This window comes from Chrysoperla carnea, chromosome 4 (genome assembly GCF_905475395.1).
Source record: "Chrysoperla carnea chromosome 4, inChrCarn1.1, whole genome shotgun sequence".
In the NCBI taxonomy this organism is placed as follows: Eukaryota; Metazoa; Arthropoda; class Insecta; order Neuroptera; family Chrysopidae; genus Chrysoperla; species Chrysoperla carnea.
In genome coordinates, this window is record NC_058340.1 from 68,889,509 (window position 1) to 69,177,866 (window position 288,358).

At 29.7% G+C, this 288,358-nt stretch overlaps 4 protein-coding genes and 1 non-coding gene across 9 annotated transcripts in view; 3 read left to right on the forward strand and 2 right to left on the reverse strand.

Annotated features, from left to right (window-relative positions):
• LOC123299010 (glucosamine-6-phosphate isomerase) overlaps positions 1 to 2,240 on the reverse strand; it is a 3,696-nt gene extending 1,456 nt beyond the window's left edge. For 2 of the 4 annotated variants that reach the window (XM_044881138.1, XM_044881135.1), the window contains exons 1-5: positions 2,087 to 2,240; positions 1,427 to 1,568; positions 1,108 to 1,364; positions 827 to 1,039; positions 33 to 206 (exon numbers count right to left, since the gene is read on the reverse strand). In XM_044881138.1, the coding sequence (XP_044737073.1) occupies positions 33 to 206; positions 827 to 1,039; positions 1,108 to 1,364; positions 1,427 to 1,550 (768 nt within the window). In that variant the 5' untranslated portion in view covers positions 1,551 to 1,568; positions 2,087 to 2,240. Of the gene's footprint in view, positions 1 to 32; positions 207 to 826; positions 1,040 to 1,107; positions 1,365 to 1,426; positions 1,658 to 1,703; positions 1,722 to 2,086 lie in introns of those variants that run through there. The other 2 variants (XM_044881137.1, XM_044881136.1) reach the window with 2 other exon arrangements.
• A 5,560-nt stretch (positions 2,241 to 7,800) lies between these two features.
• Positions 7,801 to 129,369, forward strand: LOC123298997 (protein PALS1). 2 transcript variants are annotated; one of them, XM_044881103.1, is made up of 10 exons: positions 7,801 to 7,911; positions 7,999 to 8,108; positions 15,272 to 15,329; positions 80,187 to 80,323; positions 83,896 to 84,629; positions 125,001 to 125,559; positions 125,704 to 126,196; positions 126,461 to 126,988; positions 127,219 to 127,497; positions 127,767 to 129,369. In XM_044881103.1, exons 1-10 carry the CDS (start codon positions 7,845 to 7,847, stop codon positions 128,426 to 128,428), a joined length of 3,627 nt encoding a protein of 1,208 aa, XP_044737038.1. In that variant the 5' UTR covers positions 7,801 to 7,844; the 3' UTR covers positions 128,429 to 129,369. The 2 variants fall into 2 exon arrangements, with proteins under 2 accessions (XP_044737038.1, XP_044737039.1); XM_044881104.1 differs by lacking the exons at positions 7,801 to 7,911; positions 7,999 to 8,108; positions 15,272 to 15,329 and adding an exon at positions 49,663 to 50,133.
• On the reverse strand, positions 76,883 to 79,037 carry LOC123299007. The gene is made up of 3 exons (XM_044881131.1): positions 78,901 to 79,037; positions 78,084 to 78,248; positions 76,883 to 77,797 (listed from the first exon to the last, which is right to left on the reverse strand). Exons 1-3 carry the CDS (start codon positions 78,946 to 78,948, stop codon positions 76,991 to 76,993), a joined length of 1,020 nt encoding a protein of 339 aa, XP_044737066.1. The 5' UTR covers positions 78,949 to 79,037; the 3' UTR covers positions 76,883 to 76,990.
• A 1,254-nt stretch (positions 129,370 to 130,623) lies between the features above and the next one.
• On the forward strand, positions 130,624 to 138,782 carry LOC123298889 (acyl-CoA Delta-9 desaturase-like). Its single transcript, XM_044880986.1, has 5 exons — positions 130,624 to 130,636; positions 136,075 to 136,205; positions 137,159 to 137,364; positions 138,208 to 138,393; positions 138,464 to 138,782. The coding sequence occupies exons 1-5, from the start codon at positions 130,624 to 130,626 to the stop codon at positions 138,780 to 138,782; spliced, it is 855 nt and encodes a 284-aa protein (XP_044736921.1).
• Positions 138,783 to 144,299: 5,517 nt separating this feature from the next.
• Positions 144,300 to 144,373, forward strand: Trnat-agu. The gene has a single exon. It is a non-coding gene; the product is annotated as a tRNA-Thr (tRNA).
• The last annotated feature ends 143,985 nt before the right edge of the window (positions 144,374 to 288,358 follow it).

Below are 288,358 nucleotides of genomic sequence, written 5' to 3' on the forward strand. Positions count from 1 at the left end.
TTGAAATTTTAAAAAAATAATTGAAAAGTAACCTTGAAATATTTAACAGTTTTAACACGAAGTTCTAATGTTGCGTCCTCATCGCATATCATTAACGTATGTGGATGCTGCTGGAATGCAGAAACAGTCCACATATGATTGACACCTTCTTCAATGGCCTTATACAAGGCAAAAGCCTTATGTGTACCAGTTATCAATATCATAACCTGCATGGAATAAATATTATATTATTATTATACTTTCATCGGGATCAAGCACTCAGTTCGTCATGTAATACCACGTCCCGTGATCGCTTAGTCTGGAAATCGATTTTCTATTACCATAATGGGAGACAGAACTGAGAAGTTGAAATCATGCCAACGAGAGTATACACAAGTGAAGATTTTACAAGCCCTATTGACGAAATCTTTTAAAAACAGGTAAAATTTGATGAGCAAAATTTAAACAACTCCCTACAAATGCGGTTTTCCATTCGAAATGAACCGATTTTCTTGAAACATACCTAAGAACACTCTCTATTAAATTACCTTTCAAACAAGAAAAAATCAAAATCGGCCGTTTAGGAGCTACAATGTCAAGGACAAACACACACATAGCAGTCAAAATTATAAGACCCCTATTTTTTGGCGTCGGGAGTTAAAAATAAGAGTGAGCTTTGTCGAAATGTTGTTTAGTTGTCGTTGAAAGCGAATATTTCGTAATTATGAAAGTATTTGGTTAAAAGAATTCATAAATAACTCTACTAGAGTACTCCTTTCAACCGAAATCGTCAGAAAACGATGAAGTTAAAATAATAAAATTAGGGCAAATATAGCAGTAAACTTACCTCTTTCGCGTCCATTACGGTACCAACACCAACTGTAAGTGCTTGGCTAGGAACTTTACTAATATCATTACCAAAGAAACGAGCGTTTGCCTCCAAAGTATCTTGAGCTAATGTTTTCACACGAGTTCGACTAGTTAATGACGATCCAGGTTCATTAAATGCAATATGACCATCAGGACCAATTCCGCCAACAAATAATTCTACGCCACCAGCCTAAACAACATCAAAATATCCGTAAATTATCATTCAAAATAAAGAAATCAAAGTGTTTGAAAAATTACTTCGACAATTTTCTTTTCGAAATCATTACATTCGGCAACTAAATCTGGAGCATTTCCATCTAAGATATGTGCATTTTTAGGATCAATATCAATATGTTTAAAAAAATTATTCCACATATAATAATGATAACTTTCTGGATGATCCCGTGGGAGACCCACATATTCATCCATATTAAATGTTTTTACATATTGAAAGGACACTTTTCCAGCTTTATAATATTCGATTAACTTTTTGTACATTCCTAATGGAGTACCTCCTACAAAAAAACTGATATTTTAACTATCTGGTTTTTTGAAAAAATATTGTAAATTTTCTTACCTGTGGGAAGACCCAATACAAAATATTTACCAGGACCGGGTTTAAAATCTATAATACGTTTTAAAACGTATTTCGCCGCCCATTCGGATACATTATCAGCAGTATCTAATATCACAAGCCGCATTTTATCTTATTGCACAGTCTATAATGAAATAAACTTGAATTTCAAAAATACATTAAGAAAGTTTATTGACTTTTTGTAATATTGAGGATTGATGGGGGAAATAACTTAAACAATAAACAAAAAAAAACATGTCCTCATCCAAAATTAACTTACCAAATAATTTTATCAATAAACAATATTTAGTACCCTATTTAAAAAAAATTTGTATGAAATTTCGAGGAGTGTAGTCTTGAAATGAGTTTACTCAACCTCTCAATGGTTTTATAAGAATAACAACTTTGATGACCTGAAATTTGTGATAATTTTTTTATCACAAATCCCATTGTAATTTATTTGTTTTATAAATCAGAGTTGGATTTTCAATTGTTTTTTTTAATTTTAACCGTCAAAAATAAAAACAAAATAATTAAAGGAGAGAATGTACACTCATTTCATGTATTAAAAAGAGATGTAAATAGGTTTCAATTATATTTAATGACAAGTGTAATTTTTTGTAAGTTAATTTATAGAAAAATATATAAAAATAATGTATTTACCTTAAATTAAAAACTAATTAACTAAATAATTAAACTAAAAAAACTAAATAAAATTATTTTTATTTTTTATTTAACCAATAAATAATGTCAGTTACTATGATGTTTATAATGTACGGTTAAACATTGCACTGACTTGAAGAGTTCAGTGTGTTTAAGTTATATTTATTTTAACCTTGGACAGGCCCGTGTTCTTCACTAATTATTTTTTGGTAGACACTTTTTTGGATAAATATTTAAAAAAAGGTCAATGCCCCTAAAATTGATTTATTTTAAAAATTTATTTTTCTTCAAAAAAATAAACAATTTCTATTTAGGTTACAAATATATTATTACATAATCAAATTAAAAAATATTGAATTTTTAAAAATAAAAATAAAGTTTTTGTTTTTATTTTGGAAGTTTTTGTAGAGGTTTTTTTATATTGTTACACCACTGAATTGGGTATTCTGGTGTAATATTATTAAATATGAATAATTCTTATCAGTATAATAAAAATTGGTTTCCATACAATTTAATATTGATTAGATTACAAGAGAAAAATAAATATTTATTTATATTGTTAATTTAATGGTGGTATGAAATGCGTATGGAACGTACTCAATTTATTTTTCATTATAAATTTCGTAATTTCATGTTTTTTTTATATACGATATTGATAATAAATGATAAAAATAATGAATTGGTGATTACACAATGCTTTATTATTCAAGTTTATCAGTCATTCTTCCAATAATACTTGAAAATTTATCTATACAAATCCTAGTGAAAGTGATTTAAGAAATGAAACTATAAAGTGCAATAGTGACAAGAAATTACTTTCTTAAAAAACAACTAAAAAAATACGGGAATTACTTCAGTCGATAAATCACCAAAAGTTAAAAAATTCGATTTTTTTGATAACACAGGCAAATTTGAACCGATTTTATTGGAATTTTCTTTGAAACTCACTAATTTTGGGTCATCCTTTTCAGCTGTGATGTCAGTTATTGGCTAGATATCGCGAATGTGCTTAATTCCGAGATCACGACCCCATAATCTCGAAACCTATGTAAGCTAGGTTAATTTTGAACACAAATTTGAAAAGTATGGCCCAAATTTAGTAGGATTACATACTTGATTTATCAAAATTGGATAAAATTTGGATTTGATAGAGCAAAATTAAATTTTTTGGATTCCGATGACGTCATAAAGTTCAAAAATTCGACTTTTTTGATAACACAGGCAAATTTGATTCGATCTTATTGTAATTTTTTTTGAAACCCACTAATTTTGGGTCATTCTTTCCAGCAGTGATGTCAATTTTTCGCTAGCTTTCACTTATGTGCATAATTCCGGGACCAGGACTCCACATTCTTGAAACCGATTAGAGCTAGGTTAATTTTGATCACAAATTTAAAAAGTATGACCCAAATTTAGTAGGATTACATACTTGGTTTATCAAAATTGGATAAAATTTATATGTGATAGAGTAAAATTAAATTTTTTGGATTCTGATGACGTCTTAAAGTTAAAAAATTAGATTTTTTGGATAACAGGCATTTTTGATCCGATCTCATTGGAATTTTTTTTGAAACCAACTAATTTTGGGTCATTCTTTTCAGTTGTGATGTCAACTATTCGCTAGCAATCACTTATATGCTTAATTTTGGGGCCAGGACTCGAAATTCTTGAAACCTATTAGAGCTAGATTAATTTTGATCACAAATTTGAAAAGTATGACCCAAATTTAGTAGGATTTAGATCGAAACCCCGCTAAGCCTAATCATTTTTCTATTGTTTTGTTTTATTATTCTTTATACAACGCGTATACAAAAAAAAAAAAAAATCTAGATTTTTGGAAAAAAAATTTTCCAAACATATCCATTATTAATCAAATTAAAATTATTATAAACGACAATTGCTCAACTTTTAAAACCGGTTTCTTAGCAAACATAACAATTACTTTAACAATGTAAGTAGGTATATTTACTAAAAACCTTGAACATGAAATTAAATATTAAAACATATAAAACAACAAAATTCGCCCACTAATTAATTAATTATATTGATTTAAGTATATTAATATCAAATATTGATGAAAAGAAAAAAAAAACTCAATTTCCTAATCAAATATACTTCAAATATAAATTACAAAATTAATAATTTATGCTATATATTTTATAGTCAGGTTATTAAAGTATATATAATGATAAAAAGTATATAAAGTATATAGTGGCACTAGAGTTCAGGAGAGTATTATAGACCGACATCTAACAACACATTAAACAAAGTATACTTGACTGTTTTCTGTAAATCCTCTCAGATTTATCACATGGTATATTTAGACGAAGGAAAAGCACTAAAAATGATCAAAGTTCGAAAAATTTGAGCAGTAATTCGGATTTGAATGCAGTTTTCGTCATTCGATTTGTTAGAGCGTCAGGAAATTTTGACAGAATTGGTCTCAGAGGTATCTGTCCAAACTTGTTACTCGAGGGTTTTTGAGGTCGCTCAACACAAATAACGCGACAGAATTCGCGTTCAGCGACCCAAAAAACGAGTTTGGACTGATTATATGACGAATTTCCTGAAAACTTCAGGAGACGACCTGGAACCGTTTATCCTGAGCACCAGGTACTTCTGAAACCAATTCTGTCGCGATATTCGTGTTCAGCAACCCCAAAAACATGCAATTGTAAAATGTACATTAATTATGCTAATTGCATATTTTTAATTTCTTATAAATCAAATTGGTCCCAAGATTTCCTGGCGTTCTAACGAATCGAATGCCGAAAACCGCATTCGAATCCGACTTACTGCTCAGTAATTTCCTTTATTTTTATTTATATGCAATTTTATTGAAGATATGATATACAAATTATATAATGAACCAAATTAAAATAATGTTAGTATTATTTCCTTTGCCTGTTTTATCCTAAGCGGTACATTTTTAGACTGTAGGTCTATTTTATCTCAGTAACCAGAATGATAAGCTGGAAAATGAGGAGTAAATCATGGAATTTGATAAAGAAAAAAAGGAAGATATCGCGTAAGATAAGAAAGACAAGGAAAAACAGAGGAAATAATATACAAGGCACTTAATAAACCGTAAATTTACTTATTCACTAAAATTTGTGATGCCATAAATAAGATATTTTATATTTACAAAAGTTGTTCAAGACTGTCGCTATTTTCGGGCAAATAGGTTTGGCATAAATGGTAGAGTACAGAGAGCTACCGCAGCAACTGATAAGACGACTGTGTAATAGAGATTGCTTCACTTCGGCTAACTTTCATGTGGAAGCAACCAAAAAAATTCAAATCTTTTTCGGTTTTCTGAACTAAATAATCCATTATTTTTTATAAGGTTAGGTTAAATATCGTTATTTCAATTGCAACGCAATCATCGTCAATAGCTAAAATTCTTAAATAAACGTACCAACTGTAGTTTTTGAGACAACTTAAAGTGTTGTTAGATACATGTCTATTATAGGAGAGTATTTTATTGATGATAATTTTATAGATGAGTACTAAATAACATAAACACTTCAAAAATATTATTAATATTTATAATCTTTAATTAATAATAACATTTTGTTATTTCATAAATTCTTATGTGTAAATATAGATAGCACCACTATTGAAATGAATGGTGTTGTTTTTTACTACACAAACATGGGATAGGATATGGCTTGGTTCATATCTAGACTACATAATATTGTGATATATTTTAAAATGTGTACGCAATAAAATTGTTGAATTATCTGGTATTTAAACGAAAGAAATTTTTTTAGAAGGGAGAGAAGATTTATTGTACCCTTCCTAAACTGTCTCAGAAATGATCCAAGTAGGTTTCATATAAAGCCTAGAGACGATTGATAAAACTAAGAAGTTGGGAAAAGGTTGCAAGATATATGTTTTCTAAATTTGCGAATTTCTTCTAAATTGGAAACAAAAAATATCTTGAATTACGTATACGTTATACATGTATAATAGTTTTTGATTATTTGGCAAACACTTAACATTTACGCCATACAAGTTGCCTAATTACTAATTTTTTAAGTGAATTTTAACACTGATCGTTCCATTGAATTAGCAATTTATTGTTTATTAAATAGAATAGAAACATTTGCGCGATTAACTCATGCGTTACTAATGATATTTGACACCCAAGAAACACATTCTATGATGTTTTAGCAAAATGCGAGCGATTTCTTTCTATTTCCTTTATTAGCCAATTTTTGTAACATCTATTATTGTACTATTGGCTTAAAATATAATTAAAATTAAAAAATACAAAGATCTAGTTACTTTGGTAATTTGAGAGATCATTTTCCCATTAAGGCACTGTCATTTTTGTTGATTTCAGACGATATTTCTTAGCCGTTGAACGCCTTTGAAAATTTCGAAATACAATTAATTATCTTGAATTTCATAATTTTCTGATCAGTATTAGTACACATCAAATGGCTCGATTATACATTGGCCAGAACCAATTTTTCGAGGTAGAATTATATGTTTTGAATCAATAACAATGTTTTGAATCAAAAAGGTTTGTTTAATCTACTAAAAGGCAATTTTATTTGGTACACATATTAAACAGTATCGTATGATATGGTATATGTGTATTTGAGTTGAAGTGCTATAAGGGTGGTTTTACGATGATTTCGGATGCTGGAAGCTCTGGAGCTCTTATTGATTTAGCGCATGGTGGGCTAGGCCATAACACAGTATACTAACTATACATACATACCATAAATATAGAACGAAAACTGAAATCATATTTCAATATAAAACAATTTTTATTTATAAAACCGACAATTTTCGAATGAACGAAATCAATCTATAAAAATTTTGCTCCATTAACATTCCAAAAAAAAAAAAAAAATTATGTAACATGTCGAAAAAAATTTATGTGTATTAAATAAGCGTGGAAAAAAATCTTGTATTCATATTCACGTGAAAATTTTTAGGATTTCTAAATTTTATTTTCCACTATAGGAACTCCGAAAAAAGTTTTAATTATAAATTCGAGTGTGGTGTAATCTAAAAAAAAAATTATTTTTTTTTTTGGAGGAAAAAAAATGGAAAATTTGCCGGAAAATTATACTGTGATAAAATTAAGAAAAAATTGTGACAATAAGAAAATTCTCACTAACAGATAATAGAAAAAAACTTTAATTTTCTTTTTTAAAAAAAATGTAAAAAATTTGTGTGTGTGTGAAAAAAAAATAGTTTTTCTCGATAGTGTAGTGAAAATTTGTATAATTTTATTTTTTTTTTCGGAAAAAAAAAGATGGATGTTGAATTTTTATTTACTACAATAATGAAAGGCACATTTTTTTTAGGCCTAAAACTATATTGTAGGCCTTTAAATACATCAACAAATCATCAAATTGAAAATATCATGAGAAAATTTCATTTTTGGTTTTGGAAATTTAATTACGGAATTGTACCAGAAGATTATTGGGACTATAAATTAATGTATTTTCTAATTAAAATGAAAAATCAATTAACGAAATGTTATTATTGATTAACATAGAGACAATTTTCCAAATGAAAAATTTATGAAAAAATTATATTAAAATTAAATTAATTCTAAATTAAATTGTAAAAAAAAAATTAAAAAATTAGTTCTAAAAAAATATATTAAAAAAAACAAAAAATAGTTTATCGCGCACAAACCCAAAAAAAAAAAATTAAGGAAAAATTTTGGTTTAAAAAAAACAAGTTTTTGTGTGGTTATATATCGGGAAAAATTTTTTTTCGCGGCATAATTATGGTTGACCTTAATGGATACGTTATTATCATGGTCGAAACTAAAGATAAAAAAACCAAATTATACGGTAAGTGGGGTGTAATGGTCGAAATTTTGGGAGTATTATAAAAAAAAATATGTTTATCTTATGTTTGTTTGTTTTTTTGGGGAATAGGGTCACCAGGTGATCGAGATAATTTAGAAGTGGGTGATGAAATTATTGAGGTTAATGGGAGGTCACTGGAGGATGCCACGCGGACAGAAGTATTATCACACTTTTATCAGGTCAGTATTTCATATATTTTATATATGTTTGTACATCATATATGGAAACGAATTTGTGTTTATGTATGTACAATTCCTGTTACACTGTACGAAAAATTCGTAATTTTACCAACTATTTGAAAAAAGTATAGTAATATTACAAAACAAGCGTACTATTTTCAAAATCCGACGAAATTTTTAAATTATTACAAGAATTAATTAATGTTATTTAATTTTTATTCTGAGATAACAATTTATTTGATCAAAATGTTTGTAATTTTACAAACTACGATTGTAAATTTACTCAACATAAACATTATACGTTACAGTTTCCAAAACTTTTTAGTAAAACTATCACGGAAATTTTGAAGAGTGTAGATTTTACAATTATATAAAAAAAAAAGTTTAGTAATATTTCAAAACAAGAGTAGGTACTATTTTTAACTTTCCAGTACAGGAAGTTATTGTAATGGGTCCGATTTTCGAAATCGAAATTTTCAACTTGGTGAAGAATTATGTGTGCGTGTACGTACGCACGTCCGTGGACATTTTTTTCATCGTTAATATCGCACGAACCAAAAATGATATCGACTTCGTTGAGGTGTCGATGAATGTGTATTAAAAACAATATAATCCGAAAAAAAATTCATAGCATTTGGTCGAGTCGTTTCGAGCCGGGCGAGCTTTTTCTTAAATTTTATCCTGATCGATATTGCGCGAACAAAAAATGATATCGACTTCGTTGAGTTGCCGATCGAAGCGTATTAACGGTAATATGATCTGAAAAGAAATGCAAATAATTCGATCGAGTCGTTTTGAGTCGATCTAGTTATTATTTTGTTTAAATTTTTTATAACTTTTTATTATACTTCAAAGTTCTTCGTGTGGACCTCAAGGGTCGCACCAGACTCTATTCACGGCTTGTTAAAATATAATTTCCTTATGGCAATGTTTAAATTATTGTAATAATTCTCTTATATGTATTATTTTTACTAAGCCGTTACAGGTTCGAAAACTTTTTAGTAAAATAACCATAGAAATTTTTAAGAGTGTAGTTTTAGTACGTGGAAATGTTTATGTAGCAAAAAAACATTTTTTTGCTTGGAAAAGATTTATTTTGTTCTACAATGTTATTAAATTAGAATGTATTTTTTATTTCCGTGTTTTTAAATTTGCAACTATAGACAGTAAAATAAAAAAGTTCTTACTAAAAGAATTTTAATTAAAAAATACTCTTTCTTAGAGAGCCTTAAGTTTTAAATTTTGTTACAAATAGATGTGTTTAGTACACAGTTCTGCACTTCTACTTATGTGAATATCCTGATTGATGTTATTAACCTTTTTTCTAGGTCTTGAGCCAAAGTGCATTTCGGCAACAATGTTTTCAAGGTCTCTGCTTCTCGAATTTCTGCATCAATCTTGCTTACCATCGAAACCCTACGAAGAGTCGAAACGATGTTTTTTCAAAATCTGATTATGAGCCGAAATATTGCAAAACAAATATGCAAAAAACTCCAGATTTCTGTTCCATATCTCTATATTTTGGTCGAGTAGCAGACACGGTCGATGCAGAAGTTCTTAACAGACAATTCTTTGTTTATTCGTCTCAATCCGATCAATAGAAGCAGAGATATTCATGAAAACGTCACCAAAGAAAACAATGTAGTGATAAAAACCGCGTGTAGAAGGTCGTGCGGATAGTTCCGAGATCGGAAAACTCTTTTTCTGTATTTTTTTTACAAAGAAAGAAACCTATTAAAAAAAATTAGCCATTTCCAAAAATTTTTCGAATATATTATCAAAATCTGCTAGATTTACCCAATTATATAGATTTTTCAACATTTAATATTTTTTATTTTTTAACACTCTTTACCATATTCCAACCAAAAAGCTGCACTTTTTATGAGGAATAAATTTATAATTTAAAGCGGTTTTCCTAACTTTTACGAGCAATGAAACGCCACTTTTAACTGATCTTGAATGCCCTCCAAGATGCCCTATTGTAATTTTTGACTGAAACATTTTTCTATATCCAACTTATACTTCGAATAAACTTCTGAGACGTATTGTACCTACATATATTCGGAATAGTTTTAAAAACTAATTTATTTTCGAGCCAAATAAAAATCAACAAGTAATTCAAATTCAAAATAAAACATAGAGCAAATAAAACAAGTGAAAACAAACAATTGACTGAGGTAATTGTTGAAATGCCATGTATAGACAGTGTTGATTATACTGTCACATTACACATACATACACGTCACACGTATATAACTGATATACCCATATAATACTACAATTTGCGTCTAATATGCGCTCTCACGGGTAAACACTGATGTTTACGAAAAAATGTATCAAACAAAAGTTGTTTTGTTTTTTATAAGGAACATTTTTTACATTTAAACTGTTGTTCTATCTCTAACGGTTTGAGAGATGGGTCCTACCTTCACCTCACTTTTTACGTCCACAGCACGCTATAAAAATTTCAGCTTGATACCTCTTTTCATTTTTCAGTAATCGTGATGACAGACGGAGAGACAGACGACAGACGACAGACAGATAGACAATCTGAAATGGACTAATTAGGTGATTCTATGAAAATCTATACCAAAATTTTTTTCCTATCCTCAATATTTTTAAGCGTTACAAACTTGGGACTAAACTTAATATACCTTGGTATATTTAATATACATGGTATAAAAACCTCATTTAAAATTGAAAATTATAAATCTATATTAGCTGTTGTTATAAAATACATAAAATACAAAAAAAATATGAATTTTAAATATGGCTATACATTTTAGCGGGGAGATAAGGCTGGTTGAGTGGATAGTAGATGCTTTAATGGCCTACTTGTGTTAGTTTGTATGGTAGAATGGGATATATGGGGGCGCGTTTTTAATAGATAAATTTTTAGTTTGTTTTTGTTCTATTTGGAAAAATATATATCTATACTATATGAAATATGGATGTATAGATGAGATGGGAAACTATACTCGTAGTACAATATCGTTCATCCATTTTGCATATATTATTAGCAAAAATTTGAATAATGGATATGATGGATGGAGAAGCTTGGATAGCATATGCTACCGAATGGTTCAAAATGCATTTATCCATACAATCTTAGTAATTGGAACAAATCCAGTAATCGGAACACCTTTAGTTTTTGTTGAGTCCTGATTACCGAGACTTTGCTGTACTCGCTATGTAGTATGTGTCCTTAGAATTATTTTCCTGGAGAAAAGTTATTGACAAGTTCCAAGGGTACTTCCTTTATTCCTTTAGCAAGGAGGATCTTTAGCAAGGCGGTCTCCAAGGGGGATTCTTCTTTGTAGCATCTTAGTCAATCTTAACCGAGCACATTTGAATTATTTACCTACATTTTGACTTGTAGCTTGTCTTTACCAAAATTGTATTACTCGAGAGATGACCTAGTTATTTTCGAGAAATTTGTCATGGAAGTTGCTGAGGATTTTGAGGTGATCCATCTTGGCCATGCAAATCTTTCAAATGTTTCTGAATTTTTTGGGAATGCTTCTAAAAAATAATTGTCTTGGGATAAGCTACGAACTGTTGGCACACTTTGATTATATAACATGAAAAGTCTTTAAAAATATGGAATGTCTATTAGTTTCTATGGAAAACTCATGCCTGAAAGAAACAAGGAATCATTTACGAGTTTCCCAAATCACCATATTGTTTTGGAACTATTAAGAATACTTATTAAGCCTTATCCCATTGAGAATCTTTGGCTTCAGATTGAATTCAGATTGGTCCATATCAACCATTCAAATCTTTCAGATTGTATCTGAATTTTTTGAAAATGGTTCTAAAAGACAATTCTCTTCAGATCCGATACAAACTATTGGTGCACTTTAAATATATTATATGGAGTTTAAAAGAAAACTTCAGGAGTTTTTCATCCATGAAAAACATCGGATTATTCTCTATGGAAAACTTGGTTGTCTTAAAGAAACTTTTACGAGTTTTTCAAAATTGTATTTGGTTTGAAACTACCAACAATACTTACTTTATATACGATTTCTCGAGATCCTTTTTCGTTTGTCAAATTCCATGATTTACCCCTCATTTTCAAGCTTATTATGCTGGGTGCTGACAAAAATTACACTCAAGATGGTTTAAAAATGTAGCGCTTAGGGAAAAACAGGCTCAAGAAATAATATTAGGATTTAATTTTGTTCATCATGTAATTTGTTTATCATATTTGTAATAAAATTACCTATGAAAACAAACTAAGTAGTCAAGCTTTATTTAATTGAGAATTTTCGGCTTTAGATTGCAATACTAGTATCAATCTTTCTCAGTTACCGCAATCTTCTTGAACTTCTACTATCTATTTAAAGTACTTTTGATACGAGTCCTATAAAATAAGGAAAGAATTACGGCTAGACCACTTAAAAACATATTTGTTATATTTTATTCAGAAAAAACACTTTTAAACGATGAATTTTCATATAAATTGTTCATATCATTTCATAAACTCGTCATGTCGTCGTCATGAATAAAAATGAAAATTGAATTACTTTATGCATTATAGGATATCAATTTGTATATAGCATATAACAAAAAGCTTCCAATTTATACCGCATATGGTGCTGTTATCGTAATATCCTAAAAGATCATCGCATATTTCCATTTCTTTATATATTCTTTTTATGTATATGAAAGTTATATGATTACTGTTGGTATTAGGTTATCAATTTGTTGAAAGTATCACAAATGATGCGTTAAAATTTTATAGTCAAGGGTAACGAAAACTTGCTAAAACCTTTTTACTGTGGTCCAAAATTGTTTATAGGCGTTTTTTTGATATTTTTTCGTGTGTACAACTCGTTTTTTCGGTGTTCCGGTCTTCTAATTAATGGGGATGATGACTAAATTTTTTATCACTTCACGTGAATAATTCTCACAACACGGATAGAAAAGTGAAGTTGATTTTTGAAGTTGAAGTATGCAACATTTAAAACTACTAATTAAACAAAGCAGAAGTTATAACATAGTGACGTCATTGTACGGCCTCTCTATAGAGATTACATATAAATCTCTGTTTTGTAAGAAAGAGACGGACAACAATCTTTGAATGTTTATAACGTTTTCGTTTTTTAATCAATTTTAATTCAACTTTCAAAGTGTGTAAGGGTTTAAGTCTACTTTTACATTTTTATGAGTAATGTGGTAAATTCTATGTCATTTCATCTATTCCGTTCTCTATCAGACGAAAATGAGCGCATAATTTTTCTCCGAAAAATTTGGCTTGAAACCAGGTTGTAAATAATTTGTAATATTCCAGATTAAGTCAGTACATCTGGTCTAAGAGAGAGACGGTATAAGGTCGGTTTGATAAGCAGATGAGACATATTTTTGATGAAATTTTATTGATTTTTAAACATCCCTGTCATAGTTTTTCAATCGAAAAGTGTTCATGTTCTTTGGATCATTCTTCTAAAATGTTCTTTGGGTCATTCGAATCAAAAGCTCTCCAGGACACCAGTTTTAGTATATGACTAGGAAAATGGTTTTCTGTGAAACCATTTCAAAGCGCCCTAAAATGTTATTCAGGTTGATCTGATCAAAAGCAGAAGCAGCTCGAAAACTAGTAGCTAAAAATTTTTGTGACCTTTGAGAACTTTGGATCAGAATGATCCAAAGGATTATTTATTATCAATTATAGGATGATCTTTGACCTACACACCCAATATTTTTCCTTTTATCGGTAAGAGCTTTTTTCGAGTATCAAGCATATGTCAACTTAAAAAAGCATCCTGTATATGCAGGTCACATGAATCTATTACAAAATGTAATAACATGTAAATGACTATGTAAATATTATATTTCAAACTACTGTCATTGTGCACATGCAATAACATTCATATTAAATCGTTAACGATATTAAAAAAAAAAAATCGATTTCATCTCCTTTAAAAAGATATTTTATATCTCTTGTTGTATGTGTAGATAGGCATTTGTTGTAGAAAAAAAACCAAGCAGTTTTTACTAGAAAAAAAAAAACTCGGTGTAACGTGACGTGACATAACATATTGAATATTTACATATTCTTCTCGTTATTTAATAGAATAAAATATTATCTCTTTAGAAATCTAGAATCTATTCTAGTTTGTCTATTTTCCATGTAAAAAAGAATTCTTAGAGTATTGTAAACTAACACTTTATTTATTTAATTTAAATTAATGTAGGTTTGTCTGTATCATAAATTATAGTCTGTGTTTTATTCTGATGCATGAGCTACATTATTGTACAGTTTCATTAAAATCCATTCAGTAGTTTTTTAAATCGTCCAGCGAAGCGAGTGGGTGACTGCTATCTTTATAAATTACAGATTACGTGTTACTCTGATGTATGAGCTATATTATTATGAATTTACATTTAAATCCATTCGATAGTTTTTACATCAAAGCATTACAAACAAGACAACTCACTTTCGCATTCATGATATACTAGCTTGATACCCGCCTTCTACACTGGGCTTAAAAATGAAAACCACCATTTTATAGCCTCCACCTCTCTTGATCTCACTTTATCCCCCTTCCATAAAACGCGAATGGATTGTTTTACACAGCTAAAAATATATACACGGTTTTCAATTTTTTACGGTAAAATAGTCATAAGTCATTGAGTATATCAAAAAAGATGGCCATGAATTGTTTGACATTTACTATTTTAAATTTTTACAGAAATCTTTAATTTTTGGTTCAAAATGATGACCATGGATGGAGCAGTAAAATGTCAGAATTTTTTAACATAAATTTATAAATTATAGCTCATGTGTTATTCTAATGTATAAGCTATATTGTTGTTCAGTTTCATTGAAATCCATTCGATAGTTTTTACGTGAAAGCTTAAGAAACAAGCTAACAAACATCCTTACTTTCACATTTATAATATATAGGGATGGGAATTTCAATGAACATTCGAACACAGTAACAGTTTTAGGAACCATTCGGTTTTATACACATAAATAAGCATATGAACACTTGAACAACAACAACAACAACAACAAATTCTACACACATCGGGAAAACTTTTATATGCATATTTCTCTATAAATAGCACACACACACAAAAAATTGATGTACAAATAAAATATCATTAAATATAAAGAGGAAAATTGTAAAATGAAAAATTTTCTTTTTTTGTAGTGTGTCGCATCACGGACCATTTCCCTGAAGATAAAACGACGCAGTAATAGTAGACTTGGTAAGTCTTTTTTTCACTTTATCTATTTTTTTTTTTCATTCGTTCTATTATCAGAAGAGAAAACAAGCCGATATGAATTTGACTATTAGAAGTCAGACTAATAACTTTATGATTTAATAATTTACCATAAAAATTATTTTCTAAGCGTTTGTTTATGATAAATATTTTTATTTTAAGAATAGTATTTGACAGTTTTTCCAAAACAAATGGAAATTTGAGAGGTTATTGCCGAAAATTGTACCTAAAAATATTCTATGAAAATTTTGCATAAGCGGAGATTTTTCTTACTGGAACTATATTTCTTACCCGAATTGTGTAGCAGATTGGGGCTTCACGACAAAAATCGATCTACACCAATAAATTTTTTTAAGTTCTACTTTGTTATCTACAGAGTCGACAATTTTTAACATGGTAAGACTGAAAAATTAGAAAAAAATGTTATCAAATACAATTTCATTTTCATTCCTTCAATGTTCGTGTTATTGGATAATAAATAATTTGTTGCGAAAGGAACATAGTTCCTACCGGGTGTCCTACGCCATCTCACTTTTCGTTCTGAATGAATATTCATCAATAAGAGGCTTGCTATGTTAAAAATTATCCGGATTACCTGAAAGAGAAGTTCTCAGCTTTGAAAATTTCGTAAGAAAGCCTTGTTAGGCACGACTTTAACAACAGCTTCTAAAATTTACAGTCGCTCTGAAATGACTAATAAATATACTACGCCGGGCTCTAGAACTTCAATATTAACTGAGAATTTTCAAATTTTGTGTTTACTCCTTCTTCGAAACCTCCTTTTTCCGTCTATTTAACATTGCAGATCCGTTCTTGTATTTTCGAGATACAATAACAATAACTTTCCGTCAGAAAATATGAAAAAAAAAACTTTTTCATATTTTCATCAATAATAATTAATAATTTTTTTCTTCCCAAATCAGACATAACAGGAAGCGTATATCCAAGCACTTTATTGACTTGTCAGAGTGAAGTCAAGAAAAGGGGTTGGAAAATAATGGGGTTAGAGAGAAACTATTATTATGTGTAGGTATATGTGCGAAAAGTTTTTTGTGATTTGATTGAAGAAAACTGATTACAAAAATTTTTCGTTTTTATCAAAATTCTTTTATTTTTCTTTTACTTCCATAATTGTATATCGAAATTGGATGTATCTTGATACATCCAAAATAACGAAGTTAAGATACTTAAGATTTGGGTTTCTTATATTTTGATGCAAATTTAAGGAAAATGCCCGACTAGATGCCCGACACAGACTACCGCACTATAGCCTTCACTTCTCCTGCCCTCAATATCTCTAAAAATGGTCAATCGCTTCGTGCTATGGACAATTTAAAACTCACGTTGTAGGCACATCGAAAGAATGTTGAAACCTCTATTTATAAAGGCAAGGATAATCATAACAACAATAAGCGGTTACAGGCAACTGAATTAACTGGAAAACTTTGTTTGTTTTATTAAATCAAGAATCTTTTGTTGTAATTTCATGGAAAATATGTATAAAGCTTTAGAATAATTATTGCAGAAATATTTCTTGCAAAAAGCTTTGCCATTATAAGTTGAAAGATTCCCAGAATATAAAGTTTCGAAGGAACGTGTACAATACTAAATTCTTACTTATATTATAAATGCGATAGTAAGTCTGTCTGTCTGTTACGCAATCATGCCTAAACTACTAAATCAATTTAAATGGAATTTGGTATAAAGATCGTCTAGAGCAGGGCTTCTTAAACTTTTGTAATTCACGACCCCATTTATGATTGCGAGTTTCTTGACGACCCCATACAAATATAAAAGAAAAATAAATTAATATTTTTTGATGATTTATTTATTATGTAACAATATACATATACATATGAAAATATATAAGTTTAGAATTCGTTTTGGAACATACAAAAATCTAAAATTAAAAATTGCACAAAAAATTCTAAAATTGTATTTATTATAGTTTCAAAAATAAAAGTGGATTCTGACCGTCTTAATTCTCTCGAATATATTCAAGTAGTTGCGTGGTAAGTATTAAATTAAAGTATAAAAATTTAATGAGATGGATGTGCCTGTTTTTTATTGCATAACAAATCAAATCTTGGTGGAATGTTTGAAACTGCTGGACGTAAACCTCTTCAACATTTTTTATCGCTGAACGATATTGGGATTTAATATGTGTTAAAGCTGTTTCTTCAGCAATAATATTTCTCGGGATTATTTCGGCTTTTAGAGATTGACAAAAATAAATTTATATTTTTTATTAATTCCAATAACATTTCATAATTCATAGTAAATGTTATTCAAGTTATTATAATACTCTTAATAGAAATGCAGGTACAAATAATCTTTCCGAACTAGAAGATTTTATGATATATTTATCTACGATAATTGTTATTTTATCTTTATAAAAATAATTTTACAAATTAAAAAACATTTTCTGTTAAATTATATTTTTACCTCTCGCGACCCCAGAATTTTGCTACGCGACCCCAAATGGGGTCGCGACCCATAGTTTAAGAAGCCCTGGTCTAGAGCAAAAAGGGGATTGAAATAAGAGTTGAAAGGGGTGTGCTTTAAAAATTTGAAGTTTTGCATCGATAAAGTGCTTTAAGTTTTGCATCGATAAAGCTTTTCGCATAATATACAACCATCTTCAAGGATTGTTTTTATCTATTTTTAGCCTTCGGGGGGTGGAAACGTGGGGCGTGAGGGAGGGATGACGCAGGGGATGAACAATCAAATATTTTCAAATATATCCAAGTCTGATATCAAATAAAAAGGCATGATGTGTTTATTAAACAACTGTAAGATACATGAAAGTCAGTTCAGCCGTTTAAAAGTTATGACTATTATTATTATTAACTCTTTTATCGAGGGTTTAAAGAATTTCATAAAATTTACTTCTCATCTATTTCTATGCAACTATAATGTCCCACAGCGAAGCGTGGCAGGATACAGCTATCCTTACAAGAAGTAAGAGAAATAAAATTGAAGTTTCTCCGTGAAGCGGGTAGTTCACAGCTAGTAAATAAATAATAGTAAAATAGTTACAACGAATAGATATATACGGTTTCATTTAATTGCAAACTACTGTTTAACTTGTTCAAGTTAAACATCTAGTTTTGAACGTAATGTTTTTAAAAATATATAAAAAGTAGGTTTATACACGATGAAGTTGTGAAGGTAAACCATATTAATACATTTGTTTAAGAATGAACTGTAGAAAATGAAATACGCCCATGTTGAAAATGTTTAGGGGAAAAGGCTCTATACATCGAAATTGTTTGCATGGAGAATGAAAACGTAAAAGCGTGTAGGTTGCCGCTTCCTTAGAATCTACAGAATATGTGCTGGTATGATTAAAAATGATGTGTAAATTAAAAGCTTATCTTTTTTGGATCAAAATCACTGGAAATTATCTTAAATCAACCGAGAGATCATTTTACCTATTATAATTTGACACATAGAATAGGGATCATTTTAACCTGTATAAAGGGGATCATTTTACCTGTAATACATATTTGAATATGGTTAAAAAGAAAACCTTCAAATTATTAACTAGAAGCCAAGAGTAACACAAAAAAAGAAATTTTACGTAGAATTGCCTTACCATAGATTATTAACGTGTGTAAAAATCAAGTGTTTTCGAGCGGTCATCCATCCTAGAACTAAGGGTGCTCAGTGTTACTTAGCTTCAGTGATCGAATGTTTTCAATGTGATCTTTAATGATCGTTGTTTTCAATGTAGCATGTACTGAGCGTGACGATGACGCGTGTTCCATTATTTTTGTTCACCCAAAAAGTACTCAACGCGCCTAAGGAAATTTTCACTACAAAAAGAGAATATCTAGATAACTTTCCACGTATAGAAAAATCTTATAAATGTCTTTAAAATAGTTAGTAGTTTGTAGTTTATACGTTCGCTGTTCGATAAACAGACAGACGTGTCTAATTATTTAAGTTATTTAATAATCGTATTACATAATTACCTATTAGTTAACTCTATTACTTTGTTTGCTGCGCTGTTTTTAAAATGGAATTTAATTAAAATTATTTTTATTTCGTGAAATATTTTTCTACTAGTTTTTAATCACGGCCACATTCATATAGTAATAGGACTGTAGTTAAACATTCGATGACGGAGCCAATTAGAATTTTAAACAGATTAACTGGAATGGAAGCCCTTCCATTCGCATGTACAATGAAAATGTTCTTAAAGTCTTATAAGATTTTCGGAAAGAATTATATATTTTTCCTGTTCCTCAAAAATCGCTGCGAAAAAACAATCTAGAATAGTTGCTCATGGTAAAATACCGTCTTTGCCGAATATTTGTTACCAGAATATGAGGATTATCGTTGAATTTGGCTAAGAAAATTTCAATAAAATCAAATTTCTGAAATGATTTCTTTTTTTAATTAAAACTAAAACTTTTCTGTTCGATGCTTGTACAATATCTCGAAAAATGATTAGGATATTGTCTCATTTAATAAGTAATATTCTGAATAAAAACTGAAACTACATCGTAAGCTTCAGGCTAAGATGGAAAACCACACGATTAAATTACAAACGAAACGTTACTTGTTTTTTTTAAATCATAAAACATATATTTTAATTGTAAAAAGCTATTGTACTTAAAATTTTATAGTTATAAAATTTACTTCGAAGGTTTATTACAAACGCCACACAACTTCCATATACTGTTTAACTAAAAATTAAATGAATGTCAGTTCTTACATTACTTTAATTCATTAAGAAGAGTTTAAAAAACACAGTTAAGGCTGTCTTTCGACCAAAATTAGTTTTAGTTATCGAAAATTGGTTAAATAATTTTTTGTCGTTTTCGACAATTTTTCACAAGATTGCTTCTTGAAGCTACCTGTCAATTTTTCAGCTGCTTATTAACTGTCCAGAGGAAGTTAATGTAATGGGGCCGATTTTGAAAATCTTCAGTGTTATATATTTCTACGGTTTCAAGGCCGCAATTTCCGAATCAAACCTTTTCAATGTGATGCCTGTGTGTGTGTGTGTGTGTGATTATCTCGCGAACCAGTTACAGCATTAACACTGGGCTTATTCGACGCGTTATCGCGTATTTAAGAACCGAAAGAGTTTTCAGCAGAATTAGTTGAGCCGTTTTTTAATGATAATAAAAAACTGGAAAAAAACTGAATAAACAGAATCTGAAAAGTGGATAAAACTCATAATTTATCTATGGAGATAATGATCGTTCCAGCATAAGCTGCAGTACATGTTCGAAGAATAATCTATGAAGGCTAACAAGACCTTTTTTTTAATGTTTTTTCCCCCTCTTCGAAGTAAGTCTTGTGGACTACAGGGATCGCACTCACACGACTTCAGTACCAGACTGACTATGTTCTACCAATTTATCTTTTATAGTTTTGGAGAATATGTACATCAAAGTTTTGTCCTAATTTGCGCCCTTACGCCACATGTAAATAGTGATCTTACGAAAAATACCCAAATCACTGTTTAATACCTGAAAATTACCGGTATCTCTGTGTAGAGGTATAAGAAATAAACCTGACAAGACCATAGCAGCATTTTTCCACTCAACAACATACAACTAAACGGAAAATGTACAACTTAGGAAAATTATTACTGTAATATAATTTTTTTTTAATTTCCCCGACGGAAATCTATTGTATTTATCTCGAAAACTCAAGATAAAAATTGTACATTATCTTCTAAGGTCTTTAATACAGTACAGTTTCGATCAGTCGCTCATCGAGAAAATCCAGTACCTAGCCGCAATCGTCCACTTTTTGATTGCCCGCATTTTCGGCACCGCTCTATCAAAAATAGTATTGTTTGTTTGTATATACATCTTAAAAGATTCATTATTATGATTCTAAAAACCCAACTATGTTGTGTTCAGTCTCGCTTAGATACATACATTCTAATGCTGTTTTTGCAATGTTTTATTGTATTTATAATGAATTTTTGCAAATAATTTCAATACTCGGAACACCTCTGGTTTTTATTGAGTCTCGATTATCGAAACTCGTCTGTACTCTCATCATGTGCTCATTTGCTCTCTTAATGAATCTACAAATTTTATCCAGAAATTTATTGGTCTGGATTTTAAGAATGATTCCCATCTCGACGTGTTACTCCTGGAAAAAAACCAGTTTTCACAAAAAGTAAATACAAAGCTGAAGCAGAAAAACAAAACAAAACAGCATCGAACTGACATTTTACAATTGTAAAAGCATGGTTATATGTCACGTAATATAAGAAATATATACAAGGTGTTCCATGACTTGATGGGCACAGTTTAAGAGCGAATTCTTATGTGACTTTTAATCAATTACATTTCTATTCTCTTCATAGAATGGTATCAGACTAATTTAAACCAGGCGAAAACGGTGCTGCTAGTTAAAATTAGATAAAAGTTATGGTTTACCAGATATTGGCTCCACAGCCCTCGAATTCGAAATCCAAATAATTAAAATACGAAATATCTCCAAATATGAAGCTCGTACGTTTAATTGAACGCAATTTTCGTTATTTTTGGGTCAAAATTACCTTAGAAAATGATTTTCATCCAAATCCGAACCAATAATTTTTTTTCGATTTTTCGGAAATTTTTTAAGGAGTAAAAAAAATTGAAAAAAATTCGAAAAAATCTATTTCGTTCCTATTCTCTTCATAGTATGGTCTTAGACTAATTTGAACCAGGCGAAAACGATGCTGCCAGTTAAATTTCGATAAAATTTATGGTTTACTAGATATTGGCTCCACAGACTTCGAATTCGAAACATTGTCACGTCTTGCCCATTCATCCTTAACTATTGGGCTTTGAACAAAAGTTGCATAAGGCACTATCGACTCAAATTATGGGACATCTTGTATATACAGTGAGCTTTTGATAAAAAATATGAGCTTGAACTTACTACAGAAAGCTCTGTTCAATGTTCACAATATACAAGTGAGAGAAAAGAGTAAGTTAGTAGTTCGTAAGTCGTATTACCAACCGACATACATTTTAGAGGGAACAAACTATAACATTGTGTTGTAATACTAAAAACTTTTTGAGTAACAAACTATGTTGTACCATGTCTACGTTACGGTCGATGGTGGTGCACTATGGGAGGAGGTGGTGGAAAATATAGGTACCGTTTTTAGTGTTTATGTTCCAAGTTTTAATACTTTATATATAGAGAGCTATTATAAAGCTCAATTCACATGTGGGTCTTTATATATTATATGTAATATGATATCGATACGGAAATTAAAATAGATTAAAAGTTTATTTATTGAATTTTATTGATAGGTTTTTCAGGATAGTTTTCCCTTGTGGATGAATGAATAAATTATAAGGGTGGTATCACCCTAGGGCTTGAAAAATGTACTATGTTAGGATTCAGCTGTAGCAGTGGTTCTCATTCTTTTTGGTCTCATAGACAGCTGTTATCATTGACAATTTTTCTGTTCTATGTAAACTTCCTGCCTCCTACCTAACGAAAACTGCCACAGTTGGCGTTCTATGTTTTCACAATTTTTCTATATTTAATTAACTTTATTTTGGTTCACTCAATTCGTACTTCCAATTGTTTGGCATGGTTGACTCTTTTGGACTCCCGTTTTCTTCTCATGAACCGATTTTTTATATTTTCACTGTCGTAGACCTTTTAAGGCTCGGAATCGACCTCTATAGATCGATATAGACCACTTTGAGAATGAATGGGCTAGAGTTTCTGAATCTGTATCTAGAACGGATTTAGGAACGCAAAACTCTCTGAAGCGAATGCAAGATGGTTATCCTTACTCTAGGTTAGTTTGGTTCTTCTAGAAGAACCTAAAATGGGCAACGATTTCAGCTGTTTATTTCCAAAGATTTTTTCTTGAGCTTGCAAAAATTCTGATACCAATCGATTGAAGCTTTTTTGATTAATTCATCTCTACAAACGTCAAAATTTCCGACTTACAGATTCGATTCCTTACTTGCAATATCAACGACTACTCCTTCTCATCTCTTGATATTCAGGAAAGAAAAGGTATTTCAGGATGTGAACCTGGCATTATATCTATACCTATATAATACGTTACATCTTGTAAGACTTAAAATGATCTTGTTTCTTGTACGTTTGTTTTAAAAGGTAAAATACGGTGACACACCCTACTTTAATGGTACATACGTGTGAATTTACCCTTACATTATCATGTACCTTACAATATATAGTTTTTTTTCCACAAGTTAAGGGCGTTATGAACTATAAAATTCCAACAAATTATACACCAGAACGAATTTGGAATTTAAATAGCTAAATTTTGCTTGAATTTACATTTTCAACCTGAATTTTGGAGTTTCGGGATTCAAACTTACTGTGTAAGAATATGATGCAATTTTTGATGTTTTTTTTTTTTTTAATAAAGGTTAAGCAATTAAGGTAGCAGTTATATTAGTGTAGTAAATATGCCAGTGTTACAATGTATACGTCGCCCTATTAGGTCAGTTGGTTGAGGCGTAATCAATTCCGTCCGCGGGATGCTTAGGGAAGCGGGTTCGATTCCCGCCGTCGCAACAAAATTAATTTAATTGGTAGTTGTGATGGGCTGGTGTAGTGCATGGTATATGCATGAAGGAGGTGCCTTTAGCCTCTGAAAATGAAAGCTGATAAATGAAAAAAACAGTGGAAAGGTGGTAAAACACATATATGGTATCACAATGGGCTTTATAGCCCAAGTGTGTCCTTCGTGGATAGCCAATATAACCTAACCTAACCTACAATGCATACTCTCATACATTGTTCATCTGTGCAGACGACATAATGACAGAACATGGTCAACGTACAGAAGTGAGTTGTACAACGTTGCCGCTTATACAATTAACTTCGGGATTAGACTATTTATTCTTCAAAAAGTAATTTTTGTGTTAATTTAGGCTCAAAGAATGTTCAAAAATATCTGCTAAATAGTATAAATTTTTATACTTTTCGTGTAAAATATCGACAACTTAGGAAATTTGTAGCAGCTTTTATCATCCCTTAACACTCCTTTAAAAGGAGTAACGCAATAACAAAGAGGAAAGGAATTCCTAAGGGCTTAAACCAAGATTATTTGCTCGAGCTATCATGTTCTTAAACAAGTAGACGGCAATAATGATAAAATTTAAATTAAAAAAAAAAAGTTAGAAATCGGAATATATTAGGAACTGTGATTTTTCTTATGAGTATAACTATAGGTTTCCTTACATACATCCTTAACAATTAGTGGAAATGAGCAATAAGATAAGAGAATGAACTTTATATCATACGTTGATACGTAGAACTGTTAAAGTTATAGTGCCTTCCTTACCTAATAACATACGTTCCGTATTTTATATAGCTATAAGCAATCATTACTTAATGTTTGTATCGTTCCTATAAACGTTATATTCCTATTTCCGTTCCTAAGTGATTTTTTTCTCATTTTAAATTTTGATGAACATATACATTATACATGTATTGTTTACTTAAAGTCATCATTGCAATTTTCTTGGTGATGAACGTTCACTTCGAACGAAATATGTTTTAAGAAATAGTTTTTCCTTTGAAAACAAAGACTATCACGCTATTACCCCCACTTATCCTCCCTTTTGTTCACAATTTTATGGATTTTTTGGTGGGAACTGTATCTTTTTTGAAAATGAAATTTTGCCCTTGATACTCGATGCCCATGATGTCCATGATAAATTTTTTTATCTCCAATTTCGATAAAACTCAGTATATAAGGTAATATTTAACCCAAAAAGTACAAAAATCAGGTGAATTTGACGACTGGTCGAATAGTTTTTGAGATATTTTTCAAAGGAGTTACCCTTAAAAAAAAATTGCAAAAAATCGAGATATTTTTTTTATCTCCAATTTCGATAAAACTCAGTATACAAGGTAATTTTGACCCAAAAAGTTCAAAAATCGGATGCATTTGATGACTGGTCGATAGGGCCCCGGTTGTTCTCTTGTAGTTTCGGCCCTGTTTTGTTTCTACGACTAATTATTTAGTGTTATTATAACTTAGAACAAGTAAATAAACAACAAGCAATTATCTTTAATGTGTACAACGTAAATAACTAAAGTTTGTTTTTGTTTGTGAGATTGGATAGCGCACCGCATCATATCGCACGTGTACAAGGTCAATCAGTTAGCACAGTAAAGCGTGGTGCAGCGCAGAGTAGTAATTTCTATTAATCATATGACGTATAATTAATAAACTGTAAACAAACTATATTTATATGTATCACAAAGTAAACAACTTGTTTTGCGAATGAATTTTAATTTCTACATTCTCATTAAGGTTATTGTTTCCCTACAGTATTAGAAAAAAGTTTTGGTTTATTGCACGGTACATACATATAAACCTAATACATGCTTTATAGTCAAATAATGTGATATTTTTAGCTTTACAATACCACGAAACCATAAAAATATATAATATATTGTGTGCAAGTGATGCTTATAAAATTGATAATATAGATATCGCTCTTAAATCATCAACACTATAGTCGTCTCTGTTTATCAAATGACGAATCTTCGATGAACTCATAACTAAATAAAAATTTTGTTTTTATATCATCGACAACCTTATATTTTTATGGTATTATTATAAACTACAAGATTGTCTAAATATTTTAGATAGTTTTTATCAAACTCTCTAGATATTTTGATATAGAAATATCCAATTGAAAAGGATAACCTTTATGATTCATCATTTTTTCAGTCAACTTTGAACGATAAAATAATAATAAAAAGTCCGATGACCTAGAAATTTTTGTGATTTTTGGAAACTTTGTTAATCAAAAACAAGTGAAAACAAACAATTGACTGAGTTAATTGTTGAAATACCATGTATAGACAGTGTTGATGAAGCAATCGTTTGTTTTTTGACGTCACGTTAATAAAAAAAGATATTATTCCCATATTAATGCATACTATAAAATTTGCACCTAATAAGCGCCCTCGTGGGTAAACAGTGATGTTTACAAAAAAATTTTTCAAACAAAAGTTGTTTATTTTTTTATAAAGAACATTTTTTACATTTAAACTTTTGTTCTATCTCTAACGGTTTACAAGATGGGTCCTACGGACCCAAGACCCAATTGACCGATATTGCTCATTTACGAACTCGACCTCAGTTTTTAGATCCTGAGTACGCTATAAAAATTTCATCTTGATATCTCTTTTCGTTTTTGAGTTATCGTGTCCACAGACGGACGGACGGACGAACAACTGGAAGTGGACTAATTAGGTGATTCTATGAACACCTATACCAAAATTTTTTTCGTAGCATGAATATTTTTAGGCGTTACAAACTTTGGACTAAACTTAATATACTATGTATATTTCATATATACATACATGGTATAAATATATTTATAAGGTTTTATTGAAATCCCTTAGTATTATTCAATCTTTGCATAAGCCAAAACTTTACTGTAGGTTTACAATCACCTTAACACCCATGTCTTCATATTTACCACAAAAAAAGAATATTGAGACTTAACCCTTTCTACCTGACAGCGAACACAATTATGCAATATGTTGTTTATTTATTATTTGTTATGATTTTAATTATGATTATTCATATTTCTTATTGTTTGTAATTAATTACTCTACAGTAACTTTACTTGGCACGTGACAATTAATATGCAAAAAAAAAAAAATATTATATTAATATTATGTGTATCCACACAACAGATTGTTTTTTAAAGAACATAAATAAAAGAATTATATTTTTATTGCAAAATATTAAGTTTTAAATGACAATACCACACGAAAAGGGTATATGTGACTTACTTACATCATATTATCACTTCCATTATAATATTTGTGATAATAGGGCTTGGAGCAATTATTTTTAAAAAATTGTTAAATCATGGCTTGTAATGGTGGCCTTACGTTCGAGTGTTGCTCCGAAGCAGACGCCGTCATACAGAGGGATTCCAAACGATAAAAATTTTCCGAAATTTACATTGTCTGAGTATTTAATACCTAGAGATTCGAAAAATGCATGTAATAATCATTATCTATGTACTCCTCAATTACTAAGACGTCGTTAATTTTGGAATGAACGGCTTAATTAAGTCTCGCCAACACTCTAAGCTTGTCCTTTCAAATTGTTAAGGTGATTCTTAACACTTGCTTCAATCACTTTTAAAACATCCATACTTACCAATTTCCATAAAATTGGTAAGGACGGAGTTTTAAAATTGCTGCTACAGCTATAGCTAACTAGTTAAAATGGGAACGATTATTATTATATTTTGAATCGTGAATATCTTTGTGAATATTCGACCTATAGGGAAATCGATAAGATGATAAATTATGGTAAAGTCTATTTTCTATCCTAAAATTTGGTTTGAATGAATAGTTCGGCTAAAAATGTTGACCTTCTACCATGGACCAAAGACTTATTGATCTATTTTGTATTGAAGACCCACCAATCTCTTTCACCTTCACCTTGAAAGATTTCTACAAAATTCCAGTATAACCAAAAAACAATTGTGTCCTCTGGAACGCATGTTAAAGTGTTAGATGTTTCATTAGATTTGACCACTACCCGTGTTTCATCAAAAATTTACCTCTGAATTGATTTAAGCAAGAGAGATAAACAAATCCTTCAAACAAGAAAGATTGAAATTCAATTCCAATATCGATATGCAACCAAAATACTGAATTTTCTTTGAATTTTCTTATGAAAGTTTGCTCAAAAGATACAATAGCTCATAGTGATCGTATAACTTCCATTAAGGAACTATAATTATGGAAGTAGTAAATGTGTAAAATAAAAGTATAAAATTATTTGTTATAAGATTTCCTTAAATAAGTATAAATTAAATATTTTATGTGATTAGATTATTTTATGTTATTCGTTCTTTTATATCTTTCTTTGTTTGCTTGTTGTGAAAACGTTTTTAGAATTTTAATTTTCTGTTTTCAATCAAATTGTGTTTTTTTAAATCAGAGACTTTTCTGTGGCGGCTGCAAAATAAAGAACGCCATCATCATAATTGTATAAAGTTCTATTTAAACTCACCATCATTTGTTTGTTAATAAATGCAGCAAAACTGGAAAATCATGAAATAAAATTCCACAACAAGAGCAAAGTTTATGCAAACACAGAGGCCCGCTTAATTGTGGCAAAAGCTTAAGATCCATTTCATTTTGTGACGTATGAATATGTTCAATGTAGTGACCTGAGCTTCGACCATTATCGAGCTAAAATTTTGCATAATACAACATTTTTGTACTGTTAATATAGTTGGGCGCCACTGTTTCACGACAAATTAAGTGGATATTTCAGTATTTCACCTAATGGATGAAATCTTATGAGTGACACAGAAAAAAGAAACGAGAGAAAAGGAAGGATACATTAATATAACATAGACTTTATAGAGAGGGCATTATTATTGAAAGTACAGTGTGAACAAAATAAATCTGTGAATTGTACTTAATTTGCAAATAAGGATGTATGAGCATGACAACAATGTTTGATTTGAAGGCTCAAAATTTGTTTGTATTTAGTCTTTTACTCAAAGAATATGTGGTTAAAATTTCAGCTTAGGTAATCGTGCAAATTTTTAAGAAAAAAGTCATTAAAAATCGATATAAAATACATTGGCTCTTATGGAGGAATCTCAAAAAACGACATATTTTGGAAGTTTTTGATAATTTTCATTTGGAATGAATGAAAACAAATTTTAAAAAAACTTTTTAATAGAAAGTAAACATATTAGCAATGAATTAGAAAAGAAAAAAACTAAGTGTCAATGTCCATATAAGGGATGTAAGAGCAGGGTAGATTAAGGGTTGAAATTATTTTTATCTTATTTTCAACTTTGATGATGAATTTTGTTATAATTTCATGAATGTAGACGAAAAATAAGAATAAAATTTTTCGATATGTGAAAAATTGAAAATATCTATTTTTAAATTTGTGCCCCCACTACCATGCTCATACATCCTTAACTAAAAACATTTAATGTTTAATAAAAATTAACAGTGACAACATTCATGAGATAGTTAATTATGAAACTCGAAATTTTTTTGCCAATGATTAGGTTTAGAATTTAAGAGTAGGTTTCGTAGTTTTCCAAGATTGATTTATAGTTAAGAGGAATTTATAGTTAATGACGAAGATGCAAAGAACGATAAAGCAGATGAACTTTCAGGAAGGAGACAAATGAACATCTCCGCGGAAACGCAAGCGGAAGGAAAGAAATGGTACCTCCGTTACGTCATAGTACAATTAACCATCAAGTCAAGCGGAAGAGATGCGATTCGTGATTCAAAACTTTAAGCCTAATCGGGGGTGAACTAAATTATCATGACGCGACTCGCGAGTATTGGAGGGTTAAAATAAAATCACTATTGAATAATCTAATCTTCTTGATCAAGTGAAAACAAACACCGTATGTATGTACCAAAGAGTATGTATATTGAATGACGGATGAGACCACACCTAGTTAAAGGTGCGTCTAGTTTTTTTGTTGTAATATTCAAAAGATTTCAAATAACAAGCTATTGTGTATCATAAATATTATTTATTAAGATAAAAAAAATATATTTTTTAATTAAATTTTAACAATACAGTAGAGTCTCTACCAATCACTCCAAAAATGTTATTGTTGGTTTGTATAAAGTCGCTTCCCGTTGTCTGTCCCTATGTACTTATGCTTAGATCTTTAAAACTACGCAACGGATTTTGATGCGGTTTTTTCTAATAGATAGTGTGATCCACGAGGAGATCTTTAGGAGAATCGATAGAGATTTTTATGTATAATACATGCATAATATAGCAGAGAAACACTGATCATTTAGAGGTTAAACGAAATTCTGAACAAAAGGAGGATAAGTGACAGCATATGAAGTGAAGATTATAGCACAATAATCTTTGTATATAAAATTGAAGTTATCCATCGAAGTGGATTGTTCACAGCTAGTCTTATATAAATAATTGTTATGATTCTAAAAACATAATAGCATTAGAATAACACGAGCTTAATGCGTCTCGCTTAAAATACATACATTTCAATGCTATTTTTGCAATATTTTATTTTATTTATAATGAATTTTTCCCCAAAATCCCAGTAATCGAGAATATCACCTTCTTAATTATTGAGTCCCGATTATCAAGACTCTACTGTAAATACAATTTGTAAGCCAATACATTCATCTTTGGGATGACTGACTGTATGGCTTAAACAGTAGCTGACAGTCAGAAGTTTTTTTTCTAAGTTATCTAAATGAGTTTAAGTGAAACTTTGAGTTAAGGTAGTACGAGTGCCAAGGCAAGTTTAGACATGTGGTTGAAATTATTTTTATCTTAGTTTCAACTTTGATTTATAAATTTTGCTAAGACTTCATGAACGTAGACGAAAAGTAAGAACAAATTTTTTTAAAGAATCAAATGAGAATGCATACACGATTTAAAGATATTCCTAAGAAAACGTGATTTTTTGGGAACGCTGTAAGTTAAACGGAAGAGTTCGAAATATGGTTCGGTATACAGATTTGGGTTCATATTTCTATATACAATAAAATTTTGTTTTAAAATTACCTTGAAATATTTTACAAGCACACACAAGTTATAACTTGTAAATATTTTTACATAATTCAGTGATTATTTACTTATGTAATTTTTTTGTAATTTTTTAAATCGCTTTATCGCCTGTCTGTCTGTCTCTTTCAAAGTAATTTCAATGAATCATTTGTTTGTAATGTGTGTTGTAGGTGTTTTTAAATAAACATAATAACTAATAAATTATGAATATGATAAATTATTATTAAACAAAAAGTTAAATTGTATGTTCCAAAGTCTATATGGAAACTTTATTTGAGGCTATACGTAAAACACCTACAGCCATGAATGACAGCAAAATAAAGTGATTGTCTAAAAGCTGCGATGATGAACGTCTATTGTTGTAAGGATCATAATAATTTATTTAAAAAATTATATTTTATGAGCGGATTAATGTAAATACTTAATTGCATCTAAATGTGCAATTTTGTGATTATCGCCATGAGATGACTAACCACAAATCTTATTAGTGCTCGTTGGAGATATCCGGATTGTTTGATTTATTCCATACTAGAATGATACTCCTGACCAGTTCGCAGTCACAGATTGTTACAGTCAAAAGTCACAGTCAAAAATTGTTAAGAAATATCCAAAATATAAGATCCAATTAATTTTTAACCCCCAAACTAAAAAAAACGGTTGTTATAAGTTTGACCGCTATGTGTGTGTGTCTGTCTGTGGCATCGTAGGGTCTAAGTGCATGAACCGATTTTAATTTTTGGTTTCGTGTGAAAGGTTATTTAACTGGTAGTGTTCTAATCTATGTGTCAAATGCGAGTTTAGGATTCTGTACCCGTAAAAACTGAAAAATTGGCGACGATCTTCAAAATGCTTTAAGGAAACACTTAACGATGTTCCAGCATGGTATTTGCAGTTTCTATGTTAAAGCAATGGTACAATTTTTTTTTCGACAGAATTTAACGAAAAATTAAATTTAAGAATTTAATAATGCTTACTATTAATTCCCAAAGTTTCAGAAATTTTGACCGTTTAAAATGGGAAATAATTATGCCAACGTCCCAATTTCGATCAATTTACGTCAAAATTAATATCTCGAAAGTGAAAATTAATTTCTAAATTTTTTTTTTAGAATTTTATTGTATAAACATTTTTTTCTACTTTTTCTTCAATATATAATAATATCATAAAAAATAGTTGGAGAGACCGGACATTTTACATGCTTTAAATGGGACATGACCCTCAAAATCGCGAACTTTGTCTTTAAATATCTCGCGATCTAAACGGTCAAAAATTATGAAATTTTAGGAATTCATAAATAAAGCTATTATAAACCCGAGAAAAAAAATTCGGTCAAATCTGTCGAAAAGTGATTTCATGCTGGTACTACCTTAATTTAATGAAGAGAATGTTCTTATATATGTTTCAAGTGCGAGTTTAGATTTGCATGATTTTTCAACAAAATTGGTTATTAGTTTATACGAACTTGTAATTAAATTTTAAAGACCACACTTTCTGACCAAATTGATTTTTTTCTACACCTTTATACAATGAGTTTGCACCCGGTATCGTAGAAATCGGATTTGTAGTTAGGACATTCCGACATCAAATGCCTTATTTCCTCAACTATTATTTGTATTTAATATAGCGTTACATCATGATTGGTGTTACATTTTTCTTACATTACTACACATAAATAAATACCTTCATTCGATTCCAATATACGTTTACAGAATTTATAATTTTCAATTATTGTTGGTAAATACGTAAAACTAGAGTGATACCCACCCGCTTCGCTGGGTTTAAAAGTAAAGATTGATAAAGATTGCTCTCGCTTATCCCCTTTCTATAACACTCGAAATTATGGTAAGGATTGTTTAACAATAGTCGTAATTATTCATTGAGTATATCAGAAAAGATGGTCGTGAAATATTTTATATTGACTATTTTTACAGAAATCTGTAATTTATGGTAATGTCAAATTTAATTAATTTTTAAATTTTTTTATTTCTTTATTCATATGTTTTTATAAATTATATCTCATGTGTTATTCTGATATATCAGCTATATTGCTGTACAGTTTCATTAAAAACCATTCGCTTGTTCTAGCGTGAAAGCGTGACAAACAAACAAACATGCTTACTTTCGCATTTATAATATATAGAGAAGATGACACAAAAAAGTTATGGAGGTATTTTTTTTTAAATGCATTTTATTTTCACTTTTAATAATACAAAACATGAATGAATAAGTCGAAATGAATAATCAAAATGGCATTATTCATTCAAATTCTTAAAAAACTTTCAATCGTTGCGAAGTATATTCATCAAGACCGTAACTAGAACGGCACAACAGAAATTGAGGCGCAAAACAAAAAGTATGTTTATACGTTAAACAAAAATTTAGTAAAGAATCATATAAAAGGCGATCTCACTTTTGTGCTTAATTCCCAGACCTGGACTCCACATTCTGGAAACCTATTAGAGTTAGGTTTGTTTTGATCACAAATTTGAAAAGTATTACCCAAATTTAGTAGGATTACATACTTGGTTTATCCAAATTGGATAAAATTTGGATGTGATAGAGCAAAATTAAATTTTTTGTTTTCAGATGACGTCATAAAGTTAAAAAATTTGATTTTTTTGATAACAAAGGTAAATTTCATCCGATCTTATTAGAATTTTTTTTGAAACCCACTAATTTTGGGACATTCTTTTCACCCAAGATGACAGTTTTTCAGAAGCTATCACTTTTGTGCATAAATTCGAGATCAAGGCTAAAAATTCTTGAAGCCTATTAGAGCTAGGTTAATTTTGATCACAAATTTGAAAAGTATGACCCACATTTAGAAGGATTACATACTTGGTTTATCCAAATTGGATAAAATTTCGATGTGATAGAGCAAAATCAAATTTTTTGGATTCTGATGACGTCATAAAGTTAAAAAATTTGATTTTTTTGACAACACAGACAAATTTTATCTGATCTTATTAGAATTTTTTTTGAAACCCACTAATTTTGGGTCTTTCTTTTCAGCTCTGATGTCAGTTTTTCGCTAGCTATCACTTTTGAACATAATTCCGAGACCAGGACTCCATATTCTTAAAACCTACCAGGTTAATTTTTTTATTTGAAAAGTATGACCCAAATTTAGTAGGATTACATACTTGGTTTAACAAAAGTGGATAAAATTTGGATGTAATAGAGCAAAATTAAATTTTTTGCTTCAAATTTTTTCTGGCCTGGCTCTCTCATTATAATCTTTTAGTTAATATTGGATAAACATAATTGATTTATAGGTTATATGCGTAATTACGTCTATCGATGTATCCTTAGTGTCCATCTAATGTCATTGAAGGTACATTGTAATTAAACTAAGTAACATCCTAATTCAATATTAGGTTATATATAATTTATGACTTATGGATTAAAAATTAATTAATTTATGGAAACAAACCTATAGTGTACATACATGCTTACATACATACGTTGACATAATAATAATACCTAGCTCGATCCGTGACGAATTCCGCTTCCATAGTTACCGTAACCTGTACGCATGGATAAAACAACAAATTTCGTAGAAAAGTGGTGAATAAAGTCAAAAGTCCTTAAATTAACATTAAGAGAACATGTAATAAAAATATAAATCATATGTCTAGACTTCTAGAGTATTAAGAAAGAGTCTGTAAAAACTAACATGTTTGCCTAATAATTTATTTAAATTTATTATATTTTTTCGTTCAAATTATATGTCTAGTGTTTTTTTTCCTCAGCGGTACATTTTTCGACCGTGAGTATATTTTTCGTCAAATCTAGACATAATAAACTTGAAAATGAGGGATAATTCATGGAATTTGATAAAGGAATAAAGGGGATAAGAGTCGGGCAGAAAAAAACTTACTGGAGTATATAAGATAATATAATAATAATAATAACATTATTATTAAATGAATTGTAAATTATTGTATTATTCTCGTTTTTTTTTTAATTAAAATTCCATAAATATATCAAATAGGGGAAATATGGTAATAATGGTCAAAGTTCACTCTCTCAAAGTTTAATATTCTAGTTAATTTTAATAAATTTCATTCCAGAGCAAGTGAATCCTTTATGCTTTCTAGGTAATGTTTAGAAGGGGTTTTCTCTTACCAGAAATTTGCGTGTAGCATCATAAAATAGATTTTTGGAACTTAATAACGTCATCGAAATCCAACAACTTTTCTCTACCACATCGAAATTGTATCCAATTTTGATAAACAAAGTATGAAATCCTGATAAATGTGGGTCAAACTTTTCAAATTTGGCGTAACTTGGGTCATGTCAAATTAAAAATATCTGTTCTGTATAGATTTCAAGAATGTGGAGTCCTAGTCCCGTCATTTAGCACAAAGGTAAATACAATCGAAAAATTAACTTCAAAAATGAAAAATTTGACCTAAAATTAGTAGGTTTCAAAAGAAATTCCATTCATATCGGATAAAATTTACCTGTATTATCATAAAATAGATTTTTTAACTTAATACGTCATCAAAATCAAAAAAATTTAATTTTGCTCTATCACATCCAAATTGTATTCAATTTTAATAAATCAAGTATGCAATTCCACTAAATTTGGGTCAAACTTTTCAAATTTGTGGTCAAATTTAACCTAGGTATAAAAGGTTTCAAGAATGTGCATACCCAGTCCCCATATTTAGTACGAAGGTACATATTATGGAAAAATTAACTTCAAAAATAGAAAGTCTGACCTAAAATGAGTGGGTTTCAAGAAAAATTCCATTCAGATAGAATCAAATGTGCATGTATTCTCATAAAATCGATATTTTAAACTTAATGACGTCATAAAAATAAAAAAATAATAATTTTGCCCTATCACATCCAAATTGTATCCAATTTTGACTAAAAAAAAGAATGTAATCCTGCTTAATTTGAATCAAACTTTTCAAGTTTTTTTCAGTTTGAGTTCAAATTTGACCTGAGTTCAATAGTTTTGAAGAATGTTATATCCTAGTCCCGATATTTAGCACAATGTTGAATATGAGCGACTAAGATTATAAAGAATGCCATTACCATGGAAACTCTTGAAATAAAACTCAACCACGATGCGAATACAATTAAATAAATCCAATTTTACTCTACACAAATAAATATAAAATCATTATGAAATAAAAATATAAAAAGTTTTTTTTTTTTATAAAAATAAAAGTGTCATATTACAAAATTGACATTTAATTTCTTTGTCATTTGAGTACTTTTTTGCTATCATTTACTTTAATTTATTATTAATAATATTTATAAAAAAAAATGTATATGATTTCATTACATAAATAAATACCTACAGTAAAAAAAAAAAATTATAAAAAGTCAATTATTATTCATTTTATACTTACTGTAAATTGTAAAGTAAGTAAATCGATCTAATTATTTTTTATAAATCTTTGTACCCACAACGTCAAACAATGACTTGGTGACTACTTTGTAATGACTAAATAAATGTGATCAGAAAAAAAAAACTATTAGCGTAATTTTAGTCCAAGATTAAACTGTAACAGTGATTCGAATATTTTTGGGAATAAAACAAAAGTACCTTAATCAAAATAAAAAAACTTTTAACAAAAAAAAACCGACTTCAAAAGAAAAACTTTTCCAAAATAAATTAAAATGCACTAAAAAGTAAAAAAATAACGATAATTTAATGTAGTTAAAATTATTGTTATTTTTGGAGTCGGTGTCAGCCAAGGAAACAACTCTGACAGAACAGTTTGCTACATTAGCTTGACTGACTCCAAAAATAACAATAATTTTAACTACATTAAATTATCGTAATTTTTTTACTTTTTAGTGCATTTTAATTTCTTTTGGAAAAGTTTTTGTTTTGAAGTCAGTTTTCTTTTTGTTAAAAGTTTTTTTTATTTTGCGATTTTTAGTGAATATGAAGTACAATAACTAATTTTTCACTAAAAAAAGAATAATCGAAATCGGTTGGCGTGATATTGAGTTATTCGTCCTCTTGTCGTGCATACTTAATGCAAATCTAAGTCTTTTATGGTTTTCTCATGGATGCCGTTATCAGAACTGAACCGAAATGAAATGGGACCACACGGGAAGCATCAGCTTTCAAACAGATAAAGAATCACCAAAATCGGTTTACCCAGTCGAAAGTTCTGAGGTAACAAACATAAAAAAATAAATAAAAAAATACAGTCGAATTGATAACCTCCTCCTTTTTTGTTTGAAGTCGGTTAAAAAAGAAAAATTTTTAATTTCATAGTAAAACCAATCATTTTTTTTATGTAATTTAGTCCCAGATACAATTTACAATTATAAATCCTGCACAAAGGAACATATTCGTAATTTAAAAACACCCTCGAATACGACTTCTTTTTGTATGGCGTGTCAGTCAAATTTGCATTTGTTGAGGAGATATGCAAGGATTGAATAATACTAGGGATTTTAATAAAACATTATAAATACATCTTTTGATTAAGAAAGTTTCCAAAAGTAAAAAATTTCTAGGTCATCAGATTTTTTATTATTATTTTATCGTTCAAAGTTGGCTGAAAAAATGATGAATCATATAGGTTATCCTTTTCAATTGGATATTTCTATATTAAAAAATCTAGAAAGTGTGATAAAAAACTATCTAAAATATTTAGACAATCTTGTAGTTTATAATAATACCATAAAAATATAAGGTTCTCGATGATATAAATTTTAATTTAATTATGAGTTCATCGAAGAGCCATCATTTTAAGAACAGAGACGACTATAGTTAGAGTATTGATGATTGAAGAGCGATATCTATATTATCATCATCATCGTTATACTGCACAATGCAATTTATTTTCATCTTATAAAATTTCAATTCTGTTCATCCATAATATGTCTGTCTATAAGAATAATTAAAACTAACTTTGCGAGTCTATTGCTCAAAAACAACTTTTAACAACAAAAAACCGACTTCAAAAAAAGAACTGTTTCAAAACAAATTAATATGCACTAAAAATTAAAAAAATAACGATGATATAATGTAGTTACAATTATTTCTATTTTTGGAGTCGGTGTCAGCCAACGAAACAACTATGACAGAACAGTTTGCTACATTAACTTGGCTGACACCAACTCCAATGAATTTGAAAAAACAACAATGAATTTGAAGTACACTAACTAATTTGTCATTGAAATAGAGTCATCGAAATCTGTTCTCGTGATATTGAGTTAATCGTCCATTTGTCGCGCACATACTTAATACAAATTTAAAACTTGGTTTTCTCATGGATGCCATTGTCAGAACTGGGCCAAATAGAAATAGAACCACACGGGAAGCACCAGCCGATATATTTTTGCAGTTGCGTGTAAAGCCAAAAATAATATATTATTTGACTACAAAAGATGTACCTATTTGGTTTATATGTAAGTACAGAGCCTGTTTAAACCACTCTATAAATATATTATAAAAGTAAAGTAAGCAATTTAGTATGACTTAAGTCATTTGTAATAAATTTTTTATTTCGTTTTGTTTATACAAATGCAATTAAAATCTAGTAAGTACTTATGTAGTGTATGTTTTTTTATAAATAATAATGTGTTAATTATAAGTTTAACTGTAATTTTGTAATTATAAACTAATTTAACTTTAAACTATTCATGTATACATAAAGCTGTATTAATACGTGTGACTCATTATTATAGTAACAAATTTTTTGAATTTTACAAACACTTAAGGATGTATGAGCATGTTAGTGGGGGCACAAATTTAAAAATAGATATTTTCAATTTTGATGATCAATTTATATTATTACTTGACGATATAAGACGAAAAGTAAGAATAAAATTTTTCGATATCTGGCTTAATTTTCAAAATATCGAAAATTGAAAATTTTGTTTAATTATTTAGCTTTCGATATTTCGAAAACCAAGACACATATCGAAAAATTTTATTCTTATTTTTTGTCTACATTCATGAAGTTATAACAAAATTCATCATCAAAGTTGAAAATAAGATAAAAATAATTTCAACCCTTAATCTACCCTGCTCTTACATCCCTTATATGGACGGTGATCCTTAGTTTTTTTCTTTTCTAATTCATTGCTAATATGTTTACTTTCTATTAAAAAGTTTTTTTTAAATTTGTTTTCATTCATTCCAAATGAAAATTATCAAATACTTCCAAAATATGTCGTTTTTTGAGATTCCTCCATAAGAGCCAATGTATTTTATATCGATTTTTAATGACTTTTTTCTTAAAAATTTGCACGGTTACCTTAGCTGAAATTTTAACCACATATTCTTTGAGTAAAAGACTACCTACAAACAAATTTTGAGCCTTTAAATCAAACATTGTTGTCATGCTCATACATCCTTAAAAAATGATAGGTAATTTTTGTTGGCTCAATGAAATTAGAAAAATTTATTGCTTATGTACGCTAAGATGTGCTACTTTTAAAGAAATAAATTAAATTTTTGGAGTATTTTTAATAAAGTTTTTTGTATTATATTTGTATAACTATTGTTTCTTGAACTGAGTGATCATGAATCACTTGATTTTGATTTTGCTGATTCGCACAATCAAAATTTGTTACTGGTGAATCACTTTTGTAAGGCAATTCAAAAGATTCGGAAGTCGTGTTCAGAAACGTCAAACTATAGAGTCCCTCGCGTGGCTTTTTGGATCAATCTCGATCAATTATATTCAAACAAGTACATTATCAGTGGTTTTTTTTGTCAGAAATGTCAGAAAATTGTTCAATGCATGATATTATAGCGAAATAAGCTTTAGATGTAGATTTGGGGATACAAAAATTAATTGGGCTAAAAAATTAGTAGATTAAATTATGGTAAAATTGAGACATATTTATTTGGTATTTCTTAAAGTTGATGAGACCTTAAACCTTAAGCCTTGGATACGTTTTTAATGGATAATTAATGCTAAAAATGTTGAATGAACGCATATACATTTTCAATAATGTTGCTACACCTTTTGGAATTTTCCGATGAAACTAATTCGATTTTGTAAAATAAAATGGAAAATTTTCTAATTAGGAAATATGGCAGCGTTAATGGGAATTCCAATTTTAATTTTAATTTTTCTATAGAACGTAATTTCTAATTATATACAGATCGCACATACTTGACCATAAATTAAATCGATAATACTAGAGCGGAAAAAAATATCGTTTAGACAAAAATTCTATAAATTAATCGCATGTCAAACAGACCATAAACTATGTAAGTACTATATTAATGTGGGTGGTCTATGTTTAATTATCTGTATAAATATATATACCCGGTGTTCCAAGTTAGCTGTACTAATGACAATTATTCAATACACTAATTTCTAAGAGAATGCCTTTTTGTAAATACAGTATGATGAAATTTTGGATGAAAAAGGCTATGTTTTTAATATTATCAAATGTTCTGATTAGAAAATTTTCATTTAACAATTTAAGATAGATATATTTAATAATGAAGAATAGATAAATAACGAAAACCAGCGGTAGAGATATGGGTGTGCCATCACGCCGTTTCGAGAACTCTAGCACCATTGCATTTATTGCAAATTTCTACTGTTTTTAAGCAGCCCTTTTGGTAATATACACAATAATACCCTTTTTGCTAAAATTTCGATAACTCTTGAGTTTCTTAGTACACCCCGCTGTATGCCCGTCTGTCTGTCTTTCTATCATCAAGCTGCAAGCTACCTAATAAACTGCAATAAATAAACAGCTGAAATTTTTACGAGAGTGTGTATTACTGATAACATCGAAATAACATCGAAAAATAATAAATTGGAAAACCAGAAAAATTAAAACATATGAGTAGTTTTTAGATTATTATTGTAGATGGAGCTATAAAAATAGTATTTGTCGATATTCATAGAGGGCAATAGTTGTTGTATTATGATATTTACTATGATAGTTTTTGATTACAATCATAGATGGCTTGTATTGTTAAATTTACAATGATAGTTTTTGTCTATAATCATAGATGGTACAATGATAGTTATTATTTAAAAACAGTCAATCTCCTGGATTCACATGATAAAAACCGGTCATGTACGAAAAAAGGACGCTTTCCCGATTATTTAAGTGTATAAAGAAATTAACATAATTTGTAACGTTATCTATCATTTGATGAAGTTCTGTTGTTATAACTTGAATCATCCTGTATTAATAGTTTATACTGACCACATCGAATTAAGTACTATACGCTTACTTTTGTGGATTTATTTCTGGATATTAAAAGATTAAACATTATTTTCATTAATAGATGTAATTTATGTTCAAATTACACTTTGTTTTTTTCTGGGTTAAAGTAAAAAATGAATAGCATCAGCAAAAAACCACATAGTACCCTTGAAAAAGTACCTTTTTCTTTCCACAATAAATTTATTTCTAATTTTATTTTTTTTAAATTAAAATACATAAAATTAAATATTTTGGTCACAAAATAAATTATTTATTGGTCAAAAAGTTTTAGAAAGACTATCCTAACTTTATTTAATATCTATTTAAGTACAGTTAAACCGTACCTTTACTATTAAGCATAGAATTTTTTTTTTCATAATTGACCTTGAAAACCGGGAAACAAATTTCTTACGTCCCCCATTTTGGAATCGGTATTGAAAAGTATAAAGTATTACCTATTAATTTGAAGTGTAATGTTCTATCAAATTGATTTAAAATGCAAAAATTATAAAAAAATCCCCATCCTATCCACTAAGAAAATTCTAAGTAAAAATTAATTGACAATACATAAATGAAATTTCATTTAATATAACAACAAGTCACGTGCGGATATACAACTTTTTTCAGAAGGGCAAGGAGAAACTTTAGTGTAATTTTACAAGTTTTACAGACAGTTTTAATCATTTTCCATCATACATTTGTTGCGCGAAGTAATGATCACTAATGACGTCAAGCAAGTCAATATGTTAGTTATAAGCAGATTTAAATCTTTTAAAAAAAAGGTAGTGGTCCAAAGAATGGTGAGATCATTAAATCTGTATCTTTTATAAGACATTTTCACTCATTCACAATAACTCATTTGCACAGTATTGTTGTAAATCACTATGGTTTCTTAAAATCCATCAACTTATTTTATGCCTGCTGAAATATCCAGTTTAATCCTGTTACCGTAGTTCTAGTAGAGGCCACCGTTTGTCGTATAGCAAAATAATTTTGCCAATAGAAAGTTTGGAACTCAATTTTTGGTTTTTGGTTTTGGAGCACAACAGCTTCAACTAATATTTCTAATTACTCGAAGTGAATGAGACTTCTTTTTCTCATTTTCACTTCGCTTACCTATGTTGGGAAGCCTATAAAAAATAATAATATAATTGTTAAATTTAGAGCATACATATTATCATGTATCAATGGTACATTATGTTGTTTGATTCAAGTTACATCACATTGGATATTTGAAACAGTACCTCTTCAAAACTTAACGATTTGTTTATGGCTGAAATAGTTACCCAAAAACGAGTTTGTTTTCTTCAAAATTGGTGAATAAAATCAGTTGTCTGCCAAGAGGGTGGTCTAGCTAATTGCACCTATTACCCCTTCTGTATCCGCACCTGTAACAAACTATCATGTAACCTTGTAAAGTAACGAGATATATGATGTAATTACTGTGTATTGTTATACCTATATATAGTTAATATTACTTTGTAACTGAAAATTATCAAGTGAAAAATAAAGTATGTTCGTTGGTTCGCTTCCTTGAAAATCAAATTAAGTAAATATTTAAAAAAAAACTACATTAAATACTTTGATGAAGCCTTATAAATGTTGTTTAAATAAAAATAATTATTATTAGTAAAATATTCGAGGTTACAACATTATCTCACTTTATATAACAAAAAATTACGGGCGAAAATAAACATGTAGGTAATTAAGTTTTAAAAAATATAAATAAATAAAAATACTTTGCAGTATTCCACTTCCTAGCATGTATACACCGTGTTCTATTATTGACTGCAGAAACCCGGCTTACCAAAATAAGCTCATCAAGATTTTGATCTGAGTCCTAATTTGGGAGATACGGGTATGGCAAAAATTGATAAATTTGTTCATTCATTGACTATCATTAGATAACCAGTAGCCAATGCTAATCAGTTAATATTAGTAAATTTCACTTAATAATGGAAGGGAATTTTTAAAAAAGTACAAAATTATTTAATTGGATCTGGTCAAAATATCCCACTTTTTATATTTTTATAATATTTTTGTGAGCATCAAGTTTAAAATTTTTAAATATCCAAAAATGATTCATCCAAATGTAATAGTTTTAGACAAAATACACGAATATATTATACAAATACTAAATTTATTATCTAATTATTTAGAAATTAATCAATTTTAATGTATTGAACTTTGATTAATGATTCATTTCATTTATTATTATTATAATTAATAATTTTTTTTGCATTTTCAAGGTCAAAGCATAATGAAAAAAAAAAAACAATATTTTTCAAAGAAAATTTAATTTATGCAGAGATGGCATAGATTTTTTTTTAATTTATTGTTAATAAATTGAATTCGATTCACTTTGTAAAGAATATATACAGATGTGTATGTAATAAATCTAAATAGCTGACTACATAATCATATACGCGTCAATTTTATACTTTTTTCAAGATATTTTTTTTTTCGGTCTAAATTAACGCAAATTTAATTAAGACTTTTGGCAAAATTGGATACAAAAATTTTATGATGAAGTTTTAAAATGTATTTTTGGGACAAATGAAAAACATATAACGAGATCTGAAATTTATTGCTTTATGCATGCTTGAAATACAGTAGAGTCTCAAAAGTTTGGTAAAGTCCAGGAATTGGAACATACTTCGCCCGATCGCGTTTTCCAAGCCACTTTCTTTTAATCACTCAAAAATGGTATTATTTGTTTGTATACATATACATCTAATATGATTCATTGTTATGATTCACAAAAGTCTCACAATAACTCGTGTTGTGTGTAAAGTATCATTAACTTACTTTTCTAAATCTGTATTATACATATAATCTGCATATAAGAAATAAACTCAAATTAGTTATAATAATTTGTTAAATAATTAACGTTTATGAATTATTCTTAGTATGACAGCTAACAGAATAGTGATGAATTTGGGTAGGTTCAAGTAGGTGAACATATGGTGACTGCCATGGATAGGGCACCGACACACTGTTACGAGACGATTTCTACCAATTAGCTTACCATGGCAAGTTGGGTTAAGGAGCTTCGTTCCAATATATACAGTTTATGTACAGGTATTCATAAAATAATTGTTTCTTTTAGCTACACATTTTAGATCAATTGGTAGCTATCCAAATTTAGTATAAACATCAATGTATATTTAGTAAATTATTCTACGTTTTAAGAAAATGAAAGATTTGGATGTATTGATGTGTGTAGGTTAGTACACGTATTAGGAATAACTGATGAGATTTTCAAGGTTTGCGATGCAATCAATAAATTATAAAATCGTACAATAGATAGAGAAGAACTACCTACTTTTAATTGAAATGCATCAGAAGTACCTACATACTTTTAGATCTATTAGTCTAGAGTCAGCTATAATATTTATCATTTCCGAATTGATAAAAATTTGAAGTGCTTTTGTTCAATCTATCTCGAATTAGTAATATAAATAGTTTCCTCTTTATTACTTTTTGGATTTTTTTTAAAAAATACTCGATTTAAGGATGTACAAGCGCCTGGACAACTTTGAATAAAAGTTGGACATCATTTAATGCGTAAAAAATTTGTAACAATATTGTACATACTATTAAATAGCCTATTTTACCTTATTTTATAGACTTTCGGGCAAAATAATTTTTCCAGCCGTTCTAGGACTGTTTTCCAGCCGTTTTAGTACTATAAAATGCCACGATTGGCCCTATACCATTAACATAAATACAAATAAAAAAGTTTTTTAATTATTATTTACTCTTTAATGCAACAATTCATTATTATATATGGTTATGGAGCTTACATAATTGAAGGTTATTTATTGGCTGGACAAAACTTTCGTTTGTATGGACAGAATTCAAATTATTTGAACTAAAATTGATAAAAGGATAATCAAAGAATATAGAACGTCGCTGTTATAAAAACAAAATTTTTATTTAATTATGAGTTCATCGAAGATCCATCATTTGATGCACAGAGACGACTAATAAATAGTTAGAGTATTGATGATTGAAGAGAGATATCTATATTATCAAATTTATAAGCATCACTTTCACACAATATATTATATATTTTTGTAGTTGCATGGTATTGTAAAGCTAAAAATAACACATTATTTGACTACAAAGCATGTATTTGGTTTATATGTATGTACCGTGTGTTAATCCAAAACTTTTTTACAATACTGTAGGTTTACAATCACCTTAACGATAGAAATACAAGAATATGAGATAAAAATTTTCTGAGATAAAAACTTTTCGTCCAATCCTCAAAGATGGTAAGAGTTACTTGTATTATGACCAACTTGATCACTTCAAGAAATTTTTTATCTCTTATTCTGAACCTAAGTTGAATATGATCCTCTCAAAACAAAATTCAAGGCAATCATAAAATATCTCTCGTTGAACCTACATTTCATTAATTAGGACTTCTACAATACGATTCCTACATCCACAAATTTAATATAATAACATCGGTATACTCAAAAATTCACACGTGTGAAGCCGTGGGTTCGAACAAATGAAATAATAAACTAGTACACACTATATTAGACAGTTGCATTTCAAAATATTTAATTTCAAAACTTTAAAAACTAAAGTCCATTATTATTTTGATATGAAATTGTTTGGAAAACAAAAACATTTTGAAAAATTTCATGATTTGGCAGAATTTCCTACGCATTACTGTTTTTAAAGTACCTACCCTACAAATAATAATAAAAGTAATAAATAAAAAAGAAAGTTATAATAAACTATTGAAAATGTTTTATTATGATGTTAAAAATTTTGGTGTGAACAATCCCATAACATCCATATATACAGACCCTATTTATGTTATTTATACAGAATTTAGATAATTAAGCCAACAATTTTTCGTTTGAAAATTGTGTCATTTCTATCACGGTTTAAAACTTGAAATACTTTAGTCATAACTTTTTGAACATTAAATCTGTTAAAATCAGTTCGATTCTAAAAAAATGTGTGTTTTTCATGAAAAAGTACACAGTTAGCTATAAGAAAGTTGATGGTATTTGATAGTTAACAGTTACAATTTACATTTAATAATGATAATGGGGTTTAAGCTCCGTTTCTCTAGCAAATACGACTATAACATAGGCCACCCACATCATTATTTGTTAATCTTTATTTATTTAACTACATTCATATACAATTTACATTTGCTGTTAAACCATGTGCTGTATTTAAGTTAAACAAGTTTTTATCGTTTAAAACTTGTAATTCGTTAGACATAATTTTGTAACAACTTGTATACGTAAATTAATTATTCACAGTTGCGACAAGAAACTCAATCGATTACAGAGTATTTCGAAAACCGTAAGGTTATAGTGACGTAAACCTTGATGAAACACACCTTTATTTTGATCGTAGAACTTGAAAATGAAAAAAACAAAATGGGGTTTTCATTTAAACTTTGTATTGGTACCATTTAAGAAACATGGTACAATAAAAAAAATCAAATTAGGCTACTCTCCCCTACTAATAAATTCTGTGAGAGTAATGTTCAAATTTAAAAATAAAATTTTGAGAAGCAGAGGAGCTTTAAACATCTCTTTATTGCATACGACTTTAAAGTCATGTAACTACATGGATGTCAAAATTATTGTCAACGTGTTCATAACATCATTTTCTAAACAGTAAATTTTAAGTGTTTTATTTTAAGTACACTGAAAATTAAGTTCTAAAAAGAGTTAAATGTATCGGATAATAGATATTTTATTAGAGAAATATAAGTTTTATACGCGTTGCCTTTATATTATAATCAAAATATTTTATTATTATAAATATTAAATAAAAATGGTTATAAATACAGGGTATCTCAATAATTTGGTCTGATCAAAATTTTGAGAGAATTTTCATTATGCTAAATAAAATCTTCAAAATCACAAAAGTCCAATTTTTCTATCTGCTGCTTTTGTGATTGCGCTGAATACGCTTAGTTTAGCGTTTTGTTCCACAAAAGTGAAATGCTTGTCCAAAAATGACACGATTTTCGGAATACGTGACTGAATTCGTTAATCTGACATCAGAATCGTAATCAGCGACCAAAAATACTTTCTAGATAACAGTTTTGACGATAAATGCTTAATTTTCCGTTTTTGCTCCAAAATTATGGGTCAAAAATGGCATGACTTTTGTAATACGTGCCAGAATCCATGTTATTTGACATCGGATTCGTATTCAGCGACCGAAAATACCTACAATATGACATTTTTAAGCTAAAATAAGTATTTCAAAAAATTTCGGGATACATACGCCCCCCGCTAGAATCTTAAGCGCCTTTCTGACTAGGTTAAATTGGCTGAATGTTCCTTGGGGTCCTATAAATAAGTTACAAAAAGTTGCATTCAAATGTACTTTGGAATGTTGAGGAGGTAAAGTTTGAAAATATTTGTATGATGAATATGCATCTGGTTGAGGAATCGTACTTTTTGCTGATACAAAATACTTTGCGGTTTCAAGCCGGGTTTTTTTTTTTAATTTCGGAAATTTTTAATTTATTTCCGTTTTCCCAAGCCTAACTATTCTCTACAAGTTACGGAAAACTAATATAATTCAAATATCGTGAAATTTTTTCCTACATATACTTTCCACATTCCTTCTACTATCAAGGTCATAGGTATATAAGACCAAATTACCTGAATAATCGCGGGGGAAAAACCGCTTTATATATTTTCTTATAACAAAATGTATCTAATAATTTAAACATTATAAATAAAAATTAATATTTGAAAAAAAAATTTTTTTATATTACAACAATATTTAATATTAAGAACAAAGAACACTGTATAATTAAACAAAGATAACACTAAATCATATTATAATAAGCATATATATGAAATATACCGGGTGTGTCATTGAGACTCTTGTTTTATAAGTTTTATTTTCAAGCTGAGAAGAGATTGTATGTTGGTGAACATTCATAAACCACGGCCAGGTCAAGAGAGAGGGAGAAGATTAGTTCAAAAGCTACGCTGAACTACGTCGGAGGGAGGGTGGCAATGAAATCAAGCTGTGTAATTTTCTTGATATATTTTTTTAACACCAGTAATGCCAGTGTTTCAGAAAAAAAATAAATGTCTTCTGGACTTGATAATAAAAAAACTATGTTAGCTCTTCACTCTTGGCTGAAAGTTTACAGAAGCGCAGTTAAACCAGTTCTTAGTCCAAAAATAGATCGGGATTTCGACCTGGACGACACTTGCATCCAAAAAACTATTGTGGCATACTCGGATAATTCTCAATCATTTCAGAATCACAATACATAATAAAATATTGTATGAAATTTTAGAGGAAGTGACTGGTCAGTGTCAGACCAAAAATAACAACAATTTCCATATTTATTCCTAAACCAACCCCGAAAATGGAGTTTTAAGATCTCGTTTGGAATCCTGTTCTTACTCCACTTTCTTTAAAATTTCCCATGCTCAAATAACTGGTAAAATCAATATTGAAACGGGGAGTACATTTTCAAGGAATTCAGAAAATCTTGTACCCCCCAAGTTTCAAATTGAAAGATATCCACATTTTTGTTATTCTAACAGAAAGATGATCGAATCAAAATCATTTTGTTCACCCTTCCGGACCCATCTGGACAGAGACAGTATGCCATTATTTCAGGATAAGGGCTTGTCTAGGAAAGGAGACATTTTCATTCCAATTTGTTTATAAGCGAACCTTGATTATCAAATAATTGCATTTCGAAATACATAAAAATTGGCTGAAACTTTAGAAGGAACAGGAAAGAGTGGAATTTTTGATCAGTTTCAGAATTTTAACAATAATTTTTTTATGTTTATTCTATGGTCCAATGGTCCATTTGTGCCTCCCTAAGATCCACACGTTATTTTAAACTTCAAAAAGTACTTTTGCAACGAAAAGTCTAATTTTGACATAGTGCGGCATGATTTGTAGGTTCATTATCTACCATTTAGCAATACAAGTAGTGTCTGAATGAAGGTCGATTTTTGGCCGAAGCCGATTAATCGGTTATCGCCACAACCTTCGACCGAAGCCAAGCCGAAGGTTCAAAAGCATGATTTTAAAACTTTAATATTAAAGTTGATCTCTAGAAGTTGTTCTAGAGATTATGATCTCTAGAAGTTCTAGAATAACAACACGAAACAGTGACACTAAGCAAAGTTTATGCGCGTACGAACTTATCTTGAGGCATTCATTCGTAACATTTCGTTCAATTCCGACGTTTACTAGGAACCTGCTGCCAAACCTTCAGGAAATCAGGTCGAAGGCGAAGGTTTGGCCGAAGGTGGCCGAAGCCCAAGCCGAAGCTTCGGTCGGACACTAAATACAAGCGACTGGCGAATACCAAGACAAAACAAGTTTGATTACCAACAATAATTGATAATAACGCACAACTCGCTATACACCCGCTATAAAATAATATTACAATATTAACTCGTGTATATGTGGTCTGTATAGTCCGCGAGCGAATGAGTCTTATATACATACAAACATACACGGGGACGACTACGGCTATAGCACACACAACATACCTATAATTTTATACAGGTAACTTCGATCATATTTAAGTATTACCTATTCAGTTTACGCCATGTCATCGGGTAACTAAGACCAATCACACAATTACCAAAACATTTTATATAGTATATAGTGACGTGTGTTTTCCACACATACAAAGTTTTCCACACACCAAAAATTTTCCATTTTCATGCGGAAAATCATCCATATGTAAAATTGTGCGGCATTAGACGTGCGGTTCGACGAAGGACGAAAAACTCCAAGGATTTTATATCAAGTGAAGTGTGTTTTTTTTGAAGTGCCATATTTTTTGTGGAATTTGGAAGTTTTGGAAGCGGCGAAGAAGTGTTTTGTTGGCTTAGTGTTTCTGTGTGTATTCAATAAAAATATGTGTGTTTAAATGTGTGTAGTAAAAGAGGTTATCTTTGTTTAGTGTTTATTGAATGATATTAGTGTTTGAGAGAGAGAGGTGTATATGTAGAGAAGCAAAACAGAAATAAAAAAAAACTACCTTATAGTGTGTATACACGGCTACGAACCTGTATTTCCAAGGTACAGTTATAAAAGTTAATATACACACACTAAAAGTTATAATAATCATAATCGCTTTTATAAAAAATATATATTTATTTATTAAAAATATATTTTTGTGATATTGAAAACGTGGCTTAAAACGAAATTTTATTAACTTTTATGGAATTTATTTTAACTTGAAAACCATGAAATTTTTTTAGGCCAAAGAGATATTGCAACGTCATACTACTTTTTTCAAGATAGATTCAAAATATATAAGCTTGGATTTTTTATTTTTTTGGAGTTTTGGATCAAAATAACATGGCTAGTGCCTTGCTAGTGAAATATGTTGATTGAAAATCATGAAATTTTCTTTCGTAGCCAAATAAATTCGTAGATTCATAATTTAAAAAAGAGATTTCATTTCAAACTTGAAGATTTAGAAAACATCACGCTGTAAATTGTACGATCGGTTTGAAATAAACTTGAGAAACTATGAAAAATGTCGTTAGTAGCTTTGATTTAGAAATGTAATTAAAAGAAATTTTAGATCATCAATTTTTATTTGACCAGAATTTCAGATGATTAGAAAGAGGGATAGTAAGGAATAATTCTCTCCTGTGGGGTAAATCTGTCACCCGATATCATTAACTTATTCCGAATTAAGTCCATTCGCGTCTTGGCGGTTTAATTTGTAAGTCAGTGTTCAACGCTTCCTTTCAAAGAGAGGGGACGTCACTTGATCACTTTAGCGCCACAACTGATTCTCTTATGGTCGAAATAATAGGAAGATAAATTTCAAGCAAACTTGAAATTTTAGATTAAGCCACGCTTTGAATTGTAGGAGGGATTTGAAATAAACTTAATAAAAACTGCAATTGTCGTCAGTAAAATTTTTAAAATTTTAAGAGTTTAAGAGACTTTGATTTTAAAATGATTGAGAAGGGGATTAGAAATCATTTTCCCCAGGGGTAGCTCCCGATCTACATTGATTTGTACGAAGATAGGCTAACTAGTGTCGTGGTGCTGAGACAGATTGACGCCTTAATTATAAATTAGACAACCAAAAAAATTATTCAAATCCTCTTGAAAATTAAAAATTGGGAAATTATTAACGTTTTCAGCGTTTTCTTTCAAGTATTTAAGTCTGGTTTATTTCCGGTTTTCAGAAGTGGTGATAACACTCGACCACCCTAGAGCCATCACAGATTTTCCTTGTTCTGAAATATCATGTTTGGGTAATGACGTCAGTAAATAGCGTTTTCTAATCCTATTAGAATTTTGAGTTTTGATACAGGATTTTTATCTTTGGAAAAGTGATCAAATTATTTAAAAGTTTGGAATTTACCGGTTCGATTTCAAATTTTAATGAGGATGAATAACCTTTACGCTAATTTATTCAATTATTCATAATATTTGAAAGGTTTTATTTAAAAATAGTTTGATAAAATTTTGAGGCCATCTTTTGCAAAATAATGACCCTCGATTATATTTTCAATGTCACATTCGTTAAATTTAAACACAATTTGACCCAAATACATTAATTTTGGAACCTTTAAAAAGAACACTTGAAACCTGATATATTTACGAAGATAGATTCCAATCCAAATGAGCGCTGACTTTTTGAGTTTCAATCAAAATTAATTTGGGCGTCGTTAATTTGATTTAGACTGTAACGTCACACTTTACAAATAAAATGCTTAAGGCTGTATCATAGAAAAAACTTGTAGATAGTAAATTTAAACATAAAAAGCCTTAAGGCAAAGTATATGTTTGACCCGGATTTGTTAAAAGTAGTATCTCTTTTGAGGAGCATTTAAAGCCTTAGGCATTTTGAATAGATTTATATATGACCTGGAATTATGTAATGCTACCAAATATGTGATTAACGATCGAATGGTTCTTTAAAATGCTCGACTGGGTACTATTATTGAACAATTTTGGGCCATGAAATTAGATTCTTTTTCAAATATCAATGTTTTATCACAGTTATTTTTCGCTTCTTTTATCACCCAGAAAATTGTTTCATTGTACTAAAAAAAAAATAAATAATGTCTCGATAAACAATTTTCACTGCATAAATTTTTGTTGTTGAAATTGTGTGTTCCAACAAAATTTTCCAATGCAATTGAAACTAGAGTCGAATTTTGTTATTGCAAATATAATCGTTCTTTCTGCCAATCGTTGTTTATTTTTATACGCCAACAACATGTAAAATGCAGCCAAGCAAAGCCAAATAAATGATAACACAGTCCCATAATCGTTTCGTACTATTTAAAACTAAAATTTAAGGTATACTATAAATAATAAATATTTACAATAACTTACTTAAATTTCACTTAATAAAAACACCTGTAATCTTACAACTTTACTTTAAATACAGAGTGTTTCATGTAAGCTGATGGGAGAAGTTATTTGCGCTCCCACCATATTTAACTTTAGAGTAGAGTAGACTATAATTGCACCATTTTAAACAAAGTATCAACGTGATTTAACTTGTTTTTTAAATTTTTAAATAACTTGATACAATTTAAAAGAGTCAAAATAAACTATTTTTTGCAGGGCTTGAAGTATCCTTTTCCTTCCTTTCGACTAGCAGAACATTTTGAAAATACTTCGCTTTTATGCCTGTGGTTTTCCTTTACTAAGTATCTATCATAAAATCCATTCAGTAAACGGGGTAAAGCTGATAAAATCATGGCTCTTTAAACAAATTTAAAACGAATATTTTGAAATAGAAGCCGAAAAATCGGGCACTTTTATCTGTCATCATCTTTGGATATATGACTCATGAATTCTTGCGTTTTCTTTTGAACTTTTCAAGTTTTGAGATACACAAATGTGTTACATGCAGTAACATATTACACATGATGTTTACATATATTTTATAGTGGTATAAATATTTAATAAAAATTATGTGTTATCAAAAAACTAATTTAGATAAAAACTTTGTATTGAATACATAAACGATATGTGGGTATCAATTTTAAAATAAAAATATGTCACAATTTTATTTATTTTTGTTCTTTTTACCTCAGTGTAGTACATTAAGTGTAAATAGGAAAGGATAGTGTTATTAGAGTAGAAAAAGTATGACCAAAATATAGAAGGATTACATACTTGATTTATCACAATTGGATAAAATTTGGATGAGATAGAGCAAAATTAAATTTTTTAGATTCTGATGATGTCATAAAGTTAAAAAGTTCAACTTTTTTGTTAATACAGGCAAATTTGATCCGATCTTATTGGAATTTTTTATGAAACCAACTAATTTTGGGTCATTCTTTTCAGCTGTGATGTCAGTTTTTCCCTAGCCATCACTTATGTGCTTAATTTCGGGACCAGGTATCCACATTCTTGAAACCTATTAGAGCTAAGTTAATTTTGATCATAAATTTGAAAAGTATGACCCAAATTTAGTAGGATTACATACTTGATTTATCCAAATTGGATAAAATTTGAATGTGACAGAGCAAAATTAAATTTTTTGGATTCTGATGACGTCATAAAGTTAAAAAATTCGATTTTTTTCATAACACAGGCAAATTTAATTCAATCTTATTGGAATTTTTTTTGAAACCCACTAATTTTGGGTCATTCTTTTCAGCTGTGATGTCAGTTTTTCGCTAACTATCACTAATGTGCCTAATTCCGGGATAAAGTATCCACATTCTTGAAGCCTATTAGAGCTAGGTTAATTTTGATCTCAAATTTGAAAATTATGTCCCAAACTTAGTAGGATTACAAACCTGGTTTATCAAAATTGGATAAAATTTGAATATGATAGAGCAAAATTAAATTTTTTTGATTCTGATGACGTCACAAAGTTAATAAATTCGAGTTTTTTGATAACACAGGCAAATTTAATCCGATCTTATTGGAATTTTTTTCGAAAACCCACTAATTTTGGCTCATTTTTTTCAGCTGTGATGCCAGTTTTTCGCTAGTTATATTTTTTTATAATTTCAAATTCGTCAATTTTGAAGCGTTTGTCCAGGTATTTTTTCTCACCCTGTATTTTCTATTAAAATATTTACCTGAATTTGGTTTACAGAATTAAAAAATTGCTATTTATACCAATTATCACCTGTGTTTAATATCAGAAAGAAAGTTTTAAATAAAAGAGTGTTTATATCAGCATCTTGTATTCTCTTGAAAATAATGAACTGGGAAGAAGAATAAATAATATATATAGCAGCACTACAGGCCTAGTAGGCCCATGGCTTTTGTGGAGACTTAGTCTCCCTCTGCTTCTTTTCGTAGTATTTATGTTAAATAAACGTATATTCACGTTGTATCAAAACGTTTACGTAACCATAAAAATTACACTCATACAATTCGTTAACATAACATGATACAGTGCAGCCACTTAACAAATCACAAATTTTATAAATTTTTCACGTATTTTGGTTTTAATTAACTACCAGTCCACAGAAGTTAAAAAACAATGAAAACTTTAACACTTATGACTATGTGGCGTAAGAGACTTTCAAAAAAAACAACCATCTCACACTTTTGCATGAAAAGGATTATAACTTAGACAACAAAAGATAAACTATAAATTTTTAACTTTTAACAAAATAACAAACGATAAACTATAAACTTTTAAACCATAACAATATGTAAACTTTAACAGACACGTAACACACTATAAACTTTAAAAATTTAACTTTTCTTTTTTTTTTTTTTTTTTTAACATTTAAGATTTTTTGCTTTTGAGCAGATTTGTCTCCATCTGATTCTGTTCTCAGCTGCTTGTTTCCAATTATGGATTCCTAGCTCTTCCAAATCTTCTTCTGCTGATTTTAACCACGTGTTTCTGGGCCTGCCTCTCTTTCTTCTTCCTGAGTTTCCTCTGACTAACACCTGCCTTGCTGCTCTATCCAATGGTAATCTAAATACATGTCCCAACCATCTCAATCTCTGCGCTCTAATGGCGTTTGTAATACACGGTTCTTTATAGAGTTCGTAAAGTTCCTGGTTTGGTCTTCTTTCCCACAAATTCATCACTTTCTTGCCTCCAAAAATTGTTCTTAATATTTTTCTTTCCCATATTTTCAGGGTGTTCTTTTCTTTTTGGTTTAATTTCCATAACTCGGAACCATACATAACTGTTGGCCGAATAATGGATTTATAAACCCTAATTTTTGTACTCTTAGATAAATTTTTGGAAAAGAAAAATTTTCTTAGGGCTCCAACACTTCTTGAACCTTTGGCGATTCTTTCTTGTATTTCTGGAGTTTCGTTACATTGGTTGCATAAAGTAACACCTAAATAGTTAAACCTTTGAACTTCTTCGAACTTATAAACCGTATCGTCGCTTACTTTAACTGTAAGTACTTGTTCCGTATTCGATGGGGTGCTTGACGATCGAAGTTTCATGTATTTAGATTTATTTTCATTTATCATTAACCCTTTCGATTTTGCTGCCCGTTCAAGATTTTTAAAAGCCACAAGAAGGTTTTCCTTTGTTCTTGTAAGGATTGTGATGTCATCTGCATAAGCTAGGCATTGGTTTAGGTGGTCGTATATTGTTCCGCATGCATTTATTCCGCTCTCTCTGATCACAGATTCTAGGAGTATGTTGAACAGTGTAGTGGATAGTGGGTCTCCTTGCCTCAGCCCTTTTTTGACGTCGAATCCATTTGAGGTGTAGCCATCAACCGTAATTTTATTTTTTGTTTCGTTAAGCGTCATTTTCACAAGCCTTATCAATTTTGGTGGTAATCTCAACTCATCCATTGCCTTGTATAGCTTACTTCTGTTCAGTGAGTCATATGCCTGCTTAAAATCAATGAACAGCATGTGAAGCGGTAGATTTTGCGCGTAACTGCTGTCTTGGATCTGCTTGACAGTAAAAATTTGATCAATAGTTGACCTATTTCTACGAAAACCACACTGATAATCCCCTATTACATTTTCAATGACATTTTCAAGCCTATTTTTTATTGTTATAGCCAATATTTTATATGTTATGTCTAGCAGTGCGATTCCCCTGTAATTATCACATATTGATCGGTCACCTTTTTTAAATAAAGGTAATAGCAGCGCACTATTCCATCTCGTAGGCATTTTTTCCTGCTTCCACACCTCACATATAAGTTCATAAATCTTATTATGCATTTGATCACCTCCCTCTTTAAGCATTTCTGCCGTTATTCCATTTTCTCCTGGGGACTTGTTATTTTTTAGTTTCGCAATAATGTTTTTGATTTCCATAAAGCTGGGAATTTCTTGCGAATCCTGATGATCCCTTATATGGACTTGTTGTTCAATGTAATCTTCCTTATTATTGAGGATGCTTGAGAAATATCTTTCCCAGCGATTTAACTTTTGATGAATTTCACCAATGAGCTCCCCATCCTCGTTTCTGATAAAAACTGGGTTCCTTTGTGTGGTTTCATTTAAACTTTTCACACCTAGGAAGAATTCTCTCGACTGGTTTTTTGAAAAATGGTCTTCAATATCTATTATTTTCTTCTGTAGAAACAATCTTTTTCTTTGTCTGCATAGATTCTTCGCTGTTTTCTTTAAAAACTTGTACTTTTCTTCGTTTTCTATTGTTTTGTTGCTCAACCATTTTGTTCTACTAGCTTTTCTGGCTATTATTGCAGCTTCGCATTCTTCATCGAACCAAGATCTCCTATTTACCTTTGCCTGGCCTTGTAAGGTAGTCCCTGCCATCTCCAATATTCCTTCTAGATATTCCCAGTCTTGATTAATACTAAGGACTTCATCATAACATTGTAAATTTTCATTAATTACCTCTTGGAATTCAGTTATCTTATTTTCGTTTTTCAGTTGCTCCGAGTTGAATTTTATTCTTTTTGTTACAGTTTTGTTGACTGTCTTCGGTTTCTGAATTCTCAATTTTGCTGCTATCATTATGTGGTCAGTGTTAGCATCAGCTCCTCTATAACTCCTAGCGTCGGTAATGGTTGTGAAATGCTTATTTTCAATTAGGATATGGTCTATCTGGTTTGTCTCTCCAGTACCCGGTATTATCCATGTGCCCTTGTGAATATCTTTATGTTGGAAAAATGTTGTTACAATTTTCATCTCGTTTTCCATAGCCAGCTCGATCAGCTTTCTTCCGTTCTCATTTGTTTCGTTGTGTTTGCTATGGTTGCCTATTACTGGCTTATATATATCCTCTTTTCCTATTTTGGCGTTGAAATCACCTAGCATTATCTTTAAATCATAACTGGGAATGGTTTTATATAGACTATCTATTTTTCCATAAAATTCATCTTTAATTTCTTCGCTTTTGTCTTCTGATGGAGCATGAATGTTAATGAAGCTGATTTTTCTATACTTGCTTCTGATTCGTAGCATGCATATTCTGCCAGATATCGGCTTAAAATCAACCACTGTGTTCTTCATTTTAGATCCTAATAGGAAACCTGTGCCAAACATTCTATTCTCATCGCCACTATTAAAAAATATGTAATCGCCGATCTGACTTGTGCTATTACCTTTTTGTTTAGTTTCCTGCATTGCCATAATGTCTATTTTGTACTCCTTCATTATTCTGGTTAGATTCTGTAATTCACCTTCAGCAAAAGTCCCTCTTACGTTATATGATGCCACTAACATTTTTTTGTTTCCATGTTGCTTACTCCTTAATTTTTTATTTCTGTTTACTATGTTTTCATTCGTTGTATTTTTTCTTGCCATATTCGTTATCGTTTGGTCTGTGCATTTTACATTTCCTACTTTTTTGGAGCTGCGTTTTCTATTTCAAGGGTGTCCATCTCTCTGTTCCATACCCACTTTATGCCATTTATAATTAGTTTGTTAAATCCTACTTTAGCAATATTTCCCTTTTGTCTTTCATTTCTGGCAACATCTCGTATTTGTTTCTGGATTCCTCGTTCCTTCACCGTTAAATCATTTTCGATATAAACCTTTCCCCCGGCATAACTACGTAGCTTATTTTTATTTTCCATCACTTTTATTTTTGATTCGAAGGTAGCCATTTGCACAACAGAGACCACATCATTTAATCTGTGGGCGGATGCTATTTCGACATCGACTTGAAGATTTTGTTTGATGAAATTTTTTATGCCTTCCGTTATCTGAGAACCGTTATCTGAGTTGAGCTTAAGACCCTTTATAATAATGTTTTCTTTGCGTTTTTCTTTTTCATATTGCTCTAATTTATTTTCAACTTTTACCATTTTATGTCGAGTTTCTATTAATTCTGTTTTCAACTCTTTCACTTCCGTTTCTAACTTTTCCATTTTCTCTCTATATTCTTTGTTTTCTCTCCTTATCTCCTTTATCTCAGATAACATTATCTTTAACATCTCCTGTGTGCTTATGTCATCCTCATTACGATTTGTTGCGGGTGAGCGCAACACTTTTTTACTTCTCTTGAAAACTGATCCGCCATCTTGCTCCCTTAATCTTTTTTTGTCTCCAGATGTGAAATCTTCGCTATCCGACATCTCAATTTCGTTCTTATAGAATAAACTTATAGTTTCAACAATTATCACTTAATTTTCCTTAAATTTCAAACAATCAGTAAATTATCAACTTTAACACTCTGGGAACTGTAAAATTTTCGGAATTAACGATCTCTGAACCACTCCAGCGGTTAACAGATATTTAAAAAAACCAAAAAAATTCCAAATAGAAGAGTTTTTATACTTATTCGATTTTAGGCTTTTGCTTAAATAATAATCTGTGATATTTTTAAAATTAACAAATCATATATTATTTATAACGTAGAAAACTATAAAACTTTAAAAATCAACAATCTAATTAACATTTCACCAGCACTATCAACATTAATAAAAAATTCTCAGTTTTTTTTTTGCTTTTTTTTTTTGAGTTTATATATTATTTATAACGTAAAAGAGTATAATACTTTAAAAATCAACAATTAAATTAACATTTCACAAGCACTTCCAACATTAATAAAAAAAACCTCAAAATTTTGAGTTCGACCCTGCTCAAATCACATTTGACAAACACAATAAGGTACTAACACGTAAACAAAAATGACACCCGAATCAACTTCTCGGAGGTTATATGTCTGTTTATCAGCCTATACACCACAAAAACTATTTAAATGATTCGAAAAATTTATGAAAATAGTATTGCACTGTTTATTTAACATACAAAAACTTGTAACACTCACACCAGCTCGAAATACTCCAAGTTTTTGAAAATAATTTCGGAGCTGTTAGAAACACGACTTTACTTAAACACCGCCAGGACCGTATCCAATGAAGAATAAATATGATAAGAAAATGATAATAGTACAAGACACATTAAATAAAGAAAATACGATGAAAATTTATATACAAAAGTTTAATAATAAGGATTAATAACAAAAACTTTGTAAGTGTGTACAGTTTGATTTTCAAGAAACTTTCATTTTCCGCCCGTGTTTCTGCTACCCATTTACTACCGCTTGTCGTTTCCTTGGATATTGTAAAATGCATCTTAGAAGCCTTGACTTCGTATTTCTAGTGCCCTACTTAGTTTCTTTGCTTTTTGCAATAGAATTCTGTTTAGAGGATTCCCCAAATTCTTATCTCTGTGGTCATATTATTATTGAATACAGTTTTAAATGGTGATTGAATTGAATGTAAAGAATGAATAAATAGATATACAAAAAAACACAGCTATATAATAAACAATCGCTACCACCTCGATGGCATTCGACGTCGTTTTCAGTAGAAGCTCTATTTGAGGCATCAATTGTCACCGTCTTGATATTAACGATAAAATTAAGCGTTATTGAGCACTGAATGAGTTTTTTAATTAAACACTATGTATAAATTAATATCTTTTAACTAAGTATTCAATTTTTTTGTTCTCTTTTTCATTCCACCTCTCTTTTTTTAATTCTTAAACTTTTCGGTTCACTCTTTTGACATTTCATAAACAAGACATTATTTATTATCAAAAAAATATAAATAATAATAATCTTTGATACAAAACGGTACATTAAGTTTTTTTTTTGTTATATTATACTTATACAATAATGTAGGAAGTTTTAGCATTATCCTTAAGGGGATTTCCTTTATTTTAATTTATATATCAGGATCAAAAAAAACTAATGCGCTCTGTCTTCTGTGATATTTTAAAAATTAATTTCAATTTTGTTTCGGTTTTCTTTTTGTTTTCGGTTTTAAACACGCGTAGGTGGTGACATTTTAAAGGTAGGTTTTTTTCAACTACAGTAAATTTTACCTAAACGTTTGGCTACTTGAGAATGAGCATTAATGAGAATGCATATACACGATTTAAAGATGAAATCCTAAGGAAACTTGATTTTTTGGAAACTGCAAATTATTTTCTTTGTGTCATCCAGGAAATTACGTAGGTGCGGTAAGGTTAGAGTGACTGTCCTGGAGTAGGACACACTTAGATCATAGGGTCCGTTGTGATACCAAAAAAAGGTTGGCCCATACCCGGCCAATACTCCATGAACCATTTATAGCTGTTTAAGAACAGTAGGAGAGTTTTGACGTTGACGGACTTTAGGTCGGAGAGATCGTCAATGAGAGGATGGCTCAAGTAAATCCATTTCCTTATGGCAAGAGCTGGACAGTGACAGAGAAGATGGGACAATGTCTCCTCCTCCTTACCACTGTGTCAGTTCCTGCAGTAGTCGTGATACACTGCTAGGCCCAGGTGTTCAGCATACCTGCCGTCCAACCAGGGCCATGTAATAGCCGCAACAACTTTGCAAACAGATTCCTTTGGAAGTGATATATGATTTTCGGAACGCATACGATTGTACTCAGACCATATCTGTCTTGTAGTACCACAAGTGCGTTCCTCTCTCCATCTAAAATTGGTCTTTTTTGAGATATCCTCTATGAGGAGCAACTTGATCGCCCGCAAATCATCAAATCAATCAAATATTCGAGTTAAATTTTACGAAGATAATAAATAAATTTTTACATTTTTTAAATATTTTTTCTTGTAAATTCTGCACTAATGCGATCTACATATTTTACGGAATTCTTTTCTACATTACACATACAATGGAAACCTCATAACAATTAACACTCATTTTATAAAACACGCAACATGATAGCTAGAACAAAGCATTCATTACATATCGAAGATAATATAAATGTTTCAATTCCCCTATTCCTATCCTCCCACATATCCCCTACACTTTAATAAAAATACAAATAAATAACAATCGTAACTGAAATAATTGCATCGATCGATATCATTACATAAAAACATTAATAGACGTGGAGATGTTGGAAAATAATGGTCGCAGAATTTAGATGCCAGAATGGGAACCATATCAATTTACATTTGTTCAAAAAATAAGTCTTTGAAAATGAAATCTACAATTTAAAATACAACTAAGAAATAAAATAATATATATAATCGTATTTTTTCTTAATTTTGACCCAATATTTGAAGATATTTCGTATTTTAATAATTTGGATTTCGAATTCGAGGTCTGTGGAGCCAATATCTGGTAAACCATAAATTTTATCGAATTTTAGCTAGCATCGTTTTCGTCTGGTTTAAATTAGTAGTAACCATAGTATGAAGAGAATAGGATTTGATGATTCGAAGCATAGTTTTAGAAATATCACACATTTTCTCATATTTTGGCCCGATATCTCCAAAACTAGTTGGCTAACCGTTATATAAATACGATTTTTGTAAATTATGGGTCAAAATTACCTTATAATATGAGTTTTATCGAAATTGAAGACAACAAAATTTTCCCGATTTTTTTAAAGGGTAAGGTACCTTAAAACATTTCCGAATAATCGAAAAAAATTTATTGGTTCTAATTTGGATGAAAATCATTTTCTTAGGTTTGACCCAAAAATAACGAAAATCGCGTTCATTTAAACATACGAGCTTCATATGTATTTGGAGATATTTCGTAATTTAATTATTTGGATTTCGAATTCGAAGGCTGTGGAGCCAATATCTGATAAAGAATAAATTTTTATCGAATTTTAGCTAGCAGTATCGTTTTCGCCTGGTTTAAATTAGTCTAAAACCATATTATGAAGAGAACAAGAACGAAATTGATTTTTGCGAATTTTTTCGATTTTTTAAAAGAGTAGGTAATTAAATGTAGACAGCTTTAAGCTTGACTAGTAATCGAATTGGCAATGCCAGAATTTTAAGAAAGAAATCTTCGACAGTAAAAATTTTCGCAGAATTTTTCCTAGAGAAAAAACTTGTTAGGTGCGATCTTGACAACCACCTCTCAAAATTCCACTCGTTCTCAAACGACTGTCAAACACTACTACACCTGTTACTTATGACATTAAATTTTGTGACATTGTCTCCAAGTCTATTACTGTTTGTTATTTGTTGTTGTTTTTATATTGTTGTGCAGATAATTTATTATAAAAACTGTAATTAAAAACATGAATGGTACTCACTGTACTCACATTATATCACATAGAACTGCGAATGAGTTAATTATGTTCTTTAATTCGTTTGGTTTTGGAGAGTTTATTTTGTGTTGATTAAAATCATTAAGAGTAAAAGTGGTGCATTGGATAAGTTTGATTCAGTAATTGAATCATAAAAATACATTATCAAATATCTGCATATTCAAAGAAATTTAAACGAAGCTAACAAGTCTATGCATTCACTCTAATAATACCATAGAAATAACATCATAGAGCTGTATAGACACTGGAGACACAAAAGAAATGTGAGCCGTCACGGGACGCCTGGCAGATGTGAAACATCGACATTATTTTGTAAAAGTAATTTGCAGAAAAGAACAGATTGTGATAGGAACTAAATATGTCATAATGATCAAATAAAATATTACGATTTTTTCTCCAGATAACGATGACTATTTGTTGAATAAACATTTATTTTCATTAAATACAAAAATTTACGAATTTATTTCAAATCGTGACTACTTAATTCGTTTAATCAGTGACTTCGGTAATAGTTATATTCGATGTTGCCTCTGAAAACGGTATTACTGTGACAATTGGTCGATGATAACTGAAATATGTTACAAAAGTATTGGACATAACATTATCAAGATATCTAATAAATACAGCATCTATTGTACACACTACTGCATATAGACTGTATATATATACCATCATATAGTGTGGCGCTACGCCAGAAATCGGTTTTACGTACGGCTCTATAGATGTTTCACATCAATAAGTGGGTTCTTAGCCACAGTGAGAGAGATTAAAGAGACAGAAATTGTAGATGAAATTCATATAGAAAGCCGATGGCAGCCACACGCTCCAACTTTATTTGATCTCTCACTACTGCGATCAACCGTTGGGGGGATGACCTTGCAGATCTATGGTATTATTTCTAATGTTAATACACTAAGGCAGTATCCATAATCCACGTGGCACGGTCAAGAGGGGGAGGGCAACGCAGTCAAGATACGCAATTTTCTTAAAATATTTTTTTGGTACATGAAAATAATTTCCAGTTTAAGTTGCAATATATGGATATTTAATTTCAAGTATTGGGTACTTTCATATTTTATGAATGCCATATTCTTACAATGCCGTAATGCCAGTACTTCAGAAAATACAAAATGTCTTCTTGACTTGGCAATAAAAAAAACTAAGTTCCTTCCGAGCGGGAGGGCATCATAGTTAAGGCTACGGTAGGCTATAGGGAGTGAAGGAGGAATTTTCAAGAGGCTGGAATGGAACCTCGAAGTTAATGGATGCTCTCTCTTAGCCTATTCAACAGTTAAAAATTCTGTAAAAATTTTCTCTAAATTGAACTTTCTATGCCAGTCATTTTACAAAAGTAGCAGCGTTTTTCCAACCTTCAATTTGCACAAATGCTTCAAATGCTTAAAGAACCAAGTAGTATTCTTTATTGACCACCCGATGGCCATCCTAAAAGCAGTTGACTTTGACCAAACTGTGTAATTCGGAGATTAAATTTTTTTATATATAAAAATTGAGTCACTGTTTCAAGAATGATTGAATCAGAATCACACTTATCAACCCAACACTTTTTAACAACATCATCGCATTGAGTGTGTTATTTGTGTTCGATGTGTAAATGACCTTTAACTTTTTGTATTTTACGTATACAACACCTAAGTACCCTAGAATAATGTAAAAACATTTGGTACATGTTTTTTCATTAATTCCCACAATCCAAAAGTGGATTAATCAAGTGTTTTTTTTTGTGTGTGTTAATTTTGATGCTTGGGATATGTAGGTCAATATTACATGGACCCAGAACAACGAAATAAAGGTTGCAGATTAAATTCATCGATGTTTCTAATGTGTGTTGAAACGTAAAAATTTCATCTTTAATCGAAATCCGTTATAATGACACTGAAGAAACCAATAATTTTGGTCGTTTAGTTGGTAGTCGTTTTAATCGATCTGAACATTTTTTTATTGAGTTTATTGACTGTAATTTCAACAGAAATTTTTCGCTATAACCGTTATATGATTTAAAGTTTGCAAAATAAAGTTATTAAGGCCCAAAATAGAAGTGCGTTGAACGTTATAGCCGATATGTTGGCTTATAATTCAAATTAATATTGGTCGCTATAATTGGTATGCCGTTATAACTTATGTTTTTATAGCCGATAACTTTATACATACTGTTTTTTAATCATGCCCCTTCAATACATCAATGAGTGTGAAAGAGTACATATACATTTAGCAATATGTATAAGAAAGATACTATTGTATGCTTGTATTGCTACTGCTACTGTTCCAAAGCACGCAAGGAGGCATATAATAATACCTATCTTTCTTATACACATTGCTTATTGTATATCTATTCTCTCACACTCATTGATGTACAAACGGAAATGATTTATTAAACACCCAGTATACGTATTTATCTGTTACTGCCCGGTGCTCATACAGCAGCGAAGGAAATGATTTGGTCCGGCCATAATCGAACCAGAAGAAATTAGGAAACTCAGCGCTAGGCAAATCTTGGGTTTCAGTACATCAGTTGGCTATAATAGCCACTGAAAAGCGTAGCGGGGATAGAGTACAAGGGTCTACTTGGCTAGGTGCTCTGAACCATTGCTTCGAGGCGCAATGCTCGAGCATGACCCGCTAGCCTCATACCATACCATACCATACCATACGTATTTATATAGGAATTCGACCGGGACATTTCATTTCGGGAGTACCTATAACTGGAAGTCAGCTCCATATTCTGAAACAGGCTTTAGAATTTATTTATAATAAAATATTTTATAACAAAACCTTAAATATATTTAAAATATTATACAAACTATATAACTTTCTTTGTATATATCAAAAACATTTCCTCTTCAGGATATGAAAAACTTTTTACTGAGCAAAAAACTTTGTATGTATGTGTGCTACAAAATTTTATATTATTTAAAATCTTATGAACAAAATGGTCTTTCATTTATAACAATATCGTCTTTGAAACTTTCAAACTTGTTTAAATCAGAAAGATGTTATTTAAAATTTATTTAAACTTTATATACATATATATGTTTTAGTCCAGGCGCTAGCAACGATTCTGTGGGAAAAATGATACTCGAGATAAGATTTCCTATGTTTTTATATGAATGAGTTTCAAACAATCACAAATCGATTTTATAGTTCAAAGTATCTCGAATACATCTTTCAATATCCACAAAACTGAAGTATATGAAAAGAATTTACCTACTATCGAACCTTTTATTGTGAAGTTTATCCATACACTTAGTTTTTTGTTTAATTCAATTAAAGCTCTTATATAAGTAAAGCTTGTTAAATGTCGAAACAAAAAATCAATCAATAAATGGTTTATATAAACATTTTGATATTTTAATCAACGTATACCCCGCAATTCTTCGCAGCTTTTAAGCTCTTTATTCACATGGTAGCTTTATAAAATTATCAAACAAAAGTTAGATAAATTATCGTTTTACCTTTTGTAATTATTGGAAATATTTTTCGATGATTTATTATCTTTTTAGAATCAAAAACCCCTCAATGAACAGAAACACATACATTTATTACGCCCTTCTAGAAAACAAAGGAAGCATAATTTTCAGAATCCCTGAATCAATTTTAGCTAGTTTACCCAGCCCGCGTAACTCAAAACTCATTAGTCCTAGAATTTAAATAGTTGGGATTAGGACTATTTTAACATCTGATTGACACTACCCCCTTTTATACATTGGGTAATTTAGAAGCATACAAGAAAATCACGTGGCCCGAGGGTTAAATAATGTTATTCTATGATTTCTTTCTAAAAATTCTCGAATACTGTGTATTAGAAGTTTTCTGGGCTTAAATTAATGAAAGATATCCATTCATCTCTCCTCGTTAAATGAATATATAAAATCAATTCTATTTGAAGGTAACGTGTTCATACACCCTTAACAAGCTTCATAAAGTACATGATTCAAATTAAAAACGAACGAATTTATTTTTTTAAATTATTTTTAAAAACATGAATGCCATGCCATATTGCTATGCATGATAGAATTCACTTTCGTCCGGAATGACACAGTAAAACACACAGTTGAAAAAATAGATCGGCCAAACGTGAGAATGGTTTACAAAGTAAGGGTTCCGCTGTAGATATCGCCAGGAAAATGAGCTGTGCCTCAGATAGGCCAGGACAATCAGTTCGGGATGCCATTCGCATTAATTGTTAGAATTCCTCCAAAAAAATGAATACCCAACTCAGATAATTCTAATTAACGTTGAATTCGAACAACAACGATTAAATGATTGTTTTTTTCTACCCAAATTGGATTTTGACACCGTTTATACACCACTGATCCACCAGGCAGATTTTTTTGAGTTTAATTTCGACTGTAACTCCCTGGTAACAAGATAATTGCTGTTCCAAAAATTCCCAACGCGTCATTAAAAGTATTCACTTTATCGGAATAGGCTATGAATGTCTTTTAGGAGAGATTCTTAAAATTTTTGTGAGTATTGTACAGATCCAGAGTCCCAACCCATTTTTCGGGATAGAGGCTGATATATTACTGGTACGGAACCATAAAAAAACAAGCATGATCACCCTCTCGTTTATGCATATCGTCGTCAGTAAGTGGATATAAGTAGTAACGACATACTTTTTTTTGTGTTATAATAAATTTAAAATGTCGGAAATAATTCTATTGTTAAAATGTTATATTGCACCTGCAATATGCAACCTGTCTTACGTGTGTAGTGTGCGTTCTATATTATAATAGTGCCAGACAGACCTGGATAATAATATGTTATAATTTTAAATGCAAGAGGGGTCGTTTATTTTTTATGAATGAATTTAAGTTAGTTCCTGCATAATTAACATATTTTTTTTGTTAAAAAAACTATTTTTTAAATTATAACATTAAGGTTGATTGGGTAATACACACTCATTTTATATTGATAGGAATTCAAAGTTATAATCTGTGAATGAATTATTTAAATTTAGATAATATCTAACTTCACAAGTAATCGGATTTATGTAATTATTTAAGGAGATATGCAAAGATATTGAATAAAACTAGAGATTTCAATAAAACTTTATAAATACATTTTTTGATTAACAAAGTTTACAAAAAAACACAAAAAATTCCTAGATAACGGAGCTTTTTATTATTATTTTATCGTTAAAAGTTGGCTGAAAAAATGATGAATCATATAGGTTATCCTTTTCAATTGGATATTTCTATATCAACAAATCTGGAGAGTGTGATAAAAATCTATCTAAAATATTCAGACAATCTTGTATTTTATAAAAATACCATAAAAATATAAGGTTGTCGATGATATAAAAACAAAATTTTAATTTAATTATGAGTTCATCGAAGATCCATCATTTGATGAACAGAGACGACTATAGTTAGAGTATTGATGATTGAAATGCGATATCTATATTATCAAATTTATAAGACTCACTTGCACACAATATATTATATATTTTTGTAGTTGCGTGGTATTGTAAAACTAAAAATAACTCATTATTTGACTACAAAGCATGTATTTGGTTTATATGTATGTACCGTGCAATAAACCAAAACTTTTTTACCATAATGTAGGTTTAAAATCACCTTAATTGACAAACGTGATAATAATGTCCGATCAACCTTAAATTAAAATAATGCGGATTATATGACATTGATTTAATTTCATATTTTTGCCACTCTTTTGAGTGATCCGATATTTCAACGTGGCGCCATACCAGTGGAAAATATAAAATAAAAAACGCAACAGAAAATGGGGGAAATATGGGTAAAACCAAATTTTGAATTCTGAATCTGAAATTAGGTCAAGTTAAAAAAAGCAAATTACTTCTAAGAAATTTTTTTTAAAAATAAAGTTTTTTATTGCAAACGTAAGATAATTTTTATGAAATATAGACTAAAATTTAATTATAATTTAACGATTACTTGATAATATAAAAAAATTTGTACATTAATTAATAATTTTTGTCTAATTTAGCATATTCGCTCCGAGCGTGAATTTCGTTTCCATGACAACGATACACTACTTTAATTATAGAATTAATGGATGCATATATAATTGTGTGGATTGCATTGAAAACTTACATTTAAAATTTAATATTCTTGTTTCACAAATTTAAATAAATAATTACGATAATTAACATTTGAAAAATAATATTTGTACAATTTGATTTCTTATTTTCACAATTTTTAATGCATTAAGTTTAATTAATTAGTGTTTTTCAATCATTTTAATTTGACAGTTTCTATATCATTAACATGTAAAGAATTGCAAATTAGTCATAACAGCCCACTTTATCTCCAAAATTTTTCACTTAAAGCGCTGGCATCGATTTTATTATCCCTACCATGACTACGCACACAACGAATAAAATTTAATTACATAATAGTGTTAAATCATCAAATAAATAGCATTATTTATTTATTTAATTTTAATCTAAAATCAGACCTTTCGAATGTTCAATTAATAATATAGTAAATATATAATTATATTAAAATATAAATTAATAATTATAATAATTATATAATCAATAATGTTTTTTTTTTAATCATATTCATTAACGAAACAGCATGATAGAAATCTTTAAACTTATACATTTTTGTTGATTTATTGGTAATTAATTTTGTTTTTTTTTTTAATGCAAAAAAAATATTGAATTAATTGTTTTTTAATAATTTTATTATTTATATTTGATTGTCACTGTTTGATACTTATTTTTGTTTAAAAAAAAAGTATTTCGACACATAAAATGAGTAATAAATAATAATTAAATTAAATAGGTATTATTTAATATTGTTCAATTCAAATAAGTTGAACATTCAAATATCATAACATCTACATTACCATAAAATGCCACTATTGAAGAAGTATTTGCATTAATTTCCTCTGGGTACGTTTTTAGCATTAATTAGTGTTCTATTATAAAATTATTCAATGTTATTCTTAAATTTGGGGCTGAAAACTTCGAAAATCACATTGCAAATCAATTAGAGTCCCGTTGAACTGCGTACTTAAGGACGTTCCCAAAAAAAATGAGTGTATGAGGGTGGATTCTGTTAAAACTAGACGAAATTAAGAGTAAAATTTTTCGTTATATTCCACAGTTTTTGCAATATTGATGCCTAGTGATTTAGAAAAAAACACTTATAGAAGAAATAACACACAAATGCCATTCATTTTATCACTTTTAAATGTATTTTATGGAAAAACCATTGTCGTTTGTTATAATTTTCTTTATAGGAAAATATTTTTCATGTTTTTAACTAATCAATACTAGTTTTTCCAAATTAATCTTTAGAAAATTCGCCTTGGTATATAAAGCATACCTTTAAAAACACTCCAATATAGATTATACTCGAGACCATAAGTTAAAAACGCAAATTTTAATAGCTTAAATTCAGCGCCTGTTCTTTTCTCAAATCAAGGCGGAGCGAGATGGAATTTTCCCCTTGCAACCTAGGACCTAGAGCGCCCGCTGCACTTGCTCCACCCTTGGTCCGGCGCTGATAAAATCTATAAATCTATCACCGTAAAGGCTATTAAAAAATGTATATATGATTTAAAGACGATCCTAATAAAACCTAGTTTTTTTGGGAAAACTATTCAATGCGTAGACAATTGCAAAGAATGTTTTTTTTTTGAAGGCATACAATGCTCACCTTCGAATATGGGACCTTTTTAACTTTCTCAGAATGCCCAGTGCAAAAAAGGGGTCTACGTTATAGCTTCGTCCAAAATATATTCCATCTTATACGAAATAAAATATATCATTAATTTTTATTTACAATAAAAATGCAAGCTTTGCTACTTTTTTTTTTTTGTTATTCATAATATGTTATGTATTTTATTATAAATAAATAGAATAAAACTAGACACGTTTTTTTAAATAAAAAACATTTCTATTTTCACTTTTATTTATGCAAAAAACAAACCAAAAAAAATACATAAATTAAATAAAATAAAATAATAATAAAAATCACAACAAAATTAAGTGAAATTTTCAATTGAATTTTTTTCTTACACTCATACATTTTAAGTTTTATTATATTTAATGACTTTATTTTAATGTTTTAATTATTTATTATAATTATTATAATAAATAATTAACTATTTACATTTTTTTTTTATATTAATTAATAAACAATAGATGATGAGTCTTATAATATTATTATTTATTATTGTTAAGGTAGTACCAGCATGAAATCACTTTTCGACAGATTTGGCCGAATTTTTTTTCTCGGGTTTATAATAGCTTTATTTATGAATTCCTAAAATTTCATAATTTTTGACCGTTTAGATCGCGAGATATTTAAAGACAAAGTTCGCGATTTTGAGGGTCATGTCCCATTTAAAGCATGTAAAATGTCCGGTCTCTCCAACTATTTTTTATGATATTATTATATATTGAAGAAAAAGTAGAAAAAAATGTTTATACAATACAATTCTAAAAAAAAAATTTAGAAATTAATTTTCACTTTCGAGATATTAATTTTGACGTAAATTGATCGAAATTGGGACGTTGGCATAATTATTTCCCATTTTAAACGGTCAAAATTTCTGAAACTTTGGGAATTAATAGTAAGCATTATTAAATTCTTAAATTTAATTTTTCGTTAAATTCTGTCGAAAAAAAAATTGTACCATTGCTTTAACATAGAAACTGCAAATACCATGCTGGTACTACCTTAAGAAAAATATTTTTGTAAATTTTTTATTTAGAAAAAAATGACTTTTGTTGTCATCAGTTTTTTTTTTTTATTTAATTGCTATAATTATTATATCTGGTAATTAAAACGGATTTTTTTTTATATAATTACTTGGATTAGTTTAAAAAAATAAAAATTATTTTCACATGGATTTTAACGATTAATTGTATCGAGAATTTTAAAATGTTCTTCGAATCCTCATATTATTGGGTTAATGATGGTAACAGGTTTGAAACAACAAAAGTTTATACCTCTACAAATTACTTGAAATAGATAATTTCATTTTTAATAATTTTTTATTAATTTTCTGTCGCCTCATAATTTTTTATTTTTGAGCGAACTGTCGAAGGAAATGGACCTATTGCTGATGGTGGAATTTCGGAAAAATTTCTTCTAATGTCTATCGATCCTATCTAATAGATGTCAAAAATGACCATCGTTAAAATTTATAAAATACATATGCATCTATACGTTTATGTGTCTGTAAACTCTCTAGCGGTTGCAATTTAGGTCCGATTTGAATAAAATTTGGTATCAAGAAGGGTTTTAGTATTTGAAAGGCCAAGTTCGTTAATGAGAAAAACCGACCGATAAACAAGGGTTGGGGGTGAGCAAAGTACAAAAATTTGAATTTTGAATTTCAATAGTTTACGAGATATTTGTAAAAACCTATGTTCACGACCTTTGACCTTGAATAATTTATTTTGCGCACATGATTTTGCAATGGACCGATGAAAAAACTTCCCTTTGCCTTTTTATAAGCAGAAAAGCCTTTATTTTCCGGGGCTATATCTATATCCAAATAGATGTACATCTCAGAGTTGTTTAATTTTAAGGAAGACCCCGCCTGTTTCTCCATCGCGAATTTCTAATAATAATGCTACAAAATCTCGATATTTTTATAACAGTGTTTAAAAACTGTCACCCTATGTTAACAAATACAAATATTAAAAAATTTCTTTTAAAAAAAAGGGTTCCGTATTTTAATTTTAATTTTATCCAATCAAACCGTAGTCGTTTTCCATTGAGAGTGAGCATAGCTCTTTGATTGCAAAATGTATACACCTTTTTTACTCACTTTTCTCCATTTTATGATGTAACACAAAATCATTATACCTGAGGAGATTGTATCGTTTCAATAGAGAAAAGAGAGAACAAAATTTCATCTGTAAAAACCTATGAGCCTGTCAACTGCAGCTTGATTCATTTTTAAAAATCAAACTGCACAAGTCGAAACAAATCTTTATCAAACTTTGGACTATAACTAATTGAATTTGTGGTACTGAACCCTCTTTTAACAGTTCATATGCAAAATTTAAGCTAGATTCAGGTCTATAATAAACTTAATTGCACCGTAAATAGAATAGATATACAATATTAAACTTTTCCCTACAACCCATTGAGCTGGTGATTGATATACTGAACCCTTTATTTACATGTCCTACTCTCACTTACCAAGTTTTATATATTTATTATAATGGGAGAAAGTTTTGTATTATTTTATTAATAATATAATACAATAATTCTTGTTATACATTATTATTAATAAATTAACTTAAAAATATTCTTTTTATTATATTATTGTTATTTATAATAAAAAGAATTTTTTTTTTTTTTTTAGAATATTAATTATAATTAATGATGATTGACAGTAGATAGACAGACAATTAGTGATTATTAAATTTTATAATAATTTCATAGAAAATATTCAATATATAATTTATACCTTTACAGGGTGTTTCAGAATTGTACGGTACTATTTTATGCACGTGTTCTCTAGCGCTAAATCGTTATCGTTAAGCTTAGAAATATCCGTATATCTGCATCAGTCTAAATTATGTCTCTAGCAGGAACGATACCAACAGTCGTCGTTAAAAAGTTTGAGAAGAGAATCTGAGTATTGAACTATCGCTGTCGGATTATTTTGTTTGGGAATTAGATGATGTAGATGGCTTATTCGCCGTCTAATACCACGCGAAAAGAGCATACGAATCGGATCGTGGCAGTATTATATTGTTATATGAATATCTTTAAGCCTCCTATCTCGTTAATAAATTAACAAGAACTTGTTAAATTGGCCTGACGGAGCGAACCGGCAGACTCGCCAGTCTGACTCAATGTATAAAAAAGTGTTAAAACGATAGTCAAATCTTACAAATATTAGTTTAAGAGACATTAATGAATTCATCCAGCAAACCTGTCAGTCTGTGATGCACTCGTCCAACGGTGCTGCCTATAAAAATGTCATATCTGAAATAATTCCATTCTGGAACACCCTGTATATGATTCTGATGAATTATTCAATAATAAACTGGTATTTATTTGGTATTTAATTATTTTATACTTTTAATAGGTAAACAATAAATACCAAGATAACTTTCTTTATTTAAAAGTTCATAAATTATGCAAACACAGCACAACGGCTAAATCAAATTAGATATTTATTTTATTAATTAGCTAATTAGCTTCTATTGATTAAATTATTTTTATGTCTTCATGCTTGACGACCATCTTTTTTGGAGTAGATAAAAAGGACAAGAAATTTTTGCTTGTATGGGAAATCAAAAAATTCCACTTCGTGCGAAATATATAATACTAAAATTTTTTAAAATTTTACATAATAAAAGCCAGTAGAAATAGATTTTTCTTTAGTAAATTTGTCACTCAAAAGAGTTAAATAAGCACTCTATTTTCGGCCATTTTGTAAAAACCACGCCTAAAATGTTCGTTGTCAATTCATCATTGTTGAATATATATAGCTTTCTTTACAAAACTACTACAATTCTTTAAGTAATTTGTATTATACGTATTTCTATGATTAAAATACAAATCGATTATCAGTTAGAACATCTATCTACAAAATGACCTACATTTAATAGCATGTCAACTTGTCAAATAAGAAATGTGGGGTTATGTTTATGTAGTAAAAAAGATTAAAATACTTAAATAATACAATTAATTCCGAGATTAGGTCTAGAATCAGGCGTAGTATTTGACATTTATTTTAGAACGGGTGAAAATTAGAACGGATGAAAAGCAGGAAGATATCCGACATATCGAAAGTTACAACAATTTTCAAGTAAATTGTTTCTGAAAAGGGTAGTATCAGGAGTAAGACAGTTTATCAGGATAACCGATTACCAACATTTGAAGCATTAAAAGAACGGAATTGACAATAGCTGATTCAAGTTCTGCCGAATGTGATGAATAACTTCATCTGAAAAAATGTTTACTCCCAGACTGAACGTCATCTTACTGTAGTTATTCTTTGAACTCGTCTATATTTAATTGATTTTCTTAAATGCTTTTTATGTAATTTAGAGAACAATCTCTGTGTAACGAAAAGTGACCCTCAGCTACACTAGCGCCATTATTATAACACATCCATTTCGTGGACACTTTTTGAATCAAACAGCCATATGAGATTCTGAGATTGAGATCTCAGATCATTACCTCTACAACCCATATAGCGCAATGAAAAATTTCTCACTTTTTCAAACATTATAAGATAATCGTCAAATACTCCACTTGATTCTAGATCAATTAATTTTCATATCAATTGTTCAAAATCCTCCAACATCCTTCGAAAAAATGCTAATTAACATAAAAAATAAACATTTTATTTATGATAAAATACTTTTTTATTGACTTAAAAAAAACTATCCACCCAAATACGCAGAAATATACTTATAATGATTCAGGTCAACGCTTTTTAAAATAAAATCAACCGTCTACCTATATAAAAATACAAATATCTATATAATCCCCTCAACCCTCTCTTGAATCCACTTACAACAACACAACACATCACCGTGAGCCGTGACTCAAATGACCTTATAAAAACGTAAACAAAAATACATGTAAAAGAGACTGATGAGTAAGCAAAAAAAAAATGTGTTAAACTTGTTTTTTGGTTAAATATTGGAGGTAATATGAATCAAATTGTAAACAAAATAGTTTAAAAAGGTAAAAAAAATGGAAATATTTTAATAAAAAAATGCGCACAATTTTCGTAATTCAATTTATGCAAATATGGAGTTCATATGTTAATTTATGCACTTATCGCCATATTTCGTCCAGAATGATAAGCGATTAGTAAATTTATGTATGCCAACGTAAGATTGCAATTTCCGTCAGATTGTAAACTAACGAATGAAATTGTTAATTATGCTTACCCAAAAAGGGCCAAAAACTATCCCAACCCGTGGTAATTCAATCCAGACCAACTAAACATATGGCAATGGGCTGATCTTCGTTAATATTGGAATGGTTTTTGGTTACCCATTTACAATCTGGCGGAAATTACAATCTTACGTTGACATGTAGGTATATATTTTTTTCCCGAATTTGATGAAACTTGATAAGTAGAATAACTTTGTCTCTGTCCTTGAAAATTGATAATTTTTTGTTTTCTTGGATATGTAGGATACAATTGAAGTGTTTTGGTTTTTAATTTTTTCATTTGACAACGTTTCGATCTCATTTGGGTCTTTTGCTCTGCAACAAAGTTGACTCTACCACTTTAGAAGAAGGGTAATTTTAATCTAAACAAGTGAAAACAAACAATTGACTGAGTTAATTGTTGAAATACCTTGCATAGACAGTGTTGATTACTCTGTCACATTACATATACATACATGTCACACATATATGACTAATATTCCCATATAATACATACTATACAATGTACGCCTAATTTGTGCCTTCACAGGTAAACAGTGATGTTTACGAAAAAATGTTTCAAACAAAAGTTGGTTAGTTTTTTACATTTAAACTTTTGTTTGATCTCTAACGGTTTACAAGATGAGTCTTATCGACCCAACACCCAATTGACCTATGTTGCTCATGTACGAACTGGATCTCACTTTTTACGTCCTGAGTATGCTGTAAAAATTTCGTTTTTGAGTTATCGAGTTGACAAACGGACGGACAGCCGGAAATGAACTAATTAGATGATTTTATGAACACCAAAATTTTGTGCGTAGCATCAATTTTTTAAGCGTTACAAACTTGGGACTAAACTTAGTATACCTTGCATATTACATATATGCATGATATAAAAATTACACCACTTATTACAATTATTTGAAAAAAATAATACCATATTTTTTAAATAATGCCAAAAATCCTATGCGAAATTCTTTTATTTCGAAGCCATCTACAGCCAGAATGTTTTTCATTCTATTTTGAATATTCTAAAACTCGAGAGTTCTTTCGACAATTTTACTACTTGAAAAATGTGCCACAGTCATTTTCGATTCTAAACTCAATCAACAATTGAGAAGATGAAATATGAAATGTTTCTATTGAATTTTTAAATTTACTTTACAAATTGAGAAAATTGTTTTTGACACTAAAATCTCGAATTGAATTCAATCCAAAACAATTTTCGATTAATCTCCTGTAATTAAAACTCTTTCAAAATTAATTTTGATTACAGTACCTCCCAAGTAATTACACAGAAATTTTTTTTTGAATCTTTCTTTATTCTTTAACAATAAATTATATACATTAATAATAATATTTTTCATTTTTGTTCAATATTAATAATTTGTATTTGCCGCCATTTATATATTTTTTATTAAATATGATAATTTCAAAATTTCTAAATATAATTTTTGTTTGTGTTTTTTATTATGTAAAAGCTTTTAATAATGTATATAAAATTACATTTTGTTTTGGGGGGAAGAAAATATTACAACAAATTATTTAAAGTGAGGGAAAACAGAGAGACATTGGTACAAAAATGATACAAAAAACAAACAACAATTAACCCTGAGGTGGTTGTAAAACCTTCAAGAGAGCTTCCAACAAATCACATTTACGTTTTTCCGCTTCTAATAATTCCCGATGCATTCGACGTGCCTCCAAAACACGTGCTCTTTGATCAGCCCGTAAATTTTCCATGGCTGTACGAAACCATGCCGGACCTTCAACTTCTTTATATTCGACTTCGGTTTCTTCGAATATAAATTCTTCGGCTTTGATTTCTTCAACGTTTTCGGAATCTTCGTCATCCTTTTCGGATGTATCTTGACTGGTATCGTACCATGAGAATGAGGTATCGTGTATTGTATCAATCGGCTTTGGATAACTTTCTTCTATATACAATGGTAAATTATCAGCGTATGGTACGTCGTCAGGGCGTAAGCGTTTCTTTTTTGGTTGGGGTAAACGTGTGGCAGAATTTAAAGGATCTTCTTCCATTTCATCATCACTTGGTATCGGTAATACCATACGCGATTTACGTAAAATTCGTCCACGCGGATCTGGCGTGAATATTATCTGTAATATCTCATAGAATTCCCATGTTCGTTGTCGTTTTTTTCGTTTATCATAATATATACTTTTAAATGTTTGCTTTAAATTACGCCATTTACGATCGCACATTTGGTAATCGACATGATAGCCTTTCATTTGCATACCATCAGCCACTTTTATCCATAGATCTTTTTGGCGTGCTTTTGGATCACGGAATTGTACTATTAATTTTCTATATTCTTCAATTAATGCGTAAACCATTGGACTGGTCCAAATAAATTGACTATTACGTAAACGTGTTATTTCATCGTCATCCTAAACAAAAAAAGAAATTGAGGTCATATTTTATGTCAAATGGAAAGATAATATCGCAAGACTACAAAATTCCTTCCAAAATATCTTTAAAGATAACTAAAGAACAAAAAATTTACTAATTTGCGACGTTTCGGATTCATTTTTAATCCTTCATCAGGGTCTATAAAACAATATTGTTCAATTAAGTTTTACAAATATTTTTAGTAAAAAGTGGGAAATCTTAAATGGGAAAAGGATGTTTTGTAGTCTCAACGTCTCGAAAAAAGTTCAAAAAATTGATAATTACACTTATATTATGTAAATGGGCAGCTGCTGTAGTTGAGGTGTCACTTGTTGAGTCAGAAAGAATAGGCCTTATTATGGATGACCTATTATTTATCAAATGTGTTTTTCCCAGAGTAAAATTACCATTTTGTACTATTTGTGTTGGTTCGGTAGAAGTCGTTGTTAACTGCAAAGATAGAAAAAAATAATAAATGAATAACATTTAACCTTAAAGTACACGCATGGGGTCATTAAGATTACAAAATTCTAGTATTCAACTTAAAAAGGTCTAAAAGGAGTTAGAAATCGATATCAGGTGCGATTGAATGCGTTGACATATAAATAACAAATTCAAAATTTGCTGAATATCCACATAATTGAAATAATTAATCATTATGATGACTGTGATTAACCATTTAACCTTAAAGTACACGCATGGGGTCATTGAGATTATAAAGTTATTGTATTCATCTTAAAAGGACTAAAAGGAGTTATAAATCGATATCAAGTGTGATTGAATGCGTTGACATATAAATAACAAAATAAAAATTTGCTGAATGTCCACATAATTAAAATATTTAATCATTATGATGTAATTAATGCGATTAATGTTTGAAGGAAAATAAGAACTCATGTAAGAAATTGTGCGACAAATTTGTCAATTAAGTGCTTAAAATTTTTGAAAGAAAAAAAAAAAAAAAAAATGATTGACATATATTTTTAAATATTCGCGGTTTTAAGATGAACGCGCGCGCGTCCTGGACTTTCTATTGTTAGCCTTGCATAGTAATAAAACTAAACCTACTATTACATATATAGTACCTTAAATAAAAACTTACCTGTTCATTGATTTCTTCACTAAACACACCTAAGTTATTAGTCGACATTGCTTTGTGATTTTTATAAAATTTGTTAAAACAATTACTTTTTAGATTGATTAACAACTAAATATTATTATAAGCTCATTATTTATTTATATTTATAACAATTAATAATTTATTAATTTTGTTTATATTTAATAATTTTTTTTTATACTTAAAACAAATAAATAATTTTTTTTTACAAACGTTTTGATCAATAAACTAAGCGGAAAAAACGCTTGCAAGCAATGCAAGCGGTCGGTCCGCTCGCTGTATTGTATGTTATGTTCACTTCTCTTCCTTCGACTTTCACCGGAGATTGACGAGTTGCTGCGCTGAAGACTCACTGCTCACACTATTCAAAGTTGTTTTCAGATGTTTATACCTGATTCTTCTCACAAATCCATCTTGTTACATTTATCTATCTTTATCTTACATTTTATAAATGTTGTTTGGCATTATATGCAAATTATATGTCAATTGTTTTTATGTTTTGCAAAATTCTTTTATTTAAAAGAAGTTTAACATTTTATTTCGTCAAAGATCCTACTGTATAAGAAAGAGTTTAATTTTTTTATCTTTCACTGCAAAATATTTCTAATTTATTAAATATTAATAGATATGGGGTCATCTGTGATTGAGCTAAAATGAGACTATAGTATGCTCAAAAAGTAGGATTTTATGAAAATGTTCCCAAAAGAAGGTTTATCACAGACCTCCTAAATTAACTTTCTTTAGATTTCTCAAGTCACCCTTTTTTTTAATTCTACTTATTTCTATTAAGAGAAGGAATTCTAAATGGGCGACCATAAGTCAGAAGTAGGTAAGACCAAAGTTAAAATTGGTCTATTTAACCGATACTAATACTAATAAATAATTTGGAATTTATTGCTATAAAGCTCCCGTTATTTGCGAAAAAGGATGTACGAAAAAAAGAATCCTCTGAAAAATGAAGTTATAATTAAAATTATCACGAGTTGGCTTTGATAGTTCGCATAGGCTATGATTGCCAAGTGATAAATTTCGAGAGCATTTACTAGCCACTCTAACCTGATCTATTTGCCACTTACAATTAACCATTATTAAGTTATTTAACTTATTTTCTTATCAAACTAACTCAGTATCATATTTATATAATAAATATTAGTACACAAAATATTACGAATTAGATTTTAAGCAAAATTTTGATAAGAATTTGATGATTTTTGAATTCAACTAAAATTTTGTTATCTGTAAAATAAAATGAGTTTTTCTTTTTTTTTCAGCATTGGAATTAGGATTATGCGCGGGAAATATCGAAACGTACATGATAGCTGTTGAACAACAGGCCCGAGAACGTTTAGAACGATTATCAGCACTATTTCGTATTAAACCAGTGGATATAAATAAACTATCACAACAGGTAAATTTATAAATCCTTTGTACGCCCTAAATACATTGCTTTCACTCCAACCATTCATATCAAACATACACAAACGCTCTTATATCTCACTAATGTCAAACAAAGATATACCCCTTACGAAACTAATTAGTTTTAAAATCATTACTAATATTCCCCTCACAAATCAGATAAAATAGAATTTAAACCAAAAAATAAAGACACAAAAAACCTTTAAAAAAATGTTCAATGTCGTAAATTTGACATCACACATAAACAAATGACAGTCGTGTTGTGTTTATTAAAAAAAACATAACCTTATAATTTCATAAATTAATATTTTTATTTATCCCACTTTAATATACATATTATTAATATGTCTCTCTTGTTTTATTATTTATTTATATATAAAAATATTTGCACATGCAGTTTCTATTCATAAATTTATACGTCATGCTCTTTTAAGTAACAAAACAACGTGGTTACGAAATGTTTCTTTTTAATTTAAAAAAAAATGTATATTGCAAAATGTCTGTATTCTGTTTTCTTTTGAATAAACTAGTTAAGTTATTTATAAATAGTCGAGTCGCATTTTGTAATTTCGCTAATTTTCGCTAACGTTAATTTGGATCTTAAATAAAATGGAAATTTGGATGATTTATCATTGTTCTTGAAAAAAGTGACGAAAATAAACTTATTTTCAGAATTATTTAACTCATTATGGAATTGATTATTTGTTTATTTGTAAACTTCGCAAATAAAGGGGGATGCTCATAAGCCGAACTGTGCTATAAATCGAAGAAATTTTGTCGATCTTGGTTCATGATGATGATGATGACATTATACTTTTGTGCTTACTTCCAGGACTCCACATTCTTGAAATCTATTAGAGCTAAGTTATTTTTGATCACAAATTTGAAAAGTATGACCCAAATTTAGTAGGATAACATACTTGATTTGTCAAAATTGTATAAAATTTGGATGTGAGAGCAAAGTTAAATTTTTTGGATTCTGATGACGTCATAAAGTTAAAAAATTTGATTTTTTTGACAACACAGTCAAATTGGACCCGATCTTATTTGAATTTTTTGAAACCCACTGATTTTGGGTTAATCTTTTTAGCTGTGATGTTAGTTTTTCGGTAGCTATCACTTTTGTGCTCAATTTCGAGACCAGGACTCCTCATTCTTGAAATCTATCAGAGCTAGGCTAATTTTGATCACAAATTTGAAAAGTATGACCCAAATTTAGTAGGATTACATACTTGGTTTATTAAAATTGGATAAAATTTGAATGTAATAGAGCAAAATTTAATTTTTTGGATTCTGATGACGTCATAAAGTTAAAAAATTTGATTTTTTTTGACAACACAGACAAATTTGATCCGATCTTATTAGAATTTTTTTTGAAACCCACTAATTTTGGGTCAGTCTTTTCAGCTTTGATGTTAGTTTTTCGGTAGCTCTTACTTTTGTGCTTAATTTCGAGACTAGGACTACACTTTCTTGAAACGTATTAGAGCTAAGTTAATTTTGATCATAAATTTGAAAAGTATGACCCAAATTTAGTAGATTTACGGCCCTGCTGCATTCTATAGTTTTCTCATCACTCAACAGCCACTTGGGCCTTCTAAATCTAACCATTTTACTTACGTGGTGGGAGGCAAACAAACTTTAACTTCGCCTGGACTATGTATAAGCAATTTTATTGATTTTGATGGAACGAACATTTGCAAATACTCAACAGAACATAGGTGTTTCAAAATGGTTTAAAGTATCATATATACACATTACACACACACAGAGAGACAAGGGATATTTGAGAGTGTAGCTGTAGAGGGTAGGTATGTCGTCTCCTTCTCACTAGAAATACACCAGATATGGTATTCGTCGTATTCGTAATGGCTAAGAAATGTGTGTATGTATGTATATAATACACACAAAAGCGCTTTTACCCTATATTAACACAAAAATCAATACGGATGGACTTACAAATAAACTATTGAATACAAAATATATTGTTAACTAACTTTACTTGACGATTCGACAGAGTTCACCAAACTTGTATATGTTCACCAAATAATTCTCTTGAATATTATGAATTTTTTAGAGAATTCTATTTTTTTTTATTGCTTAATACATATGTAATGTGTTTTACACCTAAGATATACAAGTTGCCTATATATGTATCTATATTTTTTTTATGTACATATTTATATACAAAAAATTATTAGGGGGTGGGTATGTTAATTTTTATTTCTTATTTATTTTTTTTAACCCTTTCAGTGTCGATTTTTTTACAATAGTATTAAGTGTGTCAAAAATAATTTAATCCTTGTTTAACAAAAATACCTTTGCTAGGAAATGCTTGTGGCTACTGAAATGTGTCCTGTGTCCTTGTTCTGGGATCTTCAAATGGGATCATTAAAAATTCTGAGCTAATGAGACGTATAGAAAAAGTTAGAGTATCCTTTCTATGTAGAAATAAAATTCGACTCAAATAGCGTTCGTTTGAAGATTTCACTGGTGGTTTATGAAAAATTACTTTCAAAATAATTGATATTAATCGCATCTTCTTATTGTGTACGAAAGGAAAGTAGGTTTATTTTGGAAACTCGATCTCGAATTGTAAAATATCATCAAATCTCATCATCAAATTAACTTTATTTCTGATTTTCTTGACTCATAATTACCTTATTCACCAAATTTTATCTAAAGAAATAGTAAAATTTTATTGATTTTCGATTTTTTCTAAGGAAATCATTGAAAAATTAGTAAAGAATTTGAAAAATAAGTTTTATCCATGATTTGGATGAAATTCATGACATACAGTAAATATAAGATTCAAAAATTATGAAAATCGCGCTATAGTCTGAAATTATTATGAAGAGACCATTTTTCGGATTCGAATCCTAGCTCAGATTATAGTCCATTTAGAAAACATTAACTTGAATCACCAGGCTGTTTTGGTTCTAATCTTATACCTACATCAAATTTTCTCCAAATTGATAATTAGTCGAGTAAATGAAGGTATTATGAACTAAGTTTTTTGATAAAAACCAATTTTGATCCAACTCGGCTCATTTTGTTCGTAATTGAATTTAGAAAAAAAACCATAAATTAGGTTTTGATCTCCCCCTCTATTTCAGGAATTGGACTTTTAAGCCCCATAGTTTCCGAAACGTATTTTTTTTTTAAATAAATGAGGATGAAAGTCCCATTCCGGAGAGTTTTGGCGGTCTCTAAATTCGAATCTGACTATAGAAAATGTGAAAATTAAAACTTATGAAATTCAGGCACGAAGGTGGTCAGAAAAGTCTGTTTTTAAACGAAAATCACAAGGGAAGGAAACGCAAAATTATTTAGCAGGTTATTTTTTATTTCAATTGTGAATAGAATGGGACGTGTTCATCAAAATTGGTTCATTATCAAAAAAATTAGAAAGTCCACTCTGATTTTACATTCTCATACACTACACTAAATAAAAAAAATTATGATTTTTTTCTTCTAAGTTTTGATTCCAAAATTTTCTCCATTTCCTCTCCAATATTTGAGAAACAATATTTTTTTTAAAGCAATATTTTTCATTATTTTCAGCTAAATCAACAATCAAACAGTCTAACATCAACATCTGCCCGCAGTACTCAGGAAACAAATGGCTTCATTGAAAACTCCCCAATCTATGTGACATCATTACCCAATACCGAACCATTAGTGAGCAATCACGTGACATCATCATCAGCAGCATCCTCAGCATTAGTGAATAATGTAACATCAGCATCCTCAACGACAGCAACAGTGAAAAATGAAATTGTAGTGCCTGCAATTGTAAATTCCTCATCCACACAACCGAATCATTCATTATCATCACATCATACGTCACAATTAGTGGATAAAGTTGACGCAACTAAATCACCCAAGTCACCAAAATCATCTTCAACGCAACATACGCCTCCGACGCCACACCATAATAAAAGTCAACATCAATCGCCTGCAGCAAACTTAAAAGGACCAACAACACAAGCTACATTACTACAGCAAAATAAAATACCAAATAGTACGACTAGTAGTGGAATCGCGGCGAGTGTACCTAGTCCGGGATTGCCTGGTTCTGGAGCGGGGGTTATCACACAAAACAATCATACGACGGTGACAAATAATTTAAATAATAATAATAATAATATTCAACGACCATTAAGTGAGCGAAGAGCATCATCGCCTTTCCAGAACGGCCGAACGGAAGTGTTAATTGGTGCCGATGATAATAAATTTAAGACAACAGCTATTGTTGAGAATACGACACGATTAGGTGTGGATTGTGAAACAACTAGGTAAGTTTTTTTGTTGTTGGGTTTTTCGCTATTTTCAATGGTGTTTTTATCACGATTTTGGTTAGCAAAAGATAAATAAAATGGAAGAAAAAATAACTTTACAAGTCCTAATATTAGGTTACCCACATTACTCTGATTACTCATAAAATTGGCTAAAATTACAAATATTACAAACTTGAATCGATTTCCGTCAAAAACAAGGTTTAAAATAGTGACGAGCGAGATCAAGATCAAGATTAAGACCATAGTTATCTTGGACGATTAAATCTTGGTATTGGTCTTCCAAAAAAAAAGTCTTTGTGCAGCAGAATCGAGTCTTGATCTTGCAGAATTGACTCTTGGTCTTGCAAGAATTATCTCAGTATTGGTCTTGGACAATCGAGTCTTGCTTTTGATCTTGTATCCGCCATGTTTTGAACTTTTAAATTTTGATTGAGCCTTATTGTATTACTAGCAGATACCCACTCGCTTTGCTGGGCAATTTCAACTTTAAAAACAAAGACTACCGCGGTATAGTCCTCACTTTACTAGACCTCACTTATCTTCCCTTTTGCTCACAATTTGATGCGGAACCTTAGTTTTTTGAAAATTAATTTTAGCCCATGATACTCGCTGATAATATAACTTCTTACATGTGAAATAATTTTTAAAATCGGTTAAGTAATTAATTGAAAAATGACGAATATCACTTTCGATGAAAATCTCACCCAAAATAACTTTCTACCCCTTTTTAACGCCGTTAGGCGATGAATTTTAATAAAATACAAAACACAAATACAAACTTTGCCCCCGTTTTCCACCCCCTTAATGGTAGAATTTCGGAAAATCCTTTCTTATCGAATGCCTACGTCATACAAAGACAACACCCTTCATGTTTCAGGATTCTACGATCAGAGGTTTAGGCTGTGCGTTGATCCGCCAATTAGTCTACAAAAATTGATGATGGTTTGACTGTTCACTAGAAAATAGTTTTCTAGTGATTCTAAGAATAATTTCATCTATCAAAACATATTAATCTCAATTGTATTCAAAAATTTTCAAAATATATCATAATTACTTTGATATAACAATAAATTTTTCTTAGAAAACTTCAAAATATATTAAATCAAAAATGACATAACAGACAGACTTTAATCGGAAAAGTTTCTATAAAAGTAATATGAAAAACACTTAAATAAATCTTTTCAGAAAAACGCAAAGAAAAATAACTTTTCACACAATGAAAAATTATGTTTACACGATCAAATGAAAAATATTATTTTATAATTTTCCCAGACTTTAACAGTTAACAAAATTTTCGTAGACGAAGAATATAAATTAGTTGTTTGTTATAAATTTTTGAAATATTGGTTTAAAACATTTTATTATGAAAAATATGTTTTCCTTTTTTTTTCTTTCTAGCTCATACTTTTTGAAATTTGTTTTAGGATTCACTTAGAAAATTTACTTTTTTCTATTTATCAAAATCCATCAGCCGTTTAGCTTACAGAATGGGCGCTTTTTGTTAATATTTTATCGTTCAAAGTTGGCTGAAAAAATACTGAATCATATAGGTTATCCTTTTCAATTGGATATTTCTATATAAAAAAATTTAGAGAGTGTGATAAAAAACTATCTAAAATATTTAGACAATCTTGTTGTTTATAATAATACCGTAAAAATATAAGGTTGTCGATGATATAAAAACAAAATTTTAATTTAATTATGGTTTCATCGAAGATCCATCATTTGATGAACAGAGACTACTATAGTTAGAGTATTAATGATTGAAGAGCGATATCTATATTATCAAATTTATAAGCAGCACTTGCACACAATATATTATATATTTTTGTAGTTGCATGGTATTGTAAAACTAAAAATAAAAAATTATTTGACTACAAAGCATGTATTTGGTTTATATGTATGTACCGTGCAATAAACCAAAACTTTTTTATAATACTGTAGGTTTACAATTACCTTAAAAGAAGAATAGTATAGAACACTATTTCAACAGGTTTTCTACCTGATTAAAAATCAAAATTAGATTGATTCAAAACATTTTAAAATCAATTTATCATATAATCAAACCTTCAACTACTTAAAAGGTTTGAATACAAGGTGAATACAAAAACAATATAATATGTAATCGTTCGGTTCGTTTGATTATTAATATTCATAATGCATAACTCTAATATTTCTTTCGCTGTGTACATAAAGTTTACCTACCTATCTTAGTATCTTCTTTAATGACACAGGATATTCAAAAGTTTTTTTTTTTTTTATGGCAAACATAATTTTATTGTCTTGACAAAGAACTATTTATGGTCAAAATATGTAGCTCTAGCAGTGACCAGCGATATAATAAAACGTTATGACCAACAACGTTATTTGTATAAAACTGATTAACATATTAGACATGTTGTCAAGTAATACCATAAATCATACAGTCTGTATTTTTTTAAATTGTTTATAGACTTTAAAAATAGATAGAGCGGTGGGTAAACAAAGTGGCCTGACAGTTTAAGCTATTAAAGATTGTAAGCTACATTTATGCCAGTATGATTGTAGCCTCGTAATGGGTGACTATCATTCGAAAAATGCAGAAATGTCTGTCACCCAAACTGTGTTACACCGAAATATAGTAGTTTAGTTATTATTTTTTCTTTTTTTCTCTGGTTTTACTTAAAATGCGAAAGAAAAATTACTCAGGTTTAATAGAAAAGCACATTGAAAAATTTTCTTGGGGCTAATTAATTATTTTTATACCATGTATATATGAAATATACATAGTATATTAAGTTTAGTCCCAAGTTTGTAACGCTTAAAAATAATGATGCTAGGAAAAAAATTTTGTCATAGGTGTTCACTAAATCACCTAATTAGTCCATTTCCGGTTGTCCGTCCGTCCGTCTGTGGACACGATAACTCAAAAACGAAAAAAGATATCGAGCTGAAATTTTTACAGCGTACTCAGGACGTAAAAAGTGAGGTCAAGTTCGTAAATGAGCATCATAGGTCAATTGGGTCTTGGGTTCGTAGGACCCATCTTGTAAGCCGTTAGAGATAGAACAAAAGTTTAAATGTAAAAAATGTTTCTTATCAAAATTTAAACAACTTTTGTTTGAAACATTTTTTCGTAAACATCACTGTTTACCCGCGAGGGCGCCAATTAGGCGGAAATTTCATAATATGTACTATACTTGATTATCAGTTATGTATGTGTCACATGTTTGTATGTGTAATGTGATAAAGAAATCAACCCTGACTATGCATGGTATTTCAACAATTAACTCAGTCAATTGTTTGTTTTAACTTGTTAACAATAAGTTAAAAGTCTTGTTATGAGTCTTGATCTTGCACAGTTGGGTCTTGGTATTGGTTTTGTCGAACTGGTACTAAATTGTCTTCGTCTTGGTTTTGAAAAAATGGGCAAGACCGAGACTAATTTTGATCATCACTAGTACTCGGGTAAAGTAAAAAAAATGACCGTCTATCTTATTTTTTTCAAAATTACTAGCTATGAGACATGTCGTCTCTAAATTCTAAGAGAATCTTATTTTAGAGTCTTCGAATTTTTCTCTTAAGCGAATTCCTTAGCCTTGCTATCAACGATTGATGAATTAAAGGGGTTAATATTCAACGAGATATATGAAAAGCTGCTGGTAGTACTTCGAAAGAAGATAGCAAGGTTAAAATCGACTCCCCGAATTAGAGACCTCTTTCTTTTTTTTCGAACCTTGGGAAATCCTGAATCAAATTCTTTCTTCTTTTCAATCCCGGACATGAAGAGTTAATTTTTGCAATGTTTTGAGTCATCTTTCAGGATTATTCTCAGAACACAGATGAATTTTAACAATAGAATGTCACCTTAAATTTTCGAAGAATTTTTTAATATAACACAAAACATTAAATAATCTACCTTAAATAGTTCAAAAGTTCATATATACAAAATTTTCCCATAACATAATAATACAACAATAAAGACCTTTTAACATATGTGATGATATGGACTGGAGTATGGACTTTAATGTGATGAAATTACACCTTAAAAACCTGTATAAACCTGTATTCGAAGAATTTTTTTAGACCACAACAATTTATAAATATATGAAAATAAAGGCTCATTTCATTCACATGTATGTTAAAAATATTATTGTACGAGGGAAACCTGTTGAGATAGCAACGGTTACGTTTTTTTTCGATTTCTATTTTACGACTTTTTAAAAGTTTTCCAGTATACTACCATTTGACATTTCGAAGAAATTTGATTATAGACTTTTTAGGGTTAATTAGAACCCAAAATTCATAAAATATTAAACCTACTTTCTAAGATACCGTCTAATAAACCGACTCAGTATTCGAACGAGCTAAAGCGTCTTTACTTGCCAAGACCTATATTGCTCATTCAGAAACTCAACTTTACTTTTTACAGCACGCTATAAAAATTTCAGCTTGGTATCTCTTTTTATTTTTGAGTTATGGTGTTCACGAGCGGATATTCAAACGGACAGTCGGAAATGGATTTTATGAACACCTATACACAAAATTTTGTTCGTAGCATCAATATTTTGCTAAGAGTTACAAACTCGGGACTAAATTAAGTATACTTTGATATATTTCATATATACATGGTATAAAAATCACAAAAATCTTTATTTTTGGAATTTGATATATCTTGGCAAATAGGGTAATTCTGACCTAAAAATACCAAAAACGAGTAGTTTATCTAAAATATCCATGCTATCGTTTTGTTAAATGATTTAAGTTTTGGATTCCATACTTTTTTTAATCTTATACAGTTAAAATGAGATGAAAAACGACTGAGCAGAGAACAAATGCCAGAGAATATTCCTGTATTTTATATACATAGAAATTTAGATGAAAATATCTCTAATAATACAAGTTGTTGTATGCTATTCATAAAAATATGCAAACAAAAACTATTTGACATTACTATCCAGGTAGTAAATTTAGAAGTATTATTATAGGTGTATTAGAAAAAGTAAGATCTATTAAAAATATAGTTTTATCCTTGTTTTTAAATCATAAATTTTCAAAGAAGAATTCAATGAAATATTATTTTACTGTTTTGATACCAAAAAATATAATTCATAAGTAGAGAATGGATTTTATGATTTTGGATTTTGACTCTATTTAGATTGAGTTAAACAAAAAGCAAGGTTTGGATCAATATAAGGTTTTCATTTTATCATTACTTTTTTAGGACAAACGTATTAACGCAGAATTAATAATTCACTATCTTGATGGCGTAGAATCGCAGGAGAATGACATATTTTGGAAATATCGGCATCTACTCAATGAAGAGTATGCAATTTATCAGCCTAAAAGTAGTTTTGGAAAATGTTGTAATAGATCTGGCATCAGCCGTATTTTTGGCAGTCATTTCAGAAAGACTGAAAATTTGAGAGGCTCATGCCTGATCGAAAATTTGCATAGTACGAGAATTTGTGGGAAAACTGCGTGGCAAGCCTAAAATTGATTGAATATTCTGCTTCTGCAGGCTTCTGCAAATTTTGAGGGTGAATTCTGTGAGAACTTGGGAAAATTAGACAAAAATTCAGAGTAAAATTGTTCGTTCGATATATACCGTTGTTTTTGAAGTATTGATGCCTAAAGATTTAGAGAAAATTACTTATAGAAGAAATAACACACAAATGTCATTCATTTGTTATAATTTTCTTTATAGGCTTTTAACTAATTAATAATAGTTTTCCAAACTAATGTTAAGAAAATTTTACAGCTCAAATCTATAAATTTAACACCATAAAGGGTTTTAAGAAATTTACCTTCTTATAAAGTTCATTAATGAGAATGCACACAAACGATTTAAAGATGATCATAAGAAAACGTGATTTGTTGGGAACGTCTTTAAGGAATAATTTGGAATGCAAGAAGAGATTTTGTGTGTTCAACTTCTGAATGCAATTGATAATTCTATGATTGTCATAGAATTCCAAATTTTTTTTTAGTTTCATTTAATGAATGGTCCTATTCAGTCAACCTAGAAGGGGGTGTCATTAATAGGTCTAACATTGTGACGTCATCAATTAAATCTGCATAAAATCCGATCCTTAGTTTATAAAATTTTAAAAACAAATATTTAAATATTCTATAAAAACCATATATCTATATTTCAAAAAAAGAGATAGCTGTATATGAATGAATAGTGTTATCTCACTCGTATAAATGACAAATAAATTTTATTTATTGTTTAAAAACACTTGGTAAATATGGTAAATTTTAATGTAACATAATAGACATTTATGTATCTATAATATTACCTTAACTTACCTTACCTTACCTGTGTAGGTATTCATTTACAAAACAGATTGGAATGTTACCTGGTATTTTTTAGTGTGAATAAAGCCTAATTTAGATTAAGCTTGCAGTCCAGGCCAATTGCTTTGCTGAGCAATTTCAATTTTCAAAGACTACCGAATAAAAACCTTATAACCGATAGTATAATCAAATTTTTTGAATTCTGATGACATCATAAAGTTAAAAAATTCGATTTTTTTGATAAGACAGGCAAATTTAATCCGATCTTATTGGATTTTTTTTTGAATCCCACTAATTTGGGGTCATTCTTTTCAGATGAGATGTCAGTTTTTCCCTAGCTGTCATTTATATGCTAAATTCCACGACTCCACATTCTTGAAAACTATTAGAGCTAGGTTAATTTTGATCACAAATTTGAAAAGTATGACTCAAATTTGGTAGGATTACATACTTGGTTTATCAAAATTGGATAAAATTTGGATGTGATTGAGCAAAATTAAATTTTTTAGATTCTGATGACGTCATCAAGTTAAAAATATGATTTTTTTGACAACACAGGCAAATTTGATCTGATCTCATTGAAATTTTTTTTTTGAAACCCACTAATTTTGGGTCACTCTTTTCAGCTGTGATTTCAGTTTTTTGCTAGCTATTACTAATGTCCTGGGGTAGCGTACGATTTTGAGCCGTTAAGTCAATGCTTCAAACGTTCATCTAGCTACTTAACTCCTATTGTTGAGAAATGTTGTCGTCTTGCACATCTAAATTAGACTTTATAATACAACAAAAGTTATTAACAGCTAGTGACGTCACAGCATTATATACATTTTTCTAATATTTATAATAAAAGTTGAGATGTGATTATTTAACACGAAAAAAGATACATCATTTTTGATATTCTTCTCTTTTTATCTTGGCTACAAAAACTTAAGTTAACCAACTGTTATTATAACTTTTAACAATAATAAAATGATTTTTTTTTTGTAAACTGAGCGCACGTTTTAAGTACGTATTCTTAGAAACGATATTCATACACATCAAGAAACATGATATGTGGAATTAATAAAGTTTTCAAGAAATATAATTTTTGGATAGATTTTTAATTTTTTTATATATTCAATGAATCATCGATATTGAATTTTGGTTATGGCAAATTAAAAAAAAAACTCATAAATAATTTAGAAAAGAAAAAAAAACCGTATTTAAATGAGTTAAGCACAAGTTCTTAGAAAAAAATGTGACTTGTAGTTTAAGTTATTTTTAATTTACAAAAACATACATGACTTTATTTAAATTTTTGAATTTTAATATTTATGCGATTATTCTGATAAGACATATACACAATAGTATTATTTATTTAACAATTGAATTAACTAGAATTTGATTTATTATTCGACACTGTAAAAAAAAATTAGTTCAGATTTTGAAATCCACCTACACATGCTTAGTCAATCGTTTCGTGTTCGTTTTTAAATAGCCAGCTATATAAATTTTTTCAAAAAATGTTTGATTTAATCGTCAAATTACAATATTTATTACAAAACATCTTAAAATTATAGTTCCTAGCCTAAACTTTATCTATAATACCTCATCGTATTCTTAAAAACACGTTTACATCGTTCTTAAATGGAAAAATTTCATAAAAGTCATTGAAATCATAATTTAATCTAATATAGATAGATAAGCAACACCTATAGCACCTCTTTCTTATACACACTGCTCAATGTATAAGTATGTACTCTCTCATACTCGTCAGAGATGTACTATTTCAAGATCTAAATTAAACAAGCAGTTTATGATTTAGATTAAACTGCATCAGTTGAAATCGGCATCGTTAGGCATGCGGTATCTTTTCCTGAAGAGAAAAGTACACGCGTCACATTTGCGCAGCCCGTTGATTTCCGAGAAATAATTTTGCTGCGAGATGATTGGAAAAAGGAAGGTAGCTCGTTAGTCCAGCTTGTCTTATATAGTAGAGAGTAGACTATCAAAAAATACCTAAAACAAGAATGATAGAAATAAATGGTGCAGGAGCGCACCGTCGGGAGGTAGGTTAAGGTAGCTGATCCCCTTCTCTGCCTAAAAATTTAAATTTTGCCTCCCCCTTAGGTGATAGCTAGGAACAGAGTACCAATCTGAAGGTTAAAGAGCTAAAATTTGATTTATCCTTCAGATATAATTCTTCGACAAAATAATTCGATATTTTTAGATACACCACAAAGCTAGGTCAGGATGTGTTAAAGAAGTTTGACTGTATTTAAATGTTACGTAAAGTATCCGTAATAATAATGCATGGTTTTGAATGATTCATTATCGGATATTTTGATTATAAAATTTTTATTGCATATTGCAATTGCAATTCTTAAATTACAATCGGCTATAAACTTAATATGTACGGTTATTTATTTTTTTGGAAGTAAGTCAATTTATTTAAATTTGTGATAAATTTTATTAAGGTAATAATTCAGCAATTTTTATTTTTATAAAGAACTTAAAAAACACGTTCTAATATTTTTTGTTAGGTCATTAACTAGTGTTTTTAGCCACAAATTCAAATTAAAAATTCAAACAAAGAGTTTTGTTTTAGAACGTTTTGTATAAACCAGGCATGGGCAAACGTGGCTTAAAGAAGTCCCTCAGACAATTTGTATCTAAATTACGAGTAAGTCAGTGACAACCTAACCAGTTACAACCAAAAATACGAGTAAGACAGAGAGACAACATTTTTTTCTACCTATCTCATTACTATTAGAGAAACTAAAATAGGTTTAAGAGTCGTATACCTGTCTCGCTTCCTCCTCTATGAGCAATGCGGACTTGTATAAAGAGACACACAATAAAGTTTATGGCACACAATAAAGTTATAACAATGGTGACTTCGACTTAAAATAACTCGCCCATGCCTGGTCTAATTATATTAGAGCCCATTGTGTTATCATATATGTCTTTTACCAAATTTTCCGCTGATTCTCGGCTATTAGTTTAGTCAGAAATTATCATTTTTTCAAAGTTATCCAACATTTGATGAAGTCCAATAACTTGGACCACTCTGTATATAAGATCGAAGATTTATGGTATGGGAATTTTTCTTATCTTTTTCGGATTTTTTCTCATACTATTTGTTATTATTTATTAGAGTAAATATAATTTCAAAATAGAAAAGAACAAACGGATAAACAAAGACAAATATACTTTTAATTCATATTTGATAATTATATATTTTATTCTTACAAAATTGTGTCACATAAAAAATATTTTAATAAAGTTTAAATGTTTATGTTAATTAAAATTAATTATTAAATTTAATAAAAGTTGATTAAAATAATTATTAAATTACAAACCCACCATATCTAAATGCTATGCAATAATATAAACATAAACAATTATTTGTTATTATTATTAAAGTTAATATAAATTATTTATTAATAAATTACTCGAGTTCTCATGTTTATCAATTTATTTATTGCAAATATATTATTATTATTATTTTAAACTTTATTTATTGTTTATTTCATATAGTATGAACATATTTATTTCATGTGAAAATAAAAAATTGAAATACAATTGTTGACATTTGATAGTTAATTTTTAAGAGATTTCTTTGGGAAATATTAAATACTTTTGTCGTGATTTTCTTCTTTCTCTGCCCCAGTTGCCCTATTGTGGTTTCGGTTCCGCGATCACTTAGATGTGCCTTCATTCAGCAAGTCAAATGATCCCACTTTCGTATACGTCATGATACTACATGAGTACAATTGATTCGGTAGTATATTTTCAGGTTCAGATATGAAACGGTTTTTACAAATTTTTAAACCGCAAACCATAAAGTGGGGGATTAAGTTTGACCGTTTGTCTGTGTGTTTACCTATCTGCTGTCTGTGGCATCGTAGCTCCTAAACGAATGACCCGATTTTGATTTGTTTTTATTTTGATTGAAAGGTTGTTTAATGGAGCGTGTTGTTAGCTATTTTTTAAGTGCTAGTTTAGGATTTCGTATGCGAAGCAACTAAAAAAGAGGCGTTGACTTTCAAAATCGGTTCATTTTATAGAAAGCTTTAAGGGAAAAGTTAACTTAATGAAAAGTGTTCTTTACTATGTTTCAAGTACGAGTTTAGGGTTCCATACCCAAAACATTTGTCGGGGGTTTTTTTAAATTTTATAAATTCCACTTGTTAAAGTCTAGTAATTGTATATTATTCTATATTATTTTTAAAAATTCGAAAACGACAAATTTTCTGTTCCAGATTCAAATGAAAGTAGTTTTGTTCCAAAAATTATGAAAATCGCATTCACTTGAGTAATGTCTGATGCTATTGGCCTCGTTTTTCTATCTCCCATCAGCTAGTTTTTATACCATGCATATATGAAATATACATAGTATATTAAGTTTAGTCCCAAGTTTGTAACGCTTAAAAATAATGATGCTAGGAAAAAAATTTTGTCATAGCTGTTTATAAAATCACCTAATTAGTCCATTTCCGGTTGTCCGTCCGTCCGTCCGTCCGTCCGTCTGTGGACACGATAATTCAAAAACGAAAAAAGAAATCGAACTAAAATTTTACAGCGTACTCAGGACGTAAAAAGTGAGGTCAAGTTCGTAAATGAGCATCATAGGTCAATTGGGTCTTGGGTCCGTAGGGCCCATCTTGTAAACCGTTAGAGATAGAACAAAAGTTTAAATGTAAAAAATGTTCCTTATAAAAAAATAAAAAACTTTTGTTTGAAACATTTTTTTGTAAACATCACTGTTTACCCACGAGGGCGTTAATTAGGTGCAAATTTTATAGTATGTATTAATATAGGAATATCAGTTGTGTGTGTGTCTATTTAAAAGTGAATATCTTTTGTTATTTACGTGACGTCAAAAAAACAAACGATTGCGCATCAACACTGTCTTTATGTGATATTTTTGTATGTGTTATGTGATAAAGAAATCAACACTGACTATGCATGGTATTTCAACGATTAACTCAGTCAATTGTTTCTTTTCACTTGTTATTCTGTATGAAGTGTTATGTGAATACATTTTTTATAGATTTAAAAAGTTTTTAGCAGATTTTATTTAACTGTTCAGTTTTTATGAAATAGACTATATAATAATTAGATGTGTAAATCTTATTATATATATTAATAATAATTTAAATTGTTGATTAGAATATTATAATTATTTGTAATTTATCAAATAATTTAAACTAATTCAAATATTTAATAATAACGTTTAACCAGCAAAGGTGATGTTTTACTTCTACACTGTACTGCTGTACTGCTGATATTATGACCGAGACTATATTATTAGCAAAACTATACGATTATTAGTTAGATAGATATATATGTATAAAGGTAGTTATATATTTACTGTTTTCATTAGTGATGTGACGAATCAATCAATCATTAATCTTTTGTGGTTACAAAAATAGTGACAATCTCGGGATGGCACTGATTAAAACGCATTTTATGAATTACGTGGCTTAATTCCAGCTTTTTTGGAACCCCTACCTCCTTTCATGTAGCCTATCGTTGCTTTTAATATGACCCCCCCCCCGGGAACGGAAATGGGGCGTATTCTTTTTATTAACAAGTCAAGAATATATTTTGTATTTTCTGAAACACTGGCATTACGATATTTTGAAAAATATGACTTTATAAAATAAGAAAGTACCCACTCTTACTTGGCGTAGTAGCTTTGGAAATAATCCCCCCCCCTCTTGACCAGGTGACGTGGTTTATGGTTGCTTTCCTAAAAATTAAGGCGTGAATTCACGAAGACATAGCAAATACTTGAAGACTCGAATTGGCATTATTGCGAAAAAATTATCATTCCAATTAAATCAAGCATCACTCTTATAATTTGCTAGAACAAATCCTGCCCAATTATCAGTGGCGAGGATCGGTTTTACACAAAGCGACGCCCTTGAGCAATGGCAAAAAATGTCTCCCTAAGTTTTTTCAGCTAGTTTCCTCAGCTGATACAATAAAATACATATAAAATTCAACGCAAATCCTTTTATCGATGATATGTGCTTAAAAGACTAAAATACCAACAGTTTTAGGTTGAAGGTCGTTAAAAATTATGCTGGGTTTTACGAATTTCTTATAGTTTGAGAATGTAAGATGGACAATACTCGAAACCTGATATATTTCTTACTGATGTGGATTATAAAGATACCAATATTCGTTATATCACTAATAAATGTGTATATCAAATGCATTAAATGTTTAAGGTGCTTATAAAATTATTTATGATTATAATAAATGTTAAAATAATATTACGTCATACGCAAATAAAACTATAATAATAATATCCATTTCCAGATAGATACACTACTTACAATTTGCAATAAATTTAAAGAATTCCCATGACTCGAATCATATTATACGATCATTATGACGTAACTATTCATATTTATATATAATTTTATTGTATATTTTACTCAGTTGATCTATTATTATTAACTCAATGGTTTTTTAAATGATTACCCATAGAGATACAAAATATTATATTATTCTACCATAGACATAACATACGTTTTTTATCCCAAAAAAAACTCATAGAAAAACGTGTTTTTTGCTCTGAATGAGCAACAAATATTTTGCTAAAAGCAACAAACAAATAATTTTCATCAAACTCAATTCTAATGAATATTATTATATAGTCTAGATATGATGATTCATCCAAAATTGGCAATATTCCAAATTATTTGCATAATAATTTATACATTACAATCCACAATGGAATCAAATACCAATAACATGACAGCACAGTTCAACCCAAAAACAGAAAAGAATAATACAAATGAAACTAAACAATTGGGAGGTTTATGAACTACTTGTTATCATCATTTGAATACCCTGTGTATCGTTTTCTGATGCCAATTAACCATTTTGGAAATTTTTTTCTGTATCCCTTACGAAATGATAAAAGGATTTCGAATCCTTGATAAGGCATCGATGCCAACCCTAGATTTTTTGTTAGTTTACTTGATAACTGTCCAACAGCCTCTTACTGCGTGAACATTGGCTGCGTTCAACCGAATCAAGCGTTTCGACTCGTTTTGTTTAGCCTACGAGGGATACCGATACTAACCAAAGAATGACGTGCTCTTGCTTTAGCTAAACGCAGCCGTGTTGCCAACTCAGTAGTTTTACAACAAAAACTAGTGGTTTAACTCTTCTTTTCGGAGGTAATAAAATTTTTGGATTTGAAAGGGTTGTGATAAAAATCGAAAAATATTCAGGTAACACTACTGTCTAGTAATTAACTATCCAACTGTCTCATGTCGATATAAGATCCATAAATAATTGGCAATAACTTCTAAAAATTGGATTTCTTTATTTTATTCCCTCAGGATTACTTTTGTGAGGATTGAGGATTGATATTTCATTGATATCAGAAATAAAATATTTGCGTGATAGAATGTTTAAATGTAATTGTCCTGTCTATAACTTCCTAGAAATTCAAACAATATTCTCCTTATCTTAGCTATGAATTCTCAGATCATGACTAACCGTTAAATAATATTTAAAATATATGGCTTTAAAATAATACAACATAAAATTATATCAACGTATTGAATTACAACAAAATTCCTAAAATATTATTTTTAATATTTAATAATTATTAAATAATCACTTTTAAAATAAAAATAAAAAAATATTTCAAATTTTCAAAGTTGAATATGGTCTATCTCCTAAAGCATCGTGGTCTTTAATAATTATTTTTAAATTATTTAATCATTAAAACTCAATATAGAAATAAATATAATTATTAATTTTTTTTTGGAATTTTTCAACAAATATACTTTTTAGGTATTATTAAATTAATTTTTTTTTTAATTATCAAGAATTTTTTTTTGACTAGAACTGTAGAAGATATTTTGATAAAAAAAACCGTATAAATAACGTTTAAGTGGATTTTAAATTTAAATAAATATCACAAAGTTGGGTAAATTCATAGAGATACGACAAATAGAGAACGGTAGTCTGTAAGTGGATGCGATATGCGCAGCCAGAGAGAAGACTGCCAGTGAGTTCCTCTGTGTCCTTGTCTAATACATATACTTATACTTACTAATATATACCATGTGTGTTTGTACCATCTAGGCATATACATATCTGTAGTATGACAGAATACATCTGTTTAGTAATGCATCTAAGCGAGAGGTATTATATACATGTGTTGTAAGACTACAGATACGATACGACAGATCTTCTGTTGTATGCATGCAGAGAGTGGGAGTTTTGTTGCATACTTACTAGTTATCTGTAACTAAAAAACTCCCACTCTCCAAGCGTCTTTCAACTAGTGTTCAATACATGTATATAATACCTCTCGCTTAGATGCATTACTAAACGGATGTATTCTGTCATACTACAGATATGTATATGCCTAGATGTTACAAACACACATGGTATAATAAGTAAATATGTACACATGATTTTGACAAGGACACAGTGGAACTCACTAACAGTCTTCTCTCTCGTTTCGCATATACCATCCACTTACAGGTTAGCAGACCCCTGGCGTTCTCCAACTGTATTATCTGATCTCTATGTTAAATTACTGTAAACTTCTAAAAAGTCCTAGTTTTCTAACGTAACAATTCTTAATAGAAATGTAGTATGAATCTTTTGATTTGGATATTAAAACGTCATATTTAAATAACGCATAAATTGAAAATTTCAAGAAACTCCCGACACAAAATTAGGTCTGATCGTCTGATCGATTCTTCGGTGGTATCGTAACCCTTAAACGTAGTTTTAAAGGTTATTTAATTAAGAGCTATGTTTCAAATATAGTGGACTAAGCAAAGAAAATTAGAAGTTTTATTTCTTTAAAATCCTAATTAAGAATCGGCCCTTTTTGTCAATTTGTAGTAGGCTGTGTTTAAATTTCAGATTTGGGTTATGACATATCGATATTAATAGAATATTCACGTGTTTTTATTTACCTCGTAGCAGGCTTATATCCCTAAATTTTTGAGTCTAAAAATTTGTAAGGAAAAAAAAACTCATTAACTTAAAAATGATTGTGCAAGTAATACCTCAAAGAGTAAAATTACTGTTCGTATTATCAGGAATGTATGATGATATAAAAACCTTCTTTCAAAGAGCCTGTCATGTGGGGTGGGAGATGGAGGGGGATTGAATAAGAATCTATATGAAGTGGATAAGGGTTTAAATAGAGCAATGATTTTGTACATTATTATTATTATTATAAAAAAGGCATATCATTTTTCTTATTTATAATCATAATAACACAACACAAATGACAGGATTGTAATCATACAACAGATTTTGTTTATAAATATTCAGTGAAGTAGAACACTCTTTTGTAGAAAAAAACAAGTGAAAATAAACAGTTGACTGAGATAATTGTTTAAATACCATATACAGACAATGTTGAATATCAGTACTTGTACACTGAAAACAAAATTAAAATAATGACCTAATCTCATCCCGAAGTTAGCCGTTTCATATTGAAATAAAGAAAAATACTTTCAAAAAATATCCTAACGATTGGAACAAGTAAAGCTAAATATTTATATTTACAATAGAATGGGATTGAATTTAAAATATGAATTCATTGATACAAAATCACTGAAGTTAAATAAATAAAATCATTACTTCTATGAAACAGATTGATTTTAGTTTAAAGTCATGCATTTTATTGATTGAAAATAAAATTGTACTTAGTTGGAATATATAATCGTGTAAATAAAGCGAATCGATGAATTAAAAGAAAATTTTTTTGGGTTTGCTTTAAATAGAGGATTTGGTTATAGTCCATATGTGATTGAGCCAACTACATGAAGATTGTTGTTACTAACGTATAGAAAGTTTGAAATAAACTTATTGATCATTTTGATAATATAAACCATATTTTTTGATATTTATATAACAGTTGGTTAAGCTATTCGTTGTGTGCGTAGTCATGGTAGGGACAATAAAATCGATGCCAGCGCTTTAAGTGAAAAATTTTGGAGTTAAAGGGGGCTGTTATGACTAATTTGCAATTCTTTACATGTTAATGTAATAGAAATGTCAAATTAAAATTATTGAAAAAAACGAATTAATTAAACTTAATGCATTAAAAATTGTGAAAATAAGAAATCAAATTGAACAAATATTATTTTTCAAATGTAAATTATCATAATTATTTATTTAAATTTGTGAAACAAGAATATTAAATTTTAAATGTAAGTCTTAAATGCAATCCATACAATTGTATACGCATCCATACAATTCTATAATTAGAGTAGTGTATCGTTACTATGGAAACGAAACTCACGCACGGAGCGAATAGACTTTGGACACTAAAATCAATAGAAATCCTATACCAAAATTTTGTTCGTATCATCAATATTCCTAAACGTTACAAACTTGGGACTAAAAGTACTATACCTTGATATGTATTTCATATATACAGAGTATAAAAACAGAATGAATAAATATATATGTATGTTAAAAGTGGTTTATTAAAACCATACCGTATGGCATAGTTGTCGTGTAGCTTCATTGAAAATGTAAAGAAAAATAGCCTTTGAAATAAATGTCAAAGATTTTTTCTTTTATATTTTCTAATATTTTATAGTCAATTTTTGTTGAGGTGGTTTAATTTACACCTACGGACCAAAATAAAAATATGAAAATAGATGCCTGTAGTTATTTTTAACTGCTTGAGAATTTATTTTCTTTTATAAGGCTAGCCATTTATACATAGATATGATATTTTTGTTAATAATTGGCGACCAATTTGCAGTGGCGAAATAAAAATTGCCATGAAGTTTACCCAAAACCAAGTTATATCGAAAAGTGTTTCTCTCCCATATCTTGAAAACGACATTATTAAAAATGCAAAAGGGCCTGGATTGCCTCTATACCTTCTTGTTTCTATGCCTCCGTTAATAATGATTTCAGCCAAAAAAGGACATCGTTTTCATTTCAATTTTTTTGATTTTGTTCAAGATGATTTGAGGCAAAGTTTGCAATAAAACTCACAATTTACAAGATATTTGCGGAAGGCAAACCAACTTTAGAGGGACGTAGATATTCCCTAATCATTTTTAAAATGACGAAATTCGATTTTTTAATAAAAACTATCCAGGTCAAAACTTAAAAAATATGTCAAAAAATTAAAATTAAACTTTGCACATGTAACGGAAGTTTAGAGAAGTTTTTGCTACGTGCTTAGTGTAGTTTTAGTGTATTTGAGCTTGAGTTATAATATAATAATAATGGGGTTTTACCTCCGTTCCTCAGTCATTTAAGTCTCTAACAGAGGCCACCCACATCATTATGTTTTAATCTTTATTTATTTCAAATACATTCGAATATATACAATTACATTTTCATGATGTGGATGGAGTCGGTTACTTCGTTCTTACCCAAGCGACGACAGTGTGATCAATTTACCGCCCATTAACTATTTTTGTTCACACTGCCGCTGCCTAGGTTCGAACCCGCAACCTCCCAGCCAGTGATCATAGCTTGCTAAGACGCCTTAGCGAGCTCGGCCACTGGACCGGTTAGCTTGAGCTTGAGTTAAAGATTATTTTAGAAAGGTTTTGGTCCTTAAATCCTTAGTTCAGAGAGAGATTTTTTTGAATATTTTTACAGAAAGTAATTGTTTCTTAGGATTTAAAATAACAATAGGTTTAAATGCTATATAGGAATACTTGGACCATTAACATCACAATTATAAAACAAACCGTAGTGTATATGGTACACTTTATTAAAAAACCATACATACACTGATACACATTACATTTTTATATTTCACATCTTATTGAAATATCTCTTTATTCAAGTACAAGTAGTACATTATAAGCTTCAAGTCAGTTTTTAACTCCTACATACAAAGGCACCTCATCATATACCAGATAGATATACATATTTTATAATAGTGTGGTGTGTCGCGGTATATATACCAGATACTAGAAGACCAGATACCAGATAGATGATATTTTATTCTTTTTAAAAATTCCCACAAAAGAACTCATTTGCAACATACATACTTCTTCAGTCCATAATATTAAACAATCATACACATTTAAAATACATATACAGAACTATCATACATTTAATATACAGAACAATATAGATCGTGTATTATAACGTGGGCAGTATTAGAATTCAGATTTAATGACCTAAGCGTACGTGAGGACGGGCTGGATAAATGACTTGAAAAGTCGATGTTTCAGATGTTCGTCCAATTTACTCCTAGTGTTGAGTAGTGGATACAACCCAGCAAAGGATGCGTTTCCAAGGGCAAGACGTTTTTTTTAATGTTCTGCGTCCAATTCAACTGCCTTTGGAGGGTTACACCCAAGTATTCAACACTTTGAGTCTGTTGGATTTCCATGGTAAACATCTTCAATTCAAGTGGATATGAAGAAAATTTAGTCTTCTTTGTGAAAAAGACGGGCTGACTGAGTCTTCGTAGGATTAATTTTGATTTTCCACTTCTAAGCGGGACTGGAGGCAGCTCGAAATAAGTTTCGATTGCCAGGAGGTACAGTAGATTGCTGTATCGTCAGCGAAAAAGGCCTTCGGGATATCGTTTATATAATATAGAATATTTTATTTTATTTTTTGTTTTAATAGATGACATTGTCTATTTTATAATCCATGATCTGTAGGTACATGTTTATAAATAGATATAATAGACAAAGTAGAAAATAATTAGAGCGTATGTTTATTAAACAAAGATAGTATGAATTATCGTAGTTGACTTCCAATTATTATTATTAATGTAAAAATTGTTTGGAGCAACAATTATACATCCATACGACGTTATACGTCATACGTACTGAGAATGACATCTTTTGAAAATCAAATTACTAACTATTTTCATGGATGAAATATAATAGAAAATTTACTGGAACATAACAGAATGGAGAGAAAAAAGCGTGTCTCACAAGAATATAATAAAAATATAAAAAGTGGGATAGTTTGACCAAATCCAATTAAATAATTTTATAATTTAATTAAAATCCTTTCCATTATTATAAGTGAAATTTATCTGATTATCATTGGCTACTGGTTATCGAATGATAGTCAGTGAATCAACAAATTTATCACTTTTGCCATACCCGTATCTCTTAAATTAAGCCTCTGATCCAAATTTGGAAAAGAGTTTTTTTGTTGCTCTTGATGAGCTTATTATGGTAAGTTGGGTTTTTGCAGTCAATAACAGAACACGGTGTATATATATAATATATATGTACGTTTATGTAAATGTAAACTCTCCAGCGGTCGCAATTAAAGTCCGATTTGAATAAAATTTGGTATCAATAAAGGTTTTGGTATTTGAAAGGCCAAGTTTGTTAATGAGAAAAATCGACAGATAAACAAGGAGTGGGTGGGTGCTCAAAGTAAAAAATTTTGAATTTTTTCTTAGATAACTAAAAATGCAATATTCGATTTAAAGAAAAGTGTGTTATAATTTCAATCTGCGAGGGAATTCGCTTAGCTAACGCAGCTCCTGCGTTGTGAATTTTATTTGTTTCAGATTTGTCCTCAGGTTTAGGTGGCCACCACTTTACAGCAGGATGGCGTAAAAGCCTTAAAAATACCGTTTTTGGCGCTGGCAATATCAAAGAGAACTTAATTGATAATAATGAAATTAGACAGCCGTGTTAAATAAAATCATTTTTGCATTCCTTAATTCTTCATAAATAGTTTATGCCTTCAGGTAAAGATGGTTTTATTCAAACATTGCACTGCGGGTAATAAAATTGCAAACCTTTTTTCTAAAAAATAATTAAAACAACGCCTAAACCAAATCTTTTATGTTCTTGAATCATAAAATTGTAAACCATTCAAAGTTGCATTTAAGTTTTTACTACCTTTAATAAAGGAAGTATTGAATTTGCAAAAATACTTAATAAATAATAGCATTTCTGAACCCATTTTGACTAGCTTATAAGCGTTCAAGGAAATCATGTGATGTAGGTATATATGAGATTGTTTTTTGTAAATCGTAATATTCATTACACATCCCGGTATATCAAAATTGTAGGAAGATAATTTAATACGTTTTTTAAAAGTGTTTTTTCTTTTCTATAATGATCATGGTTCAATTCTTGCGTAGGTCAAGATTATTCTATTTCAGAAGAATATATTTCTATTTATTTTTACTCCTTAACGTATAAAAATGGGTTGTTCAATAAGAGTGTCCGAAGTTTAAATTTAGTTGTATGCAAAATATTTGTAAAATTTCGTGTGCAAATTCAACTTCACTGGTTAGCGCGATGTACTTGGAAAAATCATCTTTCAATGTTGAAAAACCCATGCAAATTATTGAACTCTGTTTTAATCCCCGAACTAAAAAAAAAGGGAATGTTATAAGTTTGACCGCTATGTGTCTGTCTGATTTTAATTTTTTTGGTTTCGTTTAAAAGCTAATTTAACGAAGAGTGCTTTTAGCTACGTACGAGTTAAGGGTTCAGTACCCAAAAAAACTAAAAAATTTATGACGAAATTCAACATCAATATCATATTCTGACATCAGATTGGAAATAATTATTCGGGTTGCTTTCATAGTCAATTTCATGAGTCCCGTCCAACATGATCCACCTTGTACAAATTGTTTAAGTTTAAAATACGGACAATCTGAATGGAAAACCATTCATAAATGTATTCGTGTTTCTTTTCACAGATACTAGATATAAGATATTTTGCAAATAATTATCTAATGCCAATTGAAGCGTAGTAATTAGATTTCAAGTGCATTGCTGGCTGCCATTCATTGTAACTAATATACCTTATATGTGCTATCTATGTATTACTACTAGTAATTAAAGAATATAATGATTACTCAAAAACTATATTTTTCCTGTTAACTTCTAGAAAATTATTTATCTTTGATATATTATTCTCACCACGAAATTTACAGAAGATTTAAAAGATTCATTAACAAGATATTTCATAAGATTCATTATTTCATTAAGAAGGAAAAGACAGTTGAATCATAGAGATTAAACCATAGAGATGCAGAGACACTGGAAACGCAATAAGTGAATTCTTGACCGCAATGAGAGAGGTAGCTTACCCCTAAAAATCGAGAAAAGCGCAAAAAAAACAATTTGTTTTAGAATTTGATGAAACTCGGTGAATGGGGTAAGTTTGATCTAAAAAGTATAAAAATTCAGTTAATTTAATGATTGGATGCAGGGTTTCTGAGATATCGCAATATTTTGATCGATTTTAGTCCATATCTCAAGAACTATTCGACCAGTCGTCAAATGCACCCGATTTTTGTACTTCCTGGGTCAAAATTACCTTTGAAAAAATCGAGAAAAACGCAAAAAAAATTGTGTTTTGGAATTTGATGAAACTTGATGGATAGGGTTATTTTGATCCAAAAAGTATAAAAATTCGGTTAATTTAATGATTGGATGCAGAGTTTCTGAGATATCGCAATATTTAGATCAATTTTAGTCCATATCTCTAAAACTATTCGACCAGTCATCAAATGCATACGATTTTTGTACTTTCTGGGTCAAAATTACCTTATATACTGATTGTTATCGAAATTGGAGATACAAAAAATTTCTCGATTTTTTGCAATTTTTTTAAGGGGTACACCCCTTTGAAAAAACCGAGAAAATCACTAAAAAATTTTTTTTGGAATTTGATGAAACTCGGTGGATGGGGTAATTTTGATCCAAAAAGTATAAAAAACAGGTTAATTTAATGATTGGACCAATAGAAAGTTACAATGTCAGCGGGCAAAACTTCATTTTCAAAAAAGGTAGTTATTTTCAAAAAAAAGTCTACAACGAAACTCAGATTAGAGGAACCAAGTTGGATTTAAATCTAAATTCATGGAAATACTGACTCATGATTAATTGACTAAGATCATAAAATTTATCTTTTGCCTTTCCTAAAATATAACCAATTTATGGCTTTTCAAATTTGATTTTACAAGATTAAAACATTTTTTTCGATAATTTAAAAAGTATTTAACGCATACAGTAACAAAAATTTAATCAGAAATAAAAATTATATCATTTTATTTCGAAGAACCATACATGACTTACTAAAAAAATATATAAATTTTTTTTTATTAATATCATAAATCGCAAAGTGGTACACGATTTTTAGTTTATAATAATAATAAAAATATTTTAATATTTTAATCGTAAAATAAATTGACATCATATGTGTATGCTCTCTAACATTGTTTAAATAATATACGATGGTAGAACAATAGTGATCCAAGTATCATTCTTTTAAAAATAAAGATTTTAGTATGAGGGCACGAAAAAAACGTAATTTTTCATAATAGGGTATTATCGTTGGTCAAAAATAAATCATGAAATTTGAAAAAAGTTAAAATTTATATAAAAATATACTTAAATATTCTGATTTCGAGTCATAAAAGCATAATTTTCTTTTAAAATATTAAAATTAAAAATCGTAATTTTTTAACTGTATAGCACGTGACCTAAAACGCGGACAAGCCTTGCTGTGATGTCGATATGAGCCATAGACCATTAATTAGTTCAGTGTAGACAGCTGGGTATAATATATACATAGATAATAAGTATTTATATTTTTTATAATCCGATGTCAATCAATATATCTGTCAAACTTATTTGTGCTATTTCGTGTAATGATACCGATATTACGTCATCAAATTGGATGCCCGTGTCTTTGACAGTTTAAAAAAGGTTTAAAATTTAATTTAAGTTTTTGGCAAGAAAGCGTGTGTATTTTTCCGAAATAAATTTTTGGTGGTTTTTTATCAGTAAAATCAACATTTTGAAGTACTTTTTCAAAAATAGTAGAATACCTTATTATTCCATGCCTCACTCATCCAAGCCAAGTGCTATTTGTCATCATTTTTTCTCGAGAAATCCCAACTTATGAGGAATCAATTATAATAGTAAATATTGATTTTTATAAATATTGGCCAGTAAAAATCATTAATTACCTTAAAATTTAAAAATACATTTTTTTATTTTCCACAAATATAAAAGTGTTACTTGAATCACTTTCGTTCTACCGTCAGCACTTGTTGTCTCTGTTTGAGGTAATAAGATATATTTAGTGGTATTTGGTATTTAATTTTATTTGTTCTTTTTTTTAAATAAGTACCTTAGGTATATCTATCTACGACACAAACGATTGTTACCTTGTACATGAAATCACAGTACAGGTTTTAAGCGCTTTAAAATATTATATATGATATTTAATGCTTATAAAATTACAGTATATTTCATATAAATAGACCCCACTTAAACGAGTATATATTTGTAGATTATCACATAAGCCTTTTTTAGCAAAGGGCTGTACAGTTATTGTACTATAAGTGCAAATCTATCGAAAAAGCGAGGTTGGAAATGCAGCGGATTTTATAATTTGATATTGATATCAAAAAAAGAAGAAAAAAGATGGAAGCTATCTTTAGAGGGCTTTAAAATAGCTATGGTCGTTTTCTAACCATTTAGAATTCAAGCCTTCTTCATAAACTAGACATGACTTTTTTAGGTGCCTTTTAAGTAAAACGTTCTGACAAAATATTTGCAAATTGGAAAAAGGTTCATTTCCATCTTCGAAAAGGTGGCAAGTTGAAATCCAACTACTTTTGTCAATAGATTAACTCTAATACCATTGTGTTACTCAATGTTTCTGAAACTATGGTTTCTGATAGTTCTTTAGACACGAGGGATATTTTAGTATTAATACAGGTCTTTCAAATTCTATGCATCTCACGTGGTATCCACTGAGTTAAGTCAACAAAAATTATTCAAAGACTCAATTTTTAAGTTTCTATTCAAAAACAGGCCATACAATAATGTGCGCGAAAAAATTTCTCATTTTTATCCATAAGAAAGAGATTCTATCTATAAAATAAGGTTGAAGATTGTTTTCGTACTACCCACTCTATGCAGGAGTATCTTTAAAATTATTCTACTGACTTCTCGGGCAAATTTTACGCCCGATATACGCTCCTGAAAGTGTATACTATTATGTCCAAGCAAAAACAATCAGAATCCATAAAAGGGAATAATTCTGATGTCGAATTGGCCATATTATCCATAAAATTGTAGAATTGGACTTGAAACTATGACAAAATTTGAAAATAAATTAAAATTGATTAAAAAACGTGAAAGTTATAAGCAATCAAAGATTGCACTCAAAGGGTGTCCATCTCCTTATAACAAAACAAATTTTTATAAGTAACCTCTATAGCGATATACACGTGTGACGTCACTATTTTGTATCTTCCTCTTTGTTTAGTTAGGAATTTTAAACGTTCATATCTTGCATGCTAGTAAAAATTTTGATAAACCAATCTCACTTTTCTATTCGTGAAGTGAGAATTTTTCATCTGAAGTGATTAAAAAAATTTAGTCCGATCTCGCATTTTAGATATTCGTTGTTAATACAAATCCTTGTAAAGTACTAGAAAATCTATATTAGAATAATCTCTTCTAAATACAGCACCATGGTACTTAGAAATTAAAGCTCTGGCGATGGATTAAAGTAAAGTAAATCTTTTTTATACAATATCATTATACACTCGAAAAATCTTTCCTTTGTGTAATAATTCGGCTTAGTCAAACACACCTATATGTATTTTAAACTGTAATATTTGAAATGCATTCCTAATTAAATACTATTATGCAAATAACCTAGTTTGAAACAATGGTTTTAAATGTTTGTATTACTTCAAAACCACCATTTATGTGTCCAAACAAAATATTTCATGCACAACTTCATTCCTGCAACAACTTTCAACGTCATTTTACCTCACCTGGATAAATGAATTAAATCGTTTTTAGTCGTGATCGTAGAGACAGACTTGTTCATTAGGCTAGAATATTAACTATAATAGTAAAATTGGATAAGCAAATAATAGTCCAGGCTCCAAATGACTATGGTGATAAAATTTGAAACACGGCTCAAGAGAATACATGCTTTCTTTTCCTAAAAAAGCCTTCACAATTAAAAGACTGTGTGGTTTTTTGATAGAAACAATCATCTCGGCTGGATTTTGTAAAAGAAATTGTTGAAACTGTTAAAAAACTTTAGGGAATTCTTTGTGTCCTTGTCAAGAAAAAAGTTTCGTGCAAGTCTATGCACGAAACGATCTAAGCCTATGCTTGGGAAATCGTTTGAAAGTCTATGTTTTGAGTTCTGGAGCCCATTTTATTGCCCTAATTCCAGAAGCATTTTTAGCCCTAAGAAAAGCTCTTTATTTTCTCTATGCCCATTTTCACCGCTTTCTCGAGACCTTTTGGAAAACCCTAGTACTTTAAAAAGCCGGCGACACAGCAATCATTGTTTCTTATTCTTCGTCGCGTTCTCCGCAGAAATTGTCATTTGTGATCCCCCATTTTCCAGGTATATCTCGATGGCACAGTTTTCCATGAAGACTCCAGTTATACAGATAAAATCCTCCTTATGGTTTAGTAGTCTCTTTGTCCTACTGATATCGATTTTCGGCCACAAACGTATTTCTAGCAATGAAACTATCATCTTGATTCTGCCATACCTCAAATTGCTTTCTTTTTGTAAATTCAAGCCTTGCAAGTCTGTCTACTTCTATATTTCCCTTCACATATTCTTGGCTAGGTATTCCACGTAAACAGACCTTGCCGTCGTGGATCCGGGACAGAAATTTTGTCTATCTTGGCTACCTGGCTATCTGAGTAGATTGTGACAATTCTGAATGGTATGTCACTGCTCCTCATGAGGTAAGCTGCCTCTCTTATTAAGCAGTTTTTTGCTTAAAGTATACTGCAACCATTCTTCAGTCTAAACGACTCTTGAATGCCGAATACCTCTGTGTAGATACCTGCGCCAGCTTCTTTGAGACTGTTACAAGAGACCATTGTTTTTGCGATGTGCGCTAGTTTCCCGCCGTTATATTTTACAACCTGTCTCCCTTTCATCACCTGTACTAAATCGTAGTAGTAAAATTATTTTGTAACGAGCCACGATAAACACTCACCAACACACACACATACACCAGCTCTCTCTGAATGCAATAAACATAACATAAACTAACAACTTATGTACACCTATATACACTTCTACAAAAGTTATGAAGCATAGAGTTTATAGTGTGTAGATACACCTTCTTCATCGCTGGCATAACTTCAGTCAACAAGTGGAGTTTACTTTACTAAGGTGTATACTTACTTAACAGCAGAAGACCACGAAGAGAACACCAGAGACCAAAGCTATTTTACATGGTCTGCAAACTGAAGAAGTGATGAACATGGCAGAAGAACATTCTGTGGTTATTATAACTGAAGATGACGATGGTTAGAGAAGAACTTGAAATATTTTGAAGAAAAAAAAAAACGCTCTTTAATTTAATCGCGTTTTGGAAGGATTTTTTGGAAGTGAAGGACATTTTCTCCGTGGCGTTTGTTTGAGCTTGTGTGTTTTGTAAATAAATAACCAAATCAGGTGCGGCTGTTTACAAATTACTTGAAAAAGAATCGGCCGGATGTGTTGGATTGTGTATTGTTGATGTTTGTGTGTTGATTGTATATCAAAAATTTGTTTATAATTGTGTTTATTGTTAGGAGAAAAAATTACAATAATGAGGATACTTAAATTTGATTGGTATGCATTTAATTTAATTTATTTTATTTTTTATTTATATATATTTATTTTTATAAGTTAGTTTTATTTAGTTTTGAGTAAGTTTTGCTCAGAGTGTGAGTTATACATATTATATTTATATGAGAGTGTGCGAGAAATTAATAAGTGAGCCTCAAAAATGTGGAGTAGTAGTCAATCGAATTTTTTACTTTTGGATGTACGAAATTTTTTAATTGTTGAAATCAAGTGAGTTATGATTTTAACAGTGTATATATTATTAAGCGATATTTTTTTAAAGTGTATTTACAAAAATTGTGTGTATTTTTATACAAAAAGTGCCTTTTTAAGATTTTTTTGTGGTATCGTTAGTTTCTAAAAGAACGGTTTTGATAACATGAAATGTTATACAATACCTGCGAACGTTTCTTCTGGAAAATCCAAATGTTTTAGTGAAAATATACATAAAAAAGAAGCTATTCTCGTGGTCACGTAGCAAGAGTTTACAATTAATCAATATCTTGGATATTTTTCCCGAAAGAAATGAACGAAAACCTGTTCATGTTGAATTTTTCTAGCTTTTTGGTTTGGAAATGGTATTAAAAAAGTTGTGCCCAGGCGTGGTTTTATGAGTGAATTTCGAAATATTACCAAAGTGAAATTAACTACTTAAACATCGGCCGTAGAATCTAGTTCCGAACCCCTCGCTTTCGCGACGAAGGTCTAAAAGCTAGAACGTGTTTTTTACCGAGATTTGCTGAATACAATTCGAATAAATAACAAAGTGAAAAAGTTAATAGTATATCGGTTGAGAATCGAACCCCAAACCCTGCTCTTTTTGTGGTTAGGGAGTAAGGATTAAACTCTCGAGTGATGCTCCATTAAGTTTTTGACTATTAAGTTTTTATTTCTCCGACGTACTTAAAAATTTTACCCATCATTCAACTCTCCTCGAATATTGAATTCGACAAAGAATAATTTTATAAACGTACAACCTATAAAAGATGCAATTTTTGGCACAATCGAATCATTTCACTTTTGAAAGAGGTTTAATCAGCAAATAATTTGTTTGAAATGTAGTTGAAAAATAATTTTGAAAAAATATTACAGATCGATGATCGTCTGGATTTTAAAAAGATGACTGATTGGAATTTTGATAAAATTAAACACTTCTAGGATACTTCTTGACGAGTGAAAAACATTTTTGGAATTTTTGAGACCTCTGAATCTTCCAGGAGGTTCAAACTACAAACCCTTTGTTGAATCCAAAAATCTTTCAAATTTAAATCATTCGGCAACTTTGCTTTTAGATTTCCTCAGGTCATTGAAAGCCGCTTTTATTATTTCTCCAAAGTAATGATGATCAAAAAATTTGATAAGACCATCAAACTATAAATAGCTTCTTGTTAGATTTTCACAAGATAAAACAATAAATTTTTCGAGGTAATAGCGTGATATAAGCACTTTTCGTCTGAATTCTAAGAATACTCTTTGTGAATAAATTACCTAATTTACTGATAACCTCTCCAAACTGAATGTTATGGGAACTTAATGTATGACCGTGAATTTTTTTTTGTTTAAACAGAGGAAATATTCAGTTTTTTTTTTATTGTTTGTTCATTATGCGACCGCGACCGTGAAGATCACTTTTAATTGTATGTTTTTTTTTCTCCGTTGTTGCTACTTGCTAGTTTTAATATTTAAGTACACTAATTTAATTTGAACCAAAACGTAGCGCGAAATTTGGAAATTAACTGAAAAAATTCCAGTGCAAAGTATATCCAATTTTTTACTTTAGCTTAAAATTTGAATAAAAAACTATATGGGAAGTGAGATTAATTAGTTTGTTCTGGAAAATGAGAAACCTTAATTTGGCCTCTTTTCCATTTGAACCCAGGTATTGGCGAATCATGTTTATTATCTCGAGATTGAAGTAATAAAACTGAAATAATTTATCAAATCTTCTACGATACTCCAGAGGAAAAAGATTTAACCTATTGTGATACAAGTTGCTTTTGAATGAGAATATCTTAAGGACTTAAAAACCTTCTAACTTCTTACAATTTCTGGAGGACTTAACAAAATAAATTTTTAAAAACTGTTGATAGGGTAGTAGAAGGTTGGGTGCTGATTGATTATTTTGGCCAGTTATGGATTATTAAGATAATTTAATGAACCTATACCAAAATTTTGTGCCTATCATCAATATTTTTAAGCGTTATAATTTTGAGACTAAACTTATTATACCTTGATATATATTACATATATACATGGTATAATTATATGACTTTTTCAAATTCAATAGTGGCTGTCTAATTTCAAAAATGACAACCTTTTTTTTTCGTTTTGATATGAAAAAGAATTCTTTGTGTTTCAATTGTCTAAAAAGAATTAGGTTTCTTTCTTTCATTTTGGGTAAGGGGTTGGTTAACTTTTTTTACAAAATATACCCTTAGAAATTATTAAAGTCATTTGAAGCCGTCAAATAGGCGCCTATTAAATTATATGGACACTTGACAATAAAAAAGTATTAAGTTACTTTTGAGTGATAGAATATAGTTTATTAACACTTTAAAAACATTTATTATTTATTATTATATGTAAAGTATCCAGACATGAATCTCTGCCTTTGCAGACACTTAGGATTTTTATGTCTGTTTGTCCTTGAATCATTATATTTGTCTGATATTGATCCTAACGAGAACCATTCGTCATACGCTTACTGAAATGCAATTTTCTTGTTATTTATTGATTAATTTCAATTTGATCCACATTTGAGTTGTCTGATTTAAAAAATTTGATATTTTACTGCTTCTGTAAGCGATTTTTTGGAGGTTCTCCAAAAAAAGGTTTCTGGAGGTGATCACCATTGGATTAACCACCAGGTATTAATAGACAAAATAGTCAAAATTATGATTTTTGACAAAATGCCAGATTCCAAAAAAAAAAAATTATTCCAAAAATTTCCAACTATAAAGTGGTCTAAAATATTGAAATAATTTTGAGAAATCTTATTCCTTCAAATAATACAAATAATACATGGGGAAAATATTTAGGAAGATTGTGAAAAAAATTCGAAACCGATCGATCGTGCAGTTTCGGAGAAATCTTGCTCACCGACTTTGAAAATACGTGTTCTTATAAAGATATGTTTTATCATGTAACAAGGCTAATTATCTTAAAATTTGGCATAAGTGACAATCGCTTTTCCTACATTTAAAGGAAATGAATGGTATTTGTCTGTTATTTCTTCTATAAGTGATTTTCTATAAATCTTTAGGCATCAATATTTAGGCAAAAGTATAGTAGGTATATTTCGAAAAATTTTACTCTAAAATTTCGTCTAATTTTCGCAAGTTTTAACAGAATCTACTCTCAAAATTTAAAGCGTAAGTCTCAAATATTTTCATAGATTTATTTTTTTTTTTGAATTGAAACTTTTTTTTTTTTTTCAAAACATATTTTTAAAATGACTTTTTATAGAAATGTTTTTGTATATTCAATAAATAAAAAGTAAGTCTCTACACCTTTTTTACACTCTCACAACAGGTAAATAACATTCTTCTGAAAAAACGTTTGCTTAAAAATATTTTTACGTGTGTGTTGTAGAACTAAGCTATTAAACTCATTTTGAATACATAACTAAGGAGTTCTTAGTTTTTTTGTTGGTGTACCTAATAAAAATCTTTGGATGTTTATTAAAAATTAAAAAATTTTTATGTTACGCTTTAACAAATCCATTAAAATTCCAATATTATAAAATTTTTACCTTGAAAATTTATTATAAATAATTAAAATTAGCACGTACCTACCTATACAATAAGCAAAAGCATAAAGTCTTATTTTTTTTTAGCAGAATTGATTATTTATCTAATTATAAATTCATAAAAGTTTTTGTTTTAATCGTATTTTGAAAACTTTTTGTTTTTTGATACTCTCACAAAAATTTTGAATTAAGATTGCGTTGTGTGGCGTCTTTACATGAAATGAATCTAATTAGTCCATTTCCGATTGTCTGTCTGTCGCCAGTCCGTCTGTCATCATGGTAACTCAAAAACGAAAAAAGATATCAAGCTGAAATTTTTATAGCATGCTTAGGACGAGTTTGTAAATGAGTAACATAGGGTTCAATTGGGTCTAACAAGTCTTAACGATATATTTCGAATGGGTCAATATTTTTTACAATTTTTCTAAACATAACATTTAGAATGGAGTCTCAGAATCTGTTATTTTTGGAACACAATTAATTTGATACTATTAAATCAATAGTTTCTGAAAAAATTTTCTATTTTTCTATGAAACGCTACAACAATTGTGCTGATTATATTACAAAATTGTGACGTCAGTTCTTAGTAATCCAAAGAAAACATAACTGATTCTAATTTCAATTATTTATTTTTATTAATAATAAATACTGGGAATTTTTATAATATTGAAAATACAATTTACAATAATTTAAAGAATTTTAATTGATTCTTCATTATTTTAATTAAGTTTTATTTACAATAATTTGTAATTTTTGTTTGTAAAAGTGATTTTACCTTCGAGATTTTTCGAACTTCTTTTCTATTCCTCTTTCAGTATTTCTGAACCGTAAGTTATTTTTTTAAATAAATAAATAAATTTTTCAAATGTAATAAATAGGTACTCTTTGCATGGTGAGGTCTTTAAATTTAATAGCACTAACGCCAATGTAAATAAAATAATAAATAATAATTATTTAATCTGGTATCAATCTGCATATGAGTATCGAAAGTTATGGAACTTCGTAATGAAATGGTGCAAAACATATAAAGAATTTGTTAGAAAATGTTCGAGCAATAATCCAGAAACGACAGAAGAAAACACGATCTCAAATGCAGCCTTGGTATTTCAGTCCTTGTCCAAAGTTCGACCAAGGCTAAGTAATCAAGTTTTGGTTTGCCAATCATTACCAAAGGTTAATAATCAAATCTCTCTAGCATTTGTTTAGGCCAATGATACGAGTTTGTAAATAAATCCAAATCTGATCCTCAAATTTGATACGTTGTTAATTCAAGGCTGGAATAAATTTTGGCTTCCAAACTTGTTTCCATCGACAAATACCTCTTCCCTGATTATCCTCACTTACAGAACTTGAATTGCCCACCGAATGGTTACCAATTAACCTGCCTAATGTATTCAGGACAAATCTTTTCTAAAATTTGGATTAATGATTTGATTCGGGTGAGTTTTGTTAAATATGTACTCGAATGAAAATGAATTTGACCCGAGGTCGTTTACACTCGAGCTTCCGAGTCAACTCAGTGCGACCAAGTAGATTCGGTGAGACAAATAAATAATGTTTAACTAATTTTTTGTAATTTATTTCATATTAATTATTAATAATTAATATTACTAATTGAATAAAGGTGTTTAAAAATGGGTATATCCACAATTTTTTCTATGAATTCTTACCCGTAGGAACATTGTGAAGGTTCTTCTCATCATTGCTACAGTTAGATATTGAATTGTTAGCAATTTCTTCCTAATTTTCTTCTTACTATTCCTACGTGTTCGAATTGTGGGCAAAATTAAAGTTGCAGGAAATGTAAATTGCGCGAGTGACTCGAAAACTCCTTTTAATAAAGTTGAGGGCTGAGCTGATCTTCCTTCAATCAAGAAGCTCGTATACATTAAGGACTTGAAACTACATCTGTTCAGGTTTTTCAAGCACGTTAGTGCTGATTCATCCTAGTTTATTATATGTAAATTTATCATAGTCAAATTTAAAAAAATTCTAAATATGCATATCATAGTTATCCAGCCTCCTCTTTCTCCGCTTCACAAGAGAAATGAATACACACCTCCTATTTTTTTTCATTTCAAATAACATATTCATTTTTTTTTTTTGAAAAACAAAAAAAATACATATTCGTTGTGTGCGTAGTCATGGTGGGGATAATAAAATCGATGCCAGCGCTTTAAGTGAAAAATTTTGGAGATAAAGTGGGCTGTTATGACTAATTTGCAATTATTTACATGTTAATGATATAGAAACTGTCAAATTAAAATGATTGAAAAACACTAATTAATTAAACTTAATGCATTAAAAATTGTGAAAATAAGAAATCAAATTGTACAAATATTATTTTTCAAATGTTAATTATCGTAATTATTTATTTAAATTTGTGAAACAAGAATATTAAATTTTAAATGTAAGTTTTCAATGCAATCCACACAATTATATATGCATCCATTAATTCTATAATTAAAGTAGTGTATCGTTGTCATGGAAACGAAATTCACGCTCGGAGCGAATATGTGTAAAAACACATTTTTAATATTAAAACGGTTACTCGTAAATAAATATTTTAACAGTATTTTTGTTAGAAACACAACAAAACACAGTTTTTTTTTTTTTTTTTGGTATGTTATTGTATATTTTTATTTCATTAATTAATTTTTCGTTTCTTTTAACGTCTCTATATTTTATATTATTTATATCATTGTTTTTGTTTTTATGAACGTAGTTCGTACGAATTCAGGTAAATAAATTTTGTTTAATTGGAATTCATAACTAACAAAAAATAACCACATAATATTCTAACTGGGATTTAAGATTTATACAGGCTGTATTTTTGAGAACTGTATATACGCTTTAAGCATAGTTCAAGTGACAATTTATGATAGTTTATATTTTTCAATTGTTATGTTTCACGCTCACTTTGCATCAGGTAATTGCCAGGTTATTGTCAGTTTCAAACAATGCATTGTCGACACTACACAAGAATTCAAGTTATAGACGCGCTTTACTAAAAAATGAAAGGGGTGCTTCATATTTTTTCATACCGGGCTCCTTATATAAAAATCGATTCTTAAAGAGTAACCTCAAAAAATAAGGAAAATTATACCAGAAAATCAGGAGTCATCAGGGAATTTTGAAAATTGATACCCTCTCCAAAAAGACACTTCAATCACAGAATTCTCGGAATGTGGCCATTATGGAATACTCTATTGTCGTTATGAAATACGTTTTATTGAGTTTACTAAAATAGAATCACGAAGATTCGAACCATTACTGCCGTAAATTTTTCGCTACGTTGTCCAGAATCTACACGTGTGATATTTTTATTAATTCTAAATCGATATTTTTAGACATTTCACTTCAATATTATTATATTATTTTTCTCCTCTCCAGGCGGAAAGTGCCAACTTTTACCTTGCTGTACTAAACAAAGTTACCGCTTTCCGCCTCCGTTGACCAGAAAAATAGTACACACACCACGGGAGCAAGTGAAGAATGTCTCAGAGTTTATGTTTGTCGTGAACATGAATTCTGAGACATTCTTTGCTTTTGCTACCTATATAAGACCTTTTGCTACCTATAACAGAATTGTTAGAGCATGGTCGTTTTGGGATACTCTTCAAGGACAAATGCTTTTCGTTAACTTTACCAAAAAAAATCTTGAGAAAATTCAACACTAAAAACAAAATTGATTAAATGATAAATTGTAAATTCTTCTGTAACGTTGAAATCGATTGTTTTGTAAGAGATCAAATTTGTCGTTGCGTTGTCCAAAATCTAACACGTGCGATATTTTTAGTCATGCCAATGCCAAAGTCATGAAAGAGTACAGAAAATAAACAATATTTACAAATATAAATACTTCAAACATAATAATAAAAACACAACGAAGCAAAGCAAGCAAAGAGAGTAAAGTAAGTAAGTACTCCAATCCAAGAGTATGTTATTAGTGAGTTGTGAAGAACACAACGCTGTGCTCGCGAGGGTCGTTGCCTTTTTCAATGTTATTAAGTTAAGAAGAGAAGCCCGCGAGTCGTCAGTTCGTCCATAGTTTGTCTTCTTATAAGTGTATAGTTTTTATTCGTGGAGGAGTATACAAACGGTTATCTATATAAGCAGTCCATAGACATCGTCGAATATTTTTAAAGCTGTTCACGGATTAATTCCAGAACACTAGCTTCATCTTGGCAAACCATTTCTTGGAATATCAATAACAGCTAAAATTAAAGAATGGATGGTTTAGTCTTGTCAAGTTTCATTCAAATCCATTCAGTAGTTCTTGCGTGAAAGCGTAACAAACAAATAAACAAACAACCTTACTTTCACATTTAAAATATATAGGAATGAACGCCATATTCACACAATGTCATAATGCCATTGTTTCAGAAAATGCTAAATGTTTTCTAAATTTGATAATAAAAAATGTTTCATCCTAGGTAGGATCATAGTAGAGGCTACGGTAGGATAAATTGAAGGAGAAGGGGTTCCAAAGAGGCTGGGTTTGAGCCACGTAGTATATGGACACTCCCAAAAATAATCTGTGGATACTTACTGGCAAAACTTAATAAACATATGGAAAAAATTAATATCACAGGGAACGATCTCCGCATATTTTATCATAAAGAGAAGAAAACTGGAATACACATTTTGTGTGATTCCTTAAGTACCTCTCTCTCAAACGACACCGTCACTTGAGATGGCCACTTTGGTTCACCCTCTTGATATCTCAAATTTGAAATTATAAATGGTTTTTCGTTTGATTAAATATTCTGGCCGCCATTTTAAATATTTGAATACTATACAAATATTTCTGATGTTATTTTAATACGAATTCCATGAGCTTTCAAGTAAGTGGAAATATCGCACGTCTATGTTCAGCTTTATTATAGGCACTTTAAAAATGTGATACCTATCTGTTCTTTTTTCAATGTAAACGTGCTGCATTCTTTTAAGTAATATTTCTATGAAAAAGTACAAAAACTGATTTTTTTTTTTGAAAAAATTGATACATAGAATATAACATCACTTGATGACTTCCGTAATTATGGTTTTAGCCAAATCCAGGAATTAATAATTATTGAAAAAACAAAAACAAAAATTGTTACCAATTCTATCTAATCTGACCAATCCGACAATTATAAAAACCAGAGAATCCTGGATTATTGGAATGTTCGGATTACTAGATTTTATAGAAAAATTGATAATAAATATCATCACTGGCATGAAAATAATCTTATTTTAGTAATTTTTGTTTATAAAATTCGATTGCCGAAGGGTGCCGGATTATTGGAGACGTATTGGTCTATTAGAGTGCCGGATTAGTGAGAGTGTATTGTATTTGGTAATTCCTGACAACCTGCTAACCTTTTTGCTAATTAAACATGGCCAAACATGATCAAACATGGCAACCATACCTCTCACCAAGCAGAGTTTATTATGAAAAATTATTATGATAAAATTTTTTTTCTCTTTTCGTTACAACGTAACTCGATTAGCAGACACACTGTATATAGGATGGCTACAAAAAATAAAATAAAAAACTAATTCAATACATAAATAGTTTAACAAATAATAAAAAACTAGTTGTGATTTACTAGTTAATTAAACTGAATCACCTTGTACCTATAATCATAATCAAACATAATTATTTTAATAATAAAAGTTAAATATGTGCTCGCATACCTGTGGCCAATCATAGACTATCTTTTTACACATTCAAACAAAATATAAATACGTGCATTTTTACTTATAATGAGCATAAAAATTATTATACATTTTTGTACACTTTACCATTGAACATTACTGGAGTAGATAAAAATTTTAATGAATTATCAGACTGTAACTGATTATTTTATTTAACACAATACAACTTTTATTACATATAAAATACTTTGTGCATGTATGTATGTTTTTTTAAAATACCAAATTAACAGTGCACACGCTGTATATTGACTGCATATTAAAAATAACATGATATGTGTACAATGTGTACCAAAATTAATCGACCATTTATCATATTTATATTATTGTGTAAACAAGATAATTTATATTAAGTGGAAAAATATACAGAGTGAGAAAACGTATTAACTGTTGTGTAGCAAAATAAAACCACAAAGTTATCAAAAGTAGGAACCGCTTATAATTATCAACAAGAAATTATTGATTTTTAATTTCCAAATAAACTTAATGCTACCGTGGGACAATTCTCAGATTGACAAAATTTGGAGGATTTATTTTATTTTTCGTATGCCTTCTACGGAATCTAGGTATTCTTCGAAAAAAAATTTCCAATAAAAGTGGTTTGTTGAAATTGAATGAAGAAAACTGATAAGGAACTGATTAGCCTCCAAAATCGAAATTTTGTTGATAATAAATAAAGTATATAATACAGAGTAATACAAACAAACTTGGATGAAAATTATAATTATTACTAATATATTCGCTGTTCATTAAAAGGTATCAAAAAGTACCATATTGGCAATTTTGATAAACCAAGTATGTAATCCTACTAAATTTGGATCATACTTTTCATATTTGTGATCAAAATTAACTTAGCTCTAATAGGTTTCAAGAATTTGGAGACCAGGTCCGGAATTAAGCATATAAGTGATAGCTAGCGAAAAACTGACATCGCAGCTGCAAAAAAGGACTCAAAATGAGTGGGTTTTAAAAAAAAATTCCAATAACATCGGACCAAATTTGCTTGTGTTATCAAAAAATCGAATTTTTTAACTTAATGACGTTATCAGAATAAAAAAAATTTAATTTTGCTCTCATATCCAAATTTTATCCAATTTTGATAAACCAAGTATGCAATCCTACTAAATTTGAGTCATACTTTTCATTTTTGTGTTCAAATTAACCTAGCTCTAAAAGGTTTCAAGAATGTGGAGTCTTGGTCCCGGAATTAAGCACATAAGTGATAGATTCTTACCTCCAAGACTCAATCGAAATAATATTTCATCTATGTTCTTCGGATATAAGGCAGAGGTTAACTTTGTTAGTGAAATACCTTTCTTACAATTTATAAGAAGTCGTATATGAATAAAAATATCTGTAGGTCACTGATGTGGTATTAAAAAGATTAAAAATACATTTCAAAACATTTAAACCATTAAAAAACTCTAATAACAGGTGTGTTTCTTTTTTCTATATTCTTGAATGATGGGATTCTACAACAACAACAAAAAACTTCATGTTCAAAAACGGTTTCTTTTGTTTTGTAATGGTTGACAGAACATTTCACCCTCATAACAAAAAAAAAGAACCTAAGGAGTAAAAAGCAAGGCAATTCATTGTATGGAACGATAACAAAAACATGATAAAATTGCTTATATTTTTACTTAAAGGGAAACAAAATTGGTACCTTCCTGTCATTTACTTTTAAAAAGTATAGTTAACTACAATTTTTATAGATTATTCACTTCCACTAAAGTGAAAAGAAATGCGAGCGAGGTCAAAAAATAGACAATCATATTTGATTTTCTGTCTTGCATTTATTAGATGACAGACGTCTAGTTTTAAGATTATTCCCGAAAAAAATGAGTGTATGAAAATATTTTGCACTTACGTTTCAATTTTCGAGGATGGATCCTAAGAAAACGTAATTTTTTGGGAATGTCCTTAATAACTTGAGAATATAAATACAACAACAAACAACAATAGGCGCTACAGCCCGACGTGAGCTTTGGCCTCCTTCACAATGCGCCTCCAGACGTTGCGGTCCTGGGTCTTGGTTCCCCATCCAGTGACTCGCATTATCCTCAAATCATTCAGCACCTGGCCCATCCACCTGAGCCTTGGTCTTCCTCCCTTCCTGGTAGCATAGATCTTGGCGTTAAGTATCTTCTTCGGCATTCTGGCGTCTTCCATTCTCTGGACGTGCCCAAACCAACGGAGTCTGTGGCATTTGATGAACTTAACAATATCTTCACCGTCCAGGATTTCTAATATCTCCCTGTTGTTCCGGATACGCCGTTCTGTCTCATTGATTTGTACCGCTCCATAGATTCTTCTGATTATTTTCCGTTCGAACCTTCTTATCTTCTCCTGATCTTCTACCGTGAGTGTATAAATATCCTGTCGAAATTCTTGAAGCGCCCATATTATACACATAGCGAAAGCATGATTTATGATGGAGTTACAAGTTCGAGTTGAGTAAGAAAAATGAGTTACTGTCTCGATAAAGGCGAAATCGTCGATAGTTGATCGATAGAGGCGAAGAAAGATAAATGATCGATAAAGGCAAAGTCACCATTCATCAACTATGCTTGTGAAGATTTTTTGCAATTTCTCTTCACGAACGAACACGCGATGGGGATGTAATGCCCTAGAGACTATATTAATAACTTTCTGAAGTACTTACACATGAACGCGCCCAGGAGAAGGTATGGGAGGACAGCTGCCCCCCGCTAAACTCGGATTTACCATATATTTAGTTGGCTGAGTATGTGTTTATGACGACATATACCGTTGAATTTACGAAATTTTAGGTTCCCCTTTCCTATTATGCAAAAAATTACCCTCCCTCTCTTGGACCAAATGTTGGATTAGGAAAACGTCAAATGAATGGGGAAAGATCCTTTAATTAAAGCACACTATCTAGGCGAGACGATTTCAAACCCACTGGAATCGAATTCTCATAGAGCACCACGTATGGTTTTAGAATAAAAACAAAAAAACTTAATTGAAAACAAAATTGATCGGGAATTTTAGTTCTTGCAGTGAATTATCTGAAAATTGTTCCAGTGGTAAAATTGTCTTTCAAAACTTTGGAGATATTTGTAATTGTAATTTGTAAATCTTAAAAATATTCTATAAATTAGAAATTTTTGTTTATTAAATCCACTTAGACATGATAATTGATTTTCTTGCATAAATAATTTAAAACAAACTATATACAATCGTTCTGGCTACTGGCTACTTAATTAATGCATTTTTTGAAAGAATGTCTGCATGTATGTCTGAATCTGTTTTAAATGTGTGTATATTTAACGAATATTTAATGAGAGATTCAGAAAGAGAGAATGTTTTTAAGGCTAACAAAATGTTATTTAACCGAAAATAAATAAATACAAAAATATGCTGCGCGCATTGGTAACTGTTTGGAATTTCTTTTCTCTAAAAAAATGTTTTATGCTTATCTCAAATAGAGTGTTAACTTCTGTGATTGTTAAGTTTTTTTTCTAATTGCAAAGCAACAGATGTGACCACTTTGGATGTGGTGTAATGTTCTATTCTCTGTTTTCTTGAAAAGAGAAAATTATTGTTTCACCTTTAGTGTTCTCGGATGTGAGTAAGAGTATGATTTTGAAAAAATTGTAGTACTTTATTTAGCCATATCAAAGGTTAAGCTTGGATATTACGAAAACCGTTGAATTCTGGCCAAAAAGTATCATGGGATACATAAAAATTAGAGTTTTAAGAGATGAAAGAGTTAATGGTGAAGTTTGTTAGGTTAAAATGAAAAGCAGAGTAATACACAGTTTCTTGGAGCCTTGAAATCAAGAACATATATATAAGGACGTGAAACGTGGTGGAGAAGGTAGCAGGAATTAAGGCGTCTATCTGAGAGAGGTCTAGCCAATGGCCACTGCGTACTTTGTACTGCGCATCAGGCTATCTTTTGTTTTCAATTGCTTTAGTTAAGGCTCCCTAAATGATCTTTTGCTGACCAAAATATTAATAAGCTAGTTTAAATACCAAAGAAAATTTGGTTAAAATTCCGATTTCAATTAATGTAATTTTGTTTTTTCTAGGGGTGTACGCCGACGATCCGGTAGCAGCGTACTAGTATTAGACGATGAGCCGGTAAAACAACCACCATCTTCCACAAACGATATGGTGATGATGTTAGCGGGCGGGGGAGGTGTTGTTGTCACTGATAATGGACCACATCGTGAGATGGCTGTTGACGTGCCAGATAGTTTTGTGGCACGTAACAAAACACCACCACGGTATCCACCGCCAAAGCCACCGGCACCACCGCCACGTGATCATTTACGAATTGAACAAGATGGACGCTTAGTGAATCGTGCTCAACCGCCACAATTACCACAACGTACCGCAGCGAATAGTGTTGCACCCACATCACAATCACAACAACCACCCACATCATTAATTAATAATAATAATAACAATAATAATAATAATTATCATAATAATACAACGGTGTCAACATTACCAGCTGGTGCGACCATAATATCACCGACAACAACGATACCAACACCATTAACGACACAACAGCAAGCTGTAAATAATAATAGTTTACAAGAGCAACCAACTAGAGAGCAGTTAGAAAGTATTCGAAAGTTTCAGGTAGGTTCATTTTTTACCCCCTAGTTTACAAAATATCCAAATGAACCTTTTTTTTTTTATATAAGTCAGTAGGATTCAAGTTTAGAAGCTTAAACCTAACAATCAAGCCTTTAAACCTAACAATAAATTCCTTTTTTTTTCTAGGAACAATTACGTAAACGAAAAGAAGAAGAAGATCGTTTAGCACAACAAAGTGAATTTCTACGACATTCGTTACGTGGTTCACGTAAATTACAAGCATTAGAAAGTGGGGCACAATCAGCTGCCCATGATAATGACGCTTATAGTTCGTGTGATGAGGGTGCCGATGATAGCGAAGAACCGCCAATACGTGTTCATGAAGCAATTAGTTATGGTACATTAGTAGCATGTTTGCAACGATTACAGCTACAATTGAAGAAACATGGTGGAAGTGGGGTTGCGGGGCTTGAAGGACGCGCGGCGGCTGTACAATCATTACTGTTAAGTCCAGCATTTGGACGTGCTGTCACTGTACATAATGCTGTGCAAGCTGTACGGAGACCTGGGCAAGGAATACCGGAGCCTGCTGGACCTGCGCTACGTGAATGTTTGGATGCCTTAGCGGGTGCATGCGGGAGTTCAGATGCCGCAGCTGAATTAGCTGATATTCTTACAGGTAATTTTTGTTCAAACTTTGATTTTGATAATCATGCCTACATCAAAGGGCATAGTGTCTTCAGAGAGTGGGCAAAATTCTTAAGTTGAGAATAGAAAGAAGATCTACATGTCCAGTTGTAAAGACTAGAAATCCAACGCAGTGTATTTTGAATACTTGAAATGGAGGGTTTCTATGGGGCTCAGATATTTAAAAAAAGTTTCCTTTCAGAGACTCTAAAACTTTAATTCTATTCAGTTTTTATTTGTGAATTTTAATTTCTAGGATATGAAATGGAAGGATTATTATCGGCATATGATGGCGTAGCACAAGTAATCGCTTCAGATAGTCCTTTACTACAAGATGGCGGAAATAACACGTTAAAATCTGGTTTAAAATCAATAATACCAACTCAAACGAATCAACAAGATGGTGATAGTAATATTCGTATTGTAACAATTGAAAAGAGTAACGAACCTTTAGGGGCAACGGTACGAAATGAAGGTGAAGCGGTTGTTATTGGACGTATTGTACGTGGAGGTGCGGCCGATAAAAGTGGTTTATTACGTGAAGGTGATGAAGTATTAGAAGTGAATGGTGTTGAGTTACGTGGTAAAAGTGTAAATGCTGTCTGTGATCTATTAGCGGGTATGACCGGTACATTAACGTTCCTCGTGGTACCGGCACAACCACGTGGAAATATTCCACCACCTCCTCGCGATAGTGTCTTACATGTACGTGCACATTTTGATTATGATCCCGAAGATGATTTGTACATTCCATGTAGAGAATTGGGTATTAGTTTTCAGAAAGGTAAGCAATTTTGATACAGTTTTCTAACAAAATATAGTACCTCAGGAACAAAGCTTAAAGATTAAAAGACCCGGGTTCGATTCCAGGGTGCTGTGTAATGTAATAAAATGTTAAATAAGCGAGATTGTTGCCGGTAGCTATAATTTTTGAGACTCTCAAAAATTTTTGAGACTCACAAATTTTAAGCAAAATCCAAAAGAAATTTAACTGAAGAACTTGTTAATTTTCAGGTGAAGTTTTACACGTGATTAGTCAAGAAGATCCAAATTGGTGGCAAGCATACCGAGAAGGTGAAGAAGACCAAACGTTAGCAGGTTTAATACCAAGTATGGCATTCCAACATCAACGTGAATCTGTTAAACAAACTATTGGTGCGGATACAGATAAACGCGCTGATAAACCACACAAAGCTAGTACGTTATTATGCGCACGGAAACCTAGGAAAAAGGGTAAACGTGCAGGAGCATGTCATGAGTCTGGCTATCCATTATATACGGCAGCTGTAGACGGTAAGACAATTTTTGCTTATATTTTTTTAATTACCTACGTTTATTCTAGATTTAACCGATTCATAAAGGAGGTTCAGTCCAAAACACTGAAATCAAATATCGTGCCCTTTTTTTTCTTTCTTTTCGAGTCATTAGGATACAAAAAATTTTTAATACAGCTCATTTGTTGATTAGAAACGCGTTTGTTTTATGTTGTGTGTCCGTTAGAAAATCCGAATTTTTACATGAAAATATGCCAACAGATAAACAAAAATTTAATCTTGTTACAGATTTAGACCAAGATGAAATTCTCACATACGAGGAAGTAGCATTATATTACCCACGTGCCAATCATAAACGGCCTGTTGTATTAATCGGTCCACCAAATATTGGTCGACACGAATTACGACAACGTTTAATGGAAGACAGCGAACGATTTGCCGCAGCTGTACCGCATACATCGCGTGCCCGTAAAGATGGTGAAACCGACGGACAAGATTACCATTTCATAACGCGGGCACAATTCGAAGCGGATATACTATCGCGGAAATTCGTAGAACATGGTGAATATGAGAAAGCATATTATGGAACATCTCTGGATGCAATCCGTTCCGTTGTAAATAGTGGGAAAATATGTGTACTAAATTTACATCCACAAAGCTTACGAATTCTGCGTACGTCAGATTTAAAACCGTACGTGGTATTTGTGGCACCACCATCCTTTGAAAAATTACGACAGAAGCGAGCTCGTGCGGGTGAGGCTTACAAGGAGGATGAACTACGTGATATTATTGATAAAGCAGGTGAAATGGAGGATAAATATGGACATTTCTTTGATTTAGTTATTGTTAATAATGATACGGAACGGGCGTATCATCAATTGTTAGCCGAAATTAATAGTTTGGAAAGAGAACCACAATATGTTCCTGCTGCTTGGGTGAAAGGGATGTAGAACAAAAAGTTTTCATTTTCCAATTTATTTTATAATCTTTTTTGTGTTTTTGTTAATTATTCTAGCGATGAAAATGCATTTTTTCAAATATTTTGTTCATAATTCTCTTCGGGATCTTCTTCCGAAAATATGCGTTTGATCTTCGATACGATAGATTTTATAGTAGGCTCGGATCTAGGGGAAACATGTTGTACGGATTTTTCATGAAATCTAGCCCAGTATTTAGCCCAAGTAGCTCAATCTTTGATACCAATTTGATACCAAGAGTAGTTTTTTTACTTCCGAAGTTTATTTTTCAAAAACAAAAAACCCTTTTTGGGGGAAAATATTTATAAGTCACGTTAAAAAATCCGATTCAGATGAATAAGAATTAATAGAAAATCAAATTTTCCGTTCAAACTCATAAAATTTTTTTAAGAAACTTGCTATTGGAAATTTCCAATTAATTTTATTAGAATCCAACCGGGAATTTTCGATTCAATCATGGATGAATCGGATTACTCAAATTGGAAAAGTAATTGGCTGTGATAAACGGGTAAAAGGCTTTGCTTTTTGTTCGAGAAATTGGTAAAGAAACAACTGCTGTCACATTGCTTGGGTCGTAAATTTTATCTGTGTATTACCAAATACCATCTGCTCACATCCAAATAGATGTACACATTATCTCCCAGAATCCGCGGCTACTTCAAGGCAAATCAATTTTTATGGCAACGTAAAATATTTATTGATTTTAGCCAACTATTTTCTGTTCAAGATAAACTATCGTAAATTATAAAAAAATTTAAATTACAGAAGAGTTCATCTTCTTTGCAATAAAATCTGTGATTTCTTTTTCGTGATTATGAACAAAATATCTGCGTCAAAATTAAGGAAACGGAACAATAATCGTTCCGACTTCTTTTGTATTTAATATTTTTATTTTGTTATGTTTAATGGAAATATTTATTTTTTTTGTGTATAAAAAATTATTATTATTATTATTATTTTGAAAATCTGTATACAGAGTGGGCCATTTTGATCGATAAGTGGGAAAATCTTGGAAGGTAGCTAAAATATTGATAAGGTGATTTTTATTTGATCCTGACACCGTCAGATGGCTGTAAGAAGTCCCACATCCTACGAGATTTTCCCTTTTATCGATGAAAATGTCCCACCGTGTATTTGTGTATTTAATCTCAAATTTATTATCAAAAAAAGTTAAATCAGAGCAGTTCAATTCTCAAAATACTCAAAAACTTTACATACAGAAACTTTTCAAATAATGTGTATCGTAACGGTTTTTTATATAACCTTAAAAATAAAACCTACAAATAAACCCTCTCAATTTATTGTGTTCCAAATTTTTGCTCAAACAAATCAAATTTTCTAATTTGTATATACTTCAAAAAATATATATTTATGTAAAAATATTTTAATATCGTTACGATACCATTTTCAAAAAAATCGTTGTTTGTATGGTGCTTTAATAATTATTTTTTTGAAAACATCACGATAGTAAATTTTTATTGTTTATAATTATTCAAGGACTGCATTATAAAATATTTAATTAGATTTTAAGGTCATTATTAAAAAGTTACAAAAAAAAAGTTATTTATTTAATCAGTATTCATGAATTTTTTTCGTTAAAAATAAATTATCAAAAAATTAAATTCACCGATTTCTAAATTTATGTGGATAGCGGGTAGGTACCAAGTGCAGATCCAGAAATGTTCAACCGGGGCCATTGCCTTCTTCAGAAAGTAAGTCAATTTATTTGGAGTAATCGGATTAAAAAAGAAAATCATAAAAATCCACATCATTAGACGATCAGATGAATATTTCTTAAGATATTTCTATAATTGCCTTAGCCCGTGTTCTCTCTTTAAATCATTCAAAAATTAAATTACCAAATTTTTCAAAGTTGAAATTTCTACATTTTTTTCAATAAAATATTTGCAATCAACCCTTAAGAAAGATTAAATTTTTCACATTTTGTTAAAACATATTCTCTTCGGGGTCCACAATAAAAATTTATTTTCGATTACTTGTGTAACCCACTTCTGTGGAATCGATGTAGTTATCCTGTGGGTCCTGAAAGAGTCATATTTTCATAAAATGTTTATTGCCATTAGTAAAAATCATATTACAATTAGACAAGGTATGTTCGTGACACGGAAGCGTTTTAGTAAAGGCGCGTTTTGCCAGTCGACACCAATATGGCAGAGGATGGTTAGTACAGCGCGAAAGAGATCAACTAAGAGTGAGAGAGTGAATCTGCGCTAGAACATACCTTGTCTAATTGTACCATGAATACAACTCATAGAGATAATACTATAAAGATTTATAGACATAGGAAACGCAATAAGTGAATTCTTGACCGCAGTGACAGAGGTAGAAATTGTAGGCGTTTAAGGGAGGCGAAGACAGCTAAATGCGCTTACTTTATCTGTCTGTCTTTACTGCGATCAACCGTTTTGCGGCGACTTGGTATTAGCTCTATGATAAAATTTAAAATTATGTCATTGATGAGCTAGAATAATTTCTTTTTTTGATAATTTATTTAAAGAAAAATATAATAAGATATTATTTTAAATAAAAATTGTATAAAAAGAAAGTATATTATGAATTCAGTGCCCTTCGACAATGTTTGAACTGAAAATCTAAAAAAATTCAAAATAAAAAAACATTCCACTATTATAAATATTATCGCTAGAATTATATATATATACATTTAAGATGTATGTATAATTTTTGTGTGCCGAAAAAAAAATATCGATAACCGATTTTTATCGATTTGTTTTATATATAATTAAGTGACTGAGAAATTTTTAAATGAGTGTTATTTAACAAAAAAAAAGGACAGTGCTAGTCAGTGTGTATAATTTGTAATTCGAACAATAAAGACACTACTATAAAAAAAAAATTTTTAAATTTTATGTAACGTTTAAGTTACTTGTAGCAATAGTCTAACAAAAATATTGAAAGTTAATTTAAAAAAAATATTAACAAACAAAAAAGTCAAATGAAAGTATATTTCTGTTGCTAAATATTTTTCTTGTTTCTAGGTTCTTGTTTTAATAGATGAATTTATTAGAAATTATTCGTTGATTGCCTTTGAAATTACGGAAAAAATATTGTCAAATTCAATTTTACTGTTTAAAAGAAGTTTGTGGAATCATAACTTTCAAAATGTCGTTTTTTTCACAAGCTGAACATCTGTAATCTCGACAATTCTATTATAAATATACTTCGAATATAAAAATATGTTAAATTTTGGATTGCTGAACAAATGTTTGATCTGCTCAATTGATTAGATTTTAGAAAAAATGTCTCAAAGCTTCATAGAAAAATGATTAGATTCAGAACAATTTCTGCGAAAAAATGTACACTATTGTTTATCTTCTCGCTGTTAGCGCTAATTATGTAATGATTGAATTCGTTTGGCTGGCCGCAGATGTGAGCAATTCAAGGCTCATGATTGGCTCACAGTTGCTTTTTTCGCCAGGATTAGGCTACAAAAGAGTTCCTAACACGTTGCGAAAGATATACTCTGCTTGGAGATATTATGTTCCAAAATAATCGATTACAATTTTTTCTCACGTTTAATCCCGCTTATTACACACAGAACTGCCGATAAATTTTACATATTTTAACTTTGACAATAGGCCAGATATCAAAAGCGAAGTTGTGTATTTTTCGTTTCACATAATATACTTCCAGATTTTGACAATATACATTGTTATGGATTCTTTATCCAAAACTTCATAATTTCCAAAACAAGTTCATCTATTAAAATAACAATTCTTTCTTAAAGCTATTTGTATAAACCAAAAACCACAAAGCAAATCCATTTTTGGTAGTTTAACTCCTAAAAGAAAAATCTTCGAAAAACTTAAAAAAAACAATTTTGATTTTTATATAAACAAACAAAAACCTAGTGAAAGAAATTCTAAACTTAAAAATAAAGTGCAATGAAGATGGTTATTAATAATTAATCATAATTATTATTACTATATCTACTTAATGAAATTAAACAAAAAAAAAAACTTTAGCGTTATGGTTCATTCTACTTTTAAGAGACACAAAAAAGATTTATCATCCTATTGGAACGAATAAAGATTGGATATTCATCGCAGTGATGGTTTTTAAGTGAAATCCTCGTCTCCTTCTATTTGGAGTCGTTAAAGAGTTTTGAGTTGCCCTCTTTTAAGAGTTATGCGTCTCAGACTAAAGGCTCTAGCTTCTACACTAATTATTTTATAATGTTATTAGGTGTATTCCTTGGTAGAATCAGACAAGGTATGCTCTTATGAAAGGCAGGAGTAGGATGGGGACATTCTCTTACTCTCTCACACGGTACCCAGTCACCGCCATATTGCTTATGTCATATTTGTTGACAGTAAATATGTAAAAAAATTATTTAACAAATAAATAAACTTGACAGTTCGAATGTAAACAAACAATCAATATGGCGATAACTGGGTACCGTGTGAGAGAGATTATCGAGAGTGAGAGCATTCCCCCACCCTACGCCTACCTGCACAAAGAGCATACCTTGTCTGGTTCTACCAAGGTGTATTCTATGAAATGTAGAGATATGGGATACAATCTCTGTGTTAAAAAAGTTACCCTAAAATTGCATTAAATTAAGATGGCATTGGTGTAGCATTGGTACCATGCAATATATCATAGACATAGGAAAAATAGAGACAGAGTATAAAGTTGTATAATACATTTGCATAATACTCTCTCACTTTCTGCTACAATTACACTTCGCCCCTTCTTGTTCTTTTTGTTTCAAACAGCTGTATGAGATTGTATTCCTTATCTCGAAATTCGTAGAGATTCCATAATGTATTCGATGAATGTCGTGAAACTGAAGAAATGGCGTCAACTTGACGTCAAAACATACGCAATAGACGAAAAATTAATCATTGCGTGTCCTTTAACATCAAGTTGACGCCAAATACCAGTTTGTGGACACGATAATATATATTAAGGACGTAAAACTAGAGTGAAGAGGGTGGCAGGAAAAAAAGCCGCCTATCTAGGCAATTTGGTCGTTGCGTACATTGTACTTAGCATCAGGCTGTCTTTTGTTTTAAATTTTTTGCTTTTTGTTTTGAATCAATTGAACAATTTCAATTGTTTTCAATCACTTAGACAGCCTGACGCGCAGTACAAAGTGCGCAACGACTGAGGACTAAACCGCGTCCAGATAGGCTCCTTAAATTCATCCACGGGCGCTTATAGCTCGGCATAGGAGGCTTCATTTCCTTATTATATATGTTTTTTGGAACTAGTATTTTTTATTTGACGTTAACATGACCCGCCATTTTTATATCATATTCAGAGTCAGACCACGTGCATTACAGGTAATATAATGAAAATGACTTTTCATATAAACTGTTAGTCTCCGTAATCTTCTTAAGATTGCGTATGTCATTAAAATTCTTCATTTAAAAAAGTCAGAAAAACAGAGTAACGATTTTTTTAACAGAGTACTCGAGCATACCTTTGACCTTGAATATTTAACGACGCGAACGCGTGATCATATGTGACTTTGGAGACGTAATACATACGCCATTTTTTACTTTCAAAGAGCATGTGCGTTTACGTATTTAGAGATGATCGAATCTTTATTCGTATAAAAAAAAAAATTATATTTATATTTGAGTTTTTATTATATATAAAAATAGAGAGATATGATCTGTAAAAACAAATTGATTAAGTAAAAAAAAAAAAGAAAACAATTATGGCAATACAAAATTCGATATTATTTTATTGTAATATATTTAATTTTAATGTCTATAATTAATGTACATATATATTATTGAAAAATTAAAGAATTCTAGAAATCAAATTTTTTATGTCCTTTTATTTCGCCAAATGACCACGCAGAAAACATATGGGAATTGGGATTCCAGCTATATTGTCTGAATGTTGTCTAAATAAACCAAAATATCCCTTATTTAATTAACCTTAACTATTGTGTTATTATACCATGCATATATGTAATATTCATGGTATAATAAGTTTAGTCCGAAGTTTGTTGCGCTTAAAAATATTGATGCTACCAACAAAATTTTGGTATAGGTGTTCATAAAATCACCTAATAAGTCCATTTCCGGTTGTCCGGCCGTCCGTCCGTCTGTGGACACGATAACTCAAAAACGAAAAGAGATATCAAGCTGAAATTTTTACAGCGTACTCAGGACGTGAAAAGTGAGGTCGAGTTCGTAAATGAGCAACAAAGGTCAATTGGGTCTTGACCTATGGATCCGTAGGACCCATCGTGTAAACCGTTAGAGATAGAACAAAAGTTTAAATGTAATAAATGTTCCTTATAAAAAAATAAACAACTTTTGTTTGAAACATTTTTTCGTAAACATCACTGCTTACCCGTGAGGGCGCAAATTAGACGTAAATTGTATAGTATGTATTATATAAATTGTTTATGTATGTGCAATGTGATAGAGTTATCAACACTATTTATGCATGGTATTTCAACAATTAACTCAGTCAATTCTTTAATTTCACTTGTTATATTTTAATTTTCATATGTTCATTTCCTGTAAAAAATCAATTATTCTAATTTTTTTACTCTGTAGATGTGTACTACATATCAAGGTATACTAAGTTTAGACTCAATTTTGAAACGCTTAAAAATATTGATGCTACGAACAAGATCTTGATATAGGTGTTCATAAAATCATTCGGAATAGTCTAAGTTGTCGGTCTGCTTGCCCGTCTGAGAACACGATAACTCAAAAACGGAAATAGATAACAAGCTTAAATTTTTATAGCATGCTCAGGACGTAAAAAGTGAGTTTGAAAGATTTTTTGTGAACATCACCCGTTTACCCGTGAGGCACCAAAAATTTTCTCCAAAACTATAAAAGATAACGAGTTGAAAATTTGTGGGTATCATCAACTACTGATATCGTGAAACATTATGGAAAAACGAAAAAAAAATTCTAGAAAATACTTCGAAGTTTCCGAAAACTCTTCTAATTCTATTGTATTTTTAAACTCTTCTAATTGTTAAAAAAATATTACAAGCACTGACATTCAACACTGTCTATACAAGGTATTTTAACAATTAACTCAGTCAGTTTGTTTTCACTTGTTTTAACTTGTTTTAATTTGTTGTGTACAAAGTATTAATTTTTGCGTGAATTTATTATAATAATTTTTAATATATACCGAATAATTAATATTGCTACTTGTAATATAAGTATCTATTAAATTGTCAGCGTTAATTTTAGTCAATATTTGCTTGCTTAAATCTTCGAATTTCAAGAAACGATTCAACAAATCTGATATTTTTTTTAAATTTTTGATTTTTTTTTGTGGGATCTGTAATTTTTGAAAATAGAATGTCAACAAGTCCCATTCAAGACAAAAATGTTTTACATAAAAATGAAAATGAACCAGATAGAAAATATAAAAGAAAATATCGTTGGCATTATGTAATATTTTTCATCATATGGCATATCCAAGCAACTTATGGCATTTATTTGATGATTACATCGGCGAAATTACTAACAACTGCTTTTGGCAAGTAACGAATCTATCTATGATCAAATAAATGATCTATGAATTTGTTGCTAAAGGAGTAATTGATAATAAATAAATAATAATAATAAGACTTTTAAAATTTTCAGCTTTTGTTCTATATTTGGTATCATTATTCTCATTTACGGCTGGATCTCATCGGTTATGGTCACATCGTGCGTACAAAGCCAAATGGCAATTAAGATTGTTGTTGGTAATTTTCCAAACTATATCATTTCAAGTAAGTAGAATACATTTTTGGAAAGACTCAGTATTTATTGAATATATATACAGGGCGTTCTGTTATTGACTGCAGATTCCACTTTTGGATATGAGGCCTACTTTGCGAGATAATTAAAAAAATAAATTAATATACCTATCTTTAGCGAATCACAGTTCAATAACATTTTGAATGAAAACAATAAAACACTACTTAAAGAGAGGATGTGTTTTATCATAGTGGAGGCGTCCCTAAATGCAAAATTATTACAAAAAAACTCTATTTGGCTACTTTTGTAATTAAAAAAAACTAACCCATTAAAACCTACACTACGTTTCTTGGTAAATTAAGTGTTGTACGCAACTAATCGTGCAAATATTACATACGTTAGGTATATATTTGGCAAGACGGACAATTGTCCGTTTTGATAAATATATGCTGAGATACATATACACCGAGACAAACCAAAGTATGTATGTTGTGTGTTGAAGTTGTAAAGTGATTCTACAATGTTTAAGATTTTGTGTTCTGTATTACACAATTTATTCCCCCCCTGCCCCGTACCTATATTAATATATAATTTGATACCTCCCACATCTAACTGGCTATTGGGATTTATATTTTTGTTTTCTTTATAAATAATAACAACAAAATATTTTTTTTAGTATTCACTACCCAATTAAATCAATTATTGTTTTATGATAGTCTCCTCTAAGTGACACCAACTAATTTAATGAATTTGATAGGTTTGTGAATTCATAAATCTTTCTATTTTCCCATAGGCACATCTCCCGAATCTGGCCTCAGATCGAAATTTGGTAAAGAGCTTTTTTGTTCGTTTATATGAGCTTATTCTGTAGGCCAACGATCTGCAGTTAATAACAGAACGCCCTGTATATATAATCAGTCGACAAACCTTATTCGTTGTATTTTGCATACTCTTCTCCCTCTAAAACCTAATACAAATTTTGTAGGATGTAGTATACGTATGGGTATTATTCCATCGATTGCATCATAAATATACTGATACAAATGCTGATCCACATAATTCAAAACGTGGATTCTTCTATGCACAAATTGGATGGATAATGCTTGAGTCACATCCAGACCAAATAGAAAAACGTAAAACAATTGATATGTCTGATTTAAAGAGTGATCCAATCATAAGATTTCAAATAAGGTAAGTTTTATAACACTGAAATGAATTTATGCTTTGAACAAACTTCCTTTTCAAGGAAGGCGTCCTATTGATTTTGTACCGACGATGAAATTTTGCAAAAATATGCCGAAATTTTCTCATGCTATATATTTCTAATTTAGTAATATTAAGCAAGCCAGAAATGGCATATTCTCTGGTTCTTTCTCTTTTTCTTTGAAAATATAACAAAGCCTTATAAATATCGTAACAAAATCCCACGCCATACGTATTTAAAAACGATTCAATCATTTGTCTGCGAGCTACAGTGATTAAATAATACTGTGTCCAAAAACTAAACTACGCGCGTTTGTTGTGCATTATGAATTCCTTCCGCCCGGCCAAACAGTTAACAAGGAATATTATTTGAACGTTATGCGTCATTTGCGTAACGCTATCCGCCTAAAAAGGCCGGAATTGTGGAAAGACAATTCATGGTTTTACACCACGATAATGCACCATCCCATACTGCACTCATAATTCGTGATCATTTCGTCAAAAACTCAACCCATATCGTTCCGCAACCATCATATTCACCCGATCTGGTGCCGTGCAACTTCTGGCTGTTCAACAAGCTCAAAAGACCGCTCCGGGGGCACCCTTTTGATACGATAGAGGAGATTCAAGCCGCAGGGAAGACGGAACTGAAGGCAATCCCGGAAAGTGACTACAACCAGTGTTTCGAAGGTTGGAATATCCGTTGGCATAAGTGCATTGCATCGGGAGGGGATTACTTTGAAGTTGATGAAATTGATTTGAAAGAAAATAAAGAATTTTCAAAATAAATACAATGTCACCTTATTTTTTAATAAGTTCAATTTGTTTTAGATATTATTTCAGGTTGCTATTTCTATTTTTCGCTTTCTTACCAACGGTGATTCCATGGTATTTGTGGAACGAAACTCTTACAAATTCATGGTTTGTTGCTGTGGCATTGCGTCACCTTTTTTCACTACACATTACATCCTTAGTAAACAGTTGGGCCCATATGTGGGGAAACCAGCCCTATGAAAAGTAAGCTAATATACTTAATAAAAAAGAACACACCTGCCCAAAAACACTATTGATTAATTTATTATTTCAGAGGTACAACCGGTCGGGAAACTTTGCTTCTTTCAATAATGACGTTGGGTGAAGCATGGCATAACTATCATCACACTTTCCCCTGGGATTATAAAGCCAGTGAATTGGGTGGTGGTCGTATAAATGCTACAACATTTGTATTGAAAAATATATTTGGGAAAATCGGTTGGGCCTACGATTTTAAAACCGTTTCAGATGATATGATACAAAAACGTATTGAACGTACCGGTGATGGATCATATTCACCTACAATTTGGGGTTGGGGTGATCGTGACCAAACAGAAGATAATAAAAGTTTTGCTACTATTGAAAAATTTTGAAATAAATTTCTTAGATAAATTTTTTTTTAAAAATTTTATTTATACCTATGAGTAATGGTTTTGATGAAAGAGCGCTTATTAGGTGCAAATTTTATAGTATGCATTAATATGGGAATATCAGTATGTGTATAGCTATTTAAAAGTGGATATCTTTTTTTATTAACGTGACGTCCAAAACAAACGATTGCTTCATTAACACTGTCTATACATGGTATTTCAACAATTAACTCAGTCAATTGTTTGTTTTCACTTGTTTTTATAATAAATTGTACTTAATTACTTTTTCTAATTCTATATAAATATAAATTTTCCAAAAATAAAATCAATATGATAAAAATTTGTTATTCAAATATTAGCATATAATGAAAATTGAGAATTCACACAAAAAAATTAGGATCAAAAATCAAATATGCGTTAAGTAATTCTAATTTTATTTTTACACGAAAATTAGCACATAATGAAAAATTAGAATTCACAAACAAAATGTATTTATTATATTGAATGAATATTTTTTTTATTGAATGAATGAACGAAAAAATTGTTTGTCGGGTGATTTGCGGTTTTTGCATTGGCTTCAGAAACCGTGATCCGGACTAATTGTCTATATAGTAAGGAAAATGCCGTGGAAAGTGCTAATTTTGTGGTAGTAACTTTTTCTCAAAATATCGGCAAGTATTCAAATTCTTTGTTAGATGTCTCATACGTTTCTTATCATAAAGTGAATAGAATTTTCGGTAGATGGCAGACTAAGTTTGTGAGATATAAAACGAGATGAATTAATTCAAATGATGATTGCGAGATGCCACCAAGATGTTTAGTATAAATACTATTGTGTACGCTTACAAATATATAGCGGAAGCATCTGATGTACCCTTTTTATAGCTATGACCATATTTTGTCCAAAAACGTTCCCTAAATCTACAAAACAACGAGATCCCCGGAACCATTAAATTTTTTAAATTATTATATTATTAATTATTTCTAAGAAGTAATTCGTTTTGTTCACGTAGCTTCTGCGCGACAAATTTTTCCCGAAATAAGGGCTAAAAGATATAACTTAATATAATAATACTTTTTAAAATGAGTGTTATTACCAACCGTCACGGATATCTGTGCCTTTAATAATTAATTAATCCATTAACCCAAAATTGTTTATTCATATCAAAATTGTTATTTCGTATACTTGTTTCTGCTAAATCTAGGCACTCTTCGAAAACATCTTTCCAATCAATCCAAAAAAGTGGTTTGCTTTTCTATAAAGACCATTTTTTTTTCAAATTGAAAAAAAACTATTTGGTTTTCGAAAAAATGTTTGCGTATTTATAAAGAACAACTTTCTACTTTAAAGCGTTCATCTAACTTTTGTCAGTTATGAAACAAATGGAGGTTTAATATTAAACTTGGAAACTGAGATCGAATTCAATTGTGTGCCTTTGAAGCTAACATTTTTGTTGATTATATTTATTTATCGAATTTCAAGCATAAGTCAACTTTAAAAGACAGGGTGACTTTTAAAGTTGACTTATGCTTGAAATTCGATAAATAAATATAATCAACAAAAACTTTATAAACATCTCCTTATACAGGGCGTTCTTTTATTGACTGCAGATCGTTATCAAGCAGAATAAGCTCATAAAGACGAAGGAAAAAGTTATTTTCCACTTTTGGATATGAGGCCTACTTTGCGAGATAATTAACAAAATAAATTAATATATCTTTAGCGAATCACAGTTCAATAACATTTTGAATGAAACCAATAAAACACTACTTAAAGAGAGGATGTGTTTTATCATGGTGGAAGGCGTCTCTAAATGCAAAATTATTACAAAAAAATCAATTTGGCTACTTTTGTTATTATAAAAACTAACCCATTAAAACTTACACTACGTTTCTTGGTAAATTAAGTGTTTGTTGCACGCAACTAATCGTGCGAATATCACATACATTAGGCATACATTTGGCAAGACGGACAATTGTCCGTTTTGATAAAATTTTCGGGTGACTGTGACCACAACCATTTCTGATGGGTGGATTCGCGTCTGCCTATAATATAAAGATATTTCTAACATTAACGATGAAAAATTTACAGAAAAAAACAACTAAACTCAAGTAGAATAATATTGCAGATAAATATGACAGTAAAAATTGACAAATTACATGTTACGATCCAACTTTGAATAGAGTTAAAAAATCCTTTAGTAAGTTCTTTAAAAAAAAAACACATTAAGTTCACTCTTTTCTTTCTTAAAAAAAGAAAACAGACGGCAAAAAAACAGCAAGCACTTAAGTTCAAAACAAAACAACCGAAAAAAAAAAAATGTTAGCAAATTTTTAAGACATTTTCTTCTCTCCACTACAACGCAGCTAGTTCTAAGTATTATTATAACAATAACAATATGATATAGAGGAAATATTTGTTGACAGATATCAAAAAATGTATAAGAAAATTGAAAAATATATGACATAAATGGTGATGTGAATGTGTGTATGTGTGCTATATTTGGGGTAAAAATGACACAATACTCTCTGGAAAATGGTTTTCTTGTGAGATTTGTGTTAGTAAATGTGTTATCTATATAAAATGTGAGAATGTTGAGAAACAATGTCTTACAGGATATCGATCTTTGAACGAAAACCGAATTTATTTGGGAAAAATCACTAATGGCGTCAAGCAGTTAGTATGTGTGCAGTCATAAGTAGGTTTAAATTTAAAAAGAATAATTTTGGCAGGACATAGTCGGTGTGGTACTGAAGTCGTGTGAGTGCGACCACCTGTAGTCCACACGGCTAACTTTCCAGAAGGGGAAAAACATTAAAAAAAAGGTCTTGTTAGCCTTCATAGATTATTCTTCGAACATGTACTGCAGCTTATGCTTGAACGATCATTATCTCCATAGATGAACGATGTGTTTTATCCACTTTTCAGATTCTGTTTGTTCAGTTTTTTCCAGTTTTTTATTACCATTAAAAAACGGCTCAACTAATTCTGCTGAAAACTTTTTCAGTTCTTAAATACGCGATTACGCGTCGAATAAGCCCACATCCCGTGTTAATGTCACAACTGGTTTGTGAGATAATCGAGGTGAAAGAATCAAAACGAACATACGCACATACGTACACACACACAGACATCACATTGAAAAGATTTGATTCGGATATTGCGGCCTTTAAACCGTGGAAATATATAAAACTGGAGATTTTCAAGATCAGCCCCATTACATTAACTTCCTCTGGGAAGTGAACAAGTATAAACAAATAATTGGATAAAATTCCACAATTTTCGAAAATATTTTCTAGAATTTTTGTTTGTTTTTCAATGCATGGATTAAAAAGGCCCACTCCGTTGATATTGCTATGATATCTATGAATTTTGTACATCCAAAATGTTTTTAAATATAGGCAAGTTTTTTACACAAGTATATATAAAGTTGCGAACAAAAGAAAATTAAGTTTTAATAATTTTTTTAAAATAATATTGTTTTTTTTCGACACATAAGCAATAATTTTTGACTGTTTTATAACTTTTCGTCACTTACGAGAAAAATAATCTTCAAAACACCACATTCATTAAAATTGATGACGTGGTGAGGGAGATATTTCTGTTATGGAAATTTTTGTTAGTTTATTCACTGTATTAAAATTTAAACTTTTTGAAACATGCTTTTTGATACTCGAACATCCTGTAAACATAAAACATATATAAACTAGTAACTATTGTACTTGTAGTTATTTCAAAAATCTTTAACAGTGGCATGAATGGCACTATTTTATTACTAGAGTAGATATATAAGTATAAGGTCACAGATCATCAATCACTATTTTTCAACATTACAAAAACCTTAGCGTAAATGAATAACAAAACATAGTTGAAAAGATACGGGAAACGAAACAAGTATTCTAGTCAGATATCTGTTTTTAGATACAAACTATTTTACATTATGCGAGATATCGTCCTAAAATCTGAAAAAATTTGGGTAATTTCTTTGGATTCAAATTAAGAGACCATTTTATTGTAAATTTTATCTTTTTTGAGGAAAATTTCGTGTGACAGCTCTTATCGTGGTAGAAAAGTCTGTCACACCGATTTCTAGTATATAAAGCCAATTACTTTTTTTTTTTGAATTTGTTCATTTTGATAGATCAAAACTTGACCAAAATATCGATCACACCAGTAAAAATAAAATAACCCAAAATATATCCTGGCACACTTAGTCCATATTGTACCTATCGTTAAATAGTAGGTATTGATTCATATTCGAAATTTCGAAATCCGTGTTTTACTGTCAAGGGCTCCAGTACTAAATCTTTATTAATTCTTTGTTTTTGTCATTCTTCGACATCTAGACAAATCTGACATTCGAACTTTGAATAATACAAGTCTGACATTCGAATTTTGAAAATACGATATTGTAAAGATATCAAGATTTTAGTCAATCCATCCCACCCCCTCCCAAAATTTTCAGAAGTGATTTACTGATGCTCGTACGTCCTTAAATCAGCCACAATTCTCAAAATAACAATTTTACAATATAGAAAATTTGAAGTTGTCTGCCTAAAGCATTTCATTTGATAATTTGTACATAAAATTTACAACAACTTCCATATAATAATTAAGAGACAATTTGAAGACAATTTTTAATACATATTTTACATTTTAATCAACCTCGAGCTGTTTTTCTTACGAAAAATATAAAATTTAAAATACCCTATCCATGAATGAAAGATTAATCATTAAAATGCAAATTTAAAAATGTTCTTTCTTGTACATGGAAGTCTGAATAGTTTTTGTTATCCTAAAACATTAATCTTTCTCAATATTATTCTCAACTTTAATGATTTTACTTTACTACTAAACTTGACTTATGGGTTTTTTTCATCGAAATTTCGAAATATTCGTAAATATGTACATAATGTACCTAGATATACGTTTTCTCGAAATATATTCGAATGAATTGAACTGATTTAGTTTAAAAATTAAAGTGATCGTTTAAAAATATCGAATAAAACTTTGATAAATATTTAAAATTTAATATACAGACGTGTTATTTTAAACGGCGCTAATGCTAATTATACAGGGTTTGATGGGGGGGGGGCATCATGTTGTTTTAATAATCAACTTAGACCCTAAAAAAAGAAGAAAGAATGATACTTTAAATTAGAAAGTTGTTCCTCATTAAAAAAACTATCATTTTTAATTTAAAATAATTTTTTTCGAACAACGTAAGCTTTCTAAATACGACTTAAAGTTATTTCATTTATTACATTTAATCGGAAGAAAGCCAAAATCAAGGGCAATAGACAACATTCGCCGGTGCCCAAGACTTCAACCTGAAATTTTGCTCCAAGGTGATTTGACTTCGATCTTCAAATGATCTTGAAAATAAGTCGCATTTCTTCCGAATGCTAACGATTTTCGAAAAAATGATCTCTAATTATCTAATAAATTATCGAGGATTTTTGTAATAAAAATTATCGTTAGATTTTGTCCTGTTGATAACTGTGTATGAGATTTCCATCGGCGCCGTGGCTTAGTTGGTTAAAGCGCCTGTCTAGTAAACAGGAGATCGTGAGTTCGAATCTCGCCGGGGCCTATAAAATCCAAACTTTTTACTTTAATATATACGCCTCATACTCCTCATGACGAGCGTTGTTTTGTCCCTAGCTACAATTGGAAAATTTTCAATTGTCTATTGACCTATGTTGCTCATTTACGAACTTGACCTCACCTTTTTGTCCTGAGTACGCTATAAACATATCAGTTAGATATTTTTTTTTCATTTTTGAGTTATCGTATCGACCGACAGACGTACAAGCGAAAATGGACTAATTAGGTGATTTTATGAAGACTTATACCAAAATTTTGTTCGTAGCATCAATATTTTTAAGCGTTACAAACTTGAGACTAAACTTAGTACACCTTGATATATTTCATATACCTAAACATGCTATAAAAATGAAACTTTTTGGGTATGCAAAATGATGTCAGTGATACATACGGTAGGTATAAGAGAAGGCTCTTTAAAATGCTTATCACAAAATGGTAAAAATCTACATAGAAAAGACAATATCGTAGCAAACTTTATTCGTCTATTTTTTTTTCATTGTGTTCGTAAAAGAAATAATAATAATTCGAAAGAAACGTTTATAATAAATTCAAATAAATCTTTCAATAAAACTAAAGGGTACAATTTTTCCCTGATGTATTGACTTATATGTTAATACTTCATTTAACACACATATATGGGAGAGTTCTCCTTCTATTGGACAGGTCTTTCTGGTTCTTTCTACAGTGATGGGAAAAAGTTCGGCTACCCTTAATTTACGCCCAAACAGTTCAAGATAAAGGACTGAAGAGAGTTAGAATTGATGGTTACCCCCCCCCCCCCTGGGCAAAAGCACCACTAGTCACCATATAACATTTGATCTAGAGCAGGCATGGGCGAGTTATTTTAGGTCGAAGTCACCATTGTTATACCTTTATTGTGTGTCTTTTTATCCAAGTTCGCATTACTCATAAAAGAGGGAGCGAGGCGGGTATACGACTCTTCTACCTATCTCAGTTTCTCTTATAGTAATGAGATAGAAAAAAAAATGTTGCCTCTCTGTTTTACTCGTATTTTAGGTTGTTACTTGTAAGGTTGTTACTGTCTTACTCGTATGTTAAGTTAGGAGTCCGAGGGACTTCTGTAAGTCACGTTTGCCCATGCCTGATCTAGAGGATGAACAAACATCTATTTTTTCTCGTTTATTGGAGTATTGAATCTTTGTTGAAAAACGATTTCAAAAAAGACATACGTTTTCTGGCGCACCCTTTTTCTCTACGATCACAGCGTGAAGTATTATCGTTAAACGATCCAAAATAAAGTCTCTTTAAAAATCATATTTAAAATCAAACCCTTTACTTTCAACTGTTTAAAAGTTATTTCAGTTCTGTCAAACTTTTTCCCATCACTGTATATACTTACAGTCAATCTGTTTTCGAGTTTCTTGGTAGTTGCAGTCAATATCTAAATGTTTCATATGTGTTACTTCTGATTTTATTGAGTGTGTGTGAAATCCTAAAGTTGGCCATTGACGTAACGTCAATTGTTTGGTAAGTCATGGAAACAATTTTTGAGGTCATGAGCAGTACAATATGATTTTTTCATGATTGGAAAAGAGCGGTTTCATAAGCGCGCTTTCCGATTATCGAGAATCAACTGTATTTTATTTTGAGACGGAAGTTTAATTTTAGATACTGTATAAGAGTGTAAGCGCAGATTATATAATTAAAGTATAATTAAAGTATATGGTAAGAAATTTTTTGTGGGTATCATTATCTCAGTACCGGTGTGAACGCCATACTGACATACTGTATTAAGGGAATAGTTACATTTGCAATAGTTATGGCGGATGAGTCAATGCTGTATGGCGTCAGGCCCATACTGGTTTGCGATACCCACAATACTTCTGGTGGATAGTTCTATTAAATATTAAAATATTACTTATGCTAACATAGATACTATATTATCTATCTCTATACCATACCAGCATTGAAATAAAAGTCATAAATTTCTTACCGTGTATAACTCAATGGAATATAAAGTATGTAGGTCTAAATCACTACCAGACCATCCAACTATCTATTCGCAAAAAAAATGTCGATCTTTTCTATTTGAACAAATAAATACACTTTTGAATTTATAATATTAGTATATAGATTGAAAATGTTTCGTACAGTTTATGGACTATCCTTTCCAGAAAATACATAAAGTTAAAATGGTCGTCAATCTTGGTGATAAAACTATATTTCGTCTGTCTATCTGTCTAACGGGTTGTTCGCTAGAATATGCAGAATGTGCACACTTGACCCGTATGTATTATATACAATTCGTACAACCCGTATATAGAGTGTCCCAAAACTATCGTATTAAGAAACAGAGCGATAAACAGAATGAAATTCTAGGCATAAAAGAAATTCTTCTTTTTATTTTACTATTACCTAAGTAATAGTAAAATAAAAATAAGAGGGAGGACGAATCGCCAAAAGCCTGTTGGGTGAAGGAAACTCTATCGGTAACAGAGCCGAGGAGATCTTGAAACTAAACAGAGCTGATATTAGAGTCATCGTAGAGTTACTCACAGGGCATGATAGCCTTCCTTTCATCACACTCCCAAAAAATAGCCTTACGTCGATTTTTCGGAAGATCGTTAAATTGGTACCAGTGTACCAATTTAACAGGTCAGAGATAAAAGTTTACATGAACTTTGTTTTTTTTTTTTTTTTTTTTTTTTTGTGCTAGAAACAACATTCCGTGCAATTTTGAAACAAACCTGTATATAAAAATTCTCGTGACTGATTTGTATTGGCCATATATATACGACTAAATATATAAAATGGATTCGACTGAATCGTAAGCCCCTTTGGTTCTAACTAAACTACTGCTGGTACCAGTGTAACACACTAGTGTGGTACCAACTGTCCTATTTTGGATTCTATTTTACACTTGGAATCTCAATAGACAATCGTCATTCATCTGTTACAAAATGTCCAATGTTATATAACAACTGTATTATTATTGTTTGTCAAAATTTAAATGTAATCTACTTCATTAAATTTAAGACTAACGAACTGGAAAAAAATATGTTTAAAAACAAGGAAAAACAAACAATTGAGTGAGTTAACTGTTGAAATACCATGTATAGACAGTGTTGATTACTCTGTCACATTACACATACATACATGTCACACATATATAACTGATATTCCCATATAATTTATATAAAAACAGTGATGTGTTTACGAAAAAATGTTTCAAACAAATTCGCATTCAAACAAATGTTCTATCTCTAACGGTTTACAAGATGTGTGCTACGGACCCAAGATCCAATTTGACCAATGTTGCTCATTTAGGAACTCGACCTCACTTTTTACGTTCTAAGCACGCTATAAATTTCAGATTGATATCTCTTTTCGTTTTTGAGTAATCGTGATGACAAACAGACGACAGACAAGCGACAGACAGACGACAGACAGACGACAGGCAGGCAACCGGAAATGGACTAATTAGGGAATTTTATGAACACCTATACCAAAATTTTGTTCATAATATCAATATTTTTAAGCGTTACAAACTTGAGACTCAACTTAGTATACCTTGGTATATTTTATATATATGGTATAAAAACTGTGAATAGGATAAAAAAAATTTCAAAAATTCATCATTCGAAAATAGATAAAATTCGATGAAAATAAAAAAAATTTCAAGCACATATACCATTTGAAAAATAAAAGTTATTTATCTGTTAAATCGAGCGTCGGCCAAATGCTCATAATGCGAGTGCTGACGGGTTAAATAGAAATTCACCTCAGCTGCAATTTTATCAACGAGTGTAAAAAAAGTTCAGCGTTTTTTAATTCTCTGAGAAAAGTATTTTACTTCTTATTTTACCACTTTGATAATGGCATAACGACAGAATTTATTCAAACAATTTTTAACAATTGTCAGATATCACATATGAATCACACATGCAAGGCAACAAGAGCTTAGTAGCTCCATCCATATATATACAGATATATAGCCAAGAGAGTGCTTTTACATAAAATAGCTTGTCCGTCGATAAGTCATAGCCACTTCGTTCCACCCGCATCTGTCCCGAGTCTGATAGCATACTAAGCGTTATACATATATACCTAATTCTCTGAGTGCTACCCAAAACCCCATACAATATATTTCGTTTCGTATACACATTTAGATACTCCATGTCATTGCTAAATTTCCCAACGGTCTTGCGGGAACAAATAGTCACATGACACAAACTCATGTATATACTGTTTGTTTACTCTATGACCGTATATAGTTACGATAAGTGTTTATATTTTTTTCCCAGTAATCTTTTCGCTTTGTTTTTTTTTTGGATGATTAGGAAAATGAACGGAATAGTTTTTTTTTCGTCTGGTTTTATCTATAATTTTTCATGGAACAAGAATATTTTTTTAAAAATCTCAAATTTGTTATAAAAAAAGAACAAGTTTATTTAAACGAGGATTAGATAACACTGAAATGCTTTAGGAGTTGATGAGAAATTTCATACCTTTGGGAAAATTACTCAAAAACAGTGAATAAGGCGGTCACAAGCAGGTTATAATTTCAAGAAACATATGGAATGACTAGATCATTAAAAGAGTGGGCTAATTTTAATTAGACAGTTTATTCATACATTTGAACAGTATTGTTGTAAAATACTATAGTTTCTATTTTATGGCACAGGTTATCATAAGGCAAAGGTTATAGCCCTGGAGCTCGAGTTAGTAAAACTGCATTTACGTGAATTTCGAAATTTCGCATATGAATCAATACTATTTAACGATAGGTACAATATTGACTAGGTTTGCCAGGGTTTATCTTGGCAGAAATATTTCCGAGGGTTGAAGTTATGTTATAAACTGGTGTGGCAGAAATTTGGTCAAGTTTTGAGCTGTCACATCGAGATTTTTCGAAAAAAAAACTCAAAAGCGGGTTGGGAACCAGCAAAAATTTCTTATAGGTTCCCCGACCTTATAAAAAGCGTGTTCTCTTTAGTGGTTTTTATCTTTAGTGGGATAGCTAAAGTTTGTCTACTAGAAAGGCCAAATAGTGATCGTATCTTATAAGGTCGTTGACAAGCAAAATCGGCTAAGACAAAAGAATGTTGGGTGGGTAGGTTTTGCTGTTTTTGTGGGGTAAATTTTTTGAAATATAATCTAGAAAATAATGGTAGGTATACTAAAGCTTTGGACTTTATCACGTTTTATAATTTAACACCGACTCTTGGAGTAATGTTAAGAATACCTGTAAAATAAATACAGATACATTAGTAATAAGGATTTTATAGGGATAATTTATGTTACAAAAACATACACCCAGTTTTAAATATTTATTTAGGGCATTTGAAATTAGTGAAAATATTGGTTTCTTTTTCCACGGTTTTTGACACTTTAATTAATCTTTAAATGCTTAATTGAACTTTGGTGTTGATTTTTAATTAACATAATTATTTAATGAAGTTATTATAATAAAATCTTTCATTCTTAATACATGCCAGGCGTTTATAAATTTGGATAAAGCTAAAGTATTTGGATAATATAATACTAAGCAATGCTATTTTTATACCATGCATATATGAAATGTACATAGTATATTAAGTTTAGTCCCAAGTTTATAACGCTTAAAAATAATGATGCTAGGAAAAAAATTTTGTCATAAGTGTTCATAAAATCACCTAATTAGTCCATTTCCGGTTGTCCGTCCGTCCGTCCGTCTGTGGACACGATAACTCAAAAACGAAAAAAGATATCGAGCTGAAATTTTTACAGCGTACTCAGGACAAAAAAAGTGAGGTCAAGTTCATAAATGAACATCATAGGTCAATTGGGTCTTGTAAACCGTTAGAGATAGAACAAAAGTTTAAATGTAAAAAATGTTCCTTATCAAAAATTAAACAACTTTTGTTTGAAACATTTTTTCCTAAACATCACTGTTTACCCGTGAGGGCGCCAATTAGGCGGAAATTTTATAATATGTACTTGATTATCAGTTATGTATGTGTCACATGTTTGTATGTGTAATGTAATCAACACTGACTATGCATGGCATTTCAACAATTAACTCAGTCAATTGTTTGTTTTCACTTGTAATTACCCTATGTTTAGACCGTTCATTCATGAACCGGTTGGACGCTCCCTAAATGTTCTGTCTTTTGACAGTTAAATAATTGACAGTTGGTAGCCTATACAATTCAAATATGTTTACAACTTATAACCGTAAAAAGACGTGCTGCTGGCTTATCATTCATTCTGTTCTGTTTTTGTTCTGTTCCATTTCTAAATTAATTTTCAAGTTTAATTTCATTGAACAATTTTAAAGTTTAATTTCAATGAATCTTTTACGTCCATTGGAGAAACATCTTTTCTCCAACTTCAATTCAATTTCATTCAAGTTTCATTTTGTTTATCAATCATTTTTTTTTGTGGTGTTAATTCGTATTAATTCAAGTTAAAGTGATGTGTTTCTCCGAGCCACCTGTGAGCCGTTTTGTTGCGATTAATAACTTAAATATTTATTGATTTAATCAGTGTACAACTTAAATGGATTATGTAGTTTCTTATAATTAACCTTCTTACGAACTTAAATTCAATACTTAAAACATTGTGTTTATTGAACCACCGACGTGAGAGTTATGCACATCGTTCACGAAGCATCCAACATCGAGTTTTGATCGTCCTTTAGAAATATTTTCCGTTTTAGCCTCTTTTTTCCGACCAAACCTTAGGCGCGCAAAATAACATCGAAACACATGTAAGTACCCCTTTATTTTTTGTTTTTGTTTGGAGCAAATGCACCAACGCCCTTAAACTTCACCATTTTAATCAAGCGACTTTGGTACGGTGTCAAATATTTAGCTTCCAATGAATTTTGATTTTGGCTTTCTTGCTATTGGGGATAACATACATCAGAAAGAGAAGCATAAATGACATTCGCATTTTTCTAAATATGCCAGAGTAATAATGTCTTATAATTTCAATTCTATTCAGTCTTTTAGTTTGTTACTGGGAAAAAAGTCGAAGGTTAGGTTAGGCTAGGCTAGGTTATATTGGCTGTCGCGAAGGACACACTTAGGTTATAGAGCCCATTGTGATACCATATATGTGTTTCACCACCTATCCGCTGATAATTTCATTTATCAGCTCCCTCAATTTCAGAGGCTGAGTGCACCTCTTTCATGCATGTACCCTGAACTACACCAGCCCATCACAACTATTAATTAAATTAATTTTGTTGCGACGACGGGAATCGAACCCGCTACTTTAAGCATACCGCGGATGGAGTTGGTTACGCCTTAACCAACTGAGCTAATAGGACAGCATCGAAATATTCGTAAGAATACTAAAAAATTTGGACCGAAAAAAAAATTGAGATTTAAGTTATAGTATCTTTAATGGAAAAATACCAAAATCTAAAATATATATTTGAATATTTCATTAGAATTTCAGTTGTCTTTTTCAACACGAGAAAATGTTGACAAGCAGGAAAAACTAGAAATATATGATGTATAAACTTAAAATTTTGTGTGTTCATAAAAATTCAAATGTGTTTCTTTTGGAAAATTATTCATATATTTTTTATAAGAATATCTGATGTCACACTGGTAATATTTTTATATAACTTATTGAAACTTACGGAAATACATTTTCCTGTTTGACTTTTCCCTCGATACAACCATCATAATATGAGATTATCACACCAAATCTGGTATTGTAATCAATTTTTAATAAACAAAATAATATTAAAAAATATTTTGTGTCAGACAGAGATTGAAGTAAAAGCATTTGTTTGACAGTTATTGTTCTTAGAATTAGTAAATATTTCTTGAGTCAATGATCTCAAAACTTAATTTAAGACAAGTGAAAACAAACAATTGACTGAGTTAATTATTGAAATACCATGTATAGACAGTGTTGATTACTCTGTCACATTACACAAACATACATGTCACATATATAACTGATAATCCCATATTAATACATAGGTACTATAATACATAGTGTTGATGCGCAATCGTTTGTTTTTTTGACGTCACGTAAATAACAAAAGATATTCACTTTTAAATACACACACACACAACTGATATTCCTATATTAATACATACTATAAAATTTGCACCTAATTAACGCCCTCGTGGGTAAACAGTGATGTTTACAAAAAAATGTTTCAAACAAAAGTTTTTTATTTTTTTATAAGGAACATTTTTTACATTTAAACTTTTGTTCTATCTCTAACGGTTTACAAGATGGGTCCTACGGACCCAAGACCCAATTGACCTATGATGCTCATTTACGAACTTGACCTCACTTTTTACGTCCTGAGTACGCTGTAAAAATTTCAGCTCGATATCTTTTTTCGTTTTTGAGTTATCGTGTCCACAGACGGACGGACGGACGGACAACCGGAAATGGGTTAATTTGGTGATTCTATGAACACCTATACCAAAATTTTTTTCGTAGCATCAATATTTTTAAGCGTTACAAACTTGGGACGAAACTTAATATACTATGTATATTTCATATATACATGGTATAAAAACTTGGGACGAAACTTCATATACTATGTATATTTCATATATACATGGTATAAAAATAAGTAGGTTTTTGGATACTTATTTACTTACTGCCATATTTTCTTGAAATAAGCACTATAGACAATTTTAAATTGTAAACTAAGTGTCTAAAATGCTACGAGGTAAACATTCATCAGCTCTTGTTTAGATTTGAGTTCGAACAATTCTGAAAAAATAATAAATTCTATGTTTGATATGTAGGTACATAGAAGTTAGGATACATTACTGGAAAAATTTTCGAACAGATTTACTAGAAAAATTATACTGTATAATTACACGTGGACTCTTATAAACCTGCGCACTGCGTCATTTTATACCACGAAGCCAGTTTATGTAAACACTTTTTCTGCTGCCGTCTAGTGGTGAGTAGCGGAACTATAAATAATAAACCATAAACCATCATACGAAAAGAATAATCGTTTTGCCCTTTGGAGCTAATGTTGCTCTTTACAGTTGATATTGCCCTTTGAAGTTCCAATACTTAAGAAATGATGAAAATAAAAAACATATTGAACAAAAAACTTCACACTTACGTAAGTTCTCTGTTTTACTGCTTTTTCAATTTTTTTTTTGCGTGACGCACTTTTACACTGTTATGTTTTCTTAATACAATTAAATCTAGGTTCAAGGCGCAAACCGTTTGGTCGCTAGCTTCACTGCGTACTCTTACCCTACCCTGCGTAGTCTAAAATAGAAGAATCCAGTGACTAAAGGCTAAGTAAGATATCTTATTCCTGAAAATAACTAAACTAGTCTGTGATATACTGTAAATCACAAACAGTACGAATATAGTAAATGTTTGGGAGGGCATGCATGGGTGTAGCAAAGAAACTCATGATAGTTAAAGTACTCCTAAACTCCTGTTTAGACTAAAGTAGTAAAGCTATATAATAGAAGGTAAAAACAACCCCTTATGAAATAATAATGCGTTTACGATGTTAACAATAAAGTAAAATTGGTTGTTATTGACATGTATTGAAAATAAATTTTATGATTTTATTATTACTTTACTTGACTAGTGTAGCTGTAGATAGTGTAGAACATAGGTGGGCAGACTTTGACTTTTTTACACTCATTATGGTTTTTAACAAGAGAATAATGTTCCGAAGTCATAAAAATAGTTAAAAATACAGAGGGCTACCTACCTGTTTAGAATCTAAACCGAAAATAGTTTAACTTACTTCTAGCCCGAACACTTGTGGAATACATGCGTTCGCATCGTACACACAATATTCGACATTTGTATTTATATCTTATATATTATGATCATTTCTATGAGCACTAAATAGCTCAGAGCACTAATTCACGGTTGAGGATTTTGTTAAGTAACCTTAGTTCGAATCCAGCAGCGGTCAAATAATTTTTATTTTTTCTTCTATTAGATTTTAGGTTATCTTGAACGTTACTTACTTTATTTTTTGATAACTCTGCATTGTTCTAATTAGGAGTTTGTTTGGTTGAGTTTCCTGACTATAGAGGAGACTCAATCGATATTCATTCTTTGATATTTGATTATGTAAGAAAATCATTTAAACTATATTTCCTTTAGAAATCTGTAAAAAAAGTCAAGTTTCTATCTTTAATGATTTGCCCTCGATTTTTTTCTGCCGGTTCGAACTTTACATATATACCTTTATAACCATTCTTTCAAAATGTTGGTAGAACGATAAAATATAGATTCAGATTTTCGATTAATAAAAAGTCATTCTTAACATACTACTTGTGAGAATGATTATAAGAATTCTTTTTTGTAAATTTTATAAATCACATGTAATTTAAAAAAAACCCTAGTTACATGAAATTTTAGCAAAAGTTGATCTGTATTTGTCTATCAAATTATTTACATGGAGATTCCATATGGGGTTTTCATCCCTCCTGGGGGTTAAATATAAATAAAAACCACCTTCGAAGCTTGTTGTATATCGTGTTTGAGCTCAATCTACGCAGATCCTTTTGAGTCCATGAGTAATACACAAACGAGCACATATTTTTTATATCTATAGATAGATTACGCCTACAATAATTTACGAGTTGGTACAAACTAAAATATCCAAATTTGAGTTCTTTAAAAACGGGGAATATTTGATAAAATATGCAATTTTTTTAAAAATTTATAACTTAGCATATTATTATATTTTTTTAAGAAAAAAGTCACAATAAAAAAGTTTTCGACAAATAAATATCTGTTTAGATGGCCTATCTATATTCCCCAAATGATCGTAGTATACATGTTGTTTCATAAAACATGCGTTCCGTTTCGTTGTTCATCACATATTTTTATGTAATAACATAGTATTATATATAACTCATATCTATTCGCATATAGAAAATTTCTAAGATAAGAAATTACGTTGAAATATACAATACCCCTAAAAGTTATGACTATAAACATAGAATATGAATATCATGGTACAGATCAAGACTGTACAATGTGTTTCAATTCATGTTGCAATTAATATTAACAAAATTTAAATTTTATTTAATACTAGCAGATACCCGCCCGCTTTGCTGGGCAATTTCTCCTATAAAACAAAGAATATCACGTTATAGCCCTCATTTATCCTCCTTTTTCTTTAAGATTTTATGGATTTTAATGTTTTTGAAGTTTTGCTCATGATACTCGCTGACATTGCAACTTTCCATTATAGGTCCAATCATTAAATTATCCTGATTTTTATACTTTTTGGATCAAAATTACCCCATCCACCGAGTTTCATCAAATTCCATAAGAAAATTTTTTTTTGTGTTTTTCTCGATTTTTTCAAAGGTGTACCCCTTAAAAAGTTGCAAAAAATCGAGAAATTATTTTTATCTTCAATTTCGATAAAACTCAGTATATAAGGTAATTTTGACCCAAAAAGTACAAAAATCGGGTGCATTTGCTGACTGGTCGAATAGATTTTGAGTTACGGACGAATAGATCGATCAAAATATTGCGATATCTTCGAAACTCTGCATCCAATCATTAAATTAACCTGATTTTTATACTTTTTGGATCAAAATTACTCCATCCACCAAGCGCTCGCTACATTTATAATACACGAAGATACAATAGGAACATAGTTACCGGGTGTCTTACGACACCTCTCGATAAACTGCAGTTACGGAACTTCCGAGAATTGCACTTTAGTACACTCAGTCGTACGAAAACTAAATTTGCACTTTAATCTACTGATATACTTTATTGATAACATTTTTCATTTGAGAACTGTACATTAAGTATATTGAAAGGTATTCGCCGCGCCTAACTTAGTAATATATACATACATTAGAAACACCCGACTACGGAAAGAAGAGAAAGAAGAATTGTTATGATGTAAAATGTATTGAAACGAAATATATATAAGGAGAAGAATGATGTGGGTGATTGTCGTGTGGTATATGTAAAAGCTTTACAGCAGGGTTCTCTTTCCCCACCACCGTTCTTCACATCTTTAACAATATTTTATATAACATGTTGTCTATATTATATATGGAGATCACTCTAACGCTCACTAGTGCTGGTAGTAGGGTGTTGTATCCCATGAAATTTACACCAAAAGTCGTTTATTCAACTTGACAACGTTATTGCCTCCTGCCCATCGTATCGAATCCAAGTAGTAACGTATCCTTCTTCTTGTGCGCTCTCCTTTATATATAAATTTTTGTACCTCTTATACCGATTTGCTCATCACTCATTCATTCTATACTTGGAATATCTACGAAGTCTGTTAAGTTGCCACAAGCCTGTCAGCACGCCAAATAAAATAATATACCATAGCGTTCATTGCAATGTTGGTATGGTATAGGGACAGATACTAAAAAAGTATCTAATAATACTCTAATCCAGGCATGGGCATAGTTATTTTAAGTCGAAGTCACCATTTTTATAATTTTATTGTGTGCCATAAACTTTATTGTGTGTCTCTTTATCCAAGTCGGCATTGCTCATAGAGGAGGAAGCGAGACGGGTATACGACTCGCCTACTTATCTCAGTTTCTCTTAAAGTAATGAGATAGGTAGAAAAAAAAATGTTGTCTCTCTGTCTTACTCGTATTTTTGGTTTTCACTGGTTAGGTTGTCACTGTCTTATTCGTATTTTAGATACAGAAGTATGAGTGTCTTCTCTAAGCCACGTTTGCCCATGCCTGCTCTAAATATTGTCGTAAGATCCATAACTATGGCGTTATTTACAATACTGTATGATATAAAAACTTTGACGCCATTTACATTAGTAAATACTAAGTTCAAATTTGATGATATGCTTTTGAGTCCCATACTACATTGCAGATGTGGCAATGGTACTTCCCGACTATAAATTATCATGTGCTCCCAATTGAGACTCGCAACGAAACCAGTGGGAAACCCAATTGGTTCTTAAATGGGCATGCAAGGTAGATGATATGCATTTGTTTTACGAGTCATTTAATATCGTTGGGTTATTCCAACAGTTACCATCCGTATCTCAACTAAGCAAGCTCAAAATCGAGTCATTTATTTTTAGTTGGATTATCCCAAGGGGCTCCTGTCAATACCCCACTGGGTAAGTCCAATGTCGAGTTTTTTATTTTTACATTGGGTATTCCCAACAGGTTCCAATTAAAATCCCAATTGGGGACACCCAATTGAGACTCGCAACGAAACCAGTGGGAAACCCAATTGGTTCTTAAATGGGCATGTAAGGTAGATGATATGCATTTGTTTTACGAGTTTGTTTAAGTTAATTTGATCGAGTATATTCTTAGCTATGCTCCAAGAAAATTGCTTTAGTCAATATTTTGACTTTGCCAGCTTCGTTGACTGATTTTTCCCTCTTATGCCCCTTCTGCTCCTGTAAGGCTTATATTCATTCAGTATAGTGGTATGTCGTAGCCTTTAAAACATTTCATCAGTCAGTCAGTAGTAAGTAGTCAATGGTGTTTGGGGCTCTGGTACAAGTCAACTAACTCTCTTCTTTATATATTCAAAATTTTTTAAGGAACGCCATTTACACATTTACACTCATTTCAATGCGTGACTTGACTTTACAAAATTTTTTCATGTTTTAGGGGTGGAAAACAAAAGCATGTTTTGAATGAAAGCTTAGTAAAATGTCTTAGAAAAAAATGTTTTATAATTCGTTTCTAAAAGGTTTTTTGAATGCATTGACACTTCTTTTTTGAAACAACATGTTTTTAAAAACTATTGAAATCAAGCAAAACCTTTATCAAGCATAGATTTATCACGCAAAGCTTTATCAAGCAAAGGTTTATCAAATAAAGCTTTATCAACAAAGTTTTTCTGTAAATATTGAACTGAAAATTGGCCGATGATAAACAGTAATTAAGAATCAAATCCGATAGTTCCGCATTTTTGCAAACTTGTATATGATGTTGATCCAATTAATAATCCAAGTTTGTGACCCCGAGCACTGGATTTGAAAGGCTTTATTTCGGAAACTATTGGGTCTACAGAGACAGTTATATTCTCATATAGTAGCAAATTTAGTCTACGTGCCAAACAACTAGTCCTCTTGGGGTTATAATAACCAAAATCTAAAAAAGCCGCAATTTGCTCGGTTTTTTTGATTTTCGATCATAAACAAGACTGCAAAAAAACACCGAACTACTGGATTTGACGTAAACTGCGAAGTTGCTGAACTATTCTTGTTTAAGATAAAATAAAAATCTTTTGAATTCGCCTCTATTCAATCTTGCTCTATGATTTCACTGTTGCTTTACCTTGCTTTTAATTCGCTTTTCTTATCCGGAAATCGTTTTTTTTATAATTTTTTTAAAAATGTGGTTGATCTTTTTCAATTTTTGCCTTTTTAAAACTTCCACGCAATATCATAGAACTTTCACGTAATATTTAGAACTCTCTCATAAATTAAATTACTTCAAATCTGCTTCAAGAAATTAGAATTCGACGTTTAACAATTATTAATTTTCCAGAAATTTTACTACGTGTGCTCATAAAAAGATGCTAAAATGAAAATCTATTTATAGTTTACCATAATTTTTGGTAAGTTGCCTATATATAATAATATACCCATCCATCAAAAACAAAATATTGTAGACATTTTTGGCAGTTTAGACAAACTCGAAACCGAAAAAAAACATCATTAAATTGTATCCAATAGTATTATTTTATACATAATACTGCCAAATTTTTTTTTTTCATATGGTCCGTAGTTTAAAAACCAATCTCATATCACAAATCGAAACGTAAAAAATTGATTTAGTTCTATAAACCGTTAAGTGTGTAATTGTAATAAAATTTAAGGTAATATATAAAGACCAAGTATTCTAATCATTCATGCCACGAGTGTCCAGCATACTAACTGACTGTCAACTAAAGTACTTCCATACCAACTTCCATAATAAAAAATTTATTTTTTAATAATTAATTACCGACTAAAAAAATTAATATTAGATTGATAAACGTATATTCTAGACTATGGCAAGTAAAAAAAAACCATGAATCCTAACTTTCTACTGTTTCGTCCTTTGATTTCGAAGTGTGTGAAAGAGCCATTAATTCCTCAGTACCTTTATGAAATGCAAGCTCTCACTGGACAGATGCAATAAATCCTGGTCACATAAAACATCCCAGTGAAGCAGTATACCAACTTCTGAAAAAGGCAGAAGAAGTTTTCAGTAGCTATGGAAAATCATTATTGCATCTGCAGAATGTTTATGAGCTTTTAACAAGAAGTATTCAGGTAGCTGTTAAACACTCACTTATCTTTCCTGAATTCCACAAAATACGTAGTTTTGGAGAAATATATTTCCTTATGGGTTTACATTCTTGCTAAAGATATAACGGTGCAACCAGAGTACCAAAATCTTCTTGTTTTTAGTTCTCGAAGTGCATTTATGCGTACTTCTACAAAGACGAAAATAAATTGTTTAGATTTTTGCAATAATATTATAACAACCTATTTTTTAAATGATATGACTAATTTACTTGTTCTCAGTATTAAGAATACTTCACATACCTATAAAATATAATAAAAATATTTATTATTATTATGGGAGTTATGGGAGTTAGCGCAAAAGTAGTTCAGTTGACAGTTAATATGTCAAATGTCAAACGCTGGACACATTTCCCATCATGCATTGCAAGATTATGAAATACATCTTTTATACTATGTATATATGAAATATACATAGTATTTTAAGTTTAGTCCCAAGTTTGTAACGCTTAAAAATAATGATGCTAGGAAAAAAATTTTGTCATAGGTGTTCATAAAATCACCTAATTAGTCCATTTCCGGTTTTCCGTCCGTCCGTCCGTCTGTGGACACGATAACTCAAAAACGAAAAAATATATCAAGCTGAAATTTTTACAGCGTACTCAGGATGTAAAAAGTGAGGTCAAGTTCGTAAATGAGCATCAAAGGTCAATTGGGTCTTGGGTCCGTAGGACCCATCTTGTAAACCGTTAGAGATAGAACAAAAGTTTAAATGTAAAAAATGTTCCTTATCAAAAATTAAATAACTTTTGTTTGAAACATTTTTTCGTAAACATCACTGTTTACCAGTGAGGGCGCCAATTAGGCGGAAATTTTATAATATGTACTACACTTGATTATCAGTTATGTATGTGTCACATGTTTGTATGTGTAATGTGATAAAGAAATCAACACTGACTATGCATGGTATTTCAACAATTAACTCAGTCAATTGTTTGTTTTCATTTGTTTATATTACTTTACTTTTGTATCAAATGTTTCAAAATTTTTTCTACATTATACCTATCGAATCAAAATTTTCTAAATTGTGATTTATCGTCACGCAAGTTAAAAATCCGAGTTATTTTTTTTTTTTTAATTTTTTTACATATCCAATAAATTTTCAAAATTGTAAAGAGAAATATTATTTTACTCATAATTCCTCGGTTTTACGAGAGAAATGGTTTTTTTTTAGTTTTTCTAAAATAATTTTTATAATGTTTATAAAATTTTTAATTCTTGTCGCTAATTATATCATGAATATAATATTTTTATTTAATTGTTAAAAAAAATACACCAATATAAAAGTGGAATTATATTAAATTTAAATTAAATTCATAAAATAATTATAAAGTCTTTTTTTATTATAATGAACATACAATAAAAGACTTTATTAATAAGCTTTGCTCCCGTTTATTAAAAGAGTTATTAGCAAGGAGCATAATAGGTAGAGGAGACAGATAAATGGACCGCTGCGCTTTTATTTAAAATATGAATATATTTCTCAATCGTTTACATTTAAATGGTATAGTAAATTTTAAATGAAAATTATTGAAAAATAACAAGAAAATTAAACTTACTGCATTAGAAATATAGTGAAAATAAGAGGAGAAATACAATTATATTAATGAAGTAGTGTCATTCCTATTTTTAACTCCTTGAAATAAAACTCTTGCACAGAGCGAATAGATAATTACTTTGAAAATATAAAAAAAAAAAAGTTATAACTTACTGTAAAATAATGCCTTATTAATTATTAAGGATTTTATTTTTTTTATTGTACCCTTAAGAAAATAATTTTTATTTGACAAATAAAACGCTTTATTAATGTACAGGGTTATTGTATATGAGTATATTTCCGTCAGTGAATGAAGGCAGAAAACAGTCGAAGCCGTCAACAAATTGGAGGTAAATATCTAAGTCGAATTCTTTTTAACCCCCGAATCAGAAAATGGACTGTTATAAGTTTGACCGCTATGTGTGAGTTTCTGTCTGTCTGTCTATTTGTGGCATCGTATGGTCTAAACGGATGAACCGGATGAATTTTGATAAACCAAGTATGTAATCCTACTAAATTTGGGTCATACTTTTCATATTTGTGATCAAAATTAACCTAGTTCAAAATGGTTTCAAGAATTTAGAGTCCTGGTCCCGGAATTAAGCATATAAGTGATAGTAAGCGAAAAATTGACATGACAGCTGAAAAGAATGATCCAAAGTTTGTGCGTTTCAAAAAAAATTCCAATAAGATCGGATCAAATTTGCGTGTGTTATCAAAAAATCGATTTTTTTAACTTTATGACGTCATCAGAATCCAAAAAATTTAATTTTGCTTTATCACATCCAAACTTTATTCAATTTTGATAATCCAAGTATGCAATCCTACTAAATTTGGGTCATACTTTTCGAATTTGAGATTAAAATTAACCTAGCTCTAATAAGTTTCAAGAACGTGGAGTACTGGTCCCGGAATTAAGCACATGAGTGACAGCTAGCAAAAAAAACACATGGCAACTAAAAAGAATGACCCAAAATTAGTGAGTTTCAAAAAAATTCCAATAAGATTGGATCAAATTTGCCAGTGCTATCAAAAATATCGAATTTTTTAACTCTATGACGTAATCAGAATCCAAAAAATTTCATTTTGCTCTATCACATCCCAATTTAATCCAATTTTGATAAACCAAGTATGGAATTCTACTAAATTTGGGTCATTCTTTTCAAATTTGTAACCAAAATTAACCTAGCTGTAATCTTTGCCACACTCTCGTTACGGACCTGAATATTTCATTTGAAATTTGTTTTTTTTGTATGAAAAACAATTGTCAACGAAAGTTCAATAATCTTTTTCAACCATATTTACTTAAAATTTCAGTCAATTTGTTTTGTCTACAAATAATACCATATATACATATTCTGGATTATGAAAAACTAAAATAATACTAAAAAAAAATCAAATAAAAATCATATTTTTTATTTTATCAGTGTTTTTTAACTCCGACATCATTATTGTTGTTTTTTTTTTTTTTATTATTATAGAGTATGTTTACTGTAAATAAAGAAAATTTATGTAAATGTTTGTTTGGGTTTTAAATTTTACGCAGAAATATAGATAGATAAAATATGTGGGAGTTTATTTGGAAAATAATAATAAAAAAAAACTGTTTAATCAGATAAAAAAAATATCTATTGGGTATTTTTGTGTATATTTATAGATGAAAATACGATTAGTGACCCATACGTACCGATACGTCTCTGTTATATGTGTTATTATACGCCTCTGGTGATAAATAATCAAACCAGATTTTTTTAGTATTTATATCAATACTAGCTTGATATCCGCCCGCTTTACTATGGACTTAAAAGTAAAATTGATAAAGAGTGCTCTCACTTATCCCTTTTCTATAACACTCGAAATATAATGGTAAGGATTGTTTTACACAGGTAAAATATATGTACGGTTTTCTATTTTTTTAAATGTATAATAGTAATTTTTCATTGAGTATATCAGTGAAGATGGCCGTGAAATATTTTATATTGACTATTTTTACAGAAATCTGTTATTAATGGTAACATCAAAGTAAATTAATTAAAAAAATTTTTTTTTATTAGTATATCATTATAAATTATATCTCATGTGTTATTCTGATGTATTAGCTATATTGCTGTACAGTTTTATTAAAAACTATTCGCTAGTTTTAGCGTGAAAGCGTAACAAATAAACAAACAAACAAACATCATTACTTTCACATTTATAATATATAGCGATCAAAGACTATAAGATAGACAAGAAGCAGCCGTATAATTGTAAACGACATCTGGTTTTTCAGGATATACACTAACGAGCTTGTTGGCTTTTGCGGGGGCGACGATGAAGGAGGATTTTTGAAATATGACAGATAGTCTTTGTGACAGATATCTACGCTTGGGTTTTTGATGATTTTGGTTTCTTAAGACGTAATATTTAATAAATTAATAATTTTAAAGTAAAAATTAAAAAAAATGGTTCGTTGTAATGTGAAAGGTTGTACAAGAACACAAAAACAAGATAAAAATCATTCATTCTTTTCTGAGCCGAAAAATTTAATGATGTAAGTACATAACAGTCAAGTAAATGTAAAATTTATTTGGTGATCTATTGAATTTGGAAAATATTAATTATAAAATAAAAGTATAGTGAAAAATGAATATTTTAACAAGAATAAATAGTAAAGATAATGTAATTAATTATTAACTGATTTATTGCAGACGAAAGCAATGGAGAAAATTTGCTGGTATTACGAATAATCCAAAAGATTTAAGATTCTATTATTAGTAGTTTAAAAAATGAAGTATTTTTTATTTTATGTTTATAGTATATTTATTGTTACTAGAATAGCTTATATTTTATTTAATTTTATAACATAAAATGTTTTTTAATAAGTTTAAATTTATTAACCAAAAAATATTATTGAATATATCTATGTTATATTTTACTAAAATATTTATATAAAGTATGTAATATCTTTTTACGCTTTTGTTTTTGACAGCTAAGAATAAATAAAAAAAAAAAAATTAATCAACAAGTGCGTTATAATTTTATTCTTTTACTTTCATTAAATTATTTTTTAAATTTAAACCTGGCGCCGAGGTTTTTCTTAGTGCCTGACTCGGTAGAGGCGCTGAAACTCGTATACTACTATTTTTCATTAGCTCTTATGGCCTGCTTCTCCTCTATCCTATACTCTTTGATAGCGATATAGAGATACGTTATTTCAAATGTAAATATTTTTTAAAAAACAAGGTTTTATTTACCAAATTTATTTATCAAAACATGAAATGTAACAACTAGCTTAGCTAATTGTTTAAATACACTATATATAGATGCGATTTTGTTAACGAAGGTAGTACTTATCTAGTGATTTGAAAAGACAATTTTATGATTATTTACCGGTAAGTTATTTGATTAATTATCGAGTAAAATAAAGATCTGAATGATAATTAACCAAACATTTTTATTAGCCATTAGCCATTCGAAGCCGTTTTCCAAAATACGTCCATTCCAAAATAAATCATAAAAATTTAACGAACTCATAATCTATGCAGATATCACTAATTATTATTATTTTTTTTTTTTCAATTTTTCATAGCGTTTAAAAAAAAAATAGCCTTCGTATTTTCATTTTACAACACTAATTCTTACCTCTTCTTTCTCTCTTCACCACAATGCTTCAATATTGATTTAAAGTCAATCGAATGGATACTCGAATAGCCACTTATAGTTGCACATACATTTTATTTGTACGCTAACAGTAAATTTTATTTCCATTTGTAGGTACCAGGTTCGTAACAGGGTTGAAATAGTTATGGCAAGTCTTAATTTGTTTCATTTTTTCTTTACAAGCTTATTATTTATTCTTTTTGCGATTTAAGTCTCAATGAAAGTTGTAGACAGCATATTCACGAGCAATTACATTTGTCTAAACAATTGTTTACTATGACTCGTAGTTCTCGCGCTGGAGGTCCCCAAAGTTTCGCGCTGGAGGTCCTCTCAAGCATGAACATTGCTATTTGAGAGTAGAATGCTTCGGAACTTTTTTTTTTTGTAATTTTATTCTCTTCAAAAATTATATCGGCACTTTTTCGCTAAACTCAATAGAGTAGCAGTTATTCCAAAAAAATTAAGCTCATTCTGGGGATGCTACTCATTTGAAAAGTCGGGATGCTACCCCCAACTGCATCCCGTATTTTCAGATTGAAACCTATAGTAGGGCAAAAAGTAGGGTTTCCTCACAAAAATGCGATTTAAAAATCTAAGATGACTGTACTATACCTGTCTATACTCAAATTATAGTTTATTGATGTCGTAAAATATCAGTGATTTGAACACATTAAAACTACTCAACCCTGGATTCGTAACATAACGTAATTTTTCTATTACATTCTCGTTATTTTTAAAACTAAAAACGTAAAAAAAAAATGTAACAATCTTTTAAAAATTATTGAACTGAAATATTTTATTGTTATTGCAATTGTTGGTAAAACAATCAACAAGTTAAAATCTATTGCCAATAATAATATTTTATTGTTGTGTACGTATGTATGTATGTAAGTATGTAAGTACACATAAGTGGTTGGTGTAGACTTACTGTGTAGACACAAAAATGAAAAACCAATTTAATATGTCTCTAGCTGGTAAATAAACTTTTTTTATGAGGTTTTTCACTACAATTGAAAATATACACAAAGTGACGCAGTAATTACGTAAGTTAAGTGAATTTTCAATCTTAATAATTATTAATTTCTACTCAGACGAAACAGATAAATAAATTTTATATTCAAATACTAGCTCGGCCCGTGTGGCATTCCGCAGTGCGATATCTGTGGCTGAATGCAGTCAAGAGAAATAATATTATCAATAGTAATTTGCTTTCTTTTTATTTATAGGCAATTTTTATTACAGATATGATATACAAATTACATAATGAAGAAAATTCAATTAGTTCAACTAATATAGAAATAGCCAATATAAAAATAAATGCGTGGCAATAAGCAACGAGCAACGCGTGGCAATAAGAAAAAATTTTTCTAAATTTAATTAGGAGGATCGATGGTTATTTGCAGAAATTTTTTCCAAAATTATATCATCGGTACAAAAGCAATATATTATTTTACTTGAAAAAGGAAATTAGCTAAAAATAATATGAAAAGTAAATAAATGAATGGTAAAATTTTGGAAGAAAAAAACAATTATTACCTACGTCTGCACGATGTAATTTAAAAGTGTGGTTAAATGTACAAAATTTAAAAAACCTCCGACATATTTTTCGGCAAAGGAACCCTGGGCTCGCATTTGAAACATATCTAAAAACACTCTTCATTAAATAGCCTTTTTCGTTAAAGCCTTTTCCAAACTGGGCCAATTTGAAAGATCATCGCCAATTTTTTAGTTTTTTCGTGTACGAAACCCTAAAATCACATTTGAAATATAGCTAAGAACATTCTTTATTAAATAACCCTTCAAACAAAACCAAAAAAATCAAAATCGGTTCTTCAGTTTAGGCGCTGCGAGGCCACAGACAGGCAGATAGACACACACACACATAGCGGCCAAATTTATAAGACCCCTTTTTTTTGGTAAAAAATGGTTAAAATTTTGTTTCGTAATTAAAAAACAAAAATTAACTTTTTAACAAGTGAAAACAAACAATTGACTGAGTTAATTGTTGAAATACCATGTATAGACAGTGTTGATTACTCTGTCACATTGCACAAACATACATGTCACACATGTCACACATATATAACTGATAATCCCATATTAATACATAGGTACTATAATACATAGTGTTGATGCGCAATCGTTTGTTTTTTTTTGACGTCACGTAAATAACAAAAGATATTCACTTTTAAATAGACACACACACAACTGATATTCCTATATTAATACATACTATAAAATTTGCACCTAATTAACGCCCTCGTGGGTAAACAGTGATGTTTACAAAAAAATATTTCAAACAAAAGTTTTTTATTTTTTTATAAGGAACATTTTTTACATTTAAACTTTTGTTCTATCTCTAACGGTTTACAAGATGGGTCCTACAGACCCAAGACCCAATTGACCTATGATGCTCATTTACGAACTTGACCTCACTTTTTACGTCCTGAGTACGCTGTAAAAATTTCAGCTCGATATATTTTTTCGTTTTTGAGTTATCGTGTCCACAGACGGACGGACGGGCGGACAACCGGAAATGGATTAATTAGGTGATTCTATGAACACCTATACCAAAATTTTTTTCATAGCATCAATATTTTTAAGCGTTACAAACTTGGGACGAAATTTAATATACTATGTATATTTCATATATACATGGTATAATAATGTATGCACTGAGTAGGCATTGTTTTTTTACTACAGATCTTGTAGACCAAGAACCAAAGTCAATAGTGCAATAACACCATATCTATCTGTATTAAATCGTTAATAATTTATTGAAAATCAAAGTAATAATAACACAGAAGAAAAATACGAACGAAAAATACAAAATCAATTTAAAACAATCAAATCAAATTCGATAAGTGAACCAGAACGAAAAATAAATAAAAATTAATGACGCATTTTATTATTGTTCATATCAGTACAGTCTAGAGAGAGAGTGAGAGAGAACCCAACAAATAAACAAAAAAAAAAAAAAAATTATATTTAATTCTTCTTATATGAGTGAGATGTCGATTGTTTCGAGATAATGGCGATTTTATTCTTTTGGCGTTATTTTATTATTATTTTAAATCGACTGACTTTATAACTGTATTTTCTATTATGAACATAAAGAATTGTTTTTAATCACTTATAAAGGGTTCAGTTGGAGTTTGATATATTTAAGTACAGGGTAATTCATTTATGATGATAGTGTGGTGATATTAATATTTCATTCAAATTTTATCATTGTTTTGAAAGTTGCACGTGAAGTCTAATAGGTACATTTCTCACTTATACTACTAAAAATTTCGAACGTCATGAATTGCCTCGTTACCACCATCTTAAAAATTTATTTCCTTTACTAGACTTCAAAAAATGGATATCCAAACGATCTTATAGATACTGCTTTACGTATTGATTGATTTTTAGGCTTGATATGGCCTTTAAGGAGATTTGCAAGGATTTAATAATACTTGGGATTACAATAAAACTTTATAAATACCTTTTTGAATTAACAAAATTTCAAATAATCCAAAAAAATTCTTAGGTGATCGGGCTTTTTATTATTTTATCATTCAAAGCTGGCTGAAAAAATGATAAAAGGTTATCTTTTTCTGTGGAATATTTCTATATCAAGAAATCTAGAGAATGTGATAAAAAACTGTCTAAAATACTTAGACAATCTTGTGGTTTATAATAATACCATAAAAATATAAGGTTGTCGATGATATAAATACAAAATTTTAATTTAATTATCGAGTTCATCGAGGATCCATCATTTGATGAACAGAAACGATTATAGTTAGAGTATTGATGATTGAAGAACGATATCTATATTATCAAATTTATAAACAGCCAAAAATAACTCATTACATGACTAGAAAGCATGTATTTGGTATATATGTATGTACCGTGCAATAAACCAAAACTTTTTTACAATTCTGTGGGATTACAATCACCTTAAATAGCCAGATAGATGTAAAACTTTAATTTCCCATAATTACGGCGACTTAGTGTTTTACATTTTTATAGGTTGTCCATTGAATACGTCATTCAAATGATTCCATTATCTCCGGACGTATAATCTCCCCATAATTTCCGAACTATTGGTTATATTGATTGGACTAACTGTAGACAATAATAAACTACGATTTTATTCAGTTTACATAAAGTCTACGACAGTCTACGAATAATAACACCCACAATAAAGATGTAGATGTATAAAAAGAAAACCATTTATCAGTTGCTTCTTCAAGTAGAATTAATTAAGTGAAATTGTACCATTTTGACAATATGCAAAGTAAAATAAAATATATTAAAAAAAGACATGAATATGAAGGAATTTTCTTTATAATATTTTTTGCTACATCTAAGATATTATGTATGTAATGGGTTTTCCGTTAAGAGTGTCCAAATTTTAGACTTAACACTATCTTTGAAATTTTTCTAACTCATATTATCTAGTAGAATATTTTCTGGTAATATGAGTGACGTACAGAGTGGACAGTTTTAATCTACAGACCTAAATATTTCGTATTGTAGTTAATCAATCAAAAAATAACTTAAAGTAATGCAACAAACAGTAAGTAGCTGAAACTAAACACTCATTCTAATAAAAAACTTCAATAATTTGTATTCGTTGTTAAATGTTGTACGGGAAAGATTTTTTGTTTTTTTTTTTTTAAGATGTTTTGGTTTATTGCACGGTACATACATATAAACCAAATACCAAATGCTTTTTGTCAAATATTGTGTTAATTTTAGCTTTACAATACCACGCAACTACAAAAATATATAATATATTGTGTGAAAGTGCGGCTTATAAATTTGATAATATAAATATCTCTCTTCAATCACTAATACTCTAACTATAGTCGTCTCTGTTCATCAAATGATGGATCTTCGATGAAATTAAAACTTTGTTTTTATATCATTGACAACCTTACATTTTTATGGTATTATTATAAACAACAAGATTGTCTTAATATTTTAAATAGTTTTTATCACATTCTCTAGATTTCTTGATATAGAAATATCCAATTGGAAAGGATAACTTATATGATTCATCATTTTTTCAGATAACTTTGAACGATAAAATATCAATAAAAATCCCGATGACCTAGGAATTTTTTATGATTTTTGGAAACTTTGTTAATCAAAAAATGTATTCATAAAGTTTAATTGAAATCCCTTGTATTATTCAAGCCTTGCATATCTCCTTTATCATCTTAGTCTCTTTCTCGTTTATAGAGGCCCTTGGAAAATTCATTACTTGATATTTTACTTTTTTTAGACGATGAGTCGTTTTTAGGTCTCCAGTTTTCTAATCTTGGCAATACTCTCAAGTTTCAAATTTTCACGGGTAGAACAAATGCTTAAAGTTTTTCACAAAATGTGTTTCAAATAAAAAATATTTTATGATATCATATCACATACAGCTATGTTGTTTTTACTTCAGTTTAAAGTTCGGACACTCTAAATGGAAAACATTTTATGTATACGTAGACGTAATATAAATATCTGTAGTCGAATGTAGAATTTTTCTATATTATTATGTAAATATAGACATTTCTAGTACTATATTATTATTATAATACATCGACCAATATATTTTATAATACGATGACAATTATGTATCGAAAAGATATTCTATGAATTAAAAAGAGTACCAAATAAAATTACTTTTTCTAAACGTACTTCACAGATAAATCGATGAATTTATGGGTTCGTTTTATTCTTTAAGTTCAAAGCAAAAGGTTACCAATATAAGAATTGAGATTACAGAACTTATTCTAACCAAATCATCCAGATTTAGTTCATATAAAGATGAGTGTTTTTCGGTAATCTCTGGAATTATTCCGAAATAAACGCTCTTCGTACAGAATTTTGGAAACAACCCAAAAACGATTGACTCCATCGTTAAGTTGACCCGATTTTTATATTCTTTTGGTCCAAATTTGCATATGAATACAGTAACCTTGTCGTTTGAAAGTATGGGGTAGTTTGGGTTAAATCTAGTATTTCTGATCTGAATCCGGTATTTTTTTATGATGTTGGCCCAATCTATAATCCAAGTTTGTGACCTCGAGCGTGCATCGCAACTTTGTCAAAAATCGAAACAAAATCGTGAATAATTTTTTTTTCTTCAGATTTTGGCGATTATGACCCTAAAGGGCTGATTTTTGAAGTATCTTTTCAAGTTCTTAAAGTAAACTACATTTGCTACAATATGAGTATAGAATCGTCCCTTTAGGCCCAATAGTTCCCGATATAAAGCTGTTCAAACTCATCTTTTTTTCTAACATTAAAATTTTTTCAATATTTCAGACGTCAGTCGAATACTTTAGCAAGGGGTCGTTCTACTTATCTCCGAAGGAGTGTGCTAGTGTTGCTCAAGGTCAAAATTTATTCAGAACGGCAGAGATTCTATTGCAAAAAATTGCTAGGTTCGAAAAAATGATAAACTTTGAAGGAATTTATCTCGGAAACTATTGGGTTACAGGAAAGATTCTAATCTCAAATTGTAGGAAATTTAGTATACTTTAAAAAAATCTTGAATAAATACTTCAAAAATTAACACTTAGATCTTTAATTGACACAATCTGAAAAAGCCAAAATTTTCACAAACTTGGATTATTCATTGAGCCAACATCATAAATAAGTATGCAAAAAATCAGAATGACTTAATTTGACGCAAGCTCTAATGTATAAAGTTACGTTGAATTTGCAACCAAAAATACACAAATTGAGCCTTTTTATCGATTCCACTAGTAGTTTATGAGATATTGAGTAAAATGCTTGTTTTTAATCGTAAAAGGATCCAACTTTACAGAGTTTTTTTCAAGTAAACTATGGAGGGTAAAGATTTCTACCCTCTATAAAGTAAACTAATGGTTCACTGTCAGTAGACAACGTAACAAAATTAATTCCATGCTGAAATAAGAAGGAAAAGTACACCAAAACTTGTAATCTTTATTTGGTACAGATATCGTAACAAAATGAAATACTTATATACATTTGTTTTTTAAAAAATACTAAGAAAAATAAAAATTTCAAAAGAAAAATATAATAATAATAATAATAATATACTTACGAATACACAAAAAAGAAAATAGCAAAGAAAAATGAACTACGAACAGTTCAAGAGAGGAGAGAAAACATTATTATAATTTTCTTTTTTTTTTGTTCAATGTTATATTGTATGAATGGTGTTGTACATATTATTATTGTCTGATAACAATTTTTAAGTGGTAGAAAATTATTTTAACACTTATTTTTTTCCCGTCTATTAGCGAAAGAACAAATATAATAAAAAAACAAAAGGGGGAAACAATCTGAATAATAAATATTTACATTATTTTACCAATTTTTTTAAAAATAATCTTGCTTACAATTTTTATACCATGTATATGTGTAATATATATCAAGGTATACTAAGTTTAGTCCCAAGTTTGTAACGCTTAAAAATATTGATGCTACCAACAAAATTTTGGTATAGGTGTTCATGAAATCACCTAATTAGTCCATTTCCGGTTGTCCGACTGTCGAAACTCTACTGTACTTACAATTCTAAAGAATACAATCTGTTATGATGATAACCTACAGCATTGTAAAAAAGTTTTCATTTATTGCACGGTGTATAAACCAAATACATGCTTTGTATTCAAGTAAGGAGTTATTTTTAGCTTTACAATACCACGCTACTACAAAAATATAACATATATTGTGTGCAAGTGATGCTTATAAATTTGATAATATAGATATCGTTCTTCAATCATCAATACTCGTAACTATAGTCATCTCTGTTCATTAAATGATGGATCTTCGATGAACTCTATAATTAAATTAAAATTTTGTTTTTATATCATCGACAACCTTATATTATTATAAACTACAATATTTTCTTAATATTTTAGATGGTTTTTTATCACACTCTGATTTTATGATATAGAAATATCCAATTGAAAAGGATAACCTATATGATTCATCATTTTTTCATATAAAGAACGATAAAATATTAATGAAAAGCCCGATGACCTAGGAATTTTTTGTGAAGTTTGGAAACTTTGTTAATCAAAAAAATGTAGTCATGAAGTTTTATTGAAATCCCTAGTATTATTCAATCCTTGCATATCTCCTTAAAGCTGATATGATTTAATAACAAGAAGAATAACTTTGAAAAACTTTCGTAATAAAAATGAAACATCCGATATTATATTATATTCATACAATGAAAGCAAAACATCGGTAAAAGTAATGATAATAATAATAATTGCTAGAACCAAAATTATTATACGCCTTTTAACTCATTATAAGTAAACAAACATAAAGAAAGTAATGCATATTGTGTGTATACAGTATTTATTAGCTTCAAGTAAGTATTATTTTATTACAAGATTTTATAATGGTTAACAATATGAGGAGGCTACCAGGCTACTCTCTACACCAGGCATGGGCGAGTTATTTCAAGTCGAAGTCACCATTGTTATAACTTTATTGTGTGCCATAAACTTTATTGTGTGTCTCTTTATCTAAGTCCGCATTGCTCATAGAGGAAGAAGCAAGATGGGTATACGACTCTTCTACTTATGTCAGTAATGAGATAGGACATTGGTTAAGTTGTCGCTGCCGTATTTGTTAGTTAGTTACAGAAGTCTGAGGGACTTCTCTGAGTCACATTTGCCCATGTATGGTCTCCACTACACTATCTACACTTATTTTTCTTCCTGGCAGCCTTGGAATATAGTAATAGTAACTTTAATAACTAGAAGGAGGTAGGTAATAAAATACGAATAAAACATTTTCTAAAATGCAATAAAATATTTTATAAGAAAAACAAATGCAGGTAACTGAGTTGTTATAATACAGGCAATCAGGGTGAAAATATTCCTTTTAGATTCCATTACCGTAGAGGCTCGAAGGAAACTCACCAGTGTAATAAATAATGATAATAATGGAGGTTTAACCTCCGTTTTTATGACATACGCCTTATCACAGCGGTCACCCACATCATTATTTGTTAATCTTTATTTATTAAATTACAATTCATATTTACAATTACATTTTTGATGTGGGTGGAATCGGTTACTTCGTTCTTATCCAAGCGACGACAATGTGATCAATTCTGCACTCCTATTAATTATAAATTGTTCTCACTGCTGCTGCCTGAATTCGAACCCGCAACCTAAGTCTAATTTAGGCCGGATGGAAACCTACCAGTGTATGCAAGTTTAATTTTTCGAGGTTTTGATATCTACAAAGCTCATGCCTTTGTGTTATCTGCATGTGGATATTATTAGAAAATAGTGCAAGAGAAGGCAGTGAGACTGTTTCCAGGTAAGAGAAAGAGGACACTGCCGAGCTACCATATAATTTCGGCAACGTTTACATTCTTACCCGCAGACACTCTCATTTATGGTTAGAATATGCACTCGCGCACTCTTCTCTAATAATGTCCCTACGGTTATCTGTTTTCACAATACCAATAACTTGCTTTCTTGTCGTTCGTCATGAATTCTTGTTTTCGACAGAAGCGTTTATTTTCTGAGCGAAAATAGACGTACTAATTGCCGTTCCATTTTAATTCCAATTTCAAATTCTCCTGATTATTACTTCAATAATTATGCTCAAAACATCCTTGCAGTGATATGCTCGTAAAAGATACCTCGGGAAGTATCGGTATATATTGCAACCCTTTGCGTTTTGTCTTTCTTACTTTTGTATTACTTGGTTAATTTCTTCTTTGCTCTCCTTCAAAGCATTCACTAGTGGAATAGGTAAGTTTATCACCTTTCCTTACCTTTGGATTTGTCAATTATTCTGCTTTATTGTCATCTTCGCTTTACAGTGCACGTGACGTTCTTCTCTGCAGACTGACTTCATTTCTATGAGAAAGAATAGCGAAATTTCTCGGAAATACTTTGCTATTTTTCCGGTTTCTCATTACACAAAATTTTGAATAAACAAAAGGTTTTCGACTAAAAGGATCTAGAGTATTAATTTCCTGTAATGTTCCTTTCGATGCCACGAATTGTTCCTTATACTTCTGTGTCTTTTTGCGCACATTTTGCCGCGACTAAAGTAGCTTTTTAAAAGCTACATAAAAATGTATGCTTGTAGGACATGTAGGTATAGACAAAGATAGAAATATTACATAAAGTAACCATATAATTTAAAGACACATTTTCTCTTAATGTTTTGTTTATTTGTTTATACACAAAACGAGAGGCATATAAATGTTGATTTATATTCGTAAAACTGTTAGTTTACTAAATAGTGTGAAGTTAGCACCCAAATTCGACATTCTCGGGAAGTTTTTTAGTTGATTTTGTTAAAATATGAGCAAGTAAAATCAATGTAGGCCCAAGAAACAATTTATGATGAGTTAAAGTTGAAATAAACGAAATCATGGGAAAATTTTGATTAATTTCCCTTTTATCACTACTGACTAAGGACTAAGAACCGACTAAGGCGGTTTGTAAGCATGATGAGAATGACAATTTATTAAAAGTTAACCACACTAGTGAAATTTACAAAATTTAAAAAACCCCCAGCAAATTTTTCGGTTACGAAACCGTAAACTCGCACTTGAAACATATATAAGAATGGGTATAGGTATGGAGGTTAGCGGGCCATGCTCGAGCATCGGGCCTCGAAGGAATGGTTCAGAGCACCTAGCCAAATAGACTCTTGTACTCTATCCCCGCTACGCTTTTCAGTGGCTATTATAACCAACTGATGTACTGAAATCCAAGATCTGCCTAGCGCTGAGTTTCCTAATTTCTTCTGGTTCGACTGTGGCCGGACCAAACCATTTCCTTCGCTGCTGTATGAGCGTCGGGCAGTAACAGAGAAAGTGGATCGATGTTTCTTCTGAATTTTCTCCGCATCTGTCACACGCGGGAGATTGTCTTTTTCCAATATGATGTTGAAACTTGTTCAGGTTATCATGCCCTGTGAGTAACTCTACGATGACTCTAATATCAGCTCTGTTTAGTTTCAAGATCTCCTCGGCTCTGTTACCGAGCGAGTTTCCTTCACCCAGCAGGCTTTTGGCGATTCGCCCTCCCTCATAGCTGGCCCATGCCTTTAACTGTTGGTTTTTCAGATTATCTCCTAATCTGTAAAGACCTTCTTGGTATGGCATCCTCGCAAGCTTTTCTTGAGTGGGAGTCAATATAAGAATACTTTCCATTAAATTACCTTTTTTATTTTGAAGATCGTCGACAATTTTTCGAGTATGGAACCCTAAACTCGCCATGAAATTACTTTTCGTAAGAAACAAAAAAAATTAAAATCGGTTCATCCGTTTAGGTGCTACGATGCCACAGACAGACAGACACACACATACATAGCGGTCAAACTTATAGCACCCCTTTTATTTTAAATCGGGGGCCACAAATATCACAATTGAAGAATACTGAATAAATCTACAGAATTTGGAATTTTGGCTGTGTTAACTTTATTTATCGAATAAAATCTTAGCGAATCATTTAAGGACAAAATAAAAATGGTAAAATAGTACTTTCTACTTTACCTACAAGGAAATGTTAAAATTATTACTACAATACCCTAACTATTATATTCTATGTGTAAAATACTTCTTATTAACAGGCACGTAACTACAAGAGTGAGAGAAGGCTCTAAGATATCCGATCCCTGCACCGTTAAAAAAAGAAGTAATTGCTAGAAAATGTGATATTTTAAGCTGTCAAATACTAATTTTCTTGAATTAAGTATTAGGATCGTTGACTCAAGAGATATTTAATTTTTAAAAGAACATCAACATACGTTTCTACAATCCAGTAATTTTTTTTACGGTGAACAAATTTTACAATTGTTTGTGAATAGCGTTTTTCGATAATTTTTATTTCAATTTTGACTCGTGAAATGAATGGCTTAGCAAGTTTTAAATTAACTACAACAATTGTTCGCGAATCACACCGCGAGATTATTAAAATTTGAAAATATAGAAATCACCAGAAAGAAACACTCTTGACACATTTAATTAACATTTAAGAAACTTGAAATTATGTATTATGAAAATCAATTGATTACACCAGATTACAAACTCAAACCTTTGAACACTCTTTGAAAAACTTTAATTTAGAAAAATATCGTTGAAATCGCGCGTTTCAAGACGAAAAAATAACTATTAAATAAATTGAAATTACATTCGATTAGAAAATTAAACTTTCAGATTCATTTTGAATTTACACTTCGAATGGTGTCGAGACCATGTGTCTCAAACCAGAGAAGAACGAAAAACAGTAAAAAAGAATTACATTCTGTGCTGTTACGCAATGAATGAATAACAGGAATCAATGACCAACTAGTAACCCATACTTGTTTACCATTGTAAAGAGTAAACAAATTTTGAATTATCTGTGTTACCAACTGTAAATCATTTAACTTAAGTGAGCGCTCAATGACGCTCTTTGAAATGGCTCAAACAATAATAATTCCCTCTCAAAACAAAACCATTGGCTACGCTTTTGCCTGTTTAAGTATGACAAACATACATTTATGTATATGAACACGCTACACTTTGTGTCATTTGATATCCATAATGCATTGTGATAAGTTAAGTAATAACGACGTAATACGTACCTGCAATATTCCAGGTAAAATATTTTTGAAAGCATTAAATAATTATTAGAAATATAAAACATTTAAGCAAGTATTTTTAATTATGCTGAAATCATATGAAAAAAAAAATTAAAATACTTTGTAGCTCGAAAATTTAATAGGTTGGTTTTCTTATTACACAAAAATTAATCTCTGGTTCCTGGCATAACATTTCTGTAAAGAATTCTCCGAATCTGGTTGTTATCTACAGGATGGGACATTTTAACCTATGCATCTAAATACTTAAAGAAACTTTGCAGAGTTTGATGGTGGACATCATGTCTGCTACCTTTCAGGATCTAAAAAATGATTATTAAAGCAACCCGGAAAGAAAGCAACCCACGAACTAGTAACCATAATAGATTATAATGGTCCACTCTGTATTAATTATGATGATTTTCTTTAAAGTTAGTACCAACTAAGCTTTAGATGGTAAATTAAAATTATTATTATACATATCTCCAAGCAGAGTGTGGTTTTTCAACACTAGAACCAGAATATATTGTCAAAACCATAACTATATTGAATTGCTTTTAATAGTAGTCATTTACTTAACATAAAATACGATAAACTAGTTTTAAACTATTTTATAGCTAAAATAGTCCGAAGACTAGATTATGGTTTTTATCTTTATTTGTTTTCAATTCGTTCCAAGTGAAAATTATCAAAAACTTTCAAAAATATGTCGTTTTTTGAGATTTATCCATAAGAGACATGTATTTTATATCGATTTTCAATGATTTTTTCCTTAAAAATTTGCATGGATACCTAAGCTGAAATTTTAACCACATATTATTTGAGTAAAAGCTTACCTATAACAAAATTTTGAGCCTTTCAATCAAACATTGTTGTCATGCTCGTACAACCTTAAATGTGAGTGTTTTTTCATTGCACTAAAATGTAGAAAATAATAATTTTTTCTATGAGTCACTCGACTCATACACGACTATTGAAAAAGCTTGAGGCACTCAATTTAAAATATCAAAAATAAATCGTAACGCTCTCTCATCTACTCCACATGCCTAATTATTTTTCGATTCATTCTTGATATTAAGCGCCTCAAGCTTTTACAAATAGTCGACTATGAGTGACTCAAAGATAAAATTATTTTCTATTTTTTTTTACAATAAAAGCTTGTCCCTTCAAAAGTATTTTTTATTTAAATTTCTAATTTAAGACTAAAAAAAATCGATATATATCAAATATGGTGGAAGCGATGGGAAAATCAGGACGCCATAACCATACCCTGCATTGTCATCCAAACTAAATATGCATGCAAAATTTCAGCTCAATCGGAAACTGGGAAGTGGATTAAATTTAACTTGCAAGATTTGATTACAGACAGACAACGTGACAGATGAAACTAAATAAAAGCTTGTAAAAAAGCTTGTAAAATAGATTCGCTTGTGCTTTAAAATAAAACAAATAAGTCAAATATGTAAAATATATAAATATTTATGGTGCTTATTTTATTATCATATATACAAAGGTATTGATCGATTTAAAATTCAGTATATTAAAATAAACTGACCTAAATTTCCCCTAAACAGAATTTTCAATTTTTATCAGGTTTTTTTTTTAATTTTGTTGTAATAAGTTAATGAACTCAATAATTAATGGCATATTTACATAAAATGGGTAATTATAAATTATATACAATTCAATAGGCTCAAATGAATGTGGTAAGGTGATATTAAAACAATCAGGTCTGTAAAAATTTACCATTACTCGAACAAGTATTTAATGCAATACTAAAAGGTAATAATCACAGATCTGTGTGCTTTCACAGATCAGGGTATTTCGTTATCTCCCTTAGTCCTCGGATGAAATCCCAAATGACTCCAGCGTTTTCTTCTATGTTCGCATATTGGTTCTTCTATCGGTCCCTGATTGATTTCTAGAATCATTGTTTTGTTGTTGGACCCTCGGTAAAATTTGCCAACTTTTTGATATATTGTTCGTCTCGATGCGCTGAACAAATGTTTTTAGGAGCGCGAACTTTAAAAATGCTCTCTTGCATGTTTTTTTGGATCAAACGGACGGAAAGTGACGCTTTAAAAATGACGTTTTAATGTGGATCTTTACGACGTCTTAGTTTCTTTCTGTTTTTTTTTCTGGAAAACGTGCAAGAAAGCGAGAAAATTTATTCAGCTCATCAAGATTCAGCATAACTGAGGGCCATTTTCTATTTATACTGTGCGAGTTCCTTTTTCTTATGAAAAAATTGAACTAATTTGGTTATTTTTTGAATTATAATGTTTATTATTTTATTTGAATTGGACTGTTTATTCTAAATTTATCTGGACTTCTTGAAAACTTCCAACTTTTTAAATCATATTTAGCACCTTGACAGATTTTGGGTTAAAAACAAGTGAAAACAAACAATTGACTGAGTTAATTGTTGAAATACCATGTATAGACAGTGTTGATGCGCAATCGTTTGTTTTTTTGACGTCACGTAAATAACAAAAGATATTCACTTTTAAATGGACACACACACAACTGATATTCCTATATTAAAACATACTATAAAATTTGCACCTAATTAACGCCCTCATGGGTAAACAGTGATGTTTACAAAAAAATGTTTCAAACAAAAGTTTTTTATTTTTTTATAAGGAACATTTTTTACATTTAAACTTTTGTTCTATCTCTAACGGTTTACAAGATGGGTCCTACGGACCCAAGACCCAATTAACCTATGATGCTCATTTACGAACTTGACCTCACTTTTTACGTCCTGAGTACGCTGTAAAAACTTCAGCTCGATATCTTTTTTCGTTTTTGAGTTATCGTGTCCACAGACGGACGGACGGACAACCTAAAATGGATTAATTAGGTGATTCTATGAACACCTATACCAAAATTTTTTTCGTAGCATCAATATTTTTAAGAGTTACAAACTTGGGACGAAACTTAATATACTATGTATATTTCATATATACATGGTATAATTAGTGTTTATTGGGTTGAAAATCAGTGTTTCTCGGGGTAGAATAATTTTAAGCAGCATATTGTAAAAATAATATCAATGTAAAACATATATTAAAATTATAAATAGACATCATACAAAACATATATAATTTTAAATACAGCAAACATAAATTTTGATGAAAAACATGTCATTAAATTAAACTTTTATTATCAAATATTATTAATTTACTGAATGTATTTAGTGTGTACCTAGTATTAATTATTATGTCTATATAAACATACATACAATATTATTGCATACAGTAGAACCGTTGCAAAAATATACCAGCATATAAATATCTCTGTTTAGAAAATTCGACAAGAAACAAGAGTAATTAGAATACACTTTCGTAAATATTATAAACCACATAAAGTTAAAAAACCTTAGTAGTTATATGCCATTATAATATAATAATGGGGGTTTAACCTCCGTTTTTGTGACGCACGCCTAATCACAGAGGCCACCCACATCATTATTTGTTAATCTTTATTTATTTCATTACAAACATATTTACAATTACATTTTTGATGTGGGTGGAGTCGGTTACTTCGTTCTTATCCAAGCGACGACAATGTGATCAATTCTGCACTCCCATAAATTATAAATTTTTCACACTGCCGCTGCCTGGATTCGAATCCGCAACCTAAGTCTAAACAGTGCAACGATCTAAAACTAGCGCCTTAGACCGCTCGACCATTTAGAATATGTGTGTTTGTCTGTCTATGGCATTGTAGCGCCTAAACGGATGAATCGATTTTAATTTTTTTGGTTTCATTTAAAAGTTAAATTAACGAAAAGTGTTCTTAGGTATGTTTCAAGTGCAAGCTAAGAGTTCTGTACTCGAAAAAATTAAAAAATGGGCGATGATCTTCAAAATTTTCAAAATAATTACTATGAATATGAATGGTCAAATAAACCTGGCTTAATTCATTTCGAACAGTGAAATGGTCAAATAATTAGCTAATTTAAAAGAATAAACTCAACTCAAATATTTCAATTTCAATTAAAATATTTCCAAAAATTTGTCCCAAAAAATGATAGCTCTCTAAGTATCCTTTTCATCTCATCTGATGTCCTTGACCATCACTTTGATATTGATTTAAGAAGAAGTGTTATAAGTTTAAAGTGTTTATTTGTGCGCCTGTGTGTTTCTCAGTTTCATCGTAGCCCCTAAACGGTCGAATCGACTTGATTGAGAACATTTTGTAGCAAAGTTTCCAAAAATCGGCTTACAAGGAATAAATCGTATTTGTCGGCGGGTTTTTTAAATTTTGTAAATTACACTTGTTTATGATTTAGTGATGTTTTACTGTACACTGTATGCATGTACATGTTTAACAAATATATTGTATGACTATACAAAAAGTATTGAAAATTAGATAAACTCAACTATTAAAAATCATTAACAAGTCATTCAACATCGAACAAACATTAAAATAAGTACCCTTAAATGAAAAAAAATATGATTCAACTATCAAATATATTTTGCCAACGTCACACAAAACATTTAATATAATATAATCTATAGGGTAGCAGTTCACCTAGAAATTATCACTTTTATATAATCACTTTTTATACTATGTATAGATAATAGGTATATGAAATATATCAAGGTATACTAAGTTTAGCCCCAAGTTTGCAACGCGTTAAAATATTGGTTACGAACAAAATTTTGTTATAGGTGTTCATAAAATTACCTAATTAGTTCATTTCCGGTTGTCCTTCTGTCTTTCCGCCTTTCTCTCTGTCCGTATGTCAACACGATTACTAAAAAAACGAAAAGAGATATCGAGCTGAAATTTTTATAATAATGCTAAGGACGTAAAAAGAGAATAGGACCATACATAAAAAAACATTAACTTCAAAATATTACATATCACAGAAAAAGGATCAAAACTCAACCTGCTAGAGTCAGTAGAGGTGTTTAGACACAAAGCAGGTCCTGACATATTGTTAAACGAACAAACTGGCCTAATCTCATCTTTTTTATTTCAGCTATTGAAATAAAGAAGAAATTAATATTTCAATATCAGGGCCATTTGAAGTTATACAAGTTTAAATCTTTACCTTCTAATGTTTTTTAGCTTTCCACATACGACTTATATATTACATGTATTTTAATTAATCTGGCATAGCTGTTTATACAAATTAGACCTGAATCGATATATTTACAAATTTTTGAAAAACAAAAAATAAATTTACTAAATAATTTTTATCCACTTGTCCTTGAATGTAAATAGAAATAGTTTTAGTAAAATAATATGTATTTTTAAACAAAATATTGAACAAGTTGTTGACTTGTTTTTTATTACCTGTAATTACATAATAAGCAATATGTACAAAACCTGTAAAAATTTTTTAATTTTAACTTTATGTTCTGAAGATGATCAAATAAATCGAATACATGTAAAACAACTAATTTTTCTTTTGAAATTTTTTTTTTTAAAGTGGGTTTATGCAAAAATAAAAAAAAGTAATACAAAAATAACATTTTTTGTTTGAATTTAGATATAAGAAGTCTTGGAAAAAGGAAAAGTTTCAGTGATTGTACTTCCAATTAAGATGAGTTAGTGTAGTTCAATTTTATCGGATTGAATAGTATCAACATGTTATTATCCACCCACAAGGCAGCAGCTAGAACCCCTAATGTTTTATAATTATTCATGATATTTCATAAATAACATTAAACATTATTATATCCTATTTAAAAAAAAAACATTATATTAATTGGTTTTTGAAAAAAACCAATCTATAACCAATCATCGGATATAATTATATTGTATTCTCGAAAATTTGCTGATTTGTTCATCAAAGCAGCATTTTTTTTGTGTTTTTTGTTTTAATTTTCCATATATGCAGTGTTTTTTTTTTCGAACAGCCCTTGAGAAAAAAGTCGAAAAAATCGACAAAATTTTTGTATTTCGGAATTTGATGAAACTCCACTTATAAAGTAATTTTGACCTATAAACTCCAAAAATTGTATTCATTTGCCGATTGGAAGGGTAGTTTCTGAGAAAATAGTCATCTGGTATCGATTTTTGACGTTATCTCGAAAACTAGTTGTCCAATCGTTAAATGAATCCGATTTCTGTGATTTTTGGGCCAAAATAACCTTATGTACTGAGTTTTATCTAAATTGGAGACAACAAATTTTTCTCGATTTTTTGCAATTTTCTTAACCCCTTAGAAAAATCGGAATTTTTTTTAAATCTCGGAATTTGATGAAACTCAGTTTATAAAGTAATTTTGACCCATAAATTCCAAAAATCGTATTCATTTGCCGATTGGAAGAGTAGTTTCTGAGAAAATCGTTATCTAGTATGGATTTTTGATATTAACTCGAAAATAAGTCGCCCAATCGTTAAATGAACCCGATTTTTGTGTTTTTTCCAGGATTGCAATCTTTTCTAATTTGATGATTTATGAAACCACCAGAATATACAAAAATTACTCATCCAATGATTACAATATTTTTTTAACCATATTTTTTAAAAATATTTTTGAAATATTTATTAAAAATTACTAAAAAACAAAAATAAATTGGAAAATTCTTTGTGTTTATTAATTTTATTTATGACAAAAAATAATAATATTTGAAATTTTATAAAAACAAGAATGATAAAAACAAAACGATATTTTGTTTATTGCTTTTGGCCACTGAAAAAATAATAATTAATTCTATAATTAAGTTGAAAAATATGTGCTTTGAAAAAAAATTACGGAAAGTTTAAAATATTTGTATGTTGGAATGAAATTATTTTGTAAACACGATGGTTTTATGTATCGAAAATTATTCATAGTTCACTTGGTAAGCTAAGAAACTTTACTCAAGTGGAAATTATTGGAAAATATGTCTTTACGGCGTTCAACTTAAATCCAATGTATGATACCTATGATTTTCTATGATAATCAAAATGAGTTGCACTTACAGTTAATGTTTTGAGCCACGAGTACCACACTGCAGAATTTCGCACGGTTCGAACTAGTACCTTCTAAAACGAAAATTTCTTCATTTTAAACATCCACAAGCCTGCATTACTCTCTGACGAGTTAAGTTATGCAACATTTTTGGGAATTTTTTACGTTTTAATATAGCTTTACATCCTAATTTTCACTCGCATTTCTTTATATTTTTAAAGAAAATGTTCTTTTTTTCGTTTCAAGCTAAATGCCAACAAAAAAACTACTATCTTGAAATGAAAATCTTGCATGCCAAATTTCCAGGAAATTTAATATGGCATTATATTCCTGTTATATAGGGAATTATTCATTCTATATTTTCTCTGGTACTTACTGAAGATGTTATATAAATAACTAAGGGTTTCATTTATCAATCTTTCTTTTGGTCAGAACAATTCAATGTAGTTTATAGTCCAGGCGCAATTATTTACACTTGATTCATGGAAAATACAAAATTTATAAAAAATTTAAGATTTATCTTAAATATTTTAGGTCGATATATTTGGTGTTTATACTTGTTTTTCCATAGCATTTCGGAACAAGCTGTTTATGTGAGTGCGATTCTTAAGGATCAACACATTCAACTTCCCAGATGATGAAAAAAACTATCCCTGACTGACTAGAAGTGCAATATTAATTATTTTAGTAGAATAAAGATGTGTAGCTTAGAGGTTAATTATATGCACTTGTTATTGTTAGGGGTACTGAGATCAATACCCGCCACTGGGAAAAATATAGGGGGGGTCAAAGATCACAGATTGGTGCAGATCCAAGGTTAGTATTATCTTTCATTTACGAGAAACCATGAACGAAAAAATGTTCCCGAATACACTCACACACACATGCGTACAAACAAACATCAATCTTCAATCTTGATTTGGATTTTCGCACCGATTACAAGAACTTTCTAATAATTGGGAAGTTAAAAAGTAGCATTGTTTTAAATATTAATTAAGTGGCTTTTAACATCAAATTAACAGAAGGGAAATGGAAAAATGTCCATATAGGTATACAGACAATAAAAATCAATCGGAAAGTGTGGAGTTTGTTCAATTTCTAAATAAATTGTCGGATCAAAGACCAAGATATACGCCGTACACTGCCACATATTCTCCTTTACAGCATTGAGTATTCTTTTGTATAAGATATGGGAAAATATCCATCGCCTAGGCTAATAGTTTTCAAATTGTTTTTCGATCATGTAATAGACAAAGATAAATAGACATTTTGTATTACAATAGCGATATAAATGTATAAAGTGTCCTATATATACACAATAGAGTTTCAATAATCGAGATCCCAGAAAAACCAGGGATGGTACGATTATATTGACGCTCTACTGTAATTGAAAAAATTAGACCTGTAGAAAATCGACATGAGTTAATGATTGATAATCGACATGATTAAAGTTTTGTTTTGATAAATACTTTTTTTACAAACTATTTCTTTAATATATTATTAACATTTACACAGAAAATAGGCCAGGTGAGAAATTTTAATAAAATTTAACTGGGGAAATTTGCAATCCTTGCATTCTTATTGAGTTGTTTGCTAAAGAATTCGATCGATCGATCAGTTGAAGAATACAGCATAACGGAATGGTATCAAAATTCATAGAGAGTGACACCCTATCCATTGTATTGTATCAACAACTGTTCGCCATCAACACAATACGATGTATCCGTTTATTTATTTTCAATACAAGTTGATTACGTATTGTAAATATTTAGATAACAACATTCGTGGTACAAATATAAATGTTGATTATTATACGACGACTATGGTGACAAAGTAAAGAGTTTTGTACAGTATATACAAATATATTATCCAGAACTACAAAACTACACTCTGGATTGAGTTATATTCCTGATAAAAAAGTTCGATTTCTGAATAAATTGGATTCTATTGGATTGAATCTGAATTGAATCGGAATGAATTGGAAATTTTAATTGGAATTGAATAGGAATTTTATATCAGGGATTCCATTAGAATGCCCAACATCTTTAAAACATGGTAGAACTAGTTTCATTTGTGTCAGGCACAAATAACACGATTTAGAATTTATTTCATGCGAGATAGGAAAAGTAAAGAGTTTTTTAGAGTATACATATATATTACCATGAACTACAACACAAAACTCTGGACTGGATTATATCCCATTTGAATGCCCAACATCTTTAAATCAAGGTAGAACTAGTAACATTTGTGTCAGGCACAAGTGACACGATTTAAATTTCATTTTATGCGAGATAGAATTTCATTTTTACGACAAAGTCGTTACAAAACAGAAAACAATCTTAGAAATAAGGAAACTTACAGGCTTGATATAATTATCCTGAGATACAACCAAAGATAAGCTTCTTGCTGAATTGATGGTAACCATTGAATTTAAATTGTAAAAAAATATTAAAAAATAAGGAAAACAACAGTCCAATTGATTGTTTTGTTATTCGTAGTAAAGTATGGACGACATAGAGATTATATGATCAACAATTCATGATATTAGTCCAGTTTGACGTGATATTAGATTTGAATCTTTTCATAAACTGGACATTTTTTACAAAGTGTGGCGTTGGGAATCATCTTCTTTTTTCGTTTTAACGTAACTATAGTCAATCATATATTTTATATAAATAAATGAGCAATTCTTGTATGTATATCTATATATTTATCAGCAATCTCTGAAACGGTTCCAACAATTTTCATGAAAATTAGTATGCAAGGGATTTTTTCGACGAAAAATCGATCAAGCTAGGTTTCATTTTTAGAAAATGTAGTTTTATCCGTGTTTTCAGGAAAAAACTGAAACAAACTGCAAAATATGACTCTTCCTGACATCTATTGGTGTTTATCGTGGTTAAGGAAATAAAATACATAGACCTTTTCATCATGTCATATGCGCAAGTGCAGAGTTTATTTTTTCGTACTGACAGCAATAAGTAGGACTAAGATAGAAGATATTTGTTATGCATTTTATCACATTGGTTATAAATCATTTAGTACGAAACAAATGTGAATCGTGATTTTAAAATGAAAAGCCCTATTACCGGAACATTCAAATTGGTATTTGTGTGGAGACATTTTAAATGGTTCTTATATTAGGAATGAAATTTGTGTCTTTTTAACTCAAAAAAATACCGACCAAAGCTCGGTCATCCAGGTACTTCTTAAGAGTAATGTTACTGTACATAATACTTATACGTGGTCTGTTTGAATATACAAACACACAATTGAATATTTACAAGGTGTTTTTCTGTTAACATTTTCAACAAATCGATAAAATAAAATATTTTCATTTATAAATTTTCCAAATTCTCTGTTTTATTAAATATTTGTTTTTAGAGCATACCTAAAAATGATTTTTAAAATAAACTCGAAACTATACATAAATTGATTCTATATTCGATTGAAAAAAAAAAATCGACCGATTGAAAAATTTGCTTATTTGTTGACAAATTAACACTTTTATTGATTTCTAATGGCTTTTTTTGTGTAACCTAATCGTTTCAAGGACATATTATTGGATTCTTGAACAATCTGAGTCCTTAAGCCATCCATTCAGCGCATAATTTCTGGTAGGCAAATTGGATAATGCCTGCCTTATTATTACAGATAAATGTAATATGGTAATTCTTGATATAAGGATGAATTTTTGTTGACTTCGAGTTGAGATATAGCTATTGGAATAAATACCACGATACTCGAATTAAAATTTATTTCGAGTATCGTGGTATTTATTTCAATAACAATTCTAGATATTAAATATAATGTTAGCCTCTTTTTTAGGGACCCCTAGGATTTCAAATACTTTTGTTCAAAAGAGAAATGAAAATGATTTTCCTTGATATATTTTACATAAAATAATTTTATTTGCATATAATTTTCAATATGTCACTTCCGTTTTATACCAGACTACAAAGATACAATTTGATGAACGAAAATAGGGGCAAAATGGTTCATGTAGAACGGGGAGATGAAGCTAGGATGGATTTGAGAATGTACAGATAATAATATTTTGAATGATGTGATGTGTTATTTACATATATTATTATTTTATAAAATGGGGTGACATTTTCTCTGAACATTATTATACTTTGTGTGCGGGGATACTTTCCCCTAAAACTCCCATTCTCTGCGCTTTCACATACATATCAAACAATGAATGTTATTTCTATTATTTAAACGTTTTAAATGTTTGTTCAACAACAATTGATAGCGTAAAATTATATAAATCGAAAATTTCTGTACACAATACCAACAACACATGTAAATGTATTTGAGCTTTACAATTTATTTAGGAATAATTATCTATAACTACAAAGAGTTATTGAAATTTTGAAGGTGGATTTTAAGTTAGATTTTCTTATTCCTGTGATATTCACATCAAAACACAGTTTCATGTAACAAGATGAACAGAATAGCCAACTCGAGAAAATTTCTTTCCGTTTCACCCGACTGTCAAGGAGTGGTTGTATTTTTCGTACGTATCTTGTATGCATATTTGTTTGTAAATTTCGACATGAATGAAAATGAGTCGATAATGTTATTTCGATCCAAATAATACAAAAACAAGTGAAAACAAACAATTGACTGAGTTAATTGCGGAAATAACATGTATACACAGTGTTGATAACACTGTCACATGACACATACATACATGTCACACATACACAACTGATAATCCCATGTAAATACATACTATACAATTTGCGCCCTCACGGGTAAACAGTGATGTTTACGAAAAAATTTTTCAAACAAAAGTTGTTTATTTCCTTATAAGGAACGTTTTTTATATTTGAACTTTTGTTCTCTCTCTATAACGGTTTACAAGATGGGTCCTAAGGATACAAGATCCAATTGTCCTATGTTGCCCATTTACGAACTCGAAGTCCATTTATACGTCCTGAGACCCTGTTTCAGTTTGATATATCTTTTTGTTTTTGAGTTATCGTGATGGCAGACGGACATAACGACGACAGACAGGCAGACGGACAACCCAAAATGGACTAAATAAGCGATTTTATGACCACCTATACCAAAATTTTGTTTGTAGTATGAATATTTTTAAGCGTTACAAACTTGGGACTAAACTTACTATACATGGTATAAAAATTTTGCGTAGGTAATTGGTTATCATGGCACCGAAAATTACAAAATTTTCAGTAGTTGATAGACGTTGTACATTAAATATTAATATTAAATAGAAATTTATTTATAGAAAAGAAAAGTTAGTTACAAAACATATTTATTTCTGTAGGGAAAAAATTGTTTATTTTGTAATGTAATATCGTAAGTGATATCACTTATTTATACTAACCTCTATAAAACTTTAAGATCGAATAAAGTGAATGTCAAGTGAATGGAAATTCAATATACGCATCATAGTTATATAAAAATTTAAATTTAGAACCTCACATTCGACTGCCATATGAGATAAGCTTATATAAAGAAAATGGTAGCATATTTTTAAAAAAACGTGTGGTTTATTGCAAATTTTATAAGAGATCGGCGCTCCATCTATTAAGCACACAACGATTACCCCTTCATATTCTTGTTTCCATCTTTAAGTTTCTTGAAAAGTATTCATTTTCGATTTTCCATGCAGATCTTAAGCTATATTTGTGTGGATTTCGATAGCCATGTTTTTTTTTTCAACATCAAGTTCGTAATTCAAACTTTATAATACTTGCAATTCATATACCTATGATTTTCCAATGAAGAATCTAATCTGGAAGAAGAAGTAAGAAAATTTTGACAAAGATATTTGTTTCTCTAAACACTTTTTGTTGTCTTTGATGTCTTTGTATTGTAAAAATAAGAATTGAATCTTCATCCAAAGGAATCATATTTTATATGTTAGAATACGAAAGTAAATCGAAAAAATATCTTAACAACTACATATCTGTCGTTTAAAACATAAAATAGAATGTTATTTGTCGTATGTTTGTCAACAGGAGCGTAAGCAACGGGGTGTGCTGGTGCTTTGGGGGTTATTATTGCAATCCGAAATTATTATGTTTGTTTAACTATTGCATATTTAAATAGTAGTGATCTTCCCACGAAAATATAGATAAAATGTTTTTACTTATTTTAAAACGTTTGCTTTTCCTAGAAAAATTTCTTGACACGTGCCTGATTATATAAGCCTGTGTGTATGGAAATTGATGGGAAAGAAATATTTTGATGTACAGATTGAGTTTTAGTTTCATAATATTTGAATAACTTTATTACAGGGTGAAATTTTAGCATGCCAAAAAAATTTAAATTAGAAAATTGATTTCAGTTTAAACTACCTTTGACTTTTTTTTTGTTTACGACATTGCCAGATAAAGAAAACTTGTCGAAAAATCATTGATTGACAGCTAATTATAATTATTAACATTCAGTTAGCGTAATTTTTGTCTGTAAACTTTTTTTCGGTTTCACTGCTTCGCCACTTTAAATCTTTAAAACGCAGTTATTCCAAATTTGAATAAGATATTGCCTTGCCGAAATATTTTTTTTCTAGAACCATTTTTTTATCAGTAACTTATCATTTACAGTGCCTCGTAATGACCAAATTCAGAGAATACAGGTAAGTTTGCATATATAGTTCTTAAGGGGCCTCCGTATCGTACTTTGAATGGTTTAAATTACTTATCTTTCTAACTATAGTAGGCTAGCTTAGGGTATATTGGCTGTCCACACTTAGGCTATAGAGCCCATTGTGATACGATATGTCTTTTACCACCTTTCCGCTGAAAATTTCATTTATCAGCTTCTCAATTTCAGAAGCTGAGTGCACCTCCTTCATGCATATACCTTGCATTGCACCAGCCCATCACAACTATAAAATATATTAATTTTGTTGCGACGGTGGAAATCGAACCCGCTACCCTAAGCATACCGCGGACGGAATTGGTTACGTATTTACCAACTGAGCCTCAAATGGTGTATAGGAAAAAAATAGAAAATAAAATAAGAAATACCTTGTAACCTCATTTTTCTTTTTTCAAGAACAATTTTTTACTTTATCATAGATTTTATGTGGGAAAGTTAATCAATAATATATTTTCTATATTTCTATAAAAAAATGATAAAAAAAAAGTAAATTGAAATAAAATGTTTTTGATATTTCAAATTTTTGGATTTACAACTACAATAGCAAAAAAATTTTGATTGATTTCATTTTTCAAAATAAATTACATAATTTAGGATTTTTTTCTGTAAATGAAAATTTATTGTATATTTGAACAATAAATGACCTTTGATTACAGAATGTCGAAATTTGAAGGTTATTAGAAATTTAAAGTTATTATCTAGAAATTATTTAAACTTGATAAATAGGGTTTTTTAAACTCAAATTTAGATTAATTTAACGATTAGTTCATGGCTAACATCGCTTGAAATCGTCCACGAAAAGTTTTTATTCTGTCAAATAAGCTGTATTTATATTTATGGATCCTAATTATCATAAATAATCCGAATTTACCAAAATTTGGGTGATTTTCCTCTTGAACAACTAATTTTGAAAGTAGATATCGACTGAAGAAGACAATTTTCGTAATGATTTTCTCCAATTTTCCTGAAAGGTAAAATTTTTATTACTGAATTCGATGAAAACTGGTACGTGAAATTTGTACCCAAAAAAAAAAAAAATTCGTTTCATTAATCGATTGTGTTTGTGGTTTTTGAAATATCGCTTAAAACCCTGTTTGGAAATGTTTATTTCTTTACGATTCGGGAGATATTTCGAAAAATATTCCTGTAAGTTTCCTGATTTATAATTTGCAAAAACAAATCCACGAAAATTTGATTGAATTTGCAATTAAATCGCAAAATGGCAGTTTGGAAGAATGTATGGAGATATTGACTGAAAAAATTTCAAGCTACGTGGAAAATTGCATGATTAAATCAATAACTAAAATCAATGTTTAAATTGTCTGAAAAATATACTTAGTTTCTATATCTTCCTTTCGAGCTCTCAGCCAGTTAAAATATGTCCAGACCTCAATTTGACCTCTAAGCTTCACATTTCCTTCTTGAAGGAACTTTTTTGGCTTTCAGCCTGTGAAAAGACCACAAAGTCTACTTGCAACCGTTTTTGTATTTATTGAAGAAAATGATCAATTAATTTGTTTGATCTGATAACATACATCAAGATAAATTTCATCAAATAAATTCTAGAAGCATCCAAATTAGTTTTACATTTTAATGACATACATCACAAATTGCATGTAATAAATTTTAAATATTTGGAAGTAATTTAAACACAAAACTATACTACTTAGCTTAGATACTTGTGTTAGTAAGGTTGATTCTAGGTTGTAGGTAGGTATGCAGTAATGTGTACCTTTACAATTTACTTGTAAATCAAAGTTGTTTAATTTGTACACACAAAATACTACTTAGATGGCATACATATTTTCATATACCTACCTTTCATGTATTGTACATACAGAGTAGGTAATGTAGTAAATAATTCTTCACATAACTAGCAAACAATGACGTGTGTTTATGTTATACAAGCTTGGGAAATGGTCGAAGAAGTATCAAAAAAGCTTACTACTCGAATATATCACATAATTACATTAAGACCTGGATGACTGAGCTTTGCTCGTTTTTTATTTTTAATAAAACCTTGCTAGATCGATTTTTGCACTTAAAACCCCCTGCATATTAGATTTCATAACAATCGTCGGACTTTTTACCGAGATTTAAGTTTCCCAACGAAGTATTCTTCAAATGAAACCTATCTAGATCAATTTTTCTCCAATCAAATCCCTGCATATTAAACGTGTGTTACTTAACAACGCCATCTACTGAAACCTAGTCCTAGTGTTTCACAACTATTACAACAATAGTATTACAACTCGCAAATAGATGGTAGTAAGAGTCACATTTTCAGTTTGTTTCAGTTGTTCCTGAAAATACGAATTAGACAACATTTTATAAAAATGAAACCTAGCTAGATCGATTTTTCGCCCCAAAAAACCTCTGCATACGTATTTTTTTCTATATATCCTGTAGCCTCTTCCAGGATTTCATGGACTTAAAATAATACCATTTCTTATTTTTTTTGATTCCCTACATCAAATGTTGTTTGTGACACATTTTTGAGGTTTCTCTAAGATTTTTTCTCTCGATTAGGCTAATTTATTTATTCTTATGATTCAATAGCCGGTATTACCAATGAAAAGTTCTGAACTATTACGCAATCATCTCGATTCTGCCATACGTTCCTTTATTTTATCGATAATATCATTGAGTTAGTAAGGATTGGCGTAAGAGATTAAACGATTTTTCCAGTGCAATTATGGAACCTGAAAGATTTTCATCATCATGTACTATACAATATTGCATTTTTATTGCTTTACTCGACCTTAATTTTATCTTGTTTGATAATTCCACCATTTTTGATATTAGTATTTTCGATCCGATGCGTTTCAGTACCTGCATAAGTAAATTATGATATTTTCGGGAGGTCTGTCTATACCAATTTTGTCTTGCTTGATGGTGTTATGTTTGCGAGAAATTTCAGTCTTGTAAGATAATAATAGTTTCTATTTCCCAACATTTGCGAATATTTTCAGGCAGATTTTCCAATCCTGTATGTCTTATATTGTGAGGCTCAAAGTATTGAAGCACATAAATCAGAATATTTAACACTTAAATAGTTTAAATATAGTTGTTGTATTTATAGTAACATCACCATCTTAAGGTATGCTTTCTCCATTTTACATTCACAGATATCACAGAATATGTTCATTTAAATTATATAATATACAGGGTGTTAATGTTAATTAGGTTACACTCATAAATAGACACTCTATATACAAGTGAGATATATTTTTCGTATTCTTACTCTTAAGGTGATAATAAACAGTAAACTTACAGTTTTGTATACAAGTTTTTGTTTATTGCACTGTACATACATATAAACCAAACACAAGCTTTGTAGTCAAGTAATGAGTTATTTTTATCTTTACAATAACACGCAACTACAAAAATATATAATATATTTTGTGCAAGTGATGCTTATAAATTGGATAATATAGATATCTCTCTTCAATCATCAATACTCTAACTATAGTCGTCTCTGTTAATCAAATAATGGATCTTCGATGAACTCATAATTAAATTAAAATTTTGTTTTAATCATCGGCAACCTCATATTTTTTTGGCATTATTATAAACTACAAGATTGTCTAAATATTTTAGACAGTTTTCAACTGTAATTTTAAAAATATTTGGGTGTCTAAACAGTTTTCCTGTAACATTTTGTAAAATATAAAATCTTTTTCTCTGTATATTACCTGATAGTAGAGCTATCCCCGTAAAACATACGGCTAAATTTGTTGGTTTATACAGTTGAATAGACATAATTAATGTTTTAACATAAATTTTCATGGTTATTAGAAATGTCACATCAAAACTCTCACTCAAGTTTTGTACGTGTGTTTATATCTAAACGTGACGACATATTACCTTTTATATGAAACAAAAAGAGTAAGATATATTATAGAGATTTTATACATAATTGAAGCACTGTACTGGAGCTAAAGACTATAAAAAGAAAATATAGAATGTTTTATTTTGATATAGGTACGATTTAATTGCACTCGTCTTGGCAATATCTTACTGTCTGCTTGACCATTTAGAAAAGTATATCGCTGCTTGTTTTGAGAAATTTTCATCTATTGTGTCCACCAAATTCTTGTGCCTTCTGTGCTTTACACATTTATATGCTCGTAAAAGTACCCCTAATAAATCGCAAGTTAGTTATCCTTACGTTAGTTATTCTTTTTCGACCTATGTGACCAAATTTTAGGCTGGAACAAGCCACACTTTCTTCGACTATTTGTGAAAAGCTCCTGTCTTCTATTTGACAAAAGACTTTTATATCCCGGATATGCACTGTAGCCTAAAAATTAATACTATAATTATTATCTCTGAATAGGACGTGTATTTTAACTTCCCAGAGGAAGTTAATGTAAGGGGGACGATTTTGAAAATCCGCGTTTTACATATTTCCGCGGTTTCAAGGCCGCAATATCCGAATCAAACCTTTCCATGTGATGTCTATGTGTATGTGTGTGTACGAAGATGCGCATGGTCGTTCGGATTCGCCTTGATTACCTTGCAGACCAGTTATGAAATTAACACGTGACAATTCGACGTTTAATTCGACGCCTAATCGCGTATTTAAAAACTGAAAAAGTTTTCAGCAGAATTAGTTGAGCCGTTTTTAATGGTAATAAAAAAACTGAAAAAACTGAATAAACAGAATCTGAAAAGTGGATAAAACACATCATTTATGTATGGAGATCGTTCCAGCACATGCTGTAGCACATATTCGAAGAATAGTCTATGAAGGTTAACATGCCCTTTTTTTTTAATGTTTTTCCCCCTCTGGGAAGTTAGTCGTGAGGACTACAGGGTTCGCACTCACACGGCTTCAGTTCCTCGCTGACTATGTACTGCCAATTTATTGGACTTGTTTCTTTCTATAAACTAATTTCAAAGTCTCTAGTTTTTTATAAATGGTTACTTATACATGAAATGCAGTTAATATAACAACTTACAATGTACGAATAACAGCACCTTAGGTGCTTTGTATATAACAGAAGTCACCATAATCAATCTATCTTCAACTCTTGACTACCTTACACCCAAAAATACTCACCCCAAACCTCTCATTTATATTATGAATAAAGTGCAGCACATGTGCAATGAATGATTTAAGCATGTATGCATTATATGTGCACTTGGTTCTACACAAGTCGTCAGTCAATTGAATACATGAAAAACCACAAATGTATATATGGAGTTTCTGTAGGTGTGTTCTAAATTCTAAATAGAATAAATGAGAAAGGTTTATTAAATGCAAGACATTTCACTTCTAATTTCTACTAATTTAAAATGAGTATCAATAGACCAAGTCGAGAAAATGGGTGTCCACTCTGGGAATTAATATTTTGCCAATACAAAGAGGTAATAATAATTCCTGAACCAATGAAAGTTTGCAAATTTTCCCAGTGTTAAAATTTTTAAACCCGGGACTTTTATTCTCTGAAAATGAAAAAAAGTTAATTGTGCGATAAGTTTAAAGTTAAGTGATACACATTGTTTAGACCGTACAATCACGAAAGTGTTGAACGCACACTAATTGTTCTGGCTTTGACAGATAAATGATTGATAGTTGGTAACACGTATTATTCAAATATGTTTTTACAACTAATAAACGTAAAAAATACGTGTTATCGGCTTTAGTTCAATTCTGTTCTGTTTTTCTGTGCTGGCTTGAGACACACGGTTCTCAACGTCATTTTCCGAAATTAATATCGAAATTTAATTTCATTTAATAATTAAGTTAAAATTTTTGATTGAGGAAGCATCATGTTTCAAACAAAAGTTTTTTTATTCGTTTGTTAGGAAATTTTTTACACTTAAACTTTTGTTCCATCTCTAACGGTTCAAGATGGGTCCTACGGACCTAAGGTCCAATTGATTCAAGTTGTTTCTTACGAACTCGACCTCAATTTTTACGTTATAAGCATGCTATAAAAATTTCAGCTTGATATCTCTTTTCGTTTTTCAGTTATCCTGTCGACAGACAGACGGACAACCGAAAATGGACTAATGTGGTGATTATATGAACACCTGTACCAAAATTTTGTTCGTAGCATCAATATTTTTAAACGTTACAAGCTTGAAACTAAACTGAGTATACCTTGATATATATTTCATATATACATGGTTTAAAAACGAGAGGTGTCGTGGGACACTCGGCTGGAACGACGAACCTTGATATATTTCAAATATACATAATAAATAAAAAATACTTTTTAAAGGGCAAGCTTTTATTGTAATAAAAAGTATAAAATACGTACTATCATAGTACTATCTAGTAAAAGTACTAGCATCAGTAATCAGTAAAATATATTTTGTATATAGATCAAATTAAATAAATTATATGATATTAATATAAAATATAAATTAATTATTCATACCAATTTATTACCGTAAATAAAATAAATCAAATTTTGGAAGTTGTGACGTGGAAGGGTGAGTGTGGAAGAGTCGGGGGTGATACAAGCTGAATATAGAATAAAATGAAAATAACTTTCATGTATATATTTAATTAACTTTAGAAAATAAAATTAAATGAAATGAAATACAAAAAAAAAATTTGTAAAGTAAAAAAAAGAAAAAAAAAACATTAAGAGGACATATTGCGGAACAGGAATCAGTGAATAAATATTATTTTGAATTCGTATATTTTACCTATACTACCCCAAAGTAAAGTAAAAATTGTTACTTATAGCATACATTATGAATAAAGGGTTTTCCATTAAGAGTGATACAACTTTAAACTTAAATTAAACAACTGGCTTTTTACATTCCTATCCATATCCCTATATTGATCAAGAAAGGGGGAGGCTATATAGCGGTGGTTTTTACTTTTAAGCCCAGTGGAGCGGGCGGATATGAAGCTAGTATCATATAATTATTTTACTTTGGACTATTTAATGGCAAAGTATGTTAAATAAGACAACAGTAAAATGGTAATTTCTGAGCAGTGAGAGTAAAATTAATATTGGGAAAATCATCATACGACAAACATTAGTGTTAAGTTTGAGGTATTTTCCGTGTACTAAATGGTTTTCATAGGCTCATATCATCAATTTAACCAACAAGTAGTTAATCCGAGACACGAGAACGTATTCCAATGTAAGACTTGATCGAATTTTCCATTGTAGATATATTAATATCGTAAGTAAGTACATTTTATGTTCATGACATCGAAACTGTGGCTTTTATTTTGGATATCGAGTACTTCTGTTCAATTTCAATTTAAATTTCTATCAATCTTAATGAAAAACTCTTATCAGAATGCGAGACTGAAATCTTTTGTAAAACAAATGTTTATTATATTATTTTATTTTCATTAAAATATTATTTTATACTTATTTCTTTAATTTTATTTTCACTTCCATATACACGTTGTCACAGCATTGAAAATTCATGAAAATTTGGCTTTAGTAAAGAAAAGAGTAAAATTCAGAATTTACAAGTCAGTTTAATAAATCTGGTGGTGGTGCAAATAAATAACTACCATAAAATAAAATATTATATGTTATATAATTTAATTGCGCTCCCACCATTGCGGACTTTGATGTATATCTGATTTCAGGTGGTGATAAAGTGGGAACTTTTAATGTGAATCTGAATTACTCTTTATGTTGGCGTAAACCAACTTTTTTACAGAATCAAATAAAATTTTGAGCATATGTTAAGAATAATCATCCATTAGAGAATAGGGCATCGGACTAAATTTTCTTTATCACTCAGATGAAGAATTCTCACTTCACGAGTGGAAAAGTGAAGTAGGTTTTTAAAATTTTTTACTAGTATGCATGATATGAAAATTCCTAATTTAACAAAAAGTTAAGCTACCTACTTGTGACGTTATACGTGGGTATCGCCATAGAGATTATATGAATGAGACTATATGCTAAAAGGAGATTCTTCCCTTTAAACTTATCATCACCAAAAGAAAATGGAAAACAGTAAATTTAATACTTTATTTATAATAATTTGTTTATAGAAGTTTTGTGGATGATATTACACACAAATTTTATTTTACATAAAAAGTTACATAAATACAACGGAGGTGAAAACGGTACATTGTGACATTCTAACATTTACTTTAAATGAATCTATATTTCTGTTTCATTACAGTGAAACACCAGTTCCAAACAAATTATTTAGTGCATTTTGTTAAAATATATCCCCTTAAGGACCCACAATAAAAATATTTAGCTAGATTATAAAATTATTAATTAGCTAGACCGGTTTCGACTGCTTTGGCAATCCTCTTCAGTAGCATTAAACCTCTTAAAATGAAAAAATCTTAAAATAAAAAAATTTTTTACAAATCCGAAAAAGACCGCATCACCCTGAAACAAATAATAATAAAATATTACCCATAAAATTATTTACCAGATTATAATAATAATAAATCTTTATTATCATAAAGATCTTATTGCCTGCCCTGTGGATTAAAATAATTTCGTAAGCATCTGAATCTGTAATGACTAACTCTCTAATTAAATCCTTGGTTTGGCCGAAGATGTGTTGTAATTTCTGATATTTAAAACCAACTATAATCCCAGCCTTTTTCAAAATTCTATCTATCTTTTTATTACAATGATGGTTAAATATAACTCTAGCCCACTTTTTTTTTCGAAAGTGTCACAAAGGAGGAGGAAAACTTTATTTGTGGATTTTCATCAGAGATTCTCAAAATTATTAAAATTTAACTTTTATTTTTCGTGTTTACTTCAAAGATACAATGTTATTTTTGATTCAACTATTAATTGAGATTGTTTAACGAAGTTTGTTTTATTTCTTTTTCATTACAATTCTTCTGCAACGTAAAACACACAAAAGTGTATAATTATTAATTCAAACACAATTTCATTTTTATATTATTACGTTACAATACACAAGTTCGGTGTATAAATTTGAGTATTAAAAATATCTATGAAAACACTACACAATGGCGTGAGTAAACCAATCAAAAATATTATACTATACTTACCCTCAAAAATTGTATAATTATCTTCTTCGAATTTAATTATATAATTTTCATTCATTTGTTTGTAATGTCAGATATTATTTTTTGGTGTGGAAATTATATGTTTATATTCTTTCAAATTAGAAAGTAACAACTTTGATTAGCAAAATTTATCGGAATCTCATATATATTTGGCACAAATCAACTGTACAGTGTAAAAAATAAAAAATTATTAGTTGTAAGAATAAAAAAAACTTTTATCAAAATGAAAACTGACTTCAAAAGAAATTTTTTTCCAAAACAAATTAATATGCACTAAAATAACGATAATATAATGCAGTTAAAATTATTGTTATTTTTGGAGTCATCCAAGGAAACAACACTGACAGAACAGTTTGCTATATTAGCTTGGCTGACACCGACTCCAAAAATAACAAGAATCTTAGCTACATTATATTATCGTAATTTTTTTACTTTTTAGTGCATATTAATTTGTTTTGGAAAAGTTTTTCTTTTGAAGTCGGTTTTCTTTTTGTTGAAAGTTTTTATTTTTATTTTGTGACTTTTAGTGAATCTGAAGTACACTAACTAATTTGCCACTAAAAATAGAATAATCGAAATCGGTTGGCGTGCTATTGAGTTATTCGTCCTCTTGTCGTGCATACTTAATGCAAATTTAAGACTTTTATGGTTTTCTCATAGATGCCGTTGTCAGCACTTGACCAAAATAAAATGGGACCACACAAGAAGTACCAGTTTTCAAATAGCTAAAAAATCATCAAAATCGGTTTACCCAGTCGAAAGTTCTGAGGTATCACACATAAAAAAAGTAATTTCGAATTGATATCCTTCTCCTTTTTTGTTTGAAGTCGGTCAAAAAGTGTCCTGAACATAGTAAAAATTGTTTCTTCAAGAAAATTTTTATACAAATATTTAATTTCTAGAACTGAGTATGAAGATCGTTGACTCGTGGGTCAACATATCCATCGTTGATTCATGAATCAACATTATTAGAACATCAGCAACAAAATAAACGTGTTTACTTTCAGCCAGTTACCTTGCTATGGCCATAGTGTCAGAATATTACAAACTTTTGTATACTTATTAAGGATATAATACAATTATCATAAAGAGTTGAATTTCTGTATACGCTCTAATATTTTTGGCATGCATCCTGTACATGTTGTTGGATATATTGAATTTAAATTTTGTATTTACATAAAAAATACAAATACAAAAGTAGATACCTAATCGAAAATAAACGATTATTGATTTCCATTCTTACTTACATAATAGATAAATACATCAAATATACAGATTGTCTATGAAAAATATTAGTAAGCATCAAACGTTATAAAAAACTGTTCTTAAAATGAAATTATTCTAATAATAGGTAAGAAAATACAGCCTAGAAAATCTTTCAGAAATATACAAATTTTGATTTTTTTAATTTAAATAACGTCTTATTCTTAAAATCATGAAAAAATCTTTTTAATAAACAACCTGTATATTTTATTAACCTTAAGCATATAAATCTACTTAAAGGTATTATAATACTATTAAAAATGTAGTATTCGACAAAAAAAATCGATGAAATGTACGTTCATAGGAATTTAACGTCAGGCAACATCTATCACTGTAATTTTATTCCATTTCTACTTCTGCCGTAATAAAATTGTCCGTAGCCTTTAAAAAATATTTCTGCAAAATGTGCAAGGCTCAATTAATTTTCAACCTAAATTACAAAGTATTTACATTATTCTGATAATATTATTTTCAAAATATACAAACAGAATATTAAATTTATCGAAAATACATTTAAAACAAGGTATTATTTCCTTGAAGAAATGTAAGTAAGTACACTTTGAATTTTTAATATACTTAATGATAAATCGAATTAAGGGAAAGTTTTTAATAATTCAACTCAATTTAATTAAATATAATCGAGTCGCTTGGAATAAATAGCGTATAATTCCGGGCTTACCTTAGATAATACTACAAAGTATGCATCAAACTTCAAATAAAGTTGAGGGTTTATTTGCTGAATATTATACAACTTTAAGGTTTTAATGATTAACTTGGTAGAATTAGACACTACCATGATGATTAGGTAGATATGGAAGAAATCTCCGGCATATTTTTTCTGCTTCCACCCCTACTGGAGCGGAAATCCTCACGAGTCGAGCTAGTCATGTTATTATTCTATCAATATTAAATCGAAGTAGTTTAAACATAAAATATCGAGTTATTTGTTCTTTTGCATTGAAGCGAATGACGTAACATGAAGCAGTAGCCATATTAGTTAGCGTAGTTAAAGATACATTCATTAATTAAATACGTATACATATAGAATCACAGTAGAGTGCCGATAATCGTATCACTTAATAATCGGATACTCGGATAGTAATCGGTACACTTTTCATACTCCTCTCTACGAAAATCTAATGATTCAAAAATGATATTGTTTGCTTGTATATACATCTAAAATGATTCATTGCTAAGATTCTAAACGCACAATAGCATCACAATGTTTCATGTTGTTTGTACAGTTTTGATTAAATATTTTCATTCCAATCCTGTTTTTGCAATGCATTTCATTTATAGCCAGCTGTTCCGACAGACTCGTTCTATCAAAATTTATTGACCTGACGCAGTTTAGTCGAATTGGTTGTGCCGTTCTCGAGTTTTGCCCATAACAACACATTTGGCGATTCAGTTTTATTTATAAAGATGAATTTTTCCATACAATCCCAGTAAGCGAAACGAATCCAGAAAGCGAAATTCCCCTGATTTTTATTGAATCCCGATTATTGAGACTCTATTGTACTATAACTTGTTTATGATTAACTAATAATATTAGATGAATATGTATTGTATTATCTCAAATATGTAGAAATATATTATACATGGCGATCTAAAAATCTTTTACAACGAGTGAATATTATGTAGAAAATAAGCATAGGAAATTCCGGAATGCAATATCTGGGAACAACTATATTTTTGAAAACTTTTAATCTTAGTAATAGAGAGAGATGTATTTTATATTGGTTAAGAGAAATATGTTGTTACAAACGCCAAAATCGTGATGGAAATGAACGGATCTTTAAAAACGGCACTCAAAAAAATGTCTCCGTGTAGAGACTTACGATACTTTTTTGAAAGGGAATTTTGTCAAGTTCAATATTATTTTATTTTTATACCATGTATATATGAAATATGCATAGTATATTAAGTTTAGTCCAAAGTTTGTAACGCTTAAAAATATTGATGCTACGAAAAAAATTTTGGTATAGGTGTTCATTGAATCATCTAATTAGTCCATTTCCGGATGTCCGTCCGCCCGTCCGTCCGTCTGTGGACACGATAACTCAAAAACAAAAAAAGATATCAAGCTGAAATTTTTACAGCGTACTCAGGACGTAAAAAGTGAGGTCGAGTTCGTAAATGAGAAACATTGGTCAATTGGGTTTTGACCTATGGGCCCGTAGGACCCATCTTGTAAACCGTTAGAGATAGAACAAAAGTTTAAATGTAAAAAATGTTCCTTATCAAAATATTTGAAACATTTTTTTGTAAACATCATTGTTTACCCGTGAGGGCGCAAATTAGGCGTAAATTGTATAGTATGTATTATATAAATTGTATATGTATGTACAATGTGATAGAGTAATCAACACTATTTATGCATGATATTTCAACAATTAACTCAGTCAATTGTTTGTTTTCACTTGTTTAATATCCGTTTAATCGATTTTAAGGTAATATATAATAATTACACGCATACTAAATGATTTCTGTTAGAAAAAGGCCTATATTTTACTTTGTATATACAGGGTATAAAATTAGTCTGTATAAAAATCATATTATAGTAATAATATAACATCAAAATTTAATTTCAATTGTTGAACACATGATATCTAGTTAAAGATACTAATTACTAACAAACATAGATATAGCAAACTAGAGAAAGCCTTAGTTATGTGGTTTATATAAGAAGAATACGCTCTATTCTAGAGAAAATTCTATTTAAAATGAGTCCTCCATGCTTTAATTTTCAAATATATTAGTTTATCCACAGATAAGCTAGAATAGAGTAAAAATTTCTGCTGCGTTTAATGTACCAGTAGAATTAATTGTGATACCGATATCTGTTTCTATTACGACTTAACTTAGCCGCGTACCAATAACGATAGCGGTTTGTGTTGTCTTGAAACAGCTTTTTTCCTTAAGGTTTTTAGATTTTTCTCTCGACCCAAGGATAGATGAATAATCTGTTCTATCCTAACTTGATTTAATTTTAAAGCTCGTATTTATTGGAATTGACTCTAGGCAGAAGACAAGCGTTTGCAAAATATATGTTTTATAGGTTAACTAACATATTATAAATACAAAAATTTTTGCAAAGTTATAAAACCGTTTGTGTTCATCTGGCAAGAATACATTCATAACACAGGATGGCACTACCTACATCGTTATTAGCTAATGTTTAACTTCCAACCTACTCTTATCCTTAAATTTAGTCTACGACATTCTATGTATGTAGAGTTACGATAAGTACGATTTACAACTGTCCTGACAAGCGTAACTGTCCCATGAATTGATTCATTCTCCTCGCTTGATTTATTTTTTTTTATATGATCAGGACAAGTCGCTAAAAAGAGAGGTGTCGTGGGACACTCGGTAGGAACAATGCCCTTTTCGTATAAACAACTGTATTATTAATTAATTATAAATATTAGTTTTGTGGCAAGGTGTACGCTACTTTGCAGGTTTAGTGTATTTTTTTTTTTCATTAATTTTTTAAAATTTTTTCTTTTTCTCTTTCTCTTTCTTTTTCTTTTTCTTTTTCTTTTTCTTTTTCTTTTTCTTTTTCTTTCCTAACTACGGATAGGTAGACGAGGCCGTTTGTTTCATTTCACCTATCTTTAATGTTGTATCATGCCAACAGAAATTAATTTTTTCTTTAATCGTAACGTGGATGGGAGTGACAGCCTGTATTAATGTAAGCATAAAACGTATACATATAATTATAATGAAAATCATGTAGCAGAAAGTAGAACTTCATTTGTACGTAATACATTCAAATCCAAAACCCATAGATAACTTTTAATTATCTTTTGTACGCAATACATGTAATGTTTTCATAGGTCTATGGCCAGCCGTAGTGTTTGACACTCATTTCAGGTATGGTTCGGAATCGTATATCAACGGTGGCCACGCGTACCATAAAATTCGTTGTTTCGTTTTTTTTTTTTTGGACCGATAACATTAAAATAATAATTTCCAAGACATGGAATGTCAGTTTTCCTCTAAACGGACAAACAACTCAAATAAATGACTTAACTTTTCGTAAACTTTTTGAAGACTGGCATGTTTTGACACCCATATTTGATTATTATTATTTTTGCCCAGTCTTCAAAAAGTAACAGTCACAAAACATGCCAGTCTTCAAAAAGTTTGCGAAAAGTTTTTATTTGAGTTTGGTTTTAGTTTTTGTTTGCCCGTTTAGTGGAAAATTGGCTATACATTTGGCTTTGGTTAGTGTCGGATACCGATTTAAAATTTTTTTTATCCAATTATCTTCTTATTACAATAAATGGATTAATTTTCAGCTTGACGAGCAATTTAAATTTGGTACCCGTAAGAGAAGTCTCCAGCTATGAGCATTTTTATGATGAAAAAGTTGTTAGGCATGAATTTCAGAATAGCTTCTCAAATTTTCAGCCGGTTTGAAATGACTACCAAATAGAACCTCTAGCTTTAGACCTATAAAGAATTGTATTTGCTGTCTTTTTACTCATTAAAATTGCTTTCAAGATATATTTTAACAGGTAATACCTTGAAATACAATCATATTTGATATGGTTTTAAAAACTTTATTTTGAAAAACTTTATACCAAAATTTAAATCTCTTTTTAAAGTCTTCGTTCTTTACAGGATTCGTAGCAAAAGTTTATGTTTGATTATGAGTTTGTTTTCGAAGGGAAACTTCAATGCAAATCAAAAGAGTTGAGTTTTCTTACTTTTGTCCAGAAATTTAATACAAATACTCTACTGTCCTGCGTTTTCTATGGCTGTACAGCTCTATGGTATCTATATCTATAAATCTCTATGCTAAATAGTAACCAAGTACCCACTCATTGATAACAACCTCATGTCGTGTTTTATTTGTTTTCCAGTCAGTTGGTGAGCGAATTCGAATCTGTGTATCTCTCTAAAATTTTGTACATTTTTTTACCCTAATACAAAAAAAATGTCAATATAAAAATATTATCTTTTATTTCTAGTGACAGTCGTTTAACGATGGACAATGGATTCCAAAAACCCATCTCATCCTACTTCGATTGTTAAAAAAAATGTATATAATGTATATTTAAAAAAAGCTACTCTCGATAGGCCACTCTAGATCAAATACGACTTATACAAGTAGCAAATTTTATTTATTTATAAACAGTACTACCATAGACAGTCAATAAAATAGGCATGGAAAAGTTTAAGGTCATTTTATGGTTCCGAAAATGGTATTATACATATGGAAAATTATTGTCATGGTTTTTGGGCCTGTCGCAAAAGACACCTTGCTCCTTTTACACAAGAGTTATTTTCTATTTTTCAGTTTATTAACTTTTAATATCTTTTTCTATTTGCTGAATTAAAACTTGTTTTTAACACCCAAAACAAAAATATTGGTGATATAAGTTTGATCGTTATGTGCGTGTCTGCCTTTTTGAGTACAAAGTTTTTGGTTATTAAATCAGAGCTATTCGAAAGTTTTATTAGTTAAGATTTGTAGCAGAGAGACAAATAAGTTTTTTTTAAAAGCAATACAAAACATCTGACACATGAGCGAATGGTTTTAGGGAGCTCGAATGTTTTTTCTTTCATTATCTAAATAAGAAATGTCTACATTGATTTTTTAATGTTTATGAGCGCGTTGATTCCATAGATCGCAGGTAAATTCGTCAAATTTGAAAATGTAATTTTGAGTTTCTTCATTCGAAATAGCAAACACCTTTTCTTTAAATGTATATCATATGATCTATATAAGATGTTGTCCTAAAATAAATGTATTGGAATTTTTATTTGGAAATTTTTTACTAACTGGAACATAAATATTGGTGAAATTAGTTGAATTTACGTTCGACCGATATCATAGGAATTTAATATCTGTTCATTGAAGGCGCCATACTTAGTTAATTGTGCTGGTATCAAACAAAACGATTTTTTTGTATGTTTAAACTTTTATATTTAGCAGACATATTATAAATATACAACGAAGATTCATTGATTCTGAGTGCCGCAATGACATCTTCGAAAGTTTTGTTTTCCGAACGAAAAATTTACTGAAAAGATTACCTTTTTTTAAATACCATCAAAGTTCCGTTAAATCTTCTTTGTGGAACTAAGCATCGTGAAATCTGTAAAGCATAAGAGACTTAGTTGGTCGAACCAAGTTCTCGAGCCTCTTTTTAAATATAAGCACATTTCCCAAATCTTGTGTGTGTATATTTAAGAAACTCAAAAGTATGCAAGCCTTGCCAAAAAATCTACGATTTGGTTTTTTTCGCTTTTTTCTAATTTTCGTGTGAAATCGAGCACGAGTTGTATCACTTGTCGTTTATAGAAAGAATGTAATTATGTCTAAAGTAGCTGTTAAAATTACAAAAATTGAACGTGGAAACAACATATACGAAAATGTGTAATTCAATACGGACAGTCCATGTGGATGGTTGATATTACAGTGTTAAGTGTAGAGTTGTCGTCAAACTATTATAAAATATATTACTGAGTATTTTCGTTGCAATAAACATTAGAGTACCTATATCAAAGTCTTCAAATAATTCACCTTGTGGTGTTTTAATGTATGGAGCCTCCTGGGGATGGGGGCTAGGACGAAACAGTATTAATGAGGAGATTATAAGATGTGTGATTCTTCTTAAAAAGTCTTAAAAACAATGATCGTTTTTGTAGGAACCCAATCTGCGAGATTCTTTGTTATGTGTGTCTTTTTCATGAATCCAATTATGTGGTATGACTGGAATTAATAAGTGAATTATGAGCGTAAAATATCTATCAATTTAATTTATTATAGTTACTCAAATACAGTTTATTTCGTGATTAACTCAATAAATAAATGACCTCGTTGAGAAAAAGTCTTTTTCTCAATTGATGTCATAACGACAATAGCAATAAACAAATCATATACCCTATATATTGGTAAAAATCAGTATATAAACTCCATTGTGTATTATACAAATGAACCACAATTTTAACCATATGGGAGCACAGAACAGTGTGTGTTTTGTTTACCCCGTTTAAAGTATTCCACTACACTATATTTTATATACAAAAAGGGTTTGAGATGATTTTTTATCTCTTTAAATTGTATGTCTATTCATTTTGTGTATTGTTTGAATAAATACTAAAATATTTATTTTTGGTATATGTGTTTTTTTGATTGAACAATAAAACTGGTGTTTTTATTACGTAATTTTACATAAAATTTTTGTTTACTATGTCTTTAAAATGTATACACAAATTGTCTAGAAGTGTTTTTAAATTGAAATTTTCGAAGTAATAATTTTTATTGGTGAATTACGTTTTTGAAATTTTGATTTGTTTATCGAACTGAATGTAAAATAAAAAAGAACTAAATGTCATCCAAAATACTGTTTCTGAAAAAATATGTTACCGAAAATTTGGAATATTGAAGGATATAGTTGATTAGTGCGAGCTTTAGTTGAGAAGGGGATCGGACTAAATTTTTTTTATTACTTCGGATAAAGAATTCTCACTTTACGAATAAAAAAGTGAAGTTGATTTTTAAAAATCTTTACTAGTATGCAAGATATGAACGTTTAAAATTCCTAATTAAACAAAGAGGAAGATACCCACTGGTGACGCCATAAAGATTATATATATAACTTTGTTTTGATAAAATTAGACGGACAACCTTTGAATGCAATCTTTGATTGCTTATAACTTCTTCCCTTTTTTATCAATTTTAAGTTCACTTTCAAATTTTGTCATGGTAAGTCTAGTTTTTCATTTTTGTGGGTAATATGACCAATTCGATATCAGGATAATCCTAAATTGAATTATTAAATATAGATTCCTTTAATTGGAATGTAGACTAAATGTTTTTTTATTACTTTTTATTACACTGCACGAACAGAAAAGTGAAGTAAACAAAGAGAAAGATACTTTAAAAGTGACGTCAATGTTGAGTATCGCCATATAGATTATACAAATCTCTTTTGCGAGAAAGAGACAGGCATGAATCTTTGAATGCTTATAACTTCTTCGTTCTTTTTAATCAATTTCAATTTGACTTTCAAAATTTTTTAATAACATATGTTATTAAGTCTACTTTTACATTTTTATGGGTAATGTGACAAATTCGATATCAGTCATCTTTTCAATTATAAAAGCGATTTATTGCCATATACTCTTTCAAGGTGAGACACAGGTGAGACAAAATTCCGTTTGCAAAGAAAAATTTCAAAAATTTACTTAAAATATTTTGGTCATGGAGAGACCAACGTTTTACAGCTAAAACTAAATATTATATTTGTATTATTAATTATATCCTACAGAAAGTTCGATTATTAGATTAGACGCAAAGCCCTAGCTTGAAATTATGTAAAATTATGGCAATGAGCTTTAAAAATTACAAGTTTCTCAAAATTTTCAGTATATTTTTTTTTTTAAACTAAATAAATTTGTACAATTTAAAAATCCAATGAAATTTATTGATAGGTACAGATTTTTTTTTAAAGTAGGTACTTTAAATATATATGTTTAAATTAATTATATTTTTAATTTTGATTAATTAAAAATGATTTAAAATAAAATAAAAACTAAATAACCCATAGGTTAATAATGAAATATTTTATAAATTAAAAAAAAAAAATTAAAAAAAAAAATAAATTTATTTATATCTCTAATTTAAAATTAAATCCATTTAGTAATATTGACGTAATCACTTTATTATTCGATGGATAATATTAATATAATATTTTAAAATAAAATACAGGATTGTTCAATAAGATGTTCTTCCACATAGATGGAAGACAATTAAATCTTTGTTAAAGTTTAAAAATTATGAAAAGGGGTGTTATAAGTGTGACCGCTATGTGTGTGTGTCTGAGTATTTGTCTGTCTGTGGCATAGTAGCGCTTAAACGGATGAACCGATTTTAATTTTTTTATGTACGAGCTTAGAGTTTTGTACTCGAAAAAATTAAAAAATTGGAGATGATCTTCAAAACCGATTCAGTTTGGAAAAGGAATGACGTATAATTTTAACATATAAATAATTACTATGGAAATGAATGGTCAAACAAACCTGGCTCAATTCATTTCGAAAAGTGAAATAGTAAAATAATTAGGTAATCTAAAACAATAATTCAAAAGAACAAATTCAACTCAAAAATTTCAATTTCATTTAAAATATTTCCAAAAATTTTCCCCAAAAAAATGATAGCTCTTTAAGTATCCTTTTCATCTTATCTAATGTCCTTGACCATCACTTTGATATTGATTTAAGAAGGAGTGTTATAAGTTTAAAGTGTTTATCTGTACGTCTGTGTGTTTCTCAGTGGCATCGTGGCCCAAACAGTCAAACCTACTTAAGTGAGGGCATTTTATAGCTAAATTTTGTAAATTTGACTTGTCCGAATAACTTGCATAATTGTCATACAATCTCTTAAAACATTTAACTGTCTTTTCTGTGGTTCTTGCAAATATATGTTTCATCCGCAGAAGTGGTTACATTTTTTTGGGCAATATCTTTCTCCCATTTAAGTGAGTGGTTTATATCTTTTTCGGAAAATATGTATCTATTATTTAAGTGGTAATATCTTTTTAGACAATCCTGTCTAAAGTATTCAAATTAAATTAATTAGGTTTTAAGACTAAACTGTTAATAATGCATCCCTATCGTATGCTATATGTTTAATATAATATATCGATAATGTGTAATCAATTAAGTTGAATAAAATTGGTAACGCATATCAGATCAAAGTGTTTATAATATAATCTATTTTCAATCTTTTATAATAGAGTGGGGCAACAGGAAGTTAACTAATTAGTTTCATATATTTTATTTTAAAATTGAATTCACATAACGTGCACGTAATATAAATATCTTATATCTATAAATTATATAGTTTGTCCTAGAATTAGCCTTTTTCCTCTGAAGATTAAAAGAAGATCCTCTAGATGGCAGGATATATTGTACCCGCTCAGTGTTGCCAACTAGCTTAATTAGTCTTATTAATCTTCTGAGTAAAAAGGCTAATTAAAGCATTATATTTAAATAATACTAATAAAAATTTTTAACTAACTACATAAGACAAATAATAAACATTATCATATTATTATTAAATCCGGACATACAATCATTAATAATTCCAGGCCTTTTTTCTCTGAAGATTAAAAAAAGATCCGCTAGATGACAACACTAGGGGGGGGGGTACGAATATATTCTGCCATCTAGAGGATCTTTTTTTAATCTTCAGAGGAAAAAGGCTAATTGTTTTTGAATAATACCCAAAGAGACCTCACTTTTTACGACCGAAGCACCTGTAAAAATTTCAGTTTGATATATATTCTCGTTTTTGAGTTATCGTGTCGATAAACAGACACACGGACGGACGAAGAACCAACCGAAAATGGACTAATTGGGTGATTTTATGAATATTTATAGCAAAATCATGTTCGTAGCAACAATCCTTTCAGGCGTTTCTAACTTTTGACTAAACTTAGTATACCTTGATATATTTCATATATACATGGTATAAAAATTTATCAATTGAATTCCACAATAAATTACTTCATGGCTTGTTTGATGCTCCATTTTTTAAATTAATTTTGGATAGGAGTCTGCTGAGAAATATATACATTTTTTTATGTCATGTTTCTTGATTTATTTTCGCAAGAACTATTTTTTTAAATGATTAAATTATTGGAAAATGGATTCTGTAGTGAAGTGAAATCTGTTTTCCAATAATTAAATCATTTAAATATATAGTTCTTGTGAAAATAATATAAATTATTTTATTAAAATTATTCGTATTTAATTTTTTCCAAACAAATGAAATGTCAATTATAATTTAAAAAATTATCTTGTCATTCATGATTTGATAAATATATAGGTTGAACTTTTTTATAAAAGTTTCATACTTTGCAGGACGTCTCGAATTTTATCATAAGATAATAAAAAGTAAAAATCAATTCTTTTGCCTTGTTTTTTGGGAAATAATATATCAAATCGAATTATAAATTGATTAGATATGGTAATTTTGGATATTTTTATATCAGAAAATCAAAAAAGTGTGATAAAAACTATCTAAAATATGAGTAATCTTGTAGTTTATCAAAATTTTTATTTGATTATGAGTTCATTGAAAATTCATCATTTGATGAACAGAGACGACTAGATTATCTGGTGGCTATATTATCAAATTTATATGCTCCACTTGCACACAATATATTATATATTTTTGTAGTTTCGTGGTATTGTAAAGTTAAAAATTACACATTACTTACTACAAATCATCTATTTGGGTTTATATGTATGTACAGTGCATATAAGCCAAAACTTTTTTCCAACTAAAGTTTAAGATATTTTGTAAAAAAAATCAACATTATAATTAAATCATATACTTTTTAAATAAGTACAACCAATATTTAATAAATTTTTTATACCATAACTGTTTCATATAGAATTCTATCTCTTTTTGTATAAATACTTAAACATCTACCCCCCATTCCCAATCATTTTTAATCCCTATTTATTATTAAACAACCCTCACAATCATATACATATTATGCCACTTCAAAATCAATATATTAAATTTTTTTCTGGAATATATTATTTATTCAGTTCAAGAGTTAATTGTGGAAAACTGTCAGTTTAAATCTAATTCAAATAGTATTTTTTTTTATAATTCAGTTACATCAAAATCTGTATGTATAGATAATACGAAAAATACAGGAACGTATTTTTTATTAATGGAGTTCCAATGGTTGTGCCAATCACCGTAAAGGCGCAATCACCTTTCTCAATCACCTGCTTAAATAATTAGACTGAGAAGTTCGAATTCGGGTTCGAATAATAGCAATAATGTAAACAATATGTAGCCAACGATATATAGATTAGACAAGGAAACAGGGTAACTCACTGGTAGTTTTCTCTCTCATTCATCATATTTCAAGTTTTGGGCCCTGGCGTTCTCTAGTTGTATAAACTATTTGGTAAACTATGAATTGTCATAACAGATGACGTCATGATTCATGGTGCACGATTCTAAAGTGTTTTAATGTCACAATTTTTTTTTAAAGCGAGTATATTTATTGCAAAACAGTTTTAAATATTTTATAATAGGAATCATTTTTTGGGTCCCTACAATTGATTCGACTTGTTTTTGATACTTCGAAAATTTAATGATATTTTACAGTTTACTGTCGTATAAATCTGCAATTTTTAACTTAATAAGATTAGCGGTATATTTTTAAGTTTATTAATTGACTAGAGTGATACCCACCAGCTTCGCTGGATTTAAAAGTAAAAATTGATAAAGATTGCTCTCGCTTATCCCCTTTCTATAACACTCGAAATAATGGTAAAAATTGTTTTACACAGGTAAAATATATGTATGGTTTTCTATTTTTATTTTAATAGTTAATAGTATAAAAGTCGTAATTATTCATTGTGTCTATCAGCAAAGATGGCCGTGAAATATTTCATATTCACTATTTTTACAGAAATCTGTAATTTATGCTATTGTCAAATGACTACTTTTACAGAAATCTGTAATTTATGGTAATGTCAAATGTCAAATTAAATTAATTTTTTATTAATATATCTTTATAAATTATATCTCATGTGTTATTCGGAAATATTAGCTATATTCCTGTACAGTTTCATTAAAAACCATTCGCTAGTTTTAGCGTGAAAGCGTACCAAACAAACAAACAAACAAACATGCTGACTTTCGCATTTATAATATATAGAGATAGAGATTTTTCATAAAAAACCATTAGTTATGAGAAATCGTTCGGTAGGAATTAAGTGCCGGTACGCAATATGCTAGTTTTCCTCAAGAGGAAATTAAAATTCTACACAATATAAAAAAAAAATGAAACGATACTGAACTTTTACAATATATATATATAACTAGTATTTATAAAAAAGAAGATAATGAAGTTCTCTATTAAAAAGTTTAAAGAAATGAACTAGGGTAAAAAAATACACCGGAATTTATTGTAAATTTATGCAATAATCGTTTTTTGAAGTTCCGTTTGTTATTAATTTTTAATTTATATTCTAGCATACAATGGGTATCAGTTAAAAAGAACCTAACATTGTTATCAACTTTGTAACACTTTTAAGTCAGTAAAACTTTTTTATTCTTTAAAAATATTATTTGTTAAAAATGGTAATAATAGTGCCTGATCCACACTTAAATCCATTAAATCTTAAACATAGATGATTTTATCATAAAATGTATCGGAACATGAGTTACAGTAAGGACGCATGCGAATTGAGCGTTGAGACTAATCTGCAATGTAGTATGGGACTCAAGACCATAGTGTCGAATTGAACTTACTATATGTACTCTGATTTTTTAACCGACTTCAAACAAAAACGGAGGAGGTTATCAATTCGACTGTATTTTTTTAATGTTTGTTACCGCATAACTTTTGACTGGGTAAACCAATTTTGATAATTTTTTAATTGTTTGAAAGCTAGTGCTTCCCGTGTGGTCCCATTTCATTTTCGTCCAGTTCTGACAACGTCATCCATGAGAAAACCATAAAAAACTTAAATTTGCGTTAAGTATGCACGACAAGAGGACGAATAACTCAATATCAAGCCAACTTTTTTTAGTGACAAATTAGTTAGTGTACTTCAGATTCACTAAAAATCAGAAAATAAAAAAAACTTTTAACAAAAAGAAAACCGACTTCAAAAACTTTTCCAAAACAAATTAATATGCACTAAAAAGTAAAAAAATAACGATAATATCATGTAGTTAAAATTATTGTTATTTTTGGAGTCGGTGTCAGCCAAGGAAACAACTCTGACAGAACAGCTTGGCTGACACCGACTCCAAAAATAACAATAATTTTACTACATTATATTATCGTTATTTTTTTACTTTCTAGTGCATATTAATTTGTTTTGGAAAAGTTTTTGAAGTCGGTTTTCTTTTTGTTAAAAGTTTTTTTTATATTTTTTTCAAAGTATCCAGAATAAACTTAAGAATATAGCAAAATTTTGGTTGATGGTTGAGAAGGCTCTGAAATATCGTCTAAAATCGTACTTGAGAACAATTTCTTCATTGATACCATTAAAGATTGTCGTTCAGTCGAGTAATCTTAAAAAATTATGAATGTTCTTTGGTCTCCGAATTAGAAGTTTTCCTAAGTTCCTACGTTTTCCTACGCCTACAAATCGCTTTCATGGTTGTAGAAACATTTTCTAAGTTATCAGTTTAAGTTGTGTACCAGAGGATTTTTCGGAGCAATTTCTTCAGTTTTTATCTCAGAAACTTGCCATTGTATTGAAATGTACAAGTGTGTGGAAAGTTCACTATTAAAAAAATGCTCGCAAATCATAAAAAGATCGCAAATCAAGAAAATCGAGAGGCTTTTCAAATTTTACAAAAGAATACGCATGTTTAACATTGATTCGGTTAAAATTACTGAAAATCATAGATTTAGAGAAATTCTTTCACATTTTAATAAAACATTTGGTCCAGCATTTCAACAAGAATTTCTTCTTGATTTCCTTACAAATAGAGTAAAATTCAAATTCAATTTTATTAAGAAAAGAAAAACCATTTTTTTTTTTCGTTCTATTTAAGTAAAAATCTAACAAAATAATTTGTAATAATTGAATTTACTAAAAGAAGTAAAATCCCAAAACTTTCTTTTTACAAAAAAATAAAAAAATCTCTGTACGTTTTAAATTAACTTTCTTACAGATATTATTACTTTTTTTTTTACCTCCTGCCTTCTTCGAGATCGAAATGTATTTGTTACAGATTCGTGTAGCGTTCGAGTTAAATGAATTCCTGTGATGTGATCGAAGGAGAAGAAAAGAGAAAGTTTTATTTTTATTTTTTCTATATTTAATTACAAAATATTTCTGTTTTTTTATATTTTTATATTTTTATGTTACAAACTGCCAATCAAATGTCAAAAATTATTATTAAAATGAAGTTAAAAAAAATGTTTCATTGTCATTTTAAGGAAATACACTAAAGGGCAGAAAAAACGAGACAAAAAAAAGCTCGGTTACACTTTAAAATCAAGGCTTTTGTTTTTATATACGCATGGGGTGATACACTGATGTCAAATGTATTTGGAAAGAAATGTTTTTATACAATGTATATATGAAATATATCAAGGTTTACAAAGTTTAGTCCCAAGTTTGTAACGCTTAAAAATATTGATGCAAAATTTTGGTATAGGTGGTCATAAAATCACCTTATTAGCCCATTTCCGGCTGTCCGTTTGTCCATTTAACTGTAAACACGATAACTCAAAAAAGAAAAAAGATATCAGGCTGGAATTTTTATTACGTGCTCAGGAGGCTAAAAAAGTGCAACTTAGTTCGTAAATGAGCATCATAGGGCAAGGTCTTGTAATCCGTTAGAGATAAAAGAAAAGTTTAAAAGTAAAATTGTAATAAAAAAAGAATCAACTTCTGTTTGTCACTTAATTAAATAAAAGTTCAAAAATTCAATATTTCCTTTATACTGTTCTACATTGTTTGCTGATTAGTATATTTGCCTCCCCAGGGGAGCATGGATTGAAGCGGGTGGAAATCACGTGTAAATGTCGTATGTTATATGGATAATGTGGTGGGTGATGTTTGTGACAACAGATTTAAATAAATATATCAATAAATCTTGTTGTAACTCTGTTTTTTATATATTTATTATTTATTACAATTTCTAATTTAATTTAAAGGATATTTTATTTTTAGATACTTTAAATTAAATAAACAAAAGAGGATAAAAAAAATTGTATAATAATAAAATTCCCAAAGTAAAACTTTAAATTGAAATTATTTTATTAGCAAAAAAAAAAAAATGTTTTGAAAGGTAATATGAAATTTTTATGATAAAATCTTTTTAACCTCATGATAACGAGCCACTAAGATCATTTTTACATCACTTGATAACTTTTGACCCAAATATGGCAAATTCATTTTTTTATTTTAAATCATAAACAACAATATTTTATCCGCCATGTACTGGAAATTTTAAAGAAATATTAAGTTAACTTTATTTTTATACTTTCAAATTATCGGAAGTTATAATATTCAACTCAAAAATTAAGAAAAACAAAATTTTTTCCATCTGTCAATTGTGATCACCGGTTGTAAAATATTTTGTCCTACATATGGGAAAAATAAGTAATTATAATTTTCTAGGGATCTTTGATTTACTTGATAGAAAACAAGAAAATCTGGTTTATTAATGATTGAACGACCTTCTCAGATATCATCTGGCATTGCTTCGAAATATTGCTCTTCAAACACGATTATAGGTGATATCTTATAGAAATTACTCGCCCAATATATAAATATACCCGAATTTTTGCATTTTACGATGCATAATTACTCTAGAAACAATTTTTAGCCGAATCGGATACAATAAAATTTATCCCGATTCTTTCCCGATAATTTTCTTAAGCTTCTTTAAAAAAATCGAGGAAATCTTTAAAATTTGTTTATTTGGTAATCTGGTAAACTTGTATACGATAACTTTGAACACAAAAGCTTTTAATTCGGGTTCATTTAATGAAAAGAGAGTAATTTTGAAATATTGCCCTAAATATTGCTTAAAGATTTTTTTTTCGATTCTAGAGATATCTCTGAAAATACTCATCTCTTTTTATGTTGCCCTAAATAATTCATAGACATGTACTTTGAAAAAAAAGAAAGAGAAATTAACTTATAAGGTATGAAATTTGAGCCAAAGTTTCAAAAAATAGGTTCATATAATGACTAGGTGAGAATGGAAATGTTGAGGATAATGATAGATATTTGCGACGAGAATGAGAAATAGTCTCTCTCATGGTGAGAAGACAAGAGAATTGTTCAGAGAACAAAAATAAACGATTTTGTATCTGTTTTGTTATATTCAATATTTTGTGGTACAAATTCGTATGTATTCCAAATTTTGGTGTCTGGTAGACTCTGTACTTTTATAAAAATATAATGTTATTATAATAAAAAAGTTTTTAATAGTTGTATATGACTTTGGTCAAGCTATAAACATTTTAAAATGTCACTAGATATGTCCACATTCTTATACGAACTCCATTCTATACGATAGACAAGTTATTCGAATGAATTTCCTATGAAATTATATGCACGAAGAGTAAAATTATATAAAGAGGCATCTATTATACTCACTTTGCTGTGTAGGTATAGTAGATGCATTCATGGGTACAGAATGATACAGGAACGGAGTGCACAACAATCGTTTCTGAAGTTTGGACAAAATTGGAAAAAAGCAAGGAAATAATACGTGAGCAGGTTATACAAAAATCCCGAAAAAAGCGATTCATTCCTTGTTAACTAATTTTTGGAAACTAAGAGTCGGTTCGACCGTTTAGAGGGCTACGATGCCACTGAGAAACACATACACGCACAGATAAACACTTTAAACTTATAACACTCATTCTTAAATCAATATCAAAGTGATGGTCAAGGACATCAGATGAGATGAAGAGGATACTTAGAATTTGAACTTAAATTTTGCCGAAACTTCCTGTAATGGTACGTATAAATTTTATAATGTTAAATCCATAACAATATTTAATGTAGATTTCGATGCTTTGACCTGAAAATTTTAAAAAAGAATTCATTTTCGAGTTAGTTTTAAAAAGATACCATTACAATTATTAAATGCATATATGGGGTACCCATAGCTATGCACTTTTTTATGACTCGAGGGCATTGAGATTTCGCTCTCCTACTTATACTTAGCTTCTTTAACATTCGCGTATTTGAAAATTTTCTTTCCTTAAAAATTTAACGCTATATTTAAAACTGGAATATGGGATAACAACTAACTCACCAAGAATCAACTACTTACGTTGAGTATGGTTTCTCAAACAATATGAAATGGCCAGCTTGTAAGTAGATAGTCAGAAGAGTTAAAATTTTTACAAAATCGCATCAACAACCAGCTTCAGCCAACCTGCATTCTGATAAAATGCCCTCATTTTTACGTAACTACAGTTCAGTAAATAATTATTAAAAACTGTAGAATGATTTGAAATAAAAATTCTCTTACGTGATGAACTCCGTCTTTTTAATCCCCAACCTAAAGAAGGAGTGTTTTAAGTTCAGTATGTCTGTGTATATGTGTACATGTGTGTCTGTCTTTGGCATCGGAGTTCCTTACTGGATGAAACGATAGTGATTTAGTTTTATGTTTGAAAGGTAATTTAATCCAGAATGTTGTTAGCGTTTAGGAGCTACGATGACAAACGAATAGATCAGACTTGATTTTATGTCAGGGGTTTCTTAAAGTTTTTAATTTAATATTACTTTGAAAACGGTTAGGAAATAAAAATCATCCCTTGTAAATTTAAAAACTTATTATATTATTTTCTATTTCAACTATTTGTCGATTTTGTTGTCAAATTTAAAGACCATTCGACTACATAAATACAGATGGCGACATAGACGTTACACTCTAATAGGCATACAGGCACACACAGATATAGATAATAGAAATGTACAGGGTATCCCCCCTCAGTGCCACAGTGTTCAGTGTCTGGTTACTTGGGAACCAAAATTTTCACACGAAGTCATGCTGTAAAACACTGTTCAAAACATAAAAAATGAGGTTGATTTCGTAAATGAACAATTTAGATCAATTGGATTTTGGGTCCGTAGATGTTCGTTATAAAAAAAAAAAAAAAACTTTAAATTGGGCCTAAACTAGGCGTAAACTATATAGTATGTATTATATGGGAATATCATGTCTGTGTGACATGTTTGTATGTCTGGCTATCTAAGAGTGGCTATCCCTCTTTACTTACATGACGTGAAAAAACAAGTGAAAAAACAAACGATTCTTTAATCAACACTGTCTATACATAGTATTTCAACAATTAACTCAGTTAATTGGTTCTTTTCACTTGTTTTTAATTTGAAACTAAAAAACGTATGCGTAACACATATGATGGTGTAAGCGATGGAAAAATCAGCTGCAGAAATATTGATTGGAAAAGTCCAGGACATACAACTGAAGCTTTATCAAAAAAGTTTTTAAAATCCTTTAATAGGTCAAATCTAAAATATCAAGCACTGTAAGGAATACTAAAAATTTTATTGGCTTCATGGGTTTCCTGATGGGTGGTTTGTCAGACGTGATTGGAATGAAGAAGGGAATAGCTGCAATCAGCTTTCCCATCAATAATAAAATCTGGGAAGGAATGGCCACTCTGTATAAACTGCACACATGTATCTATAATACAAAAATATAAATGTAAATGTTTTGTTCCACATTGTTTGCAAGCCCCGATGGTCAATTTCAGCACCAGTGAAATCCAATCAAGTGAAAAACAAATGGGTTACTCTCACTAGCTCACAACTAAAGCTCTCACTATTACTAGTACTAGCTCTCTCTCTAGTAATGGAGCATGGAACAGTCATTTAGTAGCCCCTCAAACATACATACAGACATAGATACACAAACAAACAAATATTATACACGCTTTTAAAAGCGCGCGTATCGTTTATAGTCAGAATGAACACGGATGGATGCGCGACTTGGCATATCGATGCGATGATGGGAGGGTGGATTCTATTTAGTTCTTGGATTTTGTATAAACGCTATTATTGTTTGACTGGCTATTTTATTTGTGAATAATATAACTGAACTGATACAGAATGTTCTAAGAAAGTTTGTTCAAAGTTTTCATAGAGTAGTAAAAAAATCAAATTAAAATTATATTCCCTATCATGTATATATGAAATATATCAAGGTATACTAGTCCCAAGTTTGTAACGCTTAAAAATATTGATGCTACCAATAAAATTTTGGTATATGTATTAATATAATCACCTAATTAGTGCATCGGTTGTCCGTCAGTCCCGCCTGTCTGTGGACACGAAACTCAAAAAGGAAACGAGATATCAAGCTGAAATTTTATATCGTGCTTAGGACGTAAGAGGTGAGGTCCAGTTCGTAAATGAGCAATATGAATCCATCTTGTAAACCCTTATAGATAGAACAAAATGTAAAAGAGTTTTTTATAAAAAAATAAACAATTTTATTTGAAACATTTTTTCGCAAACATCTCGTGAGGGTGCTAAATTAGGTTAGAACAAATATTATATGTATACGTGTGTTGTATTGTATCCAGTATTACCATGTACACCGAGGAAGTGAGAAGAAAGACACTTTTATTACTTTGTGTGTCAGAGTGACATCATCAAAACTATGTATACATGGCATTTCTACAATTAACTTAATCAATTTTGTTTGTTTTAATTTATATTTAATTTTTATTATCACTCTTAAGATTTTTTTCATATTTAGTTAAAAAATCCAAAAGAAAAAAAGAACATCGATATTCCTTAGTCTACATTTAAATCGATCTTAAATCGAAAACGTAATATATAACAATATCTGTCTCGGTGCTACCAACAATAAAACAGTCTGGTCATAATAATTTATATTCCTAAAATGATATGAAAATGATTTTAAAAGAATGGGCCTAAAAAGTTTTTAAAATCAGTATATTTCACGCAATTTTCTAGAATGTGCATTAGTAAACGCAAACACTCTCAAGTTCTAGACGTACTTCATCCCTAATTTCAATAAGAGAAGGAATATAAAAAATCTCGTGGTCTTGAAATCAGCTTCTTCGTGTCGTTGCTAGATAGTAGCTTTTATACCATACTACTGGTACTACTTAACGAAAGTGTATAATCGAACTATTTTTTGGCTACTAACCTTTGAACATCCTGTAACATATAGGCTTTACGGTGTTAAAATATATGGCAGTAATTGTATTTAAAATAAAGTTATTAATTTAAACTTTTTAGGTACATGTCTGAAAGCCAATGGATCGAATTGGTTTTTTTTTGTGTTTCTGTAAATAATTAATTTAATATATCGTAAAACACGTTACCGCATTCTTTTTTTTCTGTGAATGTTTTTAAAAATAAAAATAAAAAAAGGCCTCGAGGGTAGATTTTTAAAGGAGATTCGATTGTATTTTACATTATTTCCCACTTGTTTTCAATATTGTCAAGTCTATTGTAGCGGTTATAAGAATAATTTTGGGTAGGGACTGTTAAATACACCGACAATGAATAATTTAATTATTAAGAGTAAAAATAGGAATGTTATTACTTTAACGTGCCTGTGTACCTATGTGTCTGTCTGTTTCATCAGAACTCCTAAACGGATGAACCAATTTTGATGTTTTGTTTGTTTCAAAGTTAATTTGGTCGAGATTATTCTAAGCTATGTTTCAAGTGCAAGTTTAAGGTTTTGTACCCGAAACAACTTGAATAGAGACGATGGTCTTCAAACTCATTAGCTTTTCTTAAAACATAGCTGAGAGTACTCTCAATCCAATTACCTTTCAAACCAAGAAAAATCAAAATCAGCTTATCCATTTAGGAGCTACATCGCATAAACGAATCAACCTGATTTAATGTCGGAGATTTCTTTAAATTTTTAATTTATTATTATTCGTGGTATGCGTAGTCATGGTAGGAACAATAAAATCGATGCCAGCGCTTCCAGTGAAAAATTTAGGCGATAAAGGAGGCTGTTATGACTAATTTACAATTCTTTACATGTTAATGTTATAGAAAATGTCAAATTAATAAAAAACACTAATTAATTAAACTTAATGCATTAAAAATTGTGAAAAATAAGAAATCAAATTGCACAAATATTATTTTTCAAATGTAAATTATCATAATTATTTATTTAAATTTGTGAGACAATAATATTAAATTTTCAATGTAAGTCATAAATGCTATTCATACAATTGTGTATGTATCCATACAATTCTATAATTAATGTAGTGTACCGTTACCATGGAAATGCCTCCAATAAAACTAACGCACATTGCGAGTACCAAACAGTAACAACTGTAAAAAAGATTATGGATATTTCAGTCACAGTTATGAACTCATGGTCGATTTATTTTGATATAAATTTCGATCAAAATCATTGATTCAAGTCAATGTGATAATAGATATCAACCTTAATAGATAAATACTCAACTAAATTGTATTGTTCTGGTGTGTATTGTTTGTTTGTTTGTTTGTTAACTAACTGGCTTAATACTGATATGAATAATGATTGTTATTATTCGATCACTCATTCATCAATGTAATAACAATAATAATAACAATAACACATGTGTTCTGGTACATAATACGTTTGTTATCTGTTATTATTTACGTAAATTAGTTCGCTCCATTTCAATTTAATTAATAATTTGTAATGTAGGCGTAGTTGTATTTGCTAGAAGTAACATATTTAGAAGGCTCGACATTTATATAGAGTTTAAAGTATAATTTTACGCCATTTGGGCAACCATAACGAGGTGAATCCTGTGTATTTGACCGTCATAAACAAAATTCCTCTTATAAATTAGAAACTATACTGATGGTTAAGGTTTTTTATTAAGAGCGACTGAATTTTAAACTTTAAAAAGAAAAATATTGGATAATTTTAATTTTGGTAAAACCATCATGGAATTTTACATTAATTTTTTAGCAAGGCAAGCAAAGTATTCTAGGTCGATTAGTTGCCGTTTGATATAAATAACTTGAATCAGTGGGTTTTATGAATGAAAACTTTTCGACAAAATTTGATTTATGTCACATTGATATGCGCTAGAACATTTCTTATACTTTTTGAGGGTGATGAATTTGAATTCGGCCTCGAAATTTCTGCAATGCATAAGGTTTTAGAGACTTTTTTCCCTAAAAAAGAGTATTTTAAGGGTTTTTGAAGAATTGTTAAGCAAAAATCCATTTTTCGGTTATATTTGAAAATTTGTGATATTGAATTTTTCTAACATAGAAATAATCCTTTCCCTCTTCTCTTTCTTTTAAATACTTTTTGAATTTTTCCAATATCTTTTTAGTTGAAGCAATCAGATTCGTATTAAGCACGTCAGAAACCTTTCAAAAAGTTAACTCATACTTATGGGACAAAATTTTTGTTGAGTAGTGAATCAGTCAACGTCGTCAAAATGCGCCATTGATCATAGTCTGGCATTCTCATTGATCATATTCTGGCTATGTCAGCAGAAGTTTCCACTACGTTAATTCAATGACCCAAACCCAACTTCTTTTTTTCAATTTCACCACGTGCCATGCAGACCTGCAACAAAGAACAAAATAATTATAGAAGAATCATTAAGCATTGATCAGTGGTAAAAGACATTTAGTCTAAGATCCGAATTAGGGTCGACCTTCACCCATCTGCTTACCGAATGAATGTTATTTTTTATGAAGTATAAAATGTTAACAAATATCCCTGTAATGGGTTGCCTAAAGAAATGCGGTCAAGACTACTTTTAGTGATAATATCAAGCGTAAAATCTTTTGAAATTTTTCTCTTACTTGCATATCTAACGAATTTTGGTCATAAAAGTATGTAGCAGCTCAATAGTAAAAGCCATAAGAAATATATGCAGCGACTGAATTGTCGATCTTTTCATTCTCTATTATCCCATATATACAAGTTGAAAATAGTAATTACGTGCATCTGTTAATTCATTGACTCGCATATCTAAAAAAAGATAATTTTGTTACAAATACGGTGGCATATGATTGGTCACAAAATATTGGTCAAAAATAATGTTTACAAGCTTTCCAAGTTTTGATATTTATATTAAAAATAGTCTTGACCATATTTTTTTAGGCAACCCGTTACAGGAATATTTGTTAATATTTTACATTTCATAAAAAATAACTTTCATTCGGTAAACAGATGGGTGAAGGTCGACCTTAATTCGGATCTTGTACTAATTGTTTTGATCTAAGATAAGGCGGATTGAACCAAATTAGCAACGACTAATATACACAATAAGTATAATTACGATTAGTTAATTCATACTGATAATGACTACATGGTAGTCGAAATATGTATTTACATAATACACAAAATTGATCGAGGAAATTGGGGCAAGAATCGAAATTTATTTAGATAATTAAATATAAAAAAAGTTTCGATACTCTTTTTCCTAAGAACCACCGTTTCTGAGGTAATGATCCAAAAAGTTGGAAGAGTAAATGTAAAGCAAGTGTAAAGAATTGAAAATTAGTTATAACAGTCACCATTTGAAGGGTACACTATCAAGTTACACTATCATCAAGATACATAATAGTACTTCTATTCTTTTTAAAAATGAAACCTCCGATATAATACCCAGAAAAATTTCCATGTTATTTTTTTTTCATTTTTGTGTGTACCTAAAACAAAGTGTTAAAAAAGGTTTAAAGTAAATATTTTTAAAAAAATTTACAAAATTTTATCGTAAAAGGATGCCCATGTATTTTTTTCAGTAGACCTTTTTTTTTTCTTCTCATGTTCATCTAATTAACATCTATACACATAGTAAGGTAGGTAACATGACGTTTTCTCTATGTATCACCAACCTCATCATTATCATCTAGGATCATAAAATGTATCCCTTTTCTTCCCTTTTGTATCCCTTGTAACATAACATAAGGTGATAAAGTAAATATTATATGTGAAAATAATTAAATATAAAAATAAATTTCTATTTAATAATGACATCATGTTAACTAATTTTTAATTAATATTTATTTATACATGTGAAAAGTTTCTTTTTTAATTTTATGTTTTAAACCGGGTGTTTCAAGAGTTGTTTCACACAAAAAAAATTGCTCTGTTCTAACGTTTAACTGACTGACTGTCAAAACTGTTATATATATGCAATATACAAGCTGTTTAACAATTTTCAGCTTTAATAAATTCATTTAAATAACACGGAAATCATAAATGAATCTGATGTATTTATTGTTAATAAATAAGGGTTGACTGACCAGCCCTGTTCCAAAACTTGACTGACTGACAATTATAACTGTTATTTATATGCAATATACAATCTGTATAACAATTTTAGCTTTAGTAAATTCATTTAAGTACCACGTAAAACTTAACCGTTTCGATAGCATATATCTGACTCCTGTTCTATCGTTCGCTTGATTGACCGCTGTATGTGTGTGTACACAACTACCAGTACGAATCCTCAAATTATCCTCAAATTCGTTGAATTTACTAAAGCTTTTTGGCTTGGCTCTTAATCCAAAATATGAATTTCAATGTAATACGTAATCTACTTAAACTAATTTTACAATGATTTGTACCATTGTACTAGCCCTTCTTCATGGCTGGCACTTCTCAGAAGAAAATCGGTGAAGTATTTTCTTCGAAGGATAAAGAATATTGCTAAAAGTTCAATAGAAAATTTAAAATTAAAATATTGTTGTATGTAATCATCTTCAAAATGAGTCTTCAGTATAATAAAAATGGTGAAAGCGCAAATAAGTGAATACAACATAGAAGCGCCAGATATACTACATAATTTAATTGCGCTCCCACCAATTTTTTTATAAGATTTTATTTAGTTTCAACTGTTCACTATTTGTAATCAAATCTAATAAATCATTGTAACTCGGATTATAATGCTATTTTATGGTAGATATGTCCTGATTTTTCCATTACTTACAACATATTTGATAAACATACGATTTTTAGTTTTATATTAAAAATTTTAATAAAAAATACTTCGAAAATAAATTTTCTTATGTCTTCGTTATACATCCTTGATATTTTAAATTTAGTGCATCCAGCCAGCTCTCTTGATATTTTAAATTTAGTGCATCCAGCCAGCTCTTAGTAAACGTGTGAAAACCTAAGAATTTAGGAGAAAATTGATTCATTTTTTTATTACAAGCTTTTATTTAGTTTCACCTATCCCGTTGTCTGTTTGTATTCAAATCTTGCCAGTCAAATTTGATCCACTTCCCGGTTTCCAATTGAGCTGAAATTTTGCGTTCATATTGAGTTTGGATGACAATGCATGGTAAGGTTTTCCGACCTGATTTTCCCATCGCTTCCATCATATTTGATATATATATACATTTTTTTAGTCTTAAATTAAAAACTTTAATAAAAAATACTTTTTAAGGGTCAAGCATTTTTTTTGTAATAAAAACTAGAAAATAATTTTATCTATGAGTCACTCATACGCGACTATTTGTAACAGCTTGAGACGCTTAATATCAAGAATGAATCGAAAAATAATTAGGCATATGGAGTAGGTGAGGCATTCTGATTCAATTTTTGATATTTATAATTGAGTACCTCAAGCTTTTACAAATAGTCGGGTAAGAGTGACTCATAGATAAAATTATTTTTTAATTTTTAGTACACTAAAAGCGTGTCCCTTAAAAAATATTTTTATGAAAATTTTTTTTCTATACACTTTATTAATGATTTGCCCAGCTTGATATAAAAATATTTTTCAATAATATAAAATCCATATTTTATATATTTATTACAATTTGATAATAAATATCTACATATCTATATATTACTAGCTGTGAACTACCCGCTTTGCTGGGCAACATTCCCACTTTCACCCCTCCCCCCATATTCCATATCCTTTTCTAGGTTACTATCTATCACCTAACTAAATTTCATCAAAATCCGTTCAGCCATTTAGGCATGATAGAGCAAAACTCCCAGCAAAAACCATAAAAAAATCACTAACTCAATTCAGTTTTCTGCCTACTTCTTACCCCTTAAGAAAGATGACGTGATCATTATGATCTTATATCCGTTTTTAGGTAACCATCTATTACCTTACTAAATTTCATCAAAATCTGTTCAGCCGTTTAGACGTGAAAGAGCAAAAGTCCCAACAAAAACGACTAAAATCACAAACTCAATTTAGTTATCTGCTCTACTGCCTACCCCCTAAGAACGATGGCGTGATTATTTATAGCCTATGACCATTTCTAGGTTATCATCTATCACCATACCAAATTTCATCAAAATTCGTTTAGGCGTGAAAGAGTAACAGACAGACAGGCAGAGTTACTTTCGCATTTATAATATTAGTATGGATTTTATATTATGTATTACATTCTTGTTTTTATCTCACAACTTACTATAATACAGTATTTAGGTAGGTAGGTAGATACTTCATTCATACACATTCTTATATATTATAATATAACAGTTTATGATCATGATAAACTTTACTTCACCCGTGTTCTATGTTCTGTGTACCTACAACGATACTTACTTATAAAGGTATACATAGATGTTGATATTTTAATATTATTACATATAGTTTTAACTACAAATATCATCATACAATAGGTTATTGAAGGTGAAGATATCTTGTACTAAATTTATTGTATTTATGTGTGTTTGATTAAAGAAATATATTTTACATGTATACGAAAAATATTATTATACCTTATACAGTTGGACCATTGATTCCACGGACATGATTATTTTTATCACAAAAATCACTTTAACTGGGATGTTGAAACTAATTTAACCATTACAATCTAGACTTAAAGCAGCTTGTTAAGAAAACTGTATCTCGCTCCTACATATCTTTAACTATTTTGTTTAAAATATCAACTCTAAAAAATATAACACAACAATTCCAATTCACTCTCAAAGGGAAGGGAATGTATGCAGCTATGGCTGACTTTGTTAGGAACTATCCCGGCGTTAACCTTGTGCAAACCTAATGGAAAACCATAGAAAACCATAGGTAGGATAGCCAGCATCTAATACTAAAAGATCAAATCCTTACTAAGTATCACTCATAGTTTGATTTGGTTAAGGATTTGGAATACAAGTGGTACTTAGATGAAGTAGATAAAAAAAATTAAACTGTAAATTACATTAGTCAAACTAAAATATTTTTTCAGTTGAATTTAACTCATTTTCGGCATAAATGAGTAAATCTCATTTAAAATTTTAATTTGCAAAAAAAAGCAGGAAACTAAAATAATTTACGTCTTTGAGAAATAAAGCCCACATTAAAAAGGGAAAGCAGTCATGGGATTTCAAATATGATTAATCTTACATTAAAATTAAATGTGGAACCATGAAAAATTATTTTTATTTCTGACTATTAATATTTTTTGTATATCGATACTAAAACATGCATGTATATGTAGGAGTACAGAATAGTTCATTTCAAAATATAGTACTGTTAACTACTGCTAAAGTTTATTAGGCTTTTTTCTTGATACAACTGGTAGTAATAGTACGTATATTTCAGCATGTTTTGAATAACTAGACTTATTGTTATTAACGGACATCATGCCTTAAAGATTTTTGTTTTAACTTGCTTCAAAACTTATGATTGTTGAGCCATATCATACCACAAAAAATTTTGAGAAATTGTTCAAGATCTACGAGCGCCAGGGTAATTTTATATAAAGGCTGAATTTATGTATTTGAAGTTGAACGATTGTTTACATAAATAATCGGGCTTCAAAAGTAGAATAGCTTTATAATGACTGTCAAAGTAGGCATATTTAACATTGGTCTTATGAGAAAACGGCAGATGGATATATATTTTCATAGATTTCTCCAAAAAAGTTGGTGGAAATTACAAAAAAACTACTTAACTACACTGTGAATTCGTGTTTAAAAACAATTTCTCAAAATTATAAGTTAATTATTAAATTTTTGTTTTTAAACCATGTCTATATGAAATATAGATAGTATATTAAGTTTAGTCCCAAGTTTAAAAATATTGATGCTACGAAAAAAATTTTGATATAGGTGTTCATAGAATCACCTACTTAGTCCATTTCCGGTTGTCTGTCCGTCTGTCCGTCCGTCCGCCACTCCATCTGTCCGTCTGTCTGCCAACACGATAACTCAAAAACGAAAAGAGATATCAATTTTTATAGCGGACTCAGGGAGTAAAAAGTGAGGTCGAGTTCGTAAATGAGAAATATAGGCCAATTGGGTCTTGGGTCCGTAGGACCCATCTTGTAAACCGTTAGAGTTAGAACAAAAGTTTAAATGTAAAAAATGTTCCTTATACAAAAATAAGTCATTCATCAGTTATGTGTGTTTGGCTATTTAAAAGTGGATATCTTTTTTTATTTACGTGACGTCAAAAAACAAGCGATAGCGTCATCAACACTGTCTATACATGGTATTTCAACAATTAACTCAGTCAATTGTTTGTTTTCACTTGTTTAATAGTGTCTTAATTTGCGCTGCAACATCATTTGAAATGAACTATAAAAATATTATCACGATATAATATGTCAATAGTCCGTATATACATATATGAATGCATGTAGATAATACTAACAGAGTTCACCCACACCAATAAAATAGATTCTTCACATTCATTTCTATCCATATATGTGTGTATACAATTGAATTGAATCTACCTTCAATTTCTCTACTATATAACGTCCTAAAACACAAAACTACATCATGTTCTTCTTCTATACTACCTTTATTGTCAATGGGTTGGAACAGGTATTTAGTTTATTGTATTAGAAGTATGTCATTGTTCCTTTGGGATTCTAGTACACACGTACGTACGTGCTACATATACATGTACGTGTAATAATATATATACCTACGTATATATTATATAGGGTGAATGTCTTATTCGGAGGCCAATTAGAAAAGGGATCGTTTTTCGTGGATTAAATAGCAAATTGCCTAATCGGTGCCCAAAATATAATGACTTTTAATGATTTTTATTTTCTTAGCCATATTTAAACAATTTAAATTTGATTGCTTTGATTGCAGGTTTTGGTTTATTGCACGGTACATACATATAAACAAAATACATGCTTTGTAGTCAAATAATGAGTTATTTATGGCTTTACAATACCACGCAAGTACAAAAATAAATAATATATTGTGTGTAAGTACTGCTTATAAATTTGATAATATAGATATCGCTCTTCAATCATTAATACTCTAACTATAGTCGTCTTTATTCATCAAAGGATAGATCTTCGATAAAATTTTGTGTTTATTGATCGTCAACCTTATATTTTTATGGTATTATTATAAACTACAAGATTGTCTCAATGTTTTAGACAGTTTTTTATCACACTCTCTAGACTTTTTGATATAGAAATATCCCATTGAAAAGGATAACCTATATAATTCATCATTTTTTCAGCCAACTTCGAACGATAAAATAATAATAAAAAGTCCAATGACCTAAGAATTTTTTTTGGATTTTTGGAAACTTTGTTAAACAAAAAATGTATAAAAATTTATTGAAATCTCTGGTTTTATTCAAGCCTTGCATATCTCCTTGAGCTCGCCAATTTTCGTAAAGAGACAAAATAATCACCCTATTAATAATTTCTATGTTAAACATTATTAGTGATGAAAGGTTCCCTATCGTTATTTGATGATAACTAAACACACTTTTTACTTTGTTAACTTAAACTTAACAACATGTATGCAACTTTTTAACAAAATAAATCAAACCGAATTCAACACGGAAGTGAATTTATAATTAAATAATCCATACTTAGTATGACAAACTAATTATTTCTTGAGCTAACTATTGTAATCATTGTCATCAAATTTATTCTAATGATATGACTTTTTCGTTAAACGAAAAATTTTAAATATTGGTTTTACAATATTTTTTCGAAATATTTTCATGTATTTTATGCAAGCGCAAAGCTTTCTTAATTTCTTTTCTCTGCGACCTGATATAGCAAGCTTATTTACCTACCTTGATGGAGCTCCTTCGACTATAAAATTAATTTATTTTGACTAATAGAATTTTCTAAAACGAGAAAAATTTGACACCTGAAAATATCCAGGCCAGTTCAAAAGTCAGTGAAATATTTTAGAATTAAATGAATTATTTCAGCGCATTTTAAATATTAAATAAAAACCTTTCGAATCAATTGCCGTCAAGTATCGACCCAATCAATACAAAATTTCAGCTCCTTTTTTGAAGTCGTTTAAAATTATCCGTTTGTAAACGTGTCTTTCGTTGGAAGACATGTCAGTAAACTCGTAAATCCTTCTCCACATATATACAAATCGATCAATTATTTCACTTAAATAATACTGCAGGAAAATAAGTGTTCTAAAAAGTCCGGCTTGAAATTTGTAGACATATTCTGAAGATAAAAGAAAAAAATTAGGGACATTTAGAGGCTCATATTAAACCAGTTCGCTACGAAAATTTTGCAAAGGTTGGTCGTTATTAGAAGGAAATTTTCTGTAAGACATAATTTATTTGAGATATTCGACAGGGAGGAGAAATGTGACTTTGCCTGCACTTTCATTATAGGCCCTTTGATAACTGATGACTTTAGTTAGCAAAGCTTTTGAAACAGCTGGATATTCTTTTAGCAATCTATCTTTGTGTTCTTCTCCTTAGAGCTCTGATTCTAGGCTCAGTTTTCGAAAGAGTCATATGTAAGTCTATTTTTACTATACTATCACCAGTGTTGTGTAGACTACAAGTATATCGTTCAGTGTCTTGTCTTGTGGTTGATGTGTTCAAATCCCATATCAAAATAGTTTTTATATTATTTTCAATTAGTTGAAACAACTTTTAATTAGGTTGAAGGAATCATTCCATTCGCTTCCATTTAGTTTGATGAAATTTCTAAAACGTGAACTTTAATAGATTCGTGCTTTTATATATATTTTATTAGTTATGTGTGTATATGTCGGAGTATTCAATTATTTTTGATTAAATTGATTTCATTTTTGAGTAACAACTCTTAAAGTTTGACTCATAGATTTTAATAGTAGGAAAAGATAGATAGCTAGGTTTTTGATAGTTTTTAGGATGCGGACTTAAATCGATCCAAATTTATATTTTTATACTTTTCGGATCAAAACTACCCCATCCACTGAGTTTCATCAAAATAAAAAACAAAATATTTTTTACGTTTTTCTCGATTTTTTCAAAGGAGTAAGTACCTTAAAAAAATTGCAAAAAATCGAAAAATTTTTGTTATCTCCAATTTCGATAAAACTTAGTATATAAGGTAATTTTGACCCAAAAAGTTCAAAAATCGGGTGCATTTGATGACTGGTCGAATAGTTTTTAAATACGGACTAAAATCGATTCAAATATTGCGATATCTCCGAAAGTCTGAATCCAACTTTTTACTTTTTGGCTCAAAAATAACCCTGTCCACCGAGTTTCATCATTTTTACAATTTAACTTTCTTTATCATATAAATACGGGTGTTAACTAACGCACTAGGTGGGCTATAATTTTTAAACACACAGGTTAACAAATGGATTTTCAACGGTTCGAAAATAATGAATAAAAGTCATGGTTGTGTATTTTTTATAGATTGTGTCAATACTGAAGAATTAAGTGTTATTTTACTTAAAAAAAAAAAAAGAGTAAAGAAGTTGAATAAATATTTAATAAATTAAATGAAAATAGTTCGATTCATGCTAACAAAAATCATTTCCTATCTAAACATTTCAATGTTTAGTTTTAATTTTAATTTTCAATATAAAAATATCTCTGTTGAATTTATTTAATTGATTAAATAAATCATCGATATGAAATTGAGATGACACTTTATTATTTCAATCCATTATAAAATTAGCATAATTAAGGGTATGCGATCACTTGGGGTTTATCGAAACTAATAGAAAATATTATGAGAAATTTTTGCTTATTTTGATTTTTTTGCCTCTGATATTTGAAGACTTGATTATATTGGTGGCACTAAAAATTATTCTTTAACCGTGTTTTGAGTAATAGATTAGTGGAAATTCAGTTTTTCGAAGACTTTTCTTAACATGCAGGGTCAAATATTTTAGTGAATGATGGCCCATAGATCGTCTTTTAGTTAATAAATCAAAAAATAACTTTAACAAAAGTTGCAGAGTTTGATCGGGGACATCAAATTTAACCTAATTCTCCGGGTTGCTCAATAGCCAATATAACTGCTTTAATAGTCAAGTCCTAAAAGGTCATTATTGTATTTTATCGAAAGAAAGTACGCTTGATTTAGAAAAATTTTGTAGTAAAAGTTATCAAAGATAATTATGGTCAATCGTATGTGTTAATAACTTTTAAGCTCAGGAAGATTTTCAAAATCATTTGAAGATCAAGGTCGTAAGACATTGAAACTAGAATTTCAAAGTCACGGACCCAGGGGAATATTCTATGTGGTCTTTGACAATTTTTGGCTAAAGAATTTTTCTGCAGCTAGCGTGTTTTCTTACGTTTAAATACAATAATGACATATTGCTAAGTCGAAATTTTTCCCAAAGCTACTGATTTTCGAAAAAATTGTCTGAAATAAAAAATGTTAGTCTTTTTATGAAGTTTCTAATTTAAACTCTAATTCTATCTCTTACCTAGAATAAAAAAGAATTAAATTGAATACTAGCAACCCGAAGAACTAGGTTCAACCTTTTGTCAGAACATGATATCTATGATCAAACTCTGCAACTTTTCTTTCAATTATTTTTTGAGTGGTTTGCTACAAAATGAACTGGTAGCAATAATAGATTAAAAATAGTCCACCCTGTAATACAGTAGAAAAGCTTAGATAGTCGAAACATGCAAACCTATAAGCAAGAAAATGAAAAAGTTCGATTGTCATAAACTCTTCAATCATTTATTCCTATTATCAAACTAATCTTTATCAATCCTCCGAAGTCAAAAAAGAATCTATAAAATTAGTTCTTTATGGTCTAATACACACAATCATCCCAGAAACATTGCATACTTTTGCAAGAGTAAATAATATTCAGGGCTTTATGTTATCAGGTCCAATTTTAAAATTTTAATTTCGAATACATTAAAAAAAAACATTTTACTTAAATAAACTACCATAACTTGTAAAGAGAAAAAATTGTTTGTCCTCATATCAAAAAAATAAATAATAACTATTACCCGACTACACATCACATACATAAATATGATCTCCATATCGTCGTAAGTGAGTGAGTTACTACTATTTAGGAGGGTTTTTTTGAAACACAAGCGCGGTTTGCGCTATCGTACATATATATATCTGTATGATATGGTATGTTTCAGCTAACGATACATAACGGTGTTATACGTGATGCTTTACTCTTTGAAAACTAGTAGGAATAACGGTTTCGTTCGGTGAGAGAGTGAGTAGCGACCAGACGACCAACAACGAATCTAACGAATAGCGAACGACGCGTCGACAACGGCATCTCACATACATACAGTAAGTAGATACACTGTATACACGAAATAATATTTGTGGAAGTGTATTATTCACGCTGGGTATACTACGAGCTTTAACTTTTATGTATGCCGCATTCGAACGGTCTATATGTGTTATACATACATAGAAAAAAACCACTTTCGAAAAGAGTCGAACAATATCATATACAAACATAGAGATAAAACTATTTGTTTTTCCGCTTTTAAAGTGTCTCCAAGTGAAGTGAAATTTTGGCGAATTTCTATGAAAATTTTTGGATATATTTTTGAATTTTTTTTTGCCATCGCTTCAAAGCGATTTGTGAAGTGGTTTTGAAAAATTCTTTGTGATCATGTGATTTTTTTTTGTATGTCCAAAGTGTTTTAAGTGCTTTGTGAAGTGTGAATTAGTGAAGTGATGATTGTTTTGGTTTATTATTAATTAACGGTGAGAAAAAGTTTATTATTATTTTTAGGGTAAAATTTTGAGTCTTTAACATTAAAGCATAATTTATGTATTTTAATGTCATAAATCATTTTGCAAGGAAAAAATTGTATTTATCTCAAAAACAAGTGGATAAATCGTAAAAGGTTCTGTTTTGGAAACAAATTTTAGGCAATTTTGTCAAAGATTTTTCCAAGCATTACCATGAGTAAGTTTACTCTTAAGTAGAATATTGACTCATTGACACTCAAATAATTATGCAGAATGTTTGTTAAAATAATTTTTCTTGGAAAATTTTTAAAAACATCGAACAAACTGTGGGATTTACGGCAAATATTGTCATCAAAGTTAATTACGATTGAATTGAAATTTGATTTGACTATTTTCTTCCTAAGGCATTAATAATCATGTAAACATGAAGATAGAACCCGAATTTTACTAGGCAAAAGTTTTAATAATTAGTGCATTTTTTTCAAGTTCCAAATTCGTATAATGTTGGTTTTTGAGATATTTTAATTTTCTTTTTAAGCCACAAAAGCCATTTAATAATTTGAAATAAATTATTTTTTCCTTAAATGGATCCGCGAAACATAATGATTGTAGAGAAATAGAATCGGTAAAATTTTAGCATTTTTAAGTGAACTTTGTAAAATTAATGCGCTTATTTCCGTTTGAGATTTGTTAAAAAAATTATTTGCCTACAATATTCAATTTTATCCTCTTCATGAAATGTCAAATATTTAATTTAGTTTTTACTGTAAATTATTTCTGAAAAATCTTTGCGGTAAATTTAATAAATTATATAAAATACTAGCTCAATCCGTGTGGAAATCTGAAGTGAATGACTAAAAACAGGCTAAAGAAATAATATTTAAGCGATACAAAAATTAACTTTCATTTTATTTATAGGCAATTTTATTACAGATATGATATACAAATTACATAATGAACAAAATTAAGTCTGAATATAATTTCTCTACCGAATTTGTTACTAAGCAGTACATTTTTAGATCGTGAGTCTAATTTTTGTCAGTAACCACCACGATAAGCTTGAAAATGAGGAGTAAATCATTTATTTTAATAAATTAATTAGGAAAATCTCACTTGGACAGGAAAAGTAGAAACGTTAATTTCGTCGCATTTTACGAATAAAAAATTTTTATCCTATTATACACATTTTTTTCATTGTCGATGTGAACTTTAATATTAAAAAAAAAAAAGCTTTGACAAATTTTAGGCTCAAAATTTTCGGCAGGCTCCTAGTCTAAAAACTATATTTTAATTTATGTGTTCTATTCCTTAGAGGGATAAACACGTACAGTGTTTAATTAAAATATTACGGGAATATAGGATGTATCGAATAATTTATATTACGAGTTGGGAAAATTTTCACATAGGAAATACATATAGGCGTTCACACAAAATGTTTATTCCCGCTTATCGATATTTATAGAAAATTGTTTTTTTTTTGTATTTTCGCGAAGATAAATTTCTTTGATGAAAATTTGCATTTTGATTGATTTTTGTGTATATATATATACCTACACAAAAAAAAAAACAGTTTTTCATCTGTAACAAAACCCATCCACATCATTATAAATGTATTTTTGTTTTGTTATCGTCATAACGTAAACAAAATAACGATAGTTGGTTACGACATTTAGAGATCAGACTAGTAAATTTCTGCTTTAGTAATTTATGGTTTTTATTTATATACTTCCAGATGCAATACTTTTCAAAACCCTTGAATTTTTTCATGGTTTATATCAGTACGTCCCTTTTTTTCTCGTTTTTGCCAATTTTCCATACAAGATAGATCTCCTGCCATGCAATGGTGGATTAATCCAGGGTGAGGGCCGTAGACAATTCCACTCCACATTTACTTTTTTTACGTTCATTCACCAACCATCCGTTTTCAACACTCTTACCCAAAATTTTTCCCCGCTGAATCCAACCGGAGTCCTCCACTCTCACGCTATTACATGTAATTTGGTTAATCAGCTTGCGTTATACTTACAGGATGTTCTAAGAATATCGCTTAAATTTTAAGAGAAAATTGTAAAAAATAAATTTATTTTTATAGTTCTAAAATATAAAAATTTCGTAATTTTTTCAACAAAAAAAAAAAAAAAAAAAAAAACAGATTTTATGTTTTAGTAATTTAACTATCAAATTGATAGGGAAAATGTCAAGGGGATGAAATTTATCAATTTTATCTACTATTTTATTAGTGATGGTTAGGCTAGGTTATATTGGCTGTCTACAAAGGACACTTAGGCTTTAGAGCCCATTATTCAGTTGTGATACACCGAATTGAATGGAACGAAATTGAATTGGGCATTCTATCCGAGTGTGTGGCTTCACGAATTTCGTTTCTAAAAGTCCGACATTTTTATGGAATTTAGAAAATGAAATGATTCACTCAATGAACGTTGCGTTTTTCTTCTCTGTGAGTCCAAAATGAGATTTAAGACTCAGAGATCCCCATGAAAAATCAAGATTGAAGTAGTCCTATTATTTCCCAAAAAATTTTGTTGCGATTTTCGGGATATGTTAGGTAAGGTTATATTGGCTGTCCACGAAGGACACGCATAGGCTATAGAGCCCATTGTGAGACTATATATGTGTTTTACCACCTTTCCGCTGATAATTTCAATTATCAGATCCTCAATTTAAGGAGCTAAGTGCACCTCCGTCATGCATATACTATGCACTTCACCAGCCCACAACTATTAATTAAATTGCGACGGCGGGAATCGAACTCGCTACTCTAAGCATACCGCAGACGGAATTGATTACGTCTTAACAGCCTGAGCTAATAGGGCGACTAAGATTTTCGGGATAAAACAATAATTTTCTTCCAGAAATTAAAAGAAAAACGAAAATGCGTGGAGTATCGACAGAAAATATCAAACAAAAAAAAGAAAAAGAAAGTTTTATTTGATTGTGGTTTTTCCTTTATATATATGTGTGTACATATATATTGATGAGGTGTTACGTATTTTTTTTTCCCCTTTGATTGTTCCACGATATTTCTTGTAATGTCGTGTATTTGTTCCGGTATAGGTTTTTTTCTTTTCGAAGAGAAAAAAAACATGGTATTATCAAATCATAATAAAATACATTTAATATGGTTTATAGAAAATTGTTTTTCGAAATTTTTCTTACGGAAAAAAATTTTTCTGTAGGAATGTGAAATATTTACTGAGAGAAAAAAAATGTCTTAAATAATAGTTTGAGTTCATTGGTATCGTTATGGATTTTTACTGTTTAATACATTTTTTCAGGAATCTTTTTTTGAGCTCAGACTGTAATGAAGTATTATTAAATTTCTGGTTTTATTGGCACTATTGATATTTTAAATCAGTAGTTAATATGTAAAGTTTCTGAAGAAAATTTTTTGCGTATGTTCTGATATAAAAAAATGCAAGTAAAAGGTACGCTTTGGGGGACAAGCTTTTATCGTATTAAAAAGTAGAAAATAAATTTTGTTTTGAATCACTACCATTTGTAAAAGATAGGTGCACTCAATTTAAAATATCAAAAATTATTCGAAGCTCCTCAAGCTTTTAGGAATTCCTTTACGAGTGTTTCCATGACTCATCCCTATTTTTAACGCTTATCGTACTGGCTGACGGCAAAAAATAGGATCACGGTCTAAAAATAGGTAGTATATTTAAAAAAAATAGCTTTTATTTTTCTAAAAAGAAGAAAATAATTATTTCTTTAAGTGACTCATACATGATCATTTGTAAAACCTTGGGGCGTTCTCAATCATTCTTGATATTTTAAAGTGAGGACCTTCAACTTTTACTAATAGTCATGTATGTATGACTCAAAGACATTATTATTCTCTACTTTTTAGTATAATAAAAGCTTGTATTTTAAAAAGTATTTTTTAATAAAAAATTTTTTGTATACTACACCTTAAATCAAACTTTATTCATGGGTGAAAGGTTGCACTCTGTTTGGAAATCATCGAGATTATTTGGACTTTTTTAAATACGCTATTGCTCAAATAAATAAATGAAAATAAAAATATTCAAACACAACAAAATATATATGTCTAAGTGTCTCAAAGCATGGATAATCCCTGAAAACGATACTTTTATAGATAACAACTTTTATTTTTGTAACTAAAAATAAACTACATAATACAGAATGTATAAAAACTAAGTGTGTGCAGTTTTAGAAATTATTCGCGAAATCAAAACATTACAAACACTTTATGCAAACATGAAGTAAAACAAAAACTTCACTCATCATAAACACAACGAACAATTTCGTATTTTAAACAGTTTTAGATAAAACATAATAACTAAATAAAAACTATAAATAACATAATTTGTATGTTTCCTAAATAGTAAAGGTACATTTTCAGTTTGTATTGGTACGAATTAGGAAACATGATACAGTTTTAAAAAATTAAGAAAAACCCAATTTATTAAAAACAATTCAGGAAAAAGATCTTCTTATCAAATATTTAAATAGCCGCAGTATTATCAAAGTATAAAAACGTTTAGAAAAATATCAGTAAGGTATTGTTAAGCCGCTACATAAAACTGCTTTAAGCAATTTATTGCTTAGATATTTAACTTATGGATTGATAGTCAGATTTCGCATAAAAAACCATCTGAGAAAACTGTGTGGTACGATTTAAGCACCAGTACGCAATTTAGAAATGCTTTGGTTACTCTTCCTTGTACACTCTGTATGACTCTCCTTGTATTTACACTCTGTATGGCTTTGTATGGCTCTGTTTGTTAGCTTATCTGATAATAAATTTGTTTTGAAATAAAAAATATTTTTAAAACAATTTCAATGATATTTTATATAAAATAAAATAATCTTTATTTAAAATTCGTATCTATTTTTTAGTTTATTTTATATTTTTTGATATTTTAAATTTTTGTAAATATTTTTTAAAGACTTGCAAGATCATATTTTTGTTTGGCTTTTAACCAACTCTCAAAGTCAAATATATGAAATATTTTATTATCCTTATATTTCGATAAAATATGTTTTTGATGATAAAAGCTAAATGTTTTCGAAATTTTTTTTTTTTTTTAAATCGTTATTTATTACGTCTGTAAAATTTGGATAAAGAAGTAAATGATGAATTAATTTTTAAAAATAGATATTCGTCTATAGCTTTTCTTACGGACCAGGAAAATCCTGGACTTAGTTAATCTCTACCAATTTAAAAAATGGGACAGTTTTTTTTATAGAATGCTATTGATTTGAGCGAATTTTACAAAATTTATTGAGATTAATCTCACGTATTACACAGTTATCAAATTTAGCTTTTATTATTTGCTTGTAAAAAATAATGGAGATGCTAGAGCTATGAAAAAATTTTAATGAAATATTCCTTTTGGTCACTCGTGAATCCATTCGGACGTGAATCCAGCGTGACCATTGTATTTATGTATATAACTCAAAAACTATGAGCAAGAATGTTGAAAATTTTTTAATTTGCACTTTCTTGTATGGTACTTATGTTGAAAATTTTCGATTAATTGCTTTCAATAGTTTGTCGATTACTAAATCCGTTTTGACTAGTTTATTAGCGTAATACTCAAAGAGCAATTTTTTGTTTCAAATAGAACTAATAGAAGAAATATAGATTTTAAACTCCAAAAGCAATTTACTAAAAATTTAGTTATACATATTTGAAAGAATGTAAAATAAAACTTGAAAGTTGCGGTCAAATGGAGCTTTAAAAAAATTAAGAAATGGAAAATCAAAATGTAAAAAAAACATTTTTGCTCCAACAAGTTGACACGTGTACAATTTTACAATATCTTGACTCCAATAAGCGCGACTCTGGTACGACCCGTTAGGTCCACACAACCAAATTTTTCAAAAAATTATTTTATACTAGCTTGGTACCTACCCACATCGCTGAGTTGGCTCCACCTTCTTGGCTCTCACTTATCCCCCTTACATAACACACATCTCGTTGTGACCATTTTTAAAAGTCATTAAACAGGTATTTCATAAAATTTTCCACCGTTTAAAAAAAAAATTGAGTGTTGCATGCAATTATAATCACCCCATGAAAAAAAAAATTAGACCATTTCCCAACAGAATTACTGATAAGACAACTTTTTTATTTGTTAATTCGCAACAATAATAACATTATACTAAATAAAATGATGTCACAGGTAACATAATACTTTTCCTGTCCTGTACTGTGCTATCTATCCCACTCTCAAACACTTCAAAAACACACAGTAAGTAAGAGTACTATATGGAGTTTGGATTTCAGATAAGTTTTATGAATTGACGCGACTATTGTTTTTGTTATATAAAATAAATTTCATTATAAAAGTTATGCTTCATTGTATCAACGGAGTTCATATTGTACAATCCTCTTGTTGACTTTCGAATAGAAATTTAATGGATTCAACCTGAAAATCTAAAGTACTTTATGATATTTTTAACCCCCGAACTAAAAAAAAGAGTGTAATAAGTTTGGTGTTATAAGGTGGTACTCTATCAATCTATATGATTCATCACAGGTTGGCTGATAAGTCCCCGGTCTGACACATAGATGGCGTCGCTAGTATTAAATGCATATTATTTTTATATAGTACCAACCTTCAAATGATTCGTGTCAAAATTTGACGTCTGTAAGTCAATTAGTTTGTGAGATAGAGCGTCTTTTGTGAAGCAACTTTTGTTATTGTGAAAAAAATGGAAAAAATGGAATTTCGTGTTTTGATAAAATACTGTTTTCTGAAGGGAAAAAATACAGAGTCCGGAAACTCATTATCAAGCCAAGTTTTTGCTTTCACTGTATTTTTTCCCTTCAGAAAACAGTATTTTATCAAAACACGAAATTCCATTTTTTCCATTTTTTTCACAATAACAAAAGTTGCTTCACAAAAGACGCTCTATCTCACAAACTAATTGACTTACAGACGTCAAATTTTGACACGAATCATTTGAAGGTTGGTACTATATAAAAATAATATGCATTTAATACTAGCGACGCCATCTATGTGTCAGACCGGGGACTTATCAGCCAACCTATTATTCCACTATTTTTGAAAAATTACCTCAAAATGTTGATTTTGCTAATAAAAAGCCACCAAAAATTTATTTCGGAAAAATACACACGTTTTCTTGCCAAAAGATTAAATTAAATTTTAAACCTTTTTTAAACTGTCAAAAAGGCGGGCATCCAATTTGATGACGTAATATGGGTATCACTACACGAAATAACACAAATAAGTTTGAAAGATATATTCATAGACATCTGATTATAATAAATATAAATACTTATTATCTATGCATATATTATACCCAGCTGTCTACACTGAACTAACTGATGGTCTATGACTCATACCGCTATGACATCACGTGATATACAGTTTAAAAATTACGATTTTGAATTTTAATATTTTAAAAGAAAAATGTGCTTTTTTGACTCGTAATCAGAATATTTAAGTATATTTTTACATAAATTTTAACTTTTTTCAAATTTCGTGATTTATTTTTGACTAACGATAATACCCTATTAGAACGATAATTGATTTAATAAGAAATATGATGGTCTAGTCTCTAAAAGTTTTTTTTTTGTTTGCTACCAGTGATATTTGTTACCAGTGATCATATATGTGTGTTGTTACATTCTATATAACGATATAAATAAACCGATTATATTATATTTTAATATACGGGAAATGAAACGATATGACACGAATATATAGAGAGGAGAGAATGAAGGATATTATGGAGCCTAGCCTACAAGAGCCTAAGGGGAGAATACTAGATGGATGATTATGTTAGGTTAGGTTACACAACAGTCAGAATATGAACAAGTTAAAATTTTATTTTTAGTATTATTATTTCATATATTTAGGATTCCGTTTTTTTAGGGTAATAAGTATAATTGTGAAAATTAAGGATACAAAAATTGGATGTTTCTTCTAATCTTTCTTTTGTGACTGAATTAAAGGCAACACGATGTACCCAGACGAGTACAGACTAGCTTAATCTCCACATTCTTGTGATTACTTGTGTCATTTGGTAGCTATTGTGGCTTGTTTAAAAAAGAACGAGAGGAGTCGTAGGACACTCTTACTTTTTTTAGTATATTTGTTTAAAAAAGACATACTTCTAAGTGGCAACCCAATATGTGCGTATATTCCAGATTCTAATTTTTGAGAAGGTATAGTACTGTGCCCAAAAAATAAGGTGACATTTGAATTTAAACTGCGCGCGTTTGTTGTGCATTATGAATTCCTTCCGCTCGGCCAAACAGTCAACAAGGAATATTATTTGAACATTATGCGTCATTTGCATAACGTTATCCGCCTAAAAACGCCAGAATTGTGGAAAGACAATTCATGGTTTTTACACCACGATAATGCACCATCCCATACTGCACTCATAATTCGTGATCATTTCGTCAAAAACTCAACCCATATCGTTCCGCAACCACCGTATTCACCTGATGTGGCGCCGTGCGACTTCTGACTGTTCAACAAGCTCAAAAGACCGCTCTGGGGACACCGTTTTGATACGATAGAGGAGATTCAAGCCGCAGCGAAGACGGAACTGAAGGCAATTCCGGAAAGTGACTACAACCAGTGTTTCGAAAATTGGAAAATCCGTTGGCATAAGTGCATTGCATCAGGAGGGAATTACTTTGAAGGGGATGAAATTGATTTGGAAGAAAGCATAAAGAATTTTCAAAATAAATACAATGTCACCTTATTTTTTTGGGCACAGGATAAATAAATACATAAATAAAAACCTGAAATTCCTAGATTTTGAATAATGAATTCCACTTCAAACAAAAAATTTTGTATATAAAAAAAATAATTCAAAACTCTCAAAAACATTTTAGTTTGCATAAAATAAATAAATAATTTCAAAATAAGCAAATAAATAAATACATAAGAATCCTTAACGTATATTAATTAATTCACACTTTAATAAATTTTATTTTATAAATAAATAAATATATATTATATATAATATTATTTAAAATTTATATAATTAAAATATATGTTATTTATTTAAAATAAAAACATTTATATATTATATATATTTTCAACAGACTTACTTGTCTTATTAATGTCAAAATATATACATTATACGCCATTACATTACATTATAGACTAACTAACAGTCATTCACTGTAACTGAAATAACTGTATGTACAGTAAATAAATTAATTAATTATATTAATTATAAATATATTTTATATGTGTGATGGAAAACACGTTGTACATGTTAACTGTATATATTTAAGTAATATATATCAAGGTATACTAATTTTAGTCTCATGTTTGTTACGCTTAAAAATATTGATGCTACGAACAAAATTTTGATATAGGTGTTCATAAAATCAGCTAATGAGTCCATTTCTGGTTGTCTGTCTGCCCGTCAGTAAACACGAAAACTGAAAAACGAAAAGAGATATCAAGCTGAAATTTGTATTGCGTGCTCCAGACGTAAAAAGTTGAGTTTTTGCTTGAGAAATATGAGTCAATTGACTCTTTGGTTCGTAGGGACAATTTTGTAAACTTTAAGTGAATGAACAAAGGTTTAAATATAAAAAATTATTGGACAGAGGACGTTCATGGTAAAATTTGTTATTTATGCATAAATAGTTTTAGTTTTTATTTCATTTTATTAAAAAAATTTTTGCATAGTAACTTTTTTTTTAACATTAAAACTAAAATATTTAAAAATAAAGTTAATATATGAAATTTTCAATTACAAAAACCAATTCCGTATAATATTTTTCAATTTTGCAAAAATTTTAATCGATTATATTTAATTTAAATTTTATTAATTTTTTGTAGACAGAGTTTAAAGTTTGGATTTCGGTTAAGCATCTTAAAAAATATGACCCATTACCCTGTATGACTGTGATAAAATTTTAAATCGATATTCCTATAAATAAAGTAAATATAAGGGTGCCTTCATCTTAAATGCGACCCTTTGTATATCAACACAATGTTTTTCATTAAAAGTATTTATATTTACTGCAAAAAATATATATCTTTGGCATGGTTTCCGGTACAGTAGTTCATACATGGTCTATAAATAAAATTTGGTTTTTGGAACATGTCACAATAATGATAATTAAAATATATAACATATGTTATAATTATAATAATAATTATAATAATAATATAAAGTATAATATTTATTTTCTAGAAATATGTTTATGATAGTAATGAGATAATTTTAAACAATGTTTGTTACACATTATTACTTTATTTTATACATTGAATACAACTTGATATTATTTCATAAAACTGCAAATCCGAAGCATAATGGCCCTCTGTTCTTCTAAGTATTTTTGGAACTATGTTCCTTAATCGCACGTTCTAATTTGTTTGTTGGTTGGGATATTAAACCAAAAAAAAAGGTGCAAAAAATAAAAATGACCACAAAAACTGGCATAGAAAGAGTAGGCTACCTACGTTACCAAAAACTGACGTAGGTTACCCTGGAAAGAAAATCTTTTTTAATCGATTCAGCTTGCCATGAATTTTGAGAATATGCAAAAATATTTTACAATTTTTATTTTTGTCTAAAATTTATGTTTTTTCATTCAAAAAAATGAATTGTGAGTTATCAGAAGTTAAACATAATGAAGATAATTTAAAATAATAACAAGAAAATTTTATACAATGTCAAAATAAATATCTTGATCAAGCCAAATGAAAGTAATTTACTCACATATTGGGTTGACTATTAAATCAGATGTATATCTTTTTTAAACTAATATTACAATTTATTCAATAATAATTTAGTTAAAGTAGCTTTATTATTAAATTCTTTAATCGGCAAAACAAGTATTTGACTTCTTAAATTATTAGTTTAAATTGAGAAAAGTGAGATAAAAACTTAAAATAGAACTATTTACAAGAAACTAATTACACTAAACCTGCAAGGTAGCGTACCCCAAAACTAATATTTCTAATATTTAATTACTAATACAATTATTTGTATTTTCAAATAATTTTTATTTTGTTGTATATTTTTTTATTTTTTTGACAGAAGAAAAAAGCACAAAATGATTTTACAAAATTGAACATGGGCATAATCAATCATTCAAACCAGCAAAACATCAGCAAATTTAAGTAAAAAGTAAGCTCTACATTTATAATATACGAAGATACATTTATAATATACGAATGATGTGGGTGGCTTCTGTTATAGGCGTTTATATCAGAGAAATGGATGTTAAACCCCATTATTATTAGCATTATTCTTATATACGAAGATACGACAGGAACCCCCACGACACTTCTCGTTTTTTAAAAATATTTTTAACCGACTCCAAACAAAAAGGAGGAGGTTATCAATTCGGCTGTATTTTTTTTTGTTACCCCAGAACTTTCGACTGGGTGAATCGATTTTGATGATTCTTTATCTATTTGAAAGCTGGTGCTTCCCGTGTGGTTCCATTTCATTTTAGTCCAGTTCTGATAACGGCATCCATGAGAAAACCATAAAAGTCTTAAAATTGCATTAAGTATGCACGACAAGAAGATGAATAACTCAATATCAAGGCAACTGATTTCGATGATTCTTTTTTTAGTGACAAATTAGTTAGTGTACTTCACATTCACAAAAAATCGCAAAATAAAAAAAAAAAAAAAAAAAGAAAAACGATAATATAATGTAGTTAAAATTATTGTTATTTTTTTTTTTAATGTAGCAAACTGTTCTGTCAGGATTGTTTCCTTGGCTGATACCGACTCCAAAAATAACAACAATTTTAACTACATTATATTATCGTTATTTTTACTTTTAAGTGCATATTAATTTATTTTGGAAAAGTTTTTCTTTGGAAGTCGGTTTTCTTTTTGTTAAAAGTTTTTATTATTGAATGGTTTAAAGGTAACTAATTTTCAGAATCGTTTGGAAATTAAAATCTGAAAATTAGTGCCATGTTTGCTACTATTCCCTGTCAATCGAATTGTATTAAAAACTATATGATTATAATTTTCAACGTGTTTTTCATTTCATATTTATTAATTATATGAACAGTGTTTCAGTGTGCAAACAGTTTTGGTGATACAAACTTACATAAAATCACCCACATCGTTGTAACTCTAACTCTGTATTCTATACACATTATATAATTTAGTTTCGTTTTGCTTTGTTTTGTAAATATATGGTTTTTTGGTTTTATCTATTTATGGATATGGATATGGATACGTATTTTAAAATTGTTAAATAAATTGATAATCATAATTATTATTTAAAATTATATGAATTTTATGGTAGTTTTAGTTTTGTTATGAAACTCTGGGTAAACTCGAAAATTGTTTTTTTTTTTGTTAACCGACTTCAAACAAAAACGGAGGAGGTTATCAATTCGACTGTATTTTTTTTTTTTTTTATGTTTCTTACCTCAGAACTTTCGACTGGGTGAATCGATTTTGATGATTCTTTATCTATTTGAAAGCTGGTGCTTCCCGTTTGGTCCCATTTCATTTTGGTCTAGTTCTGACAACGCAATCAATGAGAAAACCACAAAAGTCTTAAATTTGCATTAAGTATGCACGATAAGAGGACGAATAACTCAATATCACTTCGATGATTCCTTTTTTAGTGACAAATTAGTTAGTGTACCTACTTCAGATTCACTAAAAATCACAAAATAAAAAAACTTTTAACAAAAAGAAAACCGACTTCAAAAGAAAAACTTTTCCAAAATAATTTAAAATGCACTAAAAAGTAAAAAAATAAACGATAATATAATGTGGTTAAAATTATTGTTATTTTTGGAGTCGGTTCAGCCAAGGAAACAACTCTGGTAGAACAATTTTTTACATTAGCTTGGCTGACACCGACTCCAAAAATAACAATAATTTTAACTACATTATATTATCGTTTATTTTTTTACTTTTTAGTGCATTTTAAATTATTTTGGAAGAGTTTTTCTTTTGAAGTCGGTTTTCTTTCTGTTAAAAGTTTTTTTTTTGCTGTAAAATATGAACGCATTTATTTTGCAAAGACAATAAAATGGAATTCAGAGTATTCTAAGAGTCCGTATCATGAGATTACAAAATACGGATGTATAAGGTGGTTCACTCGTTATAGTCGAGTCGCGGCATAAAAACATCCTCTTATATTTGTACACAATTTATAACAAAAGTACCTTTACAAGTTAACTTTACAAAATTTAAAAAACCCCCGGCAATTCTTCGGGTACAGAAACCTAAGCTCGTATTTCAGACATATCTTAAAAGACTCGCTATTAAATTACCTTTTTCTTTAAAAAAATTTTAAGTTTTTTCGGGTACGGAATCCTAAAGTCGCACTTGAAACATAGTTAAGAAAACTCGCTATTAAATTACCGTAGCAGGTTAAACGGTTACACCATCGTCTCCTGGGGTTTTTGAGATATTCGTTATTAAAATTGGTCCAAACTCGTAACTTTGGAGTTTTGGGTGTGTTGAGCATGAATATCTCGACAGAAGGTACCTGGCGCCCGATTTTGTCGTTATATTCGTCTTCAGTGACCCCAAAAATCCCTGAGTAACGAGTTTTAATCGAACATATAACGAATTTATATATAGCGACCCCAAAAAACCCCTAGTAACAAGTGTTGAGTCATTTTCATCACTATTAACCGAATTGTGAATTTATTATTTTTATGGTTAATTTAAAATAAATGCATATTATTTATGCAAATTGCATATTTTTTTTTCTTATAAATCAATTTAGGTCACAAAATTTCCTGACGCTCGAATACCGAAAACCGCATTGAAATTCGGCCTACTGTTCAAATTTTTCGAACTTTGACCGTTTTGAATGTTTGTTACAACATATTTATGATGCTATAAAGAACACAAAGATAAACCTTTTCTGATATACCTGGTTCCTGTTTTTAGAAATAAGAAACATAAAAACTTAAGAAACACCCGTAAATAATGTAAATATGCAAAATAAATATCAATATACAGAATACAAATAATTTATACATTTTAATAAAGCGAACTACGTACGTAAAGTTCGCGAGACGAGACATGACGACCTTTTATTTATTTTTTTAACAAAAAATCGATTGTTATATTACAAAATATTGTTGTATTTATAAACCTATTCATGTGACAAGAAATTCGAAGAAAACTATTTAGGACTGTAGTCAGTTATAGTATTTGAGAGTCTTGTCAGAACGGTTGGAAATTTGAGAAGCTGCTGTTGTCAGGATAAGAAGAAAATTTAATAAAAATGCAAAAATAATTTCTAACACTAAACAAGCAAAGCGGAATACCCGTCGCTCGACACACAGAACTTGAAAATTCTAAAGAAGACAGTGAATATTTTGATCTTGCAAGTGTCGAGAAAAATGATTCTGGTTATAAAAGCTTGAGGCGCTTAAAATCAAGAATGAATCGAAAAATAATTAGGCATGTGGAGTAGATGAGACGTTCTGATTCATATTTTAAATTGAGCACCTAAAGCTTTTACAAATAGTCGGGTAGAAGTGACTCATAGATAAAATTATTTTCTACTTTTAAGTACAATAAACGCTTGTCCCTTAAAAAGTATTTTTTATTAAAATTTTTAATTTAAGACTAAAATATATATCAAGTATGGTCGAAGCGATGGAAAATCAGGGCGCCACAACCTTCCCATGCATTGTCATCCAAACTAAATATGCATGCAAAATTTCAGCTTAATCGGAAACCGGGAAGTGGATCAAATTTGACTATGAAAGACTTGATTACTAGACAGACAACGGGACAGGTGAAACTAAATAAAAGCTTGTAATAAAAATCATTCAGCGCGGCTAAAAAAGTTTACACATCACAAATTTTGAAAAAAAACGTCAGCAGCCTTTTAATTTTGCAACCGTCTTGACATTGTTGTCAAAAACTACGTCTGATACCAGTCCTAATATACCATAAAACATTATAAAAAATGTATGAATGCTTTAAAAATTTAAATCTTGTAAGTATACCGTTCGAACTGTTCCCATTGTGTTGTAAGTTGCTCCCACATTGCTTTCTGTTCTCTACATGTACATAATATTATAACTCATTTCTCTTATATTGATGAAAATTTGTATAGCGGTAATATTTCGTTTTTATAAATTTTCTTTATTATATAATATTCTTATATATTATAGTATGTATATGCAATATAATATTGTTATCTAAATACAAAGTGTTTGTCAAATAATGAAAGTTGAATTACAGTAGAGTTCGATAATCGGAACTTCATTAAAACTAAGAGTGTGTCGATTACTCGATTTGTTTGTGTTTCTGGGATTATAATATGGTGAAATTCAATATAAATAAAATAAAGCATTGTAATGTATGTATTTAAGTGAGACTTTAGACTTGGGACTAAACTTAGTATATCTTGATATATTTCATATATACATGGTATAAAAATAACACCAGAACAAATATTCAATACTGTCTATTCCTATTAGGCCATTTAAATTAAATTTTTCAAAGAATTAATTTCCACCAAGCTGTGTAATCCGAGTTTGCGAAATTCCAGCCGGCGCGCATTACTTTTGGGAGTCCAATACCTTTTTTCAGTTTTTGATTGTATTTCGAAAACGGTACGTTCGACGGACAATGTCATTCCATTCAAAATTATATAAATCTTACGAATTCGGTTCTGTGGTACAGACGGGGTAATCAAAAAGGGGGGAGGGATTCTCATTTAATTGCTAACTTATATTTTATGACTTTCGCTACCACATACATTTGAGACACATTATTCCTGTTGAAAAAAATCCATGAAATAAAAGTTGTAGGGAATAAAATTTTTCGTTATATAGACACGTCAATTGCTGTTCTTAGTCCTTCTCAGTTGCTCATTTTTCATAAATATGAGGTGCGAGGCCTGCATTTAATTTAGCGTTACGGCTTAGAAAATTCCTCTGCCCAAACAGAAAAAAAGGTACATAAATATTTACTCCCTGAGTAAGGATTCAAAGTAGTATGAACGAAAAACATTTTCCATCTAAATGGAACAATTTTTCCGGTTTCTAACATTTGATTTCGACTATCCCACTGAATCAAATTTTAAGTTTTAGATCTTCATTTGACGCAGAATCTTCTTGAATATTGAAAGGAGAGACATTTTCCATTCAACGTAACGTCTTTTTGGCTGCAAGCAAAAAACCAGAAAAAGAGAAAAAATTTCATGATTATTTAGCTCCCAAAAGCTATACACATCTCTTGGGATTACAGGCATTAAACGCATATGGGATCTAATGAAGCTATTAAAACGATTTTCAGCTTACTAGAAATTAATTCCTCAAAACATTATTTATAAATTTTATTTGAGTAGCTTATATAGAGTATTTCAACAATTAACTCAGTCAATTGTTCATTTTAGCTTGTTTAATTATACCATGCATATATGAAATATACATAGTATATTAAGTTTAGTCCCAAGTTTGTAACGCTTAAAAATAATGATGCTAGGAAAAAAATTTTTTCATAGGTGTTCATAAAATCACCTAATTAGTCCATTTCCGGTTGTCCGTCCGACCGTCCGTCCGTCCGTCCGTCTGTGGACACGATAACTCAAAAACGAAAAAAGATATCGAGCTGAAATTTTTACAGCGTACTCAGGACGTAAAAAGTGAGGTCAAGTTCGTAAATGAGCATCATAGGTCAATTGGGTCTTGGGTCCGTAGGACCCATCTTGTAAACCAGATAGAACAAAAGTTTAAATGTAAAAAATGTTCCTTATCAAAAATTAAACAACTTTTGTTTGAAACATTTTTTCGAAAACATCACTGTTTACCCGTGAGGGCGCCAATTAAGCGGAAATTTTATAATATGTACTATACTTGATTATCAGTTATGTATGTGTCACATGTTTGTGTGTGTAATGTGATAAAGAAATCAACACTGACTATGCATGGTATTTCAACAATTAACTCCGTCAATTGTTTGTTTTCACTTGTTTTAAAATATTAATTTTAGATATCTACATACAATTTCTACAGTTATTGAAGCTTCACACGCGTGCTAATAATATAATTTGCGTGTTATTTTAAATATACCTAAGTACATATTTTCCTTTCTTTATACATAATTATAGGTTTTTATTTTAACATATTATAATTATAAAGGTAATTTTCACGATATTTAAGTTTGAAAAAATATTTGCATAATATATTATGAAAATATGGGTGTTTTATTTCCTTTAAAATTTATATGTATAAATATTGAGCAGGAAAAATTATTGTTTCTATACCAAGAATTTGATGGTTAATTTGATGAATTCTCAAGAAATATTATTAATTATGCTTTATTATTTATTTTTGTTTAAGGTAGTACCAGCATGGTATTTGCAGTTTCTATGTTAAAGCAATGGTACAATTTTTTTTTCGACAGAATTTAACGAAAAATTAAATTTAAGAATTTAATTATGCTTACTATTAATTCCCAAAGTTTCAGAAATTTTGACCGTTTAAAATGGGAAATAATTATGACAACGTCCCAATTTCGATCAATTTACGTCAAAATTAATATCTCGAAAGTGAAAATTAATTTCTAATTTTTTTTTTAGAATTGTATTGTATAAACATTTTTTTCTACTTTTTCTTCAATATATAATAATATCATAAAAAATAGTTGGAGAGACCGGACATTTTACATGCTTTAAATGGGACATGACCCTCAAAATCGCGAACTTTGTCTTTAAATATCTCGCGATCTAAACGGGCAAAAATTATGAAATTTTAGGAATTCATAAATAAAGCTATTATAAACCCGAGAAAAAAAATTCGGCCAAATCTGTCGAAGAGTGATTTCATGCTGGTACTACCTTAAGGTGAAAGCCTCGGATTGTTTTTGAAAAACAATTTTAATACCCTGTCGATACCCCAGTTGTTTTTGTGTAGTTTAATCTTTCACAAATATTGTACACCCCTTTTATAATTTATTTTTTTATTAGAAAAACAAATAGAAAAAATACCAAAATTATTTTGTTAAGATTAATTTTCGGGGAGTTTTACATGATGAACCGAGAGCCAATTTATAGGCAAATGGTTGGATTTAGTCCTGCTTATAGATTTGAACACTTTTATGGTAGAAATATATTAGCAGAATACAAGTGAAATTAACCCCCGATAAATATTTCGGTTACGGAACGCTAAACTCGCACTTGGAACCTATCTAAGAACACTTTCCATTAAATTATCTTTTTCCTTAGAGCTTCTCCAAACTGAACCGATTTTGAGGATCATCGCCTATTTTTTAGTTATTCCTGGTACGGAACCCTATTATTCTGACATACGCGATTTTTTAAATTAAAAAGAAATACTTTTTAGCGCACATTTACGTGGTAACATCTTATTGAACAACCCTGTAAAATTCAATTTAAAAAATATATTTCAATAAAAATTTTTTTTACAATTATAAAAATGGTTGCGTTTTTTAAAAATTTTATATTTTATTTCAATTATATTTCAATAAAAAAAAATTTTACTATTAAAAAAATAGGAGCAATTTTCAAAAATTTTATATTTTATTTCAATTAAAAAATATATTAATTTGAAAAAAAATTAGAATTTCTACATTTATTTTCATTAAAATTGATTCAATTAATTCAATTTTTTTTGTAAAAATAATATTAATTGCTTATCATCAGGTAAATATATTGAGTAGGTACTACCAGTTAGTTGTTAGTCAATATCTAAATGTATCTAGATATAGTGGTATGCGAGCTGGCAACGTTTAAAAAGAGTTTATTATCAGCTGTTTATCTTTAATAGTTTTGAAAAGACTAGGAGGAAAGACTTTAGGTAAGAGAAAATAGATGTCGAAGTTTTTTCCTAATTTGCGCAGTCACGGAAAATGTGCCAAACAAAAATTGTACATTTTTTTTTATAAGGAGCATTTTTCATTTTTCAACTTTTGTTCTATCTCTAACGGTTTACAAGATGGGTCCAACGAACCTATGAAAAAATTGATCCAGGCTGCTCATTTACGAACTCAAACTCACTTTTTAGGAACTAAGAACGCTATAAACTTCTGATTGATATATCTTTTCGATTATTGTTGAGACATCCGGACAAATAGACAGACTGACCAACGGAAATGGACTAATTAGGTTATTTTATAAACACCTATTCCAAAGTTTTGTTTGTATCATCAATATTTTTTCTAAGCGTTACAAACTTCCTTCTCAAGTGTTAGATGTACTTCATTAATACCTTATTTCAAGAAAAAAATATGTCAAATTCAGCCGTCATAAATCGACTTATCCGTGACGTTACCAGATCATACACATAGGTATCTATATTTCTCCAAATGAATAGGTAAATGAATTGGTGTAGATAAAGCAAGTCACGATATTTAGTTGATCAAACAACATAAATCTATAATTGATAAACCTATAATATTAGAAAGCCTAGTTTACACATTCATTTAATTTATTCAGTACTAATTGACTGCCAATTGAAAAATATTCGATCTATAAAAGATATTTTCGAGTTCGTAAGGACATAATTTGAGAAAAATTGACAAGATTTTGTTTTATAGCGTTTTTAAAATTGTACAATTCTCTACCCCACAGTAAATTAAATAAATTTCCACGAAAATTTGAAACACAATGTGAAGGGTGGTTAGAAACAAAAACCTACGCATCATGTCAATCAAAAAGTTGACTTGTGATATTGTCGCCAATAAAATACTGTCGCTATTTTTCTAGATCATTTAAATCAGTTTATTACACAAATTTGTATACGTTCCATACGGGATACGAATGAACGGTGTAGAGTGTGTGTGGTTTAGATTAATTGGTTAGAAATATCTTTGGTTTTAATTTTCACCAATTTATGTAGGAAAACCAACCCTAAATAATATACTGAAATCTGCGCACATAGTTGTGTCTATGTACCGGGTGTATCAGTGGATCGAGAAGTCAAAAGTGGTAGCCTTATAATTATTAAAATGCATTCCTGGTAAGTTTTCATTCCAATTTTCTCTCCTCTCCTTATCTTGATATTAATCACAAGTAATTTTCACTCTACCTCCATAACGGGTAATCAATAGATGAACACTTTAAATTAGAAAGTAGTTTTGGATTAAAAAAAGTAACATTTTTTGTTCGAAATTCTTTTCCGCAAACCGTACAGTTTGGGCAAATACGGACTGAAAATAGAGCAACTATATGATAAATTGGTGAGAAAAAAGATTTATTTAACAAATAAAATAAAATTTGGCTGTCATGTGCAGATGATTTTCATGTCTCTTGGTATCAAAGAGCAGTGACTTTGTGGGACACTCTGTAAATTGATACACAAATAAACTCCCATATATATATATTATATGATATATTGATTGGATAGGGTCTGTATATGTACACACGAATAAATTGGTTCCAATATATAATGTTTACCAAATTTTAATGGTTTTCATCAAATTGTGAGAAAATTCTATCGTAAACACATTTTCCAATATATCATCAATATATCAATCAATACCATAAAACTAATTCTCTCATGTTAATGCCTTCTTGGTCGAATATTGTGGTTTTATCATACATAAAATCATCAGTTTGTTGTTGAGAGTTGATTATATATAAAATGGTTTATTGAAAGTAAAATTCGATTCAAATATTGATTTGATATAGAACTGATTTGTGAAATTGTCTGGAAGGTATTATTTTTACCCTTCTCAGTGGTTCATAATTTTAATCTTAGCTATGAATTAGTGACATTAAATACAGGACAGTACCGGATTTACCTCTGACGGGGCCCCAAGCAACCTCAGGTTTTTGGGTATCTCATTGTAAAATACCCATCCCCCCCCCCCCGATATTTCAAAATAATGAATAACTAGTTAATTTTGCATAATCAATATATTTTACAGTTAACTTATAATTTACTATCTAAATTACAACTTTTTTCTACTTTTCTCAGTCGCAAATTGATGAATGAGTTCAATTGATGAATGACATCTATACGCGGGAAACACAGATTTAAACTAATTTCAAATCGTTTGGGGACAATGAATGATCGATATTGTTGACATGGATTTTTTCTTTTTTTCATGTGTTATTTATTTTTTTTTTCAAATTTTCGTATGTGTTTTCAAAATTTTCCATTTTTTGGGGCCCCTGTCCAAGCGGGGCCCCAAGCAATTGCTTCCTTTGCTTTCCGGTAAATCCTATACTGATACAGGAAAACGAGAGTAGAAGAAACTTAAAAAAGTAATCGAATTTTTGGACGGCCTAAACACTATGCTATCAAGGAGTTTTGCATTCGAACATGCTGGAAATAATTTATATTCCCTAGGATTTATTTTAGGGAAACTAGTTTCCCAAAATGATTACAAATCAAAGGTTTCTTTTTAAAAACAAATTATTTTTCGCTTTAGACCATGGTAAGGGTTCTTTGTAAAATGATTAATATATAATAGAAATTTCGTGATTGGCTGCTTTTTGGCAAGTCTACCAAACTTCTTATTATTATGACTTTTTTCGAAAGCACTGCGTTATAAAATTAGTACGATGACGTCATATTTAAGCTATTGGTCTGAAAAAACACATCAAGGAATTTGTTGGGGGAAAAATAAGTATGGTGGTTGTAACAGAAACAACTGTAGTAGAAGGATTGTAAACAGTGATCAGTTGTTTACATGTAAGATTGAAGTCTCCGCTGGTACAGTGTTAGACAGAAATTATACCTTATTTCACTACAAGCTCATAGACTCTTACCATGCATATTATTGTAGTGGAGCAACATTCTTTATATCAATTTTTAATTGACTAGCGAATCTTATGAACCCCTTGTTAGAGGGTTTTGTTACAAATTCGTTTGATATGAAATAACTTCGTGTGTTAATTGTTCTTGATTAGATAATATTATAAATTTTTTATTTTGTTTCTTTTTTTTTGTATGAGAACTTCAAAGGAGTGGTGACAGATATGGTCAGTTCGATAATAACCCATATGATTAGCACCAGGTCAGGGACAATTGCGGAGGGTGAAGAAAGAGGCTACTTTGCGTGTTTATATCAAATATATTTATATTTATTATTTTTTCGTTTTGTATTATTTGAACGTAAATTTTGTTGAAATTATTTTTTACATACTCAAACACGCCCGTTGTTGGTTAAAATTAAATTAAAAAAAAATTTCGTTATAGGAAAGAGAAAAAATTTGTGTAGATAAATTTGGTGATTACGAATTTAAAAAGGGAAATGAACTATAATACTTTTTTTTTTGATTAATGGGTATTGTTTTGAATTGAAAAGTCGATTAAATAAATGTAAGACCGAGGTCAATAATTTGATAAGAAGTTTATCACTCGAAAAATGTGTATACGATCATCAATTGCAGGCCCGTAACGAGAGTACATTGCGCTGGTGGCAAGTTTTTAGGTTGCACCTTATATATAAGGGGATCGGCTCTAACGATTTTGATGAATCATTTTAAAATTTGTGATCAAAATTAACCTAGCTCTTATAGGTTTTAAGAATGAGGAGTTCTGGTCCCAGAATGAAGCACATAAGGGATAGCTAGCGAAAAATTGACACCACGGCTGTAATGAATGACCCAATGTTAGCGGGATTCAAAAAAATTCCAATAAGATCGGATAAAATTTCCCTGTGTTATCAAAAAAGTCGAATTTTTTATCTTCATGACGTCATCAGAATCCAAAAAATTTAATGTTCCTCTATCACATCCAAATTATATCCAATTTTGATAAACCAAGTATGTAGTCCTACTAAATTTTGTCATACTTTTCATATTTGTGAAAATTAACCTAGCTCTAATAGGTTTCAAGAATGTGGAGACCTGGTATCGGAATTAATCACAAAAGTGATAGCTACCGAAAAACGGACATCACGGCTGAAAAGAATGACCCAAAATTAATGGGTTTTTAAAAAAATTCCAATAAGATCGTATAAAAGTTACCTGTGTTGTCAAAATCAAATTTTTTAACTTTATGACGTCATTAGAATCCAAAAAATTTAATTTGGATCTAAAACATCCAAATGGTATCTAATTTTGATAAATCAAGTATGTAATCCTACTAAATTTGGGTCATACTTTTCAAATTTGTGATCAAAATCAACCTAGCTCTAATAGGTATAAGAGATAAACAGCAGAAAACTGACATCACAGCTGAAAAAAAATACCCAAAATTAGCGGATTTCAAAAAAAATTATAATAAAATCGACTCAAATTCGCCGGTGTTATAAAAAAAAAAAAAAAAAGAATTTTTTAACTTCATACAAGATGCTATATAGGCATACATATAACAACTTAAGTCACACATCACGGTTTACTGTCGGCTCAGAGAGACATGATTCTTTACTTTTATTTTTACGTATAAAGCATACTTTTGGTTTTGCGCCTCAATTTCTGTTGCACCGGTGGGGGGTGCCTCTTTTGTCATGCCCTAGTTACGGACCTGATCAAATGCATCTGCTTTTTAAATTTGTAGGTTTGTCAAGCCCCATTGTTTCGATTTTATTTAAAGAATATAACTCACATGATTGTATAAAAATTTGAAATTTACAGCATACAAGTAACAAATTATTTTTTTATACAAAAATAAATAAATTGTATATTGTTTGTTTTATTTAATCATAATAATTGAAAATAATATACAAAGTTAAACAAATATTTCGAGTTAAACAAGTTTTTGAGATATCAAACAAAACACTCCATTCAAGTTGATATACACACAAAATTGTGTTCTGCAGGCTGCATTCGTTGCTATCAACGATAACATTTCACATTTCACATCGTTGCATTGCTTGTACAAGCTACATACATATAAAAATAAAGCCAGCGTACATTTTTCAGGACTTATTTTGTTATAGTTTAAAAGTCTAGCCGATGTAATTAGACAGTTCGATAACATTGAGCCAGGGCAATATTGAAGGAGCTGCACTACTAAAGGAGATATGCAAAGCTTGAAGAAAACTTGGGATTTCAATAACACTTTATAAATACATTTTTTGATTAACGAAGTTTCCGAAAATCACAAAACATTTCTAGATCATCGGAATTTTTACTATTATTTTATCGTTCAAAGCTGACTGAAAAAATGATGCATCATATAAGTTATCCTTTTCAATTGGATATTTCTATATCAAAAAATCTAGAGAGTGTGCTAAAAAAACTATCTTAAATATTTAAACAATCTTGTAGTTTATAATAATACTATAAAAATATAAGATTGCCGAAAATATAAAAAAAAAATTTTAATTTAATTTTGAGTTCATCAAGATCCATCTGATGAACAGAAACGAATATAGATAGAGTATTGATGATTGAAGAGCGATATCTATATTATCGAATTAATTGGGTGTCTTTTTTAAGTAGTTTTAGTATATTGGGTGTCTTTTTTAGGTTAATATATGCTAGAAACTCGACAAATAAATTTAATCGAGGAGGATTTTATACCGGCATCGAATTCGACCTAAGTATTCAGGTTCAATTAAAACCTTACTCAATTCATAGCTGACAAAAATTAGATGAACCCTTTAAATTAGAAAGTTGTTCTTTATAAATACGCAAACATTTTTAGTTTGTAACATTTCTTTTGTAAACCGAATAGTTTTCGAATAGAAAAAATATTATCGGAGAGCCAATTATCTACCAATAAATAAGAATATTAAAAGCAAATATTTATCAATTTTAAGCTGATGGAGCATTGAAAATTTAAAGCCTGGCCCTAGATCTGCATATACATACTTAGGAACTAAAAAAGTAAATTGAAAGTTTTGTCCTTGTAGCAAACAGGAATGAACGTAAAAGATCTATTATTATCGTAGTACTTTGAAGTGGATTTGATAAAAATTGTTGAAGAAAAATGTAGAACATACTTTTATTTATTCTTTTAAAAAAAGTAGAATCTATTTTTTAAGGTGGTTCACTCGTAAATGAATTCATTTCAAAATTTGAAAGCAAATGCACAATAAAGTTAAGTGTCCTGTTGTTAAAGGTATTAAGAGTAATAGTGGATTATAAATTATTATTTTCAAAAAGTTTTCTCGTAAAGATAAACATAATAATTTGAATGTGTTATTACGGTTAAAACACAGCTAGAATAATAAATAACCATGTGATAGCTTGAAATTTTTTTTTGAATCGCTGTAAGGGCACTGTAGCTGTTATATTTTCGTCATCAACCGGTAGATCCGCGGGCCCAGAATACTACCCCGAGGAACAATAGATTGGATAGGAAACAGATCAAAATGTTATTCTTCAATTTTGACTTGGAAGTATCTGTTTTTATACCATGTATATATGAAATATACATAGTATAATAAGTTTAGTCCCAAGTTTGTAACGCTTAAAAATAATGATGCTAGGAAAAAATTTTGTCATAGGTGTTCATAGAATCACCTAATTAGTCCATTTCCGGTTGTCCGTCCGTCCGTCCGTCTGTGGATACGATAACTCAAAAACGAAAAAAGATATCGAGCTGAAATTTTTACAGCGTACTCAGGACGTAAAAAGTGAGGTCAAGTTAGTAAATGAGCATCATAGGTCAATTGGGTCTTGGGTTCGTAGGACCCATCTTATAAACCGTTAGAGATAGTACAAAAGTTTAAATGTAAAAAATGTTTCTTATCAAAAATTAAACAACTTTTGTTTGAAACATTTTTTCGTAAACATCACTGTTTACCCGTGAGGGCGCCAATTAGGCGGAAATTTTATAATATGTGTACAAACTATACACTAAATGTCGGTCGGTAATGCAGAAACCTATAAAGTCATTTACATATGTACTATACTTGATTATCAGTTATGTATGTGTCACATGTTTGTATGTGTAATGTGATAAAGAAATCAACACTGACTATGCATGGTATTTCAACAATTAATTCAGCCAATTGTTTGTTTTCACTTGTTTTAATTGGGATTTGATGTTTTAATTTCTACAACATGCATGGATGTCAAATCAAAGGCTGAAAAGAAATGCTGCTGTATTTTTTTTTCTTGAAAACTTTTCGCAAGCGTATTTTCTATACGGTGTACTGGTTCTATGGTAGAATATTTCTCACGGAACCCAAATTGATGGTTAGGTATGATTTACGACTCTTTTAATATTACTTTTAGTTTTTTTTTTTAAATAATTTTTCGAAGAGTTTAGAAAATGTTTGGCAACAAACTGATAGGCCGATATGATCTCACTTCCTTGGCCTGTTTACCAGATTTAGGAATTAGCATAATTTGTGATATCTTCCAAAGACACGGATTCATCTTTCTTAAACTGAAAATACTGCTGTTTTTATATCAAAACACAATTTTACCATACAACGAACAATTTGAAACTGGATTTCTTTGGTACATATATTTTGTATTCGATATATTTACAGAATAGTATGTTGTTATTTTCTGTACAACAAACACTAAATTCTAAAAAAGTAATTTTGCTGAAATTGCTTAAATGTATTATGGGTTATTTTTTAGTCGTGTAGTCCGTTTCTAATAGAACATACAATTTTCTGTTTCACATACTTTCTAAACTAAACTGTTAACAACTATTATGTGTTACATACGTACAAAATGTACCAAAATTATGTGTATTGTATAATGTTTATTTCTCCGTTTTCTGTGTAATGTAATTTTTTCATCATTATATATTGTTAATGATGTTTTAAAATTTGTTTCGAAAAAATTTCTCATAATGAAAAATTCAAAATTCTGTGTTATTCATGAGAAAACGTATTTTTTTTTGGAAAACAACTTTTGTGCCTGGCAGAAACTAAGTGGAATCAAACATTATTCTAGTTTTCTCACTTAGGTATACATTCTAAAATCGGATATCTTGAAACCAAGTGATAAACTCTGAGAAAGCTATATCTCTTCCATGGTATCTAAACCGATGCTCATTCAACCTTTTAGACAGACAGACAGACACAAACACATAGCTATCCAACTTATACTACCTTTTTTTTTAGTTGGGGTGTTAAAAATGAGAGTAAACGGGTGAAGACTATTACACGATGGTCTTTATTCTTAAACTCAACGGGTATCATGCTAGTAAACATATACATAATATTTAATCAGTACCGTTTAAGTATATAATATATATGTAAAGTATTTAAACAGTTAACTCAGTTGGTAATTAATTTCAAAATAAAATATTTTTTTTGAAAATGACAAATTCAAATGTGTATTTCATTAAAAAAATGATATTTTTGTGTATTAAATAAATTTTTACATCAAAATAATTGAACAGGTAAAAACAAATCTTCAATTATGTAATTTATTTTTTATCGAAATAAATAAAAATTTTCTATTCAAACATTCAAAAAAGGTTTATTAATAATAATATTAAAATACTTCGTCTGAATAAAAATAAAAATTAAGCAGGTGTGTGTTAACTCACTACGCCACAGTAAGAGGAGGTAAGAGGGTATATCTGCCACGGGCCTTACTCATAAAGGGCGCCAAATGGTCCGCAATAAAAAAAATTGCTGAATAATTTTCTGGAAAATTTAATATTTTAAATTTAGTGCAAGTGCAATATAATAAATGTTAATTCGTAAATAAAAAGAAAAAAAAACACAAGTAGTTTTTAATCGAAATGTAATAATATATTCATAATAGAAATGGTACATCTTTTCTACTGGCAGGGTTGGCTCGACCTGTGTCTGCCAGCACTCCCTTATTGTATCTACGCTGTTACATAAATAATCTCCCTTCTTGATTTGTCTTATAAAATAATATGTAATCTTGAATCATTAGCGACTGAACTAGCCGAAATTCGAGACTAGCTTTACGAAGAGGCACTTGAAAAAGCGAAGTCTCTTTGTGAAAAATAGGATATTGATACAACAATACGTATAAGAAGACGCCGAAAGATTCCTAGAGAATTGGCTAGAGATAAATAATAGGCATCTTTTAAACTAATTCTAGATGATCATATTTCATTTCAAAATCTAGTCTTGTTTTCTCAACTACATATTTTGTCTCAAATTTAAAGCCTAGCTTGAGCCTCTGTCTTTTTTTATTTGACATTATTAATTAATTAATTAATTTTACATGTAACATGATGTGGTTTAAGAATGGGAGGGGGGGTGTCGCTAAAAAGGTATTTTACTCCAGGCGCGAGTTAAGCTCGCTACGCCACTGCTTTGTGAATGTAAATTATATCCAAACTATATCTTACATAACATTTATTTGTTAAGTTACATTTTTAAGTGTTAAAAGATATATAATATATTATTTTATACAATAATTATGAATAGGTAGTACTTGCAGTTAAAACTTAAAACTACTATTAAATTTGAATAGAATCATCGGCATTGGTTTAAACTTAATAAAACTTAACACCTAACATTTATAAGCAAGCAAAATACATTTCAAAACTACACAACACAATAATAACTAAAACATAGTAGTGTACATTACTATGGTTTTGTTTTAATAATGAAATGCTCAATAATATTATTTTGGGAGTAGTACGAGTTTGCTACTAGTAGCTCTATAGAATGGCTTCAAGCACTTTCACAAAATTATTGTTACTTAATTTAATAATATTTGTATTACAAATTTGTATACAGTATGAATACTTTTAATTAGGATCAAAGCAAGGTGATTGCTTTTTAATCAGTATTTCTTTTAAAGAATATCATGGTTATTATTTTATTATTTAACTAGCAGATACCCGCCCGATAAGACTATCACGTTATAGCCCTCACTTATCCTCCCTTTTGTTCACAATTTTATAGATTACAATCATTTTTGTCCATGATACTCGCTGACATTGTAACTTTCTATAGGTTCAATCAGTAAAATAACCTGATTTTTATACTTTCTGGATCAAAATTCCTCCGAGTTTCATCAAATTCCAAAACAACATTTTTTTTTTGCGTTTTTCTCGATTTTTTCAAAGGGGTACCCCTTAAAAAAATTGCATGAAATCGAGAAATTTTTGTTATCTCCAGTTTCGATAAAAGTCAGTATATAAGGTCATTTTGACCCAAAAAATTACAAAAATCGAGTGCATTTGATGACTGGTCGAATAGTTTTTGAGATACGAACTAAAATCGATCCAAATATTGCGATATCTCAGAAACTCTGCATCCAATTATTAAATTAACTTGATGGTTACCCTTTTTATCAAAATTACCCCATCCACCGAGTTTCGTCAAATTGAGAAAATTTTTTCGCGTTTTTTTATTTTAAGAATTTTTGAATCTAAACATTCATGAATCGTACTGTATCCTTATAATTTTATCCTTGTCTTTTATTAACAAAAACACACTACATAGATAGGACAGATAGATATATACAAAATGCAATAATTTAAACATTATTTCCAATTCTTGCAGTTGTGCAACTTTTGGTTTTGGAATTATACCTTGCTGACTGACTTGCTTAGCTTTTATATTCTGCATATGATAGGTAAATATCTCATAAAGTTTCAATCTATTTGAAACAGCATTGCATATCATTTATTTTATAGTTATTATAATAAATATATACAGTTTTTAGATTTTAGATCGTGAGCCCAATGATAAAACGAAATTTCTATGATTCTGATTTCTTATTCCAGGATTGTATACTATTTCCAATATTTTACTTGCAGTCTTTAGGTCGCTCCTTGAGAGCTAATCCACTATACGTTCAGAATCGTTTATGTTTCACAAGCCGCAGTCCTCCAAAGTCGCTATTTGTTAGATCCAAATACTTTCATTACAAAACCCCAACAAATTCGATTTATTCCTTGTAAACCGATTTTTGGAAACTTTCCTAAAAATATTCTCAATCAAGTCGATTCGATCGTTTAGAGGCTACGATGCTACTGGGAAACACGCAGACGCACAGATAAACACTTTAAACTTATAACACTTGACCATCAAAGTGATGGTCAAGGACATCAGATGAGATGAAAAGGGTAATGAGAGAGCTATCATTTTTTGGGACAAGTTTTTGGAAATATTTTAATTGAAATTGAAATATTTGAGTTCTTTGGAATTTCACTTTACCGTATTTTTTAAATCAAATTGGACACATAGCTGTGTTCCACCCTGTCGCACATTAAATCATCATAGACACTGTGAAATAAACCACGTTAAAAGCCTCAATTTTCATTAGTTTTTAAAAGACAAAATCAAACAAATAGAATTGTAAAAATTTCTTTGAATGATTGGCTTATGGTCAATTCTAACTGTTTTAATAACCGTTTAATTGAACGATTTCGTTTTAATAGCGAACACGTTAACTGACAACGGTTTTATGTTTCTAAACGTATCATTTAATTACAATATGAGAAAGAGCTTATTGTGGATTATCTGGAGAGTTAAAGAATATCGTTAAAATCCTTGTATAAAAGTACTTATTGTTTTAGAGAGAATGGGTGTGCTGTAGGATATGCCGTTACTCTCTTATAATCAGCAGTTTTTAGATCTTTCTTTGAAGTTAATTTTCAAAAGCATATTCACACCCAAAAATGTACAGTCTTTCAAATTTACAATCTCAAAAAGTTTTACAACAAAAATTAACTTTTAAAGGAAAGAAACTTCAAACCAATTAATTATGTAACTACTAACTTTTCAAGAAGACAAATTTCATTTTAGACATTCTAATAAATTTTTATAGAATACTGGTTTAGAGATTTAATCTATTAGAGCCCTATTCTCCTAAAATGTAGGTCTAGTGTAAATAGTATACTGACATTTGTTAAGGACTTAGAACAACTCTTGGTAGAGCAATCTAGTTCTTAATTACCTTTAGTAGAAAATCATGCTCCTGTGGTAAGACATTTCTAATAATAATAATTCTTGATGTTGTTAAAACTAATCAAAGTTTTTATAATATTTAACTTTTTTTAATAAAAGAAAAATGTAAATTTTATACAATAATTTTATTTAAAAACTTTCAACAGCTAAGTTTTGAATGAATATCATTTATGGGAGCTTCATTTTATTCTCTTATTTTTCATTTTTCATACATTTTGTGTGTAGGTATTTTTATTTACAGCGTGTTCAATTCTGCCATTCACAATCATATTGGAATTTTAGAAGAACTTTTAAAGTTGTTGAACAAATAAGTATCATTGAAAATTAGTCAATCAATTCAACTGATTTTGTCTTTTAAATTTCTAGAAATACAAAAACAGATTTAAAGCTGTTTTTTAAAAACATATTTATAGCCTATACTATCGATAAATGATGTAAAATTGAGATAGATTATATTAAGTCCATGAATATCAAATTCTCGGACCTCGTTCGAATTTGATTTAAATTTTAGTTACATAACCAACACGTATGCGATTTTTTCAAGTTTTGTGAGTTTTGTATTGACATCAGTAACGCTAAAATTGTAGGGAAACAAATTCAATCGTTATATTTTGACGTTAATATGAATGAAAATTTTTGTAACAGGTAGTATATGTTTTTGGAAGAATTCTTTCAATTGATGTGAGTCCAGGTAACAGTTTCGAAGAATTTTTGAATTAGAAACAGATCTATTAATTCAATTTAATCATTTTAAAGGCTATTTCTAGAACACTGTTAACTTATGTTAACTTTTATTTGTAAATTAATTTGATCCTTTTTGTAATTCAAGACTATTCCTGGGGCTCAGTTTAACACTTTTCTTTTAAATATTAAAGACACCAAAAACTTAAAACCTCTTGTACGTAAATGTTCCATATGACTTAATAGAAAGTTTTTATAATACAGTTTAACAAAAAAGTTAAATAGTTTTTTGAAATCGTTAATTAAAACTATTATTCTGTATATTTTGAAGTTTTCCTTCTGATGTTCTGATGTACACTTTTAATTTTTTTATACTCCTGCTCAGAATTAAACCGTTCGGAATAATGTAACGTCATTTGCGACAGACTGTTACTGGTAAAACGAGCCAAATTATCTTATTGAAATATTAACTCTCGTATATCATTTATTATATTTCTAACTTCAATTTTGACCAAGTTACATTTAAACTTTCAACACTCTAGGGGATGAATTCTCAAAAACCTTTCTTAGTGCACAATACATCATTTAAGGAACGTGTGTACAAAATTTCATGCTTCTGGACCTAGCGGTTTCTGCTGTGCGTTGATCGATCAGTCAGTTTCTTCTTTTATTAAAATAAACCATAGTAACTTATACAGTAGAAATGTTAACATGATTGAATCATCTGTCTAATAAAGTAATTAATGTCCAGTCATTCCAAAGGTCATTGCTGTTTTTGTAAAGATTCAAGCCTGCTTCAGATTACCATATTGACTGCTTGACGTCATGAGTGATTTGACCAAAAGAAGTTATACTTTATTATGGGCACACAGCTTAAAATCTCTGTTTTTATTCCACTTATATTTTGTTTTAACTTAAATGACTAGTTCTGTAGGTTACAGTTTGTAAACTTATAGATACCAGAGCTTTTTTTCCTAATGTGTTGACCTATATTTAACAAGGTCAATTATTGTGGTCCAATTAAGATAAAAATATTATGTATGAACTTCCTTATAATGTTCTATAACTCCTATAATATATTGAGGAAGTATTAATCTATACACGTAGTACACGTATGTAATAAATTTAAACAAAAAAAAAAGCTGGTTATTTTTTATTATTAATTCAATATACCTTCAAAATCAATAAATCTTAGGAAACTTGACATCCAATAAGGTCAACAGAATTGTTGAAGATGAACATATTGTAGTTGAAGGTAAGAAGTATATTTGAAGGTGATTATACAGAGTGTTCTATGATTGACTACAAAATTATTACCTCCTGAGATAATTATTGTAAGTTGATAAAACGTATTGCATTTTGTTTTTATACCATGCATATATGTAATATGCAAGGTATACTAAGTTTAGTCCCAAGTTTGTAACGCTTAAAAATATTGATGCCACGCACAAAATTTTGCTATAGGTGTTCATAGAATCACCTAATTAGTCCATTTCCGGTTGTCCGTCCGTCCGTCTGTGGACACGATAACTCAAAAATGAAAAAATATATCGAGCTGAAATTTTTACAGCGTACTCAGAACGTAAAAAGTGAGGTTGAGTTCGTAAATGAGCATCATAGGTCAATTGGGTCTTGGGTCCGTAGGATCCATCTTGTAAACCGTTAGAGATAGAACAAAAGTTTAAATGTAAAAAATGTTTCTTATCAAAAAATAAACAACTTTTGTTTGAAATATTTTTTCGTAAACATCACTGTTTACCCGTGAGGGCGCCAATTAGGCGGAAATTTTATAGTATGTACCATACTTGAATATCAGTTATGTATGTGTCACATGTATGTTTGTGTTATGTGATAAAGAAATCAACACTGACTATGCATGGTATTTCAACAATTAATTGAGTCAATTGTTTGTTTTCACTTATTTTGTAGTAATTTTACATTAAGAGACTCCTTCCACTATGATTAAACACACCCTCTGTTAAAGTAGTGTTTTATTGGATGATTTTGATTTTGGGGAATGTATTTTTTATTAATTGATTATAACAGGAGTAGGGTAATTATCTCGTAAATTAAGCATCAGATCCAAATTTGGTAAAGAACAATTTTCTTCTTATTTTTCTCAACTTTTTCAGGAGGCAATAGTTCAGCAGTCAGTAATAGAACACCCAGTATATTGTTTCTCGTAAATTTATATCCGACGTAAGTCTAAGTACAGGATGTGTATTTTTGGATTTGACATCGGGAAGTAATATGCAAATATTACAGATAACTACATTAACTTTTTAAGTCATAGGTTTTACCACCGGTGACCAGGTGATTGGGGCGACTAGAAATTTTAGAGGTGGCTATCGAGTTTCGGTCTCTTTCAGGAGGCTTGGCAAATTTTTAATTGCGTGAACATTTTTATTGATAGTCTAGTATACTACATTTCTTTTGAAATACAAAAATTAATTGGCGCAGTCGGTAGGACCATCCTTATGATATGTTACACACCTAGTATGTATAAATTTTCTACATTGTTATCAATATCAATACATATATATCTCTTATATTTTTATTAAAAGAAAGACAATCAAGTTATTGTAACAAATCACAACAATGGTATATAAATTTTATTAAGAACAAATGAACAACAATAAATAAATAACAATATTTCGTTGTTGTTGTTGTTGTTGTTCAATAATATAAATTATTATTGTTTGTTACTATTGTTATTTTATTATACAAACATATTTCAATAACTTATCTTGTGTGTGTGTGTTATTAGATATAATTCGTATTTATATGATATTCGATTTTATGAACGGCTGTTTAGATGTTTGGTCAATTGATCAATCATTGATTGGTTCGCCAATCACTAAAGTTTTGTTTATATAGAAATTTGTGGTCAAGTTTACTCAATTGGTTTTTGTTCACAAAGTAAAACAGTTCACAAGAAATAAACTTTATTTGAATACATTGTGAATACGGAATGTATTCTCGATGAATTTATCGAAACTAAAAAAGAACACAGTAGAATCTTGATAATCGGAACACTCGATAAACGGAAATTTTCGATTATCGGAATACTTTTAATTCTCCTGTACTTTTGCACAGCGCTCCCTACCAATTGCTCAAAAATAATATTGTTTGTTTGTATATACATCTTAAATGGTTCTTAAGGAGATATGCAAGGAATGAATAATACTAGGGATTTCAATAAAACTTATTAAATAAATTTTTTGATTAACAAAGTTTCCAAAAATCACAAAAAATTCCTAGGTCACCGGGGTTTTTATTGTTATTTTATCCTTCAAAGTTAGCTGAAAAAATGATGAATCATATAGGTTATCCTTTTCAATTGGATATTTCTATATCAAAAAATCTAGAGAGTGTGATAAAAAAAACTATCTAAAATATTTAGACAATTTTTAATTTAATTATGAGTTCATCGAAGATCCATCATTTGATGACCAGAAACGACTTTAGTTAGAGTATTGATGATTGAAGAGAGATATCTATATTATCAAATTTATAAACAGCACTTGCACACAATCTATTATACTAGTTTGTTGAAGCAAATTTTCAGAAAAATGATATCCCCATGTATGTTTTCATATTTGACGATGATTATTTTTTCTCTTGAGTTTGATAATTCTTCCAAAAGTTGTGTTGCATGAGCATATCAGAACTAAAGTATCACAAGTACGTTTTTCACTAAATTTCAAAGTGTGAAGGTGTTCTGATTTTCTGTATCAGAATGATTTAAGCACTTACCTACAATGCATTCAAAGAAAGTCGTAAAGATTCCATTCTTGCTCAACTATTAGTGGACACTACCAAAACAGCAGCGCAATCATAAACTCGGCCATCATTTCTAAACGCTCTGTACATCGATCCTTTATATAAAACTATAGAATATAGACGATAAAATTCTATTATAAAGAATAAAAACTTTTTGATTTACAACTAAAATGGACATAAATATATTGAATTGTTACATCGGATCTACTTATTTGTATTGTTGTTAAGTTGGATAAACTGTTTGTGTTGTAAGATATATCAAACATAAAGAAATATAAACTTATTGTTAAGTTTTTCAATACCAATTTTGTGATCTATGTCTATTGTTGTAGGGATTTTTATCAATATACCTACGTGTTGTAAAACATCTCTATATATTATAAATGCGAAAGTAAGCGTGTTTGTTTGTTTGTTACGCTTTCACGCTAAAACTAGCAAATGGTTTTTAAAGAAATTGTACAGCAATATAGCTCATACTTCAGAATAACACATGAACTATAATTTATAAAGAAAGATTAATAAAAAATATAAAAAATTTAATATGACATTACCATAAATTACAGATTTCTGTAAAAATAGTCAATATAAAATATTTCACGGCTTCTTCTTTTCTGATATACTCAATTAATAATTACGACTATTTTACATTTAAAAAAATAGAAAACCATACATATATTTTACCTGTGCAAAACAATCCTTGCCATTATTTCGAGTGTTATATAAAGGTGATAAGCGAGAGCAATCTTTATCAATCTTTACTTTTAAACCCAGCGAAGCGGGTGGGTATGACTCTAGTATTTTATAAACAATATAATAACTGATTTTAAAATTGCAAGCTTATCATTTTTTTTTTTTTTTGAAAAAATAAAAAAAATAGTTATTTTATACAACTTGTTAAACAACTCTATAGGGATTTAATTTGTGGTCTAACAAAATAAGTGTTTTCTTGAGGAAGAAATTTTATAACTTACAACTATTTTCTTTACTTATTGCTAACCGATACAAGAATCGATTTTTATTTAAAAGTCAATTCTGTTTAAGGTAATACGAGCCCCAAGGCAACTATCGACTTGTGATTGAAATTATTTGTACCTTATTTTCAACTTTGATGATGAATTTTATTTTAATTTCATGAATGTAGACGGAAAAAATAATACCAAGTCATAAAATAAAGTCATAAAATTAAAAAATTTGATGTTTTGATAAAACAGGTAAATTTGATGTGATTTTGAACTTTTTTTTGAAACCCTCTAACTTTGGGTCATTTTTTTCAACTACAACGTCTGTTTTTCGCTAGCTATGATTTATGTGCCTAATTTCGGGACCAGGAAAAGAATTACCCAAATTTAGTAAGATTACATACTAGCTTTATCAAAATTGACTAAATTTTGGATATGATAGAGCAAAATTAAATTTTTTGGATTTTGATGAAGTCATAAAGTTAAAAAAACGATTTTTTTAATTACACAAGCAAAATTGATCTTATTGGAATTTTTTTTGGAACCCACTAATTTCGGGCTATTCTTTTCAGCTGTGATGTCAATTTTTCGCTAGCTATCTCTCATATGCTTAATTCTGGGACCAGGACTCCAAATTCTTGAAACAAATTAGAGCTAGGTTAATTTTGGTAACAAATTTGAAAAGTATGACCCAAATATAGGGAGTTTCTTATTTTATTCGAAAACGTGGAACGAAATCAATACTTTAAATTTAAAAAGTTTATCAATTAAGTGTACAGACTCTTTTAAAGGTAAAATGACACGATTATGGCAAACTACCCCCCATTTTGCCTTTTCTCTTATGTTAGATACTTATACGAATTTTCATCAAATTTGTTAGAGCCGATCCCGATATATATAAATACTTGCCACCGGCGGTATGTACCACGACCCTGTGCGTTGGTTCAGTATAGACAAAAAAATTATACCTCATTTCACCACAAGCTCATGTACTCTTACCGTCGTGCATATAAACCAAAACTTTTAAACAAATTATATCGACGAAACATCCTTAATGTCTTTCGAAGAAGTTATTTAGTTAAAACATAAATAACATTAAAAGTTGACCGCTTTTCATCATTCATTTCATCAATTCAGTATGCTTAAATTAGTATAAAACTAATTATAAAACTTTCTTAATTAATTACTAACTGACTTATCCATTTTAATTCTATTTTACAGAGTAAGTTGTGTATATTCGAAGTCAATGAGTATAGTCGTGTCATTTTAGCATTTCAAAGAAAATATTTGTGTACCTCAACCTATCGAGCCAGTTTTTTTTTTTTTTTTTTTTTTTAAATGATTTGCAATATTCTGTAAATATTCAACAAAATGGATCAAAAAAATATACTCAGGGGCTTTGGGGGTCACTGAACACGATTCCGAAGTTATAATGAGGTTACACTCCCCCACTTTTTAGGGTTTTTTGCCCTTCATTGTTAACCTAACTTTGAAATTTTCTGTAAATATTCAATTTTTACCAGCAGGGTCAATTACCCCAGGAGGGAGGAAGTATATCGAAATTCTGACTTCAGAATAGTGATCAGCAATCCCGAAAACCCCCAAATGTATGTTTCTGGCCCATTTTGTTGGATATTTTCAAGGTTTTGAAATATTCAAAAATCACTTATTATAATAATGGGCTTTTTTGGCCCATTGTAATGGCCAAACTTTCTAGCGGCAAGAAGTTAGATGTAGATTTTGATATATGGACCTTCCTGAACATTTAAAAAAAAAACTGGGCTGATAGGTTGAGGTACATAAAAATTCTTCATTTTAGCCTATTTTGATCTAAAATGATTCGTCTAGTCGTATAAGACCTCTCTTACACAACTCATCTGGAATCATTTTCTAATTAAATTAAAATGCAATACAAAATAAATAACATTAGTTTTTGTATATATATATATATATATATATATATATATATATATATATATATATATATATATCTTTAGCTAGATTGTAGTGCATTTACTATTTATGTACTTGCAAAGCTTACATTCACTGCTTGGCTATAAATAATATTTTCTATGAAATTGGATACAGAATAAAATTCAAAGACAGCATTAACTGCTTGGAAAAAAAACTTTGTAGTCTGAGAGATGAATGGAAAACTCGTAAATGATTTAAAATTAAAAAAAAAAGGAAATTTATTGTGTTTTAAAATTATAAAACTTGAAAAACAAGTCAAATTTCAGTTTTGGGAAAAACTGTTCTTTAAAAAACCGATATTTATCGAAACATCTATTAAAATTCTCTCAAAATATGGGGGCTAGATGTAAGATTGTCGGCTTTAACTTAGAAAATATTTGGCCAATCGTCAAATCAACTAGAATTTTTGTAATTTTTAGGTCAAAATTACCTTATAAATTTAGTTTTATCAAATTCCGAGAAAAAATTTTTTTTGTGATTTTTTCGATTTTTTTCTAAGAGTACCCCTTAAAAAATTAGGGAAAATCGGCTAAAATTTTTTGGTCTCCAATTTCGATGAAAGAATGTTTTTAATGTTATTTTGACCCAAAATTTACAAAAATCGCGTTCTTTTGTAAATTTGACCCGTAGTTTCTGAGATATCGCATAAAATTGGTTTGAATTCACGGATATCTCAGAAACAAAACGCCCAAATGCAAAACGAACCTTATAAATTGAATATCATCAATTTCCGAGACAAAAAACTTTTTGTGATTTTTTCGATTTACCTTTTTGTACCCCTTAAAACAATTTAAAAAATCTGCAAAAATTTTGTCTCCAATTTCGCGTTCAATTAATGATTGGATGCATAGTTTTTGATATATCCCTTAAAATCACGTCCGAACATCGATTTCTTGAATTTTAGAGAAAATGGACACGAAAGTTTTGACCAAATTTTTGCATCAAATCAGCTAATTTAAAGAATGTATGTAATGAGCACCCCATGCTTTAAATTTTCTTTTACAAGTAAAATTGTTACTTACTTTTCAGCGCAACAAAGTTTGTTGTTTTTAGTTTTTTAAACTATAATTTATTGCAATTATCTTTCAGACTAAACAATATATCTGAAGACTTAAAAACTATTTCGTCTTATATAGAATAAATCAAAGTATATTTTCTCTAAAACATCTTATGTATTTATTTATACTATAAAGAGGTCTGTGTTTTGTCGACCTTCTTACTGCATACGTAGTAAGTATTTTATACATTGGGGTAGAGTCCTCTCTAACAACACACACTTTCATGTTAAAGTTTTCATGAATTCAATCGAAAACAGTTTAAGATCTCTTGTGCTCCATTTTCAGTAAGTCCTATTATAAACACATATAATAATAATAGTTTATTCGAATAATCTAACTAAAGATCGGAATTATTCATAGTTTTTTTTATTAATTTCATTCTGAAATAATTGTTGGTCATTATTTTCGCTTGGTTTGAATAATTTTAAAATAGTTTGTACGAAATTTTAAACAATAAGAAAATAGAGTAAGTACCTTTGATTACTTTACCGTCAAATTACTTTAAAAATAAACTATTTTTGTATCGGGACAAATCATGATTTTTATCTAGACAAAAAAGTGAAAGCTTTTCGTATGGACATGAAATGTTAGTGGCTTGAACAGTTATACTTTCCACTCCGGGAAGCAGCAAAACGAGGAGAAAATTATTAATTTGTTATTTGCAACTCGTTTGAATACGAAATTTTTTTAAATTTTGAAATTTTCCATTAAAGCAACTAATTTTCCAGGAAAGAAACGTTGCGTCTAATAACGTAAAAATGATGATACGGTCCTGGAAATGTCTTTGATAATCTTTGATAATAAATTTGATAGTAATTCAGAACATTATATAACCAGTCATCTAAACATTTAGATCCGAGTTTATACAGCAATTAATTGTTTTGAAGTATCTTTGTGTATGCCTGTCTGTGGCATTGTAGAGCCTAAACGGATGAACCGATTTTAATTTTTTTGGTTTCGTTTAAAAGGTAATTTAACGGAGAGTGTTCTTGCATTGGCTTCGCTTTAAGGTTTCGTACCCGAGAAAAACAAAAAATTTAGCGGCGATCGTCAAAATGCTTTAAGGAAAAAGGTAATTTAATTGAAAGTGTTCTTATATATGTTTCAAATTTTTTTTTAATTCTATAAATTTCACTTGTTTTAATACTTTTTTCTCAGGGTATTCACCTTATATTTATTTCCTAGCGAGTACTAGAAAGATAGACTTTTTCGATCTCATTTCCCCTTTAACGTAAAAGCACACATTCAAGTTATGTTAAATGCCACGATTTAGTACTTGATTTTTTTTGAATCCGGTCTTTATTAACGGTATTTTTATACGTAGAATACATTCGTTAGTATTAAAACCGTTACTTGACTTGTTACCCACCCAATCTACAGTTCTAATGCAAACTGCATACAAGTCGAACGTACATACGTATACACAAATGCCACAGGCATTTCACAGTTTTAAGGCATTTCATAGAAAATATCCGATTGGAACCCAGCTTTTTATAAATTGGCAGTATATAGTCGGTATGGTACTGAAGTCATGATAGTGCGACTCCTGAAGTCCACACGAATAACTTCCCAGAGGGGGAAAAACATTAAAAAAAGGTCTTGTTAGCCTTCATAGATTATTCTTGGAGCATGTACTGCAGCTTATGCTAGAACGATCATTATCTCCATAGATAAATTATGTGTTTTATACACTTTTCAGATTCTGTTTATTAAGTTTTTTCCAGTTTTTTATGATTACAAAACAGCTCAACTAATTCTGCTTAAACAGCTCAACTAATTAAAACTCTTTCAGTTCTTAAATACGCGATTACGCGTCAAATAAGGCCAATAACGTGCTAATGTCATAATCGGAGATAATCGAGGATGTGTTAATGTCATAATATCGAGATAATCGAGGCGAAAGAGTCCGAACGAACATACGCACATACGCACATACGTTCACACACACACACACACACACACACGCACACACACACACTCACACACACACATATACACACACAGACATTACATTGAAAAGGTTTGATTCGGATATTGTGGCCTAGAAACCGCGGAAATATGTACAATTGGAGATTTTCAAAATCGGCCCCATTACATTAATATATCGAGCCTCGATTTCGTTACCCAATCAACTGGATCAATTGAAATACGGTAGTTGCCTGATATCCAATTTGCCATATTACTCATAAAAATTTAAGGGAAAAAAATTTGAAAGGGAAATCAAAGTTGATTAAAAAACGAAGAAGTAACTCTTAATTTTCGTCAAATTTTCCGGCTCTAATAGAATTCTCCCTCTAAATTTGAAACCTAACTCTCAAATATTTCTAACACTCATTTTTTTGAGACCATCCTTAAGAAACGGTTCTTATTGGATATTTTTTAAAGGGGCTGAAATCGATGAAATACCTTCGACTTAAAAACACATAACCAATATTCTATATAAACATACGTCGAGTTACTATCAATAGTGTTTATTTGAACTGAGAAAATACTTTTATAGAAGAGTTTCTATGTTTTTTTTTTTAAACTTCTTTTCTTTCTTTTTTTTACTTGTTGTTATTTTTGTAAAAGTTCTCTTCTCAAAAACAAACTCAAATAATCATATGGACGAGATGATGATATTCGAATGGAGAGAAGAAAAATGAGGTCGATAATGTTCTTAGTAAATATTAGTAGCCAATCATTTTTCTTTTCAATTTAAGTTTTACTTCTAGTGAAATGTGTATTTTTAGTTTTTAACGATGAAGAATTTATTAAAAAGTTTTTAATTAAATTAAGAGAATCGAAATTGCATAAAATAAAATTGGCTTTTGGTTTCAAAATTTTTATAGGCTAGTTGTTTTTATTCGTAATTTCTTTCTAAATCGAATAAATAAATCCCTGTGCTTCAAAAATTCGATACTTTTCACTTTCAACACTTTCTTTTCCAGCGAAGATTACAAAACTATTATTTAATTAAGCAGGATATATCCAACGGAGGTTATATCTTCCGCTTTCTATGGTGATATTTATATCAAATTTTGCTACGCCTGTTTTCTTCCAAAGCTTATCTTTACAAACATTTAAACTGGTTCGATGTGTTAGCTCGCTAAATGGGCGGCAAATACACCTCTCGTACGAAAACTCGGTAGAAATGTGGCAAAATATTGCCAGGAAATTACGGAAGAGGGCTGAAAACATTTCTTGTATTATCTTGTCAATAAGGATTTTTAGCCGCGTAAAATAGGAATTTTGTCTAAGTTTAGTTACATATGTTCCTGATGCTAAAATAAACAAGTGAAAACAAACAATTGACTGAGTTAATTGTTGAAATACCATGCATAGTCAGTGTTGATTTCTTTATCACATTACACATACAAACATGTGACACATACATAACTGATAATCATGTATAGTACATATTATAAAATTTCCGCCTAATTGGCGTCCTCACGGGTAAACAGTGATGTTTACGAAAAAATGTTTCAAACAAAAGTTGTTTAATTTTTAATAAGGAACATTTTTTAAACTTTTGTTCTATCTCTAACCGTTTACAAGATGGGACCTACGGACCCAAGACCCAATTGACCTATGATGCTCATTTACGAACTTGACCTCACTTTTTACGTCCTGAGTACGCTGTAAAAATTTCAGCTCGATATCTTTTTTCGTTTTTGAATTATCGTGTCCACAGACGGATGGACAACCGGAAATGGGCTAATTAGGTGATTTTATGAACACCTAGGACAAAATTTTTTTCCTACCATCATTATTTTTAAGCGTTACAAACTTGGGACTAAACTTATTATACTATGTATATTTCATATATTCATGGAATAAAAATCCGTGTTATTAGTTTTGTACTAAGTGAGCCGATGTATTGAAAATGGTAGAATAAGGAATCCAGATAAAAGGAAGCTCCCTGAAATTAATATTTTAGTGCAATTTTATTGCAAGTGTAATAATATTCGTTGTCAAATGAAATAATTTTGATATCTTTTTTATTTTTAACAAAACATAAATTTTCCAATGTTTATTCTCCACACAAATAAAAAGATATTTATACACAAATAAAGCACGGTACAAAAACTTAATATATAAGTTTAAAGCTTTGTGTCAGCTTTACAAAATGTTTCAGAGAACCTGTCCCTCACTAACCGGCCGCTAATCTTAGTTAGCTTTTCTCAGTTATAACTAGTTCAATATTAATTATTTTTCTCCTAGGAAACACACAATTTTCATTGGGTTCAACTACAATACCACTTTTCTATATTCCACCAAATTTTTAAGTATATTTTATACTATTTCTAAACGACTAGAGTGTAGTTATTGAAATAAATGCCACGATATTCGGAAAAAAAAACGTCTATTTCATTTCGAGTATCGTGGTATTTCTTTCAATAAATATGTTTCAACTCGAAGTCAATAAAAATTTATTCGTAAACGACTAGAGAGTTTATAAATGTATAAATTAATAATTTGAAGTTTGAATCATATTCTGGTATAAACAGTTGAAATTTTGACTAACAAAGTGTCAGTATCGGAATAGTCTCACTAGGGTAGTTTTCCTACTATAATTATCCCTATAAAGAATTAATTGAATTGTTTCTCAGATATTTCAAGCTTTCTAAACTCCTGAAACTTCAGGATAAGAAATAAAATTTCCAATTTACTTTGCTTAGTCCACTTTTTTTTTTTTAATATTTTAATAATTTAAAATATTTTGACTAGTTTTTCGCACTTATGAAAATGTCTATGTTAGACGAAACTAGTCAAAATATTTTAAATTTTTAAAATATTAAAAAATAAAAGTGGACTAAGCAAAGTAAATTGGAAATTTTATTTCTTATCCTAATTATGGAGTTCCACAAAGTAAAGCTCTCTACAATTAATTATCCTGAAACTTCCTGTAAACAAACATTTCATACTAAAATTTCTTTAATATGTTGTATTTGTATATATATATATATTTTTTTTATTACATTTTTGCATTTCAACTCAAAGATTTTTCGTCTATATAAAAGTTTTCACTAGAAAACATTTTTTTTTTCTTCATTCTTTCTTTCTAAATGATATCACTACGATTTCTATATTACCTACCCCCATAATACTCTCCCCCAAACCCCCTTTTCTTGACCCCTATATATCTATATATTGGTAATATTCTGACTTATTTTATTATTCTCTTTTATCAAGAATAAAAAGACAGAAAACGGGAAAAAAATAAAAGGAAAAATTTCGCATAGTTACATGAAGTAATAAAAACCAATTTTGTTGATATTTGGGTGTATTTTTTTTTTCTCCATTGAGAACGGTGCGGTGTGGGTGATGTGTGTATTTTATTTTTATCGAATACTATTTCTTGTATGATATAAATCTTTTCGCAGTTTTTTTTTCTTCCAGTAATCAAGAATTTATGAGTTCTTGTATAGAATTGATTGTTAAGTGACCTGTTTTTCATTCTATAGTTGTTTTTTACATTTTTGATGAGGTGAATCGTTGTCAGGGCCGTAACAAGGATACATAGCGCTGGCAAGTTTAAAATTTGTGATTAAAATTGAATCTAGCTCTAATTGGTTTCAACAGTTTGGAGTCCTGGTCCAGGAATTAAACTTATAAGTGATAGCTAGCGAAAAAATAACATCGCAGCGGAAAAGAATGACCTAAAGTTAGTAAGTTTCAAAAAAAATTCCAATAAGATCGAATCAAACTTGCCTGTGTTATCAAAAAAATCGAATTTTTTAACCTTATGACGTCATCAAAATCCAAAAAATTTTATTTTGCTCTATTACATCCAATCTTTATCCAATTTTGATAAAGAAAGTATGTATACCTACTAAATTTGGGTCATACTTTTCATCAAAATTAACCAAGCTCTAATAGGTTTCAAGAATGTGAAGTCTTGGTTCCAGAATTAAGCACAAAAGTCTTAGCTAGCGAAAAATTGACATCATATCTGAAAAGCATCACCCAAAATTAGTGAGTTTCAAAAAAAAATTGGATCAAATTTGCCTGTGTTATCCAAAAAATCGAATTTTTGACTTTATGACGTCATCAGAATACAATAAATTTAATTTTGCTTTATCACATCCAAATTTGATAAACCAAGTATGTAATCCTACTTACTTTTGGTCATACTTTTCAAATTTGTGATTTAAATTAAATACAAGGTAGTAAAATGAAAATTCGAAAAAGAGCACCTCAAAATCTATAAAATGACCCATTTTCAAAGCTCCCGGAAAACTTTCCAAGTAAAACTACCAGATGACTATACTATAAATTTCCTCCATGATTCCATGATGAGCTTCAAATAAAATTAAACTGTATCTAAACATTCATTTAATGCTATATGAAAATCCTTTTGATAATTTCTAAAAACGATAATTTAATATTATTCATTTTCATGCATGTTTAATTAATAATGGATTCATATTTTCCAAAACATTTTAAAAAATATTTTAACAGCACACACTATTTTGATTAATGTTTACGCTATATTTCTTCCAACAAAACAAAATTAAAATCATTAGTGGATGAAATAAATGGTTGGCAAAGTATAGGCATTATTATATTTGTATATTTTCCATTATGAATGGAAAAACACACATTTTGTGAAAAAATAAATATTTTATAATACATTTTAATTAATGAACTATATGTACACCGAACAAGTGAAAACAAACAATTGACTGAGTTAATTGTTGAAATACCATGCATAGTCAGTGTTGATTTCTTTATCACATTACACATACAAACATGTGACACATACATAACTGATAATCAAGTATAGTACATATTATAAAATTTCCACCTAATTGGCGCCCTCCCGGGTAAACAGTGATGTTTACGAAAAAATGTTTCAAACAAAAGTTGTTTAATTTTTGATAAGGAACATTTTTTACATTTAAACTTTTGTTCTATCTCTAACGGTTTACAAGATGGGTCCTACGGATCCAAGACCCAATTGACCTATGATGCTCATTTACGAACTTGACCTCACTTTTTACGTCCTGAGTACGCTGTAAAAATTTCAGCTCGATATCTTTTTTCGTTTTTGAGTTATCGTGTCCACAGACGGACGGACGGCTGACGGATGGACGGACGGACGGACGAACAACCGGAAATGGACTAATTAGGTGATTTAGTGAACACCTATGAAAATTTTTTTCCTAGCATCATTATTTTTAAGCGTTACAAACTTGGGACTAAACTTAATATATTATGTATATTTCATATATACATGGTATAAAAATATATCAACAATATATGAATGTTTGTTCTTTTTTTTTTTTTTGATAAATACCGGTCGTATCTTGGAAAATAATACTTGGAAAAGAACTGATATTTCTTTATAAAGAACTGATATTTCTTTATAATGAACTGTTATTTCGACTTCTTCAACATTATCTTCTATGTACACACAAAATACATTGTGCAACAATTTTTCATTCAAGAAAAAAATTTCCGACTATGAAAGTTTCGTCGATGAAAAATTTGCAAGATATGACCTTGAAAACCGCTTTTCAAATTTCTAGACGTTCTGAAATAATTATCAAATATTTCAATGAGATTAGAAGAAATTATCAAATTCAAACATGATCTGTCTTAAAAATAGTTGACACTTGCCACACCTTCCGTATAATTGTGGCCAAATATTTGGAAAAGTAATCGATGGATGGACTGGAAATTTTGACAGATCGTTTAGTTTAATACAAAGGTCAAATAGTTGCGTTTAGTATTCATAGGTGACACTACACTACATTATGTCTTTGATCGTAATTATTCATGGGTGGATTGTATTGGATCATAACTCTGATAATAGTTTCGTAAAATATTCATAGATGTCGTTATGTCTTTATACATAGTCACTGGATTGATTTGCATTGCCCAAAATTTTTTGAAATGCATATTTTGGCTTGAAATTGTCATCCAGTAGATATTTTTGGGTGCTGAATGCGAATCTGGTGTCACATTAATTTCTGTCACGTATTCCGAAAATTGTGCTATTTTTTGTCGTGACTTTTTTTGGCACAAAAACAGGCAATTTAAGTGTTTATCAAAAATGACACTATTTTCGGAAAGCATCATAAAATCCGTGTAATTGGACATCGGATTCGTAAACGGCGCCAAAAAATACCTCATTGATAACAGTTTGAACGATAAATACTTAGTTTTCCGTTTTTGTGCCAAAAATGGAATTTCGTTTCAAAAATGGCACGAATACTTAACAGAATTCATGTAACCTGACATGGAATCCTTATTCAGCGATCAAAGATACCTACTAGATGGCAATTTTAAGCCTCACTTTTACTATGTATCCCGGCTTAGTTGTACTAGCTAGTATTAAATAAAAAGCAAGGAAGAAGACATTTTTCGTAAATCATTCGGTATTTTCTACATATTATTATTTTAGTTTACTGGAATGATAATGCTGATGATGATGATGATAATGATGAAACTAACAAAACTCAACACAATAGAATAGAATATTGTATAAATGCTATGGGTTTTAGAATTCGATGGACATTATCCAAATATAAATTGGGTAATTGGTTCTATTTAGGTCATATCGAACAATTACCCTTCAAACAAATTACCCTTAAACCTATACACACCCAACAGCATACAGAACTAGTAAAATGGCTAACTATGTGTGTATGTGGTACGTATATAGTATATTTATTATATAAAATAATATATACAAATATGTGTACCTAATAAATCTTACAAAATGTGTGTTATTTTTGAAAGGGCAGTGGTTTTTTGTTTTTACCCTACTGAGCAACGCAGAGCAGTGGTAATGTGTTTATCAGTCTATGTTTGTTCCTATGCGGCCAAACGATTCCACCAACTTTGATGATTTTTACGTCAATTGACATGTCTTAATATTGGCAGTGCAACTGAAGATATGGCAGTATTGAAAATTCAATATGACGACCACCAGACGCCATATCGTGAAGAATAATGTATGCATGTTCCTATTTGGTACACTAGAGATCAAACGCATGAGTCGACTTTGATGATTCATTTGTCAATCGATTTGTCATACCCTTCCAAGTGCTACTGAAGGTATGGCAACAATGAATTTATTATTGGCAACAATGATTAAATATGGCGACCACCGTACGGCGAACTATGTCAAAGGGGCTATAGTTAAATAGCTTTTAAATAGACAAGTCGATTAACGTAATAATCATTAAAATCGATTCACGCGTTTGGTTCCTAGAGCGCCTAAAAGAAAAATGAAAGTCGGCAAACTTTAACAGTCGGTTCAGTTTTAACAGAACTTGACGAGTAATTTTTATTAGGTATACTTGATGATATCTAAATTAGATATGTTTTAAATTCAATGTCCGAAATTACAGAGATATTTGAGTAAGCATTTCACGAATTGCTTACTCACACTTTATCATTTATACCAAATAATAATTACGTTCAGATTGATCTTTAAATTTTCACAAATGGCAACCACTAAAGATTCTTTTACATAGTTAAACATGCAAATGAAGTATCTTATGTTTTTTATATTAGCTAGGGAATTTTTGTATTGGTTATGTATTATTTCAAACTTGGATTTATTTTGAAACCAGGAGAGTTTTATCAATCATTTCAGCTGTTATTTATAAGATTTTCCTTTTTGAAGTTTAAAATTCTAGTAGTGTATAGTTTCGGACTTGGATTTTAAAAAATATGGATCACAAGTATAAATGTATATATGTATATATTTTAAGTATATAAATTTGTTAACGAGTTACGAGCATAACGACATTTTGAAATATAAACGTTATCTTTATCATCACTAAATATTATATTTGAGGCTGAGGCTTTATATATATATATATGGGTCAAGGGCTAGGCGTTGTATTTGATGGTCGGTTTTGAAACAACGTTTTATCTAAGAAAATTTTCAAAAGCTGGGGACTTCTCTCCTGCAAAAATTCGAAAGGACATTCGAAAGGACAAAATGTCCGTTGCCCGACAGTTTCAGAATTATAATTAAGGCTACTTAAAAAGAAATTCCGGAAATGAACATTTTTTAATAGAAAAGTTATTGAGCACAACTTTGACAATAGCATACCTAAATTTTCCAGCCATTATAAAAAGATTGTCAAATTCTACGCCGGATCCCAGATGTAATATGTGTTATGTTCATTTGTATTATATTCTGTCCTCTGTCCTGTCCTGCCACCATTCAAAATTTCAAACTGTCATATAACTATTAACAGGGTATGCTCGCCTCCCATTTCCTGTGTTCCATATTTCAATCCCATATCATCATGTGATGTATATGGCGGTACTCTTTAGTGTAATAATTTGGTGTGTTTAAGGGCAGTAGTATGAGTGATGTTACATTATTTAAATTTTAAATAATAATCATAATAATGATGTACCGGATGGCCTACACTATTTTATTTGTGTAATATTAATACTGAACTTATTACAAGCTTTTATTTAGTTTCACCTATCCCGTTGTCTGTCTGTAATCAAATCTTGCAAGTCAAATTTGATCGACCTCCCGGTTTCTAATTGAGCTAAAATTTTGAGTGCTAGTAGTTTAATATTTAAGTCCCCAATTAAAACAAACTCGGATTTAGTAAATTTTTTGAACTTAGCTATTTGAATTTTTCAGGAATATTTTTATGATACTAATTGAAACAATTTACTTTAATTGAAACAAAATACAATATCTGGTTTGGTTGGCGGCTAAACAACAAGTTTCTGAGATATCGACAGTAATTTACCCGCAATATTATCCTTCGCATACAATTTTAGGAATAATTTCAAAAACTACGCGTCAAATCGTCCAATGGGAACTCTTGAAAATGTTTTTATTCAAATCGGAGACAATTTTCGGATCTTTTGAGAAACAATCATAACAAAATATTTAGTTCGGAATTCGATGAAACTGGATAGGATAATTTCGACCCAAAAACACACAAAAATCATTCATTTGACGACTAGGATAGAAGTTTTTAAGATAAGTACTGAAAACTTTTACGAGAAGCTTTTGAACAACTACAGTGCTTTAGTAGCCAAAATTTTGTAGAACATTCTGTACACATAAATAATATGTACATCATATTCTAGCTTTCATTATCATAATTAGCTTCAATTATATTTTACATTCAGTTTGTTTTGGAAAATTAGCACATTTAAAAACATGATATATTTTTCGGTTTTATGCATACAAATTTTCGGAGCAGCACCAACTTTACTTAGCATTGTACATTCCCCTATTTAAACACAGCTGAAGCGAAACAATTCCTGATAAAAGTATAACATCAAGATATTATTCTAAGGACATTGATAAAATCTACAAAAATTGTTGAAAACCTGTATTTTTAATAACCGACTTTTTACAAACAAACAAATTGGTCATGGACTATGTCAAAACATTTTATCGAGGTCACAGAATATACGAATCATTGCAGCGAAAAATTACAACGAAAATTTTTTTATTTTCGAACAAATATATGAAAACGTGAATTAGAACGACTTTTATTCATAAAAATCCAGCTATTTAAATTCATCACCTGAATCGCAAAAACAAAAAAAAAAGACTTCATGTAAACACATTGAAAAATATTTTCACTTAAACATTTATGAAAAAGCGATTGGAAATACGCCAGATTCAATAGATTGCCAACAGTTTTTTTATTGGTGAATACACAAATACTATTATTTAAAGCCATCATTTTCTAATTTTCATATATTTGATAAATTAAAAAAAAAAAAAAAAAAAAAAAAAAAAACATTTTCCATCCACCATACATAGATTTTGAAGAAAACTTCAGAAATAACAGATTTAGTGGGAGAGGTAGTTTTTGACAGTCACTTTCTGCTGATAATAACTGATATTCCTATACAATACATACCATACAATTTGCACATTATTTGCACTCTCACGGTGCTGCTTACGAAAAAATGTTTCAAACAAAAGTTGTTTATTTTTTTATAAGGAACATTTTTTACATTCAAACTTTTGTTCTATCTCTAACCTCTTTTCGTTTTTAAGTAATCGTGATGACAGACGGGCAGTCAAACGACAGACAGACGACAGACAGATAGACAGACGACAGACAGACAACAGGAAATGAACTAATTAGGTGATTTTATGAACACTTTTACCAATATTTTGTCCTAGTATCAATATTTTTAAGCGTTACAAACTTGGGACTAAACTTAGTATACCTTGGTATATTTCATATACATAGTATAAAAATAGTTCATGTAATTTAGTGCATTATGGACAAAAATAACGAGCTTCTATATTCAAACTGACCATAAAATTTCGAGCAGGTTAAACTGATTGAAAACCGGAAAGTGGGTCGAATTTAACTTGCTAAATTCCAAGAAATACAAGTTTAATAAAAGCTTGTAAAAAGATTTTATGATAAGATAATTCATAATTAAGATTTTGACATTCTCAATATTTGAGAAGCAATGAATTTCTACAACGTGCTCTCTAAAAAAAGTTTAACACGTATACACTTCGTATTCTTCGAGTTGTCAATTAGAAAGGTAACATTCATTGCGTGTCCTCCTGACAGAAACACGCAACTTATTTAGAAAATAATCATACAATAATATTTAGTCCTTTTTTAAGTAGAAAGATATTACTAAAGTTTCGTATCGTAATAACAATCATAATTAAGGCCTTTATTATTTTTTTTACTTCACTTGTTAATAAATAAAAAAATAAATTAAATGAAAACCTATTATTGACCTGTAATTAAAAATTTCCCCAACTTGTTATTTGAATTGGTGATAATTTAATTATGATAGTACACACGACAAAAAGTTTTTTAATACATTTTAATTTATGTTAATGATACAATATTGGAGTCTTTCGTCGTATTTAACTTGGCTATGTACTTAATGCTAATTTAAGACTGATATGGTTTTCTAATTGATGCCATTGTCAGAACTGGGCCAAATTGAAATGGGACCACAATTGAAGCATCAGATTTCAAATAAAAAAATAATGATCAAAATCGGTTCACTCAGTGAAAGATCTGAGGAAACAAACATAAAATAAACAGTCGAATTGAGAACCTCCTCCTTTTTTGTTTGAAATCGGTTAAGAAATGAAATTTAGCGAGAAATAGGGCTGAGAAAGTAACATAAATCAACATTCTTCTATCGATGAGAAATTTGAGAAATGAATGTTTCAAATTAAGTAATGGAATTCTTGTTTTTGATGATGAAAGATCATGAGTAAATTCATGGTTTTTTTCTAGGACCAAAAGCTCCTATACGCAATTATGATTCATTCTAAGACGGTTTTCAATGTCACGTGTGAAGTTCATTAGCAGTTTTATAAATTTTAATTTCTTGTCAAACTCACTCAGATTAATATTAGATGTCGCCTTTTGATGAAAAATCTCGTCCGAAATATCAGTGAATGGTTTGATCTTAGCGTTGTATTCTTCGTATCATAAATTTCGAATTCCATCCAATATATCGAATAGGTTCTACAGCCCGAGGTATGGCCTCTTCGAGCACTCTCCTTCAAATTGCTCGGTCTTTGACAGCGAATCCCCATCCAGTGACTCGTACCACCCTCAAGTCGTCGATAACTTGGTCCAACCATCAATATTTTCTTGGGCA

Excerpts from the sequence above, each read along its gene's own strand:
- LOC123298997 (XM_044881103.1), top strand. The coding sequence starts at position 7,845 with ATGGTTGACCTTAATGGATACGTTATTATCATGGTCGAAACTAAAGAT. Across the intron at positions 80,324-83,895 it reads TAAATAAACTATCACAACAG|CTAAATCAACAATCAAACAG; the intron begins GTAAATTTATAA and ends CATTATTTTCAG. Across the intron at positions 127,498-127,766 it reads ATATACGGCAGCTGTAGACG|ATTTAGACCAAGATGAAATT; the intron begins GTAAGACAATTT and ends ATCTTGTTACAG.
- LOC123299007 (XM_044881131.1), bottom strand. The coding sequence starts at position 78,948 with ATGTCGACTAATAACTTAGGTGTGTTTAGTGAAGAAATCAATGAACAG. Across the intron at positions 78,249-78,900 it reads GTGAAGAAATCAATGAACAG|TTAACAACGACTTCTACCGA; the intron begins GTAAGTTTTTAT and ends CTATCTTTGCAG. Across the intron at positions 77,798-78,083 it reads CCCATTTACATAATATAAGT|GATGACGATGAAATAACACG; the intron begins GTAATTATCAAT and ends TTTTTTGTTTAG.
- LOC123298889 (XM_044880986.1), top strand. Across the intron at positions 136,206-137,158 it reads TCCAAACTATATCATTTCAA|GATGTAGTATACGTATGGGT; the intron begins GTAAGTAGAATA and ends CAAATTTTGTAG. Across the intron at positions 138,394-138,463 it reads GGAAACCAGCCCTATGAAAA|AGGTACAACCGGTCGGGAAA; the intron begins GTAAGCTAATAT and ends TTATTATTTCAG.